General features: G+C 52.7%; 17 protein-coding genes, 1 long non-coding RNA gene and 1 other non-coding gene across 29 annotated transcripts; 12 read left to right on the plus strand and 7 right to left on the minus strand.

Annotated features, from left to right (window-relative positions):
* Positions 1-385: 385 nt before the first annotated feature.
* Positions 386-2,824, minus strand: CDCA3 (cell division cycle associated 3). The gene is made up of 5 exons (XM_037390766.1): positions 2,649-2,824; positions 2,438-2,567; positions 2,112-2,348; positions 1,189-1,310; positions 386-777 (listed from the first exon to the last, which is right to left on the minus strand). Exons 1-5 carry the CDS (start codon positions 2,760-2,762, stop codon positions 637-639), a joined length of 744 nt encoding a protein of 247 aa, XP_037246663.1. The 5' UTR covers positions 2,763-2,824; the 3' UTR covers positions 386-636.
* Positions 2,825-3,160: 336 nt separating this feature from the next.
* Positions 3,161-19,340, plus strand: USP5 (ubiquitin specific peptidase 5). Of its 2 annotated transcripts, none has more exons than XM_037390761.1 (20): positions 3,161-3,310; positions 4,755-4,880; positions 5,180-5,246; positions 8,515-8,648; positions 8,954-9,099; positions 9,405-9,589; positions 10,819-10,913; positions 11,432-11,625; positions 11,789-11,860; positions 13,176-13,257; positions 13,471-13,596; positions 14,036-14,189; positions 14,565-14,739; positions 16,131-16,219; positions 16,427-16,618; positions 17,156-17,299; positions 17,454-17,599; positions 17,686-17,839; positions 18,481-18,565; positions 18,735-19,340. In XM_037390761.1, exons 1-20 carry the CDS (start codon positions 3,203-3,205, stop codon positions 18,826-18,828), a joined length of 2,568 nt encoding a protein of 855 aa, XP_037246658.1. In that variant the 5' UTR covers positions 3,161-3,202; the 3' UTR covers positions 18,829-19,340. The 2 variants fall into 2 exon arrangements, with proteins under 2 accessions (XP_037246658.1, XP_037246659.1); XM_037390762.1 differs by having other exon boundaries at positions 16,427-16,549; positions 18,735-18,921.
* A 363-nt stretch (positions 19,341-19,703) lies between these two features.
* Positions 19,704-22,459, plus strand: TPI1 (triosephosphate isomerase 1). The gene is made up of 7 exons (XM_037390086.1): positions 19,704-19,885; positions 20,523-20,646; positions 20,730-20,814; positions 20,919-21,051; positions 21,267-21,352; positions 21,532-21,619; positions 21,884-22,459. The coding sequence occupies exons 1-7, from the start codon at positions 19,774-19,776 to the stop codon at positions 22,000-22,002; spliced, it is 747 nt and encodes a 248-aa protein (XP_037245983.1). The 5' UTR covers positions 19,704-19,773; the 3' UTR covers positions 22,003-22,459.
* A 4,909-nt stretch (positions 22,460-27,368) lies between these two features.
* Positions 27,369-33,692, plus strand: LRRC23 (leucine rich repeat containing 23). Of its 2 annotated transcripts, none has more exons than XM_037390366.1 (7): positions 27,369-27,492; positions 27,569-27,681; positions 28,498-28,751; positions 28,844-28,974; positions 32,089-32,225; positions 32,802-33,024; positions 33,113-33,692. In XM_037390366.1, the coding sequence occupies exons 1-6, from the start codon at positions 27,433-27,435 to the stop codon at positions 33,022-33,024; spliced, it is 918 nt and encodes a 305-aa protein (XP_037246263.1). In that variant the 5' UTR covers positions 27,369-27,432; the 3' UTR covers positions 33,113-33,692. The 2 variants fall into 2 exon arrangements, with proteins under 2 accessions (XP_037246263.1, XP_037246262.1); XM_037390365.1 differs by having other exon boundaries at positions 27,371-27,492; positions 33,317-33,692.
* Positions 33,693-33,851: 159 nt separating this feature from the next.
* On the plus strand, positions 33,852-43,340 carry ENO2 (enolase 2). The gene is made up of 12 exons (XM_037390258.1): positions 33,852-34,023; positions 37,160-37,251; positions 37,895-37,990; positions 38,267-38,325; positions 39,335-39,404; positions 39,556-39,689; positions 40,355-40,577; positions 41,024-41,221; positions 41,348-41,549; positions 41,758-41,866; positions 42,004-42,062; positions 42,381-43,340. The coding sequence occupies exons 2-12, from the start codon at positions 37,167-37,169 to the stop codon at positions 42,448-42,450; spliced, it is 1,305 nt and encodes a 434-aa protein (XP_037246155.1). The 5' UTR covers positions 33,852-34,023; positions 37,160-37,166; the 3' UTR covers positions 42,451-43,340.
* Positions 43,341-50,743: 7,403 nt separating this feature from the next.
* On the plus strand, positions 50,744-79,484 carry ATN1 (atrophin 1). The gene is made up of 10 exons (XM_037390091.1): positions 50,744-51,000; positions 70,575-70,768; positions 70,929-71,066; positions 71,425-71,538; positions 72,849-74,857; positions 75,120-75,342; positions 75,451-76,168; positions 77,447-77,590; positions 77,760-77,940; positions 78,499-79,484. Exons 2-10 carry the CDS (start codon positions 70,691-70,693, stop codon positions 78,530-78,532), a joined length of 3,639 nt encoding a protein of 1,212 aa, XP_037245988.1. The 5' UTR covers positions 50,744-51,000; positions 70,575-70,690; the 3' UTR covers positions 78,533-79,484.
* A 709-nt stretch (positions 79,485-80,193) lies between these two features.
* On the plus strand, positions 80,194-80,253 carry LOC119149499. The gene has a single exon (XR_005104731.1). It is a non-coding gene; the product is annotated as a U7 small nuclear RNA (small nuclear RNA).
* Positions 80,227-81,019, plus strand: C5H12orf57 (chromosome 5 C12orf57 homolog). Its single transcript, XM_037390588.1, has 3 exons — positions 80,227-80,375; positions 80,449-80,625; positions 80,694-81,019. Exons 1-3 carry the CDS (start codon positions 80,324-80,326, stop codon positions 80,840-80,842), a joined length of 378 nt encoding a protein of 125 aa, XP_037246485.1. The 5' UTR covers positions 80,227-80,323; the 3' UTR covers positions 80,843-81,019.
* A 923-nt stretch (positions 81,020-81,942) lies between these two features.
* PTPN6 (protein tyrosine phosphatase non-receptor type 6) lies at positions 81,943-96,409 on the plus strand. 2 transcript variants are annotated; one of them, XM_037389472.1, is made up of 16 exons: positions 81,943-82,099; positions 82,285-82,389; positions 87,641-87,763; positions 88,071-88,265; positions 90,668-90,890; positions 91,598-91,714; positions 91,865-91,978; positions 92,379-92,475; positions 92,897-92,976; positions 93,067-93,216; positions 93,336-93,467; positions 93,731-93,885; positions 94,177-94,244; positions 94,627-94,778; positions 95,487-95,584; positions 95,693-96,409. In XM_037389472.1, exons 2-16 carry the CDS (start codon positions 82,376-82,378, stop codon positions 95,799-95,801), a joined length of 1,827 nt encoding a protein of 608 aa, XP_037245369.1. In that variant the 5' UTR covers positions 81,943-82,099; positions 82,285-82,375; the 3' UTR covers positions 95,802-96,409. The 2 variants fall into 2 exon arrangements, with proteins under 2 accessions (XP_037245369.1, XP_037245370.1); XM_037389473.1 differs by lacking the exons at positions 81,943-82,099; positions 82,285-82,389 and adding an exon at positions 87,047-87,384.
* LOC119148863 lies at positions 83,369-85,502 on the minus strand. The gene is made up of 2 exons (XR_005104518.1): positions 85,432-85,502; positions 83,369-84,286 (listed from the first exon to the last, which is right to left on the minus strand). It is a non-coding gene; the product is annotated as an uncharacterized LOC119148863 (long non-coding RNA).
* Positions 96,410-101,785: 5,376 nt separating the features above from the next.
* PHB2 (prohibitin 2) lies at positions 101,786-108,074 on the minus strand. Its single transcript, XM_037388252.1, has 10 exons — positions 107,902-108,074; positions 107,749-107,833; positions 107,582-107,661; positions 107,296-107,480; positions 105,332-105,461; positions 104,790-104,893; positions 104,284-104,361; positions 103,548-103,624; positions 103,313-103,318; positions 101,786-102,356 (listed from the first exon to the last, which is right to left on the minus strand). Exons 1-10 carry the CDS (start codon positions 108,026-108,028, stop codon positions 102,323-102,325), a joined length of 906 nt encoding a protein of 301 aa, XP_037244149.1. The 5' UTR covers positions 108,029-108,074; the 3' UTR covers positions 101,786-102,322.
* A 169-nt stretch (positions 108,075-108,243) lies between these two features.
* Positions 108,244-110,353, plus strand: EMG1 (EMG1 N1-specific pseudouridine methyltransferase). The gene is made up of 6 exons (XM_037388253.1): positions 108,244-108,415; positions 108,487-108,588; positions 108,809-108,950; positions 109,320-109,378; positions 109,566-109,715; positions 110,035-110,353. The coding sequence occupies exons 1-6, from the start codon at positions 108,281-108,283 to the stop codon at positions 110,146-110,148; spliced, it is 702 nt and encodes a 233-aa protein (XP_037244150.1). The 5' UTR covers positions 108,244-108,280; the 3' UTR covers positions 110,149-110,353.
* Positions 110,354-110,573: 220 nt separating this feature from the next.
* Positions 110,574-126,190, minus strand: LPCAT3 (lysophosphatidylcholine acyltransferase 3). Its single transcript, XM_037388251.1, has 13 exons — positions 126,017-126,190; positions 116,403-116,510; positions 116,176-116,282; positions 115,929-116,022; positions 115,766-115,803; positions 114,509-114,687; positions 113,978-114,086; positions 113,192-113,278; positions 112,712-112,878; positions 111,955-112,102; positions 111,274-111,432; positions 111,052-111,178; positions 110,574-110,926 (listed from the first exon to the last, which is right to left on the minus strand). The coding sequence occupies exons 1-12, from the start codon at positions 126,111-126,113 to the stop codon at positions 111,062-111,064; spliced, it is 1,410 nt and encodes a 469-aa protein (XP_037244148.1). The 5' UTR covers positions 126,114-126,190; the 3' UTR covers positions 110,574-110,926; positions 111,052-111,061.
* A 7,356-nt stretch (positions 126,191-133,546) lies between these two features.
* On the plus strand, positions 133,547-143,109 carry C1S (complement C1s). Of its 4 annotated transcripts, none has more exons than XM_037387770.1 (12): positions 133,547-133,680; positions 134,577-134,641; positions 135,050-135,296; positions 136,475-136,652; positions 136,918-137,043; positions 137,686-137,885; positions 138,107-138,260; positions 138,502-138,617; positions 138,851-138,929; positions 139,183-139,320; positions 139,839-139,913; positions 141,989-143,109. In XM_037387770.1, the coding sequence occupies exons 2-12, from the start codon at positions 134,637-134,639 to the stop codon at positions 142,765-142,767; spliced, it is 2,097 nt and encodes a 698-aa protein (XP_037243667.1). In that variant the 5' UTR covers positions 133,547-133,680; positions 134,577-134,636; the 3' UTR covers positions 142,768-143,109. The 4 variants fall into 4 exon arrangements, with proteins under 4 accessions (XP_037243667.1, XP_037243665.1, XP_037243668.1 ...); XM_037387768.1 differs by lacking the exon at positions 133,547-133,680 and adding an exon at positions 133,962-134,125; XM_037387771.1 differs by lacking the exon at positions 133,547-133,680 and adding an exon at positions 133,966-134,125 and having other exon boundaries at positions 135,050-135,102.
* A 2,736-nt stretch (positions 143,110-145,845) lies between these two features.
* C1R (complement C1r) lies at positions 145,846-153,223 on the minus strand. The gene is made up of 11 exons (XM_037387767.1): positions 153,173-153,223; positions 152,214-152,442; positions 151,787-151,979; positions 151,466-151,609; positions 151,122-151,318; positions 150,490-150,637; positions 150,284-150,405; positions 149,614-149,692; positions 149,049-149,189; positions 147,353-147,427; positions 145,846-147,125 (listed from the first exon to the last, which is right to left on the minus strand). Coding segments are annotated over exons 1-11 (2,133 nt in total). The 5' UTR covers positions 153,175-153,223; the 3' UTR covers positions 145,846-146,322.
* Positions 153,224-158,232: 5,009 nt separating this feature from the next.
* Positions 158,233-159,941, minus strand: RBP5 (retinol binding protein 5). Of its 2 annotated transcripts, none has more exons than XM_037387804.1 (4): positions 159,788-159,941; positions 159,377-159,555; positions 158,754-158,910; positions 158,233-158,363 (listed from the first exon to the last, which is right to left on the minus strand). In XM_037387804.1, the coding sequence occupies exons 1-4, from the start codon at positions 159,858-159,860 to the stop codon at positions 158,350-158,352; spliced, it is 423 nt and encodes a 140-aa protein (XP_037243701.1). In that variant the 5' UTR covers positions 159,861-159,941; the 3' UTR covers positions 158,233-158,349. The 2 variants fall into 2 exon arrangements, with proteins under 2 accessions (XP_037243701.1, XP_037243702.1); XM_037387805.1 differs by having other exon boundaries at positions 158,809-158,910; positions 159,788-159,938.
* An 864-nt stretch (positions 159,942-160,805) lies between these two features.
* CLSTN3 (calsyntenin 3) lies at positions 160,806-176,103 on the plus strand. Of its 2 annotated transcripts, XM_037387744.1 has the most exons (18): positions 160,806-160,983; positions 163,783-163,905; positions 164,850-165,045; positions 165,524-165,732; positions 166,027-166,176; positions 166,832-167,017; positions 167,486-167,755; positions 168,051-168,163; positions 168,243-168,405; positions 169,506-169,562; positions 170,360-170,517; positions 170,700-170,848; positions 171,320-171,546; positions 172,620-172,790; positions 173,385-173,530; positions 173,662-173,797; positions 175,100-175,317; positions 175,402-176,103. In XM_037387744.1, exons 1-18 carry the CDS (start codon positions 160,899-160,901, stop codon positions 175,567-175,569), a joined length of 2,925 nt encoding a protein of 974 aa, XP_037243641.1. In that variant the 5' UTR covers positions 160,806-160,898; the 3' UTR covers positions 175,570-176,103. The 2 variants fall into 2 exon arrangements, with proteins under 2 accessions (XP_037243641.1, XP_037243642.1); XM_037387745.1 differs by lacking the exon at positions 169,506-169,562.
* Positions 176,104-176,163: 60 nt separating this feature from the next.
* LOC119148114 (solute carrier family 25 member 36-like) lies at positions 176,164-185,512 on the minus strand. Of its 2 annotated transcripts, none has more exons than XM_037387796.1 (7): positions 185,406-185,512; positions 179,782-179,958; positions 179,252-179,329; positions 178,832-178,932; positions 178,147-178,213; positions 177,679-177,962; positions 176,164-177,579 (listed from the first exon to the last, which is right to left on the minus strand). In XM_037387796.1, exons 1-7 carry the CDS (start codon positions 185,444-185,446, stop codon positions 177,380-177,382), a joined length of 948 nt encoding a protein of 315 aa, XP_037243693.1. In that variant the 5' UTR covers positions 185,447-185,512; the 3' UTR covers positions 176,164-177,379. The 2 variants fall into 2 exon arrangements, with proteins under 2 accessions (XP_037243693.1, XP_037243694.1); XM_037387797.1 differs by lacking the exon at positions 185,406-185,512 and adding an exon at positions 180,542-181,094.
* Positions 185,513-190,419: 4,907 nt separating this feature from the next.
* On the plus strand, positions 190,420-204,540 carry PEX5 (peroxisomal biogenesis factor 5). 2 transcript variants are annotated; one of them, XM_037387783.1, is made up of 16 exons: positions 190,420-190,512; positions 190,917-191,110; positions 191,665-191,700; positions 191,875-192,007; positions 192,708-192,842; positions 193,956-194,061; positions 195,949-196,039; positions 196,377-196,493; positions 196,877-196,969; positions 197,165-197,284; positions 197,833-197,976; positions 200,074-200,144; positions 200,312-200,527; positions 200,668-200,833; positions 201,029-201,186; positions 201,546-204,540. In XM_037387783.1, exons 2-16 carry the CDS (start codon positions 190,961-190,963, stop codon positions 201,745-201,747), a joined length of 1,938 nt encoding a protein of 645 aa, XP_037243680.1. In that variant the 5' UTR covers positions 190,420-190,512; positions 190,917-190,960; the 3' UTR covers positions 201,748-204,540. The 2 variants fall into 2 exon arrangements, with proteins under 2 accessions (XP_037243680.1, XP_037243682.1); XM_037387785.1 differs by lacking the exon at positions 196,377-196,493.
* The last annotated feature ends 6,629 nt before the right edge of the window (positions 204,541-211,169 follow it).

A 211,169-nucleotide genomic window follows, 5' to 3' on the forward strand; every position in this document is an offset into this window, starting at 1 on the left:
GTCAAGATATTAATGGACAATACTATCTTATCTTGGTTTAGAACTCACCCTCCGTACCAGACCCTTGCAACAGGCTACAGTCCTCTGCATATGTTAGCTTCAGTCCAGCACAGGTGCAGAACTCCAGAAGTTATGCTAGATACATCAGGCTCCCACAGAGCTGCAGCTTCCCAGCCCACTCTGTAGCACATAGGTTCAAGGTCAGACCCTTCCCAGCACAGCTCCACCACAGCGTGTTACAGGCAGGGAACAGAGCTGAGTTTTAGGGCTAATGGAAGGCTGAATTATTTGTTCCTGTACCCTTGTCCCCAACAAAAACGTTGTACTGGGCAAATGTGTGTGTGAGGAGGTCACCTACTGTCCTATCAGGACAGATACAGCCAGCAAAGGTTCAACACAGATTTATTTGCTACAGATAAGAACTCCACAGTAAGTCAATACAGCCAATATACAACAGAAGAGCCAAAGCCTGTACTATACATAAGACATGCAAAGCCAGGAGAGTGTTCTTTTCCCAACAGGGACAGTCAAGAATAACCTCAAGTCTGGAGTTTCAGTCTGTTGCAGGATTTCTCACCCCAGAAGGCTCCCAAAACATAGAAGCAAGTTACAGCAAGATCCTGGAAAAGGAAATCTCTAGTTCTCCACAAAAGGACACTGCTGGTTCTCTTTGTTCAAGTCATTCCAAGCACAGTTCCCAGATTTGAGGCTCCTGCTCAGATCCACTGTCACTTCCTTCTTCTCCCCAAGGTTCTCTCCCAACACATGCCTCTTACCCTAGAGAAGCAGAAAAAACCCTCAAACATTCGATGTAAAACAGAAGTTAATTGAGGGTTAGCCAATTCCCAGTCAAACACCTAGCCCATTTTCAGGCCATTCAGTTTTGGATCTCTTGTAATAATGTTTAGGAGTGATGGACTTTGTTCTAGAGCCTAAAGGGGAAGCATGCACCAAAGCAGGCAACATCACGGTAAGGCCAGAGGTACAGACAGTGAACGAGACTTGGAGGCATCCAGGCGCAAGACTGACCAACAGAAAAATACCATGAAGTCACCACACTCTACAGGCCTAGGAAGCTACAGTTCCAAACTGGGGCCCTACAAAATACAGAAATCTGAGAATTTGGGGGTGGGGGGGGTAGCGTGTCAGCCCATTCTCCCTCCCACAGTACGAGTCATTAAGCTTTACCTGGCGAGGGGCAGTAGCACTGGGGGAATTATCATCTTGCAGGATGCTGAGGGGAGAACGGCCATTTCCACCAGATGTTGCCATGATTTTGTTGTTGGTTTTGCGTCTTACAGGCTTGCCCCCTAGTAACAGGAGGAAACACATCAGTGTGTCATGACAAGGCTAGAGTGTCCCTGATTTTAAATGCCTCTTGGCCTCTATGACCTAGCTTGCTTGCCTGCACAGCAGAGACTGTTACCCCAGGGCTCCCAGGTACAGGGATCACAGAAAGGCTGAGGTCAAAGTAAGTTCTGGAGGACATCTAGCCCAACCTGCCTCACTCTAGCAGGGCCACCTGGAGCCAGCTGCCCTCCAGGACCACATCCTGATGGCTTTTGATCATCTCCAAGAACAGAGACTCCATAACCTCTCAGTCATCCTCACAGTGGAAAAAACGTGTTTGCTGGTGTTCGTATGGAGCCTCCTGTGTTCTACTTGGGCCCATTGCCTCTGGTCCCACCACTGGAAAGATCCTGGCTCTCCCTCCAGGTATTTACATGTGTTGGTGAAGTCTCCCCTGAGCCTACTCCCCTCCAGGCTGAAGCGTCCCAGCTCCCTGAGGCACCAGCTCTGTCAGCACCTGGATGTGCTCCCCAGCCTGGCTCCCCGGAGGGAAGGTACCCCGGCCCAGCCCCCCCAGTCACAAACCCGTCCCAGGGAGGAAGAGCTGCCATTTACCTCTCAGAGCCGTACATTTACCCCTTCGCGTTGGCTGCGAGTCGCAAGGGCTGCTTTTCAACACCAACTGGTAGAACGGCAGTCCCGGGGGGCCTGCCGCAGAGCCCCGGGGGCGGGCAGGGGCACTGGGGGATGGGGGCCGGGGAGTGTCTGTAAGCGGGCAGGCCGGGGGAGGCACGGGCACCACCCCCGCACCGAGCACTTACCCGAGGAGAAGCCAGGCCCGGCCAGGCGGGGCTGCCAGACCGCGACGGCGCTGGGAGAAGGCGGCCTGCCCGCCTCGGACCCCAGGCAGGCGGGCAGCCACGGGCCGCCGGCGGGCAGGGAGCTCCGCCTGGCCGACTCCGCGGCGGGGCAGGCCTCTCCCGGCGGCGCCGGCCCCGGGGCCGCGGCCCCAACGCCGAAGGCCTCGCTGAGCTGCTTCACCAGGCTGTCCAGGCTGCCTGCCAGGGAGGTAGGGCCGGGCCGGGGGTGAGGCAGCGGGTCCCACGGGGCCGCCCCCCCCTCGCCCTCCCGCGGCGGCCTCACTCACCGCTCGACAGGGTCCTCACGGGCGTGCGGAAGATGCCAGGCGTGGGCGAGCGCGGGTCCCGGCCCTGGCCGGTGCCCGGCAGCGGCTCGGCGGGCCCGGCCTGCGGGCTGCCCAGCGGGGAGCTCAGCACCTGAGGAGAGGGCACACGTCGGGGCGGTGGGCCCAGGCCGCCGAGGGCCGACGGGTGGGCGGCCGGCGGGGGGGCGCCTACCTCGATGGGGGTGCGCAAGATGCCGGCGCTGGGGGAGCGGGGGTCGCTGACGTGGGCCGAGGGGCGGCAGAGCGGGGCGGCGGGGCTGGCCGGGGCGCTGCCGGAGACCCCCATGGCGGTGGGCGCCGAGCCGCGCAGCTCCCAGGCCCACCCGTCGCCGCGATTCAAATCTCCCGCGCCCCGGGCAGCGCGGCCCCATTGGCCCGCGAGAGGAGGCCGTGCCCACCTCGCCCCACCCCCGGGGCAGCCTCGCCCCGCCCATCTCCCGCCGGGGCCACCTCGCAGCCCCCGCCCGGCACGTCCCGCCTCCGACACGCTGTCAATCTTGGGTAAGCTCCTCCGCCCCGCTCGACGTGGCGATTGGTGGAGTAGTCCGGCTCCGCCTCCCGTGACGGAGGGAAGCTGTCTGCGATTGAACGAGCCGCTCAGGCAGTGCTGCGTGCCCCGCCCCCCACCTCGCTACCGGGCGCGGGATTGGCCAGAGAGCGGCTGCCCACACCGCGCTCCGATTGGTCAGGGTGGGGTTGTGGGCGGTGCCGCAGTGAGCCGCTGTCATGGCGGAGCTGAGCGAGGCGCTGCTCTCGGTGTTACCGTCCATCCGGGTGCCCAAGGCCGGCGACCGGGTCCACAAGGATGAGTGCGCCTTCTCCTTCGACACGCCGGTAAGCGCGGCCTGCCACCGGCTCGCCTGCCCGCCCGCGCCGCCCCGCTCCGGCCCGCTCCCGGCCCGCCCGCTCGCCACCGAGCCGCCCTCCCGCGGCGCGATGGGACTTGTGGTCCCCAGGCGGCCGGAGCGGGCCGCGGCCGAGCGGAGCGCGGGGCCTCGGGGACTACAGGGCCCGGCGTGCCCTGGGCCGCGCCCCCCCGCCCGCGCCGCGCTGGGGGCTGTAGTCCTGGGGCCGCAGCGGGCGTGGGCAACTCGCTCGCCCCGCTCGGTGGCGGCCCGGCCCGGCTCCGGGCGCCGGGGGAGCGTGTGCCCCCCCCCCCTCCCCCCCCCGCGTTCTGCGGGTGCTTGCCGGGCCCTGCAGAGCCGGGGGGCGGGCCGGGGTCCCGCCCTAACCGGGGGCGAGCAGCCCCCCTGGCCTCACCGCGTGGCGCGGCCCGGCAGGCGGGGGGCAGTCGGTGCTGTGTCATTAAGATGGCAGTGGTCTCTTCCCCACCCCGCGGCATCGCTGCGCCTCCTTCCCTGCCCGCGCCTGGCCGGGGCGGGTCCCGGGGGGGACCCGGGCGGCGGGGGAGCGAGGCCCCCTCCTCGGGCGCCCATCGGGGCTGCGCCCCGTCCCGCCAGAAGGACCGGGCAGCCCAGAAGGACCGGGCAGCGGCAGGGAGATGGGCGGCCTGCGAGGGAGCAGCAGCCGGCAGCCTGGCCCCCCTGGCTGCCCGCGGCGGACCTGGCCCCGCAGCCCCTGCTCTGCCCCTCTCCCGCTGCTCCACAGTGGGGATCAGGGTGGGGGCCCAGGCAGTGCCCCCTGCCCCAGCCTGCCTGCCTGTGGGGCCGGGCCCCATCGGCTTCAGAGGGCTCGCTCTGCTGAATGAAAAGGGCTCTCCACGGACCGGCGTGGGGTTTCCCAGGTGCCAGTGGGATGGCGAGGGCTGGCTCTGGAGCCCTGTCGAAGCCACTCACAAGCTTTTGAACGCAGCAGCAGAAAATCCAAGAGTGGTCTGTTAACCTTCCCCACGCTGTCGTCTGGCAACGCTCCCTACGGCACTGGGGATTACTGTGCTTTCAGACAGGGTGCATGGGTTTGTTGGCAGTGATTGTACCACACTCGGAACTTGTCAACTGTGCATGCTGAGGCCTTTTGCGAGATGAGCTTCTAAGGAAGCTTGGGCTTTCCTGAGTTGGTAGCATCCTGCCATAAATGAACAGGCAAATAGGTTTTCAAATACGTCATCTCAACAGGAGTACCTGTTCTCCTGGGACAGCCAGGCTGGGGCTTGCCGTCTTATTTCTGACTAGCCTACCAAGTGGCTGGTGCGTAGGAATGTAGCCATGATTTAATCAGTAATGAGTAGTGTTCCTAGAGGTAAGTCTGTGCCTATCCTGGCAGCTAGAATGGCGTTCTTTACCACCTCCCTTCAGCTTTTATCTTTCCGTCTTTCCAGGAGTCAGATGGCGGCTTGTATATCTGCATGAACACGTTCCTGGGCTTTGGGAAGCAATATGTGGAAAAGCACTACCAGAAAACAGGCCAGCGGGTCTACCTGCACCTCAAAAGAACACGTAAACTGGTAAAAAATAAAAAGACGTCCAGTCAAACCTGTTCTGAAGTTGAGAGCTGGGCTGTGTCTCTGTGTTCAGTCAGATACAGAGTTTTCTCTCTATATAGTGTAACTGATACTGTTCTTGGTGAACTGGGGTGGGCACCAGTTCTCCAGCTCTGCTTATGCTGATTGTTGCATGGATTGCCCACGCTGTTTCTGCCTGGCCTCTTTCTGTGTTCAAAGTAGCTTAATTTCAATCTTTAAGGCTTGACACAGCTTGCCTGTCCCCCTGAACTCTAATTCCCTATTTCTTCTCGACCCAATAGAAGGAAGAAGACACCAACTCCAGTGCGGGGGACCCCCCAAGGAAGAAGCCAACTCGCTTGGCCATTGGTAAGAAAGTACTTGTGTACCATATCATCCTTGTTTTGAGCCAGTCCTGGAGCTGCCTGGCGTTGTGGCCAGTCTCTTTTGCCTTTCCTCTTCTGGGCTAGTTGAAGCTAGCATCCCCAACCGAATTCAAACTTTGTGTTTTCTAGTGAGTCTTAGATGGGCAGTTTCTGCAGAACAGTTGTTGAGGTGGTAGTTTTGTTCTGTGTTTAAAGCTGCATTGTGTTTTCTGTAGATAAATATGTTTTGCATCCTCTCATAACTCCTTATGTCTGACTCACCTTGGTGTGGCTGTAACCAGTATAGGGCTGTTGCTTAATGCAAATGTGTCCAGTGCAGGGCTGAAGGAAGTTTGAGAAACTCTTAAGTTTGAAGTTTCTGACAGAAAAACTGCTTTTTAAACTTCTTAGGTATTGAACTAGTGTTACATATATAGGTGGGGAAGAAATTACTGGTAAATGCCGTCTTAATGTTTTTGGCTCTATAGGTCTTTGAAATACCAGACTGATACTGAAGGAAGTACATGTGCACATTTAAAATATTAAAAACAAGCCCTTTTTTTGAAAAACATGGCTGGTGTTCCATTACTCTCTTGCACTTACTGAGAAGGCTGTCATGGCAATCAATGAAGTTTTCTCATTTGGAGCAGTCTCAGCTAGTAATTAGTGAACCGTTATGGAGATCTATAAAGCAGAAGGTAGGGACATTATTTTAGTAGAGATAGGTTCTTGGCTTGCTGGAAGCTGACCACTAGAGGGAAATGCAGAACCTGAGCCGTACACGTCTTGCTTTTTGCTCACTTTTTCCCTGGCTGTGCCATTGTGTAACAGATGCCCAGTGACTCCACTGCTGCCACAGCACAAACACCAGTATTAAGACGTTCAGTTGCTCCCTGTTTTTGTGGTGAGGTGAATGGAGTCCCAAAGGTCACTTCTAGCAAAACTGAGACTAAAAATCTATGTTTCTTCAGATAGCCAGTGCTTTTATGTATATGATTATGCTACGTTTGGAGAGACGAGTCTCTCCACAGTCTGCATTATGACTTCTTTCTGCATCCTCAATTCTACAAAGGTCTTGAGGCAAGTGTTGTCACTGGGGCAGCAAATACCTGCTTGTGATAACAGCCTAGCGGCATGGGTGGAGCAGGAGAGAATAAAAGAAAGTATTAGCCCCGTGAGGCAGTGATGTTAAATCCAGGAGAGATTCCCCCCCCACCCCCTGATTTTTTTAAGCTAAACTGTGGTGGTTTATTGAATCCTAACATGGGAGACTTTTTTAAAGTACTAGAAGGACTTAGGAGCAAAATGTCATTGGCTGCAAAATGTGGCCCTTGATCCCTGTGTACCTCACCTTCCCTCTCCACAGGGGAAAAAACCTTGTAGTGCTTGCTTCCCATGCCCATGTGTCAGTTGGATGGCTTTTGGAGTCTGTGGTGTTTAGATACAGCTGTGGGGAGGGAGATAGTGTACTTTGGGCAAGCTTTTGGCTGTATGGAGGGAAAGAAGGGCTAGAAGGCAGTCTGCTGGCTGAAGACCTTCTTCCTCATCTGCAGCCTCAGAAAGTTCACATAAGCACCTGAGGGGACCTCACCAGTCTGTTTTAGTCTGTTTAGAGTTCAGGAATTGCGTAATAAATACCCTGAGGGACTGTGTATTGCTTTACTCTGAAGTGGTGACAGGAGATCTCTGGGATGTGCTGAAGAGCCACCAAGAGGATTATCTGGGTATGTTGTTGCATGATGCTGGTGACTGTTTTCAGGTATTTCTAAAATCACTCAGGCTTGCAGTGCCTGTATTCATATGTAGCAGTTTGTGCATAGCCTAAAAATTGTAGGTATCTAATGAGAGGGTTGCAGGAGATCACAGGAACCGGGTATTTTTGTCAATAATGTTTTAACCAAATGTAGTAATGGTTACTGGGACTGTGTCACGCACAGGATTCTTGAGGCAGAGACACTAAACAGAAAAACCTCGTATTCCTTTCACAGGTTTGTTGCAGCTACAGATCTCCCAAGATCTGTTGCAGTCGCAGCATGCCATTTTTAAAGAAATAAAGGAAATTAAGTTAAAAAAACATAGGGGATTAAGGCTGCTAGTAAGCAATATGTCTTCTGCCTGTTTCCTCTGGGATGTAAGATGTGAATGCCTGGAGAACGGGAAGGGCCAAGGTTTTTCCCTGAGTGCCTTCATAAATCAGAAACTGCTCCCTGCACTGCAGATGTTTTGGGTGAGTGTCCATTACCCTTGTCATCAGGCAAATAACCTTTTATATGTGGAACTCCCATTTCTGTTGCAACCTCTGGAAAGCACGGCTAGGTGGGCATGAGAAACTACTAGCACTGTACCTCTCCTAAGACTTTTTCTGTAATTCAGGATATTCTGGTTCCAGAGGAACTCCTGGTTCTCCTTTCCCAAGTTCAGGACTCTGAACTGTCCTTCCTGGAAGAGGCAAGAAGCAGAGCCAGGCTCCTTAAAGATGCTGGTAGACTAGACCTTTGCACTGGGTTAGAATGTGACCACTTTGTGCATATCACCATCCGTCGTCTTGGATATACTCTGAAGGATGAACAGCAGTGCTTTGTCATAGCTCTGTTCTGGCCAGTGTCTCTTTAGAGCAGGTCTTTTTTTTTGGTTGTACTCGGGGTCTGGAGATTCCTCCTAAGCATCTATTAAAAAAAAAAAAAAGAGCTGGGAAAAGCAAACCTGTTGTTGCTAGGCTTATATTTGCTCCTGTGAAGTCCACACCACCAGCAGAAACTTTGGTATCCAGAAGTGGAAGAAGGATTGTGGATCATTGATCAAGAACTTTGTCTTAGTCCTGGTGCCTTATTTCATGTAGGCTACGGGCAAAGCAGCTTTGCAAGCTATTTGGTTTTTGTTGCGACGGAGGGAAGACACAGTCACTCAATATGAGTGATCAGCAGACTTTGTTTATTGTCTCTTACAGTCACCTTTTATGCCTTGTTATAATTAGCTCATACATATTACAAAAGTTAAGCTCATTATTGGTTAGTTGCCTAAATACCAAGCCCGCCCCTAGTTTCTCTTCTGTAGTTATCTGTTCCCACCTGCAACATTCTTTTCCCACCGAAATCTTCCTGTTATTGTGTAACAAGGGCAGCCAAAGACAGTGTATTTTTGCTTTCCTTCAGATAAGCTGAGAGCGATGTGCATTTTTGTCCAGCCAGCTGGACTATGTCTATGAGACCTTTTTCAGCTAGCCAGTTATCCACAGGTTTTACCCGTTACTACAATGTTTTTCGTTCCTATAGGTGTAGAAGGTGGATTTGACATCACAGAGGAAAAGTTTGAATATGACGAAGATGTAAAAATAGTAATTTTCCCAGAGCATTTGGATATTCCTCGTGATGGGCTGGAGGGACTACCAGACCTGGTCAGAGACAGGGTATGTTTGGGCAGAGGGCTGTTTTCTATTGGCAAGAAGGAAATGCACTGTTACAGACAAGGAACTGCTGTCCTGTAAAAGGGATCCTGCAGAGCTGCTGCGAAGTCTCAGCCTGCAATAAGCAGGATTGCCCTGCACTTACACAGTGCTTTATATTACAGAATCCTGGCTTACGACTGAGCCTCCTGAATGCTGCCCTAGCACAACTGACTTGCCAATCTGAAGCTAAATGTGGAGTGTTGTGGCACTGGAAGCTTCTTCCCTTGTGCCCTTCATATTTTTTTTTCCTGCTGTCCTAATTCCAGATTGCCAGTGCGGTTGAGGCTATCCTGACAGCAGATTCAGCCTCACGGAAGCAGGAGGTGCAGGCTTGGGATGGGGAGGTTCGACGTGTTTCCAAACATGCTTTTTCCCTGCACCAACTTCAGAATGATGTCCGCATCCCACCATGGTGAGCACAGTACTGAAACTAGCTCTATTGCTCTGTACCCCAGACCCATCCCCGTCACCACCTTCTCCTGTCCTGGACTGCAGCAGCAGACGAGACTTCTTTTGTGAGTCTCTGAGTGTGCCTTGTCATAGTAAATTCAGGGGAAGTGGCAAACTAAGGTGTTATTTCAGGATGCTCAGTGTTCTGAAGTAAAAGAGGAATGAGAGTGCTTACACTATGGTCAGTGGGTAGTAATGGAAAGGGCTTGGGAGGCAGAACCTGAAGGTTTTCACCCTAATCTCTTTTTCCCTGTTCTTTGTCCGTAGTGGCTGGAAGTGCAGCAAGTGTGACATGAGGGAGAACCTGTGGCTGAACATGACCGACGGAGCCATCCTCTGCGGTCGGCGCTATTTTGATGGCAGCGGTGGCAACAATCACGCAGTCGAGCATTACCGGGAAACTGGCTACCCACTGGCTGTGAAACTGGGAACAATTACTCCTGATGGGGCTGGTGAGAAGGGGGGACCCCCTAAGGATTATAGCTGTGCCAGGCACCACTCGGGCTGGCTGGGGTCTCTGACAGGGCAAATCAGGGAAGGTTTCCAGGTATCAGGCTGGTGTTGCCCATCTTATTACCTGGAATGGTAATAGGTGTCATCCTGTTGTGAACCTTCCCACTGGTATGGTTTAACCCCAGCCGGTAACTAAGTGCCATGCAGCCACTCACTCACCCACCCACCCCCTTGCAGAGGGATGAGGAGGAGAATCGGGAAGGAATGTAAAACTTGAGGGTTGAGATAAGAACAATTAAATGATAAAAATAAAATAAGCCAAAACCAATAATAATAACGCTAAAAATTATAATGAAAATGAGGGAGAAAGGGAGAGGAATAAAATCCAAGGGGAAGGGAGTAAAGAAAACAAGTGATGCACAACACAGTTGCTCACTACCCGCTGAGCGATGCCGAGCCAGTCCCCGAGCAGCAACTAGCAGGCCCCGGCCACCCCACACACCCCCAGTTCATATACCGAGCAGGACATTCTGTGGTGTGAAATGTCCCTTTGGCTAGTTTGGGTCAGCTGTCCTGGCTGTGCCTCCTCCCAATTTCCTGTGCCTCTCCAGCCCTCTCCCTGGCAGGGCCTAATCAACTGAAGAATCCTTGACTTAGTATAAACATTGCCCAGCAACAACTAAAAACATCCGTGTGTTATCAACATTATTTTCACACCAAACCCCAAACACAGCACTGCACCAGCTACTGAGAAGAAAATTAACTCTATCCCAGCTGAAACCAGGATACCCACTATGACCTGCTTCTTGTAGCAGGCAAAGAACCAGCTGATAAAACCTTGCCTTCCTTCTCCCTTCCCTTTTAATTTGAGGGGTTTAGAATCGTTATCCGGGTTGCCATCTTATTTTCTGTGGTGGGATGTTTATCAAAGAATTTTGTGTTTAAAGCCTGAGCAGAGAGTATATGGTACAGAACCCACTTTCCTCACTCCAGGTATACATGTATCCCTCTACCTTGATCAATGACAAAGTTTGTTTTCTTGTCACATGTTTTGGAGGAATCTCAATGTTCCAGCTGTTGTGCTACTCTCCTGAGAAAGGAGAGAAACCCCAGCTGCTCAGTTTGCCAAAACTCCCACTCCTGAGTGCTCTGTTCTTTTCATCCGGTGGCAAATTTTAGATCACAAGGCATTACAAGTCTCTTCTTTTCCCTCTGTGTTCCTGCACAGATGTCTACTCCTACGATGAGGATGATATGGTGTTGGATCCCAACCTGGCAGAACACCTTGCTCACTTTGGGATTGACATGCTCAAGATGCAGAAGGTGAGGGGGGGGGGGGGGCGGCAGGTCCTCCATAGGCCCAGAGGGGGAGAGAAGCAACTCTAAGGTGTCTCAGCAGGGACCCAGCTTTCTGTGGCTATGTAGAACCATTCCTGGTCAAGAAACCTTGTTTCTTGTCAGGCAGAGTTGTCTGCCTCTTTCATTGCCTTCTCTGCCTTTCTTCCTTGCCCCTCAAGTTGTATTTCCTTGGGTTTCTGTGTTGGTACTGTGAGCAGGGAGGTTCCCAGGCACTGAGCTTTGTTCCCTAGGTTCAGTGTTAGTGTGTGATTTCCATGCCTTTTTACAGGGAATGGTCCAGGTTTCTCCCATGTTTCTTCTCATTCCTCTCTCTGTCCCACGTATTCAGATATCTGAAAACAATTCTTGTATCTTCCTCCTCTTCTAATTTAATAAAATAGAATGGTTTTGATTCTGTGTTTCTCTACAGCATTGTACTTTTCACACTTCTGATGTTCCCTTGAGCCTTCTTTGATGGTTTTTCCTGTTCTTTCCCTCCACAGACAGACAAGACAATGACAGAACTGGAAATAGACATGAACCAGCGCATTGGGGAGTGGGAGCTCATCCAGGAGTCCGGCGTGCAGCTCAAGCCCCTCTATGGGCCTGGGTACACTGGTATCCGTAACCTGGGCAACAGTTGCTACCTCAATTCTGTGATGCAGGTGCTGTTCAGTATCCCAGACTTCCAGAGAAAGTAAGTGAGCTTAATGACTCCTTTCCATTAGCCTGGGATGCCCTGGGATCAGTACAAAGGTCTCCTAGAGCTGGGAGCTTCTGATGACAGTAATCAGACTCAGAACTATGTCTTTACTAGATGAACCCATTTGCCCCTTAGATTGCTCCGGTTTGCTTTGCAGGTATGTGGACAAGTTGGAGAAGATATTCCAAAGTGCACCTTCGGACCCCACACAGGACTTCAGCACACAAGTGTACGTAGAGTTTTGGTGAGAGAAGGAAAGCTGAGGCTGCCTGGGTGCGTCCCCTCTGTGCTGCTACTGTGTGCCTTGCTGCAGGTTTCTCCCTCGAGCCTTGCCTCTCTGTTTCTGTGTCCATTACCAGAGACACTGATCCTCAGTCATCACTAAAGATCTAAGCCAGAAAAGTTTATCCGAATGCTGTGGATGGAGAGGCCAGAGTGCACCTCTGTTCACGAGAGGCGCTTATGGTGTTACGTGGGGCACACAGTGCCGTCTGCTGCCATGGGGGGCTTTCTGGGGGGTGTATTCTGTCTGTGTAACACCGAAAAGCTGCTTGCTGTCTGCAATGGAGATGGCTAAAAGCAAAGAAATACGTAGATTTAGGCAACTTCATTCTCAGGGGTTAATTTATATATGCTTAAAGAGGCTTCCTGCAAGAGGTTTTGTGTGAGCAGTTGCAGGTGAATATCTACAGAAGAAGGCACGCAAGATTTGGGGGAGTGTTGCGTTTTTAAGTACATCAGTTCTGTAGTATGTCTGCTCTAAAAGAGGAAAGCAGTGTATGGAGGGGTGGGGTGGAAGATTGGAAGGTGGTGTTTGTGGAAGGGAGTTCAATGGTTAGGGAAGATTCTAGATTTGGACAGCTTGGAGTGAGGTGTTCACTGAGGAGGGGATTAAGTTGAGACAGCCAGAAAGATTGTTGCCTGGGCAAAGGGAGGATTGGTAGGGTTTGGTTCCAGACAAATGGCAAGCAGGCATGGGGAAGGACTGGAGTGAACTGGAACAGCAGGAGAGTCTGAGCATAAGAGGAAGTTGCTGAACATCACTGTTGTCCATCAAGTGCCTCATGCAGTCATTCTTAATCGTTCCCCTAGGAAAACGCAATCAGTCTGCTCGCAGCAGTGCTATTTCTGGCTCAGACCATTTCACTCTGCCCTGTGCCTCCTGCACAGGGAGGCAGGCACGCTGCTATTTACCCGAGGCAGGCTGCAGCCGGGTTTGGCTCTTACGCAGCAGTTGTGTGGCTCAGCACCAGCTGCCCTTCTGCGGGGAAAAAGCAGCTGTTGCTTGATGTCCTGCCCAACGTGTGAGCACCGGTTGAGATTGGTGCCCAGAAGTCCTGGTAACTTGCAAGTCCACGATGTCTCATGGGACCAGAGAGCAGAGCAAGATACGATGGTCTTGGCTCGTGCAGCAGGGAAAGGCGATCTCTGCAAGATGGACAGTCCGTGGCAGGGTTAAAGCTGGATGGGTTGATGTGGCTCCTGGAGTATGTGGGACTGAAGAAACCATTGCAATGCTAACAGTGACTTCTTCACCATTCCAGAGCCAAGCTGGGCCACGGACTGCTTTCTGGGGAGTATTCAAAGCCAGCTTCTGCAGATGGGGAGCAGCAGCCCGATCAGAAGGTGAGACTTGGATATGGGATCCTCACAGCATGTCTGTTGCATGAGGTGTTGTGTGTGTTACATGGGAGAGGAGGGAGAGCCCTGTCCGAAGACTTGTCCTGGGGCTTATTCCAGGGCCCTGTCACCTGAAGAAAAGCATAGCTGAGTGCTACATGCTAGGAATCATGCTTGGCAAATTCTGACCACCTCCCTCTTCCACCTTGTTATCTGCAGGGTATGCAAAACGGCATTGCTCCACGCATGTTTAAATCCCTCATTGGAAAGGGGCACCCAGAATTTTCCACTAACCGACAGCAGGACGCCCAGGAATTCTTTCTGCACTTCATCAACATGGTGGAGGTAATGGTTGAGTCTATCTATCAAATCATGGAGAAAAGCCCAGCTTTGTTTTCTCCCCACAGCAGGGCAGGGAGGAGGGGCGGGGAGAAGCTGGCAATCAGAGCAGAGAGAGGGAGAGAAGGCAGGGAAATGGGCTGGCTAGCACCTGCGGGAGCAGAGGGGAAGGGATGCTTGGCCGTGTTTTCAGGGCCGATTCCTTGGGGGAATCTCTTTTGGGAATGGCACAGCTGGAGATGGAAATGGCCTTCTTTAGGAGCAGGAATGGCGTGGGTTCCTGGGGTGGAGAAGTTGGCTCTAGTTTACTCTTTGCCATCTTTTCCGGTGGGTTGGGTACAGAAGTGAATACTCTTTAGCCATGTCCCACGTGGAACCACTGCTACTGCAGATACTAATTTATACCATTCTGATGTTACATGCATCCTTCTAACCCCTCCTGCAGAGGAACTGCCGCAGCTCGGAGAATCCTAATGAGGTCTTCCGTTTTCTGGTGGAGGAGAAGCTGAAGTGCCTGGCCACAGAAAAGGTGAAATATACCCAGCGTGTGGACTATATTATGCAGCTGCCTGTGCCCATGGATGCTGCGCTCAACAAAGGTCAGTGATGTGCCAAGGCCAGAACAGTAGCAAAGACTATGTTTGGATATTGTAATATTCTTGCAGAACTCCTTAAAGGAGAAAGGAACTTTGCCACTTCTGAAGCCAGATCCTTTACCTGCTTTTGTGGGATCAGGCTGATTTCTTCAGAGGTGGTGTGACACGGTGATGTCCCTCTAGAGCCCTTCCCTGTGACACCACAAGCTGAGCTGGGATTCAGCAGCAGAGCAGTGCTCTGGAAGGCATTGTCTACTTTTGTGCTCCATTCTTGATGGCGTGTATCTCTAAGTCCTGTGCTGCCTCTGGGTGTAGCTTACACCAGCTGCTTTGTAAGTAACTGATGATGGTGCTTGATTCCCCTACTTTGTTCTCTAGATGAACTACTGGAATATGAGGAGAAGAAGAGGCAGGCAGAGGAGGAGAAGCAGCCGCTGCCTGAGCTGGTGCGAGCCAAGGTGCCTTTCAGCTCCTGCCTGGAGGCCTATGGAGCTCCAGAGCAGGTGGATGATTTCTGGAGCACAGCCTTGCAGGCCAAGTCTGTGGCTCTCAAGTGAGTGTGTGTGAGTTGCCAGTTCATCATAGCCTAGCTGGCAGTAGCTGCCTCTTTGGGGACTTCTTTTAGTTGCTTAGGGAAGAAGCGTTACCAAAGCACTGTAGTCCTCCACACCTGGACCCACAGAACACAGAGGCAGAGGAGGAACCAGTCCATCAGTGCTGGAGTGATTGCCCTCAAGGGATTAATTACAGTGGGCAGAACAGCAGTGCTAGGGAAGTCCTTACCATCAGATTTTGGTTGCTGAGGGCCTATGAAAATACAGTGACATTCCAAGAACAGTAGCAGCTTTTATTCTAAATTCAAAATTTAGCTTTAAAATCAGTACTGACAGTATGGCAACACTGGTCTTGCATGTTCTCTAAAATTTCTTTGAAGGAAGTTTTTAGCCATTAGATTTTGAGCAAAACACTGAGTCTAACAGATTCTTGATGGCATGTATTTATAAGGCCTAGAGTTATTCTAAAGAATGCTAACTTAAATGCTAATAGCAAGGTTTAAAAAATGGCTTTAATGTGTCTCACTGCCTGCAGCACATGCAACAGTGCAGCTGAGTAGTGAGATTACAAGCGTAAGCACCTTCCTGCTGTGATGCTACTGACTGTTCCTCTACAATGAGAGTAGTCCTCAAAGAATTGGAAGTGGTTTTCTAACAAATACTCTACTATTAAGCAATAGCTACTATAAACAAACAGTAACACAATCACATTGAAAGCAATGTTCTGTTTTGCTTTTAAGTAGTGAGTTGTGTTCAAACACTTTGTAAGAATTAGCATTGAACATATACCATTGCTTAAATTAATTTTATGGCATGTTACAATTACCCCCCATAATAAGTATCTGTCTCTCTTACTACTGCTTCTCCCTTCACAAACATTCCCCTCTATTTCATAGATTCCAGACACCCTCTTTGTCAAATTGTCTTAACCAAATAATGTTCAATCAAATTCAGTTAGCTTAAAATTCACTGCTCCTGCTTCGTATCCAAAGAAGTGCTCTTGTACTTGAAAGCTTGTCAGTTCCCACAGCTGTATCTGTCAGTCTAATAAAATATGTTATTTCCTCTACATTGCTTAAAGGTTAGACTTCTAATTAAATACTAAAATCTGAGGAGGCTTGAAAATACAGGATTGGAATGTAGAGAATGGGTGCTACTTTTCCTCATACCCCAGGATTTTGTAAATGTTGCGTTCCATCTTCTCTTGTCCGAGCATCTTCTTTAGAAAAGGTTCTGTGTTTGAGGAGCTTTAAGCTCAGCATAGGAGAGCTGCACAGATGTGTGCATCCCCTGCTGTGGACACGTCTCCACTTGGTGATTTCTTGAATCAGCTAGGTGCCTTCAGTCATCGCTGACAAAGTATTTGAAAGTATTATTTGTCTTTTTCCAGAACAACACGGTTCGCCTCTTTCCCAGATTATCTGGTGATCCAAATCAAGAAATTCACTTTCGGTCTGGACTGGGTGCCCAAAAAGCTTGGTAAGGAGGATGAGAAGCACGGAACATATAGATATTGGGAGTCACATATGGGTATTGTGGTCATTACTGCAAAAAAGAACATAACTATCCCAAAAGGAGCTGCAGGCTGCAGTGCATCTCATCCCCAGGGACTTACCTTTCTACATATCCCAGCCAAGTCCTTGGCTCTGCCCCTGTGGGGAGGCTGAGCAAGACTATATCTTGCAGATGTCTCCATTGAAATGCCAGAGGAGCTGGATATCTCTGCACTGCAGGGAACAGGGCTGCAAGATGGAGAAGAAGAAATGCCAGACATTGCACCCCCACTGGTGACACCAGATGAGCCCAAAGGTAGCCTGGGGTTCTATGGCAACGAGGACGACGACTCCTTCTGCTCCCCTCACTTCTCCTCTCCGACATGTTAGTGATTCTCCTCTCTTCCTGATGCCTGACTCATTTCCTTGCTCTCCTTGCCTTGTCTCCCATGCTAGCGGTTTCCCACTTGCTCAGACTTTCCCTGTTCATCTGTCAGCAAATGCCAGCTGCCTCCCTTGCATGCCTGTTATGCAAGGGAGTTTGTTGATTCCTGTTCCGTGGAAGACTGGGAGGTGGCATGTCTAGTGCATTTAGGGGAGGCAGAGCTGGGATGTGTAGAAGACTTAACTAGCAGAGGTATTTTATTTTCACAAGCCACAGCGTGAGGTAGGCTTTGGAGGCCACAGAAGAGCCAGTGCTCTTGAGTTCACGAGTTGAATTCTTTTGTTCCCTGGGTTGCCTGTGTGTGAGACTGCGCCTTCTGAAGACAAAAGGCAGTAAAGGATGGGAAGAGCAGAGAGGTGGAACTCTGTGTGAAATGAAGCCAGGAAATGGTGGCCAGGGAGGCTGTGTGACACTGCAGAGAACGGAGCAGGCAGGGATGGGTGGGAGTGGGTGGCTTTAATCTCTGTCTCCCCACAGCACCCATGTTGGATGAGTCGGTGATAATCCAGCTAGTGGAAATGGGCTTTCCCATGGATGCCTGCCGCAAAGCCGTGTATTACACAGGGAACAGTGGGGCTGAGGCTGCCATGAACTGGGTCATGTCACATATGGATGATCCAGGTATGAGGCTGCATGGCCACGGGGAAGCTTTTAGCACTTGGGCCGTTTTTCTTCCTGTCCCTCTACTGCAGTGGAAAGCTGTAGTCTGGACTCGGACTGTATCCCTCCTGGAGAGATCTGGTGGCTCTGAGCTGTCTTGTGTTTCCTGCTGCAGACTTCGCTAACCCGTTGGTTCTCCCTGGATCCAGTGGACCAGGGTCAACTATTGCCTGCCCAGACCCTCCTTCAGAAGACAGCGTGGCCACCATTGTCTCCATGGGCTTCTCCCGGGACCAGGCTATGAAAGCTCTTAGAGCCACGGTGAGAGGCATGGGTGGCATGAGAGTGAAAGGATATTCTCAGGAACAGGGATTCCCGAGTTCGCAGTCTTCTCTTCTTCCTTCCAGAACAACAGTCTGGAGCGTGCTGTGGATTGGATCTTTAGTCACATTGATGACCTTGATGCAGAAGCTGCTATGGACATCTCAGAGGGGCGCTCAGCAGCCGAGTCCATCTCTGAATCTGTCCCTGTGGGTCCTAAAGTGCGCGATGGGCCTGGAAGTGAGTTCCAAGCAGTAGGAATGTGGATTTTGGGATGCAGGCTTAGCACGGCTTTATCCTCCCGAATCTCCGTGCAGTACCACCAGTTGCAGCAGCAGCAGCTGCCACAGAGCTGGTCTGCTTGAGGTAGAAGCAGGGAGGAAAAGGAGAGGGATGGCAAAGTAGGGTCTTCAGGCTGGGGATTACCTGAAGCCAATGAGAGAGGGGCAGGGGAAGTGCCATCAGGTGAAAGATGGGAAGGGCTGTGTTGCGTTTTCCCAGTCGTCCCAGAAGGCTTTTCTGCTCTTTAGGCTTCCATTGAAAAAACAGGTTCCAGTCTGTGTGCAGAGCTGGTGCCAGTGCTGCTCAGCTGCCGGCTGCCACAGGGAGGGGGAATCCCTGCCGTTACCTGTCCGGCATCCATGGGACAGATAAACAGTTGGAAGACAGAAGGCTAAATTGAAGTTACCGTCTCCTATTTCCCTGCACATTTGGCCTTAAACCACTCACAGTTACACTTGATGGGGAACCAATTCTAAATTATTACCTAGCAGGGCTTCCTCCAGGGAGCCTTCCCTAGAGGAGGGCCTTGCACAGGGTGTTTTGGGGTAAGATGCCTTTCCTTTTTCCCTGACGATCCTCTTTTCCTTTCTCCTCTCAAGAATATCAGCTATTTGCCTTCATCAGCCACATGGGCACTTCAACTATGTGTGGACACTACGTTTGTCACATCAAGAAAGATGGCAGGTAAGAGGGGCTTTCAGAGTGTTATGGGGGCTCTGAGCAGGAGCTTTAAATCACTGTCCACCCCTGTTCTTTCAGAGGTCTTGGGGGGTCAGGGATGGGAGCAGGCGGGGGAGTCGAGTGGTACCTTAGCCACAGAATGGTGTCCCTGAGCTCCTTCTGCCTGTTGCAGGTGGGTGATCTACAATGACCAGAAAGTCTGTGCTTCTGAGAAGCCCCCCAAGGACTTGGGCTACATCTACTTCTATCAACGGATTCCCAGCTAGAACATCCTCTTGCTGTGTGTGGTGGGGGGAGAGCGGGCTGGTGGCGTGGGGGGAAGGGGTGGGGGCAGTGAGGATGAGAGCAGGGTCCTTCTCTTTTCCCCACTTGTCGCATCGTGGCCTCTGCAGAGACACGTGGGGAAGGTCCCTGACTAACAGACCGGGGGCTGGAGCCTCCATGGCCATGAGCAAAGGGGGTCCGGGGGCGGGGGGGGGGGGGGGGGGGGGGGGGGGGGGGGGAAATATCTCTCTGTAGGAAATGTCCTCACTGTCCCCACCCTGCGACACACAGCCCTAGTGCTTTGCTGCTTGGGGGGGGTGATGCCACCTCCTTGTCCGAAGGGGAGGAGGGGGCTCGTGTGTATGTGTGGCTTGTGTATGGGGGGGTCCTCCTGCCTGCCCTGCCGGGCGAGGGGCGGGCAGCAGGGTGGGCCCCGAGCAGAGCTCCCCCCGCCTTGTGTGCCCTTTACATGCCAAAATACACGAGGGACAAAATAAAAGTTGAAAATACCGCGCGGGTTTGTGTCCGGACCCGCGTCCTGCGTCGCTCGGGCCCCCGGGCGGGGAGGACGTGACGGGGGGGACACTGGCGGCGCAGCAGAGCCCTCTGTCGCGGGGCCGGGCCCACCGAGGGGCAGGGGGGCACGGGGAGCCGGGGCCAGCGAGGGGCTGGGGCCGGGCTCACCGGGAGCCGGGAACCGGAGCCGGGCCTGCCAGGAGCTGGGACCGGGCGAGAGCCGGGGCCAGCCGGGAGCCGGGGCCACCGGGAGCTGGGGCGGGGCGAAGGCCGGAGCAGCGGCCGCGCCAGCGGGAGCCGGGGGGGGCGGTCCTGAGCCGGAGGGGCGGGGCTGGGGGCGGGGCCTCGTGCTATAAAACCGTGCGCCGGCGTCCGCGCGCTGCCGCTGACCTTCGCGTCTCCTCGGGTGCCGGCCGCCGCCCGCTCCCGTCATGGCGCCCAGGAAGTTCTTCGTGGGGGGCAACTGGAAGATGAACGGCGACAAGAAGAGCCTGGGCGAGCTGATCCACACGCTGAACGGCGCCAAGCTCTCCGCCGACACCGGTGAGCGCGCGGCCGCACGTAGCGCACGTCGCCTGGCGGCCCGGCGGGGCCCGGGCGGGCGGCGGCAAATGCCAGAGGGCGGCCGGGCCTAAATATAACGCGAGGCCGGGGCTAAATATACCCGCGACACCGGATCGGGGCCCGCCGGGCGCGGGCGGCCATCCCCAGTGCGGCGGGGCCGGGGTCGGCCTCCCCCCAGCAGGCCTCGGGGGGGCGGGCGGCCCGAGCCCTGCCTCAGCCCAACCCCCGCAGTGTGTCCCCGGGCCCTGCGCAGCCCATCCCCCACCACCACCACCCCGGTGTGTGTGTGGGTTGTGCAGGGCCCGGGAACACATTCCCCCCCGGCCCCCCCCCCCGTATGTGTGTTTCCGGGCTCTGCCTCAGCCCCCCTCCCCCCCCTGCCCCCAGTGTGTGTCCCCCGGGCCAGGCGATCGGCAGAAACTGGCCACCAGCCTGATCCAGGTGGGCTGCCCCCCCGCTGTGGAGTCATCGGATGGGGTAGGGGGTCCTCAAAGTTGCCAGGGTGGGCAGGCTGAGCCCTCCTGGGCGCGGGGGCAGCAGTGACCCCTGGGCTGGGGGCTGGCAGCAGTTTCTGCCCCTGCCCCATCCCAGGGGTGACGACCCCCTTGCCTCACAGAGGTGGTCTGCGGAGCCCCTTCCATCTACCTGGACTTTGCCCGCCAGAAGCTGGATGCGAAGATTGGGGTTGCAGCACAGAACTGCTACAAGGTGCCGAAGGGCGCCTTCACGGGAGAGATCAGGTGAGCCCGCGGGGCAGCCAGGCCACAGTGCCTCTGGGACTGGGGCTTCCTCCAGGAGTGCGAGTAGTCTCCTTTCTCCCCAGCCCTGCCATGATAAAAGACATTGGAGCTGCGTGGGTGATCCTGGGCCACTCGGAACGACGGCATGTTTTTGGGGAGTCTGATGAGGTGAGTTCCCCTGGAATGGAGAGCTCGGAGATCCCTGCGAAGGCTGGAGGAGTAAGCAGTTAAAATATGACCTGCCTGTGGCTTTGTTTCTCTTCCATTCCCAGCTGATTGGGCAGAAGGTGGCTCATGCTCTGGCTGAGGGCCTCGGAGTTATTGCCTGCATTGGGGAGAAGCTGGACGAGAGAGAAGCTGGCATAACCGAGAAGGTGGTTTTTGAACAGACCAAGGCCATTGCTGGTAAGGGAAGAAAACAGGTGCACTTCTTCTGCTTTGGACACTTGAGAAACGACCATCCTGGCCTTCCTTGTGAGGTTTGCAGATACCTTGCTGCAAATGTTCACACACAGTATTAACACTAACATGTTAGTAAAAGGCCTGCATGTTCCGGAATTTTTTTCTAGCTCTGCCCTTCCCTGTGTGGGGTACTGTGCTTACATGTGCCTTCTCCCCAGATAACGTGAAGGACTGGAGTAAAGTGGTTCTTGCCTACGAGCCAGTTTGGGCTATTGGAACTGGTAAAACTGCAACTCCCCAACAGGTACGAGCAGGGGAAAAGTGGAAGACTAAATGACCAGCTGACCCTTTCCACTCAAAGGATCTTCCCAGAGATTCTCTCTAAAGATTTAGTGAATCTCTGAAGATCCTCCCTTCTCTTTGGAAGGGAATTGCATGTGGAATGGCTCAGCCCTCAGTGGGACACTTTCTATTCCATTGCAGGCTCAGGAAGTTCATGAGAAGCTGCGGGGGTGGCTGAAAAGCCACGTGTCTGATGCTGTTGCTCAGTCAACTAGGATCATCTATGGAGGTAAATGACTCTGAAGCCCCTTCTTAGTGCAGGAAGCGCTTAGTTTCTCTGCTTGTAGCTGCAGTTGTACAGCATGCTCTGCTGGTGAGGAAACAAGATTGTCAGAGCATGAAGAACTGCCTGCTAGCTTGCTCAGGTAAATGGGAGACAGTATTACTGCCTGCATAGTAACAGGTGGTGAGTAGTTTGCAGGTCTTGCCTTTGCCTTGGCCCTATCTTCTAGAGCTGGCCACATCTGACCTTAAAATACTGCTCCCTCCTCAGGTTCCGTCACTGGCAGCAACTGTAAGGAGTTGGCCTCTCAGCATGATGTGGATGGCTTCCTTGTTGGTGGAGCTTCTCTCAAGCCAGAGTTTGTGGATATTATCAATGCCAAACACTGAAGCAGCCTGTGAGGAGCAGTCCCTTGTGGTTGAGAGCAAGAAATGGAAGCAAGAAGGGACCTTTTGTGGCACACATGTCAGTACAGAAGCCTCCTCTGAGGCTTTCCCCCTCCACAGTCATTGTTCTAGCTGTGCTGCTAACCACCCACACACACGTTGGAGTCCTGTTAGTGGGAGCCTGTCCTGGCAGAGTCTTGACAGCCTCCTCTCTGAATTGGCAAAATCCTCATTGCCTGTTGACCTGTAAGAGCCCACAGTCAACCTGGCTAGTGCCTCCCCCTTTCCCTGCAGTGCTGGAGGGAGAGAGAGGGCCACTGGTGCTGGGGAAAGGAAAAAGAATCTACAGTCTCCTGCATCCTTCAGCTCTTGTCAGCAAGGAGCCTGTCAGCTTAGACCCTTGTGAGATGTCTTACCTATGTCCCATACTGAACAATAAATAAAAGAAAGAAAAAGCAAAGGTGTGTCCTGGATGTTACTGGGAAGCAGCTGGGGATGAGCAGCATACAGATCTTGCGCCTTCTGGAGGTAGCTGGTTGCAGAGAGGGTGGTGTGGTTTTTGTGGGCTTTTCTTGGAGGACCCAGAGTAGGTGTTGCCCAGGTCCAACCTTGCTACTACTGTAGGTTTCACCTGCAGCACACCTGGAGCATTTTGCTTCTCATGTCACAGCTTTTAGGGCCCATGGTGGTTTGATTTGTGTGTATCTTTTCCATGTGCATCTCTATTGCAGTAGCTGCTGGAGCACCTGGCAGTCCCACTAGCGAGCTGATCTTCCCAGGCAGGCTGGGTAATGTGCTCATCCCTGCTTCTTGCCTGTGGGGACTAGTAATTGAATTTGCTGCTCGTTAAACGTGGAGCACAGCAGCTCTCTTCGTGCGGGGAGGGGTTTTTAGGCCATGTGCTGAGGCTGTGCTTGCTGCCTGCTTTTGGCTGTGTGCTGATGGATGAGAAAGCAAGACTAGACATTATTTCCTGGCTGCTGCACCAGCGAGGAGGTTTTTAGGCTGTACTAAGGGTAACGAAGAAGGAAGTGCCTGGCAAGGAGGAGCTTAGCAGTGAGGCTGTGTGTCCCCGGGAGCCTATGGGCAGCGCTCTGGTACGGAGCAGGCGTATGAAGAGGTACTCGGCTGTTAGTGCAGCTCTCCCATTTTGTGTTTCTGGTCTGCAGCTTTTGCGGCTGTGGCGTGTGCCTCTGCTGCCACTCCAGCCACCAGTGTGGTGCTCTGCCAGCATCACCTGGGGGATGGAAAGCAGGTGCTGCTGCACAGAGGAGGAGAAAAATCTTAGGAAGCCCACTCATGCTCTAGGTCTGCCTGCTCTGCTAACACTGCTGAAGGGGCTCCCCCCTCCTGGCTGGAAGGGATGGGAGAGAAGAGCCCCCAGCCCATCAGTGGGCATCTGCTTCCCAGCTGGGAGCAGAAATCCAGCCCCTGTCCTGCCCCTTCCTCAGCAGAAGCCTTTCGGGTGAGGGGTGGCTGCAGACCCTCCGGGAGTAGGGAGGGTGGGCAGGGCCGGGGCAGCCTGCGTTAAAATGGCATGGAGAGCAGCGGTGGGGTAACTGCTGTCAGGAAGCACAGGGTGGTGGGCCCTGGGCGTAGCAGCACGACTGCTGGGAGCCTCGTGATGGAAGCCAACCCATCAAAGAGGGAAAGATGTGAGGGTCTGAGATGATAGCTACTGGTGCTCGGTGCATGTGGAGTGACGTGGAGAGAATGCTTCAAAGGCAACAACAGCAAGAAAACCCTGGCAACTCTGGTTTCTAAACCAGAGTAAGTGTTTGAGGTACAGCTGTAGCTTGGTGCCTTGGGGTCAGCACGGTGGTGGCTCGGCGGGGACACGGGCTGTGCTGGAGGCTGCTGGGGTTGCTCACAGGGAGCGGCCGCGGCTGCAGCTCCACCGTCGCTTCCCGCTCCTGCCCACAGAGCCAGGCAAGAGCCAGGAGAGTGACCTACATAGAAACAAGCAGATGGAAGCGAGCATTGATCTTGCTGCGTTGAGGAGAATACAGAGGCATGAAAGCTTTTGTTTAATGAGAAATAAACTCACTGAAAATAATTTCTACGTCGGCCGGAATGACAGATCTTGTTTTTCTTTTTGTCTGCTTTCTGGCAGGACCATGTCTCTGTGGAGTGGAAATACTGCCAGATCCTCGCTGCAAATTGTAGCGGTTGGATCTTAAACAGGTTGCTGTTGGGAAAGATCCATTGTGCCAGATGTAACAGCCTGAGATGGGCTTCTGCAGCTCTGTGTCCTCAGACCCAGCTGGTAGCCAGGGCTGAGCTTGTATGCGCAGCAGGCACCCACCCACACACCCCACTTAAACATGTATGCACGGACGGCTGCACAGATCATACAGCCGGCCACGCAGAGCACTCACGCGATCACAGCATCAGCAGCCACATCCCACCCCTCCTATGGCTGAGCAGGATGGAAATACGCTAGTAAGCAGGAATATATATATGTGTATTTATATAATATGTATATGTATACACATAAGTACAGCATGGCTCTCTCCAGCAGCTGGGCTCAGTCTGCCCAGTAGCTGCCCTTCCATCCCACTCTCTGGTCATCCAGTAGCCAGACCCCCTGTGGTGCTTGGGACCCCAGGCCCCTCAGCCTCTTTGGCAGCTGGATGGGGCTCTCCTGGTCCCCCTGGCAGCCATCTCCTCCCTCGCAGCCCCCTCTCACACCCCCTCACCGGCTGGTCCAGCTGCACCCTCGCTGCCGCTTGCACGCTGCACACCAGTGCTGCCCCATGGGCATGACCCCAGCTGCTGGCCTCCAGACCCCCGCACACCCCCTGCACAGGACAATGAGAGCCCCTCACCCAGGCAAAGTGTAAAAGGTGTTTAATGAGAAGATGGGACAGGCTGCGCTGGCCTGGTGCAGGGCATGGCCAAACCATCACAAACCATTTCTACACCACCAGCCCTTTTTATTCCTGTATCCCTCTGTTCTCCCACACTTGTTCCTCCACAAATCACCTGGATCCCTCCCTTTCCTGCCCTCAGTTCCTCCACTAGACATCCCGTAATGAGTCCTGTGCAATCCCCAGAGGCTCTTCCTCCGCATCCCATCGTGTGTCCCACACCCTCGAATGCAGTGACCCCCCCAGCCCTAAAGGTGCTCTGGGGCCGAGGCTCCCTTGGAAGGGGCCCGGAGCCCCTGATTTGGTCCCCCCCCTCGTGCCCCGGTGCTCCCCAAGATGGGCCTTTGGTGGGCTGGTGGCTCCTGGGATGGGGCTGGGAGCAGCCCGGCAGGGCACGGCCCCTCCTCCTGCTGATGAGCCTTGATGGCCTTCCCCCTTAATGATCAGTATAGTTAGGTTTGGGGTTTTATAAAGATATATAACCTAAAAAATGTTATCTATATTTAAAATATAGGTGTTATATATATAATAAATATACAAAACCTGTACAATTTCTTTCTTTTGAAGATTTTGGTTTCCTTGTACATTTTCTCTGGTTTCTTGGAAGTTTTTTGGTCATCTAGAAACAAGGCACTTGAGCCATATGGTCCTGTTTTAAGACCATATAGAACACATGCATAGAAGCACACATGACTTCTCCCAGTCTGTTCTTCAGCATAAAGGGATGAGAAGAAAAGCATGTCATTCCTTTTTCTCCAGCACCGATTTGCTGAAGGGCTCTTTAGAGCCTTGGAAAGCAAAGGCAAGAGGAGCCAGGGTGCTTTATGTGTATGGGGAGGGGGTTCAGGGGATACAGTGGAAATGCTCATCATATGGAGGTACCTGCCCAGGGGGTGAATTCAGGAGGGGCAAGTGCAGCACAGGAGAGACTGGCAGCAGGGATCCAAGCGGAATGAGGCTGGGGACATGGGCAGCAGCTGGCCGTGCAGCCCTGGGCACAGGATGGTGCTTCGCACTAGGGGTGATGGCTGGCACATGCACCGTGAGCGCCTGAGGCTGGTGTGTGCCAGGTGTGTGTCCAGCTCAGCTCGGGCTCCATTACCTAACGCCGACATCGCCCGGGGGGCCGCAAAGGAGCAAAGTGCACCGGAGGGAAAGGGAACAGGGCCTTGGACTTTGGTACTAACCCCAAGCACTGGTGGCCGTCAGCTCCGAGCAGCAATCCCAGCCTGTAAATACCCGGCTCCGCTCTGCACAGCCACCCACCCGCCTGCAGGTGCCGAAGCTGGGCGAGCGCTGCTGGCATCTGCCGGGCTCTGCCAAGCTGAGCTCCCCTGGCTCCCCAGCCCCAAGGGTCTGGCCGAAGCAGCAGCAACTGCGGTACATTGGGACACTGTGCCCCAAAGCATCCTGGCATCCCAGAGATCACACCATGCAAGGTTTCCTGCAAAGCCTGGGCCTGATTCTGCCCAACATGTTAATTAAACATCTAGCAGAGGGAATGTCTTTCCTCAGAGACACTCCCCAGCTGAGTGACCACCACCCTGCACAGCCCCATCTCACTCTGAGCCCCGTTTTCGGCAGCGGGGTGGATGGGACGACTCTGGTGGTCCCTTCCCACTGGAATGATCCTTCAATCTCTGGCTACACTCCTAATAATTGTGGATGTCACCCAGCTAGGAAGGGCCAGGAGCGCTTAGGAAGGCAGAGTAGGATCACAAAGTGCTTCTGCTGAAGGCAAGACACGCTCTGAGCTTCCCACGGGGAATTTATTACCCAAGATGACAAGCTATTGCAGTCAGAGCAGTACACGCATGCAAGTGCCTGGCTTGGGGGGAGCACCACCACCAGCGCGCGATGGAAGCCGACGGGCGCCAGCTGCGTGATGTGCTTCCAGAACCCTCTTGTAAAACATGGGAAGTCTCTTTTCTGGGGGGTTTGCTCAGGGCCGATGAGATGTTGGATGCCATGTTTGCCCTGCCCGAGGCAGCAGAAAGGCCCAGATCCACGGGGGCGATGGTACCGCTGGCGGGAGAAGGGGTGTCTCTGGGAAAGCCCAGGGATGAGGCCGCGTGGCTGAAGCAAAGGGTGCCCACAGCACCACGCAGCACCACGCAGCGACCCCCAGCACCCCGCAGGGCTCCTCAGGAGCACCCAGCACCCCGCAGCACCCTGCAGTCCCCCACAGCCCCCCCCCAGCACTGCACAAGATGCTGCAGCACCCCACAGCACCCCTCAGGACCCTGCAGCCACCCTGCAGGACCCCCCAGGACCTCTTAGGGCACCACTGCACCCCCCAGGGCCCTGCAGCCGCCCTGCAAGACACCCCAGCACCCCGCTGCACCCCAACAAGACCCCTCAGGAGCCCCCAGCAACCCGCAAGGCCCCGCGGAAGCCCTCTGCACCCCGCAGCTGGCCCCGCCCACTCCGCGCTGTCACTCAGTGCCGTTGCCATGACAGCGCCGCCGGGCACCGCCCCCGTTTCCATGGCAGCGGGCGGCGCGGCCCGCACAGCGCGGGAGGCCGCCGGGCTGAGGGAGCTGCCGCCGGCGGGCCTGCGGGCATGGAGCGGGGCGAGCGCGGCCTTCCTGGGGAGGAGGGGGAGCAGGAGGAGGAAGGACAGGTAAGGGAGGGGGCCGCGGCAAGCTGTGGCTGCGGCTAGCCCGGCGCTGGTTGTGTTCTCTCCTTCTCCCCCCCAGGTGCCGGCCCCGCGGCCCCTCACGGAGGCCGCCCTGAGGGAGGGCCTCTCGCTCCTTGGTAAGACAGGCGACGGCCTGGCCCACGCCTATGTGAAGTTTGAAGCGAAATACAAGTGAGTGTGCGACACCTGCCCGCCCCCAGGAAAAGGCCCCCTCCTCCCTGGTCACCCATGTGGCCGCGGAGCAGCCAAGTGCAGGCAGGAGCGTCCCCAGGCCATGTCCTCAGGATCCCAGTCTGTGCCTCGGCATAGCCTGTCTGGCCTCTGCCCCGAGCAGGGCACTGCCTCTGCCGTAGCCAGGTGATGGGGACAGCGGTGTCCCCCTAGGTGGGGGGGAGCCTGCCCATCACTCTGGACTGTGGTCTCCGAGGGGCACCTGGGCAGGGTGACTTCCCCACAGGCACTGTGAGGCATCCGTGAAGCATCCCTCCTGTTAACTTCTTACCTTTAAGGCATGTGCTTGTAAGTACAGTGCCTCAATGGCCTCGGAACAGTTTGGAGCCTCAGCCCCATCAGGCCTCAGTAAGACTGTCTTACAGCAGCTTCATAGGTATCTCAGCCAGCTTTTTCTCACTAGGAAAGTCCTTCCACACGGTCCTTGGTGTTGCCACTACCTTCTAACAGACTGCCCCCCACGCTTACCCTCTTTTCTGCTCTGCTTCTGTCTCCTGACAGATACAATTCAATGGGAATAAATACTCCCTGTGCCAGTAAAGCAGCTCCAATCTTCTCCATTCAGCCTTGTTTACAGACTATTCAGCCTGTCCCAATCGCCTGCCTTTTTCTTCCTTCTCTCCAGTAAGACTTCCCAGGACAGCAGGGAAGTGGGAAAGGAGGATGCCCTCCCTCCAGCAGTGGCAAGGAGCAAGCTGAAAGCTGGTAGCAGGGGGAAATGAGAGATGTTTACTATTCACATCCTCCCTCCCACAGGGACTTGACAGACATCAGCCTCCTCAAATGCTTCATTCACCTGCGATATGTGGATCTGTCAGAGAACAAGCTGCAAGATTTATCTCCACTGAACAGCCTAACCCACCTGCTTTGGCTGAAGGTTGATGGGAATCTGCTTACCAGTGCCTGCATGCAGGAGCTGCCCTACCTCCAGATCATCAGCTTTGCTCACAACCGCATCAAGGATATGGAGGGCATTACTCACCCCCGCTTAGCCAACCTCAGCCTGAAAGGTGATGCAGACCACCTCTCTTCATTCTTGTGCCCACAAGGCACTCTCTTTGGGCCAAATTAACTCATTGTTTCTTCCCCCTCTGTCCTTCAGGAAATAAAATTGAGACAGCTCTGGGCCTGAGTCACGGCCGATTGTTCAGCCTGCAAATCCTGGAGCTGCGAAGGAACAAGCTAGAGAGCACAGCAGGGCTCAGCCTTCCCATGCTCAAGAGCCTCTACCTGGTAAGAGATCAGCCAGCCTAGGGAGGGGGACAGGGCTGCTGCAGAGCCTGGCACCTCCAGTCAGTGGGAGGGGAGCAGACGCAGTCCCCTTCAAAGCAACATAGTTGTTCTGCTAGCCTGTTCAGTTCAATCTTCTCAGCCCAAGAGAGGAACGGATTTCAGAGAGCTAAAGAGACAAAACCACTTCTTTGAGGTTGCTCCTTCTACGCTGTCTGTGCAGAGAGTGCAAAGGGAATAGCCATTGACCAGTAATTGCTCTGCAGAGAGCAGAGGGGCTGGCATTGTTCAGTGCATCAGATTCTTCCCTCCTGGCCTCCTACGGGAGAGCGGTATTCTCTCCTGGCAGTGTTACAGGAGCCGGTATTTGGTGTGTCCTGGGACCCCCAGAGGTCAGTGGGGAAGGCAAGAGATTTGCTCTGAGTGACAGGGGGAGATGATGCCTCTTTCTCCTCCCTGATGGGCCTAATCAAATGCTGATTTTAAACCAGCACAATTACATGATTCACACCTTCAGCTGCCACAAAAGAAACTGATGGAACATTGCAGTGGAACTAACATAGGAGAAGCAATTTCCTAATATCATAAACAACTGTTTCAGGGAACATTTACTCCAAGAGATGCAAGTGAAGGAAGGCTTAGTCCCAAGCATCATGCAGTGCTACAGCTTGCAAAGACTAGGTAGTAGTCCTGAGTCACTACCTCCTAAAAAGCAATTAAAGATGATAAAGGCTTTGAAAGGCTATATGCTTTCTTTTCATCAAGACTCCCTGACAGAAGACACTTGAGGAGGTTGCTTGCTGGTATTGCCGGCACTTTTCTGGTAGAAAACAGATTTTAGGACTAGAGGTGCTCAAAGAAGGGATGAAGTGGATAAGTCACTAGATACAATACAGCATTTAAAAGTAAAACCAGCCACTTTAGTGCATGATTGGAGGGAAGCAAACACAGCACTAGTTTTAAAGAAGTTTCCTGGCACAATTGAGGGGATTTCTGAGCTGCACATATGAAGTGGGCAAATTGCAAGACATGATTATTAAAACTAGAACAACTGACTCATATTCTCATTGGGGCTTGAATTTGTCTCCCATGCCTGCCTGGCTCATTAAATAATTTTGGAGTGGGCTCTCCCCCAGGAGTGCCTTGCTTTCTGTATAAAGATTTTGGTATTACTTGAGCCGCGGGGCAGACACAGCTGATGCCTCAAGGACAGGATTCAAGACAAAGGATTCAATTTAAAGGAACTGAACAGAATTTGGTTAATGTATGACGCAGCTACAGATGAAATTTAACATTGAAAAAGTTACGCCTACTAGCAGGAAGGCTATGAGCAGGCTGTGTACCACATGGCACTTGTATCAGTTTAAGAATCACTGCGGTCAGCAAGGCTGTGTTCGTTCTTGGTCCTTGTGCAGCAGCGGTGACAAAGGCTGGCTAGAGTGAGACCGGGTGTGCAGGAAGGGGAGAGGGAATCATGGGCAACATGTTACAGTAGCTTTCCATAAGAAATGGCGGCATCACATCTATGTGAAGAACTGGTATCTAAAGGTAAGGTGATGATGCGATCATTTAATTAAAGGTGTCATATGGAATGTTATTTGATTTATGGGGAAAAAAACCTACAACCCTGAACAAAGTCCATTCTGCATTGTCCTTTAGTGCTTGCAGGGCCAGAACTATTAAGACTATTCATGCTGCCGTAATGAAGAAAGTGAGAGTGATGGGATGTTAGAATCCATTTTACAGACCAGTGGTCTGTGATCTCCCCACTCTGTTTCCCACACCAGCTCCTGATTTCCTCTGGGGTTCAATGTACTGATCCTTCCTGACCGTTAAATCTGTTCACACGGCCTTCGCTAAATCTCCAGCTTTCCTCTTTTTGTCCTTGTGTCACTCACTTTACTTGGCCCAGCTGGTCTAGACTCTCCTTTGTCCAGTTCCCATTAAAATTCTCCTTTTCTACAAAATGTCCTTTTCCTGAGTGTCCCAGTCCTAAACTGTTCTCCAGTCCCACCAGTTCAGCATGTGCCCCTTTTATTAGTCTCGGGCAGCGGCCACGTGACCGCCTGGGTACCAACAAGGAGCAGAGCCCAACAGCAGCTCTCTTCCCATTTCCCGCTCAAGTACCTGCATCCTTGGAGGCTGCAGCCCTGAGCCACCGCCGCAAGTGCAGCCCTGCTCCGCTCCAGGCTGGGGAAGGCAACATGGAGGTTGTAGTTGCTGGGGTGCTCAGAGCTTGGCTGCGCAGGGCGGTGAGCAGCCTGACCCGGTGCTGCTGCTAGCGCTGCGGTGAGCACGGGCTTGGGCAGGAGGCCTCTAGCGGCCTTTTCCAGCCGGAATCCTGCTGTGAAACTGTTGTTGGAACTCAGGCCTTGGTATTTCCCCACCTCATAACCTGCCTCACAATGAAGTGAATGAAATTTGGTGATGGGGAATTTTGAACTCCCTGCCATAAGATTGTCAGATTTGCTGCAAGAAGGTGCATCTACAGATGGACAACAACAATTACGCCTGGAAAAGCTTAAAATTAAACCAGCCAACAACCTCCGGCCCCCTGCAACCTCCCTCAGGAACAGGCAGCCTGCTTCTGCTCCTGGAGGAGTAGATTTCTTGGTAGTAGATTTCCCTCACAAGAGAAGCAGCTGACACTGGAAGATCCCTGCGCTGCATGTATATGTGTGTGTAGTATGTGTATGTAGACTATGTGACTGAGAGGGGCTGGTTATTCATCCTTTAAATACACCTGTTCCAGGCTCAGGTCCATGCTTTCCTCACCGCACCTGCTCTCTGAGGCCTTAGGGACATAGATTTGGCACTGCCATGTGAGGGGATGCTGGGCTGACAGTAGGGTGTTCATGTGGGGTGGCTTTGTCTCAGTCACCAGGTGATGCTACAGGAAACACTTTTTCAGCAAACTTTTGGTCCTTGAATCTGAATACTTAGAACTCATTTGGCCAAGACCCTGAGCAACCTGATCTAGCTTCCTCAGAGAAGGCTGTGTTATGAGCGGTAGGGAGCCTGAAGGGTAGAAAGAGCTGTGAAGGCCAGAAATGACGGCTGTTCCCTCTTCTGTGTGTCCCCTTTTTCCTTCTCTCTTCCTGCCTCCCTGGTGCTCAGGCCCAGAACGCCATTTGGAGCCTAGAAGGCCTTGAGGAGCTAGGGCAGCTGACTACTTTGCACCTGCGTGACAACCACATTGAGACCCTGGATGGATTCTGCAGCAGCATGAAGTGCTTGCAGTACCTCAATCTACGGTGGGTCCTCCCTGCTCTGCGTTGGGACTGGAGACCCCTTCATCAGGCTGTGCTCCCATTAAGACCGTTAGGATTTTCTGGTTTCTTTGGAAGTTGACGACCTGATGGGGATGGGTTGATCTTTTCTGTCCTTAACTGGTGTTCAGCACTCAGCTGCCTGGCAATATAACAGCCAGGGCCTTTCCTGGGCTTCTCAGAAAAGATCTGCCTCCCCAGTCACTCCCACACCCTGCCTCACACTTTTTATTCCTTGCCATAATTCCTTTGGATCCCTCCAAGCGTGTTCTCTGTGTGCTGGATGTGGCTGCAGGTGCCCTTCTCAGCATTTGCCACACAGGGCGATGGCCATGTCACACAGTTCAATGGACTGTCTAGCACAGAGAAACCCGGAGCAATGTCCTTTTTACCCCTCATTCTGGGGAGCTGCAGACAAATCTGCATCTTAGATCGCAGGTCTGTGGTCTATGGTTTATCATGCTGCCAAGTTTTGCCTTGTCTGTCTTGTCAGCTTACTGTTCCAAAGGGATCTCACTACTTGCATGTGTCTCTTTCCCCTGCTTTCTGTCCTTTCTCCAGGAACAATGGAATCAGCAGCTTTCAGGAGGTGGCAAAACTGCAGGTCCTCCCCATGCTGCAGGCACTGGTGCTGTTGGACAATCCATGCTCTGATGAACCTGATTACAGGTTGGAGGTCCTGGTCCTGCTGCCACACCTGCAACGCCTCGACAAGGAATTTTTTGAGCAAGATGAGCGGGCAGAGGCAAACAAAATCCGTCAGAAAAGGCAGGAAGAAGAATAGGTGAGAACAGCATGGCGGGAGAGGTGGGGGGAGAAAAAAGTGAAGGGAGAGAGGACCAAATGTACTGATCAAGCCTTTCCTCCCTTAGGTTGATAACCTGAGGAGAAGGCTGAGGGACATCAGTCACAAGGGCAGAGGAGCCTGAAACGGAGACCAGGCTTCACAACCCAATTGCGATGGCCAGCATCGCAACCCGATTGCCATTCCTGACTCCACTAGCAGAAGCGAGCAGCAGAAGGGGAAAAGAAATTGGGGATAGAGTCGTCTAACTTCTCCCTCTTTCCTTCTTCAGGAAATGGAAGGATCTCTCCAGGGAGATGTGACTGAGTGACCCTGGTTTTTAACACCTGTTCCCAGAGCCAGCCAAGATTTGGAGATGCCTTCCCTGACGTGTGCAGCTGGGAGAAGTGAGAGCTGTAGGTACCGCAGCTACTGTCACCTCATTTTGCCCCTGGAGAAGAGGGGAGGGCTGCCCACCCCAGTCCTGGAAGTTGCCCTGAGGCACTGCAGTGTTTTTGCAGTCACTGCACTCATACGCACTGTTCTCGGTAGAGGCCCAAGAGGGAAAAGGGGAAAGGGAAGAGTTACAGGTTCTGTGGTTTGATTTATGGCTCCCAAAAATCTGACAAGATTTTCTGTTTTGAATAAAAATAATTAATGAGCCTGGAGTGACTGGCATTGTTTATCCTGCCCACCCACTCCTATTCCCTGGCTTTCTCATCCTCGTCTGTCTGTGTCTGTTCCCTGCCTCTCTCTCTCTCTTTCTCTCTCCATCCTCTACGTGCTGTTTGCAAAGCTTTGCTAAATCCTGACTCATCGCAGCTCTGGGTCACATGCTGCCGTCCCGGCCCTATCAGGGGCGTCTCCATCCTGCCGCCGCCGCCGCTGGCTTAGAGGACACATCATCTCCCCTTGAGGTCCTGCATCCCTCTCCAGCTTCGTCCTCTCTCCTTTCTGCCAGCATTTGCTCAGTCTCCCGTTCACCCCTGCCCTGGGAAGGTAAGTGTCTCCCCACTTACTGGCGGGGAGGGCCAGCACCCCCTCCCCGCAGGCAGGGCTCTGCTCCGCACCCTGTGCCCTCCAAACCCCACACGCACCTTGGGGTCCCTGCGGAGATGGACCGCCGGGAGCGGCACGAACAACCGAACTCCCCTCACTCCCTCCCCCTGCTCCTCCCACCTCCTTCTCCTCACCCCCACCCTTCTCACTTTTCTTTCATATTTTAATTTCAGGTACTCCCTCCTTCCCTACCCCCGGCAAGCATCATGTCAGATGTGAACCTAGGGGAACTGCAGGCGGGGGGCGAGCAGCCAGCATAGGGGGTGCTCCCAAGGGCACTGCCGGGAGGAGCCCTTACCTGCGGGCGGGGAGTGGTGGGGAGCAGGCACAGCTTGGCCCGGGCACTGCCGGGGAAAGGCCCCAGCCCCAGCGCAGAGCGGCCCCCCCGGGCCCCCCCCCGGCGCTGGCACAAGCACAAGCACTCGCCGGCTCCCGGGGGGAGGGAGGGAGGAGAAGGGATGTTTTCCTGTCCGCACAACCCCACGCCACCCAGGGGAGGGGGGGCAGCAGGGAGAGGAGGTGACAACCAAGCAAGCAATAGCTGCATCAGCCACGACACTGCAGCAGTGCGGGCTTCCCGGGAGCAGTGCCCAGCCCGGGGGGGTGGCAGCAGCACAGGGGGCTGGTGGCAGTGGCCTGGGGGAGAGGGCTTCGCCCTGCCGGCCTGCCTGGCGGGGAGGAGGAATAGCTGCAGCGCCAGCCCCAGCGAGACCATGCCCTCGCAACAAGCAGTGCCCACAGGAAGGCACTGCAGCAGCGCCAGCCTCCCCCGGGTGCCCAGCCCAGCCCCTGCTCAGGGAGAGGCTGCCCAGCTCCAGCCTGGCTCCTCTTCCTCGCTGTGGTCCGCGAGCTCCTGGCTATGGCTCCATCCCAATCCTTTATCCTGGCTTATCCGTCTCTGACCTCCTTTCAGGACAGTGCAGCTGATGCCAGGGATTTCAGGATGGTTCTTTGTGCTTTTTGAAGGAGGGCAAATGCAGGGGGACATGGGGCAGCAATGCAAGTTCAGGGAAGGGTTTTAAAGGTCTGAGAGGGGAGGAAAGACCCAGGGAGTGATGGGATGGGGCAGGCAAAGCTGGATTTGGGGTTGTTGTTTGGCTTCCTCGAAGCTGGCCCCAACAGGGGCAGGTGGATGTGACCACGGGCACCATGACCACATAAGCAGAGAGGCATGGGTCTTGCTGTCAAAGATCACTAGTGGGGTCCTGTTCCTTGCTCCCCGTGGAGGCTGTTGGGGCATGGCCAGGGCACTGCCGCAAAGGAAGCTCGCATCTGCGCGGGCACGGCTCTGGAGGAAGTTCCCGCGGTGTGTGCCAGATGGTGCGAGGAGCACCGCCAAAGCGGCTGACGGGGGATCCCAGCCCAGATGGACGTGGTGGAGAGCCCTGCGCAGGCTCTAGAGAGCCCCGATGTTGCTGAGAAACTCCCCAGTATGGGAAGCTCTTGCTGAAACTTCAGAGCAGAGCAATTCCCTCGCACCCGCCTGATTTCCACCCACCCGAGGCAACAGGGCCAAGAGCTGACTCTGACTCCCCCCAGCCTGCTTCGTCACTGCTCTCAGTGCCGTGATGTGCCATTTGCAGCCCCCGGCTCCGCGCTGAGCCCCCGTGCTGGACGTCCCTCCCGCCAGACTCTCACACGCACCACGGCACGGGTCTGACCCCGGGCCTGGCCTCCGCACAAAGTTTTGTGTGGGGCTGGCCCTGCTCAGGCTTGAGTGAATCATCCGTGGGAGCCAGGGGAGGAAAACGTGGTGGGGCTGGGGGCACGGGGCGACCCGCCCCTCGCTGCTGCTCCCTCTCCAGGGACCTGCCGCTCCCCGCCATCACGTGGCCCCATGCAGAAGGTGGGATGCGAGGGAGTGAGTTGTTTTGCACCCCCTCAAGAGCAAAGCAAAGAGAAGCTGTGTCAGACAGCCCTCCTCACCCACCAGCCTGTTCCCCACTTCAGGTTTGGCTGGGCACCCCAGAACGCCAGGTTCCCCCATCTGACAGAGATGCCTCCAGGTCTCATCCACTCCCCCAAGCAGAGTGAAGGGACTGACCCAGTCCCCCCCGTCCCTTCAGAGCCCTCTCTGCCACGTCTGAGGCACTGTGGCCTTCGGCAAGATGGCTCCTCAGGCCGCCAGCCTCTGCCATGCTCCCGGCGCCTTGCCCGGCGGCTGATGGGGGAACCGGGAAGGCTGAGCCAGGCGCTCGGCCAAGGGGATGGCAGCTCCCCCCACCATGGGCTGCAGAGGGTCCCCGCAGGTCAGTCACCCCCTGCCCTGTCCCAGCAGCTGCCACGCTCAGCTGGCTCCCTGCCTGCTGCCCGGCCACGACCGCTGCATGCTGCCTGGCCCTGGTGGGCACCATCCTCGCCTGCTGGCAAGGAGAAGGGAGGCGCCGGGAGCTGATGCCCTGTCCTTGGCACTGGGGCTGGGGGCAGCTCCCGGCTGCAACAGCTGCGCCCTCCCTCTCTGCTGCCGGTGGGTGCTGTGGCACCCTCCCTGTCTCCAGAACCCTCCCCATCTCCAGCACCCTCCCCATCTTGTCTCCAGCACCCTCCCCATCTCCAGCACCCTCCCCGTCTTGTCTCCAGCACCCTCCCCATCTCCAGCACCCTCCCCGTCTTGTCTCCAGCACCCTCCCCATCTCCAGCACCCTCCATCTCCGGCACTCTCCCTGTCTCCAGCAGCCATGCTCATGCGAGGACCCCTGAGAAGGGGCAGCGCTCAGCCCTGGTGCAGGGAGAGAGGCTGCCATCTGCAGCAAAGGGACAGAATAAATTCTAATAGGTGACTGGTTCCTGGACAAAATTTGGGTCGGTTGCCACACCTGGGTTTTAACAGCAGTTTCTAAACTTCCTTGAGGCAATAGTTTTATCTCCAGCTCCTAAGGGCACTCTTCCCTGAGCTGCCATCTCTCTGTCGGTGTCTTCTCTAGACATTAGAAGGGTGAGCACCACGTCTTGGGTGTTCATCAGAGCTGAACACGTCCTCTCCCTCTTCCTCTCCCCTTCCCCCTCCCTCTCCCCCTCCCCCTCCCTCCCCCCCTCCCTATCCCCCTCCCCCTCCCCTTTCCTCCCCTATCCACAGGCTCACCATGGCAGTGGAGAGGATCCATGCCCGCGAGATCCTGGACTCCCGTGGGAACCCCACGGTTGAGGTGGACCTCTATACCCACAAAGGTACGTGGGTGAGGACAAGAGATGGGGGGAAGGTCCTGCCTGCCCTGGCAGAGCTGGCACTGCACAGCAGCCTGGCACACACCCCGAGAGCATGAAGGATGAAGGGTCTTCTCCAGCAGCCAGGGAGCCGGGGCAGGAGGCAGCGACCACAGCTCTGCTTGTGGCTCTGCTTGTGCCTGTGCTCAGCGAGTCCACACGTGTACTGGGCACATCATGACGAGACAGCTGGCTGCTGTGTATGTGACTCAAGCCACGTGCCTGCTAGTAGCAGGGATGGAAAGTTTCATTAACATAAATCTGTTTACCTTCTTATTTACCTCTCCTGTGGGTCAGGCTGCCTCTGGAACCAGTAGGAGGGCTGAGGAGCCAGGCTTCTACCCGTCACCCATAGTTCAGGGACCAGTGGGGACCTCTGGGTGCCTGAGATCCAGGTTTCTCAGTCTGGAAGTGCTGGGTACATTTATTTCTGCCACCCTGGTGCTGCACCTCGGAGAAGACCAGCCAGGAGCAGCCAGCCAGCGGGGCCACACATTTGCACAAGTGGTTGCCACCGTTTCCCCACACAAGCAGGACACAACTGGTGCCTGAGGGCTTTCCCTCTTCACCCTCCGCTTGTCTCACGCCATGTTTTGCTGTTTCCCAGGCATGTTTCGAGCAGCGGTCCCCAGCGGCGCGTCCACTGGCATCTATGAAGCGCTGGAGCTGCGAGACAATGACAAGTCGCGTTTCCTCGGGAAAGGTGGGGAGATGCTGCCGACCCCATCCCCAGCGCTGCTGTGGGCAGGGCCCCACCAGAGGGTACCACTCACCCGCTGGCATGACACGGCTGCGCCCTACTGCCCTCAGGGAGACGGCAGAGGCACAGACCTAGCGTAAAGTGAAAGATCAGGCCTCGATCTTCTCTCACTGCCTCCTTCTCTGTCTCTCTATCGGTCCTCGCCCTCCCTCTTTCCACTCTCCTCTTTGCCTCACCCTCTCTCTCTCTCTCTTTCTCTCTGTCTTTTCCCTTCTTTAGGGGTCCTGCAGGCCGTGGATCATATCAACAGCACTGTCGCCCCAGCTCTCGTGGGCTCTGTAAGGATTTCTCTTTGTTTTGCCTTGTCCAACGCTTACTCTGGTCTGTCTCTGTCCCCTGATCTCTGTTTCTGCCTCTCTTCATCTCACTGGGTTAACAGACATAGTGATGCTCTCTGTGACCATGGGCACTCCACTCCTGCCCTCCATGCCTGTGTGTCTCCACAGCAATCTTTTCTTGGGGTGGGAAGGATTTAATGCTACCTGGTCCACCGCAGCATCCGTGCCACCTAACTAGTCCCCTTAACTCTCCCTGTAGAGCTGTCTGCCTCTTCCAGGTGTGCTCCTCCTCAAGCACTGAGTCTCCCCTACATGTCTGTGGCCTCACACCCGTTCGTCCCACCCAGCAGTCATGGTGGGATGAGCGATGACCATGATGTGCAAGGGCTGGCAGCCCCCCCAGCATGGCTTTGCGGATCAGTGGTCTCACATCTGCAACCCAGTTGTACCTGGAGCCTGCTCTGAAGAGAGCCGAGGTCAAGCCACGCATTAGACCCTGTGCAGCCCCTGGACAGGGGGTGTCTGGCTGAGACCCCAGCTCTCTCCACCCCATAAAAATACCTGGCCTGGTAGTGGGCTGCCTGTGCGGGGGCTAATCCTGCTCTCCGCCTCGCTGCTGGGGATGGATCCATCCAGCCTACAGGCACTTGCTTGAGGCTGAGCATGATTGTTGTTCTGCCCAGCTTCTGTGTGGCCCCAGCACCACAAAGCTTCCTGGAAGCTGCCAGAAGGCTGGGTAAGCCCCCGGGGTGGGGTGGGGGGCTGCAGCTGAGCCCCCCCTCCGGCATGGGTATGTCCACACTGCACCGCAGCAACATCGTCGTGGTTACCTCACCTACCTGACCGTATAGCAAGGCACTCGTTTCCAGAGCTTTCTGTGTATGTGTCCCCCCACCAGCTAAAAAGGTTCCTGTACCCCCAGCTTCTCCATCAGCGCCTCCTTCCTTGCACACCAGAGCCAGCAGCTCATCACAGCCCCCCCTCCTCAGGAGCTGTTTCTTCCTTGCAGGGCCTCTCCGTTGTGGATCAAGAGAAGATCGACAATTTGATGCTTGAGATGGATGGCACAGAGAACAAATGTAATTCATGCTTTTTTTTTGCTTTTTTTTTTTTTTTTTTTTTGGCCTGGGGAGGAAAGAGCATGGGAGGGCGCAGGGCTGGAGCAGGGGCACCCGCTGGGCAGGGGGTTGCTGCCTGAGAAGCCCAACTCCTCCTTGCTTTTGCCTGCAGCCAAGTTCGGTGCCAATGCTATCCTGGGGGTTTCGCTGGCCGTCTGCAAGGCGGGAGCTGCGGAGAAGGATGTCCCCCTGTACCGGCACATTGCTGACCTGGCTGGCAACTCTGATCTCATCCTTCCTGTGCCAGTAAGGTTCCTTCATCCTTGACACCCACCTTCAGAAACTCCAAAAGAAACTTCAAAGGGTGTGTTGGGAGGGAGAGCAGGAAGGGACATAGTGCTGACCATCAGCTGAGTGCATGGCACTCGTCAAGGCCTGAGATTTGTCAGGTTTCCAGACAGAAAAGCGGGGCCGGAGTAGGACATGGCAGGGGTTGTGGTGGGGGTTGGCTGAGGATCTCGCTCTTGGCACAAGAACCAGAGTGCGTCATGTGAACCCTCTGGGGCACAATTCAAAACACACGGGTCTTCATAGCAGGGGTAGCTGCACTGTGAAACTCCCTCACAACAGGTGTTGTGGGTGCCAGAATTTTCTTGGAGTCAAGGAGGAAGGTCCTGGAAGAGAGACTGACAGCTTTGCTGATAAACACACAGAGCACAGATAAACACAGATAGTTCGGGAGATGTCTGGGAGGGAAACAGGTGGGAAAGTCCTCTCCAGCCATTTGCTTTGAGCCACCGTTGGGAGGAAGACCCTGGGCTTTTACACCTTTGGTCTGGTGCATTGTAGCCGATGCGTTCCGTCACCCTGTGGGACGTGGCAGGAACGGGCACGGTGGCTCACTGGGGAGCCTCCTCTAGGTGGTGCCAGGACCCGTTCCTTCAGCTCTCATCACTTACTGACTCTTCCAGGCTTTCAACGTGATCAATGGAGGTTCCCACGCAGGCAACAAACTGGCCATGCAGGAATTCATGATCCTGCCTGTGGGGGCTGAGAGCTTCCGCGATGCCATGCGCATTGGGGCTGAAGTCTATCACAACCTCAAGAGCGTCATCAAGGAGAAGTATGGCAAAGATGCTACCAATGTGGGTGATGAGGGAGGCTTTGCCCCCAACATCCTGGAAAACAGTGAAGGTGAGAGCTCTGCAGAGGTGGGGTGCCCCTGACTGCAGTGCTCCGGCTTCCTATACCCAGCTCACAGCGCTCCCCAAAGATTGCTTCAAAATACGATGCCTCAGTGTCATTGACCCTGTGTTAGGCAGCGGTTTCTAAGGTCCTTCTCCATGGGGTGGCCTTGGCCTGCTACAGCCTCTCCATACAAAACTTTCCTGCATGTGCACGCTTTTCCAAGGCCTCCCCACAGCTCAGAGACAAGCCGCAGGATTGTACTTCAATTCTCCCTAGTCCCTTTGGACATGGCCCCCACAGCTCCTTGGCATGTCTCTGTCGCACTCTGGGCTCCCTTCCACCTCCCCTGTCGCACTGCCAGGCTCTCAGAACGCTCCCAGAGGAGGTTCCCGCTGGAGGGTAGAGCGGTCTGCATGGGCTGGCCCTCCTGAATGCATCTGTCCTCCTCACAGCTCTGGAGCTCCTCAAGGAAGCCATCGACAAGGCAGGCTACACGGACAAGATTGTCATTGGTATGGATGTGGCGGCCTCCGAGTTCTACCGTGATGGCAAATACGACCTGGACTTCAAGTCCCCAGATGACCCAAGCCGCTACATTTCTGCAGATGAGCTGGGCGACCTCTATCAAAGCTTTGTACGTGATTATCCAGGTGAGCTTCCGTGCCTGGCAGCAGGGAATTGGTGCTGGTGTCACATACTTCACAGGCGCGTACCCTCTGGTTTTGGGGTGGGGAGGGAGGCAGCTTTGACTCATGTCTCTCACGTTGCCCCTTCAGTGGTCTCCATTGAGGACCCTTTTGACCAAGATGACTGGGAGGCCTGGTCCAAGTTCACAGCCAATGTGGGGATTCAGATAGTGGGAGACGACCTGACGGTGACAAACCCTAAGCGCATCGAGAGAGCTGTTGAAGAGAAGGCCTGCAACTGCCTCCTGCTCAAAGTCAACCAGATTGGGTCCGTCACAGAGGCCATCCAAGCGTAAGTCCAGCCCACTGCCCTCGTCATCCGCTGGAGGGGCTGGTGCTGAGCCACAGCAGGGTGTCACGCTGCCCGCTGGTGAGCAGGCTTTTGTCTCCACCGGAGTGTAGGGTGCTGCGGGTGGGAGGAGAGGGTGCTGGGATCCCACCCTGTGCCGCCGGCGGTTATAGGAGTGGGAGCTCCTGACCGTGTTTCTTGCTCATGGCAGCTGCAAGCTGGCCCAGGAGAATGGCTGGGGTGTGATGGTGAGCCATCGATCTGGGGAGACCGAGGACACCTTCATTGCTGACCTGGTTGTAGGACTGTGCACTGGGCAGGTAGGTGAGACCCGGGCCATGCACAAGCCTGGAGGAAAGCAAAGAGGGGCTAAGACAGAATCCCCTGCCCCACCACGGTAAACTGGGGCAAGCCGTAACAGTTTCTTACAGCATTTGTTTTGGGGATTGCTTTGCAGATAAAGACGGGTGCTCCCTGCAGGTCTGAACGCCTGGCTAAGTACAACCAGCTCATGAGGTAAGGGGCTCCAGGGACAGGAACGCAGAAGAGAGGATGGGGTAGTGACTGATGGGAGCGGGAGAAGCTGCAAGCCCAGGGGCTTGCAGGAGAAATGTTACAAAGGCATGGCTGGAGCTGGCAACGGGGTCCCGGGAGGTGTCTGGAGCAGACCCCTTCCCTCTGCCTCGGCGTGGGGGTGCAGCCCCACAGGCGCGGGAGCTGGCAGGAGCTGAGCTCCTCCGGCCGCGTCAGCTCCCTGCTGGTGCCCTGTCCCACCGGCACCGCTGCTCCCGGGTAGCACGGGCCTGATGTGTGCTGTCTCTCTCTCTCCTGCAGGATTGAGGAAGAGCTGGGCGACGAAGCACGCTTTGCCGGACACAACTTTCGCAACCCAAGTGTTCTTTGAACATTGTCCCCAGGGCACAGCCACCCTGCTGCTCTTTCCCCCCTCACAGACTCTGAAGCCCCCTCCCTCTACCGCTCCCTTTTTTGCTCTTTCTCCCCCCTCTGCCACCTGGTTCCCTCTCACCTCAAACCCCTCAAGTTCAGGTGTCCCCGGCTAGATGTACCCAGGTGAAGGATGAGAGAGAGGCCTGCACCCTGTCCCTTGCTTTGGGGTTATAAGCATTTCTGGATCTAGGCATCGTGTGTCTTTTGTTTGGAGTTTTTGTGTGCAGGGCTGTGTCTGAGCCACTCTGTTCACGTGTTAGACTAAGGCAGCATGCTGCCCACAGGGTGTGTTTCCCTCAGACACCGAAGCATGTACGGTGAACATATGTGCGTCGTTGGCTGGGCAAGTGTCGCACCCGTAGCTGTGTCCGGACGAGTGTCACCAGTGGCTCGCTCTCGTTGTGCATGCATAGGTGTACGTGTACCAGCCCACGGCATCCCTGTGCCCGAGGCGCGTGTCCGTCCTGAGCCCCAGGGGGCCCCACGTGGCCCTTCCTCCACCGCGAGTGCTGTGCTGTGTTGGGCTGTGCTTGCCAGCAGCTTAGCGTTGACATGCACTGCTGTCCCTCACTGGGTGTGCACGTGTGTGCGTGTGTGCGTGTGCTGTCAGTCTCCGGGTCAGCACAATAGTACTGTGGGGCGATATATTAAAACACATCCGTAAACAAACCCATGCTCTCATTTGCTTCTCGTGACCTTTTCTCTCTTGTTCCCTTCCCTCCTGCACTCCTTCACCCTTTCCTCCGCCCCATAATGTCTGCTTCACCTTCTAGACAGCCCATGCTCAGCTGAGCAACAGACAAACTACAGATCCCAAAACTCAATTAAAATGTATTTCACACCTGAGTTGCCTGGCTTGGCCCCGTAATTCTCTCTACACACCAGCCTTTGGGAAATGGGGACATTTTGCCATCAAAGCAGGAGAGGCTCACACGGAAATGTAACCAAAACAAGCAGAGGGGACCAGCCAAAGAAGATGCCCAGGTACTGCCCTCCCTGCCCCTCCCCATCCTTTTACAGCCTGGTCCCACTACCAGACAGCTGTTGGCCACCTGGCTGGGGAACACCAAGGGGGAGGCAGGCGGGAGGATGGGAGTTGCCCCCCGCTATCTCCACCAAGCCACATTACATGAGGATCTGCTGCTGCACAGGGATTTTAATTGTGCCCTCCACTGATGTAAAGACCTGAGGATGGGCCCCAGGCCAGCTGCCCATGGGACTCGAGTGATGGAGAACTGGAACAGCAAGGCTTTGGGGGTGAAAAGGCTGATCTCCTCCCTAAAACGGGGCTTGCACAGTGGTGGATGGAGGAGTTGGTGGGATGCCGGTCTCTCTCAGCTCCATCTTGTTTCACGCAGGCAGCACAGCAGTGCCGGGGGAAGACGGCCCATGCTCCAGCCAGGGCCCCAGCAGGCTGAGTGCCAGCAGAGCCCCAGCGCCTGCTCAGCACCGTTAATTCTGGACAGGCTCCAACGATAGGCGGGAGGCTGGGGGGGTGCCAAAATCCAACTCAGGCTTTGACAAGAGAATAAATGATAAAGCTGCCTTGCCCACCATCCTTGGTTCATGCTGGTAACCCCTGCCTGCACCTGGGCACGCGCAGGTCCTGCAGACCTCCTGCCCCGCTGCACTGCAGAAACTGTCCAGACCCGGTTTAAGCCATGCATGCTGCCTTGCCTTTTGTGATGAGCAGGGAACAAGGGGACAGGCTGAGGTTGCTCAGCAAGCCCCAGGCCCCCTCGCCTGTCCCCTGGTGCAGACTTCTGAATCGAGAGACACCATTTTAAAACACCGGCATTGCACTGCTGATTCCTTACTAAGCAGCACAGAGAAGGGATTTAATTCGGGGTGGCAAGACAAAGGCTATGGCACACATGCCTGGCATGGGCAGGAGAGTGGGAGGGAGGATGCAAGGGTGGAGGCAGGGTGGGTTTCTGGGGGGTGGCCAGTGGCTACAGGGCAGACCTCGGTGGCCAGGAGGAGCTTGTGCCCCGGCTGCCAGCCGCCTCTCACCCAGCTCTCCGTGAAGTGTCCCCCTCAGCCTCCCGGGGTAGGGGGGCGGCGCAGCAAAACTTGCCCCAGACTCAAAGCCGCCCCTGGCAGCTGGCGTGTCCAGCGGCACCGCTCGTCCCCACGCCTGAACACCCCCACGCTACCCCGGGGGCGCGGGGGGCCGGGGAGCCGCTGCCGGCCCTACCGAGGATGGGCACCGCGGGAGGATGCTCACACCCCCAAGGGGGGACTGGGGGTAGGGAATGTGGGCACTGTGGGGTGCCAGGGGGACTGTGAGGTGCCAGGGGTGCCGGGGAGGGCCAGGGGGCCGGCTGCCACCCCCGCACGGCGGCGGGGCCGCGGCTGCCGCTGGGAGCTGTAGTCCGGGCGCTGCTCGGGGAAACACTCCATTTTCCCGCACCGGACCCGCCGCGCCGGCGCTGAGACCCCGCCAGGGGAGGGGGCCCGGCCCCCCCGGCCCGGCCCCGCCGCCAGCCCCCGGCCAGCCTCCGCAGCCAGCTCCCGCAGCCAGCTCCCGCAGCCAGCCCCGCAGCCAGCTCCCGCAGCCAGCCCCGCAGCCAGCCCCGCAGCCAGCCCCCGCAGCCAGCCCCGCAGCCAGCTCCCGCAGCCAGCCCCGCAGCCAGCTCCCGCAGCCAGCCCCGCAGCCAGCCCCCGCAGCCAGTTACCCAGCCAGCCCCGCAGCCAGCTCCCGCAGCCAGCCCCGCAGCCAGCTCCCGCAGCCAGCTCCGCAGCCAGTTACCCAGCCAGCCCCGCAGCCAGCTCCGCAGCCAGCCCCCGGCCAGCCCCGCAGCCAGCCCCCGGCCAGCCCCCGCAGCCAGCCCCGCAGCCAGCCCCGCAGCCAGCCCCGCAGCCAGCCCCCGCAGCCAGTTACCCAGCCAGCCCCCCGGCCAGTCCCGCAGCCAGCTCCGCCGCCAGCCCCCGGCCAGCCCCGCAGCCAGCCCCCGGCCAGCCCCCGCAGCCAGCCCCGCAGCCAGCCCCGCAGCCAGCCCCGCAGCCAGCTCCCGCAGCCAGCCCCGCAGCCAGCCCCCGCAGCCAGCCCCGCAGCCAGCCCCGCAGCCAGCTCCCGCAGCCAGCCCCGCAGCCAGCTCCCGCAGCCAGCCCCGCAGCCAGCTCCCGCAGCCAGCCCCGCAGCCAGCCCCCGCAGCCAGTTACCCAGCCAGCCCCGCAGCCAGCCCCGCTGCCAGTCCCCCGGCCAGGCCCGGGCCAGCCCGGCCCCGAGCAGTGGGGTTTTGCGGCGGGAGGTGCCGCTGGTGCGGGCGCTGCCCTCCCGCCCGCCTTTGTTGTGGGCGCTGGGATCTCGCAAACGCCGCAGCTGTGGCTCGGCCGGCAGGGCGGGTTTCGGGATTAAAGTTTCTCAGCTTTCCCAAGAGCATCTCGTGCATCTCCCCCTCCATTTGCCACTTTTTGTGCGAGGAGGGGAAGCAGGTGCCCGAGGTGGCCGGTGCTGCCTGCTGAAATGCAGCAGCGGTGCCACATCAGGGAGTGGGTGCAGATGTCCCTGCGTTGTGGCAAGAATTTGCCAGTGAGGTGTTGCCACATCCCTGTGTCAGGGAAGATTCGTGGAAGCGCAGAGGTGATGCGAATGCATCGCACCGTAAGGGTGCCTCACCTTGGTGCCTTTTCTAAATGTTTGCCACTGGTGGCACAACGTATAAAAGGAATATATGACCCTGGTATGTTTGCTTGGGTCGCTGCAAATACTTATCCTTAGCCAATGCATCAGATGTTTGCTGCTTTCTTTGTGCCTTGGTGGCAGGGATGTGGTTGTGGTTCCTTTGTGACAGCAATGCCCAAGCACCTACTCTTCCCGCACCTGTGGCCTTCTGCTGGACAAGCCGCCATCTCCATCAGATTGCCACGTTACAACATGCATCCAGTCAGCCCCGAGGTGGGCTGGGGATGTGGCAATATCTGTCAAGGGAAACATTTGCTGGGTTGGTTTTCTTTCGACTCTCCAACCACGCGCTGTTTAGATGGCATTTTCAGATCCGTGGCCAGCTGTTAAAGGGATAATTTACCTGCCCCCACCTCACCCCTGCTGCCGCCTGCAGAAGCGTTCCTTCGTTCCTGCCTAGGTGCCAGGGCCCATGAAGGAGCTGGAAGGGGAGGTGCCACTGGACTGGGCTGCCTGTAGAGTGCACAGGAAGCCCTAACGATGAAGAGCTACTGAATTTCTCCGGTATCTTTTTGTCTCTCTCAAGAACGATAGGGTGGTGTTCAGCCTTGGGAAACCAACATCATCAGAGACGCTCTTCTGCTGAACATCTGACAAGAGGTCCAAAAATATGGGTGCTGGGTAATTCCTGTAAGGCACTGGGCGCCTTACTCAAATGAACAGCATGTGGCCCTGTTGCTGGAAGGCTAAACATGGGCAGCTTGGACGCCTTGCCAGGACATAGCGAAGGTTGCTCTCTGGGCAAAGATCAGCTTACTAGAGCATTGCACGTCTCGGTGTGGAAGGAGCTGTAACTGTGTGCCATGCCATGTACAGGGGAGATAAAACACCTCCGTAAATGATGCAGGTTCAACAGTTTGGGGTAACCCGTGCATATCCTGGGGGTCCCTGCTGGCACAGAGCGCATCCCACCGTGCCTCGGAAATCAGCTGCGTGACTGTAACATACTGGCACATATAGCAGACAACGAAACTGGGGTGATGGGGGTTACCACCCTTGCCCCTCACTTCTACAGGCTTGTCAGAGTGGCACATGAATGAACCTCCACAATTAACACCTCCCTGAGCTGCAGCCCAGGCCCAATTAGCTAGATTAAGTGGTAAACTGAGGCAGCTCATTGTTCCATTACCAGTCACTGAGCTGTCTTTGCCATGTGGCCAGCCATTGCTGAGAGACTGGTGAGAATGGGTGAGGAGGTTTACAACTTTCTCAGTGTTTCATTTACCCACGGACACCAGTTTGCAGGTGTTATTTGTCCGAGTTTAGGACAGCAAGCCGGGGGGAGCTACCCTGGGTGGCCCTGGCTAGTTCTGGCTTGGGGAGAGCCTTTCCCCAGGCCCGATGCAGGCTACAGGGCTGGCTTGCTTGGTCTTGTCGTCAAGGAGATAACTGTGTGCTGTGTGTCAGGAGGGGAAGTGGGGCTCTGTGCATAAGATTGAGATGGGAAGGGATGTCCGGAGCTCTCCGCTCCAAACTCCTACATCATGTACATCCTACAGATGCCGCTACATCAGCATCTGTCTTCTGTGCCCTGTTACTGTAAGAAGATGACATCCCAGGCGAGGCCTCTCATTTCACAGGATGTTGTTGTCTGTCCCCTGGCAGAACTGGAGAGCAGAGGGATGATGCAGCTGCAGAGACCTCACGAGGTGGCACGTCCCATCTCCCTGCTCCAAGGAAGGACCAGCTGCACACCAGTGAGTTTGGTACCTGCTTGCCAAGCCGCCTAGCTGGCTCACGGGCTCCCCGAGTCATTTATCTGTCCTGAAGACACAGCTAACAGCGCTCTTGGCTTGCCCAAGGTCTTCAATCTGTTGATTTCAAAGGTGAGATAATTTTATTATTTCCCATGTTCTGCAGCGCAGTCCGCCTTGGTCTCTCCACACAAGCACAGAGGACCGCTTGTGTTTCTTGTTGTCTATTTGCTGCTTACGCCCAGCGCCCTGAACTGGAGCGGAGCGTGGTTTTATCCAGCAGCAACTTGGCCATGTGGATTTCTGAGTGGGAAGGGGAAAATGGGGGTCACCTTTGGGAAGGCTGCGGCACAGCCCCTGTGTCAGCCCCCCTCGCAGCCCCCTGTAAGCTTTCTGGTCACATCCTCCATGGAGGGATCCTGCCCTCAGCCAGCCACAGAGCCAGGGGAAGTCCTGACCAGCACTGTCTTCAATCACTTGTCATTTTTCATCCCGCTGGCCAAAAACCTCAGCCTTATTAGTGGAGATGCTGCTTTTTGCCCACAAGCAAGCCCTCAGAAGTCAGGATTACACAAATGCAAACTGTTGCCCTGCCCGCACTCCCGGTCCTGCTTCTTTTTTGAATCACCTCTGATGTTTTTCATAAACTAAGACGGCAGGCTTCGGAGGAGGCAGGCCGCCTTCACCTGGCTTCTTGAAATAACGCTAAACCTAGGGAGATTCTTCATGAGGCATTGCGGTGCCCACCTCTCTTATGGAAATAATTATTGACACTAAAATCTTGATAATAAATCTAATGTTTGTTTGAGTCAAAATTTTGAACTCAGGCAGCTGAGCTGGTTGTGGGAGACCATGATGTGAGAACTGCTGGGGGCTTGGTGCTGTGGTTAAACAAACTCGGTATTGCATGTTACTGGCCCAGCAGGCGCTGGGACTGAAGCAACACTGGTTGCTGCAGCTTTCACGGAGGCTCTTCCCCAAATCGCAGACCTTAGGGATCTGGATGTTTTGTTCAGCATCCAGGAAACAGGGATTTTGACAAGATCTTCCTCCTTCATGCATCATCACTTTGGGCTCTAAGTGTCACACTCATTATGAGCTTGGGACACAAGGCTGTCAACTCCTAAGGTAACGGCTTGAAGTAGCCGTGACAACCGAAAACGCTACTACCTCTAGAGCAATAATAACATTATTTCTCGTTTTCTGGGGCTCAGCTTGGTGAGACATTGTGGAGCGGATAATGCTTACCCCTGCGCTCAGCATCAGCAGGGTGCTCTCTTCAATGCAGTGCCTCTGCAAAACGGGATTGGGAAACGATTCGGACCCAACCGCCCAAAATCAGTGGGAGTTTTTGCAAATGTTAGCTGTGGTTTTTTTCAATCTCCCGCTCCACCGGTGGAAACCAGAGAGTCCTAGGGAATGACAGCACTCCGGGATTGCTGCTGAAAGGGCTGAGGTGCTTGGCACGAGTCAAAACAAAGAGGCAGGTTGGGGAGAAGGGTGGATGAAGGAACGCACGAGGGCTGGAGTTGTGGGGTGTGCTTATGTTGTGCAACAGGGTGCTGCTTGCCAGCAGAGCTGACTCGGGGACGAGAGGCACCCAGAGCAATGGCACAGCCAGGGTAATAAGAAGGGAGGCCCTGGAATGGCACGTAACCCCTGGGAAAAGGGTGCGGGACAAATGTGCCGGGAGCCACAGGCTAGTGAAGGTGGTGTGGGGACATGGTTGTCACCATTGTTAAGGCGTTTGGGTGATCAGCGCTACAGAAAAACCCGCGGGGGGATGAACACGCCTTGCTCAGCGCCGTTTGGATGCTGTACAGTAACTAGCGCTTGGAGCCATGTTCACGGACAATGAGACTCACCGAACCCAGCCCCCCAGGGGCACCCCCTGCCCGCCGCCCGGGGCTGCTTTGCCATTGCACTCCGGGGCGAGGGGGCACCCGGTGGGGGCCTGCCCGTGCCCACCCGGTGACCCTCCTCCAGCCCCGCGGGCGGCCCGGGCACAGCTGGGGGGTGCCCCCGCAGCGGGACGAGCAGCCTTGGGGTGCAAGGGGCTCCGGGTCCGGCCAGACCCCCGAGGTGGCAGAGCCAGTGGGGCCCCCCTCGCCCCCTCCCCAAAGTCTTCCTTCGACGGCAACTTTTCCAAAATGGCCACGCACGCCCCCGGTGGGGCCGGGGCGGCGGCGGGGCTGGGGGGGCGGCAGCGCTCTGGGCACACCCGGGGGGGCACGGTTCGCGTTTTTAACACGTGGGTGCCCCGCAGCCCCTCCCTCACGCTGAGGCAGCCTTCGCGGGGGGGGGGGGGGGGAAGGGGGGGGGATGCGGCGCCAGGCCCGCGCCAGCCACCCTGCCCCCACCCCGCAGCCCTACCGCTGCCGTTTTAGGGGGGGCCGGGGACACCGGGACCCCCCCAGTCCCCGGGACGGCCCCCGCTAAGGCTCGGCCTTTGTGCCGTTGCCTGGTAACCGGGCGGGGGATGGGAGGCGGCGGAGTGGGGTGTGCGGTGGGGGGATGCGCGCTGCCGCGGCGCGCCCCCGCCCCACGCTGCATGCTGATGAGCGCCGGGCAGGCGCCCCCCCCTCCCCAGGTTCCCCCCCCCCCCCGCCAAGAGGGTCCGGCCTTTGTGGCGGCGAGGCGAGCCGGGCGCGGCCGCGCTGGCTGCCCGTGGGGTCTCCCCCCGCGGGCCCGTCTCGGGTGGGTTCGGGTGGGCGGGGGGTGTTTCGCGGGGCCCCTGCGGGGAGGGGCGGCGGCAGAGCGGAGGGGCGGGGGAGGGGGGCTTGTTCTGGGCTCTTCGGAAATGGGAGGTGGCTAAGGCGGGCCGCGGCCGGAGCGGGGGGGCGGCGGGGCAGAGGCGGCGGCGGAGCGCGGCGGGAGAGGGGGCGAGAGAGCCGCGGGGCTGGGGGGGGGGCGCTGCCCGCCGCACCCCCGCGCCGCTGCCCCGCCGCCGGCCGGCTGGCGCGGAGGAGACGCGAGAGGAAACGAAGGAAGCGCGGAAAAGGAGGAGGGAGGAAAGGGAGGAAAAAAAAAAGGGGGGGGGGGGGGGGCCGCGTTTAAATCCCTTCCCCCCGCTCCTCGCCGCCTCCATTCCTCCCTTCATTCGACCTCCCCTCCGGAGCCGCCGGTGAGTCTCGCCCGCTCCCCGCCGCTCCCGCCCCGCTTGTCATTCTCGCCCACTCGCTGCATTCTTCCGCGGGTGGTTCCCCCCCTCGGGCCGTCCGTGGGGAGGGGGGCGAGGCTGGGGGGGAACGGCGAAGTTTTCGGGAGGGGGGGGGATGGTGGTTAACCCCCGCGGCGCTGCGGGAGGCCCCCTCGCCGGTGCCCGCGCCGGGGGGGGGGTCGGGATGCCACGGGTCACGGAGGCTGAGCGGGGCGGGGGGCAGCCCCATCCCGCTCCCCGGGTCCCGGCCGCGGCTGGGAGCGCTTGTAAATCACCGCGGGGGGGCACGGCCCGCCCCAGCCCGCCCGGGGCCGCTGCACCTCGGCCGGCAGAGGAGCGCCTTCCCTCCGGAAAGCGGCGAGGGGGCGGGGGGGGGCTCCGCGCCACCGCGGGGGTCCCGGGGCGGGGACACCCCCCGCCGCGCCCCCGGTGTGACGTCAGCGCCCGCGGAGCCCCCCTCCCGTGCAGCAGAAAGTTCGGCGGTGGCGGGGGGGGGGGGGCTCGGTTTGGCGAGGGGGTGTCCAGTGCAGGGCGGGGGGGGGGGCGCGGCGAGGCGGGAGTTGGGAGCTGGCAGCCCGGCGCCGGGCGGGGGGGGACGCCGGGCAGCGCTAGAGGGGCCAGGCTGCCCCCCAAGGGGCCCGATCCTGCCGGGGAGCCTCGCATCGCCCCCCGCGCCCGGGTGCGGGCGGGGGGTTGGGAAATGACGGTTCCAGCGGGACCCGGCCGGGGAATCGCGCGCTAAGAAGTGTGCTGGCGTCCCCCTGCGCTCCTGTGCCAGGCACGGTGGGGCTCGCCCCCCCGGGCACCACCGCCAGCCTGGGGACCCTCTGCTCTGACCCCCTAGGTTGCCACTTGACCAGCTGGGAGCAGACGATCCCCCCGGCATGGGTGCATGGGGGTGGCGTTCATGCTCCCCTGAGCCAGCTGAGACCCCTCGTTGTGGAGGCCTGGTCGCGCCTTCGTTGTTTGGCTTTTTGCAGGAGTGGCCCCTGCGTCCCCCTGCTGCCCTGGTGGCCCTGCCACCCCCGCTGCTGCCTGCCACCGCCTCATCTCCCCTTGCCTGGCAAATTGCTGCTTGTATTTTGCCGAGTGGCCGCTGCGCTGTGGAAGTGGCAGCCATTTGGTCACCCTGGCATTACTTTACGCGCTGCCTTTGCTTGCTGTCGAGTTCTGCCTCCATAGCTATTGTATGTTCCCAAAGTTGCTTTTGAGGCCGGCAGCGTCTGGCTTTGCATGGGTTCTGGCTGCTGTGGCCACCTCGAGTTCAGCGGCCACTTCCTGAATTGCCAGGATGGCTACTGTAAGAATCTGCCTGGCTTTTGTCTGCAGAGCCTGTTTGGCAGTGCAGTGGCTCCCGAGGAGCAGTGTGCCCTTGCCAAGCTCCAGCCGCTAGGACCTGTTGTTGTTACATCTGGTTGTATCGGGTGGGTTGTGCGGGAGCTCTGATGACTTCCAGCACTGAAAAAGTGAGGAGAAAGTAGTGGGCCGTTACGCTGAGGCCGTTACGCTGAGGTGTGTGGCAGGGGAGCGGAGGAGCAGGAGTTGGGAATGCCATCCGCTTGGTGCCCACCGGGATGGGGGAGCGTGGGTATGCACCTGTGTGCCTGAAGCATCGGAGCTCAGCCCTGACTTCCCACCAGGATCAGTGTGCCGGTGCATCAGCCGAGCCCCGTGGCTGCTGGAGGCGGAAGCGGGACCCTCCTTTCTGCCGAGCCCAGGGTGTTGCACATCACCGCTGTGCAGCACGGGCAGCCCCGAGGGGGGCCAGAGCTCCGGGATCGCTACCCGGGGCTGGGAAGCTTGTAAATGTGAATGGCCAGGTTGCTCATCGGAATGAATTCCATCCTTTTTCCCGTTTCTTGGCCAAGCTGTTATTTTGATATTTGTTATCGGTGACTGTACAACCATGGTTGTGTATTTCCCCAGCTTCTTGGGGATGACCTGGTCCTTCAAACCAGACTTTTCCAATTGTGCTTTACGGCGGAGCTTTTCAGGTATGGCCGAGGATTGAACATACAGCGCCGCTGCTCTCGCTTGAAATGATAAAAACCCTCCAAACATTTGAAAATTAAATGTGCTGTGAATCCTAATGAAGAAGATTAACAGGTTTAACCTGCTTCAGTGGCCTGCCTTTACCTCTCTTCATACACATTTACCTCCTCCCCTAGATTCTGTACCCCCTTGGATGCCTCTGGAAGGGCCTCGCGCTCTCACCTTCGGGCTTGCCTGCACAAGGGGGTTGCCAGGAGGTTTCTCCTGGGCATACCTGTGTGCCACAGTAATGATTGGCGTGCAAGGAGCTGCGATTCTGTGGCGTAGTGGGATCACTTACTAAAAGCAACCAGCTCCATGTTTTCCTTCAAGAGGGGGAGCATCACGTCCAGTGGGACTAGATGGTCGCTGTAGGTCCCTTCCAGCTGAAATACTCCATTCTGTTTCTATTTGTAGCCAAAGTGAATCGGTCAGGTTTTCCTCTTGCCAAAGTTTAGCCTCCATCACTCCTTGCATACCTTCCTGATTCCTCCTGGAGCTCCCTTGCATTTGTCAGCCTTTCTTGGGGGGGTTGGGGGGTGGGATGGGATGTGGGGTGTGGAGTCGAGGGGAGCAGTCACTGTGGGATACAGAGCACTAGGGAAGGATTATTTATTTACCAGATCTGGGCTGTAATACCTTTGCAATTGTAGTCTCTGGAGTTGGCCTGAGCATTTATTCAGCCGTGCCCCTCCTTAAATCTCTACCTGAATGTTTACCCAATCATACATTTTTCCTCTTTGGGTGCCTGTCTTTTCTGTAAGCCGCTTTCCTCCTCCACCAGGCCATATCTTTCCCAGCTCTGTTTTTGCTTTCTCCCATTCTCTTTTGGACAAACAAACTAATTTCCTACCTCCATTGGATTTTCTGGTCTCTTTCTCCCTCCACTGGGAGATGCAATGGAAGCATGAGGTGTATTTCCTGTGTTTATCGCTTCATCTCTTCCCTCTGTACTTCTTGAGGACGGTTCCTTGTGAAGTGCTGAATAGTCATGCTTTACAAGTTTCTGAAAGGCCAAGGAGAAGGTGACACGAGCTCTGAGTGTGTTTAAAGGTGGAGGCACCTTTGAAAGAGTCATGCTCCTGTCCAAGTGAGCTACACCCAGGGCACGTATTCTCTGCAGAATCCGCTCACGTGGTCGCTGCCCAAGTCTGGTCGCAGCCGACGGTTCAGCGTGAAGGTGAGATGCTCCATCTCACTGCCTTGCCCGCGTTCCTGAGGCTGCAGCCATGGCTGAGGTGTGTGCTGCCGGGCTGGCCAGGTCCACGTCCCGCTGCTCTGTGTCATGCGGAGCTCAGCACCGGAGCCCTTGCTGTCCTGCCAGCGGTGCGGTGGGACCTTAGGGAGACGCGTGTGGAGGATGATGGGATGGAAGAGGATGTCCCCAGCTCAGGGCTGGAGCTTTGCCTCTCTCCCTTGGGCTGGTTGGCCAGTGCGAGCTTCCAGCACGTGGGGGTAGGTTAAAAGTTTAACACAAGTCAATTTTGTGAGGAAGCGATCCCTTTGGAAGCGGTGCCTGGCTTCCAGTTGTGATGGTGCTCCTGCAGAAATCCATGACAGCCTGTTTTCTGCACTTGTTGTGGCAGCAAACACGGATTTGTTACCGTCTCCTGTAAAAATACCAATGTTTGATTGATTGTTGTGGCAGTGTTTTCACCTATAAACCAAAGGGTAACTGCAGTATCTTCTCTGAGCAATTTCAGCCAATGATGGTCTGTCTGGGCCTCGCTGAAGAAGGGTCGCTGCTTGCTTTCAGTCTTCCTTCATGTCTCTTGCCCTGGTGACATTGTTCATCATAGATCAGTTTAGCTCAAAAATTTTAGTCTTGTACTTCCCTGCCGTGCAAGGCACTTGGCAATGCCCTGCTCCTTCCACAAGGTCTCTCTCTGTTATAGATCACTTCAGCGAAGGTTGCATTTGAGCAACCTTCATCTCTGCGGACAGTGGATTAGATATACTGTGTATATATATATTTAGGTATGTGCATACATGTCACAATATATATATGTAGTATTCTGTATCATATATAATACATGATGTTATATTACACTTTATGTCCAATACACTATGCTATACGTATCAGTATAAAATTTATCTATAGTACAGTATTTTGGATATAGTACTGTTTTTCTTTCAGGTGGTGCACTAGATGAAGTGATTTTTGTCAGAATTATTTAGTTTGCCAGGCATGTGGATAGGGCCCACTCTCCATGAAGAGTGGTTTATCCAGTTACCATTATCCGTCAAGCTTTCCTCATACGTTGCTAGACTGTTGCTTTCAAAGTGCATTTTCACCTGGAGCTAGACCCCATCACCTCTTGGCCAACCTCTCTATGACTGCTAATGACTTTAGTATTGAAAAACCTGTTCTGATCAACTGGCTGGTCCTCTGCCCTGCACAGCCTGTGGCAGGGAATGTCACCTGGTGGTCTTTGCAGGTAAGAGTATTCATTGTAGAATAAAATGGGAAAAAAAAAGCTTTAAGATTTCCAGTGATGTGGGAGATCTCCATGCAGTTTTTTCAAGTGATGATTTTTCCCACTCTTTAGATTTTGCACTATTTCGGTGTGGAATTTGTCTAGCTTCAGCTAGAAGGTTGTCTTGTAGGTTAAAGAGACCTCTCTGCCGTCAGGAATCTTCTCCCTTTGTAGTACTCATAGGCCACCTTCAAGTTGCATTTTGACCTTTTCTCCAATAAGATAAATATCTTGAGCTTCTTAAGGCCCTTACTGTAAGGGGGAGAGAAGTTACTGGACTTCCTTGTTCTTCTTTTGGAAGTTTTGAGTTTGTCAGCATCCTTTTTGGGGTACACGGGTAGAAAACTGCACACGCTACTCCCATCATGGTCCCTCCAACCCTCTGTATAGTCGGGTAAAAACCCATCTCTCTGTTCCTGCTCTTGAAGGTGTTCCTCTTGTTGTGAACTGGTGGGTTTCATTCATTCTGGAGTAGCCCCCTTAGAGGTCTCATGCCAAGCTCCTGTTCGTTTGCCATCAGCCGTTCGTTACAAGGCCTTTTGCAAGCTTTGGTGTATCCTTGGATGTTCATCCTTCAAAGCGCTGTACATTCTTCCATTCTTGGTGTAAAAATCTTCCATAATTACGCTTATCTTTCTGCGTGACCCTGTTGCCAGCTGATCTGTGCCGGAATTTCCATTTCTTCATTTTCTCTCTCACCTGCCCCAGCGCCATCTGCAGACTTCATCCGTGTTTCTGCAATCTTTGTCCAGCCAGTGCCTTCACCACTGCTGGCAACGTTCCATGGCAGGCCGCCATTGCCTGGCCACAGCGAGCTCTGGGGGGCTCATTTTCTGACGGCAGGGCCACCTGTGGGGTCTTCTTGCTGGGACAGGTCATAGCCGTGCCGCAGCCTTCAGCCCGTCACATGCTGCTTGGCAGAGGTTACCCGGGGCATCAAAACCGCTGGGGTGTTCACCTGGCCATCGTGCCTGTTCTCCTGGCAGCCTGGGCCTGGGCTGGGGTCTCTGGGCTGGGGTCTCTGGGCTGGGGTGCCCACTGCGTGGCGGGGCCGTGGCTGCGGTGGTGAGGTGGGCTCGGTGTCCGGGTGGTAGCACTTTGCTGAGAATTGCTTTGGATTCTCTTGGGGTCAGGGAGAATTCTGGATACTTGTGGCTTTTAATCCTTTATTGTATCAGGACTGGGAAGACCTTGGTTTAACCATAAACATCATGTTTTCTGATTGCATAAGGACTGAAATCATACTTTACTGCGAACTTGGTAAAGTTTTTAAGGCCAAATCTCTCCTTCCTCTGGAGGGCGGATTGGCACTAGCACAGGCCCCCAGGCCCCAGGGTGCTCTGTTCTCTGAGGTGTCTCTGGCAACCCCATTTAGCTTTGCAGTCTGCTGTGAACAGGGGGTTTGAGTGGAGACCTCCCACCACCTCTTCCCCTGTAAACCTTCCTGGATGCACCATTGTGTTTCCCTTCCTTCCGCCCCAGAGGTGAGGGCAGGGTTGTCCCACTTGGCCAGTTCTCTAGACCAAGGAAAAGCTGCAGGATCCTGAGCAAGGGATTGGCTCAAAGCTTATCAGTGCCCAGGTCTGCTGTACAGCTGTCCCAGTTTCCATCTCCCTGGCCCCAGTTGTCCTTTCCTTCTGGATCTGTCTGTCCACTTTCATCCTGTCCGGGCACTTGCCCTTTGCATGCACGGCGCTCGCGTTGGCTTTGCTGTCAGCTGTGAATCCCTAGAAACAAAATCCAAAGGGTGTCCCTTGGGTCACTGGCTGCAAAGGCAGAATCACAGAATCATGTGGGTTGGAAAAGACCTTTAAGATCACTGATCCAACTGTTAAGCCATCACTGCCAAGGCCACCACCGAACCACGTCCCTGAGCACCGCACCTGCACGTCTTTTCAATGCTTCCAGGGATGGTGACTCTGCCACCTCCCTGGGCAGCCTGTTCCAGTGCTTGACCACCTTTGGTGAAGAAATTTTTCCTGCTCTCCCACCTAACCCTCCCCTGGCGCAGCTTGAGGCCCTTTCATCTTGTCCTGTCACTTGTTCCCTGGGAGCAGAGACCGACCCCCCTGGCTGCAGCCCCCTGCCAGGCAGCTGTAGGGAGCGATCAGGTCTGCTCCGAGCCCCCTCCCCTCCAGGCTGACCCCCCCCAGCTGCCCTGCAATAGCCTTGTGCCCCAGCCACTTCCCCAGCCCCCTCCCCAGCTCTGGACACGCTCCAGCCCCTCAGTGTCCCCCCTGCCCTAGGGGGCCCAAACTGAGCACAGGATTTGAGGTGTACAGTCCCACCAGTGCAGAGTGCAGGGGGACGGTCACTGCCCCGGTCCTGCTGGCCACACCATCTCTGACACAAGCCAGGATGCTGTTGGCCTTGGCCACCTGGGCACACTGGAGGCTCATGTCCAGCCGGCCGTTAACCAGACCCCCCAGCCCTTTCCTCTGGGCAGTTCCCAGCCCCCTGCCCCAGCCTGTGGGGCTGTGTGGGGCTGGTGTGCCCCACGGGCAGGGCCTGGCACTGAGCCCTGTTGAACCTTGTACAACTGGCCTGGGCCCATCATCCAGCCTGCCCAGACCCCCTGCAGAGCCCTCTTCCCCCCATCATCCAGCCTGCCCAGACCCCCTGCAGAGCCCTCTTCCCCCCATCATCCAGCCTGCTCAGACCCCCTGCAGAGCCCCTGCCCCCCCGGCACGGCAGTGCTCCCCTCAGCTGGGTGTCATCTGCCAGTGGACTGAGGGGGCCCTCAATCCCCTCACCCCGATGGTTGCTAAAGACATCAAACAGCACCGAACCCAGCCCGGAGCCCTGGGGACACCCGTGTACCCGGTGCCAGCGGGAGGTGACTCGATCCACCGGTGCTCCCTGGGCCTGGCCACCCAGCCAGCTCCTCACCCAGCGCAGAGCCCCCTGGCCCGGCCGGGAGCAGCTGGGGTCTCTGGGAGATGCTGTGGGAGATGGTGCCAAAGGCTTTGCTGAGGTCCAGGTAGACACCACCCGCGGCCTGTCCCCCATCCACTGAGCGGGTCACCTTGTCCTAGAAGATCAGGTTCACCAAGCAGGACCTGCTTTCCACAGAAGCGGGACCTGCCTTCCACAGCCCCGAGCTGGCTGGGCCCAATCCCCAGCTGTCCTGCACATGCCGTGTGATGGCACTTGGGAAGAGCTGCTCCATAACCTTCCCTGGCACCGAGGTTGGGCTGGCAGCCTGCGGTGCCCCACGTCCTCTTTCCAGCCCTTCTTGTAGAGGGGCATCACGCTGGCAGACCCCTGCTCAGCTGGGACCCCCGTCAGCCAGGGCTGCTGAGCCGTGATGGAGAGCGGCTCGGTGAGTGCTTCTGCCAGCCCCCTGTGTGCTGGGGGGGTCTCACCCATGGGGTCCCACCTGGTCCCGCAGCCTGGTGTGTGTCTGAGTGGTGCAGCAGGTCACCAACCAGTTCCCCTTGGACTGTGGGAGCCGCATTCTGCTCCCTGTCCCTATCCTCCAGCCCAGGGGCCGGGTGCCACGGGAACAACTGGGCTTACTATTAACAACTGAGGCGAAGGTGGCATTAAGCACCTCAGCCTTCTCCTCACCCTTTGTCGCCATGTTTCCCCCACATCCAATAAAGGATGGAGGCTGTCCTTAGCCCTCCCTTAGTTGCTAAGGTATTTATAGAAACATTTTTAATTGTCTTCTATGGCAGTAGCCAGATGAAGTTCTAGTGGAGGTTTGGCCCTTCTCATTTTCTCCCTGCATAACCTCACGATGTCCCTGTAGTCCCCCCGAGTGGCCTGCCCCTTCTGCCAGGGCTCATGCACCCCTATTTCCCCACGTTCCAGCCAGAGCTCTCTGCTCAGCCAGGCCGGTGGCTCTCTCTGCCACACGTGGGGACAGCCAGCTCCTGCCCCTTGAAAATGTCCCTGAAGAATGCCCAGCCTTCCTTGGGCGCCTTTGCCCTGCAGGGCTGCCGCCCAGGCCCTTTGGGCACTGTGCCACCTGCTTTCTTGTGCAAACATAGTGAAGTCCGTGTAACTAATAATGATTTTATTTTGCCCCGGTTATGCTCCAGGGACATCTGTTCCGGGGCTGCCCCATGTGGCCAGGAATCTTCATATTTCCATCTTTAAGTTGTTGGTGGCTTTTTTATACCCACTTGTTCTTATGCCAACCTCCTTTTTTAGCCTAAATACCCCTTCTGACCCCTTTGTGTTTAGTTTCTGGTGTTCTACAGACAGTAATCACATCACCTCAGCTTTTATTTTGTGAGGTTAAAAAAAGGTAAAGTCTTTATAGGTTCCGTACATAACAGAGAGACTCTTTGTGTCCCTCAGCGTTCTGGAAACAGCTTTCTGCACCTTTTCCAATCTACTTTGATCTTTCCTGATGTTGGGAAACTGAAGCATTATGTGGGCTGCCAGAGGATGTCTGACAAGTGCAATGGTCAGGGGCGTTAATGCCTTCTCTTGTTGCTTGATGATACCTTGCCTGATGTGTTGGAAGTAGCGATGGTGCCCATAGCTGTCCTGTGATGAGTGAATGCCGCTCCTCAGTGCTCCCTACTGATGAGCAGAATCTTATGGCTGACATGCTTGTCACTGGGCACTTTGTGCTATTGAACTTGTTAAAAACGTGCCAGTGACCCTCCTAGGTCCACCTAGTCCAGAGTCCGTGTCTGCAGCAGCAGTTGCTACCAGATCCCTGGGAAGGAGGGTGAATGAAGGCAAGCTCTCATGCTCTTCCTCTGATACTTCTACAGCTTCCAGCTGTTTCCAGCAGAGGGTCTGCCAGAGCTGGATGTGGTTTCTGTCTATTCAGAAAGTGGCAGTTATTCTCTCTTGCATTAAACTCTCCAGTCTTGGGTCAAATGCATGTGGGCTTCTAGCACCCATAGTGTCCTTTGGTTAGAAATTCTGCAGCGACCCACTTCAAGAACTCTTTCTTCTTGTTGGTTTGGAGCTTGTTTCTTTGTCGTGTTATTTGATGGTGCTCAGTTCTTATACTGGAAAAGACAGTGAAAAATGGTTTCCTACCCAACGTCTACTTTTCATATATGGTTTTACAGTCCTTGATCACATCCTCACTTAATAACCTTGTCTCTGGACAGAGATGTCCAACCCACTCAGCCATGCCTCTTCATTTCCCTGTCTAGTTCCTGTGGAAGGAGAGAACTGCATACGTGTTTCAAGATGTGGGAAAGCCATGGGCTTGGGCAAGGGCATAATGGCATTCTCTGTTTTGTTTTCAGTGCCTTTCTCAGAATTTCTAGCACATGGTTCACTTTGTTGATGGCTGCTGAATGCCAAGGTGACATTTTCATAGATCTGCCTCTTGTATCCCAAGGGCATCGCTCTTGAGTGGCACCAGTCAGCTCAGAGTCCATCATTTTATACGTGGAGATGGAGTTGGGTTTTTTTCTCTGTGTGCATTGCTCTGTATTTAGATGGAAGTTCATGTGCCATTTAACCACCCAGTCACTCCTCTTGGAAAGTCCTTCTACAGTTCTCCTCAGTTAGTTCCTCATTATTACCCTCATTAATTTACTTCTGTCAGCCACATTGTCTTCCCTTTTTCTATAGCCATCCTGATTTTGCTTCTTTAGTGGTTTATTCCCTTAAGTTCTCTCTTAAATTGTGATCATCTGCAATACTGACAGTGTCTCCTACTTAATGCCCTTGGGAGGCAGGACATGGATCCTGCGGTGACCCGGCAGGCTTTCTCCCCCCCAGTGCCATGCTTTCAGCACTTTGTCATTCAGATCCCTTTGCAGAGTTTGATCCTTCTAGCTGCTGAGTGTCCCTCTGGTTCTTTTCTCCACTCTGACCAGTCTGCAGGACAGAGGGCTCTACTCAGAGCTGCATCCTTGCCCCGGCCTGCCTCTGCCAGCTTCAGAACGATATGTGTCCTGGTGGAAAGGGGTGGCTGTGCTTGCTGTTGGCTGCTCTGTGGCTGAGGGGAGCGACAGGTGATGCAGCCACTCTGAGTTTGCATCCATCTTCTGGTTTCCTGTGTTCTTGCCCATGACCTGCAGCTGCAGAGTTGCCAGCAATCTCGCCCAGTAAAGACTTGCACCAGAAGTCTGGAACCGTGATGGGCTTACAGGTGGATAACTGCCATCCACAGCAATGAGGAGCCACTGTTCGTGGAGTCACAGTTGCAAGTTGTAACGAGGAAATGAGAAGCAGTCGTGGGTGTTTCTGCACTGGAGTGGGTGTCCTAGGTCAGCTGGAGAAGCTTAGTTCTTGGAGATGTCCGGGACTCGCCTGGAGAAGCCCCTGAGCAACCCCATCTAGAGCTTGAGGTCTGCTGTGCGCAGGAGCTTGGAGCAGAGCCCTGCAGGCATCCCATGCCGGCATCTCCCTTTGAGTCTCTGGGCAGCCAACCTGGGCTGCCTCAGAGTAGTTTGCTTTGCACCCCTTAGCCAGGGACCTCTGTGTGTAAAAAGGCGTGTGAGTACGTGGTGGACCGTTAACCCCTAGCAGCTCCCCAGGTGAGGCGTGCTCAGGCATTGCCAGTACAGAACCAGAACGTGACATAGCCAGCATGGAGAGTGCGGCATGTCCTTGCTCTGCGTCACACGGCCGGGGCTTCATCCCACTGCCAGAGGGGAAAGCCCGGTGTGGTGTGATCTGCTGCCAGCCTGCGTCCCCATGAGATCTGGAGGCTCTCCTCCGGCGAGGCGCTGTGATTCTTCTGAGATTTTAAAGTAGATCTGTTACTTACAGTCATTTTAGTGTGCCCTCAGGAATCGTTTTATGATTAACGTAACCTTCTTTAGTACATCTAGCCTTCATTTAGTGAATCAAACTTTATTTTCAGTCGCTTCTGCAAAAATTAATATCTTCTATGCTGTAAATTAAGCTATTGTTAAATGCATGAATGTTTTTATTATTTAGTACCTCACTTTAGCTCTAATTGTTTTTATTTCACTCCGCTCGTCAGAAAATATTTTTTCTCAAACACGTTTTTTATTGAATGGAGGTTCCAGAATTACAGCTTTCACGCTCAAAGTAATGTTCGTACTCCTCATGGTTGTGCAGAATTAAGAAAACAAAACATTAATATAAACTTAATAAAACATAAACTGGCTTTATCTCCTAAGACTGCCAGCACTCTTCAGGTTTATTTTTAGTACTCTTACTTGGCACCCCTTCCTGAAATGTGAGCATTTTAGTTTTTATTTATTGTACTGGGGGGAAGGAGCACTGAGGTAGCATGGTAAGTCAGTTTGTCAACAAGTACTGTTGACAGGTAAGTCAACAAGTACATACAAGAAAAGGATTAAAGCTGTTGTCTCAGGTCGGGTCACTTTTTCTCATGGGAGATATTTTAGGCATAGATCATAGAATTTTGTTTGGTTGGAAGGGACCTTTAACGATCACCTAGTCCAACCCCCCTGCCATGAGCAGGGACATCTTTCATTAGATCAGATTGCTCAAAGCCCCATCCAGCCTGACCTTGAACTTCACTGATGGGGCATCCCCAGTTTCTCTGGGCATCCTGCTCCAGTGTTTTGCCACTCATAGAATTTTTTTTTTCCTTATGTCCAATCTAAACTTACCATCTTTCCTTTTAAAACTGTTGCTCCTTGTCCTGTCACTGCGGGTCCTGGTAAAAAGTGTCTCTGTCTCTCCATCTTTCTGATAAGCACCTTTAAGCACTGAGAGCTGCAGTGAGGTTCTCCCGGAGCCTTCTCCAGGCTGAACACCCCCAGCTCTCAGCCTGTCTGCACAGCAGAGGACTCCAGCCCCCCTGAGCATCCTCGTGGCCGCCTCTGGACGGGTCTTTATACTGGGTGCCCCGAGCTGGAGGCAGCGCTGCAGGGGGTCTCACCCAAGCAGGGCAGACGGCAGAGCCCCCCCGCTGGCCACGCTGCTGGGGATGCAGCCCAGGGCTCGGCTGGCTCTCTGGGCTGCGAATGCACATGGGCAGCTCATGTCTGTTCTTTCATCCACCAGTGCCCCCAAGTCCTTCTCGGCAGGGCTGCTCTCTGTCCATCCCCCCTCCAGTCTGCACTGGTCCTGCGGATTGCCCCAGCCCAGGTGCAGGACCTTGCACTTGGCCTTGTTGAACTGCATGGGGTTCACATGAGGCCACTCCTCAAGCCCTTCACAGTCCCCCTGGGCAGCATCCCTCCCCTCCAGCACACCAGCTGCACCACTGGGCTTGGTGTCATCCGCAAACGTGCTGAGGGTGCGCTCCATCCCACGCTCTGTGTCATTGGAGAAGACATTAAGTAGTATTGGTGCCAGTACGGACCCTTGAGGGACACCACTCGTTACTGGTTTCCACTTGGACATTGAGCTGTTGACTGTAACTCTTTGGACAAGACCATCCATCCATGCCTTATCCATCAAACCTGTATCTCTCCGATTTAGCTGTGAGAATGTTGTGGGGGACTGTATCAAAGGCCCAAGAGAAGTCCAGGTAGATGATGTCCGTAGCTCTTCCCTTGTCCACCGATGCAGTTACTCTGTCATAGGAGACCGCTAGGTTTGTCAGGTACAACTTCCCTTGGTGGAGCCATGTTGGCTGTCTGATCACCTCCGTATCCTCCATATGTTTTGACATGCCTTCCAGGAGGATCTGCTCTGTGAGCTTACTGGGCTCACAGACTGGTGAGGCTGACCGGTTGGTGGTTCCCTATTACCCTGTTCAGAAGTGGGTGCAGTATTCCCCTTCCTCCAGTCACTGGAGACTGCCTGACTGCCGTGACTTTTAAAATATGATGGAGAGCGGTTTGGCAGCTGCATCAGCCGGTTCCCTCAGGAGCCCGGGACGTATCTCACCGGGTCCCGTGGGCTTGTCTGTGTTCAGCTCCAACCTGATCTGTTGTGCTGATGGGATCGTGAATCTGCTTTTCACTTACACACACAGGTAGATCTAAAGCAAGAGAGTTCATTCAGCTTGTATATTAAAGTCTCTGTAGTTTGCCCTTCAGTACAGAATGGAGTTTCTGAAAGTGCATACATTTGCATTTATCGATTATTTTAAAACATTTCATAGTGACCCATTTTATGCGATATTTTGAAGATAGAGGAATCCAATGAAATTCCAGTACCTTACCAGCACAGAATCATTTTTTTAATAGAAAATGACAAAAATTGACAACTGTCACTGGTTTTATACGGAACTATTTTTATACTGAATTTGTATTTTGATTTCTGCACAGTAATAGACATTTTCACTTGTTGCAGGCATTTCTGTCTTAGGTTTGCCGCGTAACACGGGGCTGCCAAGGCTCCCTAGCGGGGCAGGTCTCAGCCCTTCCTGGCCATGTCCAGCGGCTGCTGGTGGTGGGATGCTGGTGGGATACTCCTGTCGCACACACAGCATGGGGGGTGCTCCGATGGCAGTGTGCATGTGTGCAGTGGTGCAGGCAGCCAGGGAAAGCTTCAGATAACGCTGCCTTCAGCCTGGGCTCGTGAGTATTTCAGTCCCCTGAGATCCTCCAGCTCCACTTGAGTATTGCAGGAGGATGTAGTTAAGCTCCATCCACTTGGTCAGCAAGAGTTTTGACTGGAGTGTGATTATTTGACCAGGTTTGTAGCCTTATTCCTTGATTAATCCCCCCTCTAGCCCGAGTTCACAGCCCCTGCATCCACCCGGTCTTGTAATTATTTTGCAGGAGACAGGAAAATGCCTGTGTTTCAAAACTACCTTTCGGTTGGTGTCACGTAAATATATTTCTTTGTAACAAAATTTACTGAGTAAAAAATTCTGCAAGTGATGGGACTATTCACACCCATGATGATACTGGCCACAAGCGTCCGGGCACTGCCATCTTGGTATTCAACCATTTTGCCATCCTAATCCCTTTGCTCACACAATCATTTTCACTCTTACAGTGATGTCACGCTACATGTAGATATCATAAGAGTGTGAGATGCCACCTGAACCCTGACGCGTTCATTCACTGCTAACACTGCACACAGTGCTCTTCTCCCTCCTTCCCTCCCTTTCTCCACCAGATGATGGTACGATGCCAGGGTTCAAGCATGAAGTCAGATAATTAGCGATTGGGAAATGTTGAGCTTCGGATAGTCTAATTGCAGGATTTTGGATGAAACCTTATGTTTCCAAGATGCTATACAGTTGTTAAACCTGATTACATTTCTGGGAATTTTCCCTTCATTTTATAAAATGAAAGAGGTGGAGACAGGAATTAAAAGTGCCTGGGACCATCATTCACTGGACAGTTTGTGTGTGTGCATATATATACATATATCTATATATATCTATCTATGTGCCAGCTTCTGACCTGCCACCCCCGGTGCATGTTCCCTGGCTGTGCTGCTTGGGTGGGCACTCCCTTCTGAGCAACCTTTACCTGTCCAGGGGGACCCATCAGTTATCGTCTCATTTTACGTTCAGGACGCTTCCCAGCATCTACGACGTGTTAGAAAGCAGCTGTGTTCATTTTGCTGCCCGGGTTCCTCCCTCCAGTCCTAACCCATCCCTTTGCAGAAGGGGGAAGAGAAAAACCAGGATGGGAACACAGAGCTAATGAATTGCAGAGAAGCAGACTCCATTTAATTCTCAACATCTTCTGACTTCTGAGTCCCTGCCTTTGCATGCCAAATGCCTTTGATTTCACAAAGGATTTTGGATGCAGTCCTTACATTTCAAAAAATGACTTGAGGAATAGTCACTGTGTACTTTCAACAGTTCCCAACTGAAGCAAACAAGAGGTTTGAACTTCAGAGCATCTATACTTAGACTAAAGGAGGAACTTCACTGGTTCCTTACTTCAAACTTATTTTCCATGGGCTTAGCATCTAGTGGAAGACAGTGCTGGCTGTGTCAGTAGGAACTGCACGGGCCCAGCACTGGTGCACAGCACCGTCTGTCCATTTGGGATGGTGTTCCTTGGTACGGTCTTTGGCCTGTGCCAGCGCGTGCTCTCCCAGACGATGCCCAAGTGTGTTTTGGGAGCTGGTGTAGCAGCTTGCCGATGGCCAGTGGCCAGGCTAGATGCATCCGTCCCTCTTAGGGGAGGGTGGGGGAATTCTGCCATCCAGATGCAAGCTGTGTGATGCCAGTCACCCCTGGGACCAGAGGACAGGCACTGTCCCTTTTTGTTTAAAAGCAGAGATGCTGTCACATTGCCCCTTCTTGCAGCATTTGTGGGCCTGATGGGCAGCAGAGCTTTTAATTAATTTCTTCTTTGAGACTGAGAGGCAGCCATGCACCTCTCTGTCTTTGCCCTCGGTGCCTCCCTCTGGTGCGTGTCCCACCAGGCAGTGCCCAAGCAGAGCCTTGGTGGGGAGAGGGGCTCCGTCCATGCTGTTCCCTCCACCCCAGGTCATGGTGGGGTAGCTCAGGGTGGGCTCCTGTGTCGTCCCCTCCTGCCTGCTGCACCTCCCCTCCTGCTGGGACCAGGCTGGAATCCACCTGAGCTTATGGGACGTTACAGTTCGAGAAGATCAAGGGTGGAAGGTAATAAAACCAAGCAGATGTTTTATTTTTCCCCTGAGAGAGGAGTAGTACAAAAGAAGGGGAAGGGACCACGGTAACTGCTGAGAACTGAGTGCCAGCAGCTAATCTCAGTGAGGACTGGGTCAGGCCTCAAATGTCTGCTAGCTGAAGAAATGCTGCTGAAGTAATGGTGGCGTTGGCTCTTCAGTGGTGTGGGTGCTGGGAGCCTTCAGCTCCCTCCTCTTGCACTAGCCCCAGGGAGGCTGGCTGGACCCTGGCTGCCTGTGACCTTCCCAGGGAGCCTGGGGCCCCGGACTTGCCAGCCTGTCCTGCTGTGCCACTGAGCATCAGCTGAAGTGACAGAGCCCTTCAGCCCGCTGCTGGGCTCGGAGGCACTTCCCAGGCTTGCCCGTCACTGGGAATTGCCTCACTGCTGCTGGGACGTAGCTGCGCGCGCAGGCCCGGCAGGCACGAGCCTCGTGTGGCCCGTTTGCCATTCACAGCCCGGCCAGGCCACCAGACGCCATCCCAGGCGGCTCTGCCCTGCTCCTGTTTCCCTCTACCTCTCTTGCCATCTAGGAAGGTTTATTTTCTCAAACCCCCAGTCTAACGTGTACATGCTCTACTGAGCCCAGGGCAAACATTCACTGGACTTCCTAGGAGACCACGGGTGCATACTGAAGTAGGTAAAATTTGAGTGCATCTCATCTGCAATGGGCCTGGTTCCGCGTTTGTTACCTGTGAAGAGTAACCCTGCGCTGCAGCCTGGGAAGGAGGGAGCGTACCTGCATCCTTCGGTAGAAGGGGGGCTGGAGCCCCTGATTTCTTGGCTGCCTGTGCAGGACGATACTTCTCTGGGAAAGGAGAATGACCTGGGAGCTGGGGAGGAGGAGGAGGAGTGGGATCCATTTTGGATCCCATGTGGGGATGCCTGTTGAGTGTGCGTTGGTCGCAGGAGACTGCACCAGGGCTTACGCGAGAACATGGAGGGGTTTGGGCAGTAAGCCAAGCCAAGCTGGGCTGTATGAAACGCAAACAGAAAATAGCAATTTGCAGTGCCTCGTAACTCTGTCAAACCTGGAAAGGGCTTCACAGGGCCAGGAGAAGGTTATCCCTTCGGCAGCAGCCCTGCCAAATGTCTCATTTCCTTTCCAAAACCACAGAGCCCTAAGAACTCTTCTGAGACATTTATTTACAGGGATCTTTGGTGATGGGAAGGGTTAGGTGTAACTTTGTTAATTGTCAAGGCTCATGCTGCAAGCTTTTATTTCATGGATGTTAAAATTAGAAGGTGGTGGTGTGATCCTCTCACCTGGCCTGTGCTGTAATGGCTGCTGTATTGTGCCTAATAATGTGTGTGCATCAACTCTTGTTACATATTTTAGAAAAGTTTTCACTCTCTAAGTGTAGAAACTTCTGCCCCGGTGGTTAATTACATCTACTGAAACATACCCGCTTGCTGCTGGCTTTGTTTGGTACCACATACTCAGTGGCCGGCGTAAGTGCCAAGTCAGTATCTCTTAAAAAAGGGAAGTTTCAGTGTGAGCTTGCCTGCCTCTTACTTCTCTGACTTACTTCTTTGGGTAGAAGACTAAAAAATCATCATTACAGGGTTGCTGGGAAGCTGAAGCGAGACCTGTGCGTTGAGTGATGTCAGGTTCTGTGGTGTGGGAGGTGTGGGTGCATCCCTGCTGCATGGCAGAGCAGCAGCAGGCTGGGGATGCACTGTGCTGCTGCGCGCTCAGGGCTGAGCTGTTGCTTGCGGGCTGCCAGCACGGCGCATGCTGAGCGCGGGTTGCATTAGGATCGCCTTACTCCCCATGCTTGCTTCATGTGAGCAATGTTAATTCTAGATACTTATCTGGAATAGCATCGGTGTAACTGGCTGAATGAGCAACCGAAGGCCAAAGTATGACAGAAATGTGAGGCTGTATAACGTGTCAGCTGGTAGGGATTAGGAGAGTGCTCTGCCTCTATTAGGTCAGTTATAAACCATCGTAAGCTACTTCTCTATTAAAGAAGAGATCTCAGTTAATGAATTGCTGTGTGTGGGAATTAATGCTGGATGAGTCCCCTGTGGCTTTCATAATGAGGGTCAAATAAAATATTAATGAAATTAAAACAAACAAATCCCCTGTTCTTCCCAAGTACCTTCTGGGTGGGTTTCTTTAAGCGTTGGTCAGGGGAGATGCGGGGACTCAGAACAGAGAGGCCAGTGTCCTTACTTGCTTGTCACAGGCAGGGAGACGGAGGCGGAGGGAGGCAGCGACCCGGGGCAGTGTGGTCCAGCAGCAGGGCTGCATGGGGGGCAAGAGTTCTCCTCTCTGGTGCCTTTGCTCTGATCCCTGGTTTCAGCTGCCTTCTCGGAGAGGTGAGAGTGCACCCAGGCTGCTCCTGCACTGGCCAGCTGGAAGCTGATCTTTCCAGGTCTGGGGTGTCCTTTAGGAGTCCCAGATCTGAAGTTGTCTTATTCACAAAACGCAGTGCTTCCAGCTCAGAGAATATAACCTAGGAGATGTGGCTCTTTTCTCCTGATGCCTCAGCCACGGGGCACATTTTTGTGTCTTGCAGGTTGTCCATGCCGGAGGCCCGAGTACAGGAGCTCAGGTGGCAGGTTGGGGTAGAGCAGTTGCTTTTTGGTTATGTCTGTGCAGTGCAAAAAATCTTAAGCTGGATGGAGCCAAGGAAACGAGTTTCAGGAGCAGCATCCCTGAATCGCTTCAGTCCAGTTCCCAGGCTAACGCAATCATGGTGCTTTCGTACTCCAACCCAGGCACTCAGTGGCATAACAGGGTGCCAAGTGTCTTAGCGGTGCTTTTGGACACGGCACAAAGCTGTAAATGTATTCACAGCGTTTGGGATGTACTCTGCATCTCTGGGCAGGACTGTGGAACGCCGGGAACGGTCCTGCCTGCGGAGAGGAGGGAGACCTGGGCAGGCACTCCAAGTTAAAGGGAGCTGATTCTGTTTGCATCGTGCAAAATCAAAGCTAAATGCGTTTTCTTGCACCTGTTTGTGTACCTGGGGCATGGAACAGCCTAAGCAAGGCTTGTCATATTTTCTGCCTGACATGCTGGTGTGTGGGTGCTTGTGCTTGTGCTCTGGGTGGGCAGGGCTATGTAACCCCCCTTCAGCAAGGGCCACTGGGGGTTCGTTACACAGAGCCAACTAACGACTGCACGTGGCCAGTTATGGGCAGTGTAACCTGCGGCACTAAGTGCCAAGAGGAACTTAGGCAGTCAGAAAAATTGTCACCAGAAACATTTTAAAGTCCTGTCCCGTTATTTTTTCCTCTCTCTCTGAAGATGGAATAAACAAGGAAATGAAAATAATGAAATGATTTCAGAGAACAGCCAGTGTTCTGATGGCCGTTCCCCCTGCTACCTCCCGAGGTGTATGGCTGGGCGCTGGCTGCCTCGTGCTGTGTGGGTATCGCTCCTGGGAAATCAGCTGCGCCAGCAGCCAGAACTTTTCCCCCACTGATGGGAAAGTTCATCGCATTCTTGGTGGAGATCCTTGCGTCTGTAAATAATAAGGAAACAAGAATAATTCTGTCATATTTCTACAGCAAGCCACAAAAGGATGTCCTGCAGTCCACTGAGCCTTTCTCCCCTCTCCTCTGCTTGCCTGCCTTGCAGGATTCACCGGGACCTTGTTGCGTGGCTGGTGTAAGCCCCAGTTCCAGCAGAACTGCTCTGGCCTGTCTCCATCTCCCCAGGAACAGCCGAAGGGGGGTGCGGAGTGATAAAAATTTATGTTTTCATCAAACCGGGCCAAGGAGAATGGGGGTCCCACACCCAAAAGAATGAAGACACGACAGAACAAGGACTCAGTACGTGAGATGGGAGAGGGGGGTGGGACAGCAGCACCAGGCTGGAGCTGTGGGCTGGGACAGGGGCTCGCAGCGCACGTGAGTTTGGCACAGCAGAGTGCCGGGGCTCTGGACTCGGGGGGGATGCAAAGCCGGACTGATCCAGTGGCCTCTTTCTTAGATGTCAATGCGGAGCGGACGGAAGAAAGAGACTCCAGGGCCCCGAGAGGAGCTCCGGTCGCGGGGTCGAGCTTCTCCTGGGGGCGTCAGCACCTCCAGCAGTGATGGCAAGGCTGAGAAATCCCGGCAAGCAACAAAGGTAGTATAAGCTAATGCGCGAGTGGGGGGTGCCCAAGGACTGCCCAGGCTGGGTAGGATCCCTTTGGAGATTTCGGGGACACAGACCAGAAGGGGTCCACCAAGGAGCCCGTGCTGGGTTAGCTCTCCAGAGCAGGCGGGATCTTTCCTCTCTTCCTCAGCATCTTGCACTGCCCGCCGTCCCCCAGCGGCTGGCCTTCAGCCTCACCAGCCCTTTTCAGTGCTAATTTCTGACATATCCTGGCTCAGTGCTGGTCTGCTGAGGTCTTCAACACACACGCTGTGGTGGCTGTGCAGGCCTGTCAGGGTGGGAAGTTTGTCCGTGGCCCCCCACCTCCCTGCTCTCCTCTCCCTTGCAGAAAGGCCGGGTGGAGGAATCCTGCACCCCCAAGGGCAGCAAGCAGGGCCGAACAGAAGAGATCTCAGAGAGTGAAGGGGAGGACACAAATGCTCCCAAAAAAACCAAAACCGAGGTGAGTTTTCCCTGCTGTGGTGGCTGGCATGTCCCTGGTCCAGGGCGGAGGAGTCTCCCGTGCTCTGTGCCGCTCATGCCCACCCAGCCTGAGGTCCCTGCTGCTCGGGAGCCCTGGCATCTCGGGCTTTGCACTGTGGCTCTCCCAACCCAGTGGCACCTGCCTGGCTACAAGAGCACCGGCGGGACTGAGCAGGCGGAGGCTCTCCGTCTCTTTTGCCCTGTCTCTGCAGGGGACCGCTACATTCTTGGGGCCGGGCACGTGCCCTGCCTTCCCGGCGCAGCGGCCAGAGCCAAGCTGGGTGCATGGGCACCCGCTGGGTTGTGCTCAGCCTCTCCTGCTCCCCCAGAGCAGCACCAAGAGGAGGTGTGTGAGTCCTGCCAGGTTCTAGGTGACAGTCGTGCAAAAGCGACTCGTGTGTGTTGTGCCAGCTCGTTGTGCTGGCAGGGCTTTGCCGAAGTGCCGACAGCACTGGGCTGGATTGGTGGGTTGGGTGGTCGGAGCAAGACTCAGCTCTTGGGCTTCACAGTTCCCTGTTACCTGCTGAGGGAACAGCCCCTGAAGGCATGCGCTCGGGGGGCTGTTTGCTGCCCTTAGGAGGTCACTGTAACTAAACCGCTGTGCTTGCACCGATGTCATCTCTCCACATGGACACTCTTTAGCTCAACAGTGATCTTTTTTCAGCTTAGCCTCTCTGGTAAGCCCCGAGGCTCCAGAGTGGCGCTTACTAATTGTCTGTGCTAACTGCTTAATCACCGAGGCTTAATTACCTGAGGGGAGGGGGGGGGGGGGCAGGGGTTGGGGAGTGCAGGGGGGCTCAGGGAGGTGAGTGGGGGGGCAAGAATGGGCTGGAGGAGAGCGAGTCTCATCCAGGAAGAACCTTGCAGGAGCAAGAAGAGTGATTTTGGGTCTGTGGGCTGTGCTGGAGCTCTGCACTGCGTGCTGCTCTGTGTCCCCTGCTGGTATCATGCCCTGGGCAGTGGCCCATCACAGTGGTGGTGGTGCTGGGACCATTAGCATCTATTCATTCAGCCTGGTCTGCAGCAGTTCCCTGCCCTCCCTTGCTACCTCTGTCTACAAGGTACTTATTGCGTGGGATGCTCATGAAGGACCTGAGAGCACTGGAGGGCAGGGGCAGGAGGACTTGTTGGTTCTCCCTTGCCAGACAATGTCTCCTTCCCTCTGAGGGGTTTTCTAGTGCTGGGGCTGGCAGAGGAAGGTTGGAAAGCGAGTCCTCTAGGAACTTGAAATGCACCGTGCATGATCTGGGGAGCTGCATAACACCACTGTCCTCCTTCTTCCTACTCCAGGAGTTGCCCTGTCCTCCATCCCCATCCGATGTTGACAGCCTTGATGGCCACAGCTTCAATGATGAGATGAGCAGTGACCCGCGGGACATTGACCAGGATAACAGGAGCACCTCGCCCAGCGTCTACAGCCCTGGCAGTGTGGAGAATGACTCTGATTCTTCCTCCGTGCTGTCCCAGGGGCCATCTCACTCGTACCACCACCCTCCGCTCTTCCCCCAGAGCCCGCCGGTAGCTCCTGCTCCTGACAGCCTGGCCCGCCCACCCGAGCCCAGCTTTGGGCTCCCCGGTGAGGTGCACCCCCAGGGACCCCCCCCTGGGAGCTACCATTCCCAGCTGGAGGGCCAGCCCTCCCGCATTTTCCAAGCTCAAGCCCCGCAGACACCCACCTCCTCCTCCTCTGCTGTTGCGGCCCCTCCTGCTCCCCCTTCCTCCTCTTCCTCCTCCTCTTCCTCCTCCTCCTCATCCCACACTCCTCTTTACCCTACGGCCAATGTGGTCCAGGTCGGGGCCAAAATTGCTGGTGGAGCTGGGGGGCTCCCAGCATCAGGGGGTCGTGAGCAGACCCTCGGTGCCAAGCACAACCCACCCCCCACCACTCCCATCTCGCTGGCATCAGTAGTAGGGGGGCTTCCCCCTCAAAAGACGCCTCCAGCCAACCCTCCGGCCGCAGCCCCAGCCTCGGCCCCTTCCTTCCCCCATGTCTCTGCCAACCTGCCTCCCCCCCCGGCCCTGCGCCCGCTCAACAACGCGGTGGCCACCTCCAGCTCCCCAGGGATGGTGGGGCAGGCCCTGAGTGGCCACCTTCCCTCGCCCCATGGGATGGGGCAGGACAAGGCACCGGCCCTGGCCCCCTCCCGCTACCCCTACGCCCCACCGCCGCTGCCACCCTCCAGCTCCTCTGCCCAGTACCCCCAGCCCTCCCCAGCACAGCCCCTGCCCAGTTACAGTGCCTCCTACGGCCATTCCTTCCCACCGCCCAGCGGGCTCTCGGTGTCCAGCCAGCCCCCCAAGTACACCCAGCCCTCCCTGCCCTCCCAGCCTGTCTGGAGCCAGGGACCACCCCCCTACAGCCGCCCCCTGGGCAACACCGGCTCCCACCCCGCCGCCCCCTTCCCTGGCCAGCCGCCCCATCACCAGCAGCCACCCCAGCAGCACCACCATGGCCACGGGAGCGGCGGGGGGGTCTCCCCAGCAGCCGCAGCTCCCCCCCAGCCCCCCGGGGGTTACTCCCATGGCTTGGAGTCCAACAGCCATCACCCTTCCCATGCCACCTACAGCCTGCGCCTGTACCCTCCCCACAGCCAGGCTGCCTACAGCCAGGCTCCCTCGGCGGCCGCTGCCCCCTCCTCCTCTTCCTCCTCCTCTTCCTCGTCCTCCTCGTCCTCTTCCTCCTCTTCCTCGTCCTCCTCTGCTACCTCTTCCCAGGGGAGCTACCCTGGCATGTGCGCTCACCCCCCGGGGCAGAGCCCTGCCACCTACACCTTTCCCCCGCCGCCGCCCCCCTCCCCTGCACATGGGGCCGGACCCCCGGTCACCTCCGCTGCCACCACCCTCTCCACTGTCATTGCCACCATGGCCTCCCCCTCCACGGCCCCCTACAAGACGGTCTCACCCCCGGTACCCCCCTCAGCCGTGGCCCCTTACGGGAAGCGGGCGGCCTCCCCTGGCCCCACCTTCCAGCCCCCGGCCCCCTACAAGCCGGGCTCACCCCCTGCTTCCTCAGCCCCCCCTTTCCGGGCAGCCACCCCTCCCAGCTACCGGGTGGCCTCCTCCCCCGTGGCGGGGGGCTACAAAGCCCCCTCGCCCGCCCCCTCTGCTCCACCACCCCTGCCAGGGAGCATGGCCACCCCGGCACCCCCGCCGCCCCCGCTGCCCCTCAGTGCCGCACAGATCAAGCAGGAGCCGTCAGAGGAGTATGAGCCCCCTGAGAGCCCTGTGCCACCTGCTCGCAGCCCCTCGCCGCCCCCCAAGGTGGTGGATGTGCCAAGCCACGCCAGCCAGTCAGCCAGGTGAGGTGGGGGGGGGGGGCTCTGGGGGCATCCCCAGGCTTGTTGGGGGACATATGGGGTGGGGAAGGGGAGGTCACCCCAAGTATGGGGTGCAGCTGTGCCCTTTTGCCTTTCCCATGACACCCAGCCCTTTTCCCATGGTGCTGGGCTCAGCTTCACCTGCCCCTGTCCCTGTCCTCATCCTTGTCCTTGTCCCCGTCCCTATCCCCATCCCTGCCCTCCAGCCCCTTCTGCACTGACTGGCTTTGCCTGTCACCCCCAGATTCAACAAACACCTGGACCGTGGCTTCAACTCCTGCTCCCGCACAGACCTGTACTTTGTGCCCCTCGATGGCTCCAAGCTGGCCAAGAAAAGGGCAGATCTGGTGGAGAAAGTGCGGCGAGAGGCTGAGCAGAAGGCGCGGGAGGAAAAGGAGCGGGAAAGGGAGCGGGAGCGAGAGAAGGAGCGGGAGCGGGAGAAGGAGCGGGAGCTGGAGAGGAGCGTGGTAGGTGTGGGGGTCCCACTGCTGCAGCACAGCTGGGGTGGATGCTTGAGGAGCCCCTCGGCCACTGCCTGCTGGGACCCTGATGCTGGTTTCTCTGCTCTCTTGCAGAAGATGGCCCAGGAGGGCCGGCCGGTTGAGTGCTCGTCCCTCGGGCCAGTGCCCCACCGCCCCTCCTTCGAGCAGGGCAGTGCTGTAGCGACTGTTCCCCCGTACCTGGGCCCCGACACCCCAGCTTTGCGCACCCTCAGCGAATATGCACGGCCCCATGTCATGTCCCCCAGCAACCGCAACCACCCTTTCTACGTGCCGCTGGGTGCTGTTGATCCAGGCTTGCTGGGGTACAACGTGCCGGCCATCTACAGCAGCGATCCGGCGACACGGGAGCGAGAGCTGAGGGAGCGGGAAGCCCGCGAACGTGACCTGAGGGACCGGGACCTGCGTGAACGTCTCAAGCCCGGTTTTGAAGTCAAGCCGGCCGAGCTGGAGCAGCTCCACGCCGTGCCGGCTGCTGCCATGGATCCGTTCCCACGCCATGGCGGGCTGAGTCTGCAGACGGCCCCTGGCCTTCATCCTGCTTTTCCCTTCCACCCAGGGCTGGGCCACTTGGAGCGGGAGAGGCTGGCGCTGGCAGCTGGCCCGACCCTTCGTCCTGACATGTCCTATGCCGAGCGCTTGGCAGCCGAGCGCCAGCACGCCGAGCGAGTGGCTGCTCTCAGCAATGATCCTCTGGCCCGGCTGCAGATGCTCAATGTGACACCTCATCACCATCAGCATTCCCACATCCACTCCCACCTCCATCTCCACCAGCAGGATGCCATACACGCAGGTAGGGACCCTGTGGTGGCGGTGCCCTGCATGAAGCCTGGCTCTCCCTCCTGCAGCACCCTCCTTGCGCTCCCTCCCTCTGACACTGGGCAAGCACAAAAGCTGCTGAGACAAGACTTTGAGGCCCCGGGTCCACCTCTTCGGCCAGAAGAGGTCAACATCATGGTCACTGAGCCTTGCCCTCACTTCTGTCCCACCAAAGACCCTGACACCTGTTGGAAGTTACTGGGATGTCTTAGTGGCGAGCAGAGCTGCTTGCACCATGTCCTGTAGCTCTGAATCTCTGGGGACGCAGTACGAGTGCTGGGGTCCCGCTGGCTACCAGTGTGGTGGTGCTGTGGCCTGCATCCCTCCTGCTGGTCTGCGGAGGGAGCGGGAGCCCTGCTAACCCAGCTTTGACAGTGTCCTTAGGATTAATGAGATGTTTGTTCTCTGGTTTGCTCCTCTGGCTCTTGCTGCAGGTGGTGGGATAGGTTGGGAGAGAAGATGGGCTAGTTGTAAGGAACTGGAGGCTGTTGTCCTTCAGAACTGAGTGATGGTGCCTTCCATTTCCACATCCTACAGGAAGGCAAAGTAAAAAGAAGTTTAGGGACCTAAATCTCTGGGAAGCAAAGCCCAAACTACAGTACAATAGGAAAAAGTGCTGAGCCTGCTCAGGTACTGTGAGCAGTCCGTGGGCTGTGGTGGCAGTCGCAGACACCCACGCTAAGCAGCTGCCACTGCTTGGAGGTGGCATCGAGTACCAGTGAATGTCCATTCCTCCGTGTTCCATAGTAGGGCATCTGCAGCCCGCACTCTGGCAGTGAGTGCAAAACGCTGAAAAGAGCAGGTTTTGTATAAATAGTATCTTGCATTTCAGCCTTAGGTAGTGCTTGCAGACTTGAGTGCCTGGCACCAAGCATCTGTGCTGGATGAGACCTGGAAATGAAAGCACCCAACATGAGTATGCCTGTGAATGACAGCCAGGGTGGCAGATGGGCATGATACTGGGTACAGACATGACTGCAGAGCAGGTATTTGCAGAATTGACTCAAAGGAGCAGTATACTTCTCCCTGAGGAGTGTAGGGGCAGAGCTGTGCCAGACTGGTTTACGTGAAATTCAGTGCAGACAGAAAGAGTAACACCAGAAGGACATGGTATTGTGTGGTCCAGCCTTGAAATCATTCCATCCCTAACACACACCAACCTTCCCCGTGTCCATTTTGTTGTGCCTGGCGCCTTTTTCTGTGTTACCTCTTACAAAGCATGGGACAATTATCTTGTGTCTTTTCTTCCCAGCCTCAGCCTCTGTTCACCCTCTTATTGACCCACTTGCCTCGGGATCACACCTCACCCGGATACCATATCCAGCTGGAACCATCCCCAACCCTCTCCTGCCTCACCCTCTACATGAGAACGAAGTCCTGCGCCACCAGCTCTTTGGTAAGATGCTCACAGGGACTGTGAAAGAGTATCAGCTGAGCTGCAAGGGGCAGGGTGGTCGTGCCAGGCTGGGAAAGGGAAGCGCAGGAAAGTCTTGACTGAGCTATGGGGCTGTGGGCGAGGATGGAGCTGTTAACGTTGTTTATTCCCTGTTTGCCTTTGGTTGCAGCTGCACCCTACAGGGACCTGCCGGGCTCGCTCTCTGCGCCCATGTCCGCAGCACATCAGCTCCAGGCCATGCACGCGCAGTCGGCTGAGCTGCAGCGCCTGGCCCTGGAACAGCAGCAGTGGCTGCATGCCCATCACCCTCTGCACGGCGTGCCGCTCCCGACGCAGGAAGATTACTACAGGTGCATGGAGCTGCTCTTCTCCGTGGCGCGAGGCACGCAGACCGCTCTGGCCTCACAAATACATACCTAGGCCCAGCCTTGGCCCGGGGGTGGCAGGGGCAGTGGGGACAGGGAGGCGTTGCTCCTGAAATGGGTGACACGGCCTGAGCCCACACCTGGATGCAGGACACTGGGGCACAGCTGTGGCTGGGCCACCAGCAAGGTTGTTCTTGGCAAGTGGGTCTTTGGTGGCTGATCTCATGTGGCGTCTCTGCTCCTTTCCTCTGGGGTGAGGGGGGGTAAACTTGCATTACGATTACGACTCATACCGCTGCCAAAATACCAAACATGCGCAAGGATTGGATGCTTTTGCCGAGACGAAGCTTTCACAAGTGCATGGGGAAGCACACTGGCAAAGAGAGGGGTGTGTTGTACCTTTTCAATAGCATCTCCTGCTTCAAGGATTTTCAAAACTTTCAAAGCCAGCAGCGTCGTGTGGGTCTAGACTAACAAAAGGCAGTGTAAGATACTAAACTGCCGTTTTCTCTCTCACAATTGCCTTGTTCCTCTTTATTCTAGCCACCTGAAGAAAGAAAGTGACAAACCCCTTTAAATGGGACTTCTCCTGTCAAGGTGACATCATCATGTCTTTCTCTTGAGGAGCAATCAATCAACCAAATCCCGGGGGAGGGGAAGCTGCAGAATGACACATCTGATCCCACCATGCAGTAGAGTGCAAAAGAAGGTGGACGAAAAGTATAGGATGGCATCCTGGGAGCAGAAAGTGGAGGAGAGAAAGTGGGGAGGGACTGGAACACCACTAACAGACATGAAATGATTGGTACGTGATTTCAGCAGAGCTCTGAAGGAAACAGAATCCGCATTGACTGCACAGAGCTCAAAAAGACAAAGACTGATGTGAATTCAGGGTGGCAGCAGCTCCATCCTTTGTTTTGGGGGAACAGTTGCATTAAATAAAAAGTGCAGAGCATTGCAGGACTTCATGTACACGATGCTGCTGCCTTTTCTGCTTCTGCAAGGAGGAGGTACAGCCAAGAAGTAACTCAAAACCCAAAAGAGCCTTTTTTCGAGACACCTCCTCACACCCCACCCCCCTTTAGGTGTAAGATACTGCTTAGCGATACAGAAAAGCAACGTGGAACTCTTTCCAGATTAGCCATGAGTGGCTTCCCATGCTCCAGCATCCCTTCTGATGCAAACAATGCATGAGGGGACCCGCTGGGCAGCCAGCAGCTGCTCCTGCCCGTGGGGGGACGGCTCCCAGCCATCGGGGTGCAAAGCACCGCAAGACTGTTTGCAAGGTGGTGGCTGTGCCTTCCACGGCTGATGGGACCGGGCACGGCCACGGGGTGCGAAGCACCAGGAGACCATTTCCAAGCCTGCAATGACCACCACAAGCCCTGCGGGGAGGGCCGGCATGGCCACGCACGACTTCGTCCTAGGACTGGCTGTAAGGTGGCGGCTGCCCCTTTCCCCTCACCCATTCTAATTGATGTACTTTAACTCATGCACATCCTATTAGACGTGGCAGTTTTATGTAGCAACTTGTGACCCCCTTGCCCCGTGTGCGTGTCTGATTTCACAGTTGTATTTCTCGATTGGTCCCCATATATATATATTTACTTAACCATTAAAAGGAAAAGAAAACCAACAACCCAGCTATGGAGAAACACCCAAAGTTCCCCACGCACTCCTGAGCCCCAACACACATTCTAATAATTTATATATATAAATATATATATGAAGCTCTTAAAAAGGGAAAACAAACAAACAAGCAAACAAACAAAACCCTTCCAGATACGGACTGCGTTGTGTTCATTTCTTCTGGCCAGGGCCGGGCCGTGCAGGGCCGCGGCCGGCCGGGGGAGCGGGCGCTCCCGGGCAGGGGCTGAACGCCGGGGCTGCTGCGGGCGGCGCGGGGCAGCCACGGCCCAGCACAGGGCAAGGAGCGGGCGGCGCGCAGCCCCACGCAGCTCGCCTCCCAGCAGCCCCCGCGGCCCGCGCGGGGCGGGGCGTGCCCGCCGCGGCACCAATGGGAAACGCTGTATCTGCATACCGCCCCGGTGGCCGCGGCGGGGCCGGGTTTCGCGGGGGCGGTGGCGAGCGCGGGGCGGCGGGAGCGGGATGCCGGGCGTCCGGGACAGGGGGAGGGGAGGCGGGAGGCAGCGCGGGGCGGGAGCGGTCGCTGCGACCCTCGCCCTCACCTCGGGGCGTGTCGGACTGGAGGGGGCGCGGCGCGGGGCGGGTGCCGCACAGTGATTTCAGCTCTTTTAGTATTTGTCCAGTAGGTTTCCCGCTGCGCGGGAAGCCTCGCGTGGGGTGTAACGGCAGGCGGGGCCGCGCCGGCGCGAGGCGCTGGGGGGGGGAGGGGGCGGGCGGGGCCATGGCGGCGGCGCAGGGCCCCGCGGCGGCGCTGAGCGCGGAGCAGGCCAAGGGTGAGTGCAGCGGGCAGGGGGGCAGCGGGCGGGCCGGCGGCGGAGCGCCCCGTCCGCTGTCCTGTGCCCGCAGCCGTGCTGGCGGAGGTGATCAAGGCCTTCGGGGCGGCGGAGAACGCGCAGCGAATGGAGGAGGCGCGGGATAACGCCTGCAATGACATGGGCAAGATGCTGCAGTTCCTGCTGCCCGTGGCCACCCAGATCCAGCAGGACGTGATCAAAGCCTACGGCTTCAGCAACGACGGCGAAGGTGGGTTGGTGTCCGCCGGGGGAGCGGCGGCGGACGGGCGCCTACTCCCCACCCCCTTTTCTTGCCAGGGGTCCTCAAGTTCGCCCGGTTGATCAAGTCCTACGAGTCGCAGGACCCGGAGATCGCTAGCATGTCGGGCAAGCTCAAGGCTATGTTCCTGCCACCCATGACGCTGCCGCCGCACGGGGCCAGCACCGGTGGAGTGGCAACCTCTTGAGACCGTGGACCTGTCCTGCCGTGTTCGGTGCCTGACTGGTGCCCTCCTTCCCGGGTGTGCATCCCTTCGGCCCCCAGAATGGAGCTCTTGAACGTGGGAGATGCTGATCTGAAAGGAATGGGGTGCTTTGTGCCTGCTTGTGTGTCTGCTGGTGAATAAAAAATATCTTAAAAATGCCCCTTGTTATATGAATGAACGTGGGCTCGGCACTGCTGCTCAGGCACAGCGTTTCTCCTTGGTGAAAAGGCGGTTCCCACAGTGCCCACCTCATGCCTGATGAAACCTGTGCTAGTTTTTTCAGGGGTACACTATATACCATGTTCTGCAAAAGGTAATTGGTTTATGCAAAACCTTAGTGTGAAGCCCTAGGACTTGACATCAAAGTGATGTAATTCTTGTAAATGTTAGAGGTGCTGTCACGTCTAAGAGCAAGCATTCACAAACATGCTATTTGAAATGTATGAGGTCATGGATCCCTAAACACAACCAGGTGCTGTTTGGCAGGTGTCATAAATGCCACTGACGCTCCTGTCCCCAGCAGAGTCAGTGCAGCTACCTTGCTCCTACCGCCGGTGTGCTGGTGGCTGCGTTGTTTTCTGGCTGAATGTGCAATCAAACGTGTTGGCCTTAACGAAGAAGGAGGCAGGGAGCAGCTTGGGTGGGTGGGCTGGGCTGCAGCTTGGATTAGAACAATGTCAAATTTTACTTGGTGTCTTCTGGGACTGAGGAGAGACAAACCTAGCGGTGCACCAGCATGGTGCCTTGTGTCTGACTATGCAGCTGAAGGGAGGTCAGGTGTGTCTGCTTGTAGCCTCCTAGACTCACCTGCCTGTTGCCCTTCAAAGTGTTGAGGCCCTTGGGGAGGGCAGTGGGGGCCAGGGCTGGGGTGCGGAGTCAGGCCTGGGAGGGCAGGGAGCTGCGAGCCAGGTGTGACTGTGCTGCGTCCGGTTTTGCCTTCTGTGCCTCTTGGTTACGAACCAGGCAGGAATGCAGCCAGCAAGGGCGTGAGCTTAGTGGATAGGAGGCAGGAAGAGCAGTCAGTCCCTTCCGTCTCCATCTACCTCTCCCAGCTTGGCCTTGGCCTTCCCCCACCCCTCTAATTATTTATTAACTGTAGCTTAGGAAGAGCTTTGCAAATGGTGAAAATTAAGCCCTCTGCTTGAGGCCTTGTGGCTCGCCTGACCTGGAGCTACCTCCTTCTCAGTCTGCCCGGGAACAGGTGGGGTTTGGGACTGTGCTGGTGCGGATCAGACACAGGTAAGTCATGGGGGGAGCTGCAGCGCCAGCTGCTCTTCCAGAGCCCTGGCACTTGCTGCCCTGAGCATCCAGCCCTGTCAGGAGGGTGCGGGTCCACCCCTCCTCTGTCAAGGTCTTTGATCTTTTTCCCGAGTCCATCTCCAGATACTGTCTTGGTAATTCCAACATTGCTTTATTTTCTTTAGTAGGAACCCCTGGTTACAGGCTGTGGTACTTCTTCCACCAGCTGCTGTCAGCCCTCCAGCAGCGGGGGGGGGGCTGAGGGTCAAGGTCCTGATGCCATCCTGTGGGTGAGTGCTGTGAATGCTCGTTGTGGGAAGCAAACAAGAGTTATTGGTGAGAAAACTAAAAATACTGGCAGTAGGAATCTGGCACAGAAGGGAAAAAACCCACCTTCTAATGGGAGCTACAAGATAGCCTGGGAACTGGAGCTCCCGGTGCTTTAGATGGGTGTTGTTGCTCCTTCTCACTGTGATGAAGAGCAAGCAGGGTCTGCCGTGCCCAGTCCAGTCCAATTACTGTGCCAGCCCCTCAGCTGCAGCATCTTTGTTTTGGTACAGGGAGTGGTCTGGTGGCTGGCCTTTTACATCCTGGTTATTCCCTGATTCCCTGCAGTTTTTCTAGCCTTTCATGGAACAGCAGGACATAAAATCTTCATGGTCAGTCCAAGTGGGTGATTTGTCCTGGAGGCTGCAGTGGCGTGGTGTAAGGAAATGGGATTTGCATCATCATTACTCTGTGGTAAGGATCCGGGCAACCATGGGGGTCCAGCACTGTTCTGGGGTCCTATGGCCTGGCAGAGGGCATCTGGCTTGAGCAGGTCACAAGAAGAGATGGTCCATCTGCCCATTCCCCAAGCCCAGGTGGCTTCGCTCTGCACTGAGCTGCAGTGCGGTTCTGGGTAGAGTGGCAAAACCTCCTGTCTGAAATCATCTTGGTACTGAGAATTGGAAGTAACAACTGCAGTGCTGGTTCTCAAAAAGGGGCTCCAAAGGAGATCCCCCAAACACAAGGGAAGCACAGATAAAGTTGCTATCTGGGCAAGAGGGTAGGCAGTATAATGAAGAAAGCAATGAGTGTGATATTAAAGAAAGGGTCAACGTCTGCTTTTGTAAAGGCAAACCTGTCACCCTGTCTTGTAAAGCGAGGGGTTTTGCTGGACTTGGCAGGCTTGTGGATAAGGCAGGTCTGGCTGATATGGTTTCCTTGGATTTCAAAAAAATGACAAGACTTTCTCATCAAAGTCTTTGAATAAGAGTAAAGATATGGTGTAAGGGAGAAGATTAGATTTTTATTGGGTAAAGAATTAGTAGAAAATAGGAAATGGAGAGTGGGAATAAACATCCAGTTTATACAGCGAAGGGAAGTCACCAGTGGTCAGGTCACAGGGCCCTAACCTAAAATATGTGCTGTTCAGTGTATTCCCGAGTGACCTGGAAATGGAGCTTGGTTAGAAATGGAGCTTGGTGAGGTGAGAAAACTGGCTGATGGTACAAAGTTACTCAGGATAATAGGGTGGGACTTGATTGTGAATGATTGCAGAAGGACCGTAGGATAGTGAATGTGTGGGCAACAGAACAGCAGATGAAATTCCGTATAGGCATATGTAAAACAATGTTCATGCAGAAAAATAATTAAATTACATATAAACCAATGAACTGTGAAATAATCATAAGCTCTCTGGGCAAAGACTGTTAGCATATATAAGTCCATGCAGTTGTTACATTAACACTCAGTTGTGGTGAAATAGTAGCAGAAATCACCGTCTCTGTATGTGTCCATGACTCACTAGCATCTTGAACACTGCAGTTGTGTGTCACCCTTCACTCCTATCTCAAACAGTACACCGGAGTTGGAAACATCTCAGAGACAGAGAGCAAAGGTGATCGGAGGTGGAGAATAGTTCTGTACGAAGAACACCTTAATAGGGTTGGAGTCTTCAGCCTGGGAAAGAGCTGAGGAAGGGTATGGGCAGTGCAGGTCTGCATCACGCCTTGCAGGGGTGAATAGGAGTCAAGAATCGGTCATTAGCTTTTCTTGCTTCACAACGACCAGGTGTTATTAAAAATGAGGCAGGGAGCAGGTTATAAGCAAGACAAAGGAGGAGGTGTTTCTGTAGCTGAGCAGTGGAACTCTGCCGAAGGATGCTGCGTTTGTTATAGATTTGATGGTTGACTCAACAAGCAGCTGCAAATAGCAAATAGAGGCTTAGGGAGTGGAATGCAGGGGCAGAAGAAACACTGTACATAACCTCTTCCTCTAGACTCTTCCTTTGACGATCATTTTGACCTCTGGATCATCTCATCCAACCTCCTGCTCACAGCAGAGCTAACCCCACAGCTCGATCAGGCTGCTCCGGGCCTTGTTCAGGTGGACCCTGGACATGTCCAGGAGCGGAGACCCCCCAGCCTTGCTGGGGACCTGGGGCGATGGCTGAACCGCCCTTGAGGGGGGGGCGTGAGTGTAATTTTTCCTGATACCTAATCAGAATTGCCTTGTTGCCAGTTATGCCTATCGCCTCTTGTCCTTTTGCTGTATCACACCAAGAAGAATCTGTCCCATCGTCTCGAACACCCCCTGTCCCCATCCCCATCCCCGTCCCCTTTTAGGTACTCTCAAACGGCTGTTAAATCCCTCATTAAGCATCTTTTCTCCAAGCTGAACAAGCCCAGCTTCCTCCGTCTCTGCTGTGCTCCAGGCTCTTTCCTCACTGCCCTAGTGGCCTTATGCAGGATTCTGTCCAGTTTATCAGTGGTTTTTTTGTTTGTTTGATTGGGTTTTTTTTACAGCAGTCCAGATGTGGGTGTCTTTTTAATTAGCTATTTCATTTATCTTCTCCTCTAAATTTGTTTGCATGCTAGCTGTGGCTTGGCTCCACAAAGGATTTACAAGATGAGGTTCTACCACATGTACCGAAAGCCGAACAGCAGCATAAGAGTAGTCTCTTTGCTGAAATCTCTTGACCTGTTAATTATATTAAGAAAGTATTTTAGAGGCTCAGTTATAGTCTGCTGTTCCATCCTGCAGCTATTTGGGAGAGCAACCTCAAAGATACCAACCATTTGCTTCTCTGCTGTGGTATTTCCCTCTCTTACCAGCAGGAGCTCCTCCCTGGTAGTTTTTAATTAATGGCCCAGATCAAAGGCGCCAAGGCAGCCGTGTGTGTCCAGTCCTTTCCTGAGCTCAAAGCAACCAGAAGTATAAATTCGTCCTGCAAATTATGTGATCTGGGATTTGTATCCCCACAAATACTGTGACATGTGAGTTACACTGCAGCCTGTGGCTTGTCCTACTGGAAGGTGCTGGATTACATGGGTTTAGTGCTAACTCACCTTTTATATTCTGATCCGAGCTCTTTGCTGCCGTGTTCTTTCGCTGTTCCCCTCTTCCCACTAATGTTCTCTTCCTCAGACAGATTTTCTCCTTCATCTGTTCATAAGGCGTAGGGATGCCTAGGTTTTATTTTTTGTCTGTCTTGGCTTCATATTGACCCTACATAATCTAATATTTTTTTGGTATCAGGAATTGTCTTTTGGGACTTCTGCCCAGAAGATCCTGTCGTTTCTCTCCTACCACTGCACAATATTTCTTTCCTGTGCCAGTGCTAGACTGGTTCTCATTTAGGTGCAGTTTTTTAGGTGTGAATTCTACAACTCTGTGTAGAAGTTGTTTCCCTTGAGCCAGGGGGTCTTTGTGCCTTTAAAGTCTCAGGTTTTTTGATACCAGTTTTGGGTCAGTGCAGCTGCATCCCTGCAGCTCATCACATCTGGGCTCATCATGTGTGTGAAACTGGAAACATTTCAAAGGAAGCTGTTGTAGGTGCTTGTGTTGCCTTTCTAGCAATGAAGTTTAGCTTCCCGCTGGTCTCTCCCACACTTCCCTTTGTTGTTAGTTTCTCTCTTGACCACGTTGCCAGCAGCCTGTTCAGCTTTCTGCAGGCTTTCCCAGCCTGGTGGTGCAGCGAATCCTGCAGCTGCTGGTACTGCAATGAGCAAGTCTCTTGCTGTTCCGCTGCCCACGCCACCATGTGGGGTAGCTGAGGTGACCCCAGGGAAAAGTCAGGCCCCTTTGCTGGATTGCCCTCTTAGGCCACCACTTAGCTCCCGTTCTGACCTTGAAACCAGTGCTATGGAAAAGGGCGGTCACAGGCGGTGGCTGGAAGTGGCTAGGTAACTGGGAGCAATTCGTTTTCCTCCTTTATATCCAGTTGTCTACGTTGACGGCTTTGGCCTCAGGATGCTGTACGGGGATCTTGAAGGCCCTGGGCTAAGCTCTCCTGGTGCTGTGTGGGCCCACGGGACGTGGCAGCTGTTGTTCTGCTCTCTGCCTGCTTTCCTGGCAGCTTCAGCATCGCCTCCCACCCGTCCCTGCGGGCAGGCTGCTTCAGGAGGGCAGCACTCTGCTTGGGGTGCTAGCCTGGACCTCGGCATCCGTAGCTCTGGGTTTGCACAGATTCCCCCTGCGGCTGTACAGAGCAGGTCGGATGTTTACCTGCCCGGAGTGCTCACCAGCAAGCTGGAGCAGGGAGGTTTCAGCTGCGTAGCTGAGGGTGGCCCAGCAGAGCCAAGCAGTGGCTGGGTGGTCATCACATGCTGGGGGGTGCTCTGTTGCTCCGTGGCTTCCTAACTGCATAGCTAGCAGGGGGTACCTGCTTCAGCCTTGTGGGCATGCGGGTGACCCCAGACAGCTGTGGTCCCCTTGGCACCACAGCAAGGGCTTGGGGGTGGGCAGCACTCATGCCTCTTGCTGGCCTTTTGGGGAAGAAGGGGAGCAGAGGACACACAGAGCTGAATTTTGTGAGCACGGCCAGATCCAAGATGCACTCGTAGAGTCAACCCCACTGTGCAAAAAAGAAAGGGACCCAAGAATAACAGGGGGGATGGGGAGGAAAGACATGAAAGGAGAAGCAGAAGTGTGTGCAAAGCAGCTTGGGGCTGGGGTGCTGATGGCTCAGGGTGCTTCCTGTTCCTGGAGCCGCGCGTGCCTGGCTGCGCACGGGCTTGCGCCTGCCTGTGCCCAACAGCACTGCGCAGCAGGGCAGACAGCAAGGCACGTATCCAGAAACAGGTGGATGGAGAAGGTCTGCATGGACTGACGGCAGACACCAGGAGAGATACATGGCCAGCTCCCAAGAGGTGCAGGAGCAGCTTGGCGTTGGGTGCTCCAGCACAGACCTCCGACTTCCCTTTTCTTGCCATCACAAACTGATTTTTCCTCTGTATTTTTTGAGTTGCTTTGGTGGGAGCCACTTGGCCCCTTCTTCTTTCGCCCTCCAAGATGGTGAGGTAAGAGGGGCTGGGAAGTGTGTGTGGGTGTGTAAGGAGGGGGACCAGAAAGTAGGACAGATCAAGGCGGGTATCATCCTGGAAGCCGTATCTCAATGGAAACCTTTCATAGTCTGGGGGAGGCATCAGGTGGGAAGGGATGCTGCTGCTGGCTGTCACCTGTATGGGATCTCAGGGATGCTGACTGGGGACAAATCTCCACAGTAGTGCCTGGCCTTTTTTATTCACCTGGTCTTGTGTTTATCTCCTCTGTTAGGTGGTTTCACCGTGACCTGAGTGGGCTGGAAGCTGAAGCCTTACTGAAGGGACGAGGTGTCCATGGGAGCTTTCTGGCCAGACCCAGTCGGAAGAATCAAGGGGATTTTTCTCTTTCAGTCCGGTAAGTAACTTGGACCCCAGCTTCTATCTTGCGAGGGTTACATACGCAGAATGCTTAGATCCTTACATGTCCTGTGGGGTCACCTTCATCCTGTCCTTATTCCTTTGAGTTCTTTCCAAGCTGTAAAAGAACCTCAGCTTCCCACCATCTTCAAGACCCTCCCTTGAGTTGCCCCAGGAGCTTCTCTTTCCAGTCATCTCCTTTCACTGGGATGGTTTGCTCTGGTTCCATGGCAGGAGGCAACACAGAACATTTTCTGTCTCTTTTCCAACTGCCTCACCGGACTGCTCTGTGCATCATCCCACAGGGTTGGCGATCAGGTAACCCACATCCGCATCCAGAATACTGGGGATTTCTATGACCTGTATGGAGGGGAGAAGTTTGCCACCTTGTCAGAACTGGTGGAGTACTACACGCAGCAACAGGGCTCGCTGCAGGACAAAGATGGAACCATCATCGACTTGCGATACCCGCTCAACTGTTCTGACCCCACTACAGAGAGGTACAGAGAAAGCAAAGCAGCCGGTGTGTCTGTGATGAGACCTCCTCTGTGTTTTGTGGCCACCTTTCTGCCCTGCCTACATCCCCAGGGCAAACCCTGCAAAAAGTGTCTCCTGCCCCTGGTAGCCTCCTGTGCTTCCATGGGGGCAGCATCCCCAGAAACAGCTGGACATACCTTGACTCATCACAGCAGACCTAACAGGGCTCTATTTTTACTTCTGGTTTCCTGTTGCCTTTGCTATTTATATACTATTTCTAAAAGCAAAGGTTGTGGTGTTAGTGATGGGAGTGCAGTGGTCCACAGAGTGACATGTTATGTGGAAGTCCTTACTCTTGCCCCAGACCTCCTTGGTTATTCCAGGCCTGACTGACTCATGTAGCTGAGAGCAGGACCATGTTCCCCTGCTATTCCTAGCCCGCTTAGTCTCCTTCCTGTCTCTGCTTTGCATACGTCTCTGACACCAAGTTCCTAAATCAAATCAGGCGGTTTTTTGCCCTTGCGTTGTGTTTTCAGGCTCTTTGATGCTGCTGGGGGAGCAATCACACCATGCTCTGGGCTGGACAGGTCCTCCTTGTGCACCTGGAGACAGGGAGCAAAGATGCCCTGGGCAAAGCACCTGGGTAGGGCCCTGCTTAGGCCGGGGTAAGGCTGCAGAGGGGCCAGTGCCTGCTCGCCCCCTGGCCTCTCCACTCAGGGCCGTTGGGTTATGGCCCTGCAGTTTCCTCCTTTCCTCTCTGCGGTTGGAAACTTCCCCCCCCCCCCCCCCCCCCGCCCCGGGCTCTTACGAAAGCTGCTCTCACTCTCTCCCCAAGTGATTTTCCATCACGTGGCTTTGAAGAGCTGGCCTCTACTGGGGGAAGGGAGCGGGGAACAGGACCCATTGACCTCCTCTTACCTGTGGAGGGGAGGCCAGGAGACCTCTTCGATGAACAGGAGGAGTCAGCCATTCCCCAGGGGCATCTGAGCACTGGCACGTGGCAGCTGAACACTTCTTTAGGAGGAGGTTTGGAGGTTAACGGCTGCCGTGCAGCGGGAGTCACCAGCACTCCTCTCGCAGTGCATGAGGATTGGATCAGCAGAAGTTACTTGCCAAGGCACAATAACTTTCTGCCACATCTTGCCATCAGACTAGTACCCAGGTGCTGTGTAGAGGAATGTGTTGTGCTGGCCAGACGCAGGGGTAAATGAGTGCCCCAGCTGCTTCTGTGATGGGCATGGCCTCCTGGACCACATTTCAGTTCCTGGGAACAGACAGGCCTAACGACGTGAAGTTCACCATGACACCAGTACCACCCCAGGCCTCTTTGCAAACCTGCTCCCACAGCTCTAAACACACTGGCTTGTCTCCTGAGTGCTGGCCTGGCCTGGCCGGCGGTGGGCATGGTGTGCGTGCTGATGCGCAGAACATGGCTGGTGCTCTTTGCGGTACCTGGACGAGTGGGAGCAGGGAGGGGCGCTGCAAGTCAGGCTGACGCAACAGCTACCTGCTTTTGAAATGCTGCTCGCCAGGGGAGATGGCCCAGGTGGCTGCGTCTTCAGCCGCTGCCTCAGCGGAACAGAGCTGTGCTCCGTACAGCCCCGCACGGGCTGCACCCAGCCCTGCAGCAAGGCAGAGAGCAGGTCAGGTGCGGGTGCTCTTCACTGTGTGCTGAGAGGAGAGAAGGAGCTGCTGACTGGGTGTTTGTGCTGAGGACAGGAATGTGCACGTGGATCAAGAACAGTGGTAAGCAGCAGGAGCAGAATATGGGCTCCAGGTGGCTTGTGGTGTTCACGTCATTGGCTAGGCTGATTGCTGCGGTGCGATGTGCCCAGAGAACCGGGATTATTCTTTGATTGAAGAGGCGACTGAGTTTCAGAAAGAGGTGTCGATGGGACGGTTCTGTAATGGATCTGATCTCAGCACAGCCATCTGCGTGCAGCTAACTGATGGGAGAGTTTCTGACTCTGTGGGGGGTTTTTTTTGTTTCCCTGATGTTTTGAGTTTCCAAAGCACCTTGCTTTGTAAGGCTACAATCCCAGTAACGTTGGGAGGTGCTGAAACCCACAGACCACCCTCCCGCAAGCCAGCAAGCATTGCTTACCTGTGTTTGCGTGTATCACACAACTGGATCACACTTGGTGCTTTCCCACTGTGTCCTCTGGTACCAGCATTCTGTTCCCCAGGTCCCTTCTACCTCCACCTCATCCCTTGCTCTTTCCTCTTCTTGTCATCTCTCTACTTCTTTCTGTATCTGCTTTTCCCAAGATCCTGCTTCTCCCTTGGTTTCCTTCCCCTCTGTCTCCCTCTTCCTTTCTTCCTCCCACACCCATCCCCAGTGTTGCTGTCTTTCGCTCATCAGCTCAAGGGCATTCGCTTACCTGCATCTCCACCTCTCTTCTGACCCTTCCTTGTTTTGTCCTAGGTGGTACCATGGGCATCTGTCAGGCCCTGCAGCTGAGTCACTTCTCCAGGCCAAAGCCACCCCTTGGACCTTCTTGGTGCGGGAGAGCCTCAGCAAACCCGGGGATTTTGTCTTGTCTGTCCTCACTGACCAGCTTAAACCTGGGTCTGATGCTGCACCAGCTGGGGCAAGCAGTGCCTCTGGGGCCCGGCTCAAAGTCACGCACATCAAGATCATGTGTGAGGTGAGCAGCTGGGAGGGCAAAGGGAAAGGCAGTGGAAAAGGTCTTTGCAGATGATGTCCTCAAAAGCGTGGGCCCTGTCAACTTGATTGTCACCAGCAGTGTTGCTGACTTTGGATCAAAGTGCTGTCACCTTGCAGGTTCCTATGTCCTTGCCGCAGCCTGGGTGGCCGTGGGCAGTGCGGGGTGCTGAGACACAGGGGGAAGCAGGGCTCGGTGGGACCGAGAACTCCGGTACAGTGAGTTCGTGGCGAAAGAGAGAGGAGGATTCACAGTCTAGTTATGAATTTGTCAAAAGAGCTAAAAGCCCTTGGAGGAGGAGGAGGAGTGGCATCTGGCAAGACCTCCACACCTAGTTTGAAGGATGTCACCAACCTGGCTGTCACAAGTTCTGTTTCTTTCTTGTGGGATGATGCAGGGAGCAGAGGGGTAGTTCAAGGACAGAAAGCAACTGACCTTAAATGAGAGCTGGGGGCAATATACCTTCCCTGGGCTTTCGTCCCCTGAGAACAGGAGTCAGTTCACCATGCTGTGAACCTCATGTTCCCAGGGCAAGCTACCACTGACCTCTCTGCCAGAGGAAATGTTTTTTGGGATGGCACAGGGTGGTGACTGTGGCTTTGCACCCTGGTGTTACTTTTTCCCTGAGTGTTAGGAGCTTTGTCTGTAGGAACGTTGAGTGGGACGTTACACATTCTTCCTTCATTTAGAATGGACGCTACACAGTTGGAGGTGCTGAGACGTTTGACAGCTTGGCAGATCTGGTGGAGCACTTCAAGAAGACTGGAATTGAGGAGGTGTCTGGCTCCTTTGTGTATCTGAAGCAGGTAAATCCAGTTTCCTCTGTTTCTTAGGGATCCTTTGGAAGGACCCGTTTGCTGTTTTCTGCTTTGTGTCCCTCTCCTCCTTTTCTCCATAGGGCTGCTCTCCGGCAGTGCGCCTCTCTTGCCCAACCCATTGTGTTTTCCCATCCCCAGCCCTACTACGCTACGAGGGTGAATGCTGCCGACATTGAGAATAGGGTGCAGGAACTGAACAAGAAGAGTGTCTCTGAGGAGACGTCCAAGGCTGGATTCTGGGAGGAATTTGATGTAAGAAACTGCTGGGGGACATTATTCTGGCTTTTTAGGAAGTCCCTGTGCACCTCCTCATCCTCCATCCTTGACTTCTTCCTGGACACAAACTTCTCAGGTGTCTTGTAAATTCTTGTCAGTTCATCTCTGAAAGAAGTCTGTGTCTGGAACCCATTCCTCTGGGGGGTGAGCGTCATCTTTAAGTGAACCCACTGAGGCAGAAATGTGCTTTTTCATGGTTGGGAGAATGAGTCATCAAGACAGTAAGGGCATGAACCTTGGATTTTTCAAGTCTAGGTTTGCTTTTCACTTCTCCGCTGCCCCACAAGCATGCCCATGTGTCCCCAGATTCACCAGTGTTCCTCTGAGTGCCCACCTCCCTGTGACTTGCCATGACTGTTCTGTCTTCTACTCTCAGAGCCTGCAAAAACAGGAAGCCAAGCACCTGTTTGACCGTCACGAGGGTCAGAGACCTGAAAACAAGAGCAAGAATCGATACAAGAACATCTTGCCCTGTGAGTCTTGCTTCTCCACTATAAAAAAAAATACCAAATAGATACAGACAGGCAATGAAATGTGGTCCAAGTCATCCCTGGCCCTGCCTCAGCCCGCTCTGTCCTCCAAAGTGGGTTACAAGGTGTGCGGCATTGAGGATGTAAGAGCTGATGAGAGAGGTTACAGCCTTTTCGTGTCCTTGAAGGAGGGACAATTGCAACAGACTCATTAGCTTCTGATGGTCTGTCATAGGGGTGGGCAGATGGGAGGATGGGGTGAGGTTGGTCTGATCCCAAAGAAGGAGAGGTGAAAATACGGGGCATGTTGCACGCGCTGGGTAGCATCAATGAGGTGGCTGGGGGGGGTAGGCAGCGAAGGAGCGTCATGTGGCTTGGCACAGAGTATCTCATTGCTCAGTTTATTCTTTCATTGCATCCCCAGTTGATCACTCCAGAGTCATCCTCCAAGGAAGGGACCCAAATATACCTGGATCTGACTATATCAATGCCAACTATGTCAAGGTGAGACTCTCGAAAGATGGCTGCATGCCCAAAACGGGGGAAGCCTGGCTGCTCCTGCAGCCCTCCTGATCTTCCCCTGTTCACACTCAGAACAACCTCATCAGCCCGGATGAGTGCACCAAGACCTACATCGCTAGCCAGGGTTGCCTAGATGCCACAGTCAATGACTTCTGGCAAATGGTGTGGCAGGAGAACACGCGCATTATTGTGATGACTACACGGGAAGTAGAAAAAGGGCGGGTAAGTAGCAGTTTGTAGGTGTCTCAGAGCTGCCCTTTTCTGCTTCAACCGCTGCTCTGCTTTTTTTCTCTCTTTCCTGTCTTCTGCCTATCCTCACCCTGTCCTTTCTGCCCACACAGAACAAATGTGTTCCTTACTGGCCAGAGGTGGGCAGCACGAAGGAATATGGTCCCTACCTTGTGGAGACCACAGGAGAGCACGACGCATTGGAGTACAAACTCCGGCACCTCTGTGTGTGTCCGATGGATAATGTGAGTGTGCCTGGTCGAAGTCTAATGGTCGCTGTGCATCTGTCACTGTACGTCTGAGGCTGGGAACTGCTAGGTGCTGTGGTGACGCTGCTGTTGTATCATTCTTGGGGGTGCTGTTCCCAACCTGGTTTGGGCTGAAATCACACTGGGTGAGATCACCAAGAAGTGCACAGGAGACAGAGATTCCCTCTGGCTTCCCTGGGACAGAGGTCAGGGAAGGACTGTGTTGCAGTTTTACCAGTGGAGTGTTTTGTTATTGACAGGGTAAGGCTGCACGCGAGATCTGGCACTACCAGTACCTGAGCTGGCCTGACCACGGGGTACCCAGTGAGCCCGGAGGAGTGCTCAGCTTCCTTGACCAAATAAACCAGAAGCAAGAGAGCATCCCCGATGCAGGGCCTATTCTGGTCCATTGCAGGTTGGTATGGAGGCTGGTGTTCGAAGCGTTCTCCATCCCTTATCTAGGGAGGGCTGTAGGAAGTCTGTCCTGCGGCACCAGCTGTTCCCTGGGACCTGTGAGTGAAGCGTATGCCAGCCCCGATAGTTGCTTTTTCCTCTTTGATGCCCCCAAACCAAACTGCCTGTTGGATCCGTGACTCTTGGGGCGTTGCTGAACAGCTGCTGCAAGTGCCACATCCTTCCCCAGCAGCAGCTGTGTTTGGTTTCAGGAGCTGTATGGCTCTGACCTCTGCTTGTCCTCCCCTTGCAGTGCCGGGATCGGCCGCACTGGGACTATCATCGTCATCGATATGATAGTGGATACAATCTCCACCAAGGGTAAGAGGACCCCAAATATCTTGAAGCGAACTGGCCTACCCGGTAGGGCTGTGCCCTTAAGTCCAACTGCAAATGGATGAAAACTACCAGGTGTCAATGGCAGAGATGCTGGCACAGCCCTGAGAAGGCTGTGCTGCTCTCCTTGCTGTGTGGCAGCTGCTGGATCTCTGCATTGTATCCACTGAACTGCGGCTGCAGCCTCCCCCGAGCTTGGGCTCTTCCTCTGGGGCCAGACTTGAAAGATGCTGAGCAGGAAGGAAGGATAGAGGAGGAAAGAGTATGGAGGGGGGTGGAAACTTCCATACTGTGACTGCTTTTGGTGGAGAATTGGGAGAGGGAGGCAGTGAGCATGTCCATAAGCTTTTCTGTTGCCCCTTGCTAGGGCTGGACTGTGACATTGACATCCAGAAGACCATCCAGATGGTGAGGGCCCAGCGCTCAGGGATGGTGCAGACGGAGGCTCAGTACAAGTTCATCTACATGGCCATCTGCCAGTTCATAGAGACAACCAAGAAAAAGCTGGAAGTTATCCAGGTGAGAGAAAGGGGACTCTCCTGTCCGTCCCGTGAGTCTAGGCCCTGCACGTGCTGGCTTCTGAGCCCACATGCTCTGTTTTCCAACCTTTAAGCTCACACTGGGACTTGCATAGACTACAGTGGGGTACCATGATTTGAGTCGCTGTTCCTCTCTTTAAAATTCAGGAGATGACATTAGCAACTCATGTACCAACCACTCCTGAACTGCTGAATGGCAGTAAGGTTTAATGCAGCTATTTCAACTACATTCTACATAACATCTCCACCAAGTGCTCTTTTGTTACAAGCTGAATCTAGGACAGGCAAAGACTTTGTCCTCTCCTTTCCTCTTTGTCTTTTCCATCCTGGTTTTGCAGCTGCAGGATTTTCTCCTACTAGCTGATAAGTGGCATCTTTTATCTTCTTGAAGCCTCTAGCAGCATCCAGTAGCTGCTGCTATTTGTTTAATATTCTTTAGCTGACATGTGGTACTCTGGAGCATTCCAGTGCCTCCAGGAATTTGTTGCCTCACTGTTCACCCCTGTATAAGGATGCATTTGTATCCCTGCTGCTCACAGAGCGTGCTAAGCCTGGGGGCTTCAGCAGCTCACCAGCCCCCACTGCGGTCCTAGCACGAAGCGTGGTTTAACAGCTAGAACTCATCCGTGATGCCTCATGTGCTTCTCCCAGACCATGCTCTTCTCAGCTTGGTTTTTCTCTCCTGTAGTCTCAGAAAGGCAAGCCAAACGAGTCTGAGTACGGGAACATTGCCTACCCCCCCGCAGTGAGGAATGTGCATGCCAAGGCTTCGCGAAAATCCTCCAAGTAAGAGCCCACCTAAGCCATTGCCACTGCCAATAGTCTCCCTGCTGGAAAAAAAGCTGTGTTTTTCCTCTTGCTCACTTTTTCCCTTGTTTTTCCCTGGTCTTACAGGCAGAAAGAGGAGTCCACAGTTTATGAGAACTTGGGGAAAAAGGAGGAGAAGGTGCGGAAACAGCGTTCCTCAGAGAAGAAACTGAAAGGCTCACTGAAGAAAAAATAAGTGTACATTGCAGGTAGCCCTATGGGGTTTTGAACCTGGGGTGCGTGACTTCAGCTCGTGTCCAGGCTGGCCTGTCTTGCATTCCTTGCTCTTGACTGGAACTAGGCCTTCCCCTTCTCTTCCTGCCACCATTCAGTGCCCTCAACCAAAGCTCCGTTGACCGACTCCATTGCCCCTTGCCTGCACAGGCCAGCCAAGTCTCCTGCTGCCCCTTCATCATTCATTAACAGGATGAAATCCTGCCCATCTCGCCCTTGTGTCTTCTGCCTTCTCGTCCCTGTGCCAGCCTCAGGCCTCCCTGAGGAGGAGCTGAGGAAGCTCTTTGCAGGGGCTGCACCTCTGCCCACCACTGTGAGTTAGCGTGCAGCCTGGCAGCCTTCCCTCAGCCTCAGTGTTTGAAGTGTGGAGGTTTTGGCCTGTTTCAGCTCAGCTCCTCCGCAATTCAACAGGAAACTTCCTCTCAACACCAATCTTGTGCCCTGTGGTCCCTTTTCTACTTGGTCCTTCAACTGGATGCTGTAATATACCAGAATTTGAGGCGATGGCTGTGTTTTCTCCTTTGTTTGTAAATAAAACTTCTGTTTGTTTGGATGCTGAATCCCAAAAAATGTTTTCCCTCTGATTTCTCCTTGAGTATAGCTGTACTCCTGGCTTCACTTGCAGCCCTGCAAAGACTTGCAAGAATGGCTCTAGCTTAGCTTTCATCATTTCCTGAAGCCTTCAGACTCCTGAACAGAAGCTGTGACCGATTGCGGTGGCTCCCTGCCATGAGGCATGGGTGATGGTAGTTGTCAGGCAAGTCTGAGCACAGAAAGTTGGCTGTGACAAACTCAGATGCAGGCTTTTGCCTTTCAGTTCTGGTATTTGGAAAAGTCGTCCTTGTGCCCCCGAATCATTAGTCATTTTGTCATCTGTCTTTGGTGGTGTCTAACCTGAGTCATAGGGGATGCTTCAGCGAACAGGGTAGTGCTTGACTGCTCCTTCCTAGGTATCACTGGGTAGAAATGAAATTTCATCTTTAGGGAGAAGGTAGAGCAGAGCATGGCCACGCTGTGGCTTCACAGATACTAGCTGGCCACCTAGGAGGGGCTAAGGGAGCTGGATTGTTTAGTCTGGTGAAGAGGAGGCTGAGGGGTAAATCTACAGCTACGCTGTGGGACGGTGAGATGATGGTAGTAGTGGCAGATAATAAAACCAGAGGCAGTGGTCCCAGATTGCAGCTTGGGAGGTTCAGGTGAGTGCTAAGACAGGTTTTATCAGACAACATTCAAACAGATGTTCGGTGGGGCAGTTCCGTCCTTGCAGGTTTTCAATACTTGAAGACAAAGCCAGAGCTGATCTGACCTAGTGCCGGTAATGGTGCCACTTGAAGCAGCAGCCTGGAGCAGAGGTCCCTTCCCACCACTATGTATCTCATTCTGCAAATGCCAGAGAGCATTCTTCAGTGCTGGACCCTATCCTTGTGGTTTTTGAAGTCTTGTCGGTTAAAACTAGGCCCTAGCCTGTGAACTGTACCTAGGAACCATGTGGGAAAATGCTGGGAGAGTTTGGATAAAGCCACAGCTGAGGAGTGCAGACCTGAACCTCTGTGGCAGCTGGCTTAAATCGCAGAGCATGTGGTGGGGAACCCTGAGTTTACAGGTATGGGTACTGCTCAGGCTGTGGGCATTTGCTGCTCAAAGAAAAAGATGGCTCAGGGGTGCTGGGCTGGGATCTGGTCAGAGCTGGTGGCAGGAGCTCAGGCCCACTGAGGGAAAAGTCTGAGCTAGCTCACAACGTGACCGAGGATCCAGACCAAGAATGCTTGGGAGTGTGGGACAGGGAATTTGGTCTGGTCTGAGCCAGATCTGGCCCTGTGTGGGCAGGTAACTGCAGTCACTGTCAGCTGTCCGGCACAGCACCGTACTGAGCACCTTAGGAGTCCAGCTGTAACCATCTCCTGCTTTGGTGTGGGGATTTAGGACCGGGCTCTCTCCTCTCGGTTTAGAGTACAAATCCAGAGGGGGGAAGGGGTAGAAAAGAGAAGGAATGAGATGTACCTTGAACTCTGCTCCCTGTAGCTTCTAACAGAGCAGCAACGTGCCTGCAAGGTGAAGTACCTGCCCGGGAGCCAGCAGGGGCAAGCGGCCACCAGCCTGTAGGAGCAGGCGCTGCATCCCTGTAACTGCCCCTGCCCGAGGACATGCCACCCCCACGCACTCTGTGGGAGGAAGCAGGAACCCCATCGGCAAGGCAGCCGCAGGATGATGTAGGCAACTTCAGCTAAGTTCCCTGCTTCGATCTGGTGCCAAATGTGTAAAAAGAGCCAAGGCAAGGTTGGACAGTGCACAAAGGAGTGGGCAGGCTCCGAGGGTGCTGTAGTGATTTCAGCCATGCTAACACGACAACAGCACTCCCCAGGCCCACACTGCATGCCACAGGTACAGCAATAATGTACGTCCAAGATGAAAGAACTCACCCTGTTATAAAAAACAACTTCCCCCTAAGTCCAGGCACCAGGCGAGCTTATGAGGGACAAATCACAGCACCAAGGGTGAGTGCCATGTGCTGTCCAGCATGTACCGGGGGTGCTCTGCCCCTTAGCTGCAAACTGCCTCAAGCAAGCCAAGGCGGAAGCAATGCCATGGCAGCAATCCCATCCTTTTTTAGTTCAGCAGCTGGTTCTGGCCGAGAAAGCTGCCTGGGATAAAGACACATAACCTGAGGCACAACACACTGGGAGGAAGGACACTGCTTGCCGTCATTTGATGTGGCAAGAAATAGTTGGAAGTGTTTGGGAGGTAGAAAAATCCACCCAAACCCCCAGGGGGCTGAAGACCTGCTCTAAGGAAACCCCTGCCCTTGGCAGCCTCCAAGCCACTTCCTTCTTAAAAAGCTGCCACAGCCTAAACCAAGGCACGGCCATGGCCAGCGTAAACTCTACCCAAAGTGTGAAACTGAAGACATCTTGGGGTGCCCCAAGAACCTCATTTGTGTTTAAATTCCAGAGCTCAGTGTGTCCCTAATATCCACTGCCTGCAAAGAATACAGACTGAACGAGAACTTTCATGATTGTACATCAAGAAATGCAGCACTACTCTGCTTTACGCTGAGGCGCTGTTACACACAGATTACTTCTGGGTGGCAGTTTCAGAATGCATTTTCAAAGCTGGTTCAGAAAAGTGGTGCTTCCTTGATGTTGCCAGTCAAGCCATATGGGTATTAGTTATGGCTCTGATTTCCAGTGAGGAGTTGTAAAACCAGGAATCCACAGATTGTTTCTGTTCCTTCAAACATCTTGTGCTCTTTTTCGCCCGAGTAAGAGGTCCCTAAAGGCCCCTCTTCTTCACTGGGGAGCTTGAGGTGGAGCTGTCTGTGAATAGAGAGGGTCTCGTGGGTGGCTGCCTTGGCCATTGTGATAATGAAATAGTCGAGTTTAAAATCTTTGGTGATATGAGAAAAACTGTCAGCAGAGCTACCCTGGCCTTTGGGAGAGCAGAGTTTAGGCTGCGCAAGGAACCACTTAGTAAAGTCCCCATGGAGGCTGCTTCTGGGGAACATAAATGCTGCTCACTTTTTAAGGGCCTTCTTTCAAGAGGACAGCAGCAGGCAATTCAATGGGCCAGAAGTCAAGCAAGGTGGAAGGCTGGCTTGGCTGAATAGCAATCTCCTTCTGCACCTTAGATGGGAAAAAGAAGGCAGATGGGCTTTGGAAGCAAGGACAGGACACAGGAGGCCTGCAGACATTCACCGCTGTAGGGAGAACATTTGTATGGCCCAAGCTCAGCTGGAGTTGAAGCTGGCTGGTACTGTAGTGGGTAACAAAAAAGGCTTTTTTAAAAATATGTTAATAGCAAAGGGAAGACCAAAGAAAACACGGGTCTGTTACTTGATTATGTTGGTCACCTTATCCCCAAACAGGGATGAAGATAAAGCAAAGACATTTAATGCCGCCTTTGCCTCTGTCTCTGATGCCAGTGAAGGGCCCTGGGCTGCCTGGAGCCCTGGGCTGGAGGACCACAACTCAGTGGGTGAGAAGCCCCCAGTCGACTTTGAACCTGTACAGGATTTGCTGTTGCAGCTGAATGCACACGAGTCTATGGGGCCCAGCGGGATTCATCCCGGGGCACTGAGGAGCTGGCCGATGTTACTGGGAGACCCCTCTGTTATCTAGCAACAGTCTGGGGAACCTGGAGTGTTCCCGGTTGACTGGAAGCTGGCAAATGTCCGAATTTTCAAGAAGGGCAAGAAAAATTACCCTGATGATGAGAGGCCTGTCAGTTTCTGCTCTGGTGCCTGGTAAAATTATGGAGATTATTCTGGGAGTTATTGAGAAAGACTTAAAAGACAAAGCAGCCATCGGTCAAAGCCAGCAGGGGTTCACGAAGGGGAAGTCACGCCTTACTAACTTAATGATCTTTCCTGACAATGTGCCTGGTAGTGGACAAAGGGAAGGCAGCAAATGGGGTTTTTTTTGCTTTTAGCAAAGCTTTTGATACAGTCTCTCACAGTATCCTTCTGGACAGTGTCCCACACACAGGCAGACAGATACACGATACAGTAGGTGAACAACTGACCGAAGGGTCAGGCTCGAAGAGCTGCAGCGGAGGGGTAACGCCCCGCTGGTGGCCAGTCACTAGCTGTGTCCCCCAGGGCTCGAGTTTAGGGCCGCTTCTCTTCGAAGCCTTTACCAATGACCTTAGCCACAGGAGCTGCGTGCGTGCTAAGCTTGCTGACAACACTAAATTTAGGAGCCGCTGACTTCATTGAAGGGACAAGAGGTGTTACACAGATCTCACTAGGTTAGTGCTGCGCAACCACCAGCCATAGGAGGTTTAACAGGCACAAATGCCAGATTCTCCACCTGGAATGGTGCAATCCTGAACGTATGTATAGACTGCGGGGGAAGAGGCTGGAGCGCAGCCAGGCAGAGAGGGCTCTGGGCGCTCTGCTTGATGGCACGCTCTGAGTCAACAACATGTCCCACCAGGCAGAAGGGCCAGTGTTACCCTGGGGCGCATTAGGCACAGCACAGTTAACCAGTCAAAACCAGTATGGCCCCACTCCAGCCTCACCTTGAGTGCTGTGTGCAGTTTGGGGCTTCACAATATGAGGATATACAAATATTAGAGTGTGTCCAAAGGCGGGCAACAAAGATGGTGAAAGAAGGCAACTTACTTACAAGGAGCAGCTGAGGACACTAGGTTTGTTCAACTTGGAGGAGAGTGAGGGCTGACCTCATTGCTGTCTACAACTTCCTCACGAGTGGAAGCAGAGGGAGGTGCTGACCTCTTCTCCTTGGTGTCCAGGACACAAGGAATGGCTTACAGCTGCATCGGGGAAGTTCAGATTGCCGTCTTATCTCCCCAGGGAAGCGGTCGCAGCCCCAAGCCTGTCCCTGTTCAAGACATGTTTAGACAATGCTCTTCTCCATGGTTTCACTTCTAGGTTGCCCTGTGTGCAGCGAGGAGCTGGACTCCATGCTCCTTGTGGGTCCCTTCCAACTTGGGACATTCCATGATTTGGTGAAATCTCCCAAGTCCTAAACCTACTACAGGGCAGCCTGGTGAGACAGGCAAAAAGCTAACTCCTGAAGCAGACAAGATTTTACCTTCAAAACCCAAGCACAGAAGGAAGTTTAGACAGCAGAGGAAGACAGGAAGACTTCTGTGCTTTTGGCCAGGAAAGCTGGGGGGAAAAAACGCAAGGTGCAGCAGGGAGGTGAGGACAGACACTACATACATACATGCTGCAGGAAAACCTCTGCTCACCTCCAGCACCTGCAGGCAGTGGAGAAGCTGGCCCTGGTGACCCAGGCAGCTGTGACAGCGCCCACACCTGCTCACCCTCTCCCCACCTCAGGGGCACTCAGTCAGCAGGAGGGTATTTCTCTTGCTCCTTTCCCCAAACATCCTGATTCTGTCTTCAGCCAAATCAAAGCTCCGTTCCACCCCCTCCACCAAAACCACCTCTTTTTCAGGCACTAAGCACACTTAAACACCGTATAAATTTTGGGTTTTTTAATTTTTACAAATGTTTGAAAGAATCACTGAGCAGACAGTGACCCAAAGGTACTCCAGCAGTGACAGGCACCCAATGAATAATGTTTTCCTGAATTCAGTCCCAGGTTCTCTTGGGATTAAGACTGAAAGAGAAACAAAATTTACTAGGAAAAAAAGCCTGGTGCTGATGGCAGCAGAACTCTTTCACTTGGCCAAAAAAAAGAATTCCAATTTCACCCTACAGAAGTCTAAAGATTAATGAAGATTAGAGGCGAATTACTATATCCATGAGTTAATACCGGTATGCCTCCTTGCCCCCTCCCCAAATTTAACTGGAAAGAATTGTAGCTGCCTAGAGGCAGAGCCCAGTCCCCTAACTGGATCACCACAGATGGAGCAGGGGCATGGGAACCAAATCTGGCTACCGGATTAACAACTTCAAAGTGAGGGCAAAAAACGCTAGTGGAGGGAGTTTGAAGCTCCTCATTCGTATCTTCTGCTGGTCAGCACTGCTGGTTCTAGGAGTTTCTTTAGTTTCTTTCATTTCTTCCCTTGTTTGAGTAGGAGACTGTCACTGAAATGGAGACAGGAGTCATTAGTCCAGAAAGCACAAGCACAGCTGAACCAGATCCTCACTAGAGACTTGAGGGTGCACGGTGTCACACCCAAAGGATCCTGACTTCCAAGCCAGGCAGGCAGGAATAGGAATAGGTACATTGGTAGGTATTGGTACATCTATGGGTGTAATTTTATTTATATATATATATATATATACACATATTAACCCCCCCAATATTAAAAAAATATATGTATTAAAAATATATTTAAAATATTGGTGTAATAGGTACACCTATGCTACTATGTACTATTTTCAAAGCCCCTAACCCTTCTGCGATAAGTATGACAGAATCTGGTCAGAGATAAGGAAGGATCTCACAATCAGAGAAAAGATACCAGCTCTGGCTTCCTTTCCTGTTTCCAAGAAATCCGAGTTAGCTATGTGCTGTCGGCTCAGCTGGCGTGCCTGGTCCAGTGAGCACTGTACAGATGAGGCAAAGCCACCAAACTCCTGCAAGCTCTGAAAGCAGGGAATGGGGTCTTCTAGCATGGACTGGAAAGCTTTTGGAGAACAACCACAGCTTCTTTCCTAGAGATTGTCACCCCAAACCAACAGAAATTCCTATGACCATGACTGCCTTCTTACAGCCCTCTGCCATGCAGGCAGGATGCCCAGCGTAGGCTGGACACATCAGAGCTCGCTCCTCTGTTACTCCTGCCTTTCCCATGTGAGGTTCCTTGTGGGACACACACCGAGCTCCAGTTACTGAGTAGCCCCTACTTGATGCAGATGTTTGTGCAGCCCCTGCAGGGAAGGCTTCAACATTGGTATCACACATGGGAACTGAGGTGAAGATGGAATAAACTGCCTGTGGCCAGGAAGGCTAAGCCAGAACAACCCCAGGTACCAGGCAAACACCAACACCCTTGTTCCAAGTACTAATGGAAGGATCAAAATAAACAGCGCCTTACCTTCCTCTGCGTGTCAGGAGATGCATTTGGGGGGTGGGTGGGAAAGGAAGAAAAATGAGTAAATTGATGAGTTTTAACAAAAATCTCAATTTCCACAGTAAAGAAAGACTGCTCCCTACTTGGCTGTGTCCTCTGGCATCAGGCTCCTCTCAAGAGAAAAGGTCCCAAGAGAGCCCAAAAAGGGGACCAGCTGCCCAGGTAGGGTGCAGATAACCCACCCACCTGGCCCCTTTACCTGGTGAAGCCCTCATCCTGCAGGTTCAGTACCAAGTTATCTGCTGTGAGATACACGCGGTTTTGTGAGCCAGCGATCTGGAAAAAGAAATCCATTACAGAGGTGGCATAACGGAGCATAAATGCACATGGAGGAACAGCACTAATGAAGAACCCATCTCCCCCTCCAGACACAGCACCCTTGTTTCATTCACTTTACACCTCTGTTAAATCCATGCGGTTCATAGAATCATAGCATGGTTTGGGTGGGAAGGGACCTTTAAAGGCCATCTAGTCCAGCCCCCGGCAACGAGCAGGGACACCTTCAGCGAGATCAGCTTGCCCAGAGCCCCATCCACACTTCCTGACCTGCCATCCCAGTGCCATCAGACTTTCTAAAAGAAGTGCTCATTCTGTCTCTCTGTCAGAAAGACCTTTGATCCCATGCTTATCTGTCCCCCTTCCTCAGCCTGCAGGAAACCTGGAGCTTTCGGTGGCTGCAGCTGAGTGTGGGTGATGGAATCTGATGTGGATCTGGCCTTGTCACATGCAGGGCGTGAACTCCTAGCCTCACATCTGATTGCCGATCATTGGCAGCTAGATCTTAAACTCTACTTGAGCAGAGAAGGGCTGGGCAGGAACAAAGATCACGACAGGGCAGGTCACATTCGCCTTAAATTCATCATGTGGCGACTGGGCTGGGAGGACAGCACAAGGACTGCAAAACAACAAAGGAAATCCCACACCCCAATGCTCACCGTTTTTGAGATGTTTTGAGCAGCTCGGATCTTGCGTAGCTTGATGTAGCCAGGATTCCTGCTCAGAGCTTCACCGAGGTACAGGGGAGCAAAAGTTAAGGAAAAACCTGCTAACAGAATCTGTCCACACTCAAGGAATTCTTCCTGAGCCGCATCATCAAACATCTCAGAGGGAAAAAGCAATCTCTATCCCAGTAACTTGGCCCTCTAGGCAGGCATATTTTCACTTCCCCAAATCAAGAACAACATATGGTCACACACAGCCAATAAAAATTAAACCTCACAACAGACTGAAGGCTCATGGCCTTCTCTGCTCTGACCTGTAACCTCAGACAAACATCACTCTGGCCAGCTGTGAGGGGGGGAAATAAATGGCAGTGATCTACTTGAAGCTACTGATAACGGTCTCCTCCTAAGCGTCACTCCTAAGTGCACCCAATGTGACAGATTCTTGGGACTGTCAAGCTCACAAGCCACATCCCACAAAACCTCCCGAAGCAGGATATCATCTTGGCAGCTGTAGCTTCCCCTTCAGCTTGAACAATCTTCTGCTTCTGCTCCTGCTTGGCCTTCTCCACCAGGAACTGTGCACGCTGTGCCTCCTGCTGGGCTGCAGAGAGAATGGACAACAGCATTGCAAGCAGGTCCCCTCTTCTGAGCCCTCCACCAGAACCCTAGAGCTGAGGCCTCGGGGCTCTGCTTCCGACAGAACTGACAGCATTCTGGGGCCACAGCCACAAATACAGAATGTACCCGAGTGCACTTTACTTTTTCTTAAAAAGGGCGAGAGTCCCAGTCTGAACAGGAGCCCTAGTCCTGGGAACTCCTACCTCCAATGGTATGCCCCATTAGCTATGACCCGAAGTTTTCTGATAATACTTGTAAAATAACCTCTTTAGCTCCATTGCTAAGGTGGCTGAGATTTATCACTCTGTAGCTGCATTGGTGCAAAAGCAGCAGCACACTAGCCCAAATTCTGCTTCCTTGCCTGAGAATTCAGTGACAAGGCAAAGGCAATTCACCCTTTTCCGGCACAAACTGAACTCACCCACTTGCTTTGCCTCCACAGCTGCTGTGTATTCACGACTGAAACTAAGTTCTGTGATAGCCACATCATCCAGGATGAGGCTGAAATCCTTGGCTCGCTCTGTCAGCTCTCGCCTAATGAGCAGAGACACCTGAAACACAAATATAGCAAGAGTATCAAACACAGGCCATTTCCCACTCCCTGTGCACTCCAGAAGTGAAGTGCAACAGCTCTTCACAGCTTGTTCGCATCAGGCCCAAGAAAGACAATATCTAAACCAAACCCCGAACTGTGGACACCAATACCATCACTGAATCTGCTGCCTTTAATTAATGCTGCATATCCAGAGCTATATACTGCTTTTTCAAAAATACATTACAGCTTATTTATAGTTATTTCTTAACTATACCACACAATTAATACTGCAAAAATAAAAAAAACATTCTTCAAAGTTTTTTTTGCTTTCACACCCTACCACATCTAGTTCCACAGTTCCCACACTCGTTTTGGCAGTAATTATTTCCTTCTTCACCTTGAATTTGCCGCTGTTTGCAGTTTGACTGTCTCTTCATGTTTGTATTCAGATGCAGGAAAAAAACTACCACATAATCTTTTTTACCATGTAAGACATCTTGTAATTACTGTAGCTGCTCGTCTAGTGTGGCTACTCCACTTTTTTTAGCCTCTTTGGATGACTGCTGTTGGTAGATATTTTGATTTATTCTACCTTAACTTTACAGTACTTTTTTCACGCAGGCTGATAAGTCCTGCAACAAATATTCACTTAAATAGAAATTATTGCTAGAGTATCACATGCTTGGCCAGTCCAGCGTTTGCTTTTACTTTTACTGCAGCTGCTTCCAAGCAGAATTCCAACGTGATGCCAGAAACCTTTACTGTGTGAACTGCGAGTGCATAACTACCTAAAGTCACTTCGTTTTCTTCTGATTATCAACCACTTCAATATGCATCACTTTACAGTAACGAACGCTAGATAAATATACAACACGGCAAATTCAATTCAGTTTGTTCAGAAATTTCATAGATACTTATGAGCCGTCTTTGCTTCTGCTAAACCTAAATCCCTTGCAGACATTGTTTCTTTGCTGTCACATCCTCCCTTTCCACTCATTCTTTCTACACGAGATTGTTAACAACCCCCTTCAGTGCATGCCACATGACCTACCACAAAGCCCTGAAGTCCCCACAAGACCTGGACACTTAGTTCTACTCTTTCCCTTTTTTTTTTCTTGTCATGGATCAGAAACTAGTTGAGATGCTCTGTATTTCATCTGACAACATATCCCCTTTACTGTCTCATGGAGGGTCTCCTCTAAAGCCTTTCAAAAGACAACCAGCAACTTCTCTCTCCCTTAACTGTGACAGGTGATGAATACTCTCAGAATCCCTAGCAGTCAAATTACCAGAACACAAACTTTCAGATTTCGGCTCTTTAAAGCTAAATATATCAATTATTTTTTAATGCACACCCTCTTCCAGATTACCCTCTAATCTTTTTATAAACAGAAATATTTGCTACCCTTCTGTAGCATCCATTGCTGAAACCTTACTGCTTTGTTAATTGCTCATCCACTTCACTTCTTAACCCCTTTAAGACCGTTTAATTTGCTCTGACAACCCTTCTGAGACATGTGAAGGGCCAGATGATTTTTTTTCTAAAACCAGTTGTATTGCTACCTGTGGACTGCAACATAAATCTGCTCAGCTTCCCCCCTCATTACATTATGGCGTGGTTTTGCACTCCATATACCAGCGATTGCAGTTTTCTCCTCAGAAGCTAGCGAGACAGCCTCAGTGTTTGCATCTGTACAGGAATCAAACTGTCACCGGGATACAGTTACATACCTGTTTCATCTGGGTGCACCATCTACTAGTCTAGTGTATTTATCTGTTACGACATTCCCTGCATCCGCGGCTCAGCTGTTTCTTTCTAAGGAGCACCAGGCGCCTCCCGAAGCATTTACCTGGGCCCTCTGAGTGATGAGCTGTGAAGCATTAAACTTGGCCACCACGCTCTTGAGCACTTCATTGACGATGGAAGGCAGGACGCGCTCCTCATAGTCCAGGCCCAGACGCTGGTACATGCTGGGCAGCTCCGCAGCGTTGGGGCGCGTCAGGACGCGCAGCGAGATGTTCACCATCTGCAAGTCTGAACGGGGGGGGGGGCCGGGGCGTGAGCGGGGCCAGCACTGCAGCCGGGTCCCCCCCGCCGCCCGGGCCTCCCGCTGCGGCCCGCGGGGCTGCGCTCACCTTTGGAGCCGGTGGGGGACGAGATCTTCCGCGGCCGCGCTCGGATGTCGTAGATGATGGGGTACTGGAACCAGGGGATCCTGCGGGGCCGACAGCCGCGTTACGGCCCCGCACCTGGGGTCGGGCTCGCGGGGCCGGGCTCGGGGGGTGGGGGCAGCTGGGCCTACCTGAAGTGCAGCCCCTCGGCAAGGATGGTGTCCTGCTGCACGCCGCCGATGCGGTTGAAGAAGATGGCCCGCTGGCCGCCTTCCACTGAGGGGAGAAGGGGCACGGTCAGCGCGGGAAGCGGCGGAAGGGGCGGGGGGGTGGCTGGCACTCACCGATGAAGACGGACTCGCGGACGCCGTAGGCCAGAGCGCCGGCGCCCAGCAGCAGCTTGAGGGCCGTGCCGACGCCACGGGGCCCGGCCGGCAGCCGGCCCGCCAGGTCCTTCAGGTTCTGCGCCATGGCCGCGCCGCGCCGCGCTCCCCGCCGGGAAGGACACCGGAAGGTGCCGCCGCCGATGTATTCCGGCGGGGAACCGCGGCCCGACCGCCGCCGCCGCCTCTTCCAGCCCTGCCACCTCCCGCCGGAAGCGGGCCCGGCCGGGCCCGGACAGCGGGGGCGCCCCGGCCGCCATCTTGGGGGCGGGGGCGGGTGGGGCGGGGCGGGGGCGGGTGGGGCGGGGCTTCCGGTGCCGCGCGGGGCGGTGGAAACAAAATGGCGGCGCCCAGGCGGCCTCGTGAGGAGGAGGAAGAAGTAGCAGCTGAGGATGTCTCGTTGGAGGCCAAGCGGCCCCGCGGGCAGCGGCGGCTCTTGGTGGTGCTGGAGGGGGCGAGCCTAGAGACCGTGAAGGTGCGAGTGGTGGGGCCGGGCTGAGGGCGGCCGTGGGTGCTCGCGCCTACCTGTCCGCGCTTTGGCCATAGGTGGGGAAGACGTTTGAGCTCCTCAACTGCGACAAGCACAAGGCGCTGCTGCTGCGGAACGGCCGGGACCCTACGGAGGTGCGGCCCGACATCGCCCACCAGGTACCGGCTGGCCCGGGCGGCGCCGCTGGGGCTGGGCTGGGCCTGACCCGCCGCGCCCCTGCCCTCTACCTGTGTGGCCTTTATTTCGGTGTGGGGTTGCTTTCTCTCGGCGTTACAGCTAGGCGAACTCCTTTCTGCCTCGGCACTGGTCCCTGTGTTCATGGGGTCTAACCCTCGTCTTTTCCAGCAGACCTCCCTCTTGTGTGCCATTCTATTTCAGAGTCTCTTGATGCTCATGGACAGCCCGCTGAATCGGGCTGGTCTCCTGCAGGTTTATATCCACACCCAGAAGAATGTTCTAATTGAAGTCAACCCCCAAACCAGAATCCCGAGAACCTTTGATCGATTCTGTGGTCTCATGGGTAAGCGATTGAAATTTTATACCAGACACAAAATAATGCAGGAAGGTGGTTAAGAGGAAGTTAGGAAGAACTCTTGGGAAAAGTCAAAAGGTTGCACCAACCTTAAAAACGTGAAAGTGAGGAGAACAGAGAACTGAAAGTGAGTTCAGGGATCCAGCAGTGTGTTCCTTAGCACGGTGGTGGTACCTGCACAAGACTGTACTAGCAGCAAAATAACTCACTGATCAGTATTTCTTATAGCTGCTTTAGACAATGCTGAGAGCTCTTAGGGATGGACTTTTTGTCTGCTTCAGCTCTGATTGCTAGGTAGAGGATAAGATTCCTCCAACAAAACAACAGACTGCTTAAGTACCTTTCTTCTCTCATCAGTTCAGTTGCTGCATAAGCTCAGTGTTCGAGCAGCTGATGGGCCTCAGAAGTTGCTGAAGGTAAATGTTCTTTCACTGCTAACAGGTAATGTTGCGACATTCCTCCTTTGCAGCTAGCAATGTAGGAGTGTTGGTTTTTTTTCTGTGGGTGTTATGCATTTGGGATTATTAGTGTACAAACAATAGGCTTGGCTATACAGCACGGTCTCCTACCTCTACACCCCTATTAACTTTCTGCTTTCTGTAGGTGATTAAAAATCCAGTCAGTGATCACCTCCCTGTGGGCTGTATGAAGATAGGTACCTCTTTTGCAGTTCCAAAGGTATCAGATCTGCGTAAACTGGTTCCTACAGCAGAGCCAGTTGCCATTGTTGTGGGAGCTTTTGCCCACGGTTCGGTAAGTACGTGTATCCCTTTTATTTAGAGTTGGAAAAATCTGCATCAGCATAGGTGTCAGTCTTGTTCCGAGTATGGGGTTTTTTCTTCTGTTCTTTTTTTTGGCTCAGTGCCCCCATCCCACCCCCCTGCTTTTTTCCCCCCCCAGGTGGGCTTGTCAAAAAAAGGCCCAGTGTTGCAACACTCAGGGCTTTTCTCCCTCCCAGGGAGTAGTGAGGGCTAGCAGTTCTCTTGCTGGAGAAATACTGTGTCCCTCCAGCCAAGGGAGATGGATGACACTAAGTGAAAACTTGCAGCTTGATTTTTCTCTCTTCCCCCAGGTCAATGTTGACTATACAGAAAAGATGGTCTCAATCAGCAACTACCCCCTCTCTGCTGCCCTGACGTGTGCTAAAATTACTACTGCCTTTGAGGAAGTCTGGGGCGTGGTATGAGCTCCTGCTGCTACGATGGACTTCTATACAGTGACTCCACGTTCTGGAGAGGCTCTTTGACTCAGGTGTGGACCTGGTGCAACTTTGGGCTCCAGGAAAGGAGGCTTCAATTTTGTCCTTGTAGCTTCTGGAGCAATGAGAATTTAAGTGGACTGCCCCACTGACCCTCCTTTTTTCCTATTAAAGGTCACTTTTGGTAAGAGTGCTTCTGTATTTTACTTTCTCGTGTTTTGTATGTGGGCAGGTTTCATCCCTTTATAGCAGGGGCTCGGCCCAAATTTGTCATGGAACTGAAATTCTGAGCTGTGCCCTGCTCCCCCTGCAGCTGATGTTGCTCAGTCCTGTAGAACCACCTTGCTCAGTGGCATGCGACAGCTCACACTCCTGCACCAAGGTACCCAAGAGGAAAGGAGCTGAAGCCGGTATGAAAAAGACCAGGAGCAATTTTTATCTTGGATGACAAACGTAGAAAAGTCAGAAGGTGGCTCCCATCCAATCCAGTACAGTGCCTGCCTTGAGTGTGTTACAATCATCTGGTATCAGCTGAGAGACACAAGTGCCGACTGGAGGGCAGCAGAGAGATAAGGCAACATACAGAAGGTGGAGGATCTGGAAGGAGGCTTACTCCATTCCCCTCCTGGCGGGTCTCTGACCCTGTGCTTTCTCTTTCCCCCTCCTCACGTTGAAAAAAGTTGTACTTCAACACAGCAAACTTGGCAGGTGATGCTTTGCTTCTGGAGTGTTAAATCAACTCCTATGAATGCACAGGTGGTACAATCTGAAAAACAGAAAAGTGCTTGTTTTGATTAATTTTTATGTTTGCCTTTACTGTGGGATGTAATGCTGCCACCCCACTTCACCTCCTAGTCCAAGTGTGGGATTCTCTACCTAGTACAGCCTTACCTTTTGGCTGCTACTCTGCTTTTTTTAGCTTTTCTTTTCGTGGCACAATTGCTCTGCGAATGTAAGGCAACACCAATAATAAGGTGAGGAACAACACATGGCCAAAGAAATAAATAGACCTGTACACCTGTAAAGAGAAAGGCAGGATTAAGGATCAGCAAGCAGCTGATGGAGGGAGGGAAAGGGGTGGTTGTGGGGGTTCTGTTTGTGGTTACTAAATACCTTCATCCATTTGTCCCAGGTGAAAAGGCAAAATGGCACCAGAGAGTAACCCATAAACATCCAGTGGTTAGCCTGCTGCAGCACGTAGAAGAGGGGCTGCAAGGCAGTGATGGAGGCTAGAGTGCTTAGGAGGGGACTGTCCCGGACAAGGTTTATGACCTAATTTAAAGGAAAAAGCACAGTTCTCATCAGCTGCGTGTTCTGTGGCTACATGTGCAGGCTCTGGGGCCAAAACTATCTATCTAGCTGTGTAAAATGAATTTTGTTAGAGCAGTTAACTCCTTTTTTAGACTAAGTCCCCTAACCTGCACCAAGTTGGTTTTTTTTATTTAAACTGACAGTTTAAATATGGACTATTGTTCTCTGTACTGGGAGATTTAGCGGAGGTGTTCATCTCATGTGCTTGTCTTCCAGCCTTTCCCCTGCCACACACTGAAGTTGCACTCATGTGCCAAGTTCTCCCCGTCTCTTCCCATTGGCTTCTGCAATAAATTTATGGCTTGTCCACGCAGAAGCGAGCAACCTACTGCACTCTTGAGAACAGAGCTGTATCATGTTTGAAAACCAGTTCCAAAGTGAGCAGCCATTTTTCATATTTAATCCAAGTAAAGCCTTCAGCGTGGCTGTTTCCAGTCTTGCAGGGAAAGGCTAATGCAGGCTGGTAGGTCAGACAAAACGCACCTGTCTTTCAACGATGACTATAAGCAGCTCCATCTGAAAGCACACCAGGTAGCCAGAGTGCAGCCCGTGCCAAACAGCCAGGAATAACAGGGCCAGCGCCTGTGACAGCAGTTTGTTACCCAGGAACTTCAGGCGCTTGAAGATGTAGCTAGAGCAGAAAAGAAACAAACTCAAGAATGCTTCTGCTTTATTGTGTCCTCCCCTCTCCATGTCAGAGATGCAGGGCCCAGGGGACTGTGTGCCTTTGTGCACCCTGTGGTGACAAACAGCAGGATGGTTCCCCTTCCCAGGGCAAAATGTGCATCACCCCTCGTCTTAAAGAAATCCCAGAGGGTGGGGAGAAGCAGTTCATCTGACAACACACAGAAATAATACTTCACAATTCAGCTGTGTGTCCTGGCAGGTGCCAAACCAAAGCCTGGTTCAGTCGTTGGCGCAGGAGCAGGAACCAGAGCAGTTCCGTGGCTGCTTGACCAGGCAGGCTGAGGGGCTTGCTGTAGCCCCATTCTAGCCTCTGCCCTCCTGGTGCTGTCAACTGCTCGCCTATATTAATGAGCTACTCTTTTGGACTAAACGAAAAGATCTGTCTAACCCAGTAAACTGTTTCAAATGGCACAGCAGCAAAATGTGGAAGAAAAGTCTAAGAACTGAAAACTGGCAGATTCTTCCTCTAATGCTCCCTCTCAGCCCAGGATCTTTGTTCCGTTGACACAAATGTTACCAACACATTATAGAAGCAGAATTTTGTCCTGCTCACCGGGCCACCCAAGCATTGGTGTTGATGTTGAAAGATGCAATGGTCCCTGTGAACAAAGGTGTTGTCTCATACAGCCAGACCTTCATGTTGGCACAGGCGTTCCACAAAGGCTTTCCATTCTGGTCCTTCCCATTGTACCCCAGACCAACAAGGATGCAGACACCTTCCTATGGAAAAAGATTCACAAGAAAGATGAGGAAAAAAACCATTGCCCCCTTTTTTAGGAAAGACAGAGCTGGGGAAGCTCAGACATGCGGTGTTGAGTGGAGAGTGCACCACTACAGGTGGAACAAATGGATTAAAACCTGCTTTTTAATTGCTAGCCTTTGCTAACTTAAAGCAAGCTAAACTGACCTGCACTGGTTGCCAGATATTTGGATTACTCCCATTTAGCACTAAGTCCAAGAGCATACCAGGTATCTGCGAAGGTACAATCTTTGTTCATTTGTCATTTGTTTCTGGAATGACATCTAGACTCACCGTAACAAGCCAGCAAGTTACGTATTTGTAGAGTATAATTTTGCCCCAGATCAATATGTAACCACAGCGGAACCAGAAAGGCTTCTCCTGCAGAGAGAAGAGTGAAATAGAATAAAAATAAAAACCGGAGCTGAGTGGCAATAATGAGATAAGATGGATTAAATCTCTTCACTGTCTTTCGTTTTGATCTAATGTACGTGTTGGGACAGCTGTATGGACTGGACTGCTAGGCTACTGTCTTAGGCAAATTTACACCTCACTCTCCTCCCTTTGGTAGTATTTGGCTGCACTGAAATGGGTACTTTAGGGAGACTCTGGGATTCGCATAATCAGTGCGCAATTCACACCTTCATTTATTCATACTGACACAGAAACACTGATCATCTGCAGGTAGGAATTACTTGTTAGGAGTTTTCTAAGAACCTCAAAGATTCTGGTAAGCCTTGCAAGTTACTCTAGTGAAGTCCTTTGCATGTCATGGTTAAATGGAAGGTCATTAAGTCACAAATAGATACATTATGTTTCCAAAACCAGTAGCATCTAAGATTAATTCTTATTTGCCAAAGTTTTCATCTGGTTCAGTTCAGCTTAACACATTACTGGACACATCAACTGGAACCCACAGGACAGGCTGTAAAGCCAAATCAGTCATGGAAAGGCTTATCACTAGTCGCTGACTTATTTCTAAATAGAGGCAGAACTAAAAAAACCTAAATAACCCACTCTTGTAGATCCAGTGCCCACCAGAGAAGTGGAATTCTTCAGAACTGCCAAATGAATACTTACCATATAATCATCTGAGATGAGGTATTCATCAGAGACGTACAGGCTTGACAAGGTATAGGTTACTAGAAACAAGAGACCCAGACTCAGGCGCTTGAGAGCAGGCACAAAACTGAGAAAGGAAAAGACGAAGGTTAAAGAAAAGCCTTTGAAAGAGTCTGTCAAACTCACAATTTTTAAAACACTTCAAAAAGTGGAGAAGAGGAGGTAGGGAAGATAGCAGTAGGGAGTCACCACGTTCCGCTGCAGCAGCAGATGCCTCTGTTTGGAGGCTGGGATGCTAATGGTCTGGGGTTGGGACCGGATCTGTACTAAAGATGTCAAATGGTTGTTGGCGTTCATGCCCTGGAACAATGCTAGGGCATTAAGCAGAGAGTTATGCGCTACTTTTGAAAGACTGACTTCTATTATGAATCACTTTTGGTCACAGTACTTTAGTGTCCAGGTGAGAAGGCACTCTGCTGCAGGGAACATGTGGAGGATTCAGCATTCTGGGATCTTAGGAAGGTGAGGAGCTAAGTGGCTTTTTATTACCTATTGGGTCTCTGGCCTTGAACGTCAGTCATCTCACCCCTTGCCAGTTTCTGATAGTCTGTCATGGAGAACTGAGGCCCCACCATGAAGGCACCATAGAAATAAGAGAATCCTGAGACCTCCAGCAAGGTAGGAACTCCCCGGACAGCAAATCGCCGCTGCTCAGGGGTCAGGAACTCCTGCACCAAAGGGAGTGGCGTTAGCATCATCCTAGGGGATCTCACACTAGCTCTGGACGTTACGTTCTCAGCCCTAATGGTCTCAGTTTGTGCTCTCCATGTATACAGGACCTTCTACTTTGTACTTCACATCCATTCCCCTCCCCAGCCCCCTCTGTCCACACCCCTTCCAAACAGCAGCAAGATCCAATGGTGGAGACCAGTTGCACTGATCTCTTTTCCCAAATAAGCTCAAAACATGGACAGGATCTATTGACACGCACCCCCACCAGCGTAGTAGGTGTAGTGAAAGCCCTGCATCTGACCTATTCCCGTCCCTGACTACAGTCGCATGTATGCTTCCGAGGCCTTATCATCCTACAATTCCTACTTCTTGATGCAACAATTCACTGTCTTTAAATACTTGAAACTTCAGCATAGGAAATTTCAGCTCAGCCTTGTTTTCTCGCAGTCAGCAGTGATTCTGTGGGTGCTAAAGACTCGGGCTGGCCCCAAACAGGAGACAGGGAAGGCAGGTACTTGAAGCAGGATTAAGAGGCTGCAGCAAGTATTCTGCTCTCTCCCACACGTTATGCTGTGCAACTTCTCTCGCTGTTTCATCTGCTCTAAAACCAGGGCCCTAACAAACAGTAAAGGGCAATGATTCACAAGGATATGGTGTGACTAAACGAAGGGAAGGAAGATGGGAACTGAGATCCAGTGCTGACGGTCTGGAAGTGAAAGGTATGCTACTCACAAGACACAGAGTGTTGGGGATTAGGGATCTAAAGCAGCAGACTTGGGGGAAGGAGATGATAGGGAATTTGGAAGGGGCAGAGTAATATTCTGACATGACTGAAACAACTTTTGTCCAACTCTAATCACTACTGTCTCTGTTTCAAACAATTTCTTTCGACTCCAGAATTCAGCGCCCTCCTTCAGGCACTCACAGAAGTCCCCCTCTCAGCTACAGCTTTTACCAAACAATGAATGCAGCTTGCTAACCCGCATCCTTCGAGCTTGATTTTCTGACCTCTAGCTCACAGTAATGGCTTGGAATAGGGAAGGAGGAACGAAGGAGAAACAGTGTCTTACTCACCAGATCTTTTCCTCCATCATAGTAATCGATGGCCAGACCTAGAGGTAAGAAACAACTGGCTTCAGACTGTTGGGATGGACTGGTTGGGCTGAACAAGCAAGCAGTCCTCTCTTCCCAGAGGCATGGCTTGCAGTGCAAGAGATAGGAGGGAGGTGTCACTCACCGATCAACTTGAGCGTCAAGACACAATGTGGCATTGTCCACTTGATGTCATAATGTTCTGTGGCTGTGAAGTAATACCCGGCCATAAGGTATGTCTGAAAGAAACCATTGTTTGGGTTATTCAAACTAATTCCTCCAGCTGGTTTTGATCTGTCTCCACTTCTCCACCCACAGTTGCTACTGGGAAGTGCAAAACTGAACAGAGGACTCCTTTCTACCAACCGAGGCAGTAAGAAAGAGAATTTTACCATCTGAAAGAAGAACGTGGTGAAGACGGCAGTGATTGTGCGACCCATTAGTCTCAGTATGAGGAACTGGATTAGGACACATAGCAGGGAGTGAAAGAACTGCATCCCTGTGGGACGGGAAAGAGAGAGAGAAATGAAGTAGAAATTACATTTTCCCACTACAGGTCTCCTCCCAAACTGCAGCATGCCCTGGGCCAGGCAGCGCTCTCCTCCCAAACTCATCTTACCAAAATTGAAGTAAGCAATTGAGAGTCCTGTGAACACATTGTAGAGATGAATGAGGTAGGTCTCCTTCTGGAAGAGGAAATAGCGCTGGAACAAGGCAAAAGGATATCCTGAGCAGAGGAGAGAAAAAAAAAGATGGAAGAGTTGTAAACCAGTGTAGACAAGCATTTGTAATGGTCCAGATGACAGCTTTCCTGAACATGCTATTAGGAACTTTGTACTTTGCACAGATACATCATCAACACAGGTCACAGCGTATGTTCCTGATACTGTATTTCCATCTCGGGAATAGATGCCAGATGAATTACTCTGTAATATCATACAGAAGAAAAGGAACATAATTATATCAAAGTTGACACTGAAGTGCAAGAAATTTCAGCATTACCTTTTCTGGCCTCATTCAATACATGAGATGGATAATGCTGAAATACATGAATCAAACTTTAGCCTCTGACTCATTTCCAGATTCTGTGACAAATACAGTGAACGTGGCAAGAAGCTAGATTAAAAAAAAAAAAAAAAGGAGGGGGGGAGGGGGGAAATTTTATGGTTAATACCACTACTTTGTCCTAAACAATTCAGTCTACACTCCCACCCCACTAAGTTCTTACAAGACGATGAACAGCTTTAATCCCACAGTTCCTCAAGTGACCTCCAGCAGAACACACTTTCTTTTCTAACTCTCCAACTTCAGATTTGCATCTCATTTGTGAGCTACTGGGCACACAAAGCCATAACTAAAATTCACTGGGACTACACATGCAATATTTGTGAAAAGAAAAAAAAAAAAAAAATCAAAGTCAGAAGCACTTCCTCTGGAACAGCTCAGATAAGTGGAAGGAGTGTCTTGCATTTTCTGTGTGTTAGCTCCTAGTCTAATTTAGGAATGCCTCCAGATTATTCACCTGTGGCTCTAGCGAGAAGCAAACATTACTGAAGCACTCTGGTAGTACGGTGAGAGCTGCCACACAGAAACCCCTGAGTAAACTACACGCTCTTGTCTAGGTGAGGTTCACATAGCATGCAACGAAATTGCCACATATCAGACAGTAATTGTATTACGTTTTAATACATATTGACACAGCAAGCATTGTCCATCTTGTGAGTAGTATGTGAAGTCTGTTCATGCAATTAGTGTGAGAATGCGTACAACAAGCTTAACTGAGATAGCAAAAGCGATTTTAATTCTGGCATTTTGTAACTTATGACTTTATTTTGCAAGCTGTGTTCTTTTATCCTGATTAAAACCAAAACAAACAAATCTCTTCTAGGGGGAAAAAAAAAAAAAAAAGGGAAATACATCATGTACCACAATACTGGCATCCACACCACCTGTGAGCCTAGCTGAATCCGTGGCGGTCGGTAGTCAGGTCCCTGCTGCTTGCACTAATGGAGTAACAGCAGCAGCAGGTAGTCATGCGTTACACAGAGCAGTAATTAAAGGTGATGAAACGTGTATTTTGCCAAGAAGTGTTTGATGGGTGGAAGGTTTCCATCAAGCAAGGCCAGACCTAGTGGCTGCTCAAGAGGCGAGAAACTCTGTCACGTTATGTAAAATGCAACACGCCTGGTGCTGCGGCGGTGCGAACAGGCTGGGGTGTGACTGGAGCTGTTCGAGGGTCCCCTCCGTCCCCAACATCCCAGTCTGGAACTTCTGGGGTAACTTCTAGACCCAGGACGGCAGCACGCCCTGCTGAGCCCAGAGGTGTGCCTGCTGCTGCCTGGAACCCATTTCCCCAGACTCTTGCCACCCTTCTTTCAGTCTCCCTGCGTCCTTGATCCTGTTCCTTCCTCCCTTTGTGTCCCGTGCCGGTTTCCACGCCAGAGGGAGCTTTCTCAACGCAAGCACCTGGCCAGCCCCACATGCCATGGCCCCTCAGCCGCCGAGCCTGGTAACCCCGCCGCTGCCCACCCACCCTCCCACCGCAGCGGCCGGGTGCCCCCGCACATGCTCCTGCCCCTCAGCCCTGTGCGCAATGCTGTCCCCTCACCCGCTGCCTCCCCAGCACCAGCCGAGGGGGAAAGGAACCGGCAAGGACAGCCCGCCGCACCGGCTCCCAGGGGATGCAGGAGTGACTCAAGGGGTTAGAGCAATTCACGGCACTTAAAAAAACCCCACAAACCCACCAAAGCCATAGTATCGTCTACCAGCCTTCTACTCGGACATAGGCAGGGATTCTTTTTTCATGTGCCAATTTTCCTGCTGAAGTTTAATAAAGACATTAATATATATACATATTAACATATAATTGGCTTTGTGACATGGAAACTGGTAAAAAAAAAATATCTAAAGTGTTACCATCCATTTAGATCAAAAGTTAAAGTACTGAGGTTTGCTGTAGAAAGCTGTTTCCCCCTTTTGAGCAAGGGGAGAAAAATCAGGTCAGAAATACATGTAAAGCAGTTTATTGCTGTTCATTGACACACATGGTCTTAAACCCACGTTTTCAAGGGTTTCCTGCTCTCAAAAATCAATATAATCTTGCAAAACATTATGTTTTTATCAGGGGAAAAAATATCTGGTTTTTTGGCTCTAGCCATTTCTGCAGACAGAATTAAATTATGCCTGGATACTATAATGTACCTTAAATTTCTAAACCCCAGAAATTTTAGCTATTTTCTCCCATCCCCAGCCAGCGTTCCTACTCTTTCAAAGCCCTGCCTCACCTGCCAGGCACGCTCCTTTTTGGCTCTACATGGGCAATCCTACCGTGGCTTGGCTAACGCTGCTCTGAAGGAAAAAGCATTACAAGCCCTTGCAGACAGAGAATATATTTTTAGAAAGCCACAGACTTAAATACTGGTCTTGCACTACGCGAGTGCTGTTCCAGTTCAAAAGTCACAACATCAGCCTAAATCCTGATAGCTGGAGCAACCTGCTAGTACTCTGGACTGCAATCTGCTTACAGCTCTGCTGCACACCCGCTGATCTGTTTTACAGCTGGGCCAGCCCCACACTGCAGATACAAACGTTAACCCCAAATGGCAGCAGGTGCCATGTATCAGCAGCGGGCTGCACACTTCCGAACACTCATAAACCACCTATTAAATAACGAGCCATTCCCACCGAGAACAACGGCAGTACTCCCGCCCCACAATGGTGCTCTTGAAGCAGCTTGAATTAGGGCAGCAAAAGCAGGAGAGCGCTTTTGGAAGTTGTCGTTGCCTCCTGGCAAGCCCGCTGGCACATTTAGGATGGCGGCGGCACACCACCGCACTGCTCGGCCATCGCCATTCAGCAGCAAGAGACTCGGAGCCCCTGCTCCCTGCTGCGGAGGGACCCTGCACGGCAGCTCCCGGCTGCTGAACCCCCCTTCCGCAGCTCCCTCAGGCAGCAAACCGGCTGGAACGCCCCTAGAGAAAACAGAAGGTGACCCCCTGATCCGAAGTAATTCTCCTTCTCTATGCACCATGGGCTTGAAAAGCAGCCTGCATACAGAGTTGATTCTTGCCTCTAGACAGACTTTCTATAGAAGGGAATTAGTAACTGATATAAAAGGGATAAACTAGCTGAGACGTGCTGCTGCTGATAAATTCCTTCCTTTTTTTTTTAACCTCACAGGAACAAGAGGATGATCTCTGGTTAAGACAACCCCAGTGCTGGAAGGAAAGGACAAGGTCAGCTTCTTGGTCAGAGCCATTTAGGAGAGTAATGGACCACTGCACAATGCCCAGGTTGACCACAGATACAGGAATCTAACCAAGCAAAAGACGTAAATGATCAAAAGTCTGGATTAGGCAGGAGGAAAGTTCTAATTCTGAGCAAAAATAGCACTGTCAAGTTTGCCATCTTCTGGAATGGGTGGTGAAGATGCCTGTCTTTTCCCAGAGATAAAGCTGCAAATAAGAACACCAGAAACATTCTTTTCATCTCTGCTCCCATTATTTCCCCTTTCATATGCAGTAGCTCTGTTTCATCTTCAAGAGCGCCGATCACACTATTTTTCCTCTTCTCCCTTTTACTGATCAGTTAACTCCACCTTTGTTAACATCTAGCAGATCAACTGACTTCATTTTCTTGTAAGAGTGCTAAATCTAAAAGGAAAGGGACAACAGGAAAAAGACATGTTAAAATATAAGCCTTACCTAATACTCTGACTTCAAAAGTATTCCCTTTCTCCCTATAATACTGCAAAAGTCCCACACCTTGTTCAACACTGGGCGCATATACATGAGTACTCTAATTCAGCCCAGGAGTGTACTTTTAAAGTGCACTGATGGTGCTTTAGCTTGCATAGCAAGACTGCTGCCAAGCACGTGAACAGGACCCTTTTCAGGTGAAACTGAACTGAAAATGCTCTGCCAGGCGCTCGGTCTGTACGGCCAGACTGAAGCAAATCCAGTGTAAGTGCTCCAAAGCTGTCAGGTGCTGCACACAGACAAGCCTGCTCTACAGATCTGCTCCTACTGCACCGTTTACTGCTGGTATAGGCACAGTGTGTAGCACTACGCAGCACCCTCTTCTATTTTTTATTCTAGTTATTTAAGGAATAAGACATGTTTGAAGTTAAGAGTCCAAACATCAAGAGTGCTCTGTGACAGGACAGTGCTGCCTCTTAAAATTTCTCCCATCTCTTACCAGTTACGCCCAGCTGTTTGCCTCCCTTCAGTAAGCTCCCACCCAGCTGACCCACAGGGAACTTGGTTTGGGATAAGCCATCAGCTACGGGTGACCGCAGGGAGAAGTCCACTTAGCATAAAAACCTTCAGGATGCAGACAGCAGGAATAAGCAGAGGATGTAAAAGAATTAGTGAGAGGTAGAAGAGGAGATAAAACCACTTGCCAGCAAAGCAGCTGGTTTCTGGCACCCGTTCAGTAGGAACGCGTAACTCCCTGCAGCCACGGCCACGTCTGTAGGTGAGGGAACGCTTCCCGGTGCTTTTCCTGGCAGGTCTGGGCAGAGCAGCAAGGTCAGCTCTGGCTCCAGGCTGTAAGCACTCTGTTGGCCCCTCTCTACCATGCAGCAGAGCACACCAGGTAGCTGGCCAGCCACTGTGGAACAGCACGGCCAGGTAAGTGTCTTTAATTATTTGGGATCATACAGCCACACAAAAGGTCAACCTAAAGTCTTAAATATATAGTGCCAGGAGGCCTCCTGTATCCTGGCTTATGCTTTGAGTGGTGACAGCAGGAAAGAAATCTGTCTCCCATCATGGGAGGACAAGAGCAGCAGGACAGAAAACCCCTCCTCTCCTTTGCACCACCGGAGGGGCTCCCCAGCTCCCTCCGCCACGGGGCCAGGACAGCGCTGGTTCAGGCTGCTTTCTCCGGCAGCTGGAAGGTAACTGTAGGTATGGAGCCAAGGCCACCAGTGTCTTCCATGTGGACCTAAAGACAGAGCTTCTCCGGGAGGAAGAGGGAGCCCTGGACCTACTGAAGAATGCCAGGTAGAGTACACCTCTCCAAAGACATTTTCGTATGATTGACAGACCTAAGTCACACCACAGTTTTTTTAAAATGACAGGGTCCAGATCTGTGCTAGCTGCTGTTGCTAATACCGCCAAACTGCAGCCTCATTTCTTCAAAGGTTGTTTAGGCAAATTTCCACATATGGGAACGTTGAAGTAAGTTTTTTATCTTGTACAATATGAGTAACGGACTCTTATTCTCATATTCTTTGCTTGAAAATTGCAGGATGTATAGAAGGTGTCTCCGATTTAAATACAAAGCTGTAATTAAAATCCTGTAACTTGCTCAGCAACGTGCTGTTACAATCTCCGCTTGCTCACTGAGAAAGCGCGGCACCCTGTAGGACTACTCCAATTTCTGTTCTTGGTTGCTCTTCTTTCCTCCTTTCTCCTCTCGTTTTCCCCTATACTACTTTTTTTTTTTTCTTCAGTAGTGGCAGAATGTCAACAGTTTTAAATTACTTCTTTTGGCTATTTCAGATCATGACTAAGTGAACACACTTACTCTGCATCAAGAAGAGTCCATTCAGACTACTTTTTCAACAATAATACAGCTTTCTCTGGAAATTAACGTAAGAAGTTACAAAGTCTTTTGCGATTCTTCCTCTTTTTCAGAAGGCTATTTTTACCACTTTCTGGTGATCTCCTGAACAGCAAAACCCTAGAAACAGTTGTCACAGTAGAACTGCACAGTCTAGATGGTAAACTGCAACACAGAGGGAGAACTAAGCAACAACTTTTTAATCCATTTTTGGAACAGAGTACCGCGCTTCATCCACATGGTCTTGTTCTGAAATAATTCAGCAGCATTAGATGCAGCCAACAAAAACAGTTTTTGTCCTGAATCTATTCCAATGCCTGAAATGTAGGAAGGGAAGGAAAAGCCAAACCTTCCCTGTCCCAGTGCCATTTCCAGCTTTTAGAAATGCCTTTCAGTTATACTCCATGCCACCCCAGGCAGTGGTCATCAGTGCTAGTTGCATTACCAACCAGCTTAAGGCTTTCAGTCACATTAAAAGGATTGTAAGCTAAGCTGCAATTAAATAACAGAATCATAGGATGGTTTGGGTTGGAAGAGACATTAAAGATCCTCTACTTCCAACCCCTGTCACAGGCAGGGACACCCCCCACCAGCCCAGGTCGCTCCCAGCCCCGTCCAACCTGGCCCTGAGCCCTGCCAGGGATGGGGCACCCACAGCTGCTCTGGGCAGCCTGGGCCAGTGTCTCACCACCTTCACAGTGAAGAATTTATTCCTGATACCTAATCTAAATCTCCCTTCTTTTAGTTTAAACCTCCTGGTCCTATTGCTACATGCCCTTGTAAAAAGCCCCTCTCCAGCTTTCTTGCTGGCTCTTTCAGGCACTGGAAGGTGCCCCAAGGTCTTCTGGAGCCTTCTCCGGGCTGAACACCCCCAGCGCTCAGCCTGTCTGCAGAGCAGAGGACTCCAGCCCCCTGAGCATCCTCGTGGCCTCCTCTGGACCCGCTCCGATGGGTCCTTATACTGGGTGCCCCGAGCTGGAGGCAGTGCTGCAGGGGGTCTCACCCGAGCGGGACAGAGGGGCAGAGCCCCCTCCCTCGACCACGCTGCTGGGGATGCAGCCCAGGGCTCGGGGGGCTTTCTGGGCTGCGAGTGTGCATTGCTGGGCCATGCTGAACATTTCTTTGCTGCTGCTGGGTTAAGGAACTCCTCCCACTCTCCTCTCTCACTGCTCTAGGGTGGTGCTTGGCTCTTCCTTTTAACATAATGGTATAATGCTTTACTACCTATACATTAAGCAGGAAAGTCAGAGTAAATCCCCTCTGCCTGAGTGGCTCCATCTACACAACCTGCAAGAGCACCAAGCAACAGGCAAGACTGTTTTGCATGCCTTTGAGCTGACTTTACGCCTTCAGTTGCACATAATTAAGAGATACTGAGCTAGGGAGAAAGGGCTGGGAAATGTGCAGCTCCAGCCTCCTGGTTTGGTAACACATTTCAGGTATGCAGGGGAAATAGATGCAAGTGGGTTCCCAGTCCCCGATTCCCAGAATTTTAACACAAATTATAAAGATCCTTTAAGACTTTACACAAAATAGTGAGTGGCCTAACTCAGGAAGGGACACTGCCTTGTCTCGGTGGCTTAGTGACAATACTGTAAGTGAACTATTTGTAATGACACACACAAATCTCACACTTAACGAATCTACTGGCTGCAATGGGCACCTCTTACCATTAAGATGATAATTATCTGCTGTTCATTTCAAAGAAGTGGTTTTGCTCACCCATAAGGCACCAAGCAGCAACTAGCCCTTCCAATGTCATGTTCTAGCCTACCACTAGTAAGAAGGAACTCTGAGAGTACATTCTGGGTGCATTCAGCAATGGCATTGCCCTACTGCAGACGCCTGCCTCCACATACACTTTCTAACACCTTTTCTGCATCAGCACTTGTCAGACTAGTTCCTTGGTTGGTTCAGTTAACTAAGCTGGTAGTAAACTATCAGCTTTTTCTGGTTTACGTTTCTGCCAGGCAAGTCAATTCAACCAGACTGCAATTAAAGTCCCAGAGGCAGACGTGGGAGAAAAGAACACAGGACTTTTCCCATTCAGCTGTGGGAGCTGCTAGATTAATTCACACTGACTTATGTGTGTGCCCTGTATATGTTTCCCATTACTTAACTTTTTTTCTTTATAGAAGTTTGGTTTAATTAACTTCTAAGTGAAGTTCAAAATGATACTAAGTTTAGTCCCCTGTATCTACCCTTGACGCGAAGAATGTTTTCGTTCAGTTTGACCTTACACATCATAGATTAAACCAGACAGAAATAAGACTGGTCTGGGCCACAGTTATTAAGTGACAAACTTTTCTTGCACCTCTTTTTAAAAACTATACTTCTAATTAGCCAAAGCAACTCTGACAGATCACACAACAGCAGCTGTATCATTTCAAATATACTTTTAGGTTCAGAGGAAAGCTTTTAATGCCTCTGCTAGGTGACTGCACCACCAAAAGCTTTCAAAAGCCCAAGTTTCATTGGGTGTCTGCAGAGATGTAGATAGCATGTATACAAACACTTGAATTAATGTTTTGGGAGCTATAACTTCCCCCTCAGTTGTTAGCCTGCACCATGACTCTAGCCCTGCCTTAACCATGTTACATCCGACTTTGCTCCCTCATGTCTGGATAAGCACAAGCAGTGCAGCTTTTGGAAGATGCTTCGCATCGCAGGTGGAGAACACACAACATCCCGGCTCTTCTGGCTGCTTGGCTCGCTGGCTTTGCCGGCCCTACCTGGCAGTGCCCATGATGACATGCCGCCCTTGCACAGTTCCAGGATTGCCACAGACGCTAGTAATGGCTCTTGGCAGAGACCTGCCCATGCTTGGAGACGGCAACATCCCAGAGGGGCTGAGGGGCTTCCCGAGCACACATCCCCAGCCACAGGCTACACAGGCAGCACCTGGTGCTCCCGGAGAGACAACTGCAGGCAAAGTTCCCGTGCTCAAAACACAGCTCAGGATGGGGACCAGGCCCGGGCTCGTTTCGCAGCACCCAGCAGCTGGCTCCGCAGGTCACACCAGCGGGCTCTGCCCCGCAGCCTCGGGGTGCGGGGTGCCTGACCTCCAGCCCCAGGGTGCCTGCCCCCCAACCCTGCAGGCTGACCCCCAGACCGAAGCTGCCTGCCTGCCCCGCAGCCTGTCCCCCCGGTGCCTGTCCCCCAGCCCCCCAGATGCCTGCCTGCTCCCCAGCTCCAGGGTGCTTGCCCCCCAGGCCCGGCAGCCTGCCCACTCCCCAGCCCAAGGCTGCCTGCCCCCCAGGCCCCCGGGGGGATGCCTGCCCCCCAGGGCTGCCCTCCCCGGCCGCGCCCCGGCCTCCTGCGGGGAGACCCGTTGGCCCCCGAGCACGTCCCGCCCCTCCACCGGCACGGCCGGAGGGTCGCCCAGGGCTCCCCCCGGGCAGCTGCTGCGCGCCACGTCCCGGGGACACCAGCCGGGCCCCGGGCCGGGCCGGGGGGTCGCCCACCGGCTCTGTGCACACGTGGCCTGGCCCGGCGGCGCTGCCACAGGTGCTGCTCCGCACCGGCAAGGCGCTGCCCGGCCCCGACGCGACGCGGCCCGGCCCGGCGGGGTCGCCCGGTCCCACGGCGGGCGAAGCGCCCTGTCCGGGGCGCCAGACCAGTCCGCCCCCCTCCCCGCCACCGCCGCGCCCTCTGCCCTGCCCTTACCCATCAGGATGGACACGATGAGGCGCAGCGCCTGCTCCGAGGAGCCCAGGGCCTCGGCCAGCTGGGCCAGGCCCCAGCCGGACCCCGCCACCGCCATCTTCCCCGCCGGCCACCCCGCCGGCCGGCCGCCCCTCGCACCCGGCAGCGGCACCAGCCACCGCGGCCCCCGCACCGCTCGCGGCCCCCTCCACGCCCATTGGCTGCGCCGCGCCGGCCACGCCCCCAGGACGCCTCCGATTGGGCTTCGGGTGGCAGCGGGGCGGGCCCTGCGCTCACTAAGGCAAAGGTTACCCCGCGGAGGGGGCGGTGCCGCGGGCTCTTCCCGCTGGCCAATGATTGGAGGCAGGGCTGCCGGGGGCGGGGCTCGGCGAGGGCGATGGTGGGCGGGGCCGGGAGAGGGAGGCGGAGCCCCCGCCTCCCCATTGGCTGCGGCGGGACAGGAGAGAGCCGCGGAGGGGGGGGGGGAGGCGGGGCGGAGTGGGGTTACTCGCGGGCACGAGGCGCGCGGTGAGGGCGCGTGGGGGCAACGGTCACGGGAGCGAGGCTGGGCCTGGGCCTCAGCATGGGGTGCTGCTCTGCTGGCCGGGGACAAGGCACACTACTGAGCCTCCCCGGCACTGCTGGGTCCCGCCACCCCGCTGGGCTCCTGGCAGACAGGCTGTCGGTGCTTGGCGTTTGCAGCCCACATTGACTTGTTTCCCATACCAGGCATTATGGCAGCACCATCCCTCACCGTGTCTCTGTGGCCTCCAGCTCTGTAGTCACTGACCAGCTCTGCCTACACAGCCTCCTCATAACTCATCCACTGGAGGACCTTCTAGGTGTGTCCCTTCACGCAGATGTCCATCAGTGCAACCCAGGTTCTCCTCAGCAAGTGCTTCAGGTGCGATGGACGCGATCCTCTTCCCCTTGTTTGTGTTACCATATTCCTGGTGTGTCGTTCAGGCGGGCGGCATTGCCCAGACTTAGCTGGAGGGGGAAGCACTCGCTCACACAAAGGTTTGTATGAAAAGGAGCCTTTAGAGGTCTCTGATCCAAACCCCTGCACACAAGCAGGGTTTCAAAGCTGGATCACTTTGCTCAGGGCATTGCCCAGGCAATTGCTTTACATTTCCCTTAGTGGAGTGCTTCCAGCCTCCCCGGACACCTGAGCCAGTGCTGAACCATGCTTTGGGGGAGGTGTTTTTTTCCGGATTATACTCTGAATTGCCTCTGTTGTCACATGCGCATTGCCTCGTCCTGGGAAGGGTCTGACTCCATCCTCTTTATAACTACCTTTTAGGCAGTAGCACTTTAATTAGATTCCATTTCTTGTTAAGTCTGGGAGAGGGACTGAGGGGCAACATGCCCACGTAGACCTCATTTACTTAGGAGACCAGGCTAAAAACGTTGCCTCACCTTGCCCTTCTCTTTTCACAGGCCAAACAAATCCAGATTCCTCAGTATCAATGCCCTAGTTACCTATCCAGTGGTCCTCCACTGGGCTCTGTCCATTCTGTTCACACCTCTTGCACTGGTGAGCCCGTAATGGGCACAGCATACCAAAACCAACTTTATCTGTGCCATGCAGAGGGAGATAATCACTCCTCCCCTTCTGTTGACTGTGCTGTCATTTGTGCCACCCAGCGTGCTGTTAGCTTTCACTGCCACAGAGGTGCATCACAGGCTGGTGTGCCAGGATCCCCAGGATGTTTTCTGCTGAGCTGCTCCTTAGCCCGTTGTCTCCTAGGCGGTGCTGGCACATAGGATTACTCTGCCTTAGGTGCAGCTCTGACCATGAGGTTACAGTGCGGCTGTGGAGTAGGCTCACCTGCTGGGGCAGGCCTTGGTGGGCATGGGTTTCACTTTAAATTATATGTTTTTATTTCTGTCTTCCTTTCCCTGCCCCACAGTGGCAAAAGCACAGATCCAGGCAAGGAAGAGGAAATACTCTTTCAAAGAGCAGTTTAACTGCACATTGGGCAGCACAGCAGAAGACAGAGAGAGTGCAGAGAGCAGATAAGGAATTAAAAGAAAGAAGGAATGGTTTGACAGAAACCTTACAAAGTTCAGAAAAGGAAATGCACCCGACATAATGTGTGGCTTAACGTGGGGATCAGGAAGAACTGAGCCAGTCACATCAGAGGTCCACAGTGAAACAGCAAGAAGCAATGGTCTCAAGCTGCCACAAAGGAAATGCTACCTGGACAGAAGGATGGTTCACCATAGGAGCAGGTGCTTTGACAGGCCGGGAGATCTCCAGCCCTGGAGATGTTCAGAAGATGACTGGGTAAGACCCTAAGGCTCACAGCAAGTGAGAAAAATGGAATTGAAGAGTAATTGGTGCAGTAAGGAAGCACACGAAGAAGGGGAGATCTTGGCCTTGACCTCCAGAAGTCCCCTGAAGGCAGCGTAAGGTGCAGAGTGCCAGGCCCAGACAGTTAGAAGGGGTTTAAAAACCCTCCTGGATAGCTGTCACCATCAGGCTAGACTTTACAAATACATTACAGTATTGGTTCACCCTGACTGGTCACTGCCAAACTTTTTGCGAAGTCCAAGGACTGACTGAATATCAATCTCTCATTTCCATGTTTAATTGGGTGTTTCTGGTGTTTAGGGCAGTTTCCCAAGTAAATGAAGTGCATGTGAGTGTGCTGACCCTCCATCCCTCCCCCAGTCATGTTTGACAAGGAATGGGCATCTCAAATTGCTATGCTTGTAAAAGTTTCATGAAAACAGAGAACCAGGCTGGAGACAGAGGCCTTCTAGCATCACCGCTGGAGGAATCCACTCCATAATCAAGTTTCCTCCCGTGTTTGATACAATGAAATTATCCCACAGATTTAACACTTCTGTTAAAGTCTCTATCCTGCTTGACTATGCTGTGGTCTGACAGGGGATCATTGTTAGCATTTTGTTGCAAGTCCATGAACCAGTTAAGAAAGTGATGGCAACATTCAAGTCCACTGAGGACATGTAAACAGTAAGATACAGATACAACTTCTGGCTCAGTCAGTCTCTTTTAGATAGCCAAAAATGGGAGAATATACCAGGGAAATACACCATACACTTTCCTCCTTCCTTAAACCTCCACATCTGGCTTCCCCTTCCCTCATCCTTCCCCTTCACTTCTCATCCCCTTTCTATAAAAATTTAGATCATACCTGGATTAGACTCTGTGGACAGTGGTCTTGCTTTGAAGGTCGGACTGTAACCTGGCACCAATGATGCCACTGTTGCTGTGGCCACTGGTACTCTGTTGGGATTGCCACAAAGGCTTACAGCACTGGGCTTAGCTTTCCATGTGCGCTGGTGCATCTCCTGCCCAGTAGACCCCTGTCAGACGCAGACTTCTCCTGCTTTTGAAAAGTCAAGGTGCTCCATCTGGTTTTGGAGGCCATGTTTGTAGCAGCAAATATGGCTTTGGACCGCTGTCTCTCTCAAATGGTGTCATCCTGTAGACCTCCAGCAGTCCTTCCACAGCTCTGACCTGAGGCTGCAGAAATAGGGAGAGTTAGAGGCTGTATGCTGGACAAAATTCTGGTCTAGGTCCTTTGTGTTCTGGAATAGCTCAGGAAACAAACCCATGACACATTCCTTTTGTGCAAAGATTAACTTATTTGAAATGTCGACTGTTTGTAAAATAAATTTGAAAAATCCTGTAGTATTTAAATACACTTATGATCAGTTAGCTACAGGTATAGTGAAACATCATGTGTACGAACTTTTACTTCTTTCATTCTGTAATTTACTATTGTCAGAGAAGGGTTTCAGAAGCAGCATCTGCTCCTGAGGTTGCCTAACAGTTTCCATTGCCAGATTCTGTTTTCAGTTGCTTGAAATGTTGCTATATTTGACCTGTTTAGATTAAATGCTAGACAGCCACTTTGGGTCAGAGCATAGTGGCTGTTTTTGAGACTCAGATCACGATGAGTGCAGTTATTTTTCAGTATGATTATTATTTTTAATAACCAGGGCAGTGCTATGCTTGGGAGGAGGTGGTGTAACAAAAAAATCTTTATTTGAGGTCCTGGAGCTATATGGTGGTTTCATGACATTACACGGGTATTAGTGTGAAACTTGAAGTTTGCATTAGCTCAGTGTGGCAACATGGGAATGTAGCTGCTGAAGCTTCTGCAAATTCATTGTATTGACTGTATTCGAGTGGTTCTCACAGCTTTCCCACAGATCACTGCTGCCCAAGGCCCCACATCGTTCTTCAAGTCACAGGACTTTCCTCCCAGGACCATTTCCTCCGGACTGAGGAACTGAAACAGGAATCTTGTGCCCTGTCTTGCCAGTGCCTCTTCTCCCAGGCAGGCACAAGACCCTATCCTGGTTGAAGTGGCCATGGGAGAGGAGCAGGCTACTGTTCTACAGGGGCAAGGTGACCGTCTGGAGAGAGGATGGGACTGCAGTTTAGAGTGGAACACTGACTGGGAGGAGGAAAATTCTGGAAAAGCAAGAGTTAGAATAAAATTAAATCTGGCTGAAGTCTGTAGCAGAGAATCACTGTGTCAAGGAAAGAGCACAGAGCAAGGAAAGAGCACAGAGAGGGTGGAGAAAGAAATAACCACTAGCAAGAGATGGAGCATGGAGGGAAAAGGATGACTGCTTGGAATAACTTGAAAGTAAGTTTTCATTAGAAGGAAGAATAGGAGGCCTTGGGGCCAGTAGGGAAAAAAATCAGGAGCAGGTGAGTGACAAACCAGAGACAGTTGAAGAAATTGGGACTCGGTGGATGTCTGAGATGGGGAGGGAGTGGCATGCTTGAAAACAACTCACTTCTTTGGTGGTGGAATTATTGCACAAATAGATGTGATGCCAGAGCCTGTCTCAGACATCACTGGCTCCGTTCCCTGGCTCCTCTCCACAGAACTGGGGAGCTGCAGTTTGTGTCCCCTGCAGGTGACCTCGGGCACAGTGTGACCAGCACACAGGGCACTCGCTGAGACCCGTATTGTTGCTGGGAGGGGTGGGCAGGGCAGCCCCCAGGACCGGCTGCAGCAGGTGAGGGGGGCTCCGCTGTTAGCTTCAGGCTGAGGTAACAGGCTGGGGACCCCGACCCTACCTACAGGCTGAGCGGGCCATGGAGCCATGCTCATTGCGGTCCCCTGGTCCTTCTGCAGAAATGTCACGTTTCCTCCCACAGCAGCTGCTCTGCCACCACACTTGTGGTTTAAAACAAGCCAAAGTGTTGAGAAACGCTTTGCTGTAATAGGTGAACACTAAACCACTCTTCTTCAGCCGCCGTGAAGCCACCCACATGTGCGGTGGGGATGGACGTCCCGAGGAAGGTCAGGGCAGAATGCACAGCAGTTATCCTGCAGTGGGGTACCTGTAGTCAGAGCCCCTCGCCCACAGGGAAAAGGCTGTGGGCTCCTGGCTGCAGGAACACTGTGCATCACCCGCGCTCGACAGTCCCGCCTGGAGCTACACCGGGCTGGGGGGGAAGGGAGTCCAGGAGGCAGCAGGCATGCCAGTGTGGTATAGTGTATGGAGCAGAATGGTCCTGATCCCCAGGTTTTGCTGGGAGGCTGTGGGAGCTTTGCATTCATTCAGACTTGATGCTGGAGGGAGTAAAAGAGCTGAACAGACTCTGGTGAAAATCGCCCTTGTGCAGGACACAGAGGTGGAAGTCAGCAGGTTATACCGAACATTCGGATCCAGCACATGGGCGGGTTTTCCTGGGGCTGACCCAAGGCTCTGGATTTAATCCCTGGCAACAAAACCGGCCTGGGTGACAGGGGAAGGCAGGGGAGTGCGGCGTGCAAGAAACCCACCCAATCCTCTTATTCTGGTAGGATGGGAAACAGGCACATTGCTGTCAAGGTCTTGGTAGATCAAGGTTATGTCACTTGCTGCTTACACCACCTTGACTGCCTGCTGATGGATTTCACCTAGCTAATGTGATATTTTCTCTTTTGATATTTGCTCCCTTTGTTTTATGACTCAGTGTTTCCAGATGGGGAAATGTAGCTTTTCTTAAGAACTTGGGAAAAGCTTTTTTTTCCTTCCAACTTCCTGGGGGAAGACAAGCCAGTCAAACCTGTTTTAGATGGTGATTTTATGAAAGCTGGAAGACTATTGCTTCTCATAACATCTGGTGGAAAGGTTACAGCTATGCAACTCTGAGTCATCTCAAGACAAGATTTGTCTTATGCAATTTGGGAAAAGTAGTCTGTGGTCATGTAATTTAGGAATTTAAGAGAACGCATGTGCCTCTGAGGAGAATTACATTGCATTGGCAAACTTAACATTATCATTTATTAACCTTAATGGCATGATTTTGCCTCTTTTAAATTATTACTTTAATACAACTTCTGACATAGTTTCAGTGAATTGTAAAATATATTACCTAGCTGTTTCATCTTATGAATTGTAAAAACAATACAGACCTAGGCAAATGCAATCAGATGCTGTATGTGTATTCTGTGTAAACATATACATCAGTGTCATCGGTCTTCTGCAGAAATAGTTAGCATTATGCAGATATGTGCCCAGATAAAATGCAGCTACTTTCTTATTTAACTAACTTCAGCAATCTTTTTCTTAATTAATAGCTATATTTCTACAGAATTATTAATATTCACACACATACTAATTTACCACTGCTACAGACAAGTTGAGTAGGGTTTATATGAAAATATACAATTTCCTTGTGATGAAATGACGTGTATTATATCAGCCCACACTCATTTTACTTCTGCCATGCCCATTTTAGAATATGATTGTGACTTCAGTAGTCACTGGCAGGGTCTTTGGTTTGCCCAGTTTGGAGGAGAAGACATCTCCACATGATTTGTTGTGTATCTTTCATCACTCTTTTCCTGGTTTTCAAAATTCTGGTTAGAAACATCAAGCTGTTATCCCAAGAGACATCAGAAGTTGAATGTCATGCTGTTTTCTTTCACTGTCCATTCTCAGTTTGACAAAGAAAACAGACTAGGCATGTTCTTCAAGTAGAACCTTTATCCTGACTACAATGAAGTCAGCGATGATTCATCTGTAGGTGTTTCTCTCCCTTGACAGTATAAAGGAGGCTTTCAGCTGGGCTTTGCTAACACACTTTGCCTATGGCCTGTTGAAACTTGAATCATCCTTTTCCTGCTGAAAACAAGCTCTGGATGGTGCAGCACTGATTGTAAAGGGTAGGGCTTGTAATGGAGTTTTGCATTTTCATTTATAGCCCAGTCCCAGTGCAGCTGGTTTGTGAGGAGGAGGGGGGGGGGGCGGTTTCTAGCGTGTTAGTGACAGGTCTTTTAGCTTGTATGGTGGTATTTTGGTTGTAGCATGTGGGCCCTGGCTGGATTAAGGGTCCTACTCGGCATAAGCCTTGAAACTCCTTTCCGTAAGGGTCTTAGATCTCAAGTTGCTCCAGGGCTAAGTCTGATGAACAGTTGCTCTTACATGAAGTTCACTTGGTAAATAAAGAGGTAGTTACAAGTTCTTAGTCAAATTTTTACTTACAGGAGTTGTTGCCATAACAAAACCCAGCAAAGCAATGCACTCTTACTCCTGCTGGTAGCCTTGGAGTGGCACATCGGATAGGCCACTATCATTTCCTTTCTTTTTTTGTTCCCTAAAAAAGAGTCTCTGCAGCATCAGGTGAGGAGCAGCAGCAGCCCTACGGCCACCAGGCTGCAGGAACAGAGTGGGCTTCAGCAAACTGGACTCTGGATGGGGTGAGCCAACAGGTTTTCTCCATGCAAAATCATTGGACCAGTCCTCACGGGGACTCTCCCCTTTCTACACCCTTTGGATTTTGTTCCTAACTTTTAAAAGTGAGGGGGAAGAGGAAGAAAGGAGAGGCAGCCGAAAGTGCTGTTCCCCTCCCTTTTCCCAAAAGTCATCTGATTTCCCGAAAATCCCTAATACAGACCATATCTGCGCAGCCTGAGCCAACAGGATTGTGCAACTTGTTCTGGAAATTGCCCTCCCTGCCGGGAGCCGTCCAGGCGAGCGTCCCTGCCGGGCCGGGGTCTGGGAGCGGCGGCCGCCCGCAGAGGGAGCTGCGGGGCTGCGGACCGGAGCGCGGCCAGCCTCAGCCCGGGGCGCGGCGGGGGGAGAAAAAGAGAAAGAAAGAGAAGGGAAGAGAGGAGGCAAGCAGACACGAACTAGGGAGAGAAGGTAAATATTGCAAGCGTTAGAAATGAGACAGGAAGATATTTCTGAGCGGCGCAGTCTGACAGCTGGAAGAGTCAGGACAAGCCGCTCCCCAGCCCTGTAATTCTGGAGGTGCTGGGAAGGTAATTCTGGAGGTGCTGGGAAGAGCGGACTGGGTGCCCCGGGCGGGAGGTGCCTCAGCACGGTGTTTGGAGACACCGATGGTCCGAAGGGGGGGAACCCGAGTGCCAGGAGCACCAAGGTGGAGATCACCTCTTCGTTTTGTCAGTGTGGACCTAGCATCCCTTCTTGATGCTTGGGGTTGCCTATGCAAGAGGGAACAGGGATATAAACATGCTTTTGAGGCAAAATATTGATGTGTCCTCCACAAGCTGAGGCCTGGGGTCTTTGACCTGCCCAGCAGACACACAGAAGCACAGGCGACATTAATCAATCATGCTGTTTTTTGTCTCAGACCATAAGTCCAAAGTCCAATTGGTGAAAGTTTTCAGAAAGGAAGATCTGCTTTTTCCAGATGTGGTGAGTTATTGAATCTCCAACGGGAACTCAGGTTTAGTAATGATTTCATGTTATAAATTAGGTGTTTTTCCTGTAGTACTGTACTGATTCTCAAATCTGAATGTATCTATAGCCCAAGCAGCCTTCAGAACAAGGCAGTGAAGTAGGGAATAGCACTTAAGACCCTTGTCTTCAACTCCTGCAGCACTACCAGCTCTTAGAGAGCTGGAGAGGAGTGGAGGGCAAGACTGAGGTTGTACTCTTTCTGTGTGAAAGGGAGAAAGATAAGCTCCAGACAGCTACAGCATTGCTCATTAGAATGCTAAAGCCGGCAGCTGCGTGCAGCCCAGGGCTGGTGTTTCCACTGACGGTGTGCTCAGGCGGGCAGAGCAGGCTGCTGCCATGGCGTCTTCCTTCCTCTTTTCCCAGGTACCTTGTCTTCCTCTGCCTCCCAACCTGGGCTGATGCAGCCTCCATGTACGGTGAGATCTTGTCACCCAATTATCCTCAGGTGTATCCTAATGATGTGCAGGAATCCTGGGAAATCCAGGTCCCTCTGGGATTCGGCATTCGCCTTTATTTCACACATATGGATCTCGAACCATCGCAGAACTGTGAATATGACTTTGTAAAGGTACTGTCCTTGTCCTCAAGTGAGAAAAAGACAAGAAGGCGGGTTAGAGCACAGAACATCAAAGCTGTGTACAAAGCTCAGGACTGGAAGAGGAGATAGACACTTTCTTGCTTTTCTGAGCTCCAGGAAGCCCAAATGACTGCATGCGTCTGCACCAGTGGTCACTAAATTGATCTGAGTTTGCCCCGTAACCACGCGAGCATTGTCTGCCAACTGAGTGCCCCATCTATGCCTGCTCCCCATGTCTCGCCTATACCCATAGGGAAAGCCTTCTCAGCCTTCACCGACACCTCCCTGTTGCAAGGCCAATGAATAAAGGCCATTTCCTTAGGGCATTGCTTTTCTGTCCCTGAAATTGTTCAGAATTAATCCGTGAGTGGACATAGGTGATTTAATGCAATCAGAAACTGATTGGAAATGATGAAGGTTAAAAACAATCAAGAGATCTGCATGTGGTAGCAGGCACTCCCGTGAAGTGCTGTGCTGCATTGCACCGCAGTTTTCTATGATCTGTGAACCACAGACTTCTTAAAATGTAGAGGCCCACTAGCTCTGCTCCACGTTGTCCCACAGGGCACAAAAGATCGGGTGTTTCCACACAAACAGACAGAAGCAACACCACCCTCTCCCGCAATAGCTCAGTGTGAAAAGGGGCTGTGCGAGCCGGTGCAGTGCCAGAAGGGGACCTTGGAGAAGAACCAAGGTGGGATGGTAGGGTAGATGTGCTCTGCTGGAGCTGCCATAACACGTGGCCTTTTGCAACAAACTGATGAACCTGTCAGACCCTCAGTGATGGGTTTTGCCGTTTTGAACCATGCTGTTGATTTTTTTTGTACAAGTGGGCAGGGAAGGATGTTAACAGAGCACTTTCTGGATTAATTTGTATCTGAGAAATTAAGACAGCTACTTCACAGCTAGGAAGTCTGTAGGAGGGAACGCTCCTCAAGTGTCTTACAAATGTCACAAAACTGGTTGTCTGGGGGCTCCGTTCAGCTACACCTTAGCTGGCTGTCTTCTGCTCTTGGCCAGCTGGGCAGAAGCCTGGGTCTGTCCTGCTAGCGTGTGACATAGCTGCACCCGGGGAGATCTGCCCAAGCATTGTGAGAAATGCGTGCAATTTAGGAGCCTTTGGCTAGCCACCTATTACTTGAAAGACTCAAGTTGTTGGTAATTACGCACCTTCCAGTAATGACGTAAGACCACTCTGCATTGTTCTGCAGATCCTGTCTGGTGACGAAGTTGAAGGTGTGCTTTGTGGGCGGAAGAAACCTCGTACCCCTGGCTCTTCGATTGTGGAGGAATTTCATGTCCCTTACAACACACTCACCATGCGCTTCCAATCAGACTTTTCCAACGAGGAGCGTTTCACTGGTTTTGCAGCCTACTACGTTGCAGTGGGTAAGGTTAAACCAGCCTCCTCTGAATCTTTGTAGTGTCCAGGCTAGGTGAGGAGGAAAGCTGACAGAAGGGTTTGCCTTACAAGAATGTCTGATTTAAAAGGGATCCCAGCAGACAGGACTGCTTTCCAATACAGCCAGTATAAATGCTGTCTTAGAGATGCCTTTTCCTTGTTGTCCACCAGTGCTTGCTTCACTTTCTCACCTTCCTCCTGCCCCTAGAGCCTTCTCCTAATCTTGGCTGATTCATCTTTTCATGCTTGCAGACTTGGATGAGTGCACGGATTTTGTGGAGGAACCTTGCAGTCATTACTGTAATAATTATATTGGAGGTTACTTCTGTACCTGTCCACCGGATTATTTCCTCTATGAGGATGAGAAAACATGTGGAGGTAAGAGATCTACATTAGCTGTGCTCAACAGTAAGAGCTAATTTAGGCCAAGTGAGATACTGTGCACGGAAGACCTGCTCTATCAACCTTCTCAGCCAGTTGTGGCAGGTATATTTGGGGGAAAAACTGTCCCAGTGCAAATCTGAACTGGCAGTAGGCCTGATTTGGGGAATTTCTACTAACATATTCTTAACATTATTTTTTGTTTAAGAAACTACTAAATGAGGTTCTTTAAAGACTGTGATGGAGACCCTTCTTAGCGTACTGCTGTGAGTCTTTTAATCTCTGACAAAACAGGGCAGTTCAATCAAGAGACAAAAATGGCCCAGGGGCTGCTTGGCTTGAATCAAAAAATGGCAAAGTCACAGATGGTGCATGTTGAAAGGAGTGTCGTATGAGGACCCGGGCGTGAGGGAAGGGGGCTTGAATCACAGGTGGAAGGTAAAAGGAAAGGCCACTAGAAGTTCAGGTCCCTGGGTGATTGGATAGAGATCAGCCCTGGCTTCAGTTCCTTGGGGAGATGCCATGTCAATGGCATGGTTAGTGCAGGTGTCTGAGGAGACTGTGGTGGAAGAGGGAAAGCCTGTGGGCTTCATACCATTTCCCTTCTGAATCCTACCTGTGTTCCTTCCTTAATCCCAGTGAACTGCAGCGGGAATGTCTTCACGGAGCCATCAGGGGAGATTGCCAGCCCCAACTACCCCAACCAGTACCCAGAGAACTCGCGGTGCGAGTACCGGGTGGCTCTGAGGCCGGGCTACTTCGTGGCGTTGACCATACATAGTGGGGACTTCGACCTGGAACCAGCCGACCCCACAGGGAGTTGCCACGACAGCTTGACAGTAGGTGTGGGGCTTGGGGAGGGAGTCGGGATGCTCTGGATCTCCCCTCAGTCTTCTCATATTCAGAAGACACTCTGACCGCTTCATGTTCTTTCTAACCACGTTGCCTTTTGAAGTTCTTGGGAATACATTTGAATATGTATATATTGAATATATATTTGACTCACTCTCACTGAATACATTTGATATTTCTCATTTCTTCTGGTTTGTTATTTTCCCAGTTTGTCTCTGGAAAGCAGCGTTTTGGTCCCTATTGTGGCAGCAAATTCTCAGGTCCTCCTGAAATCAAAACTAGGAGCAACGTTCTTGACATAATCTTCCAGACAGACCACAAAACACAGCACAAAGGCTGGAAAATACGCTACTATGAGGATTGTGAGTAAATACTTGGGAAAACGTTCCCTCTGGTGCTGAGTTAAGGAGAAGGTTTGTCCCGGGTCAGATTCATGGTACAAGAGCAGGTTGACTTGTTGACACCAGCTGGTTTTGAGTAAACAGAGATGCCCGTTTACGTATTCCAGAGGGAAAGTAATCACTGGGGAGAAAGAATTTGGGAGCTGGAAGGAGAGCAAATCTTGAAGCAGTTAATCACTGAATTCCACCTATCTCTTCAAAGCCATAACCTGTCCCCCGAGCATCATTCCGAACTCTGTTCTTGAGCCGCGGAAGGACAAGTACGTCTTCAAGGACAGTGTGAAGGTGACCTGCGTGGAAGGCTATGAAATTGTGAGGGTAAGTTACATAAACCAGCATATATCCCCTGTGGCCCCCTCAGCAGCCTCCTGATGCCATTTCACATCAGGTGCCCTGAGCACCTGTGGGGACTCAGAAGTTTTCACCACAGCTGTAGTAAGTGGAAACTTCTTCCAGCCACGGGAGCGTTCTGAGGACCCTCCGCTGGAGTGCCTGTGTCAGACACATTTCATGGCCAGTGGCTCACATAGATCCCGTGTTCTTTTCCCTAGCAACGAGACAGCGTCGTGACTTTTCACTCCAGCTGTCAGGAAAATGGTGAATGGAGCAACTCCCATCTCCGCTGTGTTCGTAAGTGACCTGTCTCTGTACTGTGGGAAGCAGACTGGAAGCAGAGCCTTTAGGCTCTAGATCCACTGTATCTCCAGACAAGGAGAACGCTGAAGGACTGGGATGTGAGCAGGCTGAAAGGACAGAGGATGTGAGCACTGATGACCATACAGGGACCAGAGTAGCTGAGTGGTTCCTCCTCACACAATAATCATATTGTTAGGTGAGAATGCCTCTTTGATTATATTTCATTGGTTTTGTTTCTTCTCTACAGCTGTCAACTGCGGTGATCCCACTCCTATTGACAATGCCCAAGCCGTGTACGTCTCCGAGCTTCACGAGCCTCTGTACAAAGCTGCTTTCCGGTATCAGTGTGATGCTCCTTACTATACCCTAAAAGACAAGGAGGATGGTGAGCATTGCCTCTGCTACACAGACATGCTTCTTTGAGCAAAGGCCTGAGAAATGGTGCTGGCATCATCATGGGGCTGGGATTATATTCCATCATGTCAAGACTGGGAAAAAAAACTCGTATTGGTGTGGGGTGGCAGGCAGTTGATTTGCGTTGCCTTTGTGTTTAATACACTCTAATAATGTCAGCACTTGGGCTGTTGACCTAAATGCATTAGCAAGTCCTCTCTCCGTTTGCCTGGTGTGTGAACCATAGAGACTTTTGTCACATCTAGTGCACAGTTCCGCTGGAGAAGTAAAGGACTCAAGAAATCTGTTAGATGAGGTCCCTCCAAAACAGGGGCAGAAGCGTCCTTGTGGGGTTGTGTACTTGGAGGGAGATCTCAGCAATGTTTACCAAGCTGTGCTTGCTCTGGGAATGAGAAGGTTAATACATCATCTTATACAGTAATGCTGCTTACCCCCCTCTTCATCCTGGTTGTATCCTTATGGCACTCTTTTTTTCTTGTGTTTTCCAAGCGGTGTATCAGTGCTCAGCCAGTGGAGAATGGGTCAACGAAGACATGGGAACAAAGCTACCAAAATGTGTCCCAGGTACTACCAAAAACTGTGTACATGTACACGCGGCATATAAAGACCACTGCTTCTTTCACCTCTCTGTTTTTAAATATTTAAGCCTGAAAGTGCAGTTGATCCATCCTATGTTGTTTGAATCACATTGGACAGGGTATTTCTAAAAGCTGGGGGCCCCAAAGGAGGGTCAGATGAGGCAGCAGAAAAGAAACTGGAAACAAAAGTGGGCAACGTAATAAGACAGCTGGTATGACAGGACCTCTTCAAGTACTGCTGTGTGTTTCCACACCAGGTTCCCCACCTTCAAGTGTGTGCATTCTCAAGTTGTTCAGTGCTTTAGATCTCTGTCTGCATCACAGGTAGCAAAAAGACTGACAGGTCAAAAGAGGCCTCTGGCAATGATGGACCTCTCTGTCTTGAGTCCCTCCCAAACTGCACTGAGAGATGTAGCTTCTCATCAGACCTCTGCTGTGGGCAGTGCTCAGCTGCCCGCTGGGCACTACAGACGCAGCACTACAGGGAAAGGTCTTTCACTGCTCACTGGAAGTCACAGCCTAAACCCTTATGGTTTAATGTGTCCTTCAGCTACACTTACTATGTCTGAAGGCTCAAGCAAGATCCCTGTCAAGGACCTTCGCACCCTCTCTTTGTGGTTTTGGGGGACACTGAGGAGGGAAGCTAGTAGGCACTGCTCCTGCTCCTGACTGCTGGTAGTTATGGCTGGGTCTTAACTTCCAGCTGAAAGAGAGAATTTTAGATCCTATGTATTCTGCACGCTGTCCACCTTACCCTCTTTGAAGAGGCATCGTGCTTAGGGCTAATCGTAATGATGCCTATTCATTACTCCAAACCCCCAAACCATCGTGGGCAAAGCACAAGACACAGCTGAAGGTGACAGAGCCTCTGAAGGGCCAGCTCAGCTGACTGCTCGGACTGTGCAAGTGCACAGTGCAAAAGGCAAATTGTGGGATACAGCTCAGAATTTACTGCCTGGGAGGCAGGACATGAATGCAAGAACATGAAGCCAGACTCTTCTCGACAGGACGCAGCAGCAAAAGACAGTGACAGGCAATGGGCAGAAACAAAATTCTGGCTACATTTAAGGAAAAATATCCCATTCCCCCACCCACCCCAGCACTGGAACTGGTGTCCAGAGAGGCTAGCTAATCACCACCCTTGGAGATGGTCAGAAGTCAGGTGTGAAAGCTTCTGAGCAACCTGGGCAGAGCAGGGGAAGGGCAGTTAGGGACGAGCAGGTGGAGCTGGAGCCATCGAGAGGTACCTTCCAGCCTAAATCTTTCTATGACTACCTACTGGCTATAGTTCCTTAATCTGTGACTCTGTGACTAAGGGCTCAATGTAAACAAGGCAATGTGATAAGAAATTGATTTCCTAGCTACAGCAGAACGGCCAGCTGCATTTATGCCCTTAGTGCCCACATTCTGCAAAACATTACAGAACACCTTGGCCAAAGAGCAGGGAGCATCTCTGCACAGAGATAGACCCACAGACAAGATCTCCATTGACCCACTGCTTAAGATTTTACATTCTAAAAGAATAGAGAGAAAAAATGGTAAAACAACGGTTAAAACAACACATAACCTCACACTATCTGGAGTTCACAAAAAAAAAGATAAATTTTTAAAGACCAGCATCGTGTTTCTAAGAACTTAAATATTTTTTCCAAAGACAATCACTTCACCTACAGGCTATAATTCAGCAAAGGAAAAATGCTAACTAGAATGCAGTTAAATTGTGAAAATTGACATACCCAGCACTGGCGGGGTGACAACCCCTTTCCAGAACAAGAATTTGAAAATGAGTATTTTTAGCCTAAATCGAACGTTGGTAGTAGTTTTGCTCGAATTTTCTTTAATTTCTCTCTAAATAATAGTTGCAAATTCTATGACATGGAATATAAACATTGGTTACTCAGAATCAAAAATGATTTAGCAGGCGCAGGAGGGACGGGTATGGGCTTTTTAGCAGTACCAAAGAACCCCTGGTTTGCAACTCGGCAGGTTGGTACCAGAGAGCCCCTGTTTGTAACTGCGAATTATCCCATCTGGTTCCTCTTTTTTTTCTTTTCTTTCCAGTGTGTGGGGTGCCTAGCAATCCCATTAAGGAGAAAGCAAAGATCATTGGAGGCACCCTTGCAGAAAAGGGCAACTTTCCCTGGCAGGTGTATTTCAATTACCCAAGAGGAGGCGGTGTGTTAATCTCTGAGCGATGGGTAATGACTGCAGCTCATGTGCTGGAGGGGTACGACAGGCCCGACATGTACGCCGGGGCAATCAATATCGCTGGAGAATCTCTGCGCCGGGAGGGCCAGCGGCTGATCGCAGAGGCCTCATTCATCCACCCGGGCTGGAAGAATCAGCCCACTGACACCAGGACCGATTTTGATAATGATATTGCGCTACTGAAGCTGAGGGATCCTGTGAGGATGGGCCCAAACATCTCGCCCCTCTGCCTTCCTGGTAAATCACCCGAGTACGAGCTGGAGGAGGGGACGCTGGGCTACATTGCTGGCTGGGGCCAGAGGGAGAAGGGAAGGCTGCCCATCTATCTGTGGAAGGCACTGATTCCCGTGGTGGGCATGGATAAGTGCCGATCTGTGAAACCAGAGGGCTCTGCCGATTCCAGTGCGTACCGATTCACCGACAATATGATCTGTGCTGGTGGGGGCAAGGACAGCTGCAAGGGGGACAGTGGCGGAGCCTACGCTATCCAAGATCCTCTTGATGACAGACGGTACTATGTGGCCGGGCTAATCTCCTGGGGACCACGTTGTGGTACCTTTGGTCTTTACACTAAGGTAGTGCGTTATTTGGACTGGATTGCAGAGACAATGAGCCAGCATGAGGATGAATAAACTTGGCAGGATTAGCTCTTTCTCCTTTCAGAGCGGTCACCCTTCCTGAACACGATGGTTACGTGCTCAGGCTGGCTGTGGTCCTGCTCACTCGGTGGATGGAACGCATTGTGTCTGTGCTGAGTGCAGGCTCCTTCCGCTTCTTCCCATATTTTTCTATCCCATTATTTCCCACCTGGAGAAGACCTAGCAATGCCCCACCTGACAGGGAGATTTCAATGAAAATAAGAGAGAATAATTGTTGGTTCCCAGGGTAGGTTCAGAGCCTGGGTTTGGATTTATGTGTTTCCTGTATTGTTCAGAATCTCTAACAGCATTAAAGAATGTCCAAATTGCCTTTTGTGCAATGTGCTGCTGTGTATGTGCTACCTTTCTTCTTCTCGGTCCAGACCTAGTTCTCCCTGAAACTCCCTCAACCAAGGGTCTAATCACATTTTGATTCACTACGCTGCCAGTTTTTGTCAAGCTGTAACTTGTTCTACCTAAATCTTCATGAAGCTGTTCTGAAACGATTGCATCTCATTGACCAACCGTGACCAGCAATGAGGATTTCTGGCTTCTGAGTCAAGCTGAGCAGAAGAGACATCTTCAAAATCCTTTCATTCCCCTGTCCTCAGGGCTTTATTTTCCAAACTTTATTGTGTTAGATAAGAAATAAATCTTGCTTGATTTAGGCAAGGTAGCGTTGTGAAAGAAGATTACCTGATATGTGTTAGTGGTGTCTCCTGCTCCAGAAAGTCCTGGATCAGCTGTCCTTCCGCTGAGGTGGTCAGTGAACTGGCGCAGGTGGCATATGGTGAGAGACGGAGGAAGCTGGGTTTGTTCAGCTGGAAAAGGAGGAAGCCAAGATGGGGATCTAGCTGCTGTCAGACACCTAAAGGAGGGCTGGGGAGTACACAGGGCAAGGCTCTGGTGACAGGACAAAAGGCAGCAGACGTGAATTGCAATCGTGGAATTTTCAGTTGGGATTTTTCCCAGGGTGGGGGTCAAAACTGGAACAAGTACCATAACACTGTGGGATCTCTGTCCCTGGGAATCTTCATAACTTGCCCAGACAAGGCCCTGAAGCTCTGAAGTACTGCTGTCAGCAGTGCGTTGGACTAGAGACCTCCTCTTCCAGCCAAAGTTTTTCTGAGAGTCGGGGAAATGGTGAGGAGGAGGAGGTGTGCAGCTCTTGGGAGATTCCACAGATTCCCACACTCAGTGTGAGCACCTTCAGGTTTGAGTAACCAGCAAAAGGTTATTTTGTCATTGGGCTGGTAACCAAGGATCTTACACCACATTCCTGAGGAACTGGACCCACAGGACACTGAATGCTTTTTACTTTTATATCTGTATGTGTCAAGCTTGAATCTTGTATGAAGTTTTATAGTCATCCCTTCTTGTGGCTAAGTAGGTGGACTCATCCCAGCTTTCCTGGCATCCTCATGGAGCGCCAAAGGCAGGTGTCCAGCCCTGGTATCCAGTCCCGGCTGCAAATTTAGCTCGTGTCCCTCTTGGGCAAAGAGGTGACTGCATACTGGCAAAGAAACAACGATGCAGTGGTGCCAGGGTGACAATTTTTTATAGCTTCACAGTATGTATTAGAATTTTACAAATTATACAGACAAAGCCAAGCATCTGGGGTAATCATGAGCGAAAGCCACTAGAAGTCTTACAGCCTGCTGTGTCTGGCTATTAGGAAGCTTCTGCCTTGGCTATGTGATGGATACTTCAGCAGTAGGAACAGCTCAACAAGGTATGATTTGGGGAAAATTAATCCATTTTAAGTTCTGAAAAGTGACCTTCAAACTAAGGTAAGACATTTCCTCAACTCCTCTGCCCACAAAGCCACTCAAGCAAGCAGCATCGTGTGATTACTCACCAACCTGCTGATGAACTCCAGTCTTTCTCAAAAGCAAGGGAAGGCAAACTGCTGAAATCAATTCAGGACAGCCGAGGAGAAGAGAAACAGAAATGTGGCCCAATGGTCGAAGAGCAGGAGACAGGAAAGCAACTCACTTAGCTGGGATTGCTGTTCCTAGGGGGGTCACAGGTTCCACTGGGGTTTTGAGGCAAATCATCTGTTCTCCATGCCTCGGTTTCCTGAAGTTTCCTAGTCTCCTGCAAAGTAGGAGATCCTTTAAGATGCCTTCTCTGTAATTTTTCTCAATTTTTACAAGGACTGAAGAGTTGGGTATTTTTCTGTCCTTGTCACCTGTACTCACTGAACATCTCAGAAATTCCCTGTTCTTCACCTGGAATACTCCCCCAGCTGCATATTCTGCAACCTCCCTTCCCTCCCCCAGACCAGGTTTTATCCATTGCTCCTGTACAACTGGGCACCTTGTTTTACCATGCTCCTGTTGCCTCTCCTGCTCTTCTCTTGCCCACACAAATGGGAAAGATCAACAGAATTCCAACCCTGGAGATCATGGGTGAACTTGTATCAGATGTGCAATTTCGCAGCTCGCTCCCCAGGATATGTTATCTCAAAAGCAAATGAGACATACTGACACCTGAGGAGATCCACAGCTGGATCTCACAGAAAACAGTGCGAGAAGGCAGCTATGACCTTGCCCCCCCGAGTTCCTGCCAGGCCGTCGCAGACCTCAGTTCTCTCAATGACTCATAAGAAAAAGGCAGGCTGTTCTGCAGCAGCAAAACTAGTCAAGAACTCCAGAGAATACCCACAACACAAGAGGTGTCACCTTCTCTCTGAGTTGGCATCATTTCAGAGCTGCTGTCCTGCAGTCAGGGCCTTATTTTGTAGAGTATAAAAAAATTCATCCCCAAATTCTGATCAGTAACAGTTCCTGGGCTCTTTTCTCCATGAGACTGGTTGTCGTCTTCCCTGTCTTTTGAATGTGACATCACACAGACAACTTATTTTTGCCTCCGTTGAAGCCACCTGGAGTCTCAGACCAGGTAATCTAATGGTAGTTTTGTGACAGGTAACTAAATGCCACGTGCCGTTAAAGAACTGGAAATGTTTTAGTGGCAGGTAAAGCAATCCCTGTATAAACTCCATAGGTTACTTTCAGTGATGGGGAATGTTTACTAGTTGCTAAAAGCAAAGACAGAAAACCACAGCACACCTGGTTTCTCCAGCAATGATTTTAATATTTGTAGAATCTCACTGATGCCAATGGGCATATGTATGCTGTACTCGGCACAAAGAACCACATCCTTCAGGAAAGTCTGCTGCCCTGCAGCCCTCCCACACCACAGAGTACAGCAGTAGATTGCAGCAGTCTGATGGTATCGTGAGCGCTTCAAACAAGAATAGGTTTGCTGTCCTGAGATTTCATGATATTATTAAGGCTTCATCCAGTAATAAGATCTGGAAGAACGAGAGCGTCCTCAGAGGCATCCCACAGGCCGCCAGTGGTACAACAGCTTTGGTAAGTTTTGATGGTGCCACCAAAAATTTATCAAACAGTGTGGTGGCTTTCAGACATAGTCTGTGTGTTTGGAAAGCTTTTGGTACATCATCCAAAGCTTTAGATACGATTTTCTGTGTCTGGAAATTTACATGTTGTTGGTGATTCTTCAGCTAGCAGGAGAGAGCAGTGTCTAGAGCCTGTCCTCCCCTGCTATCCCTTTGATCCAGTCCAAGTAGTTGAGGATCTTGGTGTAGAAGCCATAACCTTCAGCACAGCCGATACCCCAAGAAACAATACCAGTAGCCACCCAGCGACCACTTTCTGCATCTAGCACCGTGTAGACACTCCCACTGTCCCCCTGGCAGGTGTCTCGCTTGTCTCTGAGGAAGCCAGCACAGAACATGTTCTCAGAGAAAACCATAGGTACATGTCCCTTCTTACTGTCCAGCCACCTCTGACACTCCTCTCGAGCAACAGCTGGCAGGCTCACATACTTCAAATGATTTGAAATGAAATTTTTTTCCACACCAAACCCGCTCACGTAGCCCATGTGCCCATCCACGTAGAACGTGGTGTTGGTGGTATCTGGGAGACAGATGGGCAGTACGGTAGGGCCCAGGGTCACTGGGTGTTTCAGCTCCAGCAGGGCTATGTCCCCATTGAAGTTGTACTCATCACTGGGGTTGTAATCTGGATGGATAAAGATCCTACGTACAGGGTGGTTACCCATCTTGTGGAGCTCTTCTACCTTGTTGTGGCCGAGGAAAATGTTAGCCTCCTCTGACAGCTGCTCCAGGCTGACATTGCTCCCCCCAGCCCCTTTGGGGAAGATGGTGTGGGCGGCAGTCAGGATCCAGCGGTCGCCCAGGAGCGCGCCACCCCCTCGCCCATGGATGCCAGTCAAAGCCTGCCAAGGGAAGTTGCCTCTCCTTGCCGACTTGCCACCCAAGATCCGCTGGACTTCAGTAACAGGGTTGACCGGCTTCCCGCACACTGTGAAGAAACGCAAGGAGATGATGACACCCTCCGTTGCCCTGGCTTGTCTCTCTCCTTCCTACCACCACGGTTTGATTTCACCTTATTTTTGCCTTCCTGGATAGATTTCCCTGTCCTCCCTCACTGACACCATTGTCCTCATTCCCTTCCCTGCATTTTGTCCTGGCTTTGTGCTGACTGTAAGCATGGACCAGTAAGCACCAAAGTCAGAGTTTTTTACTGACCTGGCAAACAGGCAGGAATCTTCATCTGGCCATCTCGATCCACCCAGGTTCCCTCAGGAGAGCAGGTGAATGTGTCTGTAGGATGAGAAGGAAGTGAATGAGACCCAGGCCTCCAGGGATGGGGTGGGAAGAAAGAATAGGATAGGATAGGACAGGACAGCACAGAAGAACAGAACACAACAGAATATTTTCAAGGGGTTCCTCTTTCCAAGCTATCCCACATGTTGCTCTCAGTCCTTCCATCCCAAAACAGCCTCTCCCAGGAAAAGCCACCGGGGGTATAGTCTGGAACATCTCCATCTGGGGTAGCATGTGCATCTCAGAGCACCTCAGCTCCAGGGGAGCAGTAAAGCTCAGGCATTGCTTCCCTAGAAGAAAAACCTGAAGAGTTATCTGAGTGAAGCAAAGACTTCACATGCTTACAGAGCTCTTATTAGCCCAAAGAAGGGAGAGAAGAAGTAAGGACGTGGATTTTAAATCCAAGGTTTTGGTCTCTGTAGTTTGCAGAGAGTTGGACAAGGTGGTTTGTTCCAGAAACAGAAAAAAAGATGAGACCATTACTGTACGTGTTCAGTATCTATTTCGGAGGCTACACTGCAGGTCAGCGAAGTTGCCTGTCACCTCTCAGCAGAGACTCTCCTACCTCCAGCATTCCCACTTTTCATAGAAAGTTTGTGCTGGTGACTAAAAATAATTGAGATACAATTTGTCTTACACTGTAGCAAATGCTTCCAATAAAGGGTTTGCTGTTCTCTTTCAAAATTGCCTAAATCATGATGACTCACCACCGGAATGTGGCTGGTACTGATATTTACTTGCTCCTGACTTTTTTCTGTTGAGGTTCAGCTCTGACTCTTTATGAAGGAGTTAAACTCAGGTACAAGAATAATCAAATTCAACGTTACTACCAACTTAAAGAACTCCTTAGCTGTTTGCTCCTGGACCCAGGGAGCGTCTCACCCCTCTCAGGCATGCTGCACAACTCTACGCCCATGCTGGCAACCATGTCAAGAACTGACTCAGCTTAAAAATCTACATTTTTTTCTCTGGAGTCTAAATGAGCAGCCAAGGCAAGGAATTCATAAACTCCTTATGCTGTTCCCGTAACCAAAGCTCCTGTGCCATCAAATCATGTTCCAGGTGCAAAAGGAAGGCATGTGAATGGGTTTGAATGTTGCCTTAATTTTTCTGACCTGCTGCATGAAAACAGGTTTTTCTGTCTGTGTGTTATTTAGCCCTTAGACGTCTCTGCTGCTGAACAATATTCCAAAAGGTAAACAGCATTACAGTGGAGTGAAATGTGAGTTTGTTTATTTGCATCTGTAGCAACTTGGGCTGGTGTGGTGAGTTTTCAGAGTTTTGGTGATTCCCAGCCACCATGCCTCAAATTTCAGTGAAAGAATGAAATCCACTAGGGAAGAACAAATCATGACTACAGGTGAGAGAATAAGACCTTCTGCAAAAGTTAAGGAGAGTGTGTAGGAGGGGCGTGACGGACTCTGGGAATGAAGCAGAGTTGGGAATAGCTGGGGTGACAAGCCTCAGGAGCTGTGCTGCAGAGCCAAGGAAAGATGGGAGAGCCTCTGCAGGAGGAGAGCATGAGCCCTGAGCCTGGGGAGCAGGGACGACTCTAACTGGGAATCTGGGACAGCTTTTTGCACAGGGATTTCAATGCCCACGTGGGGTTAGGACTCACCGCCACCTGTTCTGGTGACAATGCGATAATATGGCTCATTGCATCGGTATGTGATCACCGACTGGTAGGTGTTGTCTGCAGGCTTGTTGACATAGCTGAATGCCCCGTTGCTCAGGGGTGTAGGGTCGCCACAGTTCACAACTACAAAAACAACAAAAAAAAAGCAGAAGAAAAGCGAGATGAGCCAAAGCCAGCCTTACTGCCTGCAGGGTTAGGGGCAGCTGCGACTGTGCCCGTGGTGGGAAGGACCAGTCAGTACAGCAGGCAGAGAGACCTTGTTCCAAAATGGATCCCTGACTGGGATCTTTTGCTTTTAGGTCTTACAACTTTATAGCAAATTTTTAGTGATATTTTATGCATTTCTGTAAGGGAGGAGAAATGGTTAAGCTTTTGCAAGTGGAAAAACGTCATGAAAGTCAACAGTGGACCTCCACAAGTCCTTCCAACCAGCAGATCCATGATTCTATGGCCACAGCCAAACTGACTCATAGATACTGAGGTCCCCATGTTCCCGGAGGGGGAAAGCCACAGCAGGGGCCATAATCCCTCTTCTCAGCTCACTCACTTTCACAGTGGGGCATGGACTGGTGCCATGTTCCATCTGCCTGGCAGACAGCCGTAAAGGACAGCAGCTTTCGGTGCCCCTGTGGGGGAGAGAAAACCACCTCTGTTGGTTGTACAGAGCCTTACATTCCCTCCCCCACATCAAAATATTGTTCTGTCTGCCCTTCTGTTCGCTGCTGTCCAACAGGTGCCCCTCTGCAGTCTGTTCCAGCTGCTGCCCTCTCCCTTTGCTGCCTTCCCTCTGTCCTGTGCTTGCCACAGGCTACAGACCCTTCCCAGCAGGCACAGGCAGCAGCAGCCAGCAACCACAGCACCGCGGCGAGTCTGGGGTGCTACCCAGTCCTGGCAACAGGATAGCAAGGGGGGCAGATGCATCTCCTTCACATCCAATTTCACATCCTTCCAAAGAGACAGTCTTGTTTACCAGTGTTTCTTGGGATCTTTGTCTCTCATCTTCTACCAAGGCTTTGTGAGACAGTAACTACATAAGGAAGGGAGCTGGGAAGGGAGAAACCACTGGAAGAAAGCCGACAGGAGCAAGGAAGAAACAGCAGTTGCAAGAGGTTGCCATGAGCGAAATCTCCGAAGACAGTTTTGCTGACAGGTGAGAGGCTTACACAGGCTGAAGAGCAGCCAGAGCATGGCTGTAGGGAGCAGAGAAGGGGTCTCACCTCCACCAGGTTATACCCGGTCTTGCAGCTGACGATGAAATAGTCCTGAAATTGATACACAGGCTGAAGGTCCCTGATGATGGTGAACTGATCCTGTGGGACAGGCTGCGGGCACCGTATTTCTGTTAGAGAATGGGACAAAGTAAGTTGGCATTAACCAATGGCGTAGATCGGCTGTAGCAGCCTCTGGGGAAGAAATGGCTTACTCTCCGAGGTGTAGTGGATCTTCCAGCCACGGCTGAACCCCGACTCATCAGTGAGGAAGAGTATGTCCACCTCATTGCTGTTGGTTTCAATGATGCCGGGTGACTCCTTGCCACAGAATTCACCAATCTCTCTCTCACGTGCTTGGATCTGATGAGGAGAACAGGTATCACAGGGACAGAAACACAAATGCCTCTCTGCCCCAGCACCCATATCTCAGTCCAGACCAAGTGCGACAGTGCCTGTGATGGCGAGCAGGGCTGGTGGTCTGACCCACCCTTGCTGACCGATGAGAGCAGGGGGCCGACCGACCACAAGCTCTGTGTCCCCCTTCTCAGGGGAAACAGAGCTATTGACCCCTTCAAATCATGAGATTAAATCAAAGGGAGATAAAACTGGAAGAGGGATGATTTTTTTGGCTTCCCTCAGAGCGGCCTGTGACCCAGAGCCTCTGACCTCAGGACAGCAGTAATTAAGTGCACTGAGGGAGGAAGACAGGGGAAGAGCTCAGTCCTTTGTGCCAGGCACCCTCCTTGTACAGATCCTGTATTTCTCATCCCAGGAGTGGTGTCCCCACAATTCCTGTCTGGATCTGGCAGCGGGGTTGGAAGTGGAGTTTGCCAGTCTCCAGTACCTTGAGCTGGTCATAAGGACAGTGGACTTGCTGGTGGTCATCAATCTCAAAGGGATCCAAGAACTTGAGGATGACAGACAGGCCCTTCTGCAGACGGATGCTGTAGTTACACTGGAGGTCCTCAGGGTAAGGCTGGGGGTACTCCGGGCTGCTCAGGTACCCAGCTGCCTCTGTGAACAACTGGCTGCTGCACTCCACTGGCGCAAAGGAAGAAAGCAGAGGTCACGTTGTGGAGCCATGTCTTCTGCGGCCCTGCCGTCTGCTCCCTAAGCCACTTCTCCCACCCTTCCTGGCTGCAGGGCTCCTTCCCTGGAACTCTTTGATCTTTACCAATTTCAGTTTACCTTTGCAGGAGTGGTGGTCACTCTGAAGCTGGTAGCCAGCCCGGCAAGAACAGAAGTAGCCACCCACATAGTTGTGGCAAAAGTGCTGGCACCGAGGCCTTTCTTCTGTCTCAGCAGCGTAGTTAGGGCCACATTCATCAAGATCTGAGGACATATGAGATGCAGGGACAAGGGGAGGAAAGTGTTAAAACTGCCACTCACTGAAAGTACACAGACACCCATGTCCTTGCTTACACCTTCTCTTTATTTGTCTGACAAGAAGAAAAATTGGTTAGAGCCACACAGGTACCTTTTTGCATGCCGAGGGTATTGCCTACTCACCCACAGCTCGGTAATAGGCCAGGAAGCCCCTGTAGGGGATCACCGTGCCGTTTTCTTCGTTGGAGAAATCGGAGTGAAACGCCAGGTGCATCCTGTTCCCCTTAGACACAAACTCCTTCCTTCCTGGGTGATTGCCTGTGGGTGACTCAAGCCGGCCACAGTATCGGCCCAAGTTCCTCTTGTCTGCTTTGATCTGTCAAGGTTAAGGGGAAATCACAGTTGCCCAAGAAGATACCACCTGCCTGTGGACCCCTGTCACTCAGCCATGAGCTGCCAGTACCTGCTCCTCCCATTTCTCTCTTTAACTCCTTCCCTTCCCTTTGTGGGAAGCACGAGAGGAAGCCTGGTGAATGAGGACCCACTGCGTGTGGTGGCCACCAAATTCCAATCTCCAGCCACCCCTCAGCCCCAGTGTTTATGCAGGTACCTTAACATAGTCATAGAAGCAGGACTCAGATGGCTCCAGGTCAAAATACATGAAGGTCAGCTTCACCACATAGCCTTTTGGGACATGGATGTCCCAGACGCTGATGTTATTGTTGGGATACGGCTTGGGATAACCAGGGGATCTGATCTCCCCAAAGAACTTTCCTGGGACTGTACTGGAATTGATGACTCCAAAGAAAAGGAAGGCCCACACGAGCAGAAGAGTGTGCCTGTGAACATGGTAAGTAAACGATGACATTGCACAAAATTAGGTCATCCAAAGTCGGAGGAGACTTCACAGGTGACTTGTGCACTACCTAACGGGAGCCTTGCTGCAGGTCCCCCTTCTGGCTTGGGTGGCCCAGGAGCGAGAAGGACAGCTGACATGGCAGCCAGCAGCACCAGCCAGCTTCCAGCAAGGTGCTGCCACCAGCCAAGGGAGGCATCGATCTGAGGGGGCACAGGCAAGTTCCCTGGTCCCTCAGAGGCTGGGGGTGGGGGTGGGGGGGTGGGGCGCTGCTCCCTCAGAGCGGGGGGGGGGGGCTGCTCCCTCAGAGCCGCGGGGGGGGCTGCTCCCTCTGGCCCTGGGCTGGTGGATCGTTTCTGGACACCGCTAGATCGGAAGCTCTTTGCCCGGTGGGGGCGGTGAGGGTCTGTGGCTCTCAAGCCCAGTTTGCGGAGGAGCCATCCCCCAGTGCCCCCCGGGCAGCCCTGGACCCCGCCATGCCTTGGTTTCTCTCCTCCAAAAGCTGGCACTTATTTTTTTTCTTTCTTTTTCCTCATTCTGCAGATCCCCCCCGGGGAACGGGACTCTCCGTGTTCCTCCAAAACAAGCTCCCTGCCCAGAGCTCACGGAACCACCAGCCGGGGAATTCCCTCTTCCGCAGCCCTGCGTGCCAGCGGAGCTGCACCGCTGCCCCTTCGCCCTGGAGGGGTCCAGCCCACCGCCCCCCCACTCACATGTCCGTGCGCGGCTCCGGCTGCGGGCGGCTGGCGGCGGGGACCGGGGCGGCTCGGCGGGGCTGGGGGGGGACGGGGGCGGGGGAAGCCGGTGGGGGGAGCCGGGAGGGGGACGGGGAGGAGGGGGACAGGGACGGAGTCGGGGGCGGGGGGAGCCGGGGGGGCGGGGGGGAGGAGTCGGGGGAGCGGGGGGGGCGGGGCGGGGCCGGGGGCCGGGGGAGCCGGAGCCGGGAGGGGGCCCGGTGACAGAGGCTGCGGCCGCCCGGGCGCCCGGCACTGCTGCCCCCTGCTGCCGCCGCCCCGCGCCCTGCAGACGCGCTCCGGGAGGCGCTCCCGGGGGTCTCACCCCCGCGCCGGGCAGGGCCCGTCCGTCTCTCCCGGGCGGGGAGGCAGCGGAACGCCCGATGGAGCCCCCCCGGGGCTGGAGCCGCCACCCCGCAGCTGCTCTGGGTTTGTGTCCCGTCCCCCCCGAGATGTTCTCCTTCACTCCCCCCACCCCATATGGGCAGGTTTCTGCTGTGGGAAGAAGACCAGAAATTTTAGTCTTAATAGATGAAGCTTACAAAAAAACATCAAACCACCAAAAAAAGCCAAGTTTTCTCTGTTCTGGCTTGCTGAAGAAGAGCACCTGGGAGGTTTTTTTGGGATGGGAACTGGGAGCTTCTTCAGGGAAAGCAAGAAAACTTGGGCATTTGCCTTAAATATTAAGAAAAATAAGCAAACATATGGAATTAAAAGCACTCTGAGAACACGTTCCTTTCCAAGGACACTTCTTGCTGTTTCTTCTGCAAGCATTTTTAGGAGAAACCAGCTAGCTAGATAAGGCCTGTGTTATTTAATGAGGAAATAAGGAAACACAACAACTTAAAAACACCTTTCAATCTTTTATCAGCTTAGTGCCCAAGACATGTATTGTGTGCCACAGAATTCGTGAAGTTTGAAATTTCTTGGCTTTCAGACTTTGGTGTAAGAGATAAAACATCATTTTAGTGTTTTTCCCTTAGAATTAATGGGTGGCTTCAGAGAAATCAACAAGTTTCTTGCACTGAAATCACAGGAAACAGTTCACAGCCTCAAAAACCTGTTGAATGAAGATGAAAATAGAAAAAGAATGAAGAAAGCATCTTTGGGATATTTATGGAAGTGTACTAGAGAACCTGCTCATCAAATGTCTTTGAGTTATTATCTGAAAAAGATCACATGAACATGTAATTAGTGGCTCTGTCATAACACTGTATGGCCCCATGCATCAGAATTAAGGTTAAGTGGGGGACCTTACTCCAGTACTTCCAGACCTCCAGCCATCCCCTCCGTGGGATGAACGCTCCCACTGTGCTGTGCCATGCGGAGAGCGATGCCAGCTCATGGTCCCACCACCGTGGAGGGGAGATGATGTCCCGGCACCGCAGCGGGACAGTGCGGGCAGGGCTGGGAACCGCTCTGGGAGCGATGCAGCATGTGGGGCAGCACGGGCAGGGCTCCTCGGCACAGCGCCGGCAGGCAGAGTGGCACAGGATCCCTTGCCGGGGAGCTGATCATCTCGGCGTGCTTGCGGGAAGGAATCTTCTGTGCAGGAGGCACTCCTGGGAGCACCCCTTCCAGGACACATCTCCCATGTCCTCATTTCCTCCCCTCACCCTCGTAACACTACCTGGGCTACCAGCAGAGTACTTCAGGCGGTGAAGCCAGGGTGGTTAGCGGGGATATGTCTAACTGAAACAGCCCACCTCTAACACATCCCACAGAACCACCTGATTTGGACAACATAGCTATGCCCCCCAGTCCTGCTCCAGTGCTCATACTGGTGGCGTTCCCCTTCAGATGCTCTCTGCAGTCCTCTTGCTGGCAGGTAGGAGCCAGGAGATACCTGCTATCATTTATTCCCTCAGGAAGATGTCTGTGCCTGACTTCACTTAAGAGCAGAATACATGTAGGACCACGGAATACATGTAGGAGCCTAGAACGCCAAGACCAGCGCCTGTCTGCTGCCTGCTGGGCTCACAAAAGGACTGGACAATAAATCCAGACTGTGTCAGAGCAAAGTAAAGGAAGTATAGATCTTCAACACAAAGATGCCAACCTCCTCTCATGGTGACAGACTCCTGCTTTGAATACAGTGTGTTACAGCAGGTCATTGGAGACCACAGCCTCAGAAGCCATGAGACCATCCTCTGATGTGCAGACCCTCTCATCCACCATGGAGGAGAAGTTGGATACTTTATCCTCAAACCTGAAGCAAGGAGGACAGAGAAATACCTCTGCTGGGCCTCCTACAGCTACACCACCCACCCTGCAGTACAGCAAGGCCACAGACCCAGGGTCACCCATAAACACTAAGGCGCTTTCCCAGGGCATCTACACTCAACCCCTTGGTTTGATGACCCACTGCAGCCTTCTGGGGACACTGCCACTAGCCACTGGGCTTGGGCTTCCCATGGCCAGGCCTGTGCTGTTCAGTGCCTTATCACTTTTTCAGACAAATCATGCCACTCCTGCAGCTCTGGCTGATACAGAGGAGATGACCTGCACCAAAAGAAGGCTCAGGACTCACTGAAGAGTGAAGGTCTTCCCCCTGGTATGAGATGGTGGCCAGCAGCAGCAGCTTGGCCATCTGTTTCTGTGCCTTCTAAATCAAGGAGCAAAGCCAAGTGCAATACCCCAGCAGGGAGGTGGTTCTGCAGCACTAGTCGCTCAGCAAGGGGCAAGAACGGTGTCCTCACAACACCACACCTTATCCCCTGCCCCACGCTAGCATCCTCTCCTCCCACAGGCTCATGCCTCAGCGATACAGTGCTGCTGTGCAAAGTCACCATCTGACTTGGGCATCACACCTTTAGTGTGATGCCAAAGGAAAAACCAAGTGAGTTAGTGCTGGCAGTTACCCACTGGAGTCCTGGCATAGGCTGGAATACCATCATCCCTCAGGAGTATTGTGAGTGTGGACCACATCAAGTGGATTTGATTTCTGTCTGTGGTTCTGGTACAACCAGATGCTTCCTGAAGACGAGAAGCTGTCATGGATCTATATGATGGCTGGCAACCAGTCAGGAGCAACGCACTCAGCAGGTCGCCCCACAGGCTTGCATGCCGATTATGTGGCTGGCATGCCAGCGGGAGAGCCTGGCGAACCACTGAAGGCAGTGGCTGTCTACCCTCAAACCAGAATGTAGGCTCAGAAAAGAGTAGTTTGGACCAGCCTGTGGTGCAGGGCCTGAAATCAGTTGATTAGTTGTTGATCACATGGTCTGGAAGATACCAGTCCAGACGTGGTGAAGCGAGCTTGGTGTTGGGGCTCACGGGCAGCTCAGGAGGGCTCTCACTGTATGGTGGAGTATGAAGAGGGCAAGCATTGAACCAGCTTCAGCTGCTGTCAGACAAAGCTATGCCTTCTGCAACCACGGGATGCAATGGAGATCATGTAGAGGCTCCTTATGCTGGAAGGAATGGTGTATTGTAGAGGTCTGCATAGAGCTGATGAATGGCATGCTGGGTGGTGGGTGCTGTGGGTGCTGACAGGGTGCTGCAGCCTGGGATGCCCTCAGAGGCAATGCTGAGGGGCCAGAGGCTGGAGCTATAGGTGCAGCTGCAGCTCCCCAACCCCTTGCTTATCCCGTGTTCTGCAGTAACGCATTTCCCATGGCACTCATCTTTGCAGTTCCCTGAGAAGAAGCTCTTTGGAAAATACTACTTTTTAGATGAGCTGCTGGAAGAAAGAAATTGCATTTTCTCAGCTTGAGGAGGGCCTGTGTTTTCAAAACCTGCCTGCCTCTTGGTTCGCGGTGTCAGCAGCCACATGCTTCTACGTACACTGCTCCTCAACCTATTGCTGTGGGGGCAACCACAAGTGCCCTTCAGAAATAGCTGCCTGTGGGCTCCTGCATGTCCTGTCAGCTCTCTGCGCGGAAGGACGCCTCTGCCTTTGGCACCGGGCTGGCTTTGCAGGGGACTTGGCCTCCTCCAGTGCTGTCCCTTGGTCTCGGAGAAGCAGGGCAGCTGTGATGGCTGTAGGGGGGCCCAGGGCTGCTGGGGCCGAAGCCGGTGGCTGTGGCTTCTTACCCCAGGAAAGCCGGGATCCTCCTCACCCCCGGGACCTTCCCGGGGGAGCAGCGCAAGGATTTCGCACCGCCACGTGCGAGTCCCCGACTCCGGAGGCCAAGCGCTGCTTCCCACCGTCCTGCCGGGGGACCCCAGGGCGCTGGGAGGAGCGTGGCGCCCCGGGGCCCCGAGCCGACGGCGGGTGCCGGTGGCCGCAGCAGCGGCAGGCTCAGCCCCGCCGCCCGCCCGGGCATCAGCCCTCGCTTCCCCGGGAGCCGGGGGCTTGGCCTAGGCGGGGGAGGCAGGAGGCGGCCCTGGGGGCCGGCCGCGCCTGGAGCAGCCCCCGCCCCGTTCCTCCCCGCCCCGCTCTTATTCTGAAAGGAGCCTCCGAGCGCTGCCGGCCCCGCCGCCCTGCCCACCGCCTCTCCCCGCCTCTCGCCCGGCCCAGCCGGGATCCCTGCCCGCGGGCCGACCCGGTCCGAGCCACCCCGACCCGGGCTATCCCGGCCCATCGCATTTCACCCCGGTCCGGGCCAATCCCGGCCCATCGCATCGCACCACGGCCCGGTCCATCCTGGCCCAACACATCCCACACCGGCTCAGGCCATCCTGGCCCATCACATCCCATCCCGGCCTGGCACATCCTGACCCATAGCATCGTGTCCTCGCCAGGTCCATCCCAGCCCACTGCATGCTGGCCCGGTCCATCCCAGCCCATGGCACCCCATCCAGGCCAGGTCCATTCCAGTCCATCCCAGCCCATGGCACCCCATCCAGGCCAGGTCCATTCCAGTCCATCCCAGCCCATGGCACCCCATCCAGGCCAGGTCCATTCCAGTCCATCCCAGCCCATGGCATCCCATCCCCCCTGGCACATCCTGACCCATTGTATCCCATCCTGGCCAGGTCCATCCCAACCCATGGCGTCCCATCCTGGCCCGGTCCATGGCATCCCATCCCAGCCTGGCCCATCCCATCCCATCCCAGCTCTGAGGGGCCAAAGAAAGCATGCTGCTGCAGGGGGCTCGACTCGCTCAGGTCTCGGTTCTTTTTCAGCATGGGGCAGTTTGCCCTCAGGAGTGGGGTCCTGGTCAGGCAGCGCTCACTTCACCTTCTGGAAAACCTGGACACAGACCTCGTCTTCAACAGTCATATGCTGGGGAAAGGGGAGGCAAAAGAGGAGTTTAGGCTGGATCCCCCACTTCTCTCCCTCCTCAGCTGCTGCCACTGCAGCCCTGCCTGCCCTCCCTGTGCTTGCCAGAGTCACGCAGGTGAGATGCTGCTGTGTGGTCTTCCTGAACCCCCCAAAGCCCCAGTGGGCCAGGTAGCACAGATGGGCCAGGCAGCAGAGATTGGGCCAGGTGGCACGGATGGGCCAGGCGGCAGGGCACACGGACGGGCTGTTGCCTTTGTCAAGCTGCGTTAACTTTTAAACCCTGGAGGTGGATGTTTGTGTGCAGCAGTGGCTGCCCCGCGGAGACGGGGCTGAAGTCTGAGAGGAGCTGGCAGGAAGCTGCGTGGCTGGCTTAGATCCCACAGCACTCACCCTGTCTGTGTCCCCCACCCACTGCAACTGGGATTTTAGCAAGCTGCGTCCTCACCAGATGCAGCTTGTCCCCCTCCAGCCAGTGCCTCCAGCCTCGGTTTCTCTTCTCTCCTAGCTGCTCACACACCAGCTGATCCCCCTCCCAGGAGACAGTTGTCTGAAAAAAAGGAGGAGAAGGGAAGACGTTGTCCCAAGGCAAGTGTGTCAGGGCAGTACAGCTTTCCAGCCATGACACTCTTTTTCTCAGACACATTTTCAGAGGCAGCCCCTGATCTGGTGTTGCTTTGGTGGCTGCTTGGAACTGATGCTCTGTGGGGAGTGAATGACCCTCCGGTTTCCAAGTGCAACAGAGTACTGCCCTGCCACTCGGCTCCGCAGGGCTTTGCTCAGAGGACAGCACCCCTGGGCCCCAGAGCGCTGGGGTTCTGCCCGGCTGGCACCCACCCGTGCTGCCGTGGTTTACCCAGAACCTGCTCCTGGGCCTGCAGGGGCATGCCAGCTCCCAGCCAGCATCTCAGCTCTTTGGGAAACAAAAGTTGAGCAAGTTCTTGTGCACACACACACATGCGCGCGCACACACACACACACACACGTTCCCCAAGGGCACTGCATGGACTCCTCACCTGGCACTTGCGTCCATCCACAGGTCCCAGGTCTTCCTCAAACTGGACTCCCAGGTCAAAATCCATAACGTAGTCCCGCAGGGAGGTGATCGTGCGGATGACCATGTGATTTCCAGTATGGATGATCTCTTTATCGGGCTTCAGGAGGCAAACCACCTTTCGCAGGACCACATTGATATCTGGAGGGGGAGGGGAAGACCTATGGGTGACCGGCCCCCCCCCCCCCCCAGCAGCACCCCCGCAGAGCCCCTCCACTCTTTCAGCCAGGGACCCCCAGCCGTGACCCCTCTGCCCCCTCCCGCTGCACAAAGGCGGTGGTCGCGGGCAGAAGGGGGGGGAGCTCTCAACCCCTTTCTGGTGTTTTTAGAGGCGCAAGAGGGGAGGAAGGAGGGGGCGAGGCGGGTGGGTTACCTAGAGCGCGCAGGTAGTTGTCCATGTTCTCCTGGGAGACGAAGCGGTAGTAGCCGGTGAGGTTGGGGGGCATCCCGGGGGGCACGGCCGGGCGGGCAGCGCAGGGCACGGAGAGGGGCCGGGCAGCGCGTGCGGGCCGGGCCGGGCGGGGCGGGGGGGGCTGCGGAGGGCTGCGGGGCCGCCCCGCTCCCGGGCCCCCGCTGCCGTAAAAGTCCCCGCGCCGGGGGGCGCGGAAAAGGCCGGGACTGCCCCCGCTGTCCGCATCGCCAGCTCGGCGGGGGGGGGGGGCCGGGAGCGGCAGGTCCCCGCCTCACCCTCCGCCCTCCTCGGGGGCTGCCGGGGTTAAACCCCGGGCTGCGGGCCCACCGTAAACCTGCCCCTCCTGCCCCCGCGGCGCCGCGGCTGCGGGCTTCCACCCAGCTGTGCCCCGGCCCGCGCTGCCCCCGGCCCGGCCGCCCCGTCCAGGGCACACGACGCGGGCGGCAGCTCCGCTCTGCCGAGCCCGGGCCGGGCGGGGGGCGGGTGCGATCCGCACCCCCTTCACCGCTACCCCCCCGATCGCTTCACCCCCGGCCCCGGCTGGCCCCTCCCTTCCCTCTCGAAGCCCCCAGGCCCAGCACGGCCAGGCGCCCCCAGCCCTCGGCCCGCTCCCTGCCCTGGCCGGGTTGCAGTGAGAGGGAAAACAGCGGCTGCACCGCGCCGTCCCGCTCCGCAGCGCTCCGCACCGTCCCGCATCACAGCACACCGCTCCGCGCCGCACCCCTGCACCCCCTCGCCCCGCCCTGCCCTGCAGCACACTGCACCTCAGCCCCGCACGGCCCGGCACCCCCGCCCCGCCCTGCACCCCCGCTCCGCAGCTCCGTCCCATCGCCTGGCCCCGCCCCGCCCCACCCAACCCTCTCCCCCGGCTCCGCCCCTCCCGGCCCCGCCCCGCGCCCCCCCCCCGCCGCACCTGGCGCGGCGGCCCCTCCCATTGGCTGCCGACCCCCGCGGCCCCCGCCGCGCCCGTGACGTCATGCTGCAGTGGCGGGGCGGGGCCGGGCCGGGCGCGGGCGGGTGCGGGCCGGGTGCGGGAGCGGGGCCGCGGGCCGGGCTGCAACCCGCTGCCGCCATGGGCGCCCCTCGGCCCCGCGCCGCCGTCCTGCTCCCTCTGCTCTGCCTCTGCGCCGCGCTGCCCGGCGGCGCCTCCAACAAAGGTGAGCGGCGAGCACGGCCCGGCACGGCGAGGCCCCGGGGCGGGGGGCTGAGGCGCGGTCTGCCCGCGGCGCTCCGCTCTGCCCCCCGCCCGCTGCTGCCGGGCACCCCGCGTCCCCGCCGGCTCCGGATTTTTCCGCCTCTTCGGGCTTCCGCATCCCACCGCATCTCACCCTGTCCCGCCGCATCCCACCGCATCCCACAGCACCCCACCCTGCCCCATCCCGCCGCATCCCGCTCCACCCCACTGCATCCCGCTGCGTCCCACCCCATCTCACCGCATCCCACCCTGCCCCATCCCACCGCATCCCATCCCACCCCACCGCACCCTGCCATGTCCCACCCTGTCCCACCGCATCCCACCCTGCCCCATCCCATCCCACCCCATCCCACCCCATCCCATCCCATTTCATCTCCCTACTTTCTCCCTTGGTCTCCTGCAGCTGCTTTTCCTCCATTCCTCCTTCTCCTCCTAGCATTCCCCTCGTGTTTCCCCTTTCCCACCCGCTCGCCTTGCTTTTGTTTCTGTCGCCGTGGTGTGGATCCAGCTTTCCCTCCCTTGCGTGTGCACAGAGAATGTGTTGCTTCTCCAGCCACCTCCAACACACGTCCCCCACCTCCATCTTCCAATTCCTGCTCATCCATCCACAATCTGTCAATAGGAATTACGCCGTTATGCAGTAACAATGCAGGTTGCTTATATAAAACAGTATTTTATGTGCTAAATACGTAAACCCCCCCCAACCCTAACGCTACAGTTGTGACGCCCTGAATGCAGATGTTCTCTGAAGCCGCAGGGCGATGGGCAGAGCTGGTTTCCAGGCCTATGGCTGTAGAGGCAGGTGTGAGAAATTCATCTGAGGGGAGTCAGTGCGTCAATAACCCAGCAGCGTGGGAGAAAGTGAGAAGATCCAGGAGGCTGGGGTCAGTGGGAATGCGGCACCTTGGGGTGCTCACCAGGCTGCAGGGTGGGCACCGCGTTCTGCGGTGCTGGCGTTGGCAGGGGCGTTCATTTGTGTCACTCTGGTGCTGGGGCCCTGTGGCAAGGTGAGGCCCCTTGTGCTCTGGATTTTCTCTCTCTGTGAATTTACACCCTGAAACCTCTACCCACCTTTGGCAAATTATTTCAAATTGATGGGAGCTTTCTCGAAGCTGGCAGGAGTCTGTATTCTAAAAATATTCCCCAAATGTTTTTCTGATCTCTAGGAACTCATTTCCCGAGAGATCGGGTTGGTTATTCCCAAGTTGCAGGTGGATGCAGCGAAGGATTTCTCCCTTTGCCACCAGCTTGTTACCCCAGCAACAGGGCACACCGGGCGTCTGTAGCTGTGGGCCCCCACCTCGGGGATGCACGGACCAGAGCCATTGCAGAGCGGAATCTGGTGGGGGCCGTGGAGGACTGGGGTGAAACATGGGCACATGCACACAGGGAGGATTCCACCTGCATACTGAGCAGCACGGATGTTCCTCTGGATTCCCTGCGCAATGCTCTATAATCCCAATCGATAGGATGAGGGAGAAATGCCACCCCACGCTCCTTGCCACTACGCCAGGCTGGGTCTACCCACTCTGCCCTGGTGCATCCCCGCTCTGTCCTGCCGCCCTGCCCGCTGGTCCCCTACCCAGCTCCAGCCGCACCCCCGTCCCCATTTGCAGGAGTGCTTGTGGTAAGGGACGCAGTCCCTTTGGGGTCAACGCATCATACCATGCCAGTATCTTCAGAGCATACTGTGCTGCAGAAGAATTTGCATACTGGGAGTAGTGCCCTTGAGGGGAGGGCTGCATCTCCTGCTCCCCATCAGCCCAAGCCATCTCTGCTCAGAGCATTGCTTGGTCGTAATAAATCTTGGTCTCCAGGGGGCTGGAGAGTGGGGGATTATCTGGGAATAGGGGTTGTAACTAGGCCATGTAATATAATCTCTGAGGCTCATTTGGCAGGGAGTGGGCATGGGGGAGGGGTTTTTAATTTGTAATGATTTTTATTCTCTCCCCCCTCTTCTCCTCTCCCCTTCCCCCCCAACCCCCACCCCTTTATTTCTCCCTTTCCCTGCCCCGGAGCCTGTGCGATAAAGATTAATTTGCTATTTCTGGGCCTGTGACATTTTTCAGAGCCTCCTGCTGGCTGCTGCCTTCATGCCAAGCCTGGCTGGGCTCCAGCCCACGGGATTAGCAAGGAGGGGCCAAAGGAATATGGTACTCGCCATGGAGTGGGGAAGGAAGGAGCAAGGGGGCTCTCAGAGCAGGTTGTTATAGGCGTAGGATGCCAGGCTGCAAGTGTACCTGAGTGCATGCGTGTGGTCCCTGGGCCTCAGTCCAGAGGGTACAAGGTGTAAGTGATCATGGCTGTGTGCAAGTCTTGCCCCCCCCGGGGACACCCCAAGGGAAGGTGTATCCTGGAACTTCTAATTATGGCTTCAATGAGCTAAAGGATTTAGTGTTTGCAACGTGTTTCCAGAATCAGGCTACTTCTGCCTCTTGATTTCATTATATTTTTTTTAACTGCTCCAGCTTTCCTGGGCACTCAGGTGCCTCTCCACATATGTCTAGTAAGATGAGGAGTAATATGTAATGAGGAGGCCAGAAGGAACACATTGTTTCTGATGAGATCTCCTGAAAGCCATGTAGAGTGGAACTAAAGAAAGATAACTTCTTCCTAGCCTATTGTAGACTTACTTTCAGCAAAGGTGGGGAGGTGTGGTTGTTACCTGCCACTGGTTGATATTCTGGTCTTTTTCTACTGAATCTGTCACTGATGGCTAATACATTCCTGTGCTCCATGCCTTACCCGAAACCCACCTCAGCAAACAAGCACAAACCCTGGATCGAAGCTGAGTATCAGGGCATTGTCATGGAGAACGACAACACAGTCCTGCTCAACCCACCGCTCTTTGCACTGGACAAGGACGCACCGCTGCGCTACGCAGGTAGGTGGGCAGCAGCCCTGCAAGGCTGGGGGGCAGGGGGGGCCTTCTGAAGAGGCAGAGGCAGGGACATGTTCACCTCTGTGCTGGGTTCCAGCTCTCTCCAGGAAACGATCCCCTCCGAAGCTTGCTCCAGAGGAGTTCCCCAGCCAAGTCTAGAGGTGGTTTGGGCACAGCTTGATTTAGGATGCTGTGAGCCGTTTCCCTCAGGGAGAGAAACTGAGGGTGGGGCCAGCTACTTTTTGACGCAGTTCTGCTGTTTCCAAAGATCACATGCACAGCTCTGTGTGTCTGTGAGCGCCAGAGAAAGCTGGTAGGGCACGCTGTGTTGGCAGGGCCGCATCTCCTCGCAGTAAGCACAACGCCCTGTAACCATGGAAGAGGCTTTGTGAGGGTTGTATTCCTGGTGCTGGCTTAGGCCGTGCTTGGAGCTTCCTCATTGCCTCTTCCCTCGGCCCTGGGAGAGGAAACGTGGTCCCTGTGAGCTGAACTTTGGGATTCAGGCCTGCCGCTCCACGTGCTGCGCACATCCTGCCCGGGGGGGGGTGCTGAGGCACCGCGCATCCCCGTGCTCTGGCTGCCTGCAGTGTGTGGCCTCCTGCCTCCCCGGGGCATGCAGAGGAGAAGTAAGGTGCTCCCTCAGCGCTGTGCCCGTGTGGCACGAGTAAACCACCTCGAGCCTTGCCACCTCTGTCTCTCGGTGCTGGTCGGGGCTCCTGGCTGTGGGAGCGGTCCCCAGCAGAGGGCAATCCGGACCACTGATGGCACTGGGAGGTGGCCGGAGGGACCCCTGGGAGCCACAGCCTGCTGGAAACGGTGGCACTGGGGGCAAAAGGGGAACGTCAGCCTGGGAGGAAGAAAATATGGGAGAGGGAAGCCAGGGGGCACAAGGCACAGTCCTCAGGTCTTTTCTTTCTCCCCTTTCTCTCTGCCTTCGTGGGTGCCAGGTGAAATCTGTGGCTTCAGGATCCATGGGGCAGGGGTGCCTTTTGAAGCCGTGATCCTGGACAAAGCTACAGGTGAGGGGCTGATCCGGGCCAAGGAGCCAGTGGACTGTGAAGCACACAAGGAGCACACGTTCACCATCCAGGCTTATGACTGTGGAGAGGGACCTGATGGAGCAAATACCAAGAAATCACACAAGTAAGTCCCTGTGGTCATTGCCGCATGATATAAAATGCGATCTGACACAGAAACACAAACAAAAATTGCTGTGGAAACGCTTCCTTCAGCCAGAAGTATTTTTCCCTAGCCTTGATACTGTAACTCAACATGTTAATAAAACCCAAAGAGAAACGTTCACTGACTGAGTCATAGGAGTGACTGCACTGGAGAGGAGGGCTGGTTGGCAGCTGTGTCTAAGGACTGTTGCTGCATACGGGCAGGAGATCCGGATTACTTTATCATTTCTTTTGCTCTTCCTCTGGGGTGGGAAACCATTGCCCACATCCCTGCATGCCAGCATTGCTGCATTGAAACCCAAGGTTTCTTTCCTTGTCCTTGCTTTTGATGGCTGAAAATCAGGCTGGTGCACTTTGGGGGAGTGACTTACACTGACATTTAGGTGGTGTAATGGCCCCTTATCAGCTGAGCAGTTCTTACTGATGACTTTCTGCATCAGGGCCACAGTGCACGTTCGAGTAAACGATGTGAACGAGTTTGCTCCTGTCTTTGTGGAAAAGCTGTATCGAGTGGCAGTGACTGAGGGAAAGCTGTACGACCGCATCTTGCGTGTGGAGGCCATTGATGGAGACTGCTCGCCACAGTACAGCCAGATCTGCTACTATGAGATTCTCACCCCCAACATTCCCTTTCTGATTGACAATGATGGTAAGAAGCATGTCACCCCCCGGCTCCTGCTCTGCTCCCTCTCCGCCAGTCCCATTTGCTGGCAGAGCTGTGCTATATGAATTTTCTAGCACTGCTGACCTCTCTCTGCTGGTGCAGAGATGCAGCAGCCATTTTGTGGGATGCTGTAGCTTGTTACAGAGCGGCAATGTGGGGGCATGACTCAACCCCTTCTTGGTTGTTTTTGTAGTGGATCAAAAATAAGTGATTTCTAGATGGAACATCTTTGAGGAAACTGTCTTTCCTCTCCCTTGATGTCTTTGCTTTGCTAACTAGGGAACATCGAGAACACAGAGAAGCTGCAGTACAGTGGGGATCATCTCTACAAATTCACAGTGACAGCCTATGACTGTGGAAAGAAGCGAGCTTCTGATGATGCAGAAGTGGAAATCCAGGTGAAACCCACCTGCAAGCCCAGCTGGCAGGGTATGACACCTCCAAACACAGCTAGGTCTTCCCTTTGCTTTTGCTGAACTGCTGCTCGGTCCTCCTCATGGCGAACGTTTGTATATAAACGTACAGATCTGTATGTCCATCTATATGGTTCAGTTCTGGCACCAGCCCATCAGTCCCATCTGAGGGGATGCAGCAGGCATCTATCTAAGTCTGTTGCAAAGTCACTGAAAGACAAACACTGGAAAATTATTCCTTGGATTACTGTGAACTACTATGTATTTGATAAGGCTCATAGGACTATATTCAACGTAGATTGTTATTGGGGCTGCTCATCTTGAGAATATTTGGCTTTTCCAGTGGTGTTGTACGCCTACAGGTTCACCTGTAGAATGAAGGGGAAATCCACACAACTAAATGTCTGCTCTGCCTGATAAGAGGGGTTGACAATCCAAGGAGTGATGCTCCACTGCTGCTAGCTGTAGAAAATGAGAATTTGGACTTGGTGCTTCTAGGAAATCTTCCGTTGCACTGATGCCAGCTGCGTAATGTTGTCTTGTCAGTGTGGAAAGGGCCAAAAATCTCTGTTTCTGGGCTAGTCCATGGATGCCACTTGTGTGTGTGCCAAATGTTCTGGCCTTGGGTCCTTGGCAGGACCTAGCCCCTCTCTTTGGCTCTTCTTCATTAGGCTGGAACAAGAGGATTGAGTACACACCGGGTGCAGGCAGCCTCGCACTGTTCCCCAGCATTCACCTGGAGACCTGCGACGAGCCCCTCTGGAACATCCAGGCCACGGTGGAGCTGCAGACCAACCATGTGGCCAAGGGCTGCGACCGGGATAACTACTCTGAGAAGTCACTACGCAAACTCTGTGGTGAATTGGTTCTTTCCTGGGCTGAGGGCAGCTGTGGCACAGCTAAACCATGCCTCTAGGCACCCTTCCCCTGGAGGGGTTCCCAGAGGTAGCTAAGGGATTCACACAGCAGGGGTGCTAGGGGACCTGTTCCTTGCATCTGCTGTGGTCAGCAGGGCTGGGAGGGCACCTGGCTCATGTGCTGCATTGAGGGGCAGTGAGCACCCTGCCTGTGCTCCCTGTGCCTTCCTTGCTGGGAAAGCAGAGGTTTCTGTGCATTGCCCCAGCCCACAGTCTATGGGACTTCTCTAGCACAGACGGAAAAGTCACCAACCTTCTCCAGACAGAAGGGCTGTAGGCAACTCGTCCTCTCCCTGGGCTCTGGGGTGTCACAATGAGCCCTCCAGCACCCTCTTGGTCTGTTCTCCAGTTCTCAGTTCCCTATTCTCCTGTTCTGCTGACATTCCTGATGTCTTCCCTTCTTGGTAGGTGCTGCCTCGGGAGAGATTGACCTGCTGCCCGTGCCTGGCCCCATGGCGAACTGGACCGCGCGGCTCTCGGTGCACTACAGCCAGGACAGCAGCCTCATCTACTGGTTTAACGGCAGCCAGGCTGCCCAAGTGCCCATGGTGAATGGGCCCAATGCCCACGAGGGGCTGAGTGACCACTTCACCCTGTCTTTGTGGATGAAGCACGCCGTGGTGCCCAGCAAAGGCAGGCGGGAAGAGGAGACAGTGATCTGCAGCACAGTGCAGAGCGGTGAGATGCTTTTCCCGGAGTGATGCTTCTGCCCACTGCCTCTGACTTGTTAGAGGGGGTTGTCCCTGCAGGGGGAGATCTCTGGTGTCCCACGGCAGGACCTGGGCAGGGGTCCCTCCTTAGGAACACAGCTTTGGGTGTCACTTCTGGGAGCGGCCAAGCCGCTGGAGCCTGCGGGGCAAGCACCAGGCGTGCAGGCTAGCCCATGCTTCTGGGCTCTGGCTCCGAGGTGCAGGGGTGCGGTGCATGGCCCCTCTGGGCTGTGGTGGGTGACCCCTGTGCTTGCCCTCGGCAGAGGATGGCTACTCGCATTACTCTCTGACTGTGCACGGCTGCCGGATTGCTTTCCTCTACTGGCCACTGCTGGAAAGTGCGAGGCCTGTGAAATTCCTCTGGAAGCTCGAGCAGGTGAGGAAAGCGTCTGTCTCCTCCTGTGTCCCTTCTCTTTCTGCCCTTGGCTGACCCCTTTGGCTGCTGCCTGCCGCAGGTCTGCGATGATGAATGGCACCACTATGCCCTCAACCTGGAGTTCCCCACCGTCACGCTCTACGTGGATGGCGTCTCCTATGACCCTGCCCTCATCCACGACAATGGCCTCATCCACCCACCACGGCAGGAGCCCTCACTCATGATCGGAGCCTGCTGGAGCGGTGAGTGCCTGCACCCTCACCCACACGGGAAACGGAGGCATGGAGGGAGAGCCAGAAGAGGTGAAAGAACCACCACCCAATACTGAACAGTGCAAACTGCACTGCAGCCCTCTTGCCTTCTTGGCACTGATGCCAGCATGGCTCCTTCCTTCCTCGCACACCAAGCCAGCAGGCCATGGAAGCGATAGCTCAGGGACAAGCGGCACTGGCAGCTTCGTGCCCACAGCAGTAGAACATGCGATGGACGCTGCCATAGCAGGCAGTGTCAGTGCAGTTGAAACTCTGCACCTCGTTCAGGTGTTGGTGTTTCTGTCAGCGCTTTTCACTAGAAAGCAGGCGGTACTGTTTGTGCTGCCGGGTGTACCAAAGGGGATTTCTGTGTCTTGAAGGTCCATATGAAGAAATCACAAATCCTTCTGTAGAGGAATTGGGTTGGAGGACAAAGATCAAGTTAGGAGTGTAGTTAAGCCACTACCAGATTAAAACCTGTTCTGTGGAGATGTAAATCCTCATTTCCCTGGTCTTTCAGTTCTCCTGCAAGACTGAAGCAGGACAGAACTAGAAGAATCTGCCTGTCGCTTGCCTTCGCTCCAGCAGAATTTTCTAGCAAGATCAGATCTTTACTGTTGTACTGCTTCTTCCAGGTCAGGGACCCTTCCACAGCTCTGTGCTCTCGACTGGCCTTTTGCAACCAACAAATGTTAACCAGCATGGGACACCTTTGTGAAACCGTCAGTTTCAAAGGGGTGTTGAGAACGTGGCTTGTTGTGAACATGGGTAGGAGCATGTTCCATAAATGGAAATCAATTAATTCCCCAAACAGCTATCATTGGGAAAGGAGGAGCAAACAGCCCAACTACACTTTCTCCCTTGTAGCAGTTATTCATCCTGGAGTCTCACCACCCCCTCCACGGGGGCACTCGGCCCTCTTTCATGTGTGATGGGCTGGCTTTAGGGCTGAAGGGTGCACTGCTGGGCACATGAGCCCAGACCTGATCTTTCGGACTGGCCAAGGCAGGCACTTGTACAGGCACTTGCCTGACCCTGTAACTACCCCTTCCCAATGCCTTACTGCTCATCTGAATGCTCTCCTTTTGCAGAGGAGAAAAACAAAGAGAAAATCAAAGGAAGCGAGAACTCTACTGATGCTGTACAAGGTAGGGAGAAGAGAGAAGACGATTCTCTTCCCCTCTTCATTGTGCATGACTATCACTTCTTGCATGGTGCCTTCCTCGTGCAGCTCCCCCGCTCCCGTCCTGCCACCTCCCCCCATCTTGGGAGGAAAGCCCTTATGTGGGAGATTGGTCCTTGGCACCTTGATATCTGTGGAGCATGAGAAGGCTGATAGGAGGACTACAGCCTGCTTTGAGAGATGGAGTCTGCTTTTTGTGTGGAGAAACAGTCCTCATGCCTGATCATTAAAGTTGGTCTCTGAAGAACACAATAGCCATTAGAGACATCAGGAGATGTCACCTCATCCCTGACTGTCTATGGAACATACAGTTTCTTTTAAAAGCCCTCACAGGAAGCAGAGTAAGAAGGGGACAAGAAATTGTTTCCATCTGGCATTCAGCAGTTTTGCAGAAACTTCTCTACGCTACCCACTGTTCACTGCCCTAGTCTTCCCATTGGTCTGTCCTTCTCACCTTCCCCCATCTAGAATCCAACAAATTGTCATCTTTTTACTTCAGCATCCCCCGTCTTCTTGTCTTTGCTTTTCCATGTCCTGTGCACCCTTCTGTCTCTTTCTGTGTCCTTTAACATCTGTACGTCCCTCACACTGTTGCTTTTGTCGTCTTTGTCTTTTCCATGTCTACTTTTCCTGCCCCATGCACCCCTCTGCTTCCCTCTACCTCCCGTAACATCTGTGTGTCCCTCACACTGTTGCTTTTATTGGTTTTGCACTCTTCCTCGCTGTGTCTCTCACACCCTCCACCTCCCATGTTTCCCTCAGGAGATCCTCTGTCGATACACCACTACTTCCATGGTTACTTGGCTGGCTTCACTGTGCGCCCTGGTAGCTTGGAGAGCCGGGAGGTTATTGAATGCCTGTATGCCTGCCGTGAGGGGCTTGATTACAGTGACTTCGACAGTCTGGGCAAAGGGATGAAGGTATGCCCATCTGCCCAGCTTGCATGGGTCTCCTCCACTCTCCTCCCCAGCCTTGCTTCCCAGGACTTTGCCTGCTCCCCCACCTTGGACAACTCCCCACCTTTCTCCTTTGCATCTCTGTTAGCCTGAACTCTTGACATTTGCCAAGGAGTCCTGAGTATTTTCTTCTCTTCCACCTCTAGGTTCATGTGAACCCCTCTCAGTCCCTGCTCACCTTGGAGGGTGACGATGTGGAAACCTTCAACCACGCAATCCAGCATGTGGCCTACATGAATTCACTGCGCTTTGCTACCCCTGGGGTCCGGCCACTCAGGCTCACCACTACCGTCAAGTAAGTGGACAAAGTAGCACCTCTGGCCAAGTGTAGCCAGCAGGTTGCCTCTCTTTTGAATGGAATTGCACTCCTTCACCTTCTATTTTAATTCTAGTGGATGGTCTCGAAATGGGTTGAAGTCTTGCTGAAAACATCACATCCCGTACCCAGATAACGCTGGGTCCTGGTGTCTGTGCGGGTGGCAGAACTTCCACCTTCCCACCTGCTGTTCCAGGCACGTGGGCTGGCTTTCTCTGTGATGTGTGGATGTGACCAAGCTACCTGAAAGCTGATGATGTCATTCCTACCACTGTCTTTGTAGGGAAGGCATTCCTTCCCTGTCTCGCACAGCAGGTTATAGGGAAGCTTTAGGAAGACTACCAGAGAAAGGCTATTCTCTTTGCTGGCAGTAACGGGCAGGAGGTGTTCTTTCATGGTGTTGCTGGTGGAAGCTTGGGCCAACTGATGCTTTCTACTGCTCTCCTTCAGGTGTTTCAGTGAAGAGTCCTGTGTCTCCATTCCTGATGTGGAAGGTTATGTTGTGGTGCTACAGCCGGATGCCCCCCAGATCCTATTGAGTGGCAACACCCACTTTGCTCATCCTGCATCAGACTTTGAGGCTCCAGATGGGGTCCCCCTGTTCCCCAACCTCCAGATCACCTGCTCTGTTTCTCACCAGGTGGAGGCCAAGAAGGATGAGAACTGGCACAGTACTGGTGAGTGGAGCACAGGGTGAGGTGTGAGAGACAAACTGGAAGGACCTACACAAGCTGCTGTCCTGCAGAGGAAGTAGAGCCCCTTGTTACACCTAAAATAGAGAGTTTAAAAATATAGTAGCACGGCACATTGTCTATCAATATGTAGGCTAATCAGTTCTTATCCCTTTCTGCTCCTCCCTGTATTTTTTCTATCTACCGGGTTCCTTTGCCTCATTCTCTCCTCCTTTCCCAGGCTGCTTATTCCTAATCCCTTTCACATTTTACCTACATTTCCCTTTATTGAATTCAGCACGGGCTGGATGTCCTGCCTGCTACCCTCTCCACTCTTGCACTTACTCAGTCTCCTCCTGCTTCTTGCTCTCCTGCTTTCCTCATTTGTTGCATCCTCCCGTCTCCTCCTGCATCACTTATTCCCATGAATTCTCCAGTCAGTTTCCTCACACCCTATAATATCTTGTCCCTCCGTTTTTCTCCATCATTCTCAGACTATTTCCCTGCACTTTGTGCTTTACATGTCCTTTCAATTCTTTCATCTCTCCTCTGGTAATGGATTTTTTTGCTCAGTTTTCTGTTTAGCAGCTTTGCCTTTCCTCCTGTGATGGTTACGTTGATGTTAGCCCTGCTGAAAGCAGGTAGCCGTTGAATGTGGTTGCCATTTTAAAGAAGGTACGATCTCAGCCGTGGTAACTAGCAGTCCCGAGACAGGGGAAATCTTTCAAAAGCACTCAGGGTCTGGGAACGTGTGATAGGATTGTTCCTAATTTGCACATTGTCACTGTCAACAGAGTCCTTACAGCCAAGATGTGTTATCATGAACCAGTCTGATAATATGTTGTTCCAAAATAAAGTGACTTTATTATGTGCATAAATAATGTCGTTAGAACCAGCGAACTCCTCCAACAAGTAATTAGGCTGACAGCAATTTTACTCAAGGTCAGTGCTAGCCAGAGAAAAGTCATTAGGTATGATGTGAACATTTTTAAGTAAGTGGGTACCACTCTGAGTAACTCCTGCCTTCACTGATGGCTGGCTGGCTTTCTGGCCCTGTTTTCTTCCTGCTTGCGCCCCAGTGACAGACACCCGAATGTCGGATGAGATTGTGCACAACCTGGACGGCTGCGAGATCTCGCTGGTAGGAGATGACTTGGACCCAGAGAGGGAGTATCTGCTGCTGGATGGGGCTCTGCTGCAGCAGCGGGGCCTGGAGCTTGCGAACACCTCTGCCTACCTGGCCATCACTGGTATGTCCCTCCTGGCCACAGCTGACCATGCCAGCGGCCCCTCCGGCAGCGCTGGGAGAAGCACGTAGCCCGATGTTAGTGATGCATTGGTGTACTTTGCGAGCCTCTGCGATGTAACCGTCTGTCAAATTCCTGGCTTTGGGAAGTCCCATGCCATTTTCTTGGGGACAGGGCTGCTCGTCCAGCACATGGTGCTAGGGCATGGTGTCCGAGCCCTCACCCAGGCTTGTGTCACCCCTCCTGACTTACTCCCTGGGGTCTGGTGGTCTTGGGTGCCAGCGGCAGTTTACAGGACACAACTGGGGAACGGCACGTCCCACAGGTTGTGGACCGGTACAACGCTATTGTCCTCTCCAGAATTTAACAGGGCTGTTGCTCTTAATCCTTCCTTCCCTTCGCCTTGTTTAGCAATGCAAGCAGGGATTTCATCAGGCCCTTTGCAGCCAGCTCCATTTCTGCTCCCTTCCTAAAATTAATGAACCCAACATTGCCTTGGATTCCTCTGTAGCTCCTGGTTGCTATGAGGTTACGATGCCAGATGACTCTGGAGCAGGAGCTTCCTCACCCCACACCAACTCTCTCTTCTTGTCTCAGGCGTGGAGAGCATTGCAGTTTATGAGGAAATACTACGCCAAGTCTCGTACCACGTCAGCCATGGTGCTGCTCTTTATGAAAGGAAGTTTCACCTGTCCTGCACTGAGATGAACGGACGCTACTCCAGCAATGAGTTTACTGTTGAGGTACAAGAGCAATGCATGCACATATGTGTACTTGTGCATGCATGGAGAGGACATGGTGGACGGGAACATGCACTGTGTGGAGTGTACCATGAACACAGGGCTGAGTCTCTCTTTGTCTGGTCTTTCTGCAGGTGAATGTCCTCCACAACATGAACCGAGCTGCTCACCCTAACCATATTCTGAGTTCCCAGCAGTTCATGCACCAAGGCCACCATTTACCCCCGGAGTTATCTGGGCACAGTTTGGCAAGCACCCGTAATAACCCAAGTACGTGACACTATCTTTTGAGTTTATTCCTTTAGGTCAGGGTGCCAATTTTCTGATATCCTGGTGGAACCCACAGCAGAGGATTCCTTTCAGGCTCCCTGTACCCATGTTATTGAGTTCTCATCCTACTGCCCTGTCCCACTCGCCATTAGCAAACGACCTGCACTCTTGTGTCAAATTGTGTTTTAGAGCTTGGTACAACAATCCTTCTCTTTTGGTGTGTTGCTTTCTTGATGTAGAAGCAGTCTGAAATCTACACCTGAGAAGGTCTAAAAATAACAACCGTAAGCTGGTACGGTTTCATCCTGCACCTTGCAAAGGTGCTATGCAGGCTTGGGTAACATAATTTCAGAAAGAAGCTTCAAGAGCAGGAGAGAAACAAGAGAAACAAGACTGCCACCATCTTTAAAGAAAAAAGAAAAAAAAGAGATGGGACTGGGTGGTGGTCAGCAAGGCAGATAAATGTAGGGGACGGCACCACACAGACAAAAGGAGGATTCTTGCCCCTGAAACAGAGGAGAGAGAAGCCTGAAAACTAGAGCTGAGCCTTGTTGGTCTGTGCTGGCAGCCCTGTGCCACAAGCATCGCGGGGCCGGCCGGCATGTGCTGGGCCAGCACCAGCCCAGCCTTTGCCTCTCCAGCCCTGCCCCATTGTGTAGGAGGAGGAAGAGCTGCCCCTGTGGCCCCCAGCAGCCCCAGCCGAACCCACGGGGGGCCTGGGTTGGTTCTGCAGGGAAGGGGGGTGTCTGGAGAGGTGAGGCTCAGCCTGCAGGCCTAGAGCAAAGGGGGGGGAGTTGCGTAGGGGTCTTGGATGAATCTCAAGTTTTTTCCTGTGGAGAAACCAGGCTTTGACCATGGCATTAAGTAGATGGCCACCATAGCCCTCACCTCTGCCCCTGCTCAGACTTCTTTTGGCTCCCTTCTTTCTCTAGTGCTTGCACAGGAATCACACCCTCAAAAAGCATCCAAGTGCCCTTAGGGGCTCGCCCCAGCATGTTTCTCCCTCCTGTGCAGCGTATATCGGTGAGCTCTGTAGATAAAAGACGTGCAGTCTACAGGCCAGGATGGCACCAGAGGACACCCGAATGTAGGCATCTTGGAAAACCATGCAGGCCTCAAGCGAAGATGCAGCAGCTGAAGGCGGGAACTGCCTGTGCTCAGGGGAGCAGGAAAGTCAGGATATGTTCCTGCCTAGACCAGAAACTCCAGGCTCCACCCAGGAACCCCAGCTCCTGGTCAGGTTGGAAATGCATGTTACTGTGACAGACTCTAACCATGTCTTCTCATTTTCTTTCTCCAAAGTGGTCCCCAGTGCTGCCACTGTCATCATTGTGGTGTGTGTGGGTTTTCTGGCACTCATGGTGATCCTTGGCATCCTGCGCATCCATTCCCTCCACCGGCGGGGAGCAGGGCAAGAGGTTCCTGGGGCTGCCGAAGTTGGGCACATGAGCACTGGAGGCAAAGAGAGCGACATGTTCTGGGACGACTCAGCCCTCACCATCATAGTCAACCCCATGGAGGTGAGGAGCAGCCACTGTGTCTGGGGCTGGGCTGGCAGCTAGGTGGCCAGATCCTTCCCCTTACCCCATGTCTCACCACCCCAGTCCTACCAGAGCTGCCAGGAGAGAGCAGCAGAAAGCAGCGAAGGCAGAGCTAGCAAGGGCACGGAGGATGAAGATGACAGCACCGACTCGGAGACACCCGACTCCCCAGACAGCAATGACATGGATGACCGACACATCGGCAAAAGCGATGGCTCTCACCGCTACTAGGAGCTTTAAAACACCAGTCCAAGGGATCCCCCAGAAACATGGCTGGAAGGAAGAGGTGTCTAACTTCTTCCTTCCCCCACCGTGTACACATGCGCTCCTCCCTCAATCATCATTTCTGCCTCCCATGTTCCTTCGTCTTCTGCCATTCCCATTGTGGACCTCCCCCACATTATTGACCCCCCCATCTGGCTCTCTAGAAACATGTGTTAGGGCACTTGCACATGACAGTGGCACAGGTCAAACTGCGATGAGGAAGGAGGGGCTTGGAAAGAACAGGAATTTGGATGGAGGAGCCAGCCATAGGGCTCAGAGTGGGGTCTCACAACCCTCCCCAGATATTATATATATATATTGTATATTTTTTCAATGTTGTCGTTTGAGGTTTATTCTTGTTTCATGCAAAAAAACCCCGAACCCAAACCACTGCAGCTTGTGTCGCTTTGTAAAATTGTTGATACTCCTAAACTAAATGAATGAAGGTAAGAAGGATGAGGAAACAAAGTGGATTTTAAAATAAATGGATTTCAAATAAAATGTTCAGGGCTTCTGCAGTTTTTCACTACAAGCAGGGAAAGAAAAAGGCAGCAGAGCCTCTAACGTGAGACTGGAGATTGTCCAGAACATGTATTTACTGAAATTACTGCCTTATCTTGGGGAAGGGTTACATTCTTTAGTGTATGTGTTGGAACAAGAAAAACACATCACCCCTGACCTCCTGCCTTTTTGAGAGTCAAAATACTCTTTGTAAACACAGGTAGCCTTCCCCAGGACACAGGGCTAGGAACCCAGAGAGGAACAGAAGGCATCCCAGCCTGTCCCAGGCAAGTGCAACGCATGCAGCAAACTGAATTCTTGATTGCAGAAGAAAAGTAAGGCTCTTTCCATACACTTAGTGTAACATCAGTAGAAACAGGCCAAATACTCAGCCTCATCCATCTTTTTACCCAATCCACTTTCTTTACCAGCATAAACCAGGGGTTCCAGCTTGTAGCAGAACAGTCCCAGCACTTCTGAGGGAAGGAGGTGTCCTCTTTCTCTTGGGAACGGAGGAGACGAAGGCACAATAGGTATTGGCAAAGCACAGCTATGAGCCCAGTAGCATGATTTGTTAGGGTAGTGCTTCATAGCAGGGTGTGCTTCTTCGCTTCATCAACTTGGTCTGGTTATTCAGACCCTGCAAGGCTGCCAGCTGCCTGACTTGTCTCGGGGCAACAATGGATTACATTAAGGACCAAAGGGCAGATTCTGCAATAGGACATTTGGTAGCAGCAAGGTTGAGAAATCTTCCTCAGGGGCAGGACAGTAGCACAGTAGGCGAGAATGGAAGAGCCCCTCTCTGAGGGCATGAAAGGTTTCAGCGCAAGGTCTCTGCTTGCTGCAGTTCTCTCAGATGTCTCAGCTCTAGCCTGCCTTCATGTCCAACTGTGCCCACATACGGTTGTTACCGAGTCCAAAAGAAGTGAACATGCTGAGGCTGTCTAAGATATTCTTATGATTTCTCCTTTGTCTCCTTCCCAGTAAGTTCCATGCCCTTTTTTCATTCAAGGAGCTTAAGGCAGGAACTGTCAAATTACTGCCCTAACATCCTGAAACACTGGAATAATTCAAGTCTCCGGAAAGAAGAATGGGTACACTGTGCACATTGGAGCCAAAAACATTGCACAAAATAGTCTTATGTCCTGAGGATGCTACGCCTGACCCAGTTCTGATAGCTATCTGATAAAAAGCACCACCTCTTGGAGCACTGAAAAAAACAAGTCTCAGGACCATGAGGTCCCTACAGCAGCCTCAGCCAGGTGCTACAGCATGCTTATGAGGTGGAAGAGGCCAAGCGTACGATGAGTTCATAGGTAGCCATCATGATAGCTGTGTTTGGGATCTGGCGGATCAAATGAGCCAGGAGCCCTCGGTATAAAGCCAAGGGTCCCTCTTCATGGACCACAAGCTGCAGAGTCTGTATAAAGGAACGGTATCGTGACCCTTCTTCTCGCAACCGTGTCCGAATGACCTCTGCAGAGACAAAAAGGGAAGTGATATTAGCAGGTTGATCATACAGGTGCAGCATCTCCCATTGAGGGGAACATGAGCAAGGAGAGTGGACCCACTCACCATGTGGATATGCAATGCATGAAGCACATGTTTTGGAGACAGCAGCAGCTCCCATTAGTCCAAAGAAATCATGGCTGTTTGATGACAGTGTGAGCGGCGGGGAAAGGGAATGATGGCTGTTTCTCAGCTGCTGTTTCAGTGCTTCATAGATGACAAAGTGTATGATGGTCTCTGACACTCCAGCATAGGAGGCAGTGATACCACGGTAAAACCCACAAAGGCCTTCAGTGTGGTACACGTGCATGGCACATTGGAGGGCATTGCTGGCCATCTCCCCCTTCGCCCTGTAAAGAGGAAGAAGGGTTAGAACGGCATACTGCTCCGCTGACTGCTGTGAACACATCTCTATGGCTCTGCATACCTTGAAGACCTATGTTCTGATGGCAAGTCACAGACCCTTACCCAAGCCCACCCCCAAGCTGGTCCAGATTTGACACAGAGTGGCTCTGCATTGCTCACCTGCCTTACCTGGCTTCCAGCTGCATCCTGGTTTTCACTAACCAGATAGGGTTGGTAAGTGTGGCAGAAGTAATGCCTGGAGAAGATGAAGAGAACCATGAGCACCAGGATCATGCTGACAGTTTATGAGGAGGTGCTGATCTATCAGCTCTCTGAATTCTGCTTGGCAAACCTCAGGCATTTGCAATTTGAGAATGACCTTGAGCTCCCATGGGAGAAGAGACATTTAGGGCAGACTATCTGATTCTCCTCCTCCCCCATTCCAAGCTTTTGCCTGGTGGTAATTAGCTCCCCTGCCTCCAACATAACCCTGCTACAGGCCCTGGCATTGCAGGAAAAAACAGGCTAAACATGCAAGAGTGGAAGTTCTTTGTTAGGGAACCAGGGTGCATCAAGAGAAATGATTCTGTGAGTGGTCTAAATTACACACTGCCTTCTCCCTCCCACGCCTGAATAGAGCTCTTTTCCCAATAGCTGCTGAAGGGTGTGAAGACTAGATCCTTGACTTGAAGACATGAGCCTAAGAAGAACAAAGAGTGAGAAAACATTTTGATTACACAAGGAACTCACTACTACAGGTGTGGAGGGAGAAAATGTCAGAAGACAGAGCAGGACTGATGGGGAAGGAATGGAACCATTTACACTTATGGACAGAAGGACCCCTTGGCTCCAATTTGAGAAAAAAGAGGCTCACCTGCACTGGCTGCTGCTAGCATGTGTACTTTCTTGGACTCTGGCACAAGGACAGCATTGAGCTTCTCCTTAACACCAGAATAGGCAGCAAAATATATAGCCCTGTTTGGAAAGAAATGCAAAGAGGTTACAGCTCACCTGTGAGGAGCAGAGACAACACTGCTGTGGGGTCTCACTCCAACTTTTCTTACTCCCAACACAGGTCTGTCTCATGTGACATCAGGTACCATTTATACTAAGCCTACAGCAATCATCTTATCTTACAACTATGATCAGAAGGTCCAGAAAATACGTGCATGAAGGAGTTCTGTTTCACAATGATCACAAGGCCCAGACCGCTTTCAGAACGTGGAGCAATAGCTGTCACGGAGCTCCTTTAAAGCGTGATCAGCATGAGCTGTCCTCAGGGAGGAGCACTCACCGGGAAGGAGCAACGCCAACAAGGTTTGGACCCAAACCTCGGAACAGGGATCGCATGCCTTCCTTCTCGAGGATGGCCCTACAGAAGGAAATGAACAGAGGAATCAGCAGAATAACTAAGCTGGGGGCTCTCCCATTCCTCTTCATTCTTCAGCAACTCTTGTAACATCCTCTCCTCACTTTCCATGTTATCCTTTTTCTGCCCTACTCTCATTTTCTCTCCAGGCACTTGTCACTCCTTCAGTTGATTCCTATTCTTGCCGACACCATCAGTCTGGGTCTGATCAAACCACTAGCTGAGACATTTCTCAGTCCCAAAAGCTGCTTTGCAGACTCAGAGTTCAAAGCACAGATCAGCTGTGAGAAGCAGATGTACCTGTTCTTTGATGAAACTTCCTACTGCACTTGTGGTTTCCAGAGCCTTAGCTCAAACGCTACTTCCAGCTCTCTTGCACCCCCCGCTCCCCTCTCCCTGGTGGCCAGACCTTCACCTCCCTGGCGCTGACATGCACACTGCCCTGTCCTACTCACCGCAGCAGCTTGAGCACTCCAGGAGCCGGTGGGTTGGGGTTCGTCAGCCTCACGCTCACCTCCGGCAGCTGGAGCTCCGAGAGGCACAGAGGCCGCAGGGCCAGCTGGGATGACTGCAGACGTGTCTTCACCACCTCCAGGGGACAGGTCAGGATGGCTCCAGCTGTGCCACCACATCTAGGGCATAACAGCACACATAAAAAAGACCTCTGTGCATGAACAGGGCAATAATTTTAACCCTGCAAGTCCACCACCTCTCCCCTCTAGGAGAGGTCAGGTCCCCCAGCCTGCGTTACACATGGCCTCCTGCTCTGACACTGATTAACGCAGCAGTGGCTTGGCTTGGGACACCTGGCAGCCTCACTCTGAAACCTCACTCAGTATTTCACTCAAACAGTCCCAAGTCCATAGGAGCTCAGCAGTCCCTCAGCTCAAAGCTGCTGATCTTTGCATTCAGAGTTTCCCAGAGCAAACATTTCTGCTGCCTGACCTGGCTGCAATGCCTTCTGCTGAGATCACCAGGCACCGTGCCCCACACCTCCCCACAGCAGCACTGGCTCAGGGCGGGGCAGCGCAAAACTCTCCCACCCCCTGTCTGCGCCACCCACCATCCAATCAGCCCCACATCGGCAAGGCCCTGTACGCAAGATCTGTGTCACCCCTGGCCTGGCTTGCCTAATGAAAGAGGAGCCCAGCCTTCAGCAGACAGAAATTATTTTTGGAACTCATGAACCATCACCACCAGTCAGCCCAGTCACACCTCAGTAACACAGAAAGGACACGCATCCCCTTTTTCCCTTTCTGCCAGCCAGCGACAAGTCAGAACTGAAACGTTCGGTTCTCGGCTTCTGCCCCTTCAGAGCCTCCAGCTGACGGCTCTGTTCTTCTGGAGGATGCTCACCACCAGAGAGATGGTCTGAGGTGCATTTGCACACAAAGCCGCGCCAGGGGCTTCGACGGACAGTGTTCATATCTGCCACAGCCAAACGCACTGTGTTCCACAACAGGCAGAGGCTTTAAAAAAAGCTTCCTCTGCTCCAAGGAAAGAAAAGCCAGCCAAAGAACTGCAAGGTGTCAGAGAAGAATCAAGTGTATCAACAGAATGGCATATGACGGTACAGGACGGGCAATGGCCAGAGTGCTGAAGGATTCTTTTGAAAGTCTGTACAGCTCAGTGCACACATAACGTTGCTCTCTCACAGCCTCTGCTCCTAGGGCTTCGTGTATTACTGCCAGCAGGTTAGGGAGAAAAAAAACAAAAGAAGAAACAAAGAGAGAAGAAACAAAGTAGAAACATAAAAAGAAACAAAGTAGAAACATAAAAAGAAACAAAGTAGAAACATAAAAAGAAACAAAGTAGAAACATAAAAAGAAACAAAGTAGAAACATAAAAAGAAACAAAGTAGAAACATAAAAAGAAACAAAGTAGAAACATAAAAAGAAACAAAGTAGAAACATAAAAAGAAACAAAGTAGAAACATAAAAAGAAACAAAGTAGAAACAAGTAGCGCTCCCAGTATCTAAAAGCTGAGCAAACCGTACAACAGGACAACATTTAGAGAAGCAATTGCTTGGTAGCCTAAAGATTTTTTTCTCTCTCTCAGTGCATAAGCAGACACAGCTTTATGTAATGTCTTCATAATATCTCACTTCTTCAAGAAGCCCCTACCCAAGCCTGGTCAGGATATGAAGTTGAACCCACACCTCCAGTATAAGTAACAGTTTCCTGAGTTCAAGTTCCTCGGGCTACTGATATGTATAGAAAATAGATAAGAATTTTAAAAGCAATAAGAAGAGTTAAAGAAATTGTTACTCCTTAGTGTGGTGGCCACTTACTCAGCAGTAAGAGCATCCGAGGTGAAGGGGGACCTCTGAGCCACTATGGCTCAATGGCGGGACTAAGGAAGATTTTTCAGGGAGCGAAGAACACTGACTAAGGAAAGCTAAGGAAATAAGGCACAGCAGTTGTTCAAAGCTAGAAGAAATCTAAACTATGATGCATTATCACATGCTACATGATGATACAGCTGCTCACAATGCATGAAAGGCATAGGTCTCCAAAATCTTCTGTTTCAGGAGAAATGGACAATTATGTACTCTCGTCACAAAGAAATGAACTTTTTTCAGTCCAATACTAAGGAAGGCAAAATTGAACAAAATTTAGTCAGAGGAAATATTTTAAAAATCAGCAGGCACAAAACCTGCTAAAAATAGCTGACTGGGGAGACGTCATACCTATAGATTTAAATGTCTAAGAAATGTTAGAAGACTGGGGAAATATACTAGCTTAGAAGAGTTCTAATGTCTATCAGGACTAAAAAAAAATGTGTATTTGTAGTAATTTATGCTGCTAAGGTTACATGATTATATGACCTGAGATTCATGACAGAAGAGAATTATGGAATCAGATCACTATAGACTTAAGAGACACTTTGTATTAATCAGTGTTTGTCAGGGAGCTACGTTGATTTTGCTTTTTAACAGAACTTAAACAAAAGGTGGATTCACAAAAGCAACTACAAAGATGTAACATACTTCAGTTTTGCAAAAAAAAAAATAAGCTTGGTATCTCACAAAAGCACGCTTAGAGCCTTAGCACTCTGTCTACAGCATAGATACTGAATGGCTTCAAATCAGAGCACAAAATCTCAAAAAGAAGAAGAAGAAGAAAAAAAAGTTAGCCCCACTTTTTTCCTGCCCTGAAACCAGTTGTCAGCAGTGGTCCAGCAAGAGTCTAGGAAAATCACTTCAAACCAGACCTAACAATTTTCAGGTTTTCCACTAACAGACAGGAGGTAATGTTTTACTCTTGATAAAATCCATGGATGTCAAAGATTGTCACAGTACTGAGCCAAGCCGTGATGACTGGCAAGTAACAAATATCCACATGGAACTGAGCAGTCACCAAGGGTACTTACACTGGGCTTAAACAGACTGGTTTAACAAAACCAACCCCCTGACTAAAGCTGTTACTCCAGAAGCAGAAACAAAAGCAATTCCTGCAGAATACGATGAAGAGCAGCAGCAGACAACCAGTACATGTGCTCCCAGAGAAAAGCAGCAGCAAAAAGAGCTAATTGAAGAAGGCAGGTAATTTCACCTCAGAAAACAGTACTTGCCTCTAAATCGCGCTTTCACATTTTAAAAGGAAAACTGGAAAGTTTGAAGTGGCAGAAAAAGTGGATTAGTTGAGAGAAACACAAAAAATGCCATTAGCATTTTTTCAATGATCTAAAAAGGGTATGAGAACATACACTGAGGCAACATGGTGTCCTCATTTCAGCTGGAAGAGAGTTAATCTTCTTCCTAGGAGCTGGTGCAGTGCTGTGGTTTGGGTTAGGTATGAGAATAATGTTGATAACGCACTGATGTTTTAGTTGTTGCTAAGTAGTGCTTACCCAGCCTAAATCAAGGACTTTTCAGCTCCCATGCCCTGCCTCTCAGGAGGTGCACAAGAAGCTGTGAGGGAGCATAACCAGGACAGCTGACCCCAACTAGCCAAAGGGCTATTCCCTATTCCATACCATAGAACATCACGCTCTGTATATTGGCTGGGGGGGGAATTGCTGCTCGGGGACTGCCATCGGTCAGTCGGTGAGGAGCAACCGTATTGTGCATCCCTTATCTTCCTTGGGGTTTATTTCTTTCCCTCTTTTTGTTGTCTCCTTTTTCATTACAATTATATTATTATTATCATAATCATCATTATTTCAATTACTAAACCTTTCTTATTTCAACCCACGGGTTTCACTTTCTTTTTGGTTTTCCTCCCCATCCCACTGGGGTAGGGGGGCTGAGTAAGCAGCTGCATGGTACTTAGTTGCCAGTTGTGTTTAAAACATGACACAAGGTTTACTGGTAATTCCCATTTTAGCCTGCCCTTAGGCTATCCAAAAATTGAAATGGCTTGAAGATATTAATTTAAAAATAACAATGACAGGTCAGACAATTCAGCAGTTAAACCAGGATTCTGCCTAGGACACAGGCAAATAAAGACCACCTGCCGAAGAGTAGGAGAAATACTCATCTCCAAAATACTGTCCCAGCTTCCACAATTTTCAGCTCAGGGACTTCCTCAGCCAGAAATGCTGCACTGCATTTAATAGCCTTCAACACATTCATTTCATCAATCTTTTTAAAATGCTTTCTGGGCACATAAAAAGCTTTTATCCTCTAATATCCTCTGGCCAGGAGTCCCACAGTTTAACTGCACGTTGTGTTAAGAGTTATGTTCTTGCATTAGTTTTGAACAAACCTCTCACAAGTTTCATTTGATGGTCCCCAGTTTTCCTCCTAGGAGAGAGAGTGAACAACCATTCCTGTGTGAGATCTGTTCCATTAGGTAAAACAATATTATTAACTACACACTGCAGCAATACCAAAACTTCTTATTTGTCTCTTGGGTTTTGATTAACTGTAATTCAAGGATTATTGCTCAGTGAGCGAGTGCAGGATACAGACTGACAAAGCTCCCACCAGCAATGCTCCTGTTGCTAGCCAAACTCATGGTTTTTCAGGAAGGAAAGTGGAAAGCAAGGATGAGGAAAAGCTTAAGAAGAATAGTAAGAAATATGAAAAAATATATTAAGAAAGGCTAAGATGCAGTGCCTATATAGTTCAAAGGTTAAATTAATGGAAGAGAGTAAGATATGTAAAATAACACTGCAAATAGAGAGGGCAGGGACATGTAAGCAAAGATCCACATAGCACAACCACCATCAGCTGCAAAACCCCAGAAATCTACTAATTAGGAGCAATTAAACGATGTGCTTTATTGCACATGCTATACCGGACCTCGGTGCCAAGCAGACTCCAACAGCCTGCGGGAGTTGGGAAGGGACCAGGTGCTGCCTGGGCAGGGCAGGCCCGTCGTGGCTCAGCAAAGCCCGGAGGACACAGTGTCTTCTGCTTTAGGACATCGTGAACCCACAGCTCATTAAAGACTTAAACGACAAATGTTTCTTAAAGAGAGGCAGGGCGAAGCGCCACGTGAGCCGGACTCGCTCAAGGGCACGCTGCGGGTCGGGGGCGCTGCTGGGACCCGCGGCCCAGGGCCCGCCGCGCTGCGCACAGCCGGGGGGCGGGCGGGGGTCTCGGCCGGGCGGGGTGGGGGGGGCCGGCCGCCCTCCCGAAGGCGGATGCTCTGCTCTGCACGCTGCTCTAGACCCCTCGGCACCCCCCACAGCCCCCCTCCGCACCCCGCTCCCCCCGCCCCCAGCTCGGGCCGGCTGTCAGGCCGGGCGAGGGCCCCGAGTCGCCGGGGGGCTCCCCCCCACCCCAGGCCGCCGGGCCACGCCTGCGGCCGGGCCGTCCCTGCGGCTGGCGCCGCCGCGCTTGCCCCGGCCCGGCGAAGAAGGCGCGGGAGGCGCCGCGGGGCCCCGGCGGTGCCTGGCTGAGGGCCGGCCGGGCCCCCCGCTCCAGGCCGGGCGGGCAGCGCTGGGGCGGGCAGGCCGCGGCCGGTGGGAGGGAGCCCGGCCCGCCGGCGGGCGGGAGAGGGGCGCAGGCCCGGCGCTCCACGGGGGGCCGCCGCAGCCGCGTGGCTCGGGCCGGCCCGGGGAGGAGGGCGGGCCTGGGGCCCACGCCGGCCGTGCGTCCCGGGGCAGGGCCCCACGCCGGCCACTCACCCTCCGGCGAGCAGGTGGAGCAGGGTGCTGTGCTGCGGCATGGCCCGGCGCTCTGCCTGGGCAGCCTGCCCCACGCCGGACCGCCTCCCCGCCGGGCCGCGCCTGCCCCACGCCGGGCCGCCTCCCCGCCTCCGCTCCCCGCCGGGCCGCCCCCGCACCACCTCCCCCCTCCCCCCTCCCCCCCCTCCACCTCCCCCCCCTCCCCTCCCCCCCCCTCCCCCCTCCCCCTCCCCCCCTCCCCCTCCCCCCCTCCCCCTCCCCCCCTCCCCCCCCACCACCTCCCCCCCACCACCTCCCCCCCTCCACCACCTCCCCCCTCCCCCCCCTCCCCCCCCCCCTCCCCCCCGCCACCTCCCCCCTCCCCCCCCCCGCCGCACCACCTCCCCCCCCCGCCGCACCACCTCCCCCCCCCGCCGCACCACCTCCCCCCCCCGCCCCCCCCCCCGCACCACCTCCCGCCCCCCCCCACCTCCCCCCCCCCCTCCTCCCCGCTGTTGTGCTCTCGTTTCCCTCCTTGCGGGTTCCATTGACACAGCTCCTGTTGCTCAGCTGGTCGATGCACTTTCATTAAAAAAAAATTAAAAAAATAAAAAATACCAACCAACAAAAAAAAAAAGGCAAACAAAGAACCCTCGTCTTTGTTTTGCAAGTGAGGAAACCAAGGCAGAGATGGCAAAATAGTTTCTGGGAGGTCAGGGCTGGGGGAGTGCTGGGGCGGAGAGCAGAGCCTGGTCACCCCTGCCCGGTGGAGCAGGTGCTGCCTCAGGTGTTCGAGTTGAGATGGAAACAGGGCATTGTGTTTCAGGCAAAAAACCCTCAGGACAAACCAGACCCATGAACTGGAACTTTGGAGGATCGGTATGTTAAAGAGGGGGAATGTTCAGGCTGAAAAGATCCTCTGGCTTTTGCAAATGCAAAGTTTCAGGTGGCACTATAGGTCACAGAATATCACCTTCCTTGGAAAAAAGCGGAATGTATATCAACGTTGTGCTGTTGCCAACAGGCGCACACACAGAGCGGGCTGTATGGCCGGAAGGACAGCCTGTAGGTCAGCTGAAATAAGCTGTCAGATCAGCTCTGTGCTACTGTAGCTTCAGTCACTGCATCAAGTGACACTGGGCTGAGTGTCCCATTTGGGTACCATTCTGCGACAGAACAAGCAAACATGGGGGAGTGAACCCACAGAGGGGAGCAACTTGCCTGCACCAGCCAGGCAGGAGGGCTGGAAAACCTGTGTGTGTGCTCTGGGGAAGGGGCAACTGAGGGAGATGTGGCAACTGACTTCAAGTGTGAAAAAAGATACTTCAAAGGGGAAATTAATAATTACCTTACCTGTGGTGGAGAAGAAAAGAACTATCAGCCCACCAGTAGTGCTTGTCAGCGAGGGGAAGACCAGTGAAAGGATTGGCCTTCTGGTCAGTGTAATGGAAAATTGACCAAAGATACCAAAAAGTTGCGAGTATTTTTCACTTGCCTTTGCTGTGACGATGGATGGGTGAATACCTTAAATAGCACCAATGACAAGTGGGTAAAAATCATTCCAGATTTCGAAGCACTTAGGGAAAGTCAATGCTTTCAGACCAGCTAGGCTTGATGAAATTAATTCTATCATGGCTGGAGAACTCGCTGACCCAACGTCAGGCCCACTGGCAGTAATCTTTGAGAGCTCTAGAGAATGGAGAGTTTCAGAAGACTGGAAAAGGCCAAACATATTGGCTATTAAAAAAAAAAAAAAAAGAAAGAAAGAAAGGATCTGAGGAATTACTGGCCAGCCAGCATTACTTTATTGCCTGTGATACTGGAACGAACAAACATTCAGTAGACAACCCACATCTTCCATATGCTGAAAAAAGAGTCAAACCAATCTTTCCCAGCAGGCTAACAGGCCTGGTGCGTGAGGATGTAACAAAAGATGTCACATATTTTGCCTTCAATAAGGATTTTTATTCTGTTTCCTCTGACAGTCTTACAAACAAGCTATGAAACATGGGAAACTGGAGCTACTGAAATCGCTGTTAGGAGAGTGTGATGCTGATTAGAAAACTCCAAGATTGTTTTTCAGTGCTATGCTCTCTATTTGAAGAAAAGTAACAGGAAGGAATCCTGCAGAGATCTGTTCTCAGCATGGTGCTAATAGTTTATTCAGTGATTTATACAGTGGAAAGCGTGCTTATTAAATTTGCAGACAACGCTAACCTGCAGTTGGGGTTGCAATGTGTTTGGAAGACAGGATTAGTATTCAAATGATCTTGATCTAAGGGAGAAGTGGCCTGAAAGAGCAGAACACCATTTAATACAAGCAAGTGCAAAGTTCTGTGCTTAGAAAGAAATCATGGATTTTGCAAAGTCAGAATGGGAATAGCCAGGCAGAGGCCTCCATTTGTCACTGGTCCCCCTTAGGCCAGGACCTTCAGCAGAGTACTGGCCACCATCACACCAGGCTGGCTGAAGGATGCAGAGCCTGGAACAATCTTTTTGGGAACTGTTCAATGTGCTTTTCTCACCTGCCCAAGAGTTATTGAGGCCCTCTGGTATTTCAGTTCTCACTGCCAAAATATTTACGCTTCACATGCAAGGGTCCACTGACTTTGCTCCCTTTCCTGATGACTTTAGATCAGATCCTTTGCTTTCTACCTGGAAACAGAAATATTTGTAGCCTCAGGAGGATACTTAACCACCAGGAGCTATAGCTGTGGTTGTCCTGGATGCTCTGCCACCACTGCCACCTCTGATGCCTTTAGTTGCATCACAGCCTTTCGGGACTTTGGGAGTGTAAGGGATAAATGGGGCCATCCAGCTTTTCCTTCTGCCTCCTTTGCTCTGGGTCTAAGACCTTTCTAAGTCTCACTTTGCAAGGTCTCTTTCTGTACCTTCAGGTGAAGGGGCACCTATGCCTCACTCTGAAGCAATGGCAAACTGACTGAGCCATGGAAGATGCTTTCTGAAGGCCTTCTACAGGCTGTCTTCAGGCTGGTGTGAGTGATACCATGACATTTTGAGTAGATCAAAGGATTGCTTAATGTTGGAATGGTTCAATGATGAGCGCTGCTTTGCGAGAATCTTGGCGAGCCTGAAGGCAGCCAAGGGTCAAGGAAAAGGCACTGTCTTCCCAGGAGAAAAGAAAGAGGGGAAGAGAAAAGAGGATACATTTTTCTTTGGTGTGCCTTGTCCCTGCAGGCAGCAGCAGTGACCCTGGGTGCATTCCCTGTGTCCTTGCTGCTCAGATTGAAGACAGGAGGCTGTGAGGACTTTTTACAGAGCAGTCTTTCAGGGTCCATGTCCTGAACCAGTAGGCCAGGCTGGACTGGTATCCTAGGCTGGTGTCATAGGCATATACCCAAGATCCTGATACAAACATTTATAAATCAAAACTGCTTCCCCTTGACTGCTTCACTGCTCAGGCTCTGACAGCTTTTGGACTTCTGCCCATGCCTTATCTCAATCCCTACACTCCCCTTCTCCATGCCTTTGTGCAGTCTATTGTTTTTCCTAGCAGCAGCACTGTCCGTCTGTACTTCTTGAAAGTAATTTGGGATTCTGGCAAAAAGCCTCCTCCCTCTGTCTTCAGGTGGTCTTGATCACACCGAGTGTATTTGGTAGTAGTGAGTCTTGTTTGTCATTGCAGGGGCTTCATTCTGGGAGGGTTGGGTTAGTGTACTCATAGTCCTAGGATGACTGCAACTTACAGGCGGGTAGGGAGCAATGTCAGTGTATCGTGCCAGCATTAGGCAGCATGGGCAGCCTCAGTCTCCAAGTGTAAGAGTGCTTATGTAAATGTCTTTTCAAGTGTCACCATCTCAGTGCAGCTGCCTGCTAGATGTAGGGTGCTGGCATATTGGTGGCTGAATGGATGCCCGAAGTGCGCTTTCCAAGTGGACCTGCCAGCGGTCCCCACTTGCTGGGATTTGGTCTGTATGGCAGAGCAGTGTTGGCGTGCAATCGAGATTGCTTTCAGGTGGTGGGGAGCGAGCAGGCATGCTGGACACGGCAGCACTCCTCCAGTGTTCCAGCCACAAAGTGGCGTTCAGCCCATGGCACCAGGGAAGACATAATCTGAAGCTCCCCAAATGCGTTTGGTGTGGGTAGTGGATTTCCAGACCCAACTTTATCACTTCAAAGTTTTCCTCCTGTTCAGCCATGCTACTTGCTAGCACAGACCTGGCTGTAGGTGTCTGATGAGTTTCAAAGCTGCAAGGAGAGCAGTAGGAAGACTTGCTGCCAAGGAATGGTGTCTAAAACAGCACCAGACATCAGGTTTTGGACAGGTAACTGCATCTGGCAAGTCTGGAGGGAACGCTACAGAGGACCATATTCCTTTTGAAAAGGAGATGGGATTTGATTCTGCAAACCACTGATTTCTAGCACCCTAACGTCACAGGAGGCAGTACCTGTCACGCCTTCTTGTGCTTTACCCTCTCTTTTAGAGGCTGTACATGAATGAGCTCCAGTTTTCCAGGTGGCTGGCTCTTCCCTTGGAATCACACATGTAAGAAGGAGGAAGGCTGTAGAGGAGCTGGCATTTCTGTGGCTGGTCTGAAGCCATCGCGTACTTCTCGGCTAAGTGCAGGCGCTCAGCCTGCTACCGCCAGCCTCAACGTTCCAGTGACCCGAAGCACAGAACAACAGCGGTCCGTCGGCCGGGTACACGCGTGTTACACGCGCTGCGGGACCCCCGTTCTCCACACGCCTTTGCAGTGAGCCGGGTGGGACGCAGCTCCGCACCCGCTGCAGGATGGGCTGCAACTCCCCTCGGTGTGAAAACCGCCCCACCACGTTTACCGAACCTGGCAGCTCCACCGAGCGCGGTTCAGCCGAGCCCGGCCGGCGCCAGGCTCTGACCCGGCACCACCCAGTCACTGGTGACACCGCGCAATGGCGGAGCAGCACGGGTGCCCATGGGCTGCGTGCACGCACCGCGCTCCCGGGGAGGCCGCGCGGCCACCGGGGGCGTGGGCGACACGGTGGGTGGCCGGGCACTCCCCTAGAGACCGGCAGCCCCAGGGACTCTGCCCCTTTAAGGCGCTGTGCGGCGGCGCTGGGGCGCCTGGCCCTTTAAGGGCTAGCCCCGCCCCCGGCCCGGCAGCACTGTGAGCCCTGGCAGCGCCAGGTACGGCACCGGGCGGGGGGGTCTTGCCGCGCCGCCCCCTCGCTCCCCCGGCCCCTCCGCCCGCCCGGCCCCTGGTCCCGCCGCTGGGGGGGCTGCGGGGGGGGCGGCCGGGGGCGCACGGGGCTCGCTGGGCGGGCCGCGGCCTTGCCGTCCTGGCGAGCGGCTGTCCTGGCCTGGTGGCGGGCGGGGGCCGGGGCTGGGGGGGGAGCAGGGGGTGTCCCGCTCCCGGGGGCGGAGGGTCCTCCCGGCCGCGGGGGCCGGCGGGCGGGCGGGCTGGCGGCGTGTCTCGGGGCCAGGCCGCCGCCTGAGGGGTCCGGCCCGGCGGTGGCGCCTCTGGGCTGGGGGGGGCGGCCTCCCTGCCCCGCCGGGGCTGCGGTGGCGGCGCTGACCTGCTGTGTGTGCAGGCCAGGCGGGGTTCGGCGCGGACACTCTCCCCCTGCCTGGTGCCATGGCCATGAGGGAGCTGGTGGAGCCGGAGTGCGGGGGCTCCAACCCCCTGATGAAGCTGGCCGGGCACTTCACCCAGGATAAAGCCTTGCAGCAGGAGGGGCTCCAGGGGCCGCTAGCCTGGCCCCCCGGCGCGCCCGCTGCTGCGGCCGTGAGTGCTGCCCCTCTGGCGGGGAGCGGGGGTCCGGGGGCTCGGGTGCGGGAGAGCGGGGTCCGGGTACGGCGGAGAGGGGGTCCGGGGGCCTGGGTGCGGGGCCTGCCTGCGGCTGTGTCGGCCAGCAGGGGATGGGGGCCGTGGGGTGGGCGGTGGTGGGGGGCTGTTAGTGCAGGGAGGTGCCAGTGGTGGTTTTTCTTCTGGGAGAAGGTGCCGTGGGGTCACTTGGCTTGTGGGGGGCTGTGAGGCCAGGGCCTGTTGTGGAAGGTGCGTCTGTGGGCAGCAGGGGGGTGCTGGTCATGGTGGCGAGCCGTGCACCTGGCTGCTGCAGGCTCTGACCCAGAAGGTGCTGGGAGAGGAGCTGGACAACCTCACTCGAGGTATTCCTGCTCCTTTAGCTCATACGTAGGCTGGCAGCTAATGCACAAGAATGCTGACAGCCCTAAGCTCATGGAAGAGGAAGATGTAAACTAAGCAGGGTCATGGGGTGTGCATGTGGAGAGGGGTACGGGGTTAAAGCTGTTGGGATAATTGCACTCTATTCCCTGTAGATATCCAAACCCCTGGGAGTGGCCACCGAAGATGAGGTAAGAACAGATTGGTGCATCTTCTTACTGTTTTTCTCACCAATACTGTTTGATGTTTTTCTCTGTACCTGGTATTAATCTTCCCTTCTGACAAACTGATTTCTCTCTCATCTTCCACGGTTCTGCCCATTCATCTTCTACGCAGTGTTTGTAATCCACCTCTGTCTTTGGCAGCTGGTTGGAGAGTTCCTGCAAGAGCAGAATGCCCCTTTACTGTCCCGTGCACCCCAGACGTTTAAGATGGATGACCTGTTGGCTGAGATGCAAGAGATTGAACAGTCAAGCTTCCGACAGGCCCCTCAGCGAGGTAAGTGTAGCTAGAGTAGGTGGAAAGCTGGAAAAGATATTAGTGTTACGGTTAAGCTCCTAGCAGGGTGGTTCCCATCTATTCAGCTGGAGTATCTGGAGTATTGTTTCCAGATTTAGGCTTCCCAGTGCACTGACATACTGGAACGAGTCCAGTGGACAGTCAGTAAGGTGTTCAGGGGCTGGGATACGCAGTGTAAGAGGAAAGACTGAGGGGACTGGGTTTGTTCAGCCTCAGGAAGAAGAGCCGAAGGGGTAGGGTGGGTGGGTGGTAGGGTGTCTAGTTGCTGTCTTCAGCAGCTGCAGCCAAGATCTTTGCAGTGATACACAGCAAAAGGGCAAGGGGCAACAGACACAATGTGCAGAAAGGGGAACTGGCTGGATGTAAGGAAATGTTTCTTCCCTTGGAGAGGGAAGTACTGGAATGGTTCAGTACTGGAACAGGTGCCCAGGGAGGCTGGAGAACTGCCAGCTTTGGACAAGTTCAGAAGTTACCTGATGAATGCCCTGAGCAACCTAATCTCTAGCTTTAGTGTTAACCTGCTGTGAGAAGCTGCCCAGAGGTTCCTTCTGAGCGGAATCTTTCTGTGATTTTATTCTACCAAAGAGAAAGATCAGAGATGATGAGGGTGAGCCTGGAACACTTAAATGATGCCTTTGAGTTCTCCAGTCCTCACTTCTGTTCTTTTTAATTCTTGTAGCTCCAGGTGTGGCAGCCCTGGCACTGTCTGAAAACTGGACCCAGGAATTCTTGGCTACAGCAGATAGTGCTGGTGATGTCTCTTCAGATTACAACGAGGCTGACTGGTCACAGGAGTTCATCGCTGAAGTGACAGGTGGAGGGTCCCTTTTGGAATTTCTGTCAAGATGCTGCCCAGTCACATGCCTGTGTATAGTGGAGAGTTACTGAATGTGAAACTGGAGTAGTGCTTTGAGCCCAGCAGTCAGTGTTTGCTGTAGCAGCTTTAATGGGGGGCGGCAGCGGGGGAAGCTACTTCGTGATGGTTTAGCCGAATTGTGAACAGTGTGGTGTGGAAGCTTTTATTCAAGTATAAGGGTCTTTTGTTCTTAGTTTAGCTTACTTGGAGAATTTAGGAGAAGCAAGCTATTCAAGCTGTGGTTCAACCAATGCAGATTCTGGAGATGGTCTGATACTGCTTCTTGCTTACATATTTTTCTAATTCCCTATCCCAAGGCTAAATTTGCCTTTGGTACAAAGGTAAATCTTGTTTAGTGTGCTTTGGCCCAATACCTTTTGTCAGTTTCAGGGAGGTGGAGGGATGTTGCATCTGGGAAACGAGCAAAAGAAATGTTTCTGGCCCAAAGGTTAAACCTGCTGGTTCAAGCAAGCCAGCAGTGTAAAAGCCATCCTGCATTGTGTATAGAGCTGGGGCTGGAAATAGGGTCCTTTTGTCATTCACAACCTCATCTGGAAGTTATCAGTAAGAATTTAATAGATGCTCTTCTCTTCTCCAGGAGTGGCTACTGCACCAATGAGAGCCAGGTCGTCCTATCCTTTGACCTTTGCACTTTAGGCTTCTGGGAATATAAATCAGCATTTACAAAGGTCTTTGAGAAAATTCTGATAAAAACCTAGTGCTTTGTAGGCTGTGCTTTTGACAGAGATTCATAATGCATTGCTAATTTTCTTGACCTACATAGTGTCCCATGTGGAGCAGACAAATAAGTTGTGAAATTAAAGTAGAGAATCATGAGGTTATTGGCACCGCAGTGACATCTGTATTAATACACAGCCTGAACCTCAGGCTTGATCTTTAGATCAGAATATACAGAGTTAGAAGAAACAAGCTTAAACAGTCTTTCTTTGAAGAGGTCCTTCTGTATGTTAGCTAACTGTGTGAAGTGGAGAGCACAAAATCTAAAGTGAATATGAGTAATGGTCTACCTATCTTACTCTTCCCCCCCATTCTTCCTGATGTCCTATGTAGATCCACTGTCTGTGTCTCCTGCCAAGTGGGCAGAAGAATATCTGGAGCAGTCAGAGGAGAAACTGTGGCTTGGGGAATCGGAAGACCAGTCTTTGGCAGATAAATGGTGAGTTTGTCTTCTCAAAACTAGTTATTGCTGTTAGGCCCTTGGGTGGGTGAAGTCTGGATAGGTGACAGAAATCTGCTGTGACCTGAATGCTCTTGAATTGTGTAACACAGATTGATGTTCTCAGGCCTTTGGTTTCAGAGAAAGGAGGAAACTATGCTTGGAGACTGAAGTGTTTAAGATGTCCTAGCTTTTCTATTTTCTAGTTCCAGGAAGATACTGTGATCATGTAGGCTAACTTAATCTCATGCCTAATGCAAAGATCCTTAAAGTGATTTCAAGAGAGTTCAGGCAGAACTTTTTTCCACAACAGGTACTCTTTTAGATTTAGAGATCTCAAGTGCTAGACTCGACTAGTACTGTAAACTTTCATCACTTTATTCTACCTATCTGACCAACCACATCCTCTGCCTGTTTCTAGATTCAGCCTTCCAGACATTATTTTCATGTGGTTTTGTGTGGTAGTTTAAAGGACAGTCTGCTACTTCAGATCTTTGTATAGGTACCTGTTGACTACAGTCATGTTTTTCAATTAAAGCAGCAAAACACAAGCAAGCGTTTTGGGCTGCTTAGGTCTTTCCCTAAAAGAGATTTTTGCATATTTGGATTCTCCTTCCTCCTGGCTTTTGCCTTTTCTGATACTGTTACCGAAATCTCAGAATGAAGAACTTACCGACACCAATGAGATGCAGATAAGCAGACACTTCTTTATTGATGGCCGGGTGCGAGAGTGAGTCTCCTCATGATCAACGCACACCAAGCTTCAAAATCATACATCATATATAGAACTTATTCATACATATTCATTGAGTATTCATGCATAATCATAATACTTCCCAAAAATCATTAACATACTGTCCTCCCATATCCGATTCTGTGCAGTAAAGGTTAGAAAGGTCCAGAAATGGGTCTGGGGTACGATTTGGGTAGGTGGTATATGAGTCAGTGGTCACGATCTCCCCCTGCTGGAATTACCTTTTACTAAAGTTCACGGTTTCTTGGCAGGTAACTACAAATTGTTCCAGTTGACTCTCCCCAGCTCCCATTAATTCTATATTCTGACATTTCAATACGCTTTCTACATACAGAAGACTAGTCAAGTACAAAGAAATCTGTAAAATCCCAAATTTGTTACCTAAGTTTTAAACAATGATTCTAGCCCATTCTTCTGGCCTTGGTACAGGGCTGTACAAAGGATTTCATAGCAGCTTTTACTGTGCATCTACAAGTTTCATTAAAATACATCTTTTATTCCAAATGATTTTATAAAATCAAATAAAGTCAATTAATTCTAACTTATTAGCAGATCTGTAACAATACCTTTCTGAAAATATGGACATTCCTCAGTTATTGCTGCCAGATCCAAAGACTTCACCGAGACTGAATGTAGTGGTAACACCTGGAACTGGTGCTATCCTGCTGTAAGCCAGACAGCACATTGAGTTGTGTGCTTACTGTGAGCCCTCAATCCTCTGCGGAGCTGATGCTTTTCCAAGGCACTGTTCCTCTTCCATGAGCACGACCTACTTTCTTTGTTCCTAGACAGATGACCTTGTTTCTGGTGTAGTGCTAAAACTCGCAATGTCTGATAGCATGTGAGCTTGCCAAGGAATCCAGACAGTTCTGCAGAACTGTGCTGTCACTGTAGTTGTTTAATTCTGCTACTCTTTGTGTCAGTCACTTGCATAGTTAACCTTGGAGCAGTTTTGAATTTTTACAGGTGGATAAAGGTATTGAATCACTTAGGAGAACCCCAGAGTCTTTGAGGAGGGGTAGTATCCCTCAGTACTGTTGTCTGGCCCATTGTGTAGACTGTTGTTAGTGAAACAGTTCACTGTTGCCTGGTATCAGACTTATCTCTTTCCCTTTTACTGCCTCTGAACGCAGGTATGAGGAATATCAGCCTGAGGATGATCTTAAGAAAACTGTTCGTGATTTCCTCTCTGAAGTGGATGATCCAAAACTCAAGAATTCTGAGGTGAGCAATTCCCTGACTGAGGCTCACAGGTAGCTAGGGTGAATAAGGGGTGTGGGGAATTGAGAAGGGGGAAAGCAGTAAAGGAATAAAACCTCCTGCTGTCCCATGTTTCCATTTCTTCCCCGATTCCTAGAAGTTGAACTCCACAATCTGCTCTTAGATATTGTCAGTCTCTGCCACATGACTCTGGTGAAGTCCTGTCCTTTCCACCTTTTCGGGCCTTTTGTGCTCACTTTGCAGAGAGAAGTCCTCTTAGTGAAGGAAGGCGGGTGTGGGCAGAGGGCTTGTTGGCAAAGCGTCTGCCCAGCTCCACCCTTGTTTCATTTCTCTGCCACAGTTCCTAAAGTTTGTCCGCCAGATCGGAGATGGGAGGGTATCGATCGAAGCTAATCAGGTGACCCACAGAGACCAAGATCAGGCAGAGCAATGGGCAGCTGAGTTTATACAGCAGCAGGTAGGAGCCCCAGCCCTGTGTGCTCTGAAGGAGGAAAGCTTTTTGCCACAGCGCAGCCTGGGAGCAAGGGAGAATGGCAAGTCCAGCTCTCAGCAGCGCTCTACTAATGGTTAGGTTGGGGGAGGCAAGGGGGGGGCTGTTGGGCTCTTCTTAGCAGAGTCTAGCCAGGAGCTGGGAAGGTGTTTGGGCAGCGTGAGTTCTCTTGTCTCCTGTAGCACCTGGGAGGAATGGGATACCCAAATGAATGCTTTTCCACTTCATAGGCCATCAGTTCTTGCTGATGGGGAGGAGCGGTCATCACCGACCCTCTTGCTGTTTTGGGATGTGCCCTGATGTTGCCAAATTCTAAAAAGAAAAGTGTGTTTCTGTTTCCAACCTCCCAGGGGGCATCTGATGCCTGGGTGGATCAATTTGCGCGATCTGGGAACATGTCAACTCTTGATACGGAATTTGAGCAGGCCAAGACTGCTGTGGAGGTAAAACTGATGGAGGCGGAGGGCTGGGGTACCAACTGAGAGCCCATGGTAGAGTTACCTCTCTCCTTTGCAAGTTGTGAGGATGACTAAAAACATTTAAGACGGTGTTCCCTGGGATGTCTGTAGAGCTGAATTTATGGTTGAGATACTCTAGTCATGTGAGATACTCTAGTCATGTTCTGTTCTCCCCTTCAGTCAGATGTGGACTTCTGGGACAAACTCCAGGTGGAATGGGAGGAGATGGCCAAGAGAGATGCAGAGGCTCACCCTTGGCTCTCTGATTATGAAGACCTCAGTTCCTCCTCATATGACAAGGTAATAGAGAAGGGGGTCTCTTGGTCCCAGCACTGTGGTGGACGGCCTCAAGGAGACTGGCAGTATGTCTTCCTTGCGGGTGAGCTCCACAGGCCCCAAATGCTGCTAGGATTCCTTCTTGCATTGATCTTCTGCCGTCACTTGTACCCTCATGCCAGATCAGCTAGGGGTTAAACAAATACCTGTGCTTGCCTGCAAATGCTGTATAGTCCTTGTCTTGCACCAAATACTAGTGAATGCTGGGGTTCTTTGCAATGAGTGCAAGTGTTGTTGCTTACTCTCTCAAGCTGATAGGACACACACTAAATGTTTAGTCTCTGTTGCAACTTATTCCAGGTCTGGTTTGGGGGAATTTTTCAGCACAGAGCAGGCAGGAAGAAAAGCCACTGTTCTCTGATCCGCTAAAAATCAGCGTAGAGGACAAGGAGCTGGCTAGAAACACCAGTCTGGGTGTTTCTGATGCACCAAGACTAGACTGCACCGTACTGTAGAGAGTGCTTTTCTCCCTAAGCCTGTCTCCTATGCTTAGCATCTGTCTTCCCTGCTAGGGTTACCAGTTTGAGGAAGATAATCCCATGAGGGATCATCCAGATGCGTTTGAAGAGGGGCAGAAGCGCTTGGAGGAAGGTGACCTCCCCAATGCTGTCTTGCTCTTTGAGGCTGCAGTGCAGCAGAAACCCGATCACATGGAGGTGAGTGAGAGCAGAGACAACAGGCCTTGGCCAGGTGTCCTGCTACTTGAATCCTTCTCTTGAGGTGAGGTGTCAGGGGGTGTGTAGAAATCTCACTTCCGTGTTACGAGCTGTGCAGGGTGTATGAAACATGTAATTTTTCTGTGGCTCTGAGTTTGTAGCTGATGTATGTGAATTCCCAGGAGGGCTGTGGGCGAGGAGGTCACAAAGCCTGCAAGTCAGAGTTGTGTGAAATCTTTGGTGCACGTGGGGCTGTGCATGGGGCCAAGACAAAGAGTTCTTGTCTCTTAAGTAGCTTCTGTGGAAGTCTTTGTCATTGCAACTTTGGAGGTGATTATGGGAGATAACGGCTCTCAATATCCGTATTAAAGACTAATCCTGCACAGCTCATTAGACTAGAGGTCCTGGCCAGGTCTTCCATCTACGTGCCAGGAGAGGATGTAACTTGAAAGTGTTGAGGGAGATGGCTTGGATGTCTTCAGTCATCCATTGAAGCTGTGGGCCAGAGAATGATTTTTATATTGAAGACAAGTTTCCAGCTCCTAATTCAGTGAATACTTATTTCCATAAAGTACTTCAGCTTCTGCAAGATGGGTTGAGAAATAGAGTAGTCTGTGCGCCTTTCTCCAGAGGTAGAGGATGTGGACATTCTCAGCAGGAAGAGGAAGAATGCAAATACACCCATGTTGGCCATTTCTGGAGTCCCTGCTTCATGGACACAGGGATGCTGAATTCTCGGTGTGTCTGAATCAAGCCCTGCTAATTGTATATGACTGGAAATAACATAATTTGTTAATCCTGAGGCTTAGATGGGTAACCTCTCGGAACAGAGCTTATTGGCTTCTGGGAATATGGGCATCTAACTTTCTGGGGTACTGGGAGTAGGTGAAAAGTAAACAAAGGTTTTGAAGATCTACCTTAGCTTTAAAGTGGTCAAAAGGTGTGGCCAATGTTCCTTTAGAATTGTCACTCTCTTCTCATAGGCAGCATAGACTGCAGGCTGAGCATAATAGGGAGAGAGGTAAAACTTTAGGGGAAGAAAACTTCTGGCTAGCTGTATTGAAAACATGTTGAATACTTCTACTGTAACTCTGCAGAAAATACAGGAGAAGTCAAGACTTCACAAATGATATAGTGATCAAATAGGCTTGAACAATTAATTGCTCTGAAGGAAATGTCATGGTTGCTTTAGTCCAAATCACAATTTTACCTTGAATCTCAGCTCTTCTGCCTGCAGAACACTGTGCAGTTATCACTGGTCAGCTCTTCCTGAGTTGCAGCTAGCTATATGGTGAGGTATTTGAGGCAGTGGATTGCCTCTTTGCTAATGAAAAATTGCCTTCCTTGAGACAGCAGGATACTGCATTTTGTGACCTGTGTTCAAAATGCGGGTACTTCAAGCTGACAGTCCCGCCAACTGTCTAGCCTATTTTTGAGCAAGGGGTGTAGTTAATGTACATAAAGTGAATAGGTACTTTGGATTTAGTGCCTTAATTAAATATTCCCTATGTCAGCAGCCTGGAGATGGAAGTGACTTTCATGTACTGATCTCGTGATGACTGAAGATTCAGTAAAATGGCAGTGCTTCTACTTTCAGGTCTGATGGTCAACTCGCCAAGATTGTCACTTGCTAGTGGACCGCTGCACAAGTATATGCAGCTGCCTGCCTTGGGGGTCCCCTTATTATTAGCACTGTTACAATGCCATTTTGTTCTTGGGGAAATAAGAGATCTACTTTTCCCTCCTTCCTCTGCAATGTGACCACAGTTAGAAGTTAAAAGTGGAGGTGCTGTGACTTCAAAGTGTAAAACTGCCATCAAACTTGGCAGAGCTTCGATAGAGCTCCAGGTAGACATTTGCTTCTTTTCACTATAACAGTGCCAGTTTTATTGGCCTTGAGGACCTACGTGCCATAAAGTCTATATGTCTTTCAAGAGAAACTTCATATCTGTGGCTAGTGTATACTTGCATATACTTGGTCTCGCGCTGAAAACGTGCAGGATAATATGGTGGATTTAATCTCTGTGTCCGTGGTTTATCAGCCCAGCTTTTTCTCTCTATGTGAAGTCTGACTTTGTGCATCTCTGTCTCTTCCAGGCCTGGCAATATCTGGGAACCACCCAAGCAGAGAATGAACAGGAGCTTTTGGCAATCAGTGCTCTCAGACAGTGAGTGTTGCCGAAGAGCTTTTGAGTGTGACTCCTTGTCTAGCATGGTGCCACAAGAACCATATGGCTAGCGTGGTGTGCTCTGTCTTGGTTGTGATACCTCCTGTATCTGGGTGTCTCCCAGGTGGATTTAATACTGTATTCACTTGTCTGTCTTTGAACTGCAGGTGCTTGGAATTGCAGCCTGGGAACCTCACGGCACTTATGGCTTTAGCAGTCAGCTTCACCAACGAGTCCTTGCAGAAGCAGGCATGTGAGACCCTGCGGGACTGGCTACGCCATAAGCCGGACTATGCCCACCTGCTGGAGAAGGAGGTGGAGGAGAGTGTCTCGGGGACAAACCTGGGACCTTCCAAGCGTGTCCTAGGTTCTCTACTATCTGAGTGAGTTAGGGTTACAAATTTCAGCCTTCAGCTGACAGGCTTCTTGGAGGGTTGGGACTGGCCCAGGCAGGAGCAGAGGGAGCAACCCAAGGCCAGCTCTCTCCACAGCACACCAATATCCTTGTTCTGTGCTTTTCCAGCTCGCTCTTTGTGGAGGTGAAAGAGCTGTTCCTAGCAGCTGTGCGCAGCAACCCCTCAACTGTCGATCCTGATGTTCAGTGCGGCCTGGGTGTCCTTTTCAACCTTAGTGGCGAGTATGAGAAGGCTGTGGATTGCTTCAGTGCTGCGCTCAGTGTGCGCCCCAATGTAAGAAAGTGCGGACTGTGGATGCTGGAGGTACCTGGAGGTTTATGGGTGAAGGTCTGGGGGGAGGTGCTGCTTGTATGAGGTATGCTTTTGGAGTGAAGGAATAAGATAGACACATGGGGAAGGGAGGGGGCTGACTTGGAGCTTAAAAAATTCCAGTTTATCTCAGCCCTTTCTCCCTGCCCTCTCCTGCAGGACCATCTTCTATGGAACAAGCTTGGTGCCACCCTGGCCAATGGGAACCGGAGTGAGGAAGCTGTGGCTGCGTATCGTCGGGCACTGGAGCTCCAGCCAGGATACATCCGCTCTCGCTACAACTTGGGCATTAGTTGCATCAACTTAGGTGCCCACCGGTGAGCACAGGGTGGGCAGATCTGCTGTAAGCCATGGGTGTGCATATGTTTGTGGGAGAGAGACTGTGACAGATCCCTAGGGCAGTGCCACGTTGCTTGCAGCCTTCCCTTGGCATAGGAGAGCAGAGCAAGTGTGTGGACTGCCCTGAGAGCTGTGTCATGCAGATGCAGTTGGAGTCGGGACCGTCTGAACTTTGCTTTCTGTTAAGAGGGAAAAGGGGGATCTCTGGTTCTGGAGTGGGGCAGGATCTGGTAGAGGAAGCTGTTTTGGAGAGGAAGTACTTCAGAAGCAAATGGGGGAGGGAGTATGAGATGTACCGTCTTCTCCAGTAAGCATGTGTATGCTCTCTTGTTGACAGTGAGGCTGTGGAGCACTTCTTAGAGGCTTTGCACATGCAGCAGAAGAGCCGAGGTCCGCGAGGGCAGCAAGGCGCTATGTCTGACAACATCTGGAGCACCCTCCGCATGGCCCTCTCCATGCTGGGGCAGAGTGACCTGTATGGGGCAGCTGATGCCCGTGATCTTCCCACACTGCTTCAGGCATTTGGCCTCCAGCAGTGACTCTGGGATGGGATCCCCTGCGAGTGCAGGGTTGGCCCAGCCCAGCAGTGACCTTCCTTAGAGAGAAGATGTTCACTAGGGTTCACGCATATCTTCGCTCTGGTAGGGCAGATCATTGGCGACTGTTTTTTCAAGGACCTCCCGCTGAAGTGTGCAACTTCCCCTACCTGTCTGTTGTGCCCTGAGCATCTCTGAGCGGTTCATGCTATCACCTCCGTGACTGACTGGCGCTCTGCTGGTAGGCAGATGATCCAAGTGGGAAGATGGCAACATCCAGCTCTCTTGCCAGACTGCATTTGCTGTAATGCCCCAGCGTGACTGAGACCTTACAATAGCCATTCTGCAGAGACTACCTGCTGGATGTGTCTCAAGTGCAGGTTGCTTTGGTGGGGTGGGATTGCCGTTTAGTGAAAGGGTGAAAAATTCTGGGTTTTGAGCATGGTTCCGCATGTATGTGCTTGCATGTGTGTATATGTGGGTTGCTAGGGAAAACTGGGGGCGCAGTCACCTTTTCTGGGTACTGGTAGCTTCATGGTACAGCCACATGCTAGTTTCTCAGTGTCTTTTAAGGAACCTTTTAAGAGCAGAATATTTTACTTACGCTAGGGACACAAGTGGAGGCCCTTACCCTATCAGGGTAAGAGGAGATCCCAGAGTTCAGACTTGAGGGAATGTGATAAGAATAAAAGTACAAAAATGTAATCTCCCCTCCCAGAATATGGTGGGGAAAGGGTCAAGTCTTGATTTTCACTTGATCATCTGTCATTGTTTTCCTTTGTGCAGAAGTTCTCCATCTTGTGTGTAACTGAATCTTGTTAATTATAAATATCTGTATATGATTCTGTTGGGGAAAATGTTTTTTAATTGTAAAGTATTTTGTATAATAAAGGGGGGAGAATTAAAATTGCCAAAATGACATCTTTGTGCCTCTGGAGCTGCATGCAGTGGGTAGTGTATATCACTCTGGGAGTCTAAGCCCACTGACTTTCAAAAGATAGATCAGAGTCTGAGTTTGTTTCCCCTTTTGATCCAGGTTTTGTTTTATTGATAACTCGTATGCAAATGAAGCTCAAAGGCCCTAATTTTGCTGTAGCCTTGGGCTTTAGTTCTATGAGCCAGCAGGAGAGCTTCCTTGTGCCAAAAGCGTTTTCTTTTCCTTGCTTAGGTTTAGGGATCAGTGAAGCACTCCCCACACACAGCACCACCACCACCCTGCCACCCCCAGGTTTCCTGCTCTCTGCAGTGGGGAAAATTGTGTTACATTTTGTCATCTCATTGAGGACCCCTCCTGCTGTGGTAGTCGAGACCTGGGGCTCAGCAGGGAGCGCTTACCCTTCCTCTTCCACCAGGCACCTGTTTCTTCCTACCTCTGCCACACAGGCTTGTTTTTCTCTCACTGCTGTAACAATCAGGAGCAGAAAGTATGGGCAGAGAATAGTTCTTGCTGTGTCTTCTGCATTCTAGCTTCCCGTGTCTCACATCCAGCCCTGTGGCACTAAAACCTACATGCACTGTTCTGAAACTGCTGCAATGCATGCATAAATGATTTGCTGCTTGTGCTGTCTAAAAGGAAGGGAAACATTACTTCTGGATCCTGCTAACGTGCTGCTCCTGGTCAGAGAACTGCCTTTTGGTTTTCACTGATCTCAATCCTTGTCAGATTCTTCTCAGCAAAAGAAAACATTAGTGCCTGTGCTGTTCCTCACCTGCTGTCCACCTGATCTCCCTTTCTCTGTTCCCTGTGGTCCCCCCTGCCACTGATTTTTTTTGCCCCTCTGCTGCACTGCATTCCTCTCTGTTCACACTCCCATTGTCACTGCTTGGCCTTCCCTTTTTCTCATCCTCAGATGCCATTAATGCTTCTCTTCTCCTTGATTTCCTAGTTGTCTCAATGTCCCTTGCTATTCAGCTTGATCTCTTGGCTTTGTGCTTGGTGTCCTTACCTATCGCACATCCCCTCCTGTCTCTGTAGCTAGAGTGAGCTGTCACCATTTGTTCTCTTTCCCTGTAAGTTGTTCTTTCTTCCCTCCCCCCCACCTTAAATCATCTCCTAGCAAGTGTGCTGCCTTTGCTGAGGCCAGATCTTCACCTAGACATGAGGTCCCGTTTCAGCCTCCCAGGGCTGAGTAAGACCGAGCTGCTTCTGTCCGGACCCTGTCTAACCTTGTCCTGTTAAAAATTGTCTTTGGAAACGGCACGTTGGTGCAGGGAGCAGCAGCTGGCTGATCGTATCCGGATTGTGGGTCCTGTTCACGCCTTTTGCCTGCCCTCCAGCCACCTCTGAACCAGGCTTGTGCTGGGGCTCTGGAAGTACCTTGATTCTAGTTTGCATTTCCAGCTACACCGTCTGGTGCCAGGCCCTGTCGTACAGTGGGGGTGGTCAGCAGGTGCCGAGCATTTCAGAATCACAGGTGAGGCAGTGAGGGGTGTTTGGGGGTCCCTAATCCACTCCCCTGTCACAACAGGCCTGCCTTGGATGCTAGACCAGGTAGCTGAGGGCCTTACAAATGAGCATGCTCTGCAATTTTTGTACTTTCTCCTCTTGTACTTTCCCAAGCACACAGAGCAGCGGCAGGGCCTGTCGCCACTAGAAGCATAAGGGGAGCCCACAGGCCCTTCTCTGTTCTTTTCCAAGTCTGTGGGTGCTACAGGACCCCAACTAGATCTTTCGCAGGGCACTGGAGGTGCAGTCAAAAGGGATGGTTCAGTACATGTTCTTCCACCCATGCTTCTTGTTGTGTTTTCAGTGTTTTATTTATTTGCTGCTTCCAATAAATCTGAGAATCTCTTGTCTCCTGGTGCTGACCTTAACTCGACTCGCAGCTGGAAGGTACCAGCAAATGGAAGTCTATGTGCTGAAATCCTTATACCTCTCTCCACTGTGCTCCTCGTTAGTGTTTATGCTTGTCGAGAAGGTGGGTGTGCTGCCACCGTACACTCTGGTTTACCACTGCTGTTTCCTCACCTTGAGCTGCTGAGCTTTGTTATGATCCTGGGTTTTCTCGAGTTACCACCCCTTGATCTCTTGTTTCGGGTCCCAGGCCCCTACCTCACCTGCCTGTGTGTGCTGAAGCCTTTCCAGTCCTCTAGGAGTGGTGACCTGAACTGGGTGTTCATGGAAAGGGTATAAGGGCCAGCATGTAGTGGGTACCTGTAAGAGTCGGTCTAAAGAGAACAATATTGTCTCAACATTGCCAACAGAGACCTGGAGATGGAATGTGCTCCTCATGGACAGCAAGACACAAAGACCCTGGGAAAGAGAACTGCGCAGTACAAGGAGTGCTGTGCCGCTCCCTGCCACCTGGGATTGAAAGGAACAACTACAATAAGGCCTCATAACAGCTGTCCAGAAGATGGATCACAACCGTGGTCATAACAATGAACCAGAAAACAATACAAAAACACTCCTGGTCTGAAGCTACCCACCTCTGAGGCAAACCACGTCTTGGGCACTCTTCTTTGGACATGCATGATAACCTGGCTCGAGAAGGCAGAGACTGGCAACAATCCATGGACCAGAGGAGGAGCAAGGTGTGTTGCTTGGCATAAAAAGATGCCTTCTTAGCAACTGAACTTTGGAGATCTTCCCCACCAAAGATCACGATGATAGGAAGGACCGGTGGGATGCTGCCTGGACCTGGGACCATAGGGACACCTTGGACCCATGGTGGTAGCTATAATCCTCTTTCCTTTTCTTTTTACTTTACCTTTTATTCACTTTCTGTCTTTCTACCTATTGCATGCCGCTTTACGGGCAAACAATAAAATTGTGCTGTTTAATAGAAGCATAACCCCTTGGCATGGTCGCCTTGATTTTTGCGCTTCAAGATCATAGTTAACGAACCATCACGAGTCCACTGAGTGGACTGTGACAGTACCCTCATATTTTCTAGGGATCCTGCTGCTTTAAAGACTGCCTGGCACAGAAACTGTGTCAGTTTAATAGCCTTTGGTGAATTTGTTCTCTGTCGGTGCCTTGATTTTTAAGACGGGTGGTGCTTTTGGTCTCTGCAATGTCCTGTGGATGCACAGAAGAACTGTGTTTAGATATCCAAATTACTCTCTTTTGTTTTAAGCCTGCTACTTCTTCCTTCGTGGCCTGGTACTGTAAGAGAGAGCAAATATTACGGTTCTAGTGCATTCTGTGTCTCCCCAGAGGGAGCCCTTTCCCTGCTGCTGTGCCCATGCTCCTGCACCTTCTCTGCTTCCCCTGTGGCATTGCCAGGGTTCCCTTCGTGCCCTAGCCTGCCTCGGGGCCCTGACCACCAACTCCTCCATGCATGTTTCTCCTCCTCTGAGTCAGCCCCTGGTGCTCAGGACCCTTTTGGCAGGCAAGCCTGTGCTGGAGGGACTGCCAGCAGCGCAGTGCTGCCCACCTGAGGTGCGGAGCAGCCCGAGAGGTGCCGGCCAGGCAGAGCTGTCGGAGCGGGCGCTGGCAGCTTCCCCACCTGGCAGGGCCTCGCTCACTAGGCATGAGCTTCCTTGCTCCCCCCAAAAATGAGAGAAACGTTTCGGCGGTCACCGTTACACTTAGTACGGGCAGAGCGTTGCCTGGTGTTTGCCGAAGCTTTGGAGCACCTCACTTGAGGTGTGTGAAACTTCAAAGCTCTGCAAGTGTCCATCGCTTTAGGAAGGGTTGTGGGTACAGAGATCCCCTGAAAATCTGATGCCGGGTGGGTAGGCTTTTTCCTGGAACTTTTCCATTTCTCTGTCACATCTCCTAGGCAGAAGTGACACTCGTGCTGGGTGGGGCAGGCCAGCACGGGGGGTGCAAGGGTTCAGCAGCCCAGCAGGGAGCAACGTGCTGGACGCGTGAGCCTCAGAGCCGGAGGGGCTTTCCCAGCCAAACTGGTGCTGTGGAGTTGGGAACCTTTTGAGAGTCCGTGACGGGTGAGGTCCTGCATCAGGTACCGAGCATCTGATTAGTCTGGGCCTTTGCGTTTGCAAAGCCCAGCTTAGCAACCATGCCGTGGAAACCCGTTTGCACATTTATTAAATGTGGGGACAGAAAGCGACCCAGCTGGGTTTCTGACATTGTGAGCTAAAACAGTTACTCACAGACAGCCTGTTACCTTTTCCTTTATCTGGAAAAGGGAGACTTTGGGAAGGAAAGAATAGTTAGAAAAGCTCTTCCCTTTCCTTTCTGGCTTCTGCGTCTTGTCAAGTGGGACCCGTAAGGCTTTGCCAGTGTTTGCTGTGCCTCTCCTCCCAGCACGACTTTGGCGGAGCTCGTTCCCTGCTGCTGCGAGTGGGGCTGCAGCACCCACCCAGCACAGCGCCACCATCCCTCTTCTAGTCTCTGCTGAACGAGTGCTGTTCAGTCCCCTGTACGGAGCGCTGGCAATGGGGGAGTGTGGCAAACAGTGGTAAACAAAGAGAAAAGAAGAAAAAAAGGGAGCTTGTGTGAGATACACGCTGGGCAAAAAAGGAGGCGCCTTTCCCCCCTCCAGTGTTTGGCAGTGAATGCATTTACTGGTCGGTGGCCTGCTTGCGGTCCTATGTCCCACTGCATGTTCTGATGTTGCATTTTTGGGGGCTGTGTTTTTTGAGAAACAGAAGGCTTAGAGCCAAAAGTGAGAAAGAAACTCCATCTTTATGATGAATTACTTTACCAACCCTAACAACTGCAAAGAGAGTAAAACCAAAAAAATACCCCCTCAACCACAAAAAGCCTCTCCAGCCCAAAGAAATGAATGTCCTGCTGCCTTGAGTCCACGACTGTCAGACCAAATAGCAATCAGAAACTGGGGAGATAGAGTGCATGTGTGATTTTATTTATTTATTGTTTTTAAAACCCTCATTTTAAAGTAAGGAATAAAAGGATGTGAGATTGAGATACAAACTAAGGTATCTACTGTGGTGGAGAATGGTGGGAATACAAGAGGATCTGGAGGAGGAAGGGGTTTGTGGTTAATTTGATTTTTCTAACATTTTGCCTGTTCCAGCACTGTGGAGTGGGTACCTACGTGGCATCCAAAGCTTTAAGTGAAATTGTTTTGTCACCCTGCAATCTAGTGGAAAACAGACTCTGGCAGTGCAATGATGATGAAGCCAACTACAGAGGAAATCAATAAAAGTCTTGATGTATTTGGAGATTATTCTATAGGAAAACAAAAAAATAAGCCCACTATTAAGCTTTGTCAAAAAGAGAGAGAGAGAGAAGATGGATTTTATGGAAAAGATCAAAATATTTTCGTAATTTTTGCTCCAAATAGGGTAAGTCTTTATTTGTTCAAGTGTTTTTTTGCTTAATGTGTTCTGGACATTTTCAAAGACACTGCATGTTCATCATTAGTCTTGCTCATTCTTTCACTTTTGTCTGCTGAGGGCAACAGAGGAAGAGGGGGTTATCCTTTTCCTCTTTGAGTTTTGTTTTTATTTGCACTTCTTTGTCACAGTTTCTTTTCCAGATTTTGAGACACTGCTCTTTCTGCAGGAGGGAGGTGGAGGGAAGTTTGGGAAACATAATTTCCCATAAGTATAACAAAAAAACCCATAAGCCATAAATATTTCCAGTCTTAAACTCCTAGTCCCACCCAGTGCTAGTCTGCTGTGTGCAGTGGCTTAATTCCTCGTGCGTAAAGCCCCATAGAAATGAGGTGAGTGACACTGGAATCCTTTTGATTTTCAATCCCCATAACATTCGGAAAGATGGCCATTAGTACCAGGAACTCATTTCTTTATGTGAGCTTGGGCATGTTTATACACACATCCTTTGCCAAGCTTTTGTGCCAACTCATCCCACCATACATCCCCTCCTGACTTTCCCTGGTGCCATGGAAAGCCCCGCTGCCAGCTTTGGTGCCCTGCAGAGAGGATGTGGGGGACTTCTGAGCGTGCTGTGGGCTGCATGGCTCTGACACAGCTGGGGCACGCTCTGACTCACCTTTGTGCTGCCTTTGTGGCACATACATTTGTTCAAAGGGCTTTTGTGAGTATGCAGGTGTTGAGATAGATGGAAGCGTTTAGTTTATGATGAATTATGTCATATATATATATTAAAAAATACTTCTTTTTTTCAGAAACGCAACTAAATAATTTCATGAATAAAATATACTAGCAGACTAAGAAGCATGAATGCTGTTCAGTGGTGGCATAAATCCATCCTGTTCTAGGCTGTTTTAGTCCGTCTTCTAAACATTCCTGCCACTGGTGTGCTTGTATTCTCCCTTCTCCTAGCCAGCGGTGGACAGGATGGTTCAGGAGTGGGATGGGGCCTTGTTCTTCCTCTTGGTGCCATGCTGTAGGGTGAGCTCCCTGCACCACAGCAAACCGCGCTGCAAAGCCGCAGCTTGCCAGCACAGCGGGGCTGATTTTGCATCTTGCTGTTGCTAGACAATGAGGTCCTGCTGCTTTCCTCCAAAGCCCAGAATGCAAATGTCAATTGCTCTGCTTCCAGCCTCTGCAGAGCATCAAAAGAAAGAGCCATGTGGAAAAGAAGCGGTGTGGCTTTGTGCTAGCGGTGTTCCGTCACCTGGCACACCATGAGCTCAGCCGACCACTGGTGGAAGAGATGCAGCAGGAGAGTTTGGATGGAGCCAGTGTAGGGCTGTCTGTTCTGGCAGGGGGGAGCTCTCTCCCTTCCCAGCTCCCCATCTTCTCCAGTCACATCCTACCTGCGGAGCAGGGGTCCCTGAAGCATCCTGCGGCAGGGCATGTTCTAAGAGTGACCTTGAAAGAGGCCCTGCTGGTCAGATACCACCCCTTGAAGTCATCGATTCACGGCAGCCCAGCATGGCACTGGTTCTGTAGCTGTATGTGCGGCTGCGTATTCTCTTTCATGGGAGTTCTGGTGTATGAAAAAGCAGCTCGTAGCCCCTGCCCCCTTGGCTCCTCTCAGAGGGCTGCGCACCCTGCCCGGCCACTCTGCCCATACCTAAGGTCTAACTGAGATCTACTACTATTGAGCATGTGGGTATTGGATTCGCTTGTGCCAATAACCCACAAAATCTCCTCTGAGGCCTTGTTGTGAGCTTTCTCGTGTCCTCCAAGGATGGGCACTCTCTGGCCTGGGAGATGTTCAGGAGTCACCAGGCAAGGCGCTGCGCAGATTCAGGCTGGCTATGGGGGGGCGTTGGACAGGACCTCCAGAGGCTCCTTCCTACCTGTGGAGCCGCTCGCTGCTGTTCACTGGTGGTGCAGCTTGTTCATTGTTTACACTGTTGTTATCATTCATCAGACTGTTGGCTGATTTCAAAATTTGGAGACGGCTCAGGCCAAAGAAGCCTTTAAAGGGAACCTCTTCACTGCTGCGGGTATTTGCAGGATCTGGTTTGCTCTTGGCCTGACGAAGATCCCATTGTTTCCTCCCACTGCAGTGCAGCTTGCCGGTACGCTGCCCAGTTCCCATGTCTGACCATATATTACAGAGTAAACCTGCAATATGAAAATAAGCAAAAATATTGCTACTGCAGCTCTGCCAGTGCCTCCCTGCCCTGCTTTACCAGCTCTGCATCCCTATGGCTGCTCAAATGGCTACATAGGTGAGAAGAGGGAAAGTGAATTTAAAAAAAAAACCTACTTAAATGTCACCTCTGCCACCTGGATATTTCACACAGAAACCCTCTGAAGAACTAACATCATGTATTAGACGTGCTTCCTAGGTAAGGAAAAATGAAAACTGCAGGAAGCAAAAAATTCTACAGCCCATGTGCCACAAAATACTTTGACTTGTTTTTATTACCGTCACAGAGCTGGTTTCTGGAGAATAACGCAATCAATAAGCAAAGCTCTAAGGTTTCGCAAGATGCTTCCTCAATAAACTTTTGACCTGAAACAATGAGATGGCGGGTTGTAGAAAGATCAAACCAAACCCAAAACAGTTAGTGACTTTTGATCCCTGAGGGTAATATCAGCCACTTCTCAGTTCCGTGGCATAGGGTGTTTCCCAAGACCTCTGTGCAAGCTATAAAAGTAGGCGAGCGAGCTGCTCCCATCATCGTTAGAGCCGGACCGGAGGAAGCGCAGTCGGGTCTCTCTGTCCAGAGCTGACACCGAGGTGAGATGCGTGCTTGTGTGTGACAACTTCCAACGGCTTCTTGGGCAGCTACTGCGAAATGCAGCTGAGGAAGTTTGTGTTAGCATAAGGCTGCAACATGTATGTGAGGATCTGATGTCTGTGCTCGTTGAAACTTCACACACCGTTCAGGTGATGAGAGCTGCAGGATAAGCACACCTTGCAAAGGGCAAGGATGGAGGGAGCCCTTGCTACAAAATTCCGAGGGGTGAAAATGAGACTATTTTACAAATTAATTTTGCGCATAGGATCTTTATGCTGTGTCAGAAAAATTAACTGGCTTATTATTATTGCTGCTGCTTTTTCTGCAGGCAGAAGGTCATTATACCAGTGCTCATCGATCAATAAATTAAAGTTCAGGTAGCCACAGCCTCCGTAAATTCAGTTATAACTGAAAAAATGCTTA

Source organism: Falco rusticolus, chromosome 5 (assembly GCF_015220075.1).
Source record: "Falco rusticolus isolate bFalRus1 chromosome 5, bFalRus1.pri, whole genome shotgun sequence".
Taxonomy (NCBI): domain Eukaryota; kingdom Metazoa; phylum Chordata; class Aves; order Falconiformes; family Falconidae; genus Falco; species Falco rusticolus.

Excerpts from the sequence above, each read along its gene's own strand:
- CDCA3 (XM_037390766.1), bottom strand. The coding sequence starts at position 2,762 with ATGGGGGTCTCCGGCAGCGCCCCGGCCAGCCCCGCCGCCCCGCTCTGC. Across the intron at positions 2,568-2,648 it reads TCTTGCGCACCCCCATCGAG|GTGCTGAGCTCCCCGCTGGG; the intron begins GTAGGCGCCCCC and ends CCCTCTCCTCAG. Across the intron at positions 778-1,188 it reads GTGCTACTGCCCCTCGCCAG|GGTAAGAGGCATGTGTTGGG; the intron begins GTAAAGCTTAAT and ends CTGCTTCTCTAG.
- USP5 (XM_037390761.1), top strand. The coding sequence starts at position 3,203 with ATGGCGGAGCTGAGCGAGGCGCTGCTCTCGGTGTTACCGTCCATCCGG. Across the intron at positions 13,597-14,035 it reads ACTTCATCAACATGGTGGAG|AGGAACTGCCGCAGCTCGGA; the intron begins GTAATGGTTGAG and ends CCCCTCCTGCAG. Across the intron at positions 14,740-16,130 it reads GCCAAGTCTGTGGCTCTCAA|AACAACACGGTTCGCCTCTT; the intron begins GTGAGTGTGTGT and ends GTCTTTTTCCAG.
- TPI1 (XM_037390086.1), top strand. The coding sequence starts at position 19,774 with ATGGCGCCCAGGAAGTTCTTCGTGGGGGGCAACTGGAAGATGAACGGC. Across the intron at positions 20,647-20,729 it reads GCCTTCACGGGAGAGATCAG|CCCTGCCATGATAAAAGACA; the intron begins GTGAGCCCGCGG and ends CTTTCTCCCCAG. Across the intron at positions 21,353-21,531 it reads AAACTGCAACTCCCCAACAG|GCTCAGGAAGTTCATGAGAA; the intron begins GTACGAGCAGGG and ends ATTCCATTGCAG.
- LRRC23 (XM_037390366.1), top strand. The coding sequence starts at position 27,433 with ATGGAGCGGGGCGAGCGCGGCCTTCCTGGGGAGGAGGGGGAGCAGGAG. Across the intron at positions 27,682-28,497 it reads AAGTTTGAAGCGAAATACAA|GGACTTGACAGACATCAGCC; the intron begins GTGAGTGTGCGA and ends TCCCTCCCACAG. Across the intron at positions 28,752-28,843 it reads AGCCAACCTCAGCCTGAAAG|GAAATAAAATTGAGACAGCT; the intron begins GTGATGCAGACC and ends TCTGTCCTTCAG.
- ENO2 (XM_037390258.1), top strand. The coding sequence starts at position 37,167 with ATGGCAGTGGAGAGGATCCATGCCCGCGAGATCCTGGACTCCCGTGGG. Across the intron at positions 41,222-41,347 it reads CTTTGTACGTGATTATCCAG|TGGTCTCCATTGAGGACCCT; the intron begins GTGAGCTTCCGT and ends TTGCCCCTTCAG. Across the intron at positions 41,867-42,003 it reads TAGGACTGTGCACTGGGCAG|ATAAAGACGGGTGCTCCCTG; the intron begins GTAGGTGAGACC and ends ATTGCTTTGCAG.
- ATN1 (XM_037390091.1), top strand. The coding sequence starts at position 70,691 with ATGTTTTCATCAAACCGGGCCAAGGAGAATGGGGGTCCCACACCCAAA. Across the intron at positions 71,067-71,424 it reads AATCCCGGCAAGCAACAAAG|AAAGGCCGGGTGGAGGAATC; the intron begins GTAGTATAAGCT and ends TCTCCCTTGCAG. Across the intron at positions 74,858-75,119 it reads CACGCCAGCCAGTCAGCCAG|ATTCAACAAACACCTGGACC; the intron begins GTGAGGTGGGGG and ends TGTCACCCCCAG.
- C5H12orf57 (XM_037390588.1), top strand. The coding sequence starts at position 80,324 with ATGGCGGCGGCGCAGGGCCCCGCGGCGGCGCTGAGCGCGGAGCAGGCC. Across the intron at positions 80,376-80,448 it reads GAGCGCGGAGCAGGCCAAGG|CCGTGCTGGCGGAGGTGATC; the intron begins GTGAGTGCAGCG and ends CTGTGCCCGCAG. Across the intron at positions 80,626-80,693 it reads CTTCAGCAACGACGGCGAAG|GGGTCCTCAAGTTCGCCCGG; the intron begins GTGGGTTGGTGT and ends TTTTCTTGCCAG.
- PTPN6 (XM_037389472.1), top strand. Across the intron at positions 91,979-92,378 it reads GATTCTGGGAGGAATTTGAT|AGCCTGCAAAAACAGGAAGC; the intron begins GTAAGAAACTGC and ends TTCTACTCTCAG. Across the intron at positions 94,779-95,486 it reads AAAAGCTGGAAGTTATCCAG|TCTCAGAAAGGCAAGCCAAA; the intron begins GTGAGAGAAAGG and ends TCTCTCCTGTAG.
- PHB2 (XM_037388252.1), bottom strand. The coding sequence starts at position 108,028 with ATGGCGCAGAACCTGAAGGACCTGGCGGGCCGGCTGCCGGCCGGGCCC. Across the intron at positions 104,894-105,331 it reads TGTGGAGGCAAAGCAAGTGG|CCCAGCAGGAGGCACAGCGT; the intron begins GTGAGTTCAGTT and ends TTCTCTCTGCAG. Across the intron at positions 104,362-104,789 it reads AAGCTACAGCTGCCAAGATG|CTCGGTGAAGCTCTGAGCAG; the intron begins ATATCCTGCTTC and ends GCTCCCCTGTAC.
- EMG1 (XM_037388253.1), top strand. The coding sequence starts at position 108,281 with ATGGCGGCGCCCAGGCGGCCTCGTGAGGAGGAGGAAGAAGTAGCAGCT. Across the intron at positions 108,951-109,319 it reads TCGATTCTGTGGTCTCATGG|TTCAGTTGCTGCATAAGCTC; the intron begins GTAAGCGATTGA and ends TTCTCTCATCAG. Across the intron at positions 109,716-110,034 it reads GAGCTTTTGCCCACGGTTCG|GTCAATGTTGACTATACAGA; the intron begins GTAAGTACGTGT and ends CTCTTCCCCCAG.
- LPCAT3 (XM_037388251.1), bottom strand. The coding sequence starts at position 126,113 with ATGGCGGTGGCGGGGTCCGGCTGGGGCCTGGCCCAGCTGGCCGAGGCC. Across the intron at positions 116,511-126,016 it reads CATCGTGTCCATCCTGATGG|GATATCCTTTTGCCTTGTTC; the intron begins GTAAGGGCAGGG and ends TCCTCTGCTCAG. Across the intron at positions 111,433-111,954 it reads TAGTCATCGTTGAAAGACAG|GTCATAAACCTTGTCCGGGA; the intron begins GTGCGTTTTGTC and ends CCTTTAAATTAG.
- C1S (XM_037387770.1), top strand. Across the intron at positions 136,653-136,917 it reads AGCCTACTACGTTGCAGTGG|ACTTGGATGAGTGCACGGAT; the intron begins GTAAGGTTAAAC and ends TCATGCTTGCAG. Across the intron at positions 139,321-139,838 it reads CCTAAAAGACAAGGAGGATG|CGGTGTATCAGTGCTCAGCC; the intron begins GTGAGCATTGCC and ends GTGTTTTCCAAG.
- C1R (XM_037387767.1), bottom strand. Across the intron at positions 149,693-150,283 it reads CCGGGTATAACCTGGTGGAG|GGGCACCGAAAGCTGCTGTC; the intron begins GTGAGACCCCTT and ends TCTCCCCCACAG. Across the intron at positions 149,190-149,613 it reads GTCCATGCCCCACTGTGAAA|TTGTGAACTGTGGCGACCCT; the intron begins GTGAGTGAGCTG and ends TTGTTTTTGTAG.
- RBP5 (XM_037387804.1), bottom strand. The coding sequence starts at position 159,860 with ATGCCCCCCAACCTCACCGGCTACTACCGCTTCGTCTCCCAGGAGAAC. Across the intron at positions 159,556-159,787 it reads CAACTACCTGCGCGCTCTAG|ATATCAATGTGGTCCTGCGA; the intron begins GTAACCCACCCG and ends CTCCCCCTCCAG. Across the intron at positions 158,911-159,376 it reads TGGATGGACGCAAGTGCCAG|ACAACTGTCTCCTGGGAGGG; the intron begins GTGAGGAGTCCA and ends CCTTTTTTTCAG.
- CLSTN3 (XM_037387744.1), top strand. The coding sequence starts at position 160,899 with ATGGGCGCCCCTCGGCCCCGCGCCGCCGTCCTGCTCCCTCTGCTCTGC. Across the intron at positions 167,018-167,485 it reads GTCACTACGCAAACTCTGTG|GTGCTGCCTCGGGAGAGATT; the intron begins GTGAATTGGTTC and ends CCTTCTTGGTAG. Across the intron at positions 167,756-168,050 it reads CTGCAGCACAGTGCAGAGCG|AGGATGGCTACTCGCATTAC; the intron begins GTGAGATGCTTT and ends TGCCCTCGGCAG.
- LOC119148114 (XM_037387796.1), bottom strand. The coding sequence starts at position 185,446 with ATGCCGCAGCACAGCACCCTGCTCCACCTGCTCGCCGGAGG. Across the intron at positions 178,933-179,251 it reads GTTGGCGTTGCTCCTTCCCG|GGCTATATATTTTGCTGCCT; the intron begins GTGAGTGCTCCT and ends CTTTCCAAACAG. Across the intron at positions 177,580-177,678 it reads ATGCATTGCATATCCACATG|AGGTCATTCGGACACGGTTG; the intron begins GTGAGTGGGTCC and ends TTGTCTCTGCAG.
- PEX5 (XM_037387783.1), top strand. The coding sequence starts at position 190,961 with ATGGCCATGAGGGAGCTGGTGGAGCCGGAGTGCGGGGGCTCCAACCCC. Across the intron at positions 197,977-200,073 it reads AGAAACCCGATCACATGGAG|GCCTGGCAATATCTGGGAAC; the intron begins GTGAGTGAGAGC and ends TGTCTCTTCCAG. Across the intron at positions 200,145-200,311 it reads GCAATCAGTGCTCTCAGACA|GTGCTTGGAATTGCAGCCTG; the intron begins GTGAGTGTTGCC and ends TTTGAACTGCAG.